Genomic DNA, 228330 nt, shown 5'->3' with positions numbered 1-228330 from the left:
ATACAGCCTTGACGTACTCCTTTTCCTATTTGGAACCAGTCTGTTGTTCCATGTCCAGTTCTAACTGTTGCTTCCTGACCTGCATATAGGTTTCTCAAGAGGCAGGTCAAGTGGTCTGGTATTCCCATCTCTTTCAGAATTTTCCACAGTTTATTGTGATCCACACAGTCAAAGGCTTTTACAAAAAGGTGCAAATCATCATCAGTCGGTAACATAATAACAGTAGGGACTTTTATAACTCAACTCCATCAAGAGATCATCCAGAAAGAAAATCAATAAGGAAACACTGGCCTTAAATGACATTAAACCAGATGGACTTAATATATATGGGACATTCTAGCCAAGAGAAGGAGAATGCATTCTTTTCAAGAGAACATGGAACATTTTTCAGGACAGATGACATGCTAGGCAATAAAGCAAGCCTTGGCAAATTTAAGAAAATTGAAATCCCTAAACATCTTTTCTGACCACAATTCTATGAGACTAGAAATCAACTACATGAAGAAGACTGCCAAAAAACACAAACATGTAGGGGCAAAACCACATGCTACTATTCAAGCAATGGATCACTAAAGAAATCAAAGAGGAAATCAAAACATAAGTGGAAAACAAAAAGCACAATGATCCAAAATCTATGGGATACTGCAAAAGGAGTTCTAAAGAGGGAAGTTTATAGCAATAGCTTATCTCAGGAAATAAGAAAAATCTGAAATAAGCAACCTATCCTTACACCTAAAGGAACCAGAGAAAAAACAAAACCCAAAGTTAGTTGAAAGAAAGAAAGAAATAAAGATCAGAGAAGATATAAATGAAATTGAAACTAAGAAAAAAATAGAAATTATCAATAAAACTAAGATCTGGTTCTTTGAAAAGATAAAATATATAAGCCTTTAGGCAGACTCATCTAGACAGAAGACCCAAATCAATAAAATTACAAGTGAAAAAGACATTACAACTGACACCACAGAAATACACAGGGTCACAAGACTATACCACAAAGTATATGCCAATAAAATGGACAACCTAAAAGAAATGGAAAATTTCCTAGAAATGTACAATCTCCCAAGACTGAACCAGGAAGAAATAAAAAGTATGAATATGGAGAAGGAAATGGCAACCCACTCCAGTATTCTTGCCTGGAGAAGTCCATGGACAGAGGAGCCTGGCGGGCTGCAGTCCATGGGGTTGCATGGCTGAGCATGTGTGCACGAGGGTGGAGGGAGATGGGTTGGTAGCAATAAAGTGGTAGAACTAAAAAAAAAAAAAAAAGTATGAATAGACCAATTACCAGTAATTAAGTTGAATCAGTAATAAAAACGCCCAAAAAACAAAAGTCCAGGACCAAATGGCTTTACAGGTGAATTCTACTAAACATTTAGAAGAGTGTTAACACCCATCTTTCTCAAACTGTTCCAAAAAATTGCAGAAGAATGAATGCTTCCAGAATCATTCTAGCCAGCAGCATCACCCTGATACTAAAAGTAGACAAAGATATCACAGAAACGAAAATTACAAGTCAAAATCATGAAACCATGTAAAAATCCTCAACAAAACAGCAAACTGAATTCAACAACACATTAAAAAGATCATACACCATGATCATATGGAGTTTATCTCTGGGAGGAAGGATGGTCCACTATCTGCAAATCATTCAATGTAACATACCCCATTAACAGACTGAAAAATACAAGTTACATGACCAAAAAACAAAAAATCATATGATCATCTCAATACACACAGAAAAAGCTTTTAACAAAATTCAACATCATTCATGGTACTCTCCGGAAAGTAGCTACAGAGGGAATAACCTCAGTGTAATAAAGGCCATATATAATAAACCTATAGCTAACATCACACTTGACAGTGAAAAGCTAAAAGTATTTCCTCTAAGATCAGGAATAGGCAAATGCACAACTATTATTCAAAATACTATTCAAAGTCTTACCCACAGCAACCAGATAAGAAACAGAAAATAAAAAGAGATTAAACTGGAAAGGAAGAAGTAAAACTATCCCTCTTTGCAGATGATATGACACTATATATAGAAAATTCTAAAGACACCACCAAAAAACTACTAGAGCTTACCAATGAATTCAGTAAAACTGCAAGACAAAAATATACAGAAATATATTTCTCTACACTAACAATGAACTTTCAGAATAAGAACTTAAGAATTCCATTTACCACTGCATCAAAAAGAATAAGATACCTAGCAATAAATCTAACTAAGGAGATAAAAGGCCATTACTCAGAAAACTGTGAGACAGTGAGGGAAAAAACTGAAGATGACACAAATAGATGGAACAATATACTGTGTTCATGGACTGGAAGAATACTGTTAAAGTGACCACACTACCCAAGGCAATCTACATATTCAGTGCAGTCCTTATCAAAATACCAATGGCATTTTTGGTACTGGAATTCTCCAGGCCAGAATACTGGAGTGGGTAGCCTTTCCCTTCTCCAGGAGATGTTCCCAAACCAGGGACTGAACCCAGGTCTCCCACATTGCAGGCAGATGCTTTACCAGCTGAGCCACAAGTGAAGCCTTTATCAAAATACCAATGGCATTTTTCATGAACTAGGACAATTAATTCTAAACTTTGTATGGAAACAAAAGACCCAAAATAGCCAAACCAATCTTGAGAAAGAGTAACAGAGCTGGAGTTACACTACTCCCTGACTTCAGACTATACTACAAATATTCAGTCATCAAAACGTTACGGTGCTGGCAAAAAACATACACAGCACGATGGAGCAGAAAAGAGAGCCCAGAAATAATCCCCCACACACATGGCCAATTAACCCATGACAGAGGAGGCAAGAACATACAATGGGGAAAAGATAGTCTCTTTAATAAGTGGTGCTAGGAACACCAGACAGCTACATGCAAAAGAATGAAATCAGCACACTTTCTCTCACTGCATACGAAGATAAAATGGATTAAAGACCCAAGTGTAAGACTGGAAACCATAAAAAAAAAATCCTAGAACATAGAACACTCTTTGACAAACTGTAGCAATACTTTTCTAGATCTGCCTTTTAAAGCAAAGGAAACAAATACAAGAATAAACAAATGGGACCCGATAAAATGAAAAGACAACCTTCTGAACAAGAGAAAATACTTGAAAATGATATGACCAAGCAGGGGTTGATATCCAAAATATATAAACAGCTCCTACAACTCAACATCAAACAAACAAATAACCTGATTTAAAAATGGGCAGAAAACCTGAATAGGTATTTTTCCAAAGACAACATACAGGTGGCCAACGGGCACATGAAAATGTGCTCAATATCAGTAATCATCAGAGAAGGGCAAATCAAAACCTTAAGATAGAATTGGCATCATCAAAAAGAACACAAGTGACAAATGTTGGTGAGGATGTGGAAAAAAGGGGAACTCCTGTACACTGTTGGTGGGAATGTAAATTGGTGCAGTCACTATGAAAAACAGCATGGAGACTGCTTAAAAAACTAAAAATAGATCTACCATATAACTCAGCAATTCCACTTCTGAGTATATATCCAAAGAAATGAAAACACTAATCTGAAAAGATACATGTACCCTCATGTTCTTAGCAGCATTATTTACAATAGCCAAACTACGGAAGCAACGTAAGTGTTCATCAACAGATAGATAAAGACGTCATAAAGACACGATAGACTACTACTCAGCCATAAAAAACAATGACACTCTGCTATCTGTAACAAGGTAGATGAACCTGGAGAGTATTAATCTTAATGAAATAAGACAGAGAAATACTACATAATTTATATGTGGAATCTAAAAAATAAAATGAATTAACAGAATAAAAACCAGACTTACAGATATAATAGAGAACAAACTAGTGGTTATCCCTAGGGAGACAGAAGGAGGAGGAGCAAGATGGGTAGTGGTTAAAAAGTACAAACTACTATGTAAAAAATAAATACATTACAAGGATATACTATCCAGCACAGAGAACAGAGCCAGTATTTTATAAAAACTTGAAATGGATTATAATCTATAAAAATTCTGATCCCTGTGTTGTACACTTGAAACTTATAAAACATTGTAAATCAACTACACCTTAGTGAAGAAATCAACATCCTATTGACTTTTCTGATATATTTAACAGTAAAAATTACCTATTAATCCATCATTTCATGAAAACTCTGAAAAATTTTTTAAATTCCACTTACAACAGCATCAAAAAGAGTAAAATAATTAGGAATAAACCTAACCAAGGACACAGAAGCCTTATAACTCTGAAAACTATAAAATGTTGCTGAAATTAAAGACAGACGTAAATGAGAAGACATCCTGTATGAATGGATTGGAAAACTCTGTGTTGTTAAGATACCAATACTATTCAAAGTGTAGAGATTCAAAATATTCCCCATCAAAATCCCACTGGTATTCATTAAGAAATAGAAAAGTCCATTCTAAAATTCACATGGAATCTCAAGGGACTCTGAACAGCCAAAACAGTTTTGACAAATAACAAAGTTGGAAGCCTGTACTTCTTGATTTCAAAACTTAACAGAAAACTACACTAATCAAATCAGTGTGGCAATGGCATAAAGACAGACACATAGTGCAAAGGAATAAAGAGCCCAGAAATAAACCCTAGTGTTGATGGGCAAATAACTTTCAACAAGGAAGAAGACCATTCAATGAGGAAACAACAGTCTTGTCAACGGTGTTTGGAAAACTGGACAACCATGTGCAAAAGACTGAGACTGGACCCTAACCTTACACATATCAACTCAAACTGGAACAGAGAGCTAAACATAAGAAGATGATACAACTCCTAGGAGAAAATTTAGGGGAAGAGCTTTCTTGGACTGGAATTATTTCTTGGCACAGGCAACAAAAGTATAAACAGATAAACTGGACTATTATAAAAAAAAAAAACTACACATCAAAAGAACACAACCAACAGAGTGAAATGAAATGGGAGAAAATATATTCAAATCATACATGTGGTAACGAGTTAGTATCTAGAAAATGGAAAGAACCAGAATTTAATTGAAAAAAAAAAGATCAAGCAATGCCTTTTATATAAAAGTGGGCAAAGACCTTGAATAGACATTTCTCCAGAGAAAATCTACAAACAGCTAACAAACACTTGAAATGACAAAACAGTGCTCTACATCAGTAGAACTGGAGGACAGGGAAATGGGGAATAGTTTAATTGGTAAAGAGTTTCTGTTTTCTAAGATGAGAAGAGTTCCAGTAACTGGTTGCATAACAAGGTGAATTACTTAACACTACTGAACTGTATCCTTAAAAATGGTTTGGAGAAGAAAATGGTAGTCCACTCCAGTATTCTTGCCTGAGAAATCCCATGGACAGAAGAGCCTGGTGGGCTACAGTCCATGGGGTCGCAAGAATTGGACACCACTGAGGCAGCAGGAGGCACTTGCCAGAGGCCCCAGAGCTTTTGACAGCAGAGCCAGAACTGTGGCCGAGGACTCCCAGCTCTCAGGCTTCTTGATCCTGGCCTCTCTCACTAGGTATGTGTATAGAAAACGAGAATCTAAAGTATGCCCGAGGGCTTCCCCGGGGGATCAGTGGTGGGGAACCTGAGTGCCAGTGCAGGAGCTGTGAGTCCGACCCCTGGTCAGGGAAGATCCCACATGCCGCGGGAACCTAAGCCAGCGCGCCACACTCACTGACCCTGTGCTCTAGAGCCTGGGAGCCGCAACTACTGAAGCCCGTGCACCCTAGAGCCTGTGCTCCGCAAGAAAAACCACTGCAACGAGAAGCCCATGTGACACAGCTAGAGAGCAGACCGTGCCTGCTGCAACTAGAGAAAAGCCCAAGCAGCAGTGAAGACCCTGGACAGCCAAAAATAAATAAAATCATTAAAAAAGAGATCAAGATGGTAAACTTCCCATCATGTAGACTTTATCACAACTAGAAATTTAAAATATAGGTACTAGGTATTATTTAAATGCATCACAGACCCATATGTACCCCAAAACTAGGAAGCACTCAGATGAAAACAGGAGTAACTTTTCACAAGTCTGGAATAAGCAGAGGCTTCCTTTAGATACACCAAAAAGAAAAATTGGAATTCATAAAAATTAATAACTGTTCTCCAAAAGACAGCATTAAAAAAGATAAACCACAAACTGGGAGAAAACATGTGTTTTTCAAAGGCCAATCATTCATCTTTAAGTAACTTGTATACATAATGTATCAAATAACCTCTTCCAATTCAACAATAAAAAGACTCACTTAAAAGAAAAATGCGCAGAGGGTTTGAATAGACATTTTCTCAAAGATATACAAATGGCCGATAAGCACACAAAAACATGCTGAATATCATTAACCATTTGGGAAATGGCAGTCAAAATCCCAGTTAGATACCACTTCATGTCTAGTAGAATGACCACAATCAAAAGGATGAAAAATATAATGAGGTACTGCTATGTTGGGTGCATGTATATATTTACAATTGTTATTTCTTCTTATTAGCTGCTCAGTTATGTCCAACTTTGTGACCCCATGGACCGCAGTCCACCAGGCTCCTCTGTTTATGGAATTCTCCAGGCAAGAATACTAGAGTGGACTGCCATGCCCTCCTCCAGGGGATCTTCTTGACCCAGGGATCAAACCCAGGTCTCCTGCGTTGCAGGCAGACTCCTTACCAGAGTCTGAGCCACCAGGGAAACTCTTATCTCTCATAACAGTCTTTATTTTAAACTCTATTTTGTCTCATGTGAGTATTGCTACTCCAGCTTTCTTTTGATTTTCATTTGCATGCAATATCTTTTTCTATCCCTTCACTTTCAGTCTATATGTGTCCCCAGGTCTAAAGTGGGTCTCTTGTAGACAGCATACATACGGGTCTTTTTCTTGCACTCAACATAGGAGCACCTCAATATACAAGGCAAATACTAACAGCCATAAAGGCGAAATCAACAGTAACACATTAATAATGGGAGACTTTAACATCCCACTTACACCAACGGACAGATCATCCAGCTAGAACATTAATAAAAAAATGCAACCCTTAAATGACACACTAGACCAGAGAGACTTAACTGCTATCTTATGGAACATTCCATCTGAAAGCAGCAGAATACACTTTTTCTCAGGTGCACACAGGACATTCTCCAGGACAGATCACATCTTGGGTCACAAATCAAGTCTTGGTACATTTAAGGAAACTGAAATCATATCAGGCATCTTTTCTGACCACAACGCTATGAGATTAGGAATCAATTACAGGAAAAAAAAAAAACTAAAAAACACAAAGGCATGGAGGCTAAACAAAATAACCAATGGATCACTGAAGAAGTCAAAGAGGGAATAAAGAATGTAGAGACAAGTGACAACAAAACATTATGATCCAAAACCCAGAGGACACAGCAAAACCAGGTTTGAGAGTTTACAGCAATATAATGTTACTCAAGAAACAAGAAAAACCTCAAATAAACAACCTAAACTTATGCCTAAAGCAACCACAGAAAGAACAAACAAAACCCCAAATTAGTAGAAGGAAAGAAATCATAAAGACCAGAGCAGAAATAAATTAAACAGAGATAAAGAAAACAGTAAAGGTCAATGAAACTAAAAGCTAGTTCTCTGAGAAGATGAAATTAAACCTTCAGCCAGAAAACTGATAAACCTTCAGCTGGGTTTAGAAAAGGCAGAGGAACTAGAGGATCAAATTGCCAATATCCACTGGATCACACAAAAAAATTCCAGAAAAACATCTACCTCTGCTTAATGGACTTCTACTGTGTGGATCACAACAAACTGTGGAAAATTCTTAAAAGAGATGGGAATACTAGACCACCTTACCTGTCTCCTGAGAAGCCTGTATGCAAGTCTAGAAATAACAGTTAGAACCAGACGCAGAACAACAGACTGGTTCAAAATTGGGAAAGGAGTTGTCACCCTGCTTATTTAACTTCCACGCAGAGTACATCATGCAAAATGCCAGGCTGGAAGAAGCACAAGCTGGAATCAAGATTGCCAGAAATATCAACAATCTTAGATATGCAGATGATACCACTGTAATGGCAGAAAGTGAAGAGCAACTAAAGAGCTTCTTGATGAGGGTGAAAGAGGAGAGTAAAAAAGTTGGCTTCAAACTCAACATTCAAAAAACTAATAAGATCGTGGCATCAGGTCCCATCACTTCATGGCAAAGAGAAGAGGAAAAAGTGGAAACAGTGACAGACTTTTATTTTCTTGGGCTCCAAAATCACTGTGGATGGTGACTGCAGCCATGAAATTAAAAGACACTTTAAAAAAGAAAAGATGCTTGCTCCTTGGAAGGAAAGCTATGATAAACCTTGATGGTGTATTAAAAACCAGAGGCATCACTTGGCCAACAAAGGTCTGTCAAAGCTATGGTTTTTCCAGTAGACACGTACAGATGTGAGAGTTGGACCATAAAGAAGCCTGAGTGCTAAAAAATTGATGCTTTCAAGTTGTGGTGTTGGAGAATCCCTTGGACTGCAAGGAGATCAAAACAATCAATCCTAAAGGAAACCATCCTGAATACTCATTGAAAGGACTGAAGCTGAAGCTCCAATACTTTGGTCACTGGATGTGAAAAGCTAACTCACTGGAAAAGACCCTGATGCTGGAAAAGACAAGGCAAAAGGAGAAGGAGACAGCAAAGGATGAGATGGTTAGATAGCATCACTGACTAGATGGACATGAATCTGAGCAAATTCCAAGAGATAGTGGACAGGGGAGCCTGGCATGCTGCGGTCCATGGGGTCACAAAGAGATACAACTTAGTGACTGAACAACTGCAGCAAGACTCACCAAGAATAAAAGGAAAGGATTCAAATCAATAAAATTAGAAATGAAAAAGAAGTTACAACAGATACCACATAAATAGAAAGCATTTTGAGAGAATACAAGCAACTACATGCCAATAAAATTGACAACCTAGAAGAAATGGACAAATTCTTAGAAAGTTACAACCTTTAAAGACTAAACCAGGGAAAAAACAGAAAATACAAACAGACCAATCACAAGTACTGAAATTGAAACTGATTAAAAATCTTCCAACAAACAAATAATCCAGGATCAGGTGACTTCACAGGCAAATTCTATCAAACATGCAGAGAAGAGTTAACAGCTACCCTTCTGAAACTCTTCCAAAAAAATTTCAGAGAAAGGAACATTCCCAAGCTCATTCTACCAATACAAGGCCACCATTATACTGAAATCAAAATCAGACCAAGATATCACCAAAAAAATTATAGGCCAATATCACTGATGAACATAGAAGCAAAAGTCCTCAACAGAACATGATCATATTGAATCTAAAAACACATTAAAAGGATCAGACACTATGATCAAGTGGAATTTATACCAGTGATGCAAAGAGTTTTCAATATCTGTAAATCAATCAGTGAGATACAACATCAAGAAATTGAAGAATAAAAACCATATGATCATCTCAATAGGTTCAGAAAAAGCTTTTGACAGAATTCAACACCTATTTATGATAAAAACTCCCTAGAAAGGGGGCATAGAGGGAACCTGCTGCTGCTGCTAAGTCACTTCGGTTGTGTCCAACTCTGTGCGACCCCATAGATGGCAGCCCACCAGGCTCCCCTGTCCCTGGGATTCTCCAGGCAAGAACAATGGAGTGGGTTACCATTTCCTTCTCCAGTGCATGAAAGGGAAAAGGGAAAGTGAAGTCGCTCAGTCATGTCCAACTCTTCACGACCCCATGGACTGCAGCCTACCAGGCTCCTCCATCCATGGGATTTTCCAGGCAAGAGTACTGGAGTGGGTTGCCATTGCTTTCTCCGATAGAGGGAACCTACCGCAACATAATAAAGGCCATATACAACAAACCCACAGCAAACATCATTCTCAACAGTGAAAAACTGAAAGCATCTCTTCTATGATCAGGAACAAGACAAGGATGTCCACTCTCAACACTTTTATTCAACATAATTTTGGAAGTCCTAGCCATGGCAATCAGAGAAGAAAAAGAAATAAAAGGAACCCAAATTGGAAAAGAAGAAGTAAAATTCACTCTTTCCAGATAACATGATACTATACACAGAAAATCCTAAAGATGCTACCAGAAAACCACTAGAGCTCTTCAGTGAATCTGGTAAACTGGGAGGATACAAGATTAATTAACAGAAATATCTGGCATCCCCATACACTAATAACAAAAGACCCGAAAGAGAAATCAAGGAAACAATCCCATTTACCATCACATCAAAAAGAATAAAACAACTATGTAAGGAGGCAGAGGATCTGTACTCAGAAAACTATAAGATACTGATGAAAGAAATGAAAGATGATACAAACAGATGGAGAGATATACCATGTTCTTGGACTGGAAGAATCAATATTATGAAAATGATGACACTACCCAAAGCAATCTACAGATTCCATGTAAACCTTATCAAATTAACAATGGCATTTTCCACAGAATTACAAAATATTTTACAATTTGTATGGAAACATGAAAGACCATGAATAACCAAAGTAATCTTGAGAAAGAAAAACGGAGCTGGAGCAATCAGGCCCCTGACTTAGGATTACAAAGCTAGAGCAGTCAAAATAGTATGGTACTGGCACAAAAACAGAGTATAGGTCAATGGAACAGGTAGAAAGTCCAGAGATAAATCCATATACCTATGGCTACCTTATCTATGACAAAGGAGGCAACAATATACAATGGAGAAAAGACAGTCTCTTCACTAAGTGGTTCTGGGAAAACTGGATAGCAAATGTAAAAGAATGAACACCATAGACAAAAATACTCAAAATGGGTTAAAGACCTAAATGCAAGGCCAGATACTAAAAAACTCCTAGAGAAAAACATAGGCAGAACACTCTGACATTAATTACAGTATGATCTTTTTCAATCCACCTCCTAGAGTAATGAAAATAAAAATAATGAAAAGGGACCTATTTAAAAGTTTTTGTATAGCAAATGAAACCATAAACAAAATGAAAAGATAACCCTCAAAATGGAAGAAAATATTTGCAAATGAAGGAACCAACAAGAGATTAATCTCCAAAATGTACAAACAGCTCAATATCAAAAAAGCAAGCAACTCAGTTAAAAAAAAAAAAAGCACATAAGATCTATATAAACATTTCTTTAAAGAAGACAGATGGCTAAAAAGCACATGAAAAGATGCTTAACACATCACTAATTATTAGAGAAATGAAATCAAAACTACAAAGAGGTATCACCTAATACCAGTCAAAATGACCATCCAGAAACAATAAATGCTGGAGGAGGTGTGAAAAAAAGGGAACCCTCCTACACTGTTGATGGGAAAGTAAATTGGTACAGCTACTATGGAGATTCCTTAAAAAACTGAAAATAGCAGGGCTTCCCTCATAGCTCAGTTGGTAAAGAATCTGCCTGTGATGCAGGAGACCTGGGTTCTATTTCTGGGTCAGGAAGAACCCCTGGAGAAGGAAATGGCAACCCACTCCAGTATTCTTGCCTGGAGAATCCCATGGACAGAGGGTAAGCAAGAGTTGGACACGACTTAGGAACTAAACCACCACCAGCAACCATATAACCTAGCAATCCCACGCCTGGGCATATATCTGGAGAAAATCATAATTCAAAAATATACAAGCACCCCAATATTCACTGCAATGCTCTTTACAATAGGCAAGACATGGAAGTGTCCTAAATGTCCAGCAACAGAGAGTGGATAAAGATGCGATACATATATACAATAGAATATTACTCAGCCAAAGAAAAAGAACAGAATTATGCCATTTGCAGCAACATGGATGGTCCTAGAAATTGTCATACCGAGTGAAGTGAGACAGACAAACAGCGCTGTAACACTTACATGCGGTATCTTACATGATACAAATGAACTTATCTTTAAAAAAAGGAAGTTGTAGATGTAGAAAACAAATTTAAGGTTAGCAGGGAGTAAGTGGGGAGGGGAGACACTGGGAGATGAGGATGCACATACACACACTACTATAATAAAAGAGATACGCAGGACCTACCGCACAGCACAGGGAACTCAGTACTCTGTAATGGTATGGAAAAAGAAACCTACAGAGGGAAATACACACACACACTCACAGCTGATTCATTTGATTGCACACCTGAAACTAACACCACATTGTAAATCAACTATACTCCAAAACAATTTTCAAAAAACAAAAATGACTTAAAAATAGTTATGATATAAAAAACAAACAAAAATATGAAAAATAACAACTGTTGGTGATATGGAGAAGCTGCAATCCTCATACATTGCTGGTGGGGATGTAAAATGATGTAGCCACTGTGGTGGAAAGTTTGGCAGTTCATCAGTTAAAGCTGGAGTTATCATATGACACAGAAATAAAACATGTCCACGTAAAATTCATTCATGAATGTTCATATCATTAGTCATAATAGCCCCAAAGTACAAACAACCCAAAAATTCATCAACTGATAAATGGTTAAATAAAATGCGGTATATTTATACTATGGAATATTATTCAGCCATAAAAAGAAATGAAGTACAGATGGATGCTACATATAGATGAACCTTGAAAACATGGAGAAAGAATCCAGTCACAAAAGGTCACATATTACATAATTCTAAGTTTATGAAATATCTAGAATAAGTGAATCTATAGACAGAAAATGTATAAGTGATTGCTAGGAACTGGGGTACCCAAGGAGAGAAGGGAATACCTGCTAATGGAGATAGGGCTTCTCTCTGGAGTGATATAAATGCTCTGGAATTGGACAGTGGTGATGGCTTCATGACTCTGTGACTACTAAGAGAAAAAAACTGAACTTTTACTTTAAGAGTGAATTTTAAGGTATTTGAATTTCTCCCAATGAAGCTCTCAAAAAAGCTGTAACTAAGAAAAGATAGGGCTCTATAACATAATTTGAGTTTCTTAACAAACTTAACTTTTAATAAAAGTTGTGGCACTTAATATACAAGTTATTGAAAAAAATCTATCATTTTCTCTTTCCCAATGAATAATATATAAAATAGACCTCAGTGATGTTCTGCAACAAGGACCAGTGCAGATGTAGAATTTTCACTTTAGGTGAACCTTTAAGAAAGCAAAGGGCTACAGAATACCTTGATTGCTCTAACTCCAGTGAACTGCAGACCTATGAAGAAGCAATGGCTCTTCCATCATTCTTCAATCCTGAAAATAAAACTGGAAACTCGGATTCATATCTGGCTCTACTGTATTATGTGACTGGAATAAAATCACTGTGATTCTAAACTTTTTCAAGTATTTCATAATTTTCAGTCTTGCCTTCTGAAGTCAACACCTACTGTTTCAGTTTGCTCTGAATCCTTTCCTTTTAGGATAAGGCCCACCACTCAACCAAGGTGATTCTGCCATGAATTACCAAATACAGTGCATAAGACCCAGCCCTGGCCAAGACCATGGGGTCCTGCCCCTTTTCCCACAGGGACTGGTCCAATTCAAGGGCAGGTGTTCCAGAGAAGACGAGTCCTTTTGTGGGATCTGATTAGTGGACCCCAGAAAAGGAGGTTATCTTTCTTCTTTTTGGATAGGAGACTTTAAGGATGTGTGCTTTGGCGGGGCGGGGGAGCGGGGGGAGGGCGGCGGCGGGGGACGGGACACTGGCCTCTTCCCCATTTTGGAGAGAGGGCCAGCCTGAAAATGAGGTCAGGAAACAGAAAAAAACTCAGGAGAGGGAGGCCAGAAGGCCTGGCTGCATAGTCCCAGCATTGCCTAATGAGTGACATTAATGTTTCGAGGTTGTTACTGAATGAATCAGTGCAGGGGAAGCATTTCTTCACCAAGCAGTCAAACACAATTTATTTTGGAACTAAATAGTACAATCTGAATAAAAGAAAGTTTTAGCCTACACCTTCCAGACGGATATTTTCTCATCAGGCTGCATGCTGATTCTCACGGTCCCACCCCTGGCTTCCACAGTACTGACAAAGGATGCAAGAGTTGTGTCATCTGGTTGAGAAGTCAGTGGAAACTAACAATCTTTCCGTTCCCTGTGCTTCAGAACAGTTCTTAAAACACATCTATTATGTTCTCAGCTCACAACTATTCAATTAAATTTTTATTCTAAGAATAACTTAGAGCAAGAGAATCATTTATACCTACTGGAAACCAGAACTCATCCATTTTCTTGTTTCATGGAGGAAAAAACTGGTCCACCTGAACAGATGTAACAAAAAGTATGTTTCTTATTTTGGCTTCTCTGGTTTAATGACCAGAGTCCTTTGTTGTTTTCATCTTGGTTTCAACATAGTAGTATCAATATCCTTTTCTTCCCCTGAATCTTGATCTGGCATCCAACTGAAAATAAATACACAAGTAAATCATAATTTGGACACCATAATCAAACACAGTTTTGGTAACAGGTGTTACTACATGAGAGGAGTAAACCAGCTTCCAGCATATCAAAAAGGCAACTGTCACAGCTCGGGGCAGGAAAAAAAATAAATAACAGAGGGAAAGATGGCATTAAAAACAAAAATTCCATTTACGGTCACAGGAAGAATTTTCTTCTTGAGTCCAACTTACATTCATCTTTTTTTCTGGAGTACACTCAATATACATTATTCTTCTAACAAAGCTGGCTTTCTAATTAAGCTTTATTTCGGTTAATATTCAAGCGTCTTTAAATAGTAACTGAGGAAAGAGCCGTGAAATATATGTAACACACAGCCATTCTGAGATGACAAGTCCTTAAATTGCTACCCATCGGTCAGCTGCACGCTCTCTGACTTAAGCCTCACTGTACAGCCACTTCTTAGGTGGTGCCACAGGGTGGAGGGCCCTAGTTAGTACAGAAGGCAAGACTGCACAGTCAGTGCCATCCCACAGAAATCCCGAGGAATGAATCAGTTTAGAGCTAAACTCCATTAATGAGGACAACACAGCCAGCGTTGGACAGACCACTATTTCTTCATCTGAGCACTAGATACAGTAGCTAAGAGCCACATTTTCAAAAAGTAAGTAATCTTCAAACAGGGGAATCATGATCAGGATGATGAGATGCTATTTATTAAGAGGGCACAGCCAATTCAAACCTACCATCTCACCTTCACTGAGTTACATACCCATTGTTTGAAATATTAAGCAAAATTACCAGCACAATTTAAATCATTTTATTTCAGGTTTTTGCCAACTGAAGTTGCAACAGTTAGTTCCTTACACTGGAGGACTAACACTAAGTCCTAGTCTTGAAGAAAGGTGACAAGATCTCTTAAATCTGCTAAAAAGTTCCCAATACTGCTCTTTCTGAAGTCAAAGTGTGAGTGAAGTTCTGCCTTGTACTGATATTTAGAAATGGTTAGAAGCATGTTTACTTTTTACTCAAGATTATTACAAATGTCTGCAGAAGGCAGATAAACTGTGGAAAAGTTTTACATGTTCTGATTTCTTAATGTTCTTTGCAGATCAAAGCCTGAGCTTCAGGATGGGAATTAACAGGGAGTTTATTACAAATCCAGTCATTGTGATTAATAAGGACACCTCATCGCCTCCTACACTAACTGTTCTTTATGACTTCTCAATTATATAAACATGATTTAACATTCTTGAAAGGTCTAAAGGCTTGCATTTTACAAGGGTAACAAAACTGTGTGGGAGAAGGCAAGAAAATCCTCTTTTACTACATTAAATGACAGGAAAATATGGCAAAGAACTGTATCACTTGAGAAAGCATTGCCAAATTTAATCTCACTTTACACCTCCCTGGATCTGATTAGTTAGCAGTTTTTCTCCAGCCTCCCAGATTATAATATCTTATGTGCTCTGCTTTTCCTATCAACAAAAGGAAAGGGATTTAAGTGCTGCTGACCAATCAAGAGCATGTTCAAGTTAAAGTTGCTGCTGTTTTTAAAGGAATGTTCATTTTTGTGATTTCTTATTTTCTTTTCACAAAGACAAAGCTCCTGGTTCTATTCCAAAGACCTTTGTAGATCTTTGAATCAAAGAACACTAGAGTAGAAACCATGGGATTTGTGATGTCCTTGAGGCTGTTTCTCCACAGTTCATCACTACAGGTGCCAACATTTCTCCTAGTCACATCCACATGTAAGGCACGGGGCACACACTCTAGACCCCCACATTGTGGCTGTGTAACTGCCAAATGACCCAAATACACAGGGACCAACATCAACTTTTTTCCATTTGTACTTGCCAATACCATGGTCTTAACTCTTTTTTAGAAATTTATGAAGTTCAGCTGCTGTGGTCAGCATAACAGAGCAATCAGCAGTGGGTTTCCACGAACCTCACATTAATTCACTGGGTGAGAAAAAATACATCTTTTTTTCCAAGTGACATCACTGCAACCTATTTATAATTACTAAGTCACTCACATATTTAAATCCACAGAGCTAATTTTGAGCATAAGCTTTTCAAAATCTTTAGGCACTTACCATTGATCTCTTACACTCAAAAAATGAGTATTTCAAAGCCTTGCAGTTTCCTTCCTTCAGACACTGCCGGGGGGATTTTCCTTCCTGTGACACAAAAACAATATAAATACATGGGAAATTCTCTCACAAAGTACCAAAGTAACTGTCCAGTTTTGTTTTTTTTTAAGCTAAGCAAAAGGAGAAAACAGTAATTTATATAAGAAATAACTCATAAAAAAAAAAGAAATAATTCATAAATCATTTTAACTGTTGGTACCTAAGGAGAAAAGGATAAAATAAAAAATGTGTAAAATAATTTGGGGGCACTTTAAGGATACCCTTGAATTCTTGAAAACACTGGTTTCCATGAGGCACTTTTCTTTAAAATGTTTCTATAAAAATCTAGAAACTGAAATCTCTAGCTCCTTATGTGTAAGAAAGGAAAAGAGTGGAGGTGAAAGTAGTACTGGGGTTTCTTCAGTGTTTTTCAAACTTACACACTCAAGGAGTCCTAAAGACAGGGGAGATAGTGTGTGAGACACGGAGACAGAGGCGGGAGAGAGAGGGCATGCAGGTGAGAGTTCAGGAACACTGGGAGTGAAGGGGAGGGCTTTGTCCTAGAAGCCAGGATCAGCTTGCTTTAACGTCTCCAATTACATTATCCTTTTACTCGAGGAAGTCTACCTGGAACACATCTTGGCATTTTCCCACCCCTTACCTTCACAGTCAAGTTCTCTATTCTGAGAAGCTCACTGAGTAAGAATTGGAAAAGGAAAGTGAAATTTTTAACAGAATTTATATATACTGGTGAGGGAAGATCTTCTTGGGCTCAATGTGTCTCAACTTGTCTTTAAGCAGTGAAAGCTCATAAGAGCTTAAGAAAATTGGATTGAACCATTCCCTTTCTGCCAACAAGACAGGATATAGTTGAAGTTCACTAGCTGGTACTGCTATAAGATTAGTGCTATTTCTGACTCTTAACAAATAATAAGACTTTAAAAATCACACTTGATAATATAACTGTGAAAGCAGATAACAGCTAAAATTTAGTAGTATTTTAGTAGGTAAATCCCAGACAACCATTGGTTTTTCAGACAACCACTTGCAGCAAGTGGTGGCTGCGCAGAGCTGGAGCAGCCATGAGGAGCTACCCCACGTCCAAGGTAAGAGAAGCCCCAGTAAGACGGCAGGCACTGAGAGAGGGCATCAGAGGGCAGAGAGACTGAAACCACGACCACAGACAACTAGCCAATCTGATCACATGGACCACAGTCTTGTCTAACTCACTGAAACTAAGCCATGCCGTGTAGGGCCACCCAAGATGGAGCTGACTGTGGGTCAGATCATGAACTCCTTATTGCCAAATTCAGACTTAAATTGAAGAAAGGCAATGCAAAGAATGCTCAAACTACTGCACAACTGCACTTATCTCACATGCTAGTAAAGTAATGCTCAAAATTCTCCAAGCCAGGCTTCAGCAATATGTGAACCATGAAATTCCAGATGTTCAAGCTGGTTTTAGGAAAGGCAGAGGAACCAGAGATCAAATTGCCAACATCCGTTGGATCATCGAAAAAGCAAGAGTGTTCCAGAAAAACATCTATTTCTGCTTTATTGACTATGCCAAAGCCTTTGACTGTGTGGATCACAATAAACTGGAGAATTCTGAAAGAGATGGGAATACCAGACCACCTGACCTGCCTCTTGAGAAACCTGTATGCAGGTCAGGAAGCAACAGTTAGAACTAGACATGGAACAACAGACTGGTTCCAAATCGGGAAAGGAGTACATCAAGGCTGTATATTGTCACCCTGCTTATTTAACTTATATGCAGAGTACATCATGAGAAACGCTGGGCTGAATGAAGCACAAGCTAGAATCAAGATTGCTGGGAGAAATATCAATAACCTCAGATATGCAGATGACACCACCCTGATGGCAGAAAGTGAAGAAGAACTAAAGAGCCTCTTGAAAGTGAGAGCAGAGTGAAAAAGTTGGCTTAAAGCTCAACATTCAGAAAACTAAGATCATGGCATCCAGTCTCATCACTTCATGGCAAATAGATGGGGAAACAGTGGCTGACTTTATTTTTGGGGGCTCCAAAATCACTGCAGATGGTGACTGCAGCAATGAAATTAAAAGACGCTTGCTTCTTAGAAGAAAAGTTATGACCAACCTAGACAGCATATTAAAAAGCAGAGAGATTACTTTGCCAACAAAGGTCCGTCTAGTCAAGGCTACGGTTTTTCCAGTGGTCATGTATGGATGTGAGAGTTGGACTATAAAGAAAGCTGAGTGCCGAAGAATTGATGCTCTTGAACTGTGGTGTTGGAGAAGACTCTTGAGAGTCCCTTGGACTACAAGGAGATCCAACCAGTCCATCCTAAAGATCAGTCCTGAGTGTTCATTGGAAGGACTGATGCTGAAACGGATAATCCAATACTTTGGCCATCTGATGCAGAGCTGACTCATTTGAAAAGACCTTAATGCTGGGAAAGATTGTAGACGGGGAAAACGGGACGACAGAGGATGAGATGGCTGGATGGCATCACCGACTCGATGGACATGAGTTTGAGTAAACCCCGGGAGTTGGTGATGGACAGGGAGGCCTGGCGTGCTGCAGTCCATGGAGTCGCAGAGTCGGACACGACTGAGCCACTGAACTGAACTGAACTTTTCCTTTCTGGCATTATTTTCTCTTTTGGATGGTTTTGGTCACTGCCTCCTATAAAACGTTACAGTAACAATTTAACAGACGCAGAAGAGATTAAGAAAGGGTAGAAAGAACACGTGGAAGAACTATACAAAAAAGGTCATTATGACCCAGATAACCACAGTGATGTGATCACTCACTTAGAGCCAGACATCTTGGAGTGTGAAGTGGGTCTTAAGAAGCATTACTATGAACAAAGTTAGTGGAGGTAACAGAATGTTTACCTACTGAAATACTACTAAATTTTAGCTCTTACCTAGCTCACATCATAAGCTCCTTACTGGAAAATTCAGGCTTAAACTAAAGAAAGTAGGGAAAAACACTAGACCATTCAGGTATTACCTATATCAAATCCCTTATGATTATACAGTGGAGGTGACAAATAGATTCAAGGGATTAGATCTGCCTACTAGATTCTTAAATGAATGATGCAAAGAAAGAGAGGAAAATAACAGAATGGGAAAGACTAGGGATCTCATTGATGAAATTGGAGATATCGAGAGAAGATTTCATTCAAGGATGGGCACAATAAAGGACAGAAATGCTAAAGACCTAACAGAAGCAGAAGAGATTAAGAGGAGGTAGCAAGAATACACAGCAGAACTGTACCAAAAAGGTGCTAATGACCCAGAAAACCATGGTGGTGTAGTCACTCACTAAGAGCCAGATATCCCCGAGTGTGAAGTCAATGGGCCTTAGGAAGCATCACTACAAACAAAGCTGGGGCAGGGAGTGGTTCCAAGATGGCAGAGGAACAGGAAGGGGAGACCACTTTCTCCCCAACAGACACATTAAAAGATCACCTGCGTGTGGAGCAACCTCCACAAAACAACTTCTGAATGCTGGCAGAGGACCCCAGATACCAATTTCTCTGAAATTACGTGGCACAAAGGATAAAGACGAAAAGGGAGACGAAGGATTTCAGGATGGAGACTTGTCCTGGGGAGGAATTCGAGAAGTTTCCACACAACAGGAAGACGTCTCATAGGTGGAATCAGTGGGGAGCTTTGGAATCTCAGAGGCAGCATAAAAAAATCGCCACAGAAATCCTGCCGAAAGACAATTACCAGCCAAGAAGCAGCTCCCATGCTTGCAACCCCACAGTGAGTGGGGCTGGGTACAGAGGTGCGTGCTGCACGGTCGGGCCTTGGGGAAAAGACTGGGGTTGAACGCCATGAGGACTCAGTGAGGGGACCAGCGTGACAGAGCACAGACAGAATGGGGAACCCCAAACAGAGGGACAAAGAAAAACAGGACCTTTCCCTCCGGAAGGCTCTAGTGCCGCACCGTGACCCCTGGGGCACTCACAGAACAAAGGGTCACACCCTCACAAATAGCAAAGGAGAGCTGCTGTTTGTGGCTCTCCCTGGAGGCAGAGAGACAGGCGCAGGACAGCCAGAGGCGAAAGGCAAAGGGCCACTGCAATCTCAGCCCCAGGGACTATACTTCCCACCACGCACTGAGCAGGCTGCCAACCGCTCACCACGTCTTCCTGGGGTCCTGGATGGTTCACATCTGCCGGTGGTGTCATAGCCTGAGACCAGCTCCCCTGAGGAAATGCACAGCCCACCAGGGACTGTGCCCTCGCAGTGCCCCCGAAACGAGGGAATATCTGACACTGAACTGACCCCACACTACCCACAACAGCTCCAGAGACATTTCTAGATATGTTTTTCTTGTTATTACTTTTAAAGTTTTTATTATTTTTTAAATTCCTTTTTTTATTATTTTATCTTTTTTTCCCTCTTTTTCCCCATTCCTTCGCTTTTTCTTTTTTCTCTCATACTGTCCTAATATGCTTCTTTAGTACTCCTTTAACTTTTTTTTTAATAGCCTACTTATATCTTTCTTTAAAAAAACTTACTTTTTAAATAAATTCCACATTCTTTATTTTTATGTTTGGCTTTTTGTATATTGTACTTTGGGGAGCCTAATTTTTACTTTAGGTTTTTAACTTTTGCTTTTTGAGCTTTTGTTATTAATTTTGTATCTTTGAGAGTCTAATTTTCAATATGCATTTTCACTTAGGGATTTCATTACTGGCTTGATTGGTCCCTCCCCTTTTGACTCCCCCTTTTCTCCTTCTGATCACCTATATCTCCTTTCTCCCTCTTCTCTTTCCTGTATAACTCTGTGAATCTCTTTGTTTCTGGCTATGGAGAGTTGTTTCATCATTAACCTAGTGGTTTTGTCTTCTGTGCTGTGTGGCTGAAGTCTTGATGCTACTGTAAAAGGTGGGGACCAAAACCCAGAGGCAGGAGGCTCAACTCCAGAACTTTGGACCATAACAAAACTCCTGACCCCAGGGAACATTAATAGATAAGGGCCTACCCCAAAACCTCCATACTACACTGAGATCAAGCTCCACCTAAAAACCAGCAACCTCCAGTGCAAGACACCCCACACTAATCCTCCAGCAAAGCAGGAACATGACGCTGAACATGAAGAAAAAAAAGGCCGCCCAAAGGTATACCAAACCATAAACTCACTACTGGACACTGCACTGCCCTCCAGAGAGACAAAATCCAGCTCCATTCACCAGGGAACAGACACAAGATCCCCCAACCAGGAAACCTTCACAAGTCACTGGGCCAACCCAACCCACAGGGAGCAGACTCCACAATTAAGAGGAACTATGACCCTCCTGCCTGCAGAAAGCAGACCGTAAACACAGAACACTAAATAAAATGAAAAGGCAGAGAAATACCCAGCAGGTGAAAGAATATGAAAAATACCACCAAACCAAACCAAAGATGAAGAAATAGGGAGTCTACCTGAAGAAGAATTCAGAATGATGATAGTAAAGATGATACAAAATCTTGAAAACAAAATGGAGATACAGAAATGTAGACTAGAGACACAGATTGAGAAGACATAAGAAATGTTTAACAAGGACCTAGAAGGAATAAAGAACAGCCAATCAGTAATGAGCAATGTAATAACTGAGATGAAAAATACTCTGGAGGGAACAGTAAAGTAACTGAGGCAGAAGAAAGGATAAGTGAGCTGGATGATAGAGTGGTATAAATAAATGAAACAGGGTGCAAAAAAAGAACAAAGAAATGAGGACAGCCTCAGAGACCTCTGGGACAATGTTAAGTCCCCCAACATTCGAATCATAGGCATCCCAGAAGTCAATAAAAGGAAAGGACATGATAAAGTACTGGAGATAACAGTTGAAAACTTACCTAAAACGGGGAAGGAAATACCCACCCAAGTCCAAGAAGAGAGTCTTATACAGGATAAACCCAAGGAGAAACACACCAAGACACATATTAATCAAACTAACAAAAATTAAACACAAAGAATAAATATTAAAAGCAGCAAGGGAAAAGCAACAAATAACACACAAGGGGCTCCTCATAAGGATAACAGTTAATCTTTCAACAGAAACTCTGCAGGCCAGAAACAAATGGCAGGATATATTTAAGTGATGAAAGGAAAAAGCAACCAAGATTACTCAACCCAACAAAGATCTCAGTCAGATTTAAAGAAGAAATCAAAAGCCTTACAGACAAGCAAAAGCTAACTGAATTCAGCACCACCAAATCAGCACTTCAACAAATGCTAAAGGATTTTCTCTTGACAGGAAACACAGAAAAGGTTTATAAAACAATAAAGTAAATGGTAATGGGATCATACTTATCAATAATTACCTTAAACATAAGTAAGTTAAATGCTCCAACCAAAGACAAAGACTGGCTGAATGGATACTAAAAAAACAAGACCCCTATATAATGCTGCCTACAAGAGACCCGCCTCAAACCAAGGGACACATACAAACTGAAAGTGAGAATGGAAAAAAGTGAGAAAAAAGTGAAATCCATTGTTTTGGGGTGAAATGCCCTGCAGATATCGATTAGGTCTGTGTGGCCCAATGTATCATTTAAAGCTTGTTAATTTTCTGTCTGGATGATCTGTCTGCTGGTATGAGTGGGATATTAAAGTCCCCCAATATTTTTGTGTTACTGTCAAGATGGAAAAGATATTTCATGCAAATGGAGACCAAAAGAAAGCTGGAGTAGCAATACTCATATCAGATAAAATACTTAAAAAAAAAGAACTGTTATAAGAGACAAAGAAGGATACTACATAATGATCAAGGGGTTAATCCAAGAAAAAGATGTAACAATTATAAGTATATATGCACCCAACATAGGAACATCTCAACACATAAGGCAAATTCTAACAACTATTAAAGGGGAAACTGATAGTAATGCAAAAATATTGGGGGACTTTAATATCCCACTCACTTCAACGGACAGATCATCCAGACAGAAAATTAACAAGCTTTAAATGATACATTGGAACACACAGACCTAATCGATATCTGCAGGGCATTTCACCCCAAAACAATGGATTTCACTTTCTTCTCAAATGTGCATGGAACATTCTCCAGGATAGATCACATCTTGGGCCACAAATCAAGCCTTGGTGAGTTTTAAAAAACTGAAATCATTTCAAGAGTTTTTTCTGATCACAATACTGTAAGATTAGATAACTACAGGAAAAGGAAACCGTAAGAACACACAAACACGTGGAGGCTGAACAGCACGCTTCTGAGTAACCAGCAGACCACTGAGGAAATAAAAAGGAAGTCAAAACATACATAGGGACAAATGATACTGAAAACATGGCAACCCAAAACCTACGGAATTCAGTGAAGCAGTGTAAGAGGCAAGTTCACAGCAATATAAGCCTACCTCAAGAAATAAAAGAAAAATCAAATCAACAACCTAGCCTTATACTTAAAGCAACTAGAAAAAGAACAATAAAAACCCAAAGTTAGTAGAAGGAAAGAAATCATAAAAATCAGCAGAAATAAATGAAAAAGATATCAAGAAGATAAACCAAACAGACAGTTAGCCAAACTCATCAAGATGAAAAAGAGGGAGATTACTCAAATCAGTAAAATTAGAAATGAAAATGGAGAAATTACAACAGACAACACACAAATACAAACAAACATAAACTACTATGAGCAACCATATGCCAATAAAATGGACAACCTGGAAGAAATGGACAAATTCTTAGAAAAGTATAACCTTCCAAAACTGAACCAGGAAGAAGTAGAAATTCACAAGCATGGAAAACAGAACTACAATCAAAAATCTTCCAACCAACAAAAGCCCAGGACCAGATGGCTTCACAGGTGAACTTTACCAAAAATTTCAAGAAGAGCTAATACCTATCCTACTCAAACTCTTCCAGAAAATCACAGAGGAAGGAAAACTTCCAAACTCATCCTACAAGGCCATAATCACTCTGATAGCAAAACCAGATGAAGATGCCACACACACAAAAAGTAAACTATAGGCCAATATCACTGATGAACATAGATGCAAAAATCCTCAACAAATTCTGGCAAACAGAATCCAATGACACATTAAAAAGATCATACATCATGATCAAGTGGGCTTTAGTCCAAGGAAGTAAGAACTCTTCCATATTCACAAATCAATCAATGTGATACACCATATCAACAAATTGAAAGATAAAAACCATATGATTATTCCCACAGATGCAGAGAAAGCCTTTAACAAAATTCAAAACTCATTATGATAAATATTCTCCAGAAAGTAGGCACAGAAGGGACATACCTCAAGATAATAAAAGCCATATACAACAAACCCACAGCAAACATTATCCTCAATGGCTAAAACTTGAAAGCATTTCCTCGAAAATCAGGAACAAGACAAGGGTGCCCACTCTCACTACTGCTACTCAACATAGTTTTGGAAATCCTAGCCACAGCAATCAGAGAAGAAAAAGAAGAAAAAGGAATATAGGATGGAAAAATAGAAGTAAATCTCTCGCAGTTTGCAGATGACGTGATTCTCTACATAGAAAACCCTGAAGATGCCAGCAGAAAATAACTAGAGCTAATCAATGAAAGTAGTAAATTCAAAGGATATAAAATGAATACACAGAAATCCCTTGCATTCCTATACACCAACAATGAAAAGAGAGAGAAAAATTAAGGAAACAATCCCATTCACCATTGCAATGAAAAGAATAAAATATTTAGACATACAGACACTGTAAAACACTGATGAAAAAAAATCAAAGATAACACAAATAGATGGAGAAATACCATGTTCTTGGATTGGAAGAATCAATATAGCGAAAATGAATATACTACCCAAAGCAATCTATAGATTCAATGCAATCCCTATCAAACTACCAATGGTATTTTTCACAGAATTAAAGCCAATAATTTCACAATATGTATGAGCCACAAAAGATCCAAAATAGCCAAAGCAATCTTGAGAAAGAAGAATGGAACTAGAATCAACTTTCCCAACTTTATACTACAAAACTACAGTCATCAAGACAGCACTGGCACAAAGACAGAAGTAAGATCAATGGAACAAAATAGAAAGTTTGGAGATAAATCCACCCCTATGGACACCTTATCTTTGACAAAGGAAGCAAAAATATGAAGGAAAGACAATCTCTTCAACAAGTGGTACTGGGAAAATTGGTCAGCTATGTTTAAAAGAATGAAACTAGGACAGTTGCTAACACCACACACAAAAATAAACTCAAAATGGATTAAAGACCTAGATTTAAGACCAGAAACTATAAAACTCTCAGACAAAAACAGAGAGAACACTCTCTGACTCACCTCCCAAAGTAACGGAAATTAAAAAATAAACAAATGGGACCTAATTAAATGTAAAACCTTTTGCACAATGAAGGAAACTATAAACAAGGTGAAAAGACAGCCCTCAGAATGGGAGAAAGCAATAGCAAATGAAACAACTGACACAGGACTAATCTCCAAAATATATTTAGCAGCTCAACTTGAGAAAAATGAACAACCTAATCAAAAAGTGGGCAAAAGACCTAAACAGACATTTCTCCAAGAAGACATACGGATGGCTAGTAAACACATGAAAAGATGCTTGACATTTCTCATTATTAGAGAATTGCAAATCAAAACCACAATGAAGTATTATCTCACACAGGCTGGAATGGTCATCATCAAAAAGTCTACAAACAATAAATGCTGTAGAGGATATGGAGAAAAGGGGACCCTCTTACACTGTTGGTGGAGAACAGTGTGGAGATTCCTCAAAAAACCAGGAACAGAATTGCCATGCAACCCAGCAATCTCACTGCTGGGCATAAACCCCAAGGAAACCAGAAATGAAAGAGACACAAGTACCTCAATGTTCACTGCAGCACTATTTACAATAGCTAAGACATGGAAGCAACCTAGATGTCCATTGGCAGATGAATGGATAAGGAAGCTGTAGTACATATACACAATGGACTATTACTCAGTTATAAAAACTAATGCATTTGAGTCAGTTCTAATGATGTGGATGTACCTGGAGTTGATTATACAGAATGAAGCATAACAGAAAGAGAAGGACAAATACTGTATATTAACACAAACATATGGAATTTAGAAAAATGGTACCAACAATCCTACATGCAGGGCAACAAAGGAGACACAGATGTAAAGAACAGACTTTTGGACTCAGTGGGAGAAAGCAAGGATGGGATAACTTGAGAGAATAGCATTGATGACTCGTGCAAGTTTGATGCAAGAAGCAAAGCACCCAAAGCTGGCGCTCTGGGACAACCTAGAGGGATAGGGTGGGGAGGGAGGTGGGAAGGGGATTCAGGATGGGGGGGACACATGTATGTCTATGGCCGATTCATGTTGATGTATGGCAAAAATCATCATAATACTGTAATTATCCTCCAATTAAAATAAATTTTTAAAAATAAAAACATAAGCAAAGAACAAACAAACAAACAAAAGCTAGAGAAGGTGACGGAATTCCAGCTGAGCTATTTAAAATCTTAAAAGATGATGCTTTTAAAGTGCTGCACTCAATATGTCAGCAAACTTGGAAAACTCAGCAATGGGCAAAGGACCAGAAAAGATCAGTTTGCATTCCAATCCCAAAGAAAGGCAATGCCAAAAAATGTTCAAACTACCATACAATTGCACTCAATTCACTAGCTAGTAAAGTTATGCTCAAAATCCTTCAAGCAAGGCTTCAGCACTACATGAACTGACAACTTCAAGATATACTAGCTGGGTTTAGAAAAGGAATCAGAGATCAAATTGCCAACATTCATTGGATCATAACGCAAGGGGATTTCAGAAAAACATCTACTTTTTTGCCCTGGGATTTGCCCTGATAAACCTTTGACTGTGTGGCTCACAACAAACTGTGGAAAATTATTAAAGAGATGGGAATACCAAATCCCCTTACCTGTCTTCTGCTGTCTCCTAAGAAACCTGTATGCAGGTCAGGAAGCAACAGTTAGAACCAGACAAGGGGAGAAAAAGATGGCGGAGGAGTAAGTGGATGTGGAAGTACATCTCTCTCCACAGATATATCAGGAATACACCTTCAGACACAGAAGTGCTTGCAGAACACCAGCTGAGAGCGGGCAGGAGTACCTGACCACTGGGAAAGAATATATAGAACCATGCAAAATTCGGTAGGATGAAGGAAGTAGGGGAAAAAACAGGAGAGTTAGGAGAGTTAGTAGGACTGGACCTGCCCTCAGTGGGTGGGGGAACTGAAGCAAGGGTCTGATCCCCACATCGGGGCAACTCTTTGGGTGAGAGGAGAAACATCTGATGCTGAGAGTGAAGCAGCTGATCTGTGACAGTCTGACAGTCTAAATGGAATGAGAATCACACAGACAATCCTGGCTGCAGCCATACATACCCCAGACAGGTCCCCTAGAAGGCACAGTGGCTGGGAGCTGGAGTGCAGGGATTGTATAGCAATCCCAGGGCGAGGATTTCTGTTGACTGTGGGGAGACAGCCTGAGGGGAAGTGAGGAGATTGTGGTGGAAAACCAGCCACTGAGGGAAAGCAATAAGCTCAGTCATGTGTAGGGGATGGAACCATCACCGTAGCATCTCTCTCGCCACATGCCGACACCAGCAGCTGAACAATAGAGAGACTGGCCCTTCAAGCTCTTGGCTCAGGAAACAAGAGGAGGACTCCAGCCAGGGGGGTCCCTTTATGTGTCTGACTTGAGGAGCTACAGAAAAGGACCCAAGCCAGAGAGCCCTCTAAGACGACCCACATGTAGAGGTGGAGGTAAAACCCACTGACACCCAGGGCAGTGTGGCTAAGCAAGAAGACCCAAAACCTTCCCACTAGCTGTACAAACTGTGGACTAAATCCATACCATCGACTGCACAGACTCTGTATCCGTGGAATATATAAAAGGATGTTTGAGAATTCCCACAAGAGAATATGCACTAGTTCTGACAGCTGTGGACACTGGAGGTAAGAACACACAGGAGTAGGACCAGATTAGAGTCCGAGCTGCCCCCACAGCAGATCCAGACACCAGCCCAGCGCTGGAGTGCATCCTAGGGAGGCAAGGTGGACTGTGACTCCCAACGAGGGAAAGGATGCTGACAGCAGAGACTCAAGAAAGACATTTATTATTCTTATATGTTGACTGTTCTGTGGTTGCTTCTGGATTTTTTTTTTTTTTCTTTTTCATCTGCTGTTGTAGCTTTTGACTTTATTAGCACTATTAAATCTATTTAAGCTTTTTAGAACTTTTCTTAATCACAATTTTAATTTCTGTTACATACTTCTGCCTGTACATTGGCCTTTCATGGTTCTGTGGGGTTTTCTTTTTTTCTTTTTTTTCCCTATCCCTTTCCTTTCTTTAACTTCAGCTTTTAAATTTTAAAATATTACTATTTCTTTCTATACTTATTACTTTGCTTTCTTTTCCTACTGTCTTTTCCCACTGCAGTTAATCTTTAATATGTCTTCTCCATCTGCCTCTATTTAACACTGCATTTCTATTCTCTTTCTTTTTCTCACCATATTTGTTAGTTTGTTTTGTTTTTGTTGCTTTATTCCCCAGTTGGCACCTTGCTTTAGTTTTGTTTTCAAGTTTGTGCTTTGGGTTAGGTTTGTTCTTAACTGGTGGATATTATCTTTGGTTTCCTTTGTTCACGGGTCAATCCATTGTACTTTATTTTTTTTGGACCGTTTGGTTTTGTTTATGGGTGTATATTTATGTATGTATATTCCATTATTTTAGTTATCAATTGCCTGATTTTGTAACTGACATTTGTCTGTGGTGTGTCTTTTGTTTCTCATTTTTGTGTTATTTGTTTTAATCCCATTAAATGTCATACTATCTGTGGAATCTCCATTCCCAGCAAGTGATCAAGCCCTGAGCCTTTGAAGTGGGAGCACTGACTCCAAGACCCTAGACTACCAGAGAACTCATGACCCTAGGGAGTATCAAATAGTGAGAACTCTCACAAAGCCAACCATGTGTACACAAGACCCAGCATCACCCAACTGCCAATAGAACCCTGTGCAGGACGCCTCATCCAAACAACAAACAAGACAAAAATACAAACCCAATCATCAGCAGACAGAATTATCACCTCACTCAGCCCTGCCATCGGGGTGGGGTAACAACTTACCTCCCTTTACCAGAACACAAGCACATGTCACACCCTACACAAAACTTACAAAGCACTGGACAAACCTCAGGAGGGCAGAAACCAAAAGGAAGAAAGAATTCAACCTCAAGTCTCAGAAACAGATACCTCAAACACAATAAGTTAAAAGAAAAGAAAAATGAAAAGAAAGAGAAATACTGTGCAAATGAAGAAACAACCTAGAAACACACAAGCCCAAATAAAGGAAGAGGAAGTAGGCAAACTACCTGAAAAAGAATCCAGGATAATGGCAGTAAAGATGATCCAAAACCTCGAAAGTACAATGGAGAAAATGCAAGAATCAATTAACAAAGACCTAGAAGAAATAAAGAATGAACATACAGAGACAAACAACACAATTACTGAAATCAAAAATACTCCAGAAGGAATCAATAGCAGAATACCTGAGCCAGAAGGACAGCCAAGTGACCTGGAAGATAGAATGGTGGAAATAATTGCCAAAGAGCAGAATAAAGTAAAAGGAATGAAAATAATTGAGGATAGTCTCAGAGACCTCTGGGACAATATTAAACACACCAACATTCAAATTACAGGGATTCCAGAAGAAGAAAAGAAAAAGGAAGGGTATGAGAAAATTTCTGAAGAGCGTCTAGATGAAAATTTCCCTAACATGGAAAACAAAATAGTCAATCAAGTCCAAGAAATGCAAAGAGTTCCACACAGGATAAACCCAAGGAGAAACACACCAAGACACATACTAATCAAACTAACAAAGATTAAACACCAAGAAAGAATGTTTAAAGCAGCAAGGGAAAAGCAACAAGTAACATACAAAGGAAATCCCACATTTAACACCTGATCTTTCAGCAGAAAATCCGCAGTCCAGAAGTGATATACTTAAAGTACTGAAAGGGAAAAATCTAAAACCAAGATTACTCTACCCAACAAGGATCTCATTCAAAATTGATAGCAAAATAAAAAACCTTACAGACGAGGAAAAGTTAATATAATTCAGTACCACCAAACCAACATCACAACAAATGTTAAAAGGACTTAGATAGACAGGAGGTACAAGAGAAGAAAAAGATCCATAAAAACAAACCCCAAACAATTAAGAAAATGCCAAAAGGAATGTATATATCAATAATTACTTTGAATATAAATGGACTAAATGCTCCTACCAAAAGGCACAGACCGGCTGAATGGATACACTCAAGACCCATATATATGCTGTCTACAAGAAACCCACTTCAGACCTAAACACACATACACACTGAAAGTAAGAGAACGGAAAAGTATACTCCATGCAAATGGAAATCAAAAGAAAGCTAGGGAAGCAATCCTCATATCAGACAAAACAGACCTAAAAGTAAAGAATATTATAAGAGATGAGAAAGGACAGTACATAACAATCAAGGGATCAATCCAAGAGGAAGACATAACAATTGTAAATATCTATGCACCCAGTATAGGAGCACCTCAATCCATAAGACAAACACTAACAGACATAAAAGGAGAAATTGACAGTAACACAATAATAGGAGGAGACTTTAACACCCCACTTACACCAATGGACAGATCATTAAAACAGAAAATTAAAAAAGAAACACAAGCCTTAAATGACATATTAGACCAGATGGATCTCATTGATATCTTCAGGACATTCCATTCAAATGCATGAGAATACACTTTCTTCTCAAGTGCACATGGAACATTCCCCAGGATAGACCACATCTTGGGTCACAAGTCAAACCTGAGTAAATTTAAGACTAGAAATCAATTACAAGAAAATAACTAAACACACAAACACATGGACATGAAACAATGTTTCTAAATTATGAACAGGTTACTGAAGAAAACAAAGGGAAATAAAACATTCCTAGAAACAAATGACAATGAAAACATGGTAACTCAAAACCTCTGCTGCTGCTGCTGCTGCTAAGTTGCTTCAGTAGTGTCTGACTCTGTGCGACCCCATAGACGGCAGCCCACCAGGCTCTGCCGTCCCTGGGATTCTCCAGGCAAGAACACTGGAGTGGGTTGCTAGCTCCTTCTCCAATGCATGAAAGTGAAAGTGAAGTCACTCAGTCGTGTCCAATTCTTCGCGGTCCCATGGACTGCAGCCTACCAGGCTCCTCTGTCCATGGGATTTTCCAGGCAAGAGTACTGGAGTGGGGTGCCACTGTCTTCTCTCAAAACCTATGGGATGCAGCAAAAGCAGTTCTAAGATGGAAGTTTATACAATACCCCCTACCTCAAGAAACAAAAAAAACATTGAATAGACAACTTAACTTTACACCTAAAACAACTGGAAAAAGAAGAACAACAACAACAAAAAAACAAAGTTAGCAGAAGGAAAGAAATCATAAAGATCAGAGCAGAAATAAATGAAAAAGAAATTTAAGAAGCAATAGTAAAGATTATTAAAACTAAAAGCTGGTTCTTTGAGAAGATAAACAAAATTGACAAACCTTCAGCCAGACTCATCAAGAAAAAAAGAGAAGAATCAAACCAACAAAATCAGAAAAGAAAAAGGAGAGGTTACAACAGACAATGCAGAAATACAAAGGATTATAAGACACTATTATGAATAACTATATGGCAATAAAATGGACAACATGGAAGAAATGGATAGGTTTTTTAAAAAGTTTAAGCTTACAAGAATGAGCCAGGAAGAAATAGAAATTATGAACCACCCAATTACAAGCACTGAAATCAAAACTGTGATCAAAAACCTCTCAAAAAACAAAACCCACGGCCAGATGGCTTCACAGGTGAATTCTATCAAACATTTAGACAAGAGCTAATGCCTATCCTTCTAAAACTCCTTCAAAAAATTGCAGAGGAAGGAACACATCCAAATACATTCTACAAAGCCACCATCACCCTGATATTAAAACCAGGCAAAGACAACATAAAAAAAGAAAATTACAGGCCAATATAACTGACGAACATAGATGCAAAAATCCTCAACAAATCTCTAGGAAACAGAATTCAATAACACATTAAAAAGCTCATACACCATGATCAAGTCGGGTTTATTCCAGGGATGTAAGGATTCTTCAATATATGCAAATCAACCAATGTGATACACCACACTAACAAACTGAAAGATAAACCATATGATAATCTCAATAGATGCAGAAAAGGTCTTTGATAAAATTCAGCACCCATTTATGATAAAAACTCTTCAAAAAATGGGCAAAGAACCTACCTCAACTTAGTAAAGGCCATATATGATAAGCCCACAGCGAACATTATTCTCAATGGTGAAACATGGAAAGCATTCCCTCTAAGATCAGAAATAAGACAAGGGGTTCCACTCTTACCACTGTTATTCAATATAGTTTTAGGAAGTCTGAGCTATGACAATCAGAGAAAGAAAAGAAATAAAGGGAGTCCAGACCAGAAGAGAAGAAATAAAATTCACTGTTTGCAGATGACATGATACTATACATAGAAAACCCTGAAGATACTATCAGAAAATTACTAGAGCTAATCAGTGAATTTAGCAGAGTCACAGGATACAAAATCAATATACAGAAATCACTTGCATTCCCCTATACTAACAACAACAACAACAACAACAACAACAAAATCAGAAAGAGAAATTAAGGAATCAATCTCATTCACCACTACAATAAAAAGAATAAAATATCTAGGAATAAACCTACCTAAAGAGACAAAAGAACTGCATACAGAAAATTATAAGACACTGATGAAAGAAATGAGATGACATAAACAGATGGAGAGATAGTCCATGTTCCTGGGTTAGAAATCAATACTGTGAAAATGATTATACTACCAAATGCAATCTACAGATTCAGTGTGATCCCTATCAAATTACCAATGGCATTTTTCACAGAACTAGAACAAAAAATTTCACAATTCATGTGGAAACACAAAAGACCCCAAATAGTCAAAGCAGTCTTAAGAAAGATGAAAGGAGCTGGAGGAATCAAACTTCCTGACTTCAGAATATACTACAAAGCTACAGTCATCAAGACAGTATGGTACCAGCACAAAAACAGAAATATAGACAAATGAAACAAGACAGAGAGCCCAGAGATTAAACCCATGCACCTATGGGTACCTTATTTTTGACAAAGGAGGCAAGAATATACAATGGGGCAAAGACAGCCTCTTCAATAAATGGTGCTGGGAAAACTGGACAGCTACATGTAAAAGAATGAAATTAGAACACTTCCTAACACCAAACACAAAGATAAACTCAAAATGGATTAAAGGCCTAAATGTAAGACCATTACATTAAATCTCTTAGAGGAAAACATAGGCAGAACACTCAATGACATAAACCAAAACAAGATCCTCTGACCCACCTCCTAGAGTAAAAACCAAAACAAACAAGTGGGATCTAATTAAACTTAAAAGCTTTTGCACAGCAAAGGAAACTATAAACAAGGTGAAAAGACAACCCTTAGAAAGGGAGAAAACAATAGCAAATGAAACAACTGACAAAGGATTAATTTCCAAAATATACAAGCAGCTCATACAACCTAATGCCAGAAAAACAAACAACCCAATCAAAAAGTGGGAAAAAGACCTAAACAGACATTTCTCCAAAGACATACAGATGACTAACAAATACATGAAAAGATGCTCAACATCACTCATTATTAGAGAAATGCAAATCAAAACTACAATAAGATACGACCTGACACTAGTCAGAATGGCCATTATCCAAAAGTCTATAAACAATAAATGCTGGAGAGGGTGTGGAGAAAAGGGAACCCTCTTGCACTGTTGGCGGGAATGTAAACTGATACAGCCACTATCTGAGATGGTATAGAATCCTTAAAAAACTAGGAATAGAACCAACGTATGACCCAGCAACCCCACTACTAGGCATATACTCTGACGAAACCAAAACTGAAAAAGACACGTGTGTGTACCCCAATGTTCCCTGCAGCACTATTTACTAAAGTTAGAACATGGAAGCAACTTAGATGTCCATAGACAGATTAATGGTAAAGAAGCTGTGGCACATATATACAATGGAATATTAGCCATAAAAACGAACACATCTGAGTCAGTTCTGAGGTGGATGAAACTAGAGCCTGTTGTACAGAGTGAAGTTAAGTCAGAAACACAAAGATAAATATTGTACACTAATGCATATATATGGAATCTAGAAAGATGGTACCGATTAATTTATTCACAGGGCAGCAATGGAGAAACAGACATAGAGAACAGACTTATGGAAACAAGGGGTGGGGAGAGGAAGGAGAGGGTGAGATGTGTGGACAGAGTACCATGGAAACTTACAGTACCATATGTACAACAGAATGCCAACGGGGATTTGCCATATGACTCGGAACTCAAACAGGGGTTCTGTAACAACCTAGAGGGGTGGGATGGGGAGGGAGGTTCAAGAGGGAAGGGACATATGTATACCTATGGCTCATTCATTTTGATACTTGGCAGAAAACAACAAAATTCTGTAAAGCAACTATGCTTCAATTAAAAAATAAATTAATTAAAAATAAAACAAAACAGAACCAGACACGGAACAACACACTGGTTCAAAATTGGTTAAGGAATACAACAAGGCTGTATGTTGTCACCCTGCTTGTTTAACTTCTATGCACAGTATATCATGCAAAATGCCAGGCAGAATGAAGCACAAGCTGGAATCAAGATTGCTAGGAGAAATATCAACAATCTCAGATATACAGATGATACCACTCTAATGACAGAAAGTGAAGAGGAACTAAAGAGTCTTTTGATGAGGGTGAAAGAGGAGAATGAAAAAGATGGCTTAAAACTCTGCATTCAAAAAACTAAGATCATGGCATCTAGTCCCATTACTTCAAGGCAAGTAGAAGGGGGAAAAGTGGAAGCAGTGACAGACTTTATTTTCTTGGGCTCCAAAACCACTGTGGACAGTGACTGCTGCCATGAAGATGCTTGCTCCTTGGAAGAAAAGCTATGCCAAACCTAGATTAAAAAGTAGAGATACCACTTTGCCGACAAAGGTCCATATAGCCAAAGCTATGGTTTTTCTAGTAATGTAGAGATGTGAGAGTTAGACCATAAAAGGCTGAGCACCAAAGAACTGATCCTTTCAAACTGTGATGCTAGAGAGACTCTTGAGAGCCCTTGGATTGCAAGATCAAACCAGTCAATCCTAAAGAAAATCAACCCTGAATATTCATTGGAAGGACTGGTGCTGAAGCTGAACCTCTAATACTCTGGCCACCTGATGTGAACAGCCAATTCACTGGAAAGGACCCTGATGCTGGGAAAGACTGAAGGCAAAAGGAGACAGGAACAGCAGAGGATGAGATGTTTGGATGGCATCACCAACTCAATGGACATGAATCTGAGCAAAATCTGCGAGATAGGAAGAGAGTAGAGCCTGGCATGCTGCAATCCATGGGGTCAGAAAGGACTCAGTGACTGAACAGCAACAAATGTGGGACATAAATTCTAATACTACATGCTCATTATCTTAAAATATTTTGAACAAATATACAGCCATTGAACTTATCACAAAGGCACTTAAATGGGACACATGGAAGCACCTACAGAAAGTATATTTTACAATTTAGAGAGGCAAGACTAAAATTTAACTACTTTAAAATTTCTTTTTGAATGTCATACCCTCTAATTTGTCTAGTAACTAAACACCCATAAGGACTACTCTATTTAAAAAAAAAAAAAATCAGAACTGCCCCAGATCAGTTTATCAGGAGATTAAAAGTAAACATAAGATATTCCTGCCGGGGTTTCCCTGGTGCCAGTGTAGGAGACAAGGGTTCCACCCCTGGTCCAGGAAGAGCCCACATGCCGAGAGGCAGCTAAGCCGTGCACAGCTTCTGAGGCCCAGACGCTCTAAAGCTGCTGCGTCTAGAGAGCAGCCCTGCTCGCCACAGCCAGAGAGAAGCCCGCGTGGCAGCGAAGGCTCAGCACGGTCAAAAATAAATACATAAAATGACTTTCAAACAAGACAGTCCTGTCTACACAAGCCTCCAATAGCAGGCAGGAGGTGTGCCCATGCCAGTGTTCCCTGGCCCTGTGAGCAAGTCACACCACGTGGTGGGGGTGACAGAGGGGAGCCGGGGGTGGTGCTGAGGGGCTCCATTTCCCAGGAACGTGAATGTACACACCGCCACCTGGGCAAGGAGACTGAACTTGGATTCTCTGACTCACGAGGTTTAATGACATTAAACTGTCAATACATGAGGGGAAAAAAACCAAAACCTTACATCTTGTTACTATTAAAGAAATAACAAATAAATAAAACATATACTGCTTATAAACATTAGCTTCACGAATCACTTGACAATATAAAGGAAGATCATGGAATCTTCCTAATCAAAGAGAGTTCCAATACAAAATGAATTAAGCATATGTGTCTGAGAATAAAAATGATTCTGTTCTATGTTAACTTTAAAAGCCCAAACAGCTACAATTAGGTGCTCTAAAATCTGAACAGCTTTAGTGCCAGTTCTCAACACTTCAGAAAAATATTGATGAGGCTGGCTGGAGTACTACTTAAGAAGAAACACCTGGTGTTTAAATTTTGCCTGCTCGTCCATCATCAGGGACCTCCCCTCTAGCAGCTCTTGCACCACAACCCCACCAGTACAGTCACTCCCCAAAGCCTTTATTTTGCAAGCGCCAGTCACACTTCTAGTTTTCTCTGTGAAAAAATTACAGGGTACATCTACGGCATTCCTGATCCCAGGAGTCTTGGCCACATTCCAGTCGTCATGTCTGCTTGAGGCCTAGATTTGAATGGTCATTTACTGGGTTGGCCAAAAAGTTCATTCAGGTTTTGCAATGGAATGATATGGAAAAACCTGGACCAAGCTCTTGGCCAACTCAATAAATACCACAGTGAACCTCAAAAGTGAACCAAAACAGAGTAGAAAGCTTCTCTACACTATTCCTCTGTAATGAGGCTGCCAACATGAACAATGTGGAGAGAGATAAAAGACTACAATTATACAAAAGACTGTAATCTATAAACTGACGCTTCCTTAAAATATATTTAAGATGCCATCTTTTTCACAAGCTTTCAACCCATACTGCCAACTGCCTAGTGGGAAGATCCATCTAGATAAAACACATATGAGAGAAATGTTACTTCATCTTCCTCCAACCCCTTAACAATCACTCTTTTATGGCTGAGCTGGATTAACCAGCCATTTTGCAGCTGGGCAGTGTCATGTGACTAAGTTCTAGCCAATGAAATATGTAGGGCACTGGAAAGTAAAACTTCCAAGTTGGTCCTTCAGGGAAAGTGGCTTGCCCACTCTCCCACTCCCTCCACCATGTTACCAGGCTTGATGACGTGGCAGCATGGCATTCTCAGACCATGAGTATGAGTAACATCCTCTCTCTCATCATAGCACCTAACCCCACAGATCAACAGTGTTCAGATCCATGAAAGACAGGATCAAGCTAGATCCCAATTACAGGCACAAGTGCAAAAGAGAGAATTGTCAATGGTATTTTAAGCCAGTGTTATTCCCGTCTCTGTAACATTTACCTGAATCTATAAACTAATTAATACACTCCCACGCTTATTTGCCTTCTGAGGTCAAGACTGGTGACTCCCAAACATGGCTGTGTCCAAAAGCCAAGCTGGGACACTTTTAATTTATAAGGGAGACAGGAGAGCAGTGGAATCTGTACTTTTAAGGGCTCCACCCCCCAACGCCAGGTGATTCTGATAAAAAGCCAGCAATCAGGAAGCTGTTAACAGAGACACAAGGGAAATAACTTGTAGTTGAGTTTCGTGGGCACGGTTTTCAACCTTTTTGATCTCCCAGGAATCATAAAATCTTAAGAAGTTTATCTGAAAGATGCCTTTTGAATCTGCTTTTTCCTTGTGTCTCTTCTCCAGCCCCACTGGAGTTTACATCCTTATCACCATTACCCGGCATCTCTCTGAGCCCCTACAGTTGCCGGACTCTCACTGCAGCCCCCAAACTAAATATTTTATGCTGAATTCTTCCCTAAAGTGAGGTCCAGCAGCTTTTCAGGTGGGCTCACTATCTGTCAAAAGACTGGGTTAACTTCCTTACTCAAGGAGCAGAGAAATCAAGAACCTTATCACGAATGTGGTTACCACACAGAGCAGGCACAGACTCGGCAGAATTTCCCTTGGTTCTGAGTCCCATGGGGAAGGGTGGGCTGGAGCTGCCAGTGACCCCATGGGAGAAGGGAGGATAACCTCCTGGATTTGCATAACTCAACGTTTTGCCTCACTACTGCCCCTTTACAGTCCACTTGAAGTGACCATTCAGGATGAATTTAATGCAAACTATAAATGCACTTCCATTTAAGAGACTGTTTATAAATATAATACCACATTCTCCTAGTTGACCACATTCAGCAACAAAAAGGCCATGTACTCAATGGGGCCAAGGAACGTCTGTCCCTCATGTCCTGGTCATTATCTCTGCCTTCAGTTTTCCAGCTTCCCAGAGATCATTTATCTCGACGTCCCAGCAATCAGACTTGGCACTCAACTGTTTCCTAAGCCAACCCACCACTGCAAAAAACCAATTCAGTGTTCTCCCTATCACTCGTGTCCTCTTCCATTTCCAGAGTTTCTTTCCTCAGTCCTACTCTGTGCCCAAGCTCCTCACTCTGACACACCAGGGCCATCATTCATGGCAACCTTTCTCCCCTCCTCCAGCCCAGATTCTGGGTGGCCCTCCCACATCTCCCTGATTTTTCTGCACATGCTGTTCTTTCAGAGTCTCCCGAGAACCACCAAAGCCTCCACTCCTTTACTCCATCAACTACTACTCAACCTTTAAGACTCACAGCAAAGGTCACCTCCTCTGGTGAGAAGTTTCCAAACTCTCAAGCAAAATAAGCTGCTCTCCCTTGGGCACCTAAGACACTTTGCTCCTCTACTCGTTAAACAAGGATTTACCGAAGCTTACACAGCCCTTCCCTTGTAGCTCAGCTGGTAAAGAATCTGCCTGCAACATGAGACCTGGGTTTGATCCCTGGGTTGGGAATGTCCCCTGTAGAAGGGAAAGGTTCCGGTTTTCTAGTCTGGAGAATTCCATGGACTACATAGTCAGATGACTCAGCAACTTTCACTTCACACAGACCCTGCCAACACCAGTGAACCAAATGTAAATCATGAATCAGCAGAAACACCAATATCATTGATGTCCAAATTTGGGTAGTTGTCTTTCCTTTGAAATAAAGGCAACTTTCTGAAATTACATCTCCAAATGCAAAAATAACCACAAGCAACCTGCTGCATGGTGGGGGCACTGAGTGCAGCAGTGCATGGGACCTTCTGAAGGAGGTCTCCATCATCTTCATTACCTCCACCATAGTTTGGCCTCAGGTCAAACAGCAGGGAGGGAACACAGACCCGATCAGCAACAGAAAACTGGATTAAAGATTTACTGAGCAAGGCTCCGCCCATCAGAACAAGACCTGGTTTCCCCCTCAGTCAGTCTCTCCCATCAGGAAGCTTCCATAAGCCTTTTATCCTTCTCTATCAGAGGGCAGACAGACTGAAAACCACAATCACAGAAAACTAACCAATCTGATCACAGGGACCACAGCCTTGTCTAACTCAATGAAACTATGAGCCATGCCGTGTAGGACCACCCAATACGGATGGGTCATGGTGGAGAGTTCTGACAAAATGTGGTCCACTGGAGAAGGGAATGGCAAACCACTTCTTGCCTTGAGAACCCCATGAACAGTAGGAAAAGGCAAAAAGATAGGATACTGAAAGATGAACTCCCCAGGTCAGTAGGTGCCCAATATGCTACTGGAGGTCAGTGGAGAAATTACTTCAGAAAGAATGAAGAGACGGAGCCAAAGCAAAAACACCCCCCAGCTGTGGATGGGACTAGTGATAGAAGCAAGGTCTGATGCTGTAAAGAGCAATACTGCATAGGAACTGGAATGTTAGGTGCATGAATCAAGGCAAATTGGAAGTGGTTACACAGGAGATGGCAAGAGTGAACACTGACATTTTAGGAATCAGCTAACTAAAATGGACTGGGATGGTTGAATTTAACTCAGATGACCATTATATATATTACTGCAGGCAAGAATCCCTTAGAAGAAATGGAGTAGCCATCATAGTCAACAAAAGAGTCCAAAATGCAGCACTTTGATGCAGTCTCAAAAACGACAGAATGATCTCTGTTCATTTCCAAGGCAAACCATTCAATATCACAGTAATCCAAGTCTATACCCTGAGCAGTTGCCTTCAGCTGAAAAAGCTGAAGTTGAACTGTTCTATGAAGACCTACAAGACCTTCTAGAACTAACAGCCAAAAACGATGTCCTTTTCATTAAAGGGGATTGGAATGCAAAAGTAGGAAGTCAAGAAACACTTGGAGTAACAGGCAAATTTGGCCTTGGAGAACAGAATGAAGGCAAAGGCTAATAGAGTTTTGACAAGAGAACACACTGGTCATAGCAAACACCCTCTTCCAACAAGACAAGACTCTACACATGGATATCACCAGATGGTCAACACCAAAATCATATTGATTATCTTCTTTGCAGCCAAAAATGGAGAAGCTCTACACAGTCAGCAAAAACAAGACTGGGAGCTGACTGCGGGTCAGATCATGAACTCCTTATTGCCAAATTCAGACTTAAACTGAAAGTAGGGAAAACCACTAGACCATTCAGGTATGACCTTAATCATATCCCTAACGATTGTACAGTGGAAGTGACATATCGATTCAAGGGATTTGATCTGATAGAGTGCCTGAAGAACTATGGGTGGAGGTTCATGACACTGTACAGAAGGCAGTGATCAAGACCACCCCCAAGAAAAAGAAATGCAAAAAGGCAAAATGGTTGTCTGAGGAGGGCTTAAAAATAGCTGTAAAGAGAAGAGAAGTGAAAGGCAAAGGAGAAAAGGAAAGACATATCCATTTGAATGCAGAGTTCCAAAGAATATCAAGGAGAGATAAGAAAGCCTTCCTCAGAGATCAATGCAAAGAAATAGAAGAAAACAACAGAATGGGAAAGACTAGAGATCTCTTCAAGAAACTTACAGATTCCAAGGGAACATTTCAAGCAAAGATGGGCACAATAAAGGACAGAAATGGTATGGATCTAAGAGAAGCAGAAGATATTAAGAAGAGGTGGCAAGAATACACAGAAGAACTATACAAAAAAGATCTTCACAATCCAGATAATCACGATGGTGTGATCCCTGACCTACAGCCAGACATCCTAAAATGTGAAGTCAAGTGGGCCTTACGAAGCATCACTACGAACAAAGTTAGTGGAGGTGATGGAATTCCAGTTGAGCTATTTCAAATCCTAAAAGATGATGCTGTGATAGTGCTGCTCTCAATATGCCAGCAAATTTGGAAAACTCAACAATGGCCATAGGACTGGAAAAGGTCAGATTTTATTCCAATCCCATAGAAAGACAATGCCAAAGAATGCTGAAATTATAATCAATTTCCACACAATTATACTCATCTCACACGCTAGCAAAGTAATGCTCAAAATTCTCCAAGCCAGGCTTCAACAGTACGAGAACCGTGAATTTCCGGATGTTCAAGCTGGCTTTAGAAAACGCAGAAGAACCAGAGATCAAATTGCCAACATCTGTTCGATCATAGAAAAATGAGAGTTCCAGAAAAACATCTATTTCTGCTTTATTGACTATGCCAAAGCCTTTGACTGTGTGGATCACAATAAACTGTGGAAAATTCTAAAGAGATGGGAACACCAGACCATCTGACTTGCCTCCTGAGACACCTGTGTGTAGGTCAAGAACAACAGTTAGAACCAGACATGGAACAACAGACTGGTTCCAAATAGGAAAAGGAGTACATCAAGGCTGTATATTGTCATCCTGCTTATTTAACTTCTACGCAGAGTATATCAGGAGAAATGCTGGACTGGATGAAGCACAATCTGGAATCAAGATTGCTGGGAGAAACAGCAATAACCTTAGATATGCAGATGACACCACACTTAGGGAAGAAAGCAAAGAACCAATGAGCCTCTTGATGAAAGTGAAAGAGGAGAGTGAAAAAGTTGGCTTACAGCTCAACATTCAGAAAACTAAGATCATGGCATCTACTCCCATCACTTCATGGCAAATAGATGGGGAAACAATGGAAACAGTGACAGACTTTATTTTGGAGGGGCTCCAAAATCACTGCAGATGGTGACTGCAGCCATGAAATTAAAATACGCTTGCTCCTTGGAAGTAAAGTTATGATCAATTTAGGCAGCATATTAAAAAGCAGAGACATTACTTTGCCAACAAAGGTCCATCTAGTCAATAGCTTTGGTTTTTCCAGTAGTCATATATGGATGTGAGAGTTGGACTATAAAGAAAGCTGAGCACCGAAGAATTGATGCTTTTGAACTGTGGTGTTGGAGAAGACTCTTGAGAGTCCTTTGGACTGCAAGGAGATCCAACCAGTCCATCCTGAAGGAGATCAGTCCTGAATATTCATTGGAAGGACTGATGCTGAAGCTTATAATCCAATACTTTGGCCACCTGATGCGAAGAACTGGCTCACTGGAAAAGACCCTGATGCTGGGAATGATTGAAGGCAGGAGGAGAAGGGGAAGACAGTGGTTGAGATGGTTGGATGGCATCACCGACTCAATGGACATGGGTTTGAGTAAACTCCAGCAGCTGGTGACGGACAGGGAGGCCTGAAGGGCTTCAGTCCACGGGGTCGCAAAGAGTTGGACAGACTGAGCGACTGAACTGAACTGAACGGCATAATCCAGGTTTGCCAATCGACTTTGAACCTCACTATGCTTTCCAGGTGGCGCTAGTGGTAAAGAACCCACTTGCCAACGCAGGAGACACAAAAGACATGGGTTCGATCCCACGTCGGGAAGATCCCCTGGAGGCGGGCACGACAAGCTACTTCAGTATTCTTGCCTGGACCACCCCACGGACAGAGAAGCCTAGAGGGCTAGGGTCTACGGGGGTCGCAAAAAGTAGGAAACGACTTACGGTATGCATGCTATCAGATTGGCTCCAGAGAAGACCTGTGGCTGTATTGCGGGAAAGACAGCAAATTCTTGTCTCCCATCACAGCACCTAAAACCACAAGTTCAACGGTAGGGGGCGCAAGATACAAAGTGGTGAAAATAAAAAAGCTGTCTCTTCTACAGCATATCCTGGACCACACAGAACTCAGCCAACAAGTTCAGACCAGCACAAAGTAAATATAGCATCTATTCAGCCACAACTGAACTGAATAAGGAGGTTTCACGAGCCAACACAGTATGCCAGGTTCATGTAATTATCTGCTAATTTACTGGTTCTCATTTTCCAGGGCTCCAGAAACCTGTGATACTTTCCTATAAGCCTCCAGAACCCAGCAGAGCAGCAGCATTCCGTGTTTCAGGACCCGAGATGGTTTAAACTTTACAAAAACCCAACGGGGCAGCACCGTTTTCTCCAATTTCACCGTTGGGAAGTCAGGTTCCGACAGTTGACTCGCCCAAGTTCATTAAGTTGGTGGACACCTAGGACCGGGAACTCGGAGGCACGACTCAGCCACCACTGGGGCCCGCCAGGGACTCTCCGCCAGCCTCGCCTCCCCGCTTCGGGCCTCGGTCTTCCGAGCGCCCGGCCGCGCTACCTTGAGCACGCAATCAGACTGCAGCAGACACACGCCCAGATCCTCCTTCACGCCCGCGCACGCGCCGCCCTCCGGTTTGTCCTCGTAATACCGGGGCATGACTGCGCCTCCAGCTGGCCGCGGCCTCCACCCTCTCCTTCCGAGACGGCCCAGACTCGGGATGCCAGTGACGCCGCGGCGGGCGGAACCGGAAAAAGACCGGTAGCAACCACTTCCGGTGGGCGCGCTGCGAGAGACGTAACGCGAGAGGTATCGCTCGCGGCGTTTGTGGGTCACGTGACGCTACGCGCCCCCTACGCGGTTAACGTAGCGGGGAGGGAAGTTGGCCCAGCGGCTGCTGGGTCGGCTGCTGGGCGGTGGTGGCGGGCGTGTGTGAATCCAGTGGACGCCGCCGCGGGTCTCCAGGTGAGGCCTGCCGACGGTCCCGTCTGCGCGCTACTCGGGCTCGCCGGCAAGTTTCCTCCGGCAACTTGCGGCCCCACATCACCCGGCCCTGGAGAGACCGCGCCCGGGTCCGGCTGCTCGGTCTGCGGTGGGGCTGCCAGACACCATCGCGGAGGCTGGTTACAGCCGAATTTCAGATAACAGCGAATGATGTCTGCATAGGTGTGGGTCTCACGCAGTGTTTCGGACCTGCTTGTATTACAAATTACTGTTGTAGCTGCGATGCAGTTGTAACTGGACGTCCTGTGTTTTTATGCTCAATCTGGCCGCCTTACCGGAGGCCCCGAGCCGGCGGGGAGCAGTTGGCGTCCTGGAGGCCTAGGGAGTGGAGCCCGACACTGGGCTGCCGGGGCGGGACATGGAGGCCGGACGATGACCAGCGCCTCCCTGGCTTCAGACTGGTTGGACTGGACTCCCACGCTGTCGTTGCCCTGATGAACTATTCAGGAAGTAAAACACTATGCGTTTGAGTTTTGCCTTGTTTTTACATCCCATGCTAATGAACGAGTTGCTTGTTGGGGAGGCGCTGATGGACTTGTATGATAAGCCATTTACTGTACCTCGTCGGGAACATCGTTTCTGTTTGGCTTCAGCAAAGACTTTTCCTTAAAGTCTTGATTGTTAGCACAGATGACAGGTGGACTTTTGATTCAGACTGCCTGAGTTCAAATTTTGGTTCCATCACTATCTCTGCTTCTGGAGAAGGGGTGGGAGGTGGTGGGGAGAGGTGGAGCAGGTCTGAGGATTGACAGATGTGAAGTGCAGAGAATGGGTGGACCTTGTGAAAGCGTTATTATGAAGGTTCAGAAGGCCACGGGGCAGCCCTCTCCTGAAGTGCAGTGGGCAGTTCTCCAGCTCCCAAATCAGCCTCAAAACCAACTTTACTCTCTTTAGAGTCCTGCCTCTTCTCAGGGATTGGGGCCAAAATGTAAGGTGACTTCTTTCCTAAATAACTCACAAGAGGGGTGGTAGAGGCTGGCAGTTTCTTCTGGTGATTTGTATTAATAATATAATTCCCCCCCACTTCTATCTAGGAAGATGTTACCAAGTACTTCGGTGAATTCCCCAGCGCAGGGGAACGGAGTGTTGAGTTCCAGGGATGCAGCCAGACACACAGCCGGAGCAAAACGCTACAAATACCTGAGGAGGCTTTTCCGTTTCCGGCAGATGGACTTTGAGTTTGCTGCCTGGCAGATGCTCTACCTATTCACTTCCCCACAGAGAGTTTATAGAAACTTTCACTATAGGAAGCAGACGAAAGATCAGTGGGCCAGGGATGACCCGGCTTTCTTGGTCCTGTTAAGTATCTGGCTGTGTGGTAAGTGTTCATCTGCAGGAGAGTTGAGAAATCAGTTGAGTGTTTCAGGTTGGACTTGTCATTTGGAGAATCCTGTTGTCAGCATGCTATGGGTCATAATTTGGGGTTCTCTGAAGCCGTTGTCTTCCTTTCTGAAGTCTCCAAAATCTCACAGGAAAGAGAGTGATATTCTTCCTGACTTTAAAGGTCCCAAGCAGATGCCAGAGTAAACTGGTTCCTTGGAACTTTGAAAAGCACAGGACAGAGTCACTCCATGTCTTTCAACCGCCGTGATAAATACATGGGGCTTCCCTCGTGGTTCAGACAGTAAAGAATCTGCCTGCAATGTGGAGACCCGAGTTCGATCCCTGGGTCAGGAAGATCCCCTGGAGAAGGAAATGGCTACCCACTCCAGTATTCCTGCCTGGAGAATCCCATGGACAGAGGAGCCTGGTGGGCTACAGTCCACGGGGTCGCAAAAGAATCAGATGCAACCAAGCGATTAACACTTTCACATTTTTCATAAATTCACTGATATCCAAATGCAAACTTACTGTGAAAAAGGACTGCTGAGATTGGAAATTACATTTCACCCTCAGTCTGATGCAGGGCTTCCCCGAGACTCAGTTGGTAAATAACCTGCCTGCAATGCCGGAGAGCCATGTTTGATCCCTGGGTCAGGAAGATCCTTTGGAGAAGGGAATGGCAACCCACTCCAGTATTCTTGCCTGGAGAATTCCATGGACAGAGGAGCCTGGTGGGCTACAGTCCATGGGATCGCAAAGAGTCAGACATGACTGAGGGACTAACACTTTCACTTCTCACTTTCATCAGGCCGATCCAGAGTGAGGGTTCTGAAAGTACTAATGTGATCTTGAGAAACTGCTTTAAGTTCTCCAATAGTGCACTGAAAGGGTCTGAACCACTTTTAGTGTCTCAGTCGTGTCTGACTTTTTGTGACCCCTTGGACTGTAGCCTTCCAGTCTCCTCTGTCCGTGAAGTTCACCAGGCAAGAATACGGGAGCGGATAGCCATTTCCTTCTCTAGAGGATCTTCCTGAGCCAGGAGTCGAACCTGGGTCTCCTGCATTGCAGGCAGATTCTTTACAATCTAAGCCACCAGGGAAGCCCACCTTTAACTGGGTTTAAACATCTGAGTGCCTTCTCAGTAGTGGTCATATTCTGAATGCTGGGGCTACCCGGGTGAATCACAGATACACAGGGGCCTCCTCAGTAAACATCAGGTATCTCAGTGGTAGTTGTGTGTTCCAGGGCGATCTGTATTTCTTAATCAATTACATCCATTAATAAGATAGCTTAGGGGTTTTGTTTGCATCCCATTCTGGAGTGGGCATCTGAAAAGCAGAAACTGACCTATATGCTTAGAATCTAGCAAAGTGTCTGAATGCATCTTGTTAATCTTTCTTGCAGTGTCCACGATAGGATTTGGCTTTGTACTGGACATGGGGTTTTTTGAGACGATAAAGCTGCTCCTTTGGGTGGTATTCATAGACTGTGTAGGTGTCGGTCTTCTCATATCAACCTTAATGTGGTAAGTACGGAAACTTTGGTTTTTCAGATGCTACTGTAGAGCCTCCCTCTGTTTGCTTCAGAGAGTAGCTGATGGAAACTATATGAATTGAAAGCACTGATTGTGTCCGCCAGGATTACCATAACTCATTCTCCTGTGTTGGCACCTAGAGCAGAAAATACTCTTCAGGGGATGGTGCGCTTTGTCAAACTGCACCAAATAAGTGAACTGACGTCATGATTATGTTGTATTAACAAAATCCCTGATTTTGCAAAAATGTTTCACAGCCAATTCTGCTGAAGTTGTCCGGATGATGGCACAGTATTCTGCTGCCTTGGTCAGCAGGTCGTTTCCCGATGGGTAAAATGTGGAGGGTTATGTCATGAAATCTTACTTTGAATCTTTGACATGAGATGAAGCACATGAAAAAGGATAGTTTTGGTTAAGCTTCCTTCCTGCTGAGACACACGAGCGGGTTTTATTTGACTGAGTTCTCAATCTGACTCTCTCTGGGTTTTCTGTACCAGCAATAGTGTGCTGAGTATCAATTTGGCATTTGATTTTTTCATGGGTGCTCCTGAGTGGTTAGCGGAAGAGGTGGACGTGCGGGTGAGCTCAGCAGGGGGCTGGTGGTTGCTGTTGTGTATCAGAGAAAACACTGGAACCTGAGTTGCAGAGAGACCTGGGTTCAAATGCCAGCTCAGCCATTTACCCTGTCCTTCTTGGGAGATGGAAGTTAATTATCTATTTGTGAGGTATTTGAAAAACTTGTGCTGTGAAAAGCACCTGGCATACAGTCTGTGCTCAATAAATGATAGCTGTTAACATTTTGAGCAAGACTGTGAGATGCTAACTTCTGATGATACCAACCTGTTATTTTGCTTTGTAACTTCTGACCAGTCCAATAGGTTTTGTATGTGCTGGGTAGTCAGAAAATGCAATGCACCCGTAATCTAAAATTCTAAGTGGAAATCACACAGTCATGTCTGACTCTTTGCGACCCCACAGTCTGTGGAATTCTCCAGGCCAGAATACGAGAGTGGGTAGCCTTTTCCTTCTCCAGGGGATCTTTCCAACCCAGGGATTGAACCCAGGTCTCCTGGATTGCAGGCGGATTCTTTACCAGCCGAGCCACAAGGGAAGCCCCTAAAATTCTAAAATCTGGCCTAAAAAGGATACTACTAACCAAGATGGCAGATAGATGAGGAAACAGTGGAAACAGTGGCTGACTTTATTCTGGGGGTTCCAAAATCACTGCAGATGGTGATTGTAGCCATGAAATTAAAAGACGCTTAATCCTTGAAAGTTATGACCAACCTAGACAGCATACTAAAAAGCAGAGATATTACTTTGCCGATAAAGGTCCATCTAGTCAAGGCTATGGTTTTTCCAGTAGTCATGTATGGATGTGAGAGTTGGACTATAAAGAAAGCTGAGTGCCGAAGAATTGATGCTTTTGAACTGTGGATGTTGGAGAAAGCTCTTGAGAGTCCCTTAGACTGCAAGGAGATCCAACCAGTCCATCCTAAAGGAGATCAATCCTGGGTATTCATTGGAAGGACTGATGTTGAAGCTGAAACTCCAGTATTTTGGCCACTTGATGCGAAGAGCTGACTCATTTGAAAAGACCCTGATGCTGGGAAAGATTGAGGGCAGGAGGAGGAGGGGACGACAGAGGATGAGATGGTTGGATGGCATCACTGACTCAATGGACATGAGTTTGGGTGGACTCCGGGAGTTGGTGATGGACAGGGAGGCCTGGTGTGCTGCAGTTCATGGGGTCACGAAGAGTTGGACACAACTGAACAACTGAACTAATGAAAAATCTTCTGACTGGAGAAGGAGAAGCTGGAAAGAGTGATGAGGCTGGGTGCAATTGTGTGGTCTGCGTTTGAGCAGAGGAAGCCCAGACTAGTGTGGTGATTCCAGAAGTAGAGGATGGTAGGGAAGAGGGTGCGCCCAGGGCCTCTAGGGTGGCCTGCAGGCTGTAGGCTTAGGAGTGCCCGTGTGGGCTTCGGGTGCAGGTGCATTCCATGTGGTTTGTGCTGAGTTCAGGAGACTTGTTGATAATGAAATAAAGGTTCATTAGACACTGGGGGAGGGAACTTGGAAGCTGCAGCAGTCTGGCCAGCATGAGGGTGTGACTGGCATTCTTAATCTGAAGGTGGGAGAGGAGGACTCAGCTGTCTTTGAGCTCTCCCGGGAGGAGTGTCAGTGTTCTAGAGATGAGACCTGGATGAAGGCCAGAAGCCTGGGAAGTACCTGTTTAAGGGCTAGGCAGAGGGGTGGGGGCAGCAGCAGGACTATTGAATGGGAGCCCTTGGATGGTGAGCTAAACGCTTCTTACCCCATTCATTCTATAGCACAGTCTTGGCTCAAGTGGAAGGTGTTTTGGTAAGTTCCAATTTGTTCTAGCAAAGCACTCGGATCTTGACATTTTCAGACAATTGAGTATAGGACAGTTTTATTAGTACTATAACACCTCTCGTTTCTTTTTCTATTTCCACTGTAGGCATAGCATTTTTCTTAACAGTATGTTTGAAATCACATGTAGAAGCAACCATCGAATTTCTGTGACTGTTTTACAATCCTTTTTGTTCTTTTCCTTTGAAGACCTGTCTTTCTGTTACCTGGACATCTGTCTTTTCGTTTATTCATCATTTAAAGGAACCATGCGACCATGCTGTGGAACAGAGGCATGAGCTTGAGTGATTGTTCTTGTGGCTGGAGATGTCGCTGGCCACTCTTTCTTTACTGGTTCCTCCAGTACTGAACTTTCCACAGTGGGGCGGGGGTTGGCGGGGTGTATGTGACCCCAGTCTTAGGCCGCAGACCTGTTCCCTATTTGTGTTCACTCTCTGGGTGATCTCATTCAAGTTCATGGCTTTTAATACCATCTGCAGACATGAATCTGTATATCCCCTGTGTGGACTGCTCCTCTAAGCTTCTAGACCTTCTCTCTATATTTCCTACTTCTTCACCATAACAGGGCCAGGTCCAAACTCCTGTACTCGCCCCTTCCTGCACCCAGATCACTCCTGGTGCAGCCACTCCTACCTCAGTGGCACCTCCGTCTTTCACTTGTTTTAGGGCAGAAGTCTCAGTTGTCCTTGACTAATCTTTTTCTCTGGTTCCCGCTGTCTAGTACTCAACTCTTGTTCCCGCCTCCAGCTCCAGTCGTCCCCAGGCCAGCACCTCCGCTGCTGCCACCCTCTTCATCTCCTCCTCACAGTAACCTCCCTCTTGCCTCTTTGCTTCCATTCTTGTCCCCAGGATCTGTTCTCAGACCGCAGCCAGAGGAACCCTGTCAAAACAGTAAGTCAAACGTCCTTTTGGGAACTCCACAGTGACTTATTCCACCAAGAGTAAAAGCCAAACGTCTGACAGAGGCCACAGGGTCTATAAGATGCTCCTTATTCTTTTCCCATTTCATTCCCTGCTGTCTTCTCACCAGTTGCAGGCGCTCTGAGCCCCTACCCCATTCCTCAAGCAGGCCAAGCCCTCCCCTACCTCTGTGCTCAAGACTCCTCTCTGCTTGGAAGGCTCTGCCCCAGGGGTTCCCATCACTGCCCCTGGTTCTTTGTCCAGATGTCACTCTCATGACTCTCGTCATAGTTAACATTTCACCTGTTCAGTTTTTCTCCATAGGGCCATCTGACTGTACTGTTATCAATCCACTCCCACTAGATTGAAGGCAGAAATTTGTTTACCACCATATCTCCAGTGTCTGGAATAATGCTTGAGCTATAGGAGATAGTCAGTAAATATGCATGGGGTTAATTTTATTGTATTATGAAAGAAATGTTATCTTTTTCTTCAGGTTTATCTCCAATAAGTATTTAGTGAAACGGCAGAGCAGAGACTATGATGTGGAGTGGGGCTATGCCTTCGATGTGCATCTGAATGCTTTTTATCCTCTCCTGGTCATTCTGCATTTTATACAGCTTTTTTTCATCAACCGTAAGTAGCAGTTACTTCTAAACTTGTAATCAGAAAGTCTTCATTGTACCCACTGAAAAAAGATTCATTGTCCATGTCTCTTCTGCAGATGTCATCCTAACAGACACATTTATTGGATATTTAGTTGGAAATACCTTATGGTTGGTTGCTGTTGGCTACTATATCTATGTAACTTTCTTAGGATACAGTGGTAAGTAATTGATTTTTTTGGTTGACAACACTACAGGGAGGGGAGAAGTTGTAACAGTAATACAATGAGCTTTTATGGAGCTGGCACTGTCCCTGGTGTTTTACATAAATTCTCCCAGTTAATCTTTAGTTATATGATACAGGTTTACTATTCCCCATTTTTCAAATGAGGAGACAAGCCCAGAGAGATTAAGTAATTTATCCATGGTCCCGTCTCTCCAAAGTGGCATAGCTGGTATATAACAAACTTTATAATTTCAAGGAACCATGTTAAACCATACTGATGCTCTCCAGGTTTCTTACAGGAACCCATGACAAGTTTCTTTTCTCCTAGGCTTTTGGGTTCTGGGTTACCAGCAGTCAGTCAGATGAGGAAAGGGTTGGGTCCAGTGTATGGGCATGTTTAAAACCTTTGCCATATTTTCTGTTTTATGATTGGGGGACGATTCTGAAATATTCTTCATTTTGTAAACATCTGTGTTGGTCCCGGGCCACCTGCTGGACTGGAGAAGCCTAGGGGTGAGAGGTACTGTGGATAATCACAGAAGATCAAGCCCAGCTTCTGCTGAGCTCAGGATATATTTATAAATTCATTATTCAATCCTGCTATCGGTTCATCTTTCATAGTATGATTGAGAACCATATTTATTTTTCTTCACATATGTTAAGAAATGACTGCTCTTAAGAGTTAAATTTAGAGATCTTATGACTTGTCAGTGTCATGTATTTTGGCCCTTTCCTTTATTGTCCCTCTAGATGATTAAGATCTTACTGTAAACCTAAGTCACTTGGACTCACATGTGACTGATTCCACTGGTCAGAGTGTCCCCTTGACTTTGTCAAGAACCCCGCACCCCCAAATTGTAACACCTTCTTGTTTTGGGCATTGGGGCAGTTCTGTCTCTAGTTCGGGGGAGATGGAAGTGGATTTGGATCACTGTCCTGGTAACTCCCTACAATTTAGAAGATTGTTTGGGCACGCTCAGTTTCAGTTTGGGGAGTACTTGTATGAGAAATACTTAGCTTTGAATGCATGGGCCATGAACCCACTAATAGGAAACCACAAGTGAGAGAGAAAGAAACACAGATATCTGGGGGTGGGTTTTATATTTGAGAGCTTCATTTCTCTCCTAAAGTCTGGGATACTAGTTGAGATCTCACCTTCTCAAAGTGGAGGTGTGACACTCCCTTAGTTGGGAAATCTCAAACAGCTGAAAGTTGGGTTTTTTCCTATAATGTTATCCATCTCTGCTGGTACATTAAGATGGGAATTAGGGTCACTCTCCCGTGCGCAAACCCGAGTCCTTTGTTTCATACTTGGGACTCGGGTAGTTAGGCTCGGAGGAGAATTATAGGAGGGGTCTGCATAATTTTTGGAGGTCTTGTTAGATAAACAAGACCAACAAAAAAAAAAGAAAGAAAAAAAAAAAGATGGGAAGCTTCTGAAGCATCACAGGTTTAAATTCAGCACTTCATCCATTACTAACTGGCGATGCTGACTCTCACCCTAACCTGAATCCTGGTCCTTCTCCAGCACTGCCATTTTTGAAAAACACGGTGACTCTTCTCTACCCCTTCGCACCGCTCATCCTGCTCTACGGACTGTCTCTAGCACTGGGCTGGAACTTCACCCACGCACTGTGCTCCTTCTACAAGTACAGAGTGAAGTGAGCCGGGAGCCCCGGCGTCTGAGCAGCAGCAAAGTGTTGGTGAGGTGGTGATGTCTCATGAAACCTGTAAATAAACTATCACTGTAGATATCTTAAAGGTATGAAGTTTGCAAATTTGAAGAAGTGTAAATGTTAATACTTAGTACATTCCTTAAAACTAATTAAATGTACATTTCTACAATAAATATTTTTTAAACTAAAGTGTTACCTTTTATTCATAATATTTGCACACAGAATTATACACAAAGTACTAAGGCTATGAGGAAAATAAAAAGGTAAAACTTTTTAACATAAATTATTTTTGAATGCCTGTCCACATGATAATAGTCATATGTGTCCCATCCCCTCCCCAACTGTTACTGACAAGGTACAGAGCCACCCCCATTTCTAACAGGCTGCATTGTAAACTTTTATATAAGCCACAGGGTCCTAGTTTAAGCTTTAAAAGTCTCCTTAGGAATCACTGAACTATAGGCAGTAAATGTCACTAATAGCCATTATATATGCGAAAAAAAAAAAAAAAAAAACCCAACCAACAAAATGTAGTAGATTGAAGAGGCCCCCAGAAGCTATTCTTACTCTGGGAACTGTATAGCCACATAAGGTATGAGTGAACCTCTGTTGTAACACTGATAATCATGGTCTTAACAACTAAGGCTTTTTTTTTTTTTTTCTTTCTTTCTTTAAAGACTTTCCAAAACACACAAATCTACTATTGTTTTCTAACTGAAAATAGTCCCGGTAAGCTATTATTATATATCAGTGTTAAAACTATAATAAAAAAAAGCTTGGTACTCATGAAGTTTTACCTGTTTTTTATTAGAAGGAGTCTTGAATTCAACATGGCTTTTTAAATTCTTTATTTCAAATACACATGAACGGCTCTGGCACAGAGAAACAGTGATGAAGGCACAGTCGACGGGACCAGTTATCAGCTTCTCAGTTTTAGCAGCAAATTAGAAAATAAATAATCTGCCTTTGAAAATCCAACAGGACCTAAAATATTACTGCAGTTATTACCAATCCGACCAATGAAGATGTTGTAAGGAAAATATGTACAGTATATCTCAGGGGAGAAAAAACCTTGGTACAAGCTGGAAAAGCAGTCCTCCAGGCAGCGTCTCCCAGGGGTGCTTCCAGAGACACCCCAACCACCAAGACAGCCTTTCCAAACGGAGTTTGTTCTCAAGGAGAAATGCTTTAGTCTTTCATCCCATAAATGAAACAGTGGTTACATTTAATCAGCTGATTTCTAAAATCTTTCTTAGAAAACACAACCGACTACACGGAAAATGTCAAATCTGCTGGCAGTGCGTCTTACAGTACTGTCGATGCCGGCCATCATTAAGGCTCTAAGACTGTGTCTTCAAAAGGTATTTCCACCCAAATTTCGGCAAACTGAGCATTTCGAACAAATAATGGAATGCTTATCAAACTCAAGTACCAAATCTTTTGATTCCAGGGCAATTTGCTAATCACTAATGCTCTGAATTAAATAGCCTTCCTCGTGTCCAAGAGTATGGAATGTTCCCCACAACAGACCATCCTTATTCTAGAACAGTTTTAGCACCACAGTTCCTAACGTTTTTCCACAGAAAGTGTTTCCAGTCCAACACTCAGTTTACATTTTTTTGAATGACATCTAAATTCTCCACTCACATACTCTGAAGCTCCAGCCCCTTCTGGTTTGTTCCTCTGGAAATGCTCTAGCTAGCACCCTAACAGGTGAAGCGAGTGTTTCAGGTAAGAAGAGTCAAGTTTCTGTATAGATATTGATGATATGGGTAAATAAATATAAAAAAGGCTTTTTTTTTTTTTTTTTTAGTAATACTCTTGTAGTGGTCTCTTCAGCACTGTAGTTTCACATGCATTGAATAAATAAAGGAAGCATATTAGTTAAGCCATATATATGTTAAGATTAATAATTAAAGATATACAATTCTCAAACTAAATCTCACACATTATAAACACTGCTCCATAGCTTAGAAATGTTTCCTTCTCTTTAGGACTTCAGATATGATCACGACTCAAATCTTCAACTTTTTGATAACTTTAGCCTCTCATTTTCTTTCATTCAACTTTTCTTATATCAGGGCTATGGCAATATAGTCAAAGAAGCACAAAAAATATGGATAAACCAAAATTAAAACAGCAATTAACAGTTTGGGAGCAGAAGTATTTTTGAAAATATATGTGAATTACAAAACTTTGTTTAGCACATATAGGATTTGATCTGTGCTTAGTAATACAGAGTAGATTATTTGATCTCTACACAAAGGCATACTTTTTTTCCCTCTTAATAGCTTATTTAAAATACCACTGTTCATTCTTAATAATAACTGACAGGCTCAGAACAATCAAAATCAACATAAAGTGACACTGATTCCAGGAAAATATGCCTTACTAGATCCTGCTCCTGTGATGTCAGGCTAGCAGTTCCTTTATGAAACGTGCTACTAAGCTGCTCCAAGTTTTTGCCAATAACCTTCTAACGAAAATTAACAGGTCTTCGGGAGAGAATCCCAGATGAGACTTGGATATATAATCTGGTAGGACAAGACTTTATTCATGTGTTTATCAAGAAATAACCCAACTATGTGTAAAAAAAAAAATGAAACTACAACACTTACTAACACCATACACAAGAAATAAACTCAAAATGGATTAAAGATTTAAATGTAAGGCCAGAAACCATAAAACTTTTACAGGAAAACATACATGGTACACTCTTTGACATACATCACAGCAAGATTCTCCATGACCAACCTCCTAGAGTAATAGAAATAAAGACAAAAGGAAACAAATAGGACTTAATTAAAAGCTTTTGCATGGCAAAGGAAACAATAAACAAGATTAAAAGACAACCCTCAGAATGGAAGGAAAAAAACAATAAGCAAACTAAACAACTGACAAAGGATTAATCTCCAAAATATACAGGCAGCTCATGCAGCTCAAAACCAGAAAAACAACCCAATCAAAAAATGGATGGATGACCTAAACAGACATTTCTCAGAAGACATACAGATGGCCAACGAACATGAAAAGATGCTCAATATAGCTCATTATTAATGTAAATCAGAACTACAAGGAAGTATCACCTCATGCCAGTCAGAATGGTCATCAGTAAAAAACCTACAAACAATGCATGCTGGAGAAGATCTGGAGAAAAGGGAACTCTCTCGCACTGTTGGTGGGAATGTAAATTGATACAGCTAGTATGACAATTCCTTAAAAAACTAGGAATAGAACTACCACATGGCCCAACAATCCCACTACTGGGCATATAGCCTGAGAAAACCATAAATGAAAGAGACACATGTAATCCCAATGTTCATTGCAGCGCTTTTTACAATAGCTAGGACATGGAAGCAACTTAGATGTCCATCAACAGATGAATGGATAAAGAAATTGTGGTACATATATACAGTGGAATACTACTCAGCTATTAAATAAAAAAGGACGCATCTGAGTCAGTCCTAGAGATGGATGAACCTAGAGCCTATTATACAAAGTGAAGTAAGTCAAAAAGAGAAAGACAAATAGTGTATATTAACGTGTGCATGTGGAATCTACAAAGATCGTACTGATGAACCTATTTGTAGGGCAGCAGTGGAGATGCAGACACAGAACAGATCAGTGGACACAGCTGGGGAAGGAGAGGTGGGACAGATTCAGAGAGTAGCATGGAAACATACACATTACTATACGTAAACATCAAGTGAGAATCTGCTATAGGACTCAGGAAACTCAACCCAGTGCTCTGTGACAACCTAGGGGGTGGGGTACAGTGGGAGGGGGTTTCAGAAGGGAGGGGACATGTGTATACCTGTGGCTGATTCATGTGATGTATGGCAGAAACCAACACAATATTGTAAAGCGGTTATCCTCCAATTTAACAAATAAAAATGAAATAACACACCAGAAGGAATCAAGTAGGAAGACTTTTCTGCTTCACCTCTTTTAAACATCATATTCATTTTCTATTGCTGCATTAAATCATGGCAAATTTAAATGCTTAAGACAACACCCATTTATTATCTCACAGCTCTGTAGGCCAGAAGTCCAGGCAGACAGGACTGCACTCTCTGCTCAAGGTCTCACAAGGCTGGAATCCAGGTGCTGGCGGGAACCAGGCTCCTGTCTGCTGAAGCAGAGTCCATCTGCAGACTCCTTCAGATTGCTGGCTGAGTTCAATTCCTGTGGCTGCAGGACTGCAGTTTCCATTCCCTTGGCTGCCAGCTGGGGCCTCTCAGCTCAAGAGGCATTTCTCCTCATGTGGCTGCCCCCATCTGAAACCAGCCATGGTGTCTCAAGTCCTCCTGCTTTGAATCTCTGACTTCTGCTGACAGCCTGAGAAAACTCAGGGCCCACATGATTTGGTTAGCTGTTTCCAGATAATCTCCCTTTTGCTGTACAACATAATTATGGATAATACAGGTTCACATACACTCAAAATCTACAAAGTCACTGGGGGGCATCCACAGAAGTCTGGCTGCTACAAATACACACTATTAATTAGAGCAATCTTTCCAAACATGCTGTTTGCATATAATCACACTTGGCTTCGAGGACAGCACTGTTGGCAGACAATTTTTTCATTACTAGGACACATTTAAGAGAAGACTTCACAGCATTGCTCAAGTTTTTCTAATTATTTACTGATGCAATTGTTGATCTAAAAAGCTATAAAAGACATCTCCAACAGTTGAATTAACCTATACATACATGTCTACAGCCTGCATGCTAAATAATCCACGTGCATTCATGTTTTCCAAAGCTTGTCCTATCACAAGCTTTGGAACCTCAACCTCAAGTTGGAGATCTTACTGGACTCCAATAGCAGAGACAGTGACTGCCGTAAAGAACGCATGAGACTGAGAGCAAAGAATTTAGAACTTGATCTCAGAAACCTGGAAATAGGTCCTCAACTTTCTCTTCTCCCTGCAAATACTCATCATCATTTACACTATGATATATTCTGCATGTCTGCTTTTAGCTTCATGATTGCAACTCATTATTCTAAAATGATTCTTAAAAGGATTCTAAAATGTTCATATTAGCACTCTTGACACAGTGCTGTCCTATAGAATTTTCTGGGATGATGGAGATGTTCTATATCCGTGCTGTTTGATCCAGTGGCCACTAGCCAAGGGAGAGCCAGTGTAACTACAGAGCTGAATGTTTTCTTAATTCAAGTAGCTGCCTGGTGTCCAGTGGCTACTGCAGAGGACAGCAGAGCTCCAGAGACATCATGCCATAGACACACAGAAAAGTAAAATTAGTCCCACCACTTGACACTTTTCCCCACTCACTCTTTGGGAAAAAGTGGTTCAGCGTCCATTCAAGGGCAAGTATTTCCTTTCTCTCTGTTCCAGGTTCCCTAATCTTCTGTCCCAATACTTCAGTCGCTAACATGATTCTTAAGGGCAACCACTAGAATTGCCTGTTCTTGGCAAGCTGCTAATTGTCTAGAGGAAATCAGGGGAGGAGAGCTCAGCAAACAAGAGGCTCCATGGACACCTGTATAGCAGGGGATGGACAGGAAGCACGACGGACACGCTTGCCCATAGGCACTTGACGTTTGGTCAGAGTGAGTACATGTCTGCGCACACACACCCCCCACAAAAAGAAACTAGACAGTTGAGACTCTGTGTATGTGTGTGTGTGTGTGCCCAAGTGCGTGGCAAGGACAGCAGCTGAAGAGAGTTCAGGAAAAGGAAGAGGAGTGTGGGCTGGAAGAGTTGGTCCCCTCCCCCAGATCCTGCCTGGGTACCTGCCACGTGTCAGGCAGTGTGCTGGGCTCAAGGAGGCACTGGTAACAAATTCACAGGAAGGAAGGGGCGCACAAGGGAGTCCTTGAAAGATAAGATGTGGCTAAAACTCTTCTCAGGAACAGGAGGGATGAGCTAGTAAGTTTTCACCCTCAGCTCTGCAGAGCTGCCTGGATAAGGCTCAGTCTCAAGACATACACCCCGACAAAGGGCCAGGAACGGCCGTTACTGTCACCTCCTTGGACTTTCAGAGCATGGCCTTTCTTCCTCAAGTCAGAGTCAGCCTCTTGGGAAGCAGAGAAACAAGGGGGTTCTAAACCCACCTCCAGATTTTCACCTCCTGACACTGAGTTGTTGGAGCAGCAATTTAGTATATGAAGCTGGTTCCAATGTTTTATAATGAGAGGCTATGCTTTTCCAGTGAAGTTTCCCTGCCAGGCACTGGGCCAAGGAGAGTTGGGAAGAAAAGGTAAATTAAAAGAAAATACAAAGTAAATTTTAAAAACCTCGAGGAAAATGTTTAACTGGACTTTGACATAAAAATAATCATTGTTGGCAACGTTTAAGTTTTAAATCAAGAACCATTCAAGTAATGGAAAAAATTGTACCCTATCTGTGTTTTCCATCCTTTTTCACTGCATGACCCTGTACAGAAAATAAGGCTGTTTGAAAGCTATTTGTTCAGCCTACTGGGTACAGGTGACACTTCTCCAAGCTAAAGGCAACCAGCTAGAACCTCCAGTGCCCAAGGCCTTAGCCATGGGCTATTCTGAAAGCCCAGAGGATTTAACCTCAGCACACCTGTAACTGCCTGCAACCCACCTGGGGACACCACAGTGATCAGGAACTGATGTTGATAATTCATAATTTTGTAAAAGACTTCCGTTAAGATCACTGACCGCCAAGGCTGATAATATTTTTGTCTACAGTAATGACATCATGTGGAATTGCAGGTTTAAGAGTAATAAATACTCTTTGGATGTGAATTTACTTACAAGTTCATATTGGAACAGAAAAAATTATTTTGAAAAACATACACCTGTTACAACACCTTTCACCAAAACCCCACCATTACAATTACATTTTTCTTTAAAATTAAACCAACTGTGACTCATACAATAGCATTACCTAGAAAACATTTTGTCAGAACTCAGAATGAGTGCAGATATAAAAGCATCAAGAGAAAATGCATCTAATTCATGGATTTTAGACAAAGATTAATACAGAAAGAAGAGTTCGTCATTTTACATATCAGAGGAAATGTAATGACTTCAGTGTATGGTAATTTTGGTTGAAATGCAACACCCTTGCACATTAAAACTTATCGGACTGATTTTTTGTGGCTATACACCATACATAGTATAGTAAAATAACCCTCAAGAAGGACATTGGTCTTTAAAATCTTGGCTTTAAGGAATGACAAACGGCTTTGAAAATATTTTGCTCAGAATCATTGTGATTATAAAAGTACTTCAGTTAGGAAATCAATCTAGAATCACTCTTAAATGGCAGTGCATTTGAAAAATGGCATTAACTTGTAATGTTTGCATTTCCAAAGAAAAATATAGAAAGAACTTAAAAAAGCAAGGTAACTGGTTTTCAAAAAAAGTATTGATTCAAAAATTTACTGCACAAAAATATGTACTTCTTAAGTGTTTCTAATAAATTAACTCCATAACATTTTAGGTATATTTATATATTTATATATATATAATCCCTGATCATCTATAAAAGAGGGTCTATAATACTAAAATAAATGAACTTCAAAAGTACCCCCTTCATAAAATGTATTTAACATTAATTTTTCTCAAATTTAATGAATGTAACAATATGTACAACTCTTATGTATTAGTATAATACCAAAATAGTACAAGTCATATTAACAGGCTGTCATAACTGTAAAACGTTTGAGTTAAAACTGGAGGACAGCTTAGATTCAAATGAATACAACTATCCGTGGGAGATTCATTTTCCAAGTGGAAATATGACAATCATTTTATCTACAGTAGATTTCACGAGAGGTAGAATTCAAGTTACCAAAAAAACATACGTGCTCAGCTGTCTTTAATCAACAAATTCACAGGGAGAAAAATGTGTTGGTTTCTTAGGAGATGGTCAGTTTGTGACTTTTTTAATATGGATCTGAAATACAAGATCGTGAACAGCATGATATGGCAATCAATTTTCAATTCGAAAAAGATCTTAAGTATGAAATCCAAATGTTGTAAAAAAAAAAAAAGTAGAATCTAAGCTGTTTCACTGATTTCATGTATTGTCTTACCTCATTAAGAATGGCCCAAACAGCAGAATTCTGAATAACTGAAAGTCGGAAGGCTGAAATGGGGTTTAGGCTGGGATCCACCATCCCTTCCGCAACACCGTTTACAAATTTCCCTGCAAAGGAAAAATCAACACTTGTTGGGGTAAGACCGAAACAAGCACACATAAACTATCAGTGACTTAAAGCAGGGAAGGAAAACACCAAAATGTTTCCAGTAGATGTTTTTACACAAAGGATGGATGAATTTTTTTTCTTCCTACTATCTTTATTCCAGGTTTAAATTTTTCACGAAGTAGTACATGCCTTAAAACATGAGCAGCAACCTATTTAACAGGCAGAGCTATAAAAAGTAAATATATTCTGACATCAACTAACACAAGTTTTTAGTAAAATATGACTTGCAAGCCTTACAAAACTTACTCCTCACCATCTCTCAGTCTGCTTTGAGGATTGAGTCAATAGTAACAAATTTCACTGCTTTAATTAGACACACACACAATGGTTGGCCTTGAGTGATTTCCAAGGTCAAATCTAGGAGGATTTAAGATATGATACATCTTCAAGGCAGGTCTAATATAAAACTCCATTATAAATGACAAGCTCATAAAGCTCTCCTGTAAGGATAAGGACCAAGACCTTCTAGAAAAGATAATAAGCTCTCTACTCTACTTTTCTTGCTGTGAGGAAACAGCAAGGAAACAAAAACACTGTTGAAAAGGTGTCAGAAAAATGGTTGTTCTGAGTCACACTGCTCTAAGCCAGAGATTGGCAAACTTCCTAAAAACAGCAGGTAGTAAATATTTTAGGCTTCGTGGCTCAAGAGGGCATTTGAGAATATCACACAGGTACTTGTATAGGAAAAGAGAAAAACTAATTTCCATAAAATTTTTATTGATGAAATTCAAAATTTCAACTAAGTATTTTATCTTTATTTATTTTGAAATTCAAAATAACTCAGTACCTTTTTTTTTTTTTTTTTTTGGCTAATACAGGTGTACTAAGGAGAATGTAATTCCTTTTGGAGGAATTCAAATTAACTGGGACTCAAATTCAATGTTCCTTATCAAAATTGATCACAAATATTAATCTGTTAATGTGGATCTATAATGAGGCTTCTTTTTATGAAGAGATTTATTTTTCAATTTAAAATATTTTTCTCAATCCATACTTATTTACTATTAAACATTTGTGCAACACTTTGGTAAAGTAAAAAAAAGTCCTGAAATAATTTGTCTAGCATTAAAAGATATGGCTTGTCCACTGACTTTTTAAAAAACTTTTATTTTAGAGCATAGCTGATAAATAATGTTGTGATATCTTCAGGGGCACAGCAAAGGTGCTCAGTCATACATATACACGTATCCATTCTCCCCCAAACGCTCCTCCCCCAAACTGCCACATAACATAGGAGATTTTGATATATCTTGAAGGTTTCCTTTCACACAGCCTAGATAAGATACTGCCAAATGATGTCATTAATCCATAAGCACAAGATTTAATGGAGCATATCCATGACTTGGAAGGTGTCTGCATCAAATTCTATTAAGAGTCTTTTCTTCAAAAGATATCTACCTTATCGTAACATTACAGATGAATCACTTTCAATCAAAGGTTAGGTGGAACCTCGTCAATTAGCTTGATATTTCTTGTAGTTTGGTGTCACCAAGGTGACTTGAATGCAATATAAGTTTTGCACATAAGCACTGTTTTAATAATTTTAGGTTGAATTCACTAAGAAACATGATCAGGTCTGAAGCAAAAACTAATTTTCAAAAAGATAACAGTAGTTGAAGGCACTCAAAAACTTTCTTACTTGGAAAATTTTCAATTCTTATTCCAGAGCTTAAAAATAAATAAATAAAATTTTATCACTGCTAAGCCCCAGAACTGCTGCTTGGTAGGGCAAGTCAGAATATTCAGTTCTTATTTCTGACAAAAATTCACAGAACTGTTGTTGATGAAGTCAACTGTTGAAGTCAATGAGAGTGAGTAAAATTCACCGGCAATACCACTAGTTCAATAGATTCATCATACACGACAGATTCAGACACTCTGTAAAGCATCTACTGACGCATAATAAGATAACCGTAGGCTTGAAACACCTTACAGTTTTTTAAAACTTTTTATTTTATATTAGAATATAGCTGATTAACCGTGTTGTGATAGTTTCAGGTGCATAGCAGAACAACTCAGCCATACAAATACATGTATCATTCTCTCCCAAACTCCCCTCCCATCCAGCCTGCCAGGTAACATTGAGCACAGTTCCATGTGCGATACAGTGAGCCCTTGTTGGTTATCCATTTTAAACACATCAGTAAACACTGAGTTTTGCAAGCTTTGTAGCTCTGTTCATCAAACCCTTCTCCTACACAGGTATTATTTTCACCACTATTCCCTGTAACACATCCAGGCAGATTCTGCTTCAGGTTGTACAAATTTTGTGTCTTCTCAACTTGTTTGATGGAGAAGGCAATGGCACCCCACTCCAGTGCTCTTGCCTGGAAAATCCCATGGACCGAGGGGCCTGGTAGGCTGCAGTCCGTGGGGTCGCTAAGAGTCAGACGTGACTGAGCGACTTCACTTTCACTTTTCACTTTCACGCATTGGAGAAGGAAATGGCAATCCACTCCAGTGTTCTTGCCTGGAGAATCCCAGGGACGGGGGAGCCTGGTGGGCTGCCGTCTCTGGGGTCACACAGAGTCGGACACGGCTGAAGTGACTTAGCAGCAGCAGCAGCAACTTGTTTGAAAACATTCTTGCCTGCACTTGTTCTCCACAGACTATTCGCAGAGGCCAATTCTTCAGTCACTTCAAACCTGGCCCTTTCTCCAAATAACAAGGCAGTAGTTGTTAACAGATAAGGCAGTAGTATCTGTCAACTCAAGCCAAAAAAAAAACCACTCAAATAATTTGCTTGCCTTTTGATTAACTGACATTGCTCTCAAGGTCCCCAACTCCTCAGTCAAAAGTTATTACTGAAAGTCTAATGGTCTGAAATAAGATTATTTTCTCTGTACACGTATCTCTGGCTGTTACAGCTACACACTGGTGAATGGTTTTCTTGCTGGCTAACATGGGAGCCACTTTGGTTAAAGCCTCATTAGAATCTTTTATTTTTGTGAAGAAACTCTCAGGGAGGAGATATATTTTAAATTTTCTAGTTTTTCTGACCATTGCTTGCCTGTGAGCTGGGGATGTTGTTGTAAGTGGTTAGTTTGGTAACATATTCTTTAGTACAGTTCCTTTTCATAGTAAACACAATGATCTGCCATCTGACTTTGTAAAAAGAACCCACATTCCACTGTGTTAAAAAGCACAGCATTCAAAGTCCACTCTCTTCTTGTTTTTACCTGAAGGGTAATCACTGGTCATTTTTTTTCAAAGGTCACAGTAGAGTGATGTGTGTGGCACATCAAACACTGTCAAATTATAATGCATCAGTGCTACTGGTGGTACCCTGAGCAGCAATTCAAAGCAACGGGAGCACCACCTCCATCTCTCTGGCAACTGCTCGCTTATCTCCGCTGTCGTAGCAAAAAGACACACACAGCCCAGAACAAATGAGCACGGCCGTGCTCCAAGCAAACCATTCGTGGGCACCGAAGCTGGGATATTTTCTCATTTTTACATACCACGACATAGGACTATTCTTTTCTCAACCACTTAACAATGAACATAAACAATGAAAAACATTTCAACATTCTTTGCTCACAGGCCATTCAAACAAGCAGCTAACCCTTGTGTTGTTAAATTATGTGTCAATTCTAAAGTCTTAAAATACAATGACCAGGCTCAAAATTAGATAAGACACACTCAAGTTGAAAACCATGCTGGTAAAGTTTATACTCATTTTCTTGAATAACCATGTCTATTCTTGTTTTTAACTTAATTTTTATTTTATACTGGAGTGTAGTTTTTGGGTTTCCCAGGTGGCACTAGTGGTAAAGAACCCACCTACCAATGCAGGAGATGTAAAAGATGAGGGTTCAATCCCTGGGCTGGGAAGATCCCTTGGAGGAGAGCATGGCAATCCACTCCAGCATTCTTGCCTGGAGAATACCACAGACAGAGGAGCCTGGCGGGCTGTAGTCTGCAGGGTTGCAGAGAGCCGGACACGACTAAAGCAACTTGGCACGCGAGCACCGCTGACTTACAGTGTTCGGGCGCACAGCACCGTGATTTGGTTCTACATCTACATGTATCATTTGCACAGGAAATATTCAACACGTGAACTTCCTAAGTAATGTTTTTATTAAAAAAGTATTAATACTTGTTTCATAAAAGTATGTCCATATTTGGACTGGGGTAGGGACTGTATGCTACAAAAACAGTACTATTTAACATTTAATTAGGAAGTAGATTCAGGGCTGAAAAATACTGTGGGACTTGAAACATTTTAACTTATGAGATATCTGATCTCATCTGATGAGATCATTTAATTAGAAAAAATAATTAGTAAATTATAAGACTGGCCTCATTAAAACCCTCTCACCCAGCAATTTTATGCTGAAGAAATACTCTTGCATGTGCAGAAGGCATATACAGACTGCAGCAAAAATTGCAAATGATTTTAGTAGCAATGATTAGGAGACTGACTAATTAAATTAGGACATGCTGATACAAGGGAATATTAGGCAGCCAATTAAAAGAATGAAGAAAGAATAAAGAGAATGAAGTAAAGTTGTAGATAATGCAGTTGTGAGTTACTTCCATTTCTAAGCATACACTGGAGAGAAACTCTAGTACATGTGGATAAGTTTCTATACCAGCAAAAAGATGAAGACAAACTTTATGACCAAACAGAAGAACAGACAGTATCATCTCTGGAGTTCTATCCAGTGAAAATGAATGATCCATAGATGCACAGATCCACATGGTTGAATCTCACAATAGTGAGAGACAAAAAATTGTAGATTACAGAATGACAATCATTTATATTTCAAAATAAATAAGACTATGCATTATTCAGGGGTATATTACATGTGTATTAAAAGCACAGATGGAAACAGTAGCCACAAGATTTAGGATAGTAGTTACCTTCTTTTTTCTTTTAACTTTTTGGCTGTACCCTGCGGCGTATGGATCTTAGTTCCCTGGCCAGGGAACAAACCTGTTCCCATCACACTGGAAGGTGGAGTTTTAGCCACTGGATGGCCAGGAAAGTCCCAAGAGGATTCTTACTACCTATCTCTTTCTCTGGTTCTCTCTGTCATGGGGTACTGTATGGGCTACAGCTTAGCTTGAATGTAGCTGCCAGTTTCCCAACTGTTCACTATAAATCTCCAGCATATTCCACAGCACCCTTGGGCGTGAACTTCCCCAAGCTCTGTTCCAAGTCAGTCCCCTTCGGGCGAGCTGCAGAGCTCCCTGTTCTGGGGGCTGCCTCTCCCCTGCAGCACACCTCTGCACCACTGCTCAGGGTCCCTGGTAAGGACAGCAGCTGGGGGAAAGTGACATTCCTGCTGATCAAGCAGAGGCGTACAACCCCTGGGTTGGAGCAGTAGCCCCTCATGTCCTGCTGACTTCTCCCAGCATGAGGGGACCAGTGGGCAGGGAGAGGCAACGGGGACCGAGAATTCATGCCCTGCCATGCCTGCAGCGAAACTTTACCCTAGGAATGGAGGTGGGGTGGAGGAAGGCAGCCTCAAGTCTCTAAGGGTCTGGATAGAGCTTCTGCAACAGGGAGCTGGGGTTGGGCACAGGGAGACAGGTGCTGGTGGCCTGCCTTTCCTAGTGAGATGCCCTCGCCCTGGGGCAGGAACTGGCAGGAGGCAAATTCATCAATCACGGCTGGACAAGCAGAGAGGGGCTTCTGTGTCACTGAGCTTGGACAGAGCTCCAATGCCATAAATTTTTTTTTTTTTTAGATTTTTTGATGTGGACTATTTTTTAAATAAAGTCTTTATTGAAGTCCGTAACAATACTGCTTCTGTTTTATGTTTCCATTTTTTAGCCAAAAGGGATGTGGAATCTTAGCTTCCAGACCAATTCCATTGCAATTCCCCTGCAATGGAAGGTGAAGTCGTAACTGCTGGACACCAAGGAAGTCCCTCTAATGCCACAGACCCGTATGTTTTTACTGAGATTCAGATGTTATAAGTAAATGATTCCCCATTTGCTGTACTTTTATGAAAAATAACTGTTACCAGTTATAGCAGACTCACTAGAAGGTCTGTGAAGCCCCTCACATGTTTTTCCACTAAAGCATGCTTCTTAAGGGAGCAGATTGTTTTATATTCAGTTGAAAAAAAAATCAGTTGCTTTTGCTTCTGATGCATGCTTTTGTTCCACAAGTTTCTAGGTCTCATCACCCAACAGTTCTCTTCTGGTTCTAAATATGTATGAGTTGATATTTTAGATGGCCATTATCTTCAAATTACTGCAGAGACATTTAATCATAAATGTCTCTATTTTCTATGCTACTTTCATAACCTAGGACATTCTCAGAAATTAAATAACTGACAGGTAATAGGATTAATAAATGTCTCACATACACAGCTAATTTTATGAACATTTATAGAGTGGGCTAAAATATAACCCAAATATAAAAATAATTAAACTCATCAATCCACTAAAATGACATAGAAATTAGTCAGGGTGTTTGCACAAGCCTTGTAGCAAAACGTGAATGATATTCGCTGAACATAAAGCTGCTGGAGGCCTTCCCTGGTGGCTCAGTGGTAAAGAATCCACCTGTCAGTGCGGGAGATGCGGGTTTGATCCCTGGTCCAGGAAAATCCCACGTGCCCCAGAGCAACTAAGCCCGTTGCCACAACTCTTGGGCCTGTGTTCTCCAGCCCTGTAACTGCAACTGCTGAGCCCACAGGCCACAACCACTGAAGTCCACGCGCCGAGAGCCCGCTTTCCACAAGAGAAGCCACCGCAATGAGAAGCCCACACATTGCAACTAGAGAGAGGTCCCACTCTCTACAACTAGAGAGGAGCCCCACTCTCTACAACTAGAGAGGGACCCCCACTCTCTACAACTAGAGAGGGACCCCCACTCTCTACAACTAGAGAGGAGCCCCCACTCTCTACAACTAGAGAGGGACCCCACTCTCTACAACTAGAGAGGGGCCCCCACTCTCTACAACTAGAGAGGGACCCCACTCTCTACAACTAGAGAGGGACCCCACTCTCTACAACTAGAGAGGGGCCCCCACTCTCTACAACTACAGAGGGGCCCCCACTCTCTACAACTAGAGAGGGACCCCCACTCTCTACAACTAGAGAGGGACCCCACTCTCTACAACTAGAGAGGGGCCCCCACTCTCTACAACTACAGAGGGGCCCCCACTCTCTACAACTAGAGAGGGACCCCACTCTCTACAACTAGAGAGGGGCCCCCACTCTCTACAACTAGAGAGGGGCCCCCACTCTCTACAACTAGAGAGGGGCCCCCACTCTCTACAACTAGAGAGGGGCCCCCACTCTCTACAACTAGAGAGGGGCCCCACTCTCTACAACTAGAGAGGGGCCCCCACTCTCTACAACTAGAGAGGGGCCCCCACTCTCTACAACTAGAGAGGGGCCCCCACTCTCTACAACTAGAGAGGGGCCCCACTCTCTACAACTAGAGAGGGGCCCCCACTCTCTACAACTAGAGAGGAGCCCCACTCTCTACAACTAGAGAGGAGCCCCACTCTCTACAACTAGAGGAAAGCCCACACAGCAACAAAGACCCAGACAGCCAAAAATAAAGAAATAAAATAATTTTAACAAAACGAAACAAAACTGCTAGAGAGAGTTATAAGAATGTATATGTTCTGTATACCTACAATAGTAATTGACCAATATAGTCTCTTCTGCATACCACTAGGAAAAGGAAAAATTAATTTATTTTAAGTAAAAGAAAATATCTAATCATTCACTGAGTTGATATCTATCAAGGAACAGGCTCTATTATTATATACCGGGTAGCTCAGGTGATAAAGAATCTGCCTGCAATGCAGGAGACCCGGGTTTGATCTCCGGGTGGGGAAGATCCGCTGGAGAGGAAATGGATACCCACTCCAGTATTCTTGCCTAGGAGATCTCATGGACAGAAGAGCCTGGCAGGCTACAGTCCATGAGGTCGCAAGAGTCGGACACGACTTAGCAAGTGAACAACAACTATATAGCTGATTGTGTTAGGCACCAAGGCTAACCTTGTGGGACTTAACGAACAAATTGGACTTAGCAACGCACTCTCAGAACAGAACTCCTGCACATGTAGGGTACTTAATGCACATATTTTCTGCTAACGGACAGTAAAGGGGTGTGGGACTTCAGGGCGTCTCCCAAGGTTGGACCAGGCAGCCAGATGAGCACTGATGGCACAGACCATGTAACCAATAAAGAAATGTCCCCACTGCAGATGCCCAGGGTAGACGGCCACGTGGCCTCCAGGAGGCTCCTCAGTGGGTATTCAGTAGAGACGCACAGCTCAGGAGGGAGGCAGGGCTAAAGACAGGAATTCGGGCACTCGGGTATTGTTGAGCCCATGAGAGGAGCCTGCTAAGGGCATCCAGCATGAGACTGCAGAAGGCAGCTGAAGATGGATTATCTGCCGGTGACAACAATGAAACAGCAGAGAGAGAGAGAGGAACCAGGAAATGAACCATTGCTCAGAAATTATCTTGGGTCAAGATAATAATAAAAGAATGTACTAGAACACGAGAACAATAAAAGAGTACCCTGGTATATATAATCCCAAACCTGCTTAACATCTGAAAAGAACTTAAAATTACTTTAGGACTAGGTTCAGGAAAGGAAAGGACATTTTCCTAGTGTAAAGTGAGTCTTACCTATTCTGAAATAGCCATCTTCTAATCGTTTGTCTTTGGTTTCCTTGCTGATTTCCAAACCTTCACTCTAAAACAGAAAAACATGAATAATTACTTCCATTTAAAATAAATCTAAGTCATTAATCCATTTTATAAACATAAAAGTGACATTTGTGGCACAGCTACCTCTGAAGAGAAAATGCCATTTCCGTCTTAAACCTCAAAAGGCTTATCAATGCTAAGTGCTCTTTTCTCAAACCATCATCTGACTCTGTATATAATACACTGTTGGCTAGGAATTTTAAATTCTAATTATTTCCCAATTTAGATCAATTTAATAGAATGCAGTTTTCTATTAAAAACAGACAGAAGTAAAGAACGGTGTGTTAACTAGGAAGATATTAAGCATCCCTTGTGAAAGTCACTCAGTCGTGTCTGACTCTGTGACCCCATGGACTGGTAGCCCGCCAGGCTTCTCTGTTCATGGGATTCTCCAGGCAGGACTACTGGAGTGGATTGCCATCTCCTTCTCCAAAGCACTCCTAAAAACCCCATAAATTAATTTTCTGTATTATTCAACAGGCATTGAAACTACATGGTATTTTGGGATTCAAAATACAAACAGCAAGTAATTATTAACATAAAATAATGACTCATTTATTTTCCCAGTACAAATGTCCAAGAAATCTTCCAACAGAAAACAAAACAAAGGCTCTTTCTATGAATAAGGCAAACAGGACAATATACTAAGTGTTTCATATTTCCGAAAAGAGTCGGTATGACTCACCACCAAGGTCCTGCAATCATAAGAATTTTCTTTCATAAGCAAGAAGAGCCTCAAATCAAGTCTATTAGTATTAGTTCTCAAAGGAAGCTGAAGGGGAAACATAGTCATACCTTCAAAGGCAAAACGTCCACAGTTGTGTTGAGCAGAATATCCCCTGGATGTTCCTGGTTGCCACTATGAAACAAGTAACTGGAAAGACAAACATAAAAATAAGAATACGAATCAGACTTGACAAAGATTCGGGAAGATGGCCTTTACCTTAGCATAAGGTCGACACTGGAGTTTGTAATTACACATCACGTGTTCTGAATAGCTGGATGGATATTAAAAGACTAAGGAGGATACGTCAACTCCTCTGTCAGAGGGGCAGGCTTGCTGCTAACATAATAATGCACTTAACAGACCAAAAAAAAAAAAAAATGATGACCGTTTTTTGTTGCTGTTTATACTGCTTTAAATATATAAACTTTTTGATGGAAAATGACAATTGTAGCTGCTATAGAATACTACTGTATCTTTTTTCCCTATATTTGTTTATTTATTTGGCTGCATTGGGTCTTGGCTGCAGCACGGAGGATCTGTCGTTGTGGCATGTGGGCTCAGTAGTTGTCGTATGCAGGCTCAGTTGCCCCACTGCACGTGGGATCTCAGTTCCCTGACCAGGGTTTGAACCTGTGTCCCCTGCCTTGCAAGACAAACTCTGAAACCACTGGACTACCAGGGAAGTCCCACTACTGGATCTTGTATCAGACAAAACATTCACTAGGACAGCAAGGAGTTGTGGCAAGTTCAGAGACTAGTTTTAGCCAATATAAATAATTTTGGTATGAACAGATAAAGTGAATTAACCAATTCCAAATATCAGAATCACTCCATTTGTCAATATTAACAAATCTTTGAATATCATGACTGATGACATGACATTGTTGTTCAATTGCTAAGTCCTGTCCAACTCTTTGTGACCCCACGGACTGCAGCACAAAAGGTTTCCCTGTCCTTCAGTATCTCCTGGAGTTTGTTCAAACTCATGTCCGTTGAGTTGATGATACCATCTAACCATTTCAAATACTCTCTGTGTATAATGTTCTAGTGTTTTGATACTTTGAAAACTAGTGCGTACGTGCAAAGTGTGTGAGAGAGGGTGGAAGCTGGATAGGGCGCAAAGCGTATCTAAGTCTAAACCGAAAACTTGAGTTTAGTGAAGTTCGGTGGTTAAAAGCTCATGCTAAGGAGTCAGAAGCTCCTCCCTGGATCTCTCATTTCCTAGAATTCTCACCTTGTGCAAGTTTCGTTAAGCTTTCTGAGCCCGTGTTTCCTCAATACAATCAGCTATTTCCATCTACCTCACACGGTTGTACCAGAAAGTTCCTGAGAATTGACTAAAACTACCTTATATGTTAAAAATAGTGAGTAACAGTCACAGAATAGTTACGATACCCTTATAGTATGGTATTTGTGGGCAAGAATTTGGTTTTCAAATGTCACACAGACCAGGGGACCCTAATAAGAAGCTGCTTCTAAGCTAAATATACCAAAACTAACTCCCAGAGTTTCCAGATGAGGTACATTTTTTTAAAGGCATCTTTGGCCCAGAATGTCATATAACCACAGGCCATTCAATAACTTAGCTACAGATGCCAAATCATGGGACGGGGAAGCCACTTCTTAGAAAAGAGCCCATGGATATAATCTGGAGTTAAGACAGACTAATTCAGAGGTGTTCACTATGCAATTATTTATAGTGAAAAACTCCATACCACCTAAAAAGTTTAACATTGGAAGACGTACATGATGGTAGAACCACACAATGAGATATTGTACAGTCATCAAAAAACTGCATTGGCCCAAAAGTTTGTTCAGGTTCTCCTGTAAGATGCTATGGGAAAACCTGAATGAACTTTTGGACCAACTCAATACTTGTGAGTCACAACAGAGTATAATGGAAAATGTAAGATATGAAACTACATGTAGACCACAGTCTTAAGGTCGAAAATACACAGAATTATCAAGAAAAAAAGGTGCCAATATGGTCATAATGGTTTCCTTGGGTTCTGATTTTTTCCTCAGTATTTTTTAAGATTTTTTTTTATGTGAACCATTTCTAGTTTTTATTGAGTCTGTTACAATATTGCCTCTGTTTTATGTTTTTTGGTCATAGGGCTTTTAGGATCTTAGCTGCCTGACCAGGGATCCAACCCACATCCCCTGCATTACAAGGCGAAACCTTAACCACTGGGTCCCCAGGAAGTCCCTTTCCTCATTTTCACACTTAAAAATTTTTGTATAATGCACACATGTTACAGAAAGAATATTTTTAACACTTTATTTCTGTATTAATAAATTTTGCTTCTTCCCCTCTCAGTGAGTAAATTATGGCAAAAATTAAGTAATCCCTTTTTTCTATCCTAGGAAGGTCAAGAAAATTCTTATATACTGTTATTTTAGAAGACTTATGTTTCACTAGAAAGTGCCCACAATAGAGTCATCATAAATATTACTTCACAGAGGTTTACTGTAAATATATTTGTTGTTACTAAGTTTGATCTCCAATATATGAGCTCTTTAGCAGATTCTTTGATGGAACTGTTTTTATGTGCTAAAAATAAACCCATAAATTGGTTTCAGGCTATTCTTGTTGAAGTGAAAACTGTTGTTTCTAATTCTAGGATGACTCATGAAAATGTGGTGAACAATACCTCTCAGGGCAGAGTTCCACTATAGAGTATAAAATGAATATTAAATAACAATAAAACCAATATTAAATACTCATATAAGTGAAAAATATTATTCATAATACTCATAAGTGAATACTCATATAAGTGAAAATACTCATATAAGTGAAAAATATTATTCATAAGTTTAATATGTTTTGCCAGTGATCTTCCCATTGCTTATAACATTTTTATGCTTAAATTTCTCTTTAGAAGCAGCTTAGAGTAAGAAAAGAAAATTAACAGCATTACATGTAGCTATGCATTGTTACTGACCACCTTAAAAAGAATTATTAAAGTGGTCAAATATTTGACAAATTCTAAAAATCAAATGGCCTTCACAGGAAAACATAACATCATATGCCACAGGCTAGGAAATTATATTCTATTCTGGGGATTATATGTAAGTATGCCACAGACAGTCTGGGGAACACACCCAAAACAGGGGAAAGATGGAAGGAACTGTGGCTGTTAGGTGAAAAATGGGAAGGAAAAAGCCCCAACTTTTTCAAAGTGAACATAAACCCCAAATCGCAGAAAAGGGTTGTAAGACACATGTACCCCAATGTTCACTGCAGCACAATTTACAACAGGTAGGACATGGTTGCAGCCTGGATGTCCACCAACAGATGAACGGATAAGGAAGCCGTGGCACATATACACAACGGATTATTATTACTCAGCCATAAAAAGGAACACATCTGAGTCAGTTCTAATGAGGCAGATGAGCCCAGAGCCTGTTATACAGAGTGAAATAAGTCAGAAAGTAAAAGACAAATATCGTACATTAATGCATAAATATGAATCTAAAAAGACAGTCCTCACAGTCCTACTTGCAAGCCAGCAAAGGAGACACAGACATTTCGGACACAGTGGGGAAGGAGACAGTCGGATGAAGTGAGAGAAAAAGCATTGAAACATATACATTACCATATGTAAAACAGATAGCCACTGGGAGTTCAATGTATGATGCAGGGAACCCAAAGCCAGTGCTCTGTGACAACCTAGAGGGGTGGGATGGGGAGAGGGGTGTTCAAGAGGGAGGGGACATGTATATACCTAACGCTCTTCATGCTGATGTATGGCAAAAACCATTACAATATCGTAAAGCAATTATCTTCTAATTTTAAAAAAAGAAAAAGAAAAGGGTTGAATCTTCCTCCATGGCATATACTAAAAGCCATCCAGCACTTGCAAAATCACTACCTAGGTATAGTCACACTCTGTTAAATTTATCCTTTCAGCCAACTGCTGGGCCATCCACCAGCTCACAGTCAAATCTTAAGGGATATTCTAAGATAAGGGCAGGAAAACTAATTGGAGATTCTGAGGATGAGTTCTACATGCAAGTATTAGAAATCTCTACTAGGGACTTTCCTGGTAGTCCAACAGTTAAGACTGCACGCTCCCTACAATCCCGCGGGCCACAACTAAAAGATCCTGCATGCTGCAACTAAGACCCAGTGAGACCAAGTAAGTTAATAGATAAAAACAAGTATATTTTAAAAAATCTATACTAAATATACTTTCAGAAACACCAATAGAATTTATCTAACATACTAAATGCCGGTGTTCTACCTGGAAGTAACCCACCCGTGATATTACTGAGTTGCAGGAAATGTATTTTACGTGCCTGAGTGCTCAGTCACTTAGTCATGTTCCATGGACTGCAGTCCGCCAGGCTCCTCTGGCCATGGAATTCTCCAGGCAAGAATACTGGAGTGGGTTGCCATTTCCTTCTCCAGAGGATCTTCCTGACCCAGGGATCGAATCTTCATCTTTTACATCTCCCACCTTGGCAGGAGAATTACTAACTGCGCCACCTGGGAAACTCCACATATTTTATAATCTAACATTTAGGACTCATTGGTTCCTTATATGTGTTACACAAACAAAAAAAAAAAAAAAATTCTAACATAAATCACATTGTGAAGCAAAGGGCTAAATTGTAAGACCAAATTTTATCTCCATAAGGACCTACCTTTCCACATTGACTGGCTTGTCGAATTTAAACAGGATGTAGTCTCCAGCTACTGGGGTTATAGCCCAGAAGAAGTCCTCGCCCATGTAAGTCTTCTCTAGTGTGTGACCTTGGTAGACCTTCAAAGAAGTAGATACCTCTGCAGGGGGGTTTACATGGATTTTGAGCAGTAATGGTTTCATGTAATCTTTATCCTAGGAGGAAAGACACATATGCTATTAAACAACATACAGCTTATTTTTTTATTTGCTCAGAATCGCTTCTCTTTATTTCATTTTTATTGGAGTGTAGTTGATTTGCAATGTCGTGTTAGTTTCAGGCATACAGCAAAGTAGGTCAATTACGCATATACATATATCCACTTCTTTTTAGAGTCTTTTCCTATCTAAGCCATTACAGAATATTGGCTAGAGCTCCCTATGCCATACAGTAGGTCCTTATTAGTTACCTGTTTTGTTGTGTTTTTTTTCATTGGAGTATAACTGCTTTACAATGTGTGTTAGTTTCTGCTGTAGAACAGTGAATCAGCTATAACATACAGCTTATTTATATTTAAGGAAAACAATGACTACACATTAAATGGCAAATTGTCTGTGCATGAGAAAAATAAAATTAAATCACTAACCGTGAGTTTCTGAATTTTTCCTGTGAGTGAAGAATGCAGACCAACGTGTTGGAAAAGGGACGGTCTGAAACGGATTCGCAGATTTGCCTTCTGTCGATCACAGTGTTTCTAAATATTAAAGAGGAATGTTAGTGTTACATTAGAAAGTGACATCTTGTCCTCCTCTGAAAGCCGAGACTTCCTTTAGAAGAGTAAATATTAAAAAGAAAATCCAATTTCATCTCATAATTCCAAGTCATGTGTTATTTTTTAGGGTCCTTTTGGAGAAGTCAATAGATTTTCTACCAACTTGATAAATAGACATGATGCAGAAATTTAACATAAGCACTTCTGAGGGAAGAGATAAGGATTTAATTTCAACCACCTTTTACAAAGTGTCAATATCAATTTGGCTTTTAATATTAAAATGCACCCACCCTAGAGGTTTGGTTCAAATACACAAAATAGCTGCACAAAATAATACAATGAAGAATTTGCAGATAAGGCCCATTTTGCTGCATCAAAGCAACGTGAAAATGGGAGACAGTAAGTAGACTACAAGCAAGGAAACAGAGTCAAACAGACAAATCCACCTCGACACCACTGAGGGACACCTAAACTTCAGCTCCAAGTGTCCCGTGGCCCAGACTTCAGATCACAAGCTGCTCTCGGGCATGATCACACCTGGCGGACCCACAGCTGGCCAGGCTCCCGTGTTCACCAGCTCAGCGCTTCAGGACAGGTATGTCCCGAAGAGTTTCATAAACTCTTTCCATTTTCAATGACTTTTATAGGTTTTGGGTCAAGAACACAGTGAAGACGACTAATGTAGAAGGCATTTCGTTGTGAAAAACCTCCACTAATTTTCTGCTAATTTTTCTCAAGAGCTTTACTTCATTAGCATTATTGCTAACGGGACAGTAGAGGTGAAATTTTATATATACAAACATTTTATAAGATAAAATTTTATAAAATTTTACTTACATATTTTAATTTTATAAATTAATAAAAATAAATAAAATTTATTCTTGATTAAAATTAATTTTTATCTTATAAAATAATTTTATAAATTATAAAAATAAATTTTATTTACAGAAACGTTAAAAAATTTTTTTTACACAAACACAACAGTCACAAGGAAGGAGAGGAAAAGGAAGGGAGGGAGGAGAGGACAGCGGAGGAGTGAGGAGAGGAGGGATGGTGGGGGCAGGCGGAGGCAGCAGGGTCTGAGGCCAACCCCATCAACTCAACACACAGGCAAACAGATAACACGTTTGGGCCTGAAGACTCAGAGCAGGTCCATAAACCTTCGGAAGAACGTGTGAATTGTTTTTCTCCCTTTTTTACGGTGACACTAGTTTATAATACCAGTTTTATGTGTGAACATTATATTTCCACTATTTCCGCTCCCTTTACCCCTGTGCTCGCCCCTCTGGTAACCACTACCCTCCTTTCTGTATCTACATGCTTTTATTTGGTACTCCTGGTGGGAATGTAAATTGGTGCACCAACTATGGAAACAGCATGGAGACTGCTCAAAAAATTAACAATAATAGTTCCATGTGACCCAGCTATCCCATTTCTGGGTATTTATCCAAAGAACACAAAAACACTCATCAGCAAAAGCAGAGGCAGCCCTATGTTCACCACAACATTATTTACAATAGGCGTGATATGGAAGTAACCTAAGTACCCATCGATGGATGAATGGGTAAAGATGTGCTGTGTATACACACACACAAGTGGAATACTACTCAGACATATAAAAGATGAAATCTTTTCATTTGCAACAACAAGGATGGCCCTTGAGTGTATTATGCTTAGTGAAAAGGTAATGCTTGCAAGAGTCTCCTAGACCACCCTCAAAGGGATGTGATTCTGGAGCAAGCAACTACATGGTGACAGTTCCCTTGAGATCCTAGTGGAAGCAACTGAAATAGTATGGGCCACAGAAAGAAGAGTGAAAGAATGGATCTTCATGGTTTTAATTTTTATTTTCAGAGACTTTCACCTCACAAGCTCATTTTAGAACATAAGCATGTATTAGATACAACTGCATGGAAGCAATTAAATGCAAGTATGTTGTACAAATGTAAAGATGACATTAACGGTTCTGTAAACCCACAAGGAAAATACAGGTAAGGGCTTACATCATAAAAATGAGTTGACTGAATCAATTTCTATGTTCAGTCATTGTTGGAAAGTAGGCACTCTGCTGTTTTGCTACACTCTATGAGTTGCTCTAAGAAAGTGGTTATTTTTTTTTAAAGACAGAGAATTCAACAATAGCTTACAAACACTGTTTGTTTTCAGCTACCTATTTAACTGTTAGTTTACAAAATCTGGTTCCCTAGGAGTCATCACTTTCACTAAATACATAAAATAAGTGTTCCATTCTCCTAAGAGATAAGACTTACTGCATCTTTTTCAGGGTTGCAGACTTTCACCCACAGAATATGGTCCAAGAGCCAGTCAATGGGTTTCTCCTTATAGAACATAAATATGAATTCCACAATCAGAGTGAGGTCGGGTGCTTGAAACATTTTACCTGAAAAGATACTCCCAATCAGTAACTGTAATAAGAAGCCAACCATCAGAATGACTTCAATGAGTGAAGTCCATGCAACAAATACACTGAAGCTTGTGCTTTCAACTATAAATCATTATGAATAATTGTCCCATCTCTCTTGTCAAAAACAAATTTGCTTTAGCTTAGTTGTCACCTGATATAAATGGAACTCTTGATTTTCTCTACTACAAAATCTATCATACCACTACCGGCTCAAAGGATTCAAGAAAAGATTGGAGATGTTTCCTTCATGTCTCATTAAACTGCTTCTCATAAAAAAGGAACTTAAGTTTAAGTTTAAATGAAATTTTAACTAAATTAATAAAAGCAAAACACAAGGACTCCTAATTCAGTCTTCACTGAAACCTTCACAAATATTTTTTGAGTTTTGAGTCTTGAGTTTTGAGATAAATGATCAACAAGGTCAAAGCCTCAGCCTCTAATATTTACAGATTTAAAGCATTATAGGAAGTGAAATATTATTCTCTTGGGTGTTTCCTAAAAACCCATAAATTTCCTTCAATCTTCAACTTTAAACATATTCTCTTTAGTTGGATGATTTAGGAATTTTAACCAAAAAAAACTTAAAAAAGAAAACTTTTAAAATAAGCACCCTGACTAGTCCATGAAAGCACCCATGAATACAAATTAATGACTGAACAAGAACTTCATGTACTACACTGAATACCAGGAATTCCTATTAAAAAGCCATTAATGCAGCATTCTTTTTAAAAGGACCTCAATCTTGCAAAAGCTCTGGGCTTTAAAACAGGAACTAGAGGTGTCAGAGAAGGAACCAGATGTACCCCCCAAGAACCATGGCTGGTTCTGTCAGCAAGGAAAGAAAGACAACAGGGCTGCCTTGCAAAACTCCAGAGTAAATACTACCATGCGAGACCTCTCCAAATACTACTCCGAGCTGACTTCAATGTTTTATACATGGAAGTCTACCTAACTTATTAGGTAGTTATTAATAACTACTTAAGTTATTAGTAAATTTCTTTAAAAGCAATCCATTTCCAGAGAAAAAAAAGAGATAACCTTTGTAAGGTGAAAAAAACAGTCCAAGATTCTAAGAGTCACAGTTATTTTAAAGTAAATAAATCTGCCACTTTCCTTACCAATGAATCCCAGCTGGGAGAACTCAAGTATCATCCATTCCTCAGAAGAAAGTTGAAGTGCAAAATTTTTTATGGTGTTAAAGTAATTCTGTTTGACGATAATATCATCTTCAAGCTAAAGAAAGTTGAATAATCATATTAATGAATCAGAAAGAAAAGGGAAGATTTAGATGGGACACTCTGGAAAAACTCAAGTACACTTTTATAATAACAATCAAGAAAACAATGGTCAAAAATGATGAAAATAAAAATAAATTTCAGGACTTCCCTGGCGGTCCAGTGGTTAAGACTCTGAGTTCCCAATTTAGGGGGCCCAGATTATATCCCTGGTCAGGGAAGATCCCACATGCCTTGTAGTGTAGCCAAAGTAATAATAATAATTTTTAATAATAATAAAAGGAAAAACCTAAAATATAAAAAGACATTCTATTAAAGGAAAAATGAAGAAAATAAAATGGCTGATGCACACAGGAAATCAATAAAACCACTCCCTCACTATGAGAAATTACAAAACATTCCGTGATTTACTCATTTTGGCCCTTTTATGGATCCAATTGGATTTCACACTAACCTGTTTTCTTTTCAAAGGAAAAGAATTTTAAAGACCTTTTCATTTTTTTTTTTTTTTTTACATAAATACATGTAACAAGTCATTTAAAAAGAAAAAAACAACCTAGTTTTCCTTCTTTACCCTCCACCCTTCTAATGGAGGCGACTAATGTTCAAGGCTGGGTGTGCACCCACTGGACACCTTTAGAATACACACAGAACACAGGGAGCCAAGAGAGGTAAACCCACCTTAAGGTTCCCACCTACCTGTAGATTTTTATTAGACTGGCCTTTTTCCTCCTACTGTATCATGAATATCTTTCCAGGTTAATAAGTATATATTCAAAGCAGTCTCTTCAATAGATTTATACTATTCCCAGGGATCCATGGGCAAGTCATTTGTTTGTTCACAGGCAGACACTCAGGCTGTTTCTCATTCTTTGTCAATGCAAACAGTGCTTACACTTCACATCAATGCTATTCATTTCTGTAGGATTGGTTCCCAAAAGTTCTCTTTTTATATTTTAAAAGATATCCTCAAAATAATTAAATAGCTGTAGCAACTCAGTGTAGCCATTAACCCCATGTGCTCTGCCATCACCACGGGTGTTACTGGCCAGTTTATCAGTTCAACAGGGAGTTGACAGAGATCGAGGATCATGAGTGTCTGCAAAGACTTCTTCCCCCAAATGTTCAGAGAATTTTAAAGTCACAAGATGATTTTTTTTTTTACCTATGCATACATTCTTTTAAAAATATTCTTTACCACTGATGATTTTAATATCCCAGGAAAACTCTTCCTTTTTCTAGTGACATGTTATCATTTCCAGTTATCTGCTAAGTAATTTTTACTTATTTCAGTATTTGGGTTTTTCATAGATTTGAATCCTATAAGCTTTCTTCCTGTCTGTGAAGAAAGAGTAGCTGTATTTGCAAAGGCATGATTTTGACTGGGGCTTCCCAGGTGGCACAGTTGGTAAAGAACCTGCCTGCCAATGCAGGAGATGTAAGAGATGTGGGTTCCATCTCTGGGTCGGGAAGATCCCTGGAGGAGGGGATGGCAATTGACTCCAGTATTCATGCCTGGAGAATCCCATGAACAGAGGAGCCTGGACATGACTGAAGTGACTTAACACGCACACATACAATTTTGACTCACCAGTATTTACAGAGCTTTGATTATGTTCCAGGCACAACCCTAAAGTCTGGGAACTCATCAGTAAACAAAAAGACAAGAAGTGTAGATGAAATAATTAAATACCTATTTAAATTTAGTACACTAGGCTATCACAAAAAAACTCATTTTTATATTAAATTAAAAATATTGCTTTGTTGCACTCTCAGCAAACAACTTTGCTTTCTAAAAAGACTTTTAAAGATAATTGTAGATCATATACAGCTATGAAAAAATAATACAGAGAGACCCCAAACAATCCCAATATACATCTTCTGATCTAACTACAGCATGATATCACCATCAGTAAATTGACTCTGATACAACTCATTCAACTTATTCAAATCTCACCAGTTTTACACAGACTTAGTGGTGTGTGTGTGTGGTTTGTGTGTCTCTGTGTTCAGTTCCATGCAATCTGAACATGTGTCCGTTTGCAGGAGCACCACTAGAGCTGGAGTATGGGACAGTTCCATCACAGGGATTCTCACGCTACTCTCTATATTCACAGCCACCTCCCTCCCTTCCCCCCTTCCAAGCCTCTGGGAACCAAGAGTCTGTTCTCCATCTCCATAATTTTGTCATTTCAAGAAAGCTATATAAGGACTTCCCTGGTGGTTCAGTGGCTAAGACTCCGCCTTCCAGTGCAGGGGGTGTGGGTTTGACCCCTGGATGGAGAACTAAGATCCCACACCCCACAGGGTGCAGCCAAACACATTTTTTTAAATAAATAAATACGTTTTTTTATAAAGACTGGGTTTTTATTAATTTATTTTTGGCTGTGCTGGGTCTTTGCTGTTGTGCAAGCTTTTCTCCAGCCGTGGGACTCCTCTCTAGTTGTGGTGCATGGGTCTCTCATTGCAGTGGCTTCTCCTGGGGCAGAGCACAGGCTTCAGGAGTTGTGGCACCCTGGCTCACCGGCTCTAGGGCACAGGCTCGGCAGTGGCGGCACGCGGGCCTGGTCGCTCTGCAGCAGGTGGGATCCGCCCAGACCAGGGACCGAACTCGTGTATCCTGCACTGGCGGGCAGATTCTTTACCACCGAGCCACCAGGGAAGCCCAAAACCTGGGTTTTTTAACTGAACATAATTCCCCTGAGATCCAAAATGCCGTGTATCACCGTTCATGCCTTTTCATTATTAGACAGTCCATTGTATGGAGGCACCACACTTAATCTAACCAGTCACCTGCCAAAGAACATATGGACTGTTTCCAGGTTTTGCTATTACGAATGAAGCTGCTATGGCCCTTCATGTATAGGTCTTTCCGTGAACATATGTGCTTCTCTGACATCAATGCTTCATCACAGCAAGACCCACTCTTGGAAAATCTAACATATACCTCATTAGTGATTGCTAGTCTATACAGGGAAGTGAAAACACAAGATGTAAAACACTGCTTTTGCACTATGTACCTGCAGAGTCTGAAAGAGGTGGAATATTATATTTTTGTTCCAATATTTAAAATGTACAAGGAGAAACCAAAAACTCATGGTGGTTGCCATGGGGGAGGGAGGAGACACGGGAAGACAACAGGGATAAAAAGGAGACCTCTGAAAACATATCTTGTTTCATATAAGTTTTGATTGGGGAATATTATACTTTTTACAACTAAAAAAAAAAAAAAATGCTAACCACTGAATACAAATGGAAATAAATGAACCTACTTTCATATCAGGTTGTTATTAATGTGGTCACATAATATGAAGAATTTTATCAACTGACTTTCAAACATGGAATTTTGACTATATATCCATATCAGGATATACTCTTCAGGAGGGAAACAAGAATAAAAGATTTTTAATTGCATTTAGTGGTTTAATTGATACTGTTATTTTGAAACTATTCTAGGTATTATTGTTGTCAGTAAGTTGTGTCTGACCCTGTGACCCCTTGGACTGTAGCCCACCAGGCTCCTCTGTCCATGGGCTTTCCCAGGCAAGAATACTGGAGTGGGTTGCCATTTCCCTCTCCAGGAGATCTTCATGACCCAGGGCTTGAACCCATGTCTCCTGCATTGCAGGCAGGTTCTTCACCACAGAGCCACCAGAAAAGCCCATTCTAGGTATACTATAGAATAAAAGAATTATGTTATTTAGATAATTGTACTAAAAGCAAGGCTCTGAATATAAGAGAAAAGAATATACATAAAATTCAAAAAAGTTAAATAAAAATATTATGATCTTACAGTTGAACTGGGATTATCAGTAACAATGTGATTTTTTGTCCTCTGAGCAATAAGATGTTCCTTTCCTTACTAAAACACCCAGAAGCAAAGACACCACAATAGCCGTGAGCATCTCCAGTGCACAGACTGTGGTTCTAAACACTGTACACCTCTAAAACAAACAGGACTTCTTTAAGAAATGGCTGCTTCTATATCTGGGATAGGAAATGTGCAAGGTGTGCCAGTCAATGAGGAAGTGATCCACGTGATTACTGGGCTTACAAGAAAAGAATACAAGGGCCCATTTGAAGAAATTCTCACTGGCTTAGGATGGGCCAATACAAGCATCAATACCAATAATGATTGCAGAGACTTCCCTGGTAGTCCAGTGGCTAAGTCTTTGTGATCTCAATGCAGCGGGTTCGGGTCTGACCTCTGGTCAGGAAACTAGATCCTGCATGCCCACAACTAAGAGTTGTCATGTGCCACAGCTAAGACTGGTGGAGCCAAATAAATAAATAGATGAACATATAGAAATAATGATTGCAAAGACTGAGGCAAACCAAATCTAGTTTTAAAAAATATGAGTTCACAATACTTTAAAAATGGTCACCACTGCAGACTGCTAAGGTGTCAACTGAAAAATTAATAAAGAGAAAGAATCAAGCACTTAATCTTCTTTTCCTTTGTAAACTGTTTTTCAACATCACCAAACAGTTAAGAAAGAAGAGTCCTTTTGCAGAAGAGCTCTACTTTTAAGAACATTACAATTTATAGAATTAGAAAATTATCAGTTGGCAACCTCTAACAAAAAAAAGCAATCTGGGGGAAAATAATTACAGAAGCTCAAACCATGCAACAAATGGCTGCTGGGTAGCTTTTTAATAAAGGAGAGATGAGACTGACACCCCTACACCCATGGATTAAATCTCAGCATCACTAAAAGTGGGACAAGCTGACACAATGTACATCATGATGTGACACAGGAAGAACGATGCAGTACCACCTACGAAGTGTCTGCATCACCAGACAGTTTTCCAGAAGACTGTCTTCAAGTCCAAGTCATTTGCAATAGAGCACTTAATGAATCTGGGTTTGCTGCTGTCACGGAAAACTTCGTTACAAGCCACAAGCAAAACAGTAAGGCAGGTGGCATTTTCTTTTCCCTTTAGATGTACATCTGTGATGACCACAGAGTAACCACTGAGTCTAAGACAGATCCACTGGACATTCTTCAAATTACCCTATTTGTCCAAACATTATGCCTCAGAAAAGGTGTGTATAGCATGTTAACTTCCCTGGTGGCTCAGAGGTAAAGAATTGGCCTGCCAATGCAGAAGACATAGGTTGGCTACCTGGGTCGGGAAGATCCCCTGGAGAAGGAAATGGCAACCCACTCCAGCCTGGAAAATCCCATGGACAGAGGAGCCTGTCAGTGGGCTACAGTCCACAGGGTCACTAAAAAGTCAGACCTGACTCAGCGACTGAACAACAACAATTGTACATTAAGTGACAGCAAAACACACTTTGATACAGTATGTACAGCACATTCCTGTTATAAAAAGGGTTATATTAAGTGAGTTAATATGTGGAAAGCATAAAGTATAAAAAATAATGCCTGACAGAATAAGTGTGCAATAAATGCTAGTTCATAGCAGTTGTTGTTATTATAACTCATATAATACTGTAATATCTCATATATTGACCTTGCTTAGGGGAAATTTTCCTTACCACCCTCTTTCTTAACCCGGTCCTTTCCTCAATTTCTTAAACATGAACTTTTCCTACATTCCCTCCCAAGAGCTTTATTGGTTCCATGAATTCTTCCCCTGGAAGAAAATTGAAAACAAATTTCAAAAGTAATACAGCTGCACTTTTTAATGCTGTATATAAAGTTCTTGACCATAATGTAAATATTTATATACTGGGCCTGGAAGAAACAGCAAGGTTCAACCACAATAATATTGTGTGTGTGTGTGTGTGTGTGTGTGTGTGTGTTATTTGTTCAGTCGTGAGACCCCATGGACCATAGCTCTTCTGGCTCCTCTGTCCATGAGATTTCCCCCAGGCAAGAATACTGCAGTGGGTTGCCATTTCCTTCTCCAGGGGATCTTCCCGCCCAGAGATTGAGTCCAGGTTACCTGCATTGCAGGCAGCTTCTTTACTGTCTGAGCCTCCAGGGAAGCCCACAATAATATTGGGGGTATGTTAAAATGCTTCAAAATTATTGTTATTATTTTAAAATCAGACCTCTCTGAAGCATTTGGAGGAAACGCACCACCTATATCTAGGATACCGTGTTTTTATACACACAGCTGTTGTATCCTGTAACACACATGTCATACCCTATCACCATTTCTATTTTTCATCCTGTGACTCAAGGAAGGGTTGGTTCATGCCCATTTGAATACAGCTGGCCCAACGTACAGCACCACAAGAGACAAAAGTCTGCCCTCAAGAAGTCCACCTTTCCACGTGATGCCAGCCCCATCCCTTCCATCTTTGTTTCCCTCCCCAGTCCCTGCCAGCAGCTGCCTAACCACTTCCTTCCTAATTCAGGGACTCAGGGCTGCTTCTTGCCACTCTTATCCACACATCCTCCCAGCACCTAATAAACTTTTTATACTGAAAACAACAACAACAACAAAAAAAACCTGACACACTTCATGTGCTATATATCTCTCAGGGGTATCTGCACTTTGAACAGGGATAAAGATATTTGACTTAAGAAGTGAAATCCCAATGCAGAAATTTAAGCTTAAGTATTAACTGAAGAACACTTGGAAGAAATAAGAGCTTCCTAGAATTACTTAAGCTGTTGCCCACCTGGCTCACTTAAAACCTGCATCATGATGGACTTACTGTTTTAGCCATGCTACTGAAAGTTGCACCTGTGTGCGTGTGTGTGTCTGCGTTAGTCACTCAGTCATGTCCAACTCTTTGTGGCCCCATGGACTGTAGCCCACCAGGCCCCGCTGTCCGTAGGATTCTACAGCCAAGAACATTACAATAGATGCTGGCTTTATAATCCTAAACTCATATGTAAATATATCACTGCACAAAACAACTATCTGCCTTAAGACCACTAAATCATCCAGAGATAAACCAGGGCGTGCAGCTACAGAGCCCACGCTCTTAGTGATGTGACTGACCCTTCTGCTCTGGTACACTGTTATCATCTTAAATATTTTAAAGGGCTCATGCTTTTGAAACTTCATTTTAATGAAAATATACCCTTGATATTACTTTTTCTTTAAAAAGTATGAAAAAAAAAACTAAAGGAAAAACTTACCTGGATGTAGTATGTGCCTTTTTCCTGAGCATACATCATTAGAAAACAATAATCTAGGTTTTGCTTTGTTCTCCATCTGAAATAAAAATGTTCAAAAATAAGTTAAGAATCAGACTCAAAGTTAGCAAAATAAAGTTAGATGTATATTTTATAATATATAACAATGTTATAACATATGCAATATATATATCACATATATCGTGTATATGATAATATGATATTATACAAAATGTACAGTTATATATTGGCTTCCCTGGTGGCTCAGTGGTAAAGAATCTGCTTGGCAATGCAGGAGACACGGGTTCGATCCCTGGATTAGGAAGACCCCTTGGAGAAGGAAATAGCAACCTGCTCCAGTATTCTTGCCTGGAGAATCCCATGGACAGAGGGGCCTGGGGGGCTCCATAAGGTCACAGAGTCAGACATGACTTAGCAGCTAAACAACAATAGTCATACATTAGATAGATAGGTAGACAGATAAATAAATGGATGGAATGACACATACATGGTATAACCACTTAGGAGAGAGTTGAAGAGAATTCACTTTTCTTTAAGAAGGCTTTATCAAAATACATTCTCAAAACCACTAATCCTCAAGATGTCCTGAGGGAAAAAGGAGTCTAATGTCTAGTAAGTTTGGGAAGGACATATATCTCTTTTCTAGAGATACATTAATATATTAGAAGCATTGAAACATTCAACAATAAATAGCATCTGTTGAAAAAAGCTTTTAATTCAATATTTTCCAATTTTTCTTGACCACAGGCCCCTTTTTCAGTAATATCTTAATGTCTCCAAGAACCAGTACTTCATATATAGGTAAAAATGTTTTTTTAAAAAATCTAAAACATTGTATTAAAATTTACAATATTAGGTCCTTTTGGTGAATTCTTGGTAGCCTACAGAAACACACTGATCAATGCTGAATAAAGAGAAGTGGTTCTTTAAAAGCCAGTTAAAAACACACACACACACAATAGAACTAAAGTTCTGAACCGCTGATCCAGAAAATACCTTATAAGCTGTTCTGAATTTAAAGAGTCTATTCACTGGGTTTTCTTTTTTTAAACAAACTCAATCCTAAATGTTTTAAGTAACATATTTATTGAGAGACAATTAACCAATTATAGAGACATATCTGTCTTTGTGTCAAATTAACAACTCAAGAAATACAATAAATCTCTTCCAAAAACACTATTTTTGTCCTTTTTTCTGGTTATAGACAATCCAAAAATGATGCTAATATCTCTTAGATTACTTTGTTTTTAACAACAACACAAGGAAAGCTTCTAACTCCTTCAATGTTAGAGATTTAGAGATAAATTAATTAATGGACTATTTTATTTATTGCAATATGATTCTGCAGAAGACTATTACTGTTTTTATCACTTTATTGAATCAGTTCTCCTTTATGTTTCATACAGACATGAGGTATCTGGACTAACTTTTGAGTTATACTGAATATACTCTTAAGAAAAGTTATAACAGCACAGAGCAGCACAGTTATAAAATTCATTAGGTTGACCAAATTCAACCTCTCATCAGGAACTCCACAGAAATTCCAACCAAGTAATCAAAAAGGCATTAGCTCTCACTAATTAGTTCAACCCTAAAATGAAGCCACCAGCTTCCCTGGTGGCTCAGATGGTCAAGAACCTGCCTGCAATGTGGGAGGCCTGGGTTCGATCCCTGGATTGGGAAGATCCCCTGGAGAAGGGAATGGCTATCCACTCCAGTATTCTTGCCCGGAGAATTCCAAGGACAGAGGAGCCAGGTTACAGTCCATGGGGCTGCAGAGTCTGGACACAACTGAGTGACTTTCACTTTCAAAATGAGTAAAGTTTTGATAAACAAGGATGATGTTTATTACATATTATACTCACAAAGGTGGGAGATTTTAAAAACCACAGGCTCACCTTACTCTTTCTTTAGAATCTCCAAATGTCTCCTTTAAGTTTGTCAGGTCAGGATAATAGCTTTCAGGAGGTGATATTATTTCCACCAAGCCAGAACTGATTTCTTTAGAAAATCTGTCATGAGAAAGGTTGGCTGAGTTATAGAAGTTCTGTGGGATTTTATATGTTAATAATCAACTTAGGTATTTAGCAGAAAAATACACCAGTAAAGTATACTGCTACAGTCACAATGTGTTAAGTGAAGCAGCTCATCATTGAATCATTTCTAGAAAATATAGATTTTTTCCAATAGTAGAGGTTTTTTTTTTTTTTTTTAAATAATGCTTCAAACAGAGTAAAAATACTAATATCCTTAGAGTAGCAGAGAAACTCCAGGCCAACTGCAGGGACTGAAGTCCTAAAAAAATCATAATTCTTGAAAAGCAATCAAGATGCCACAGAAAATAAGAAAGAAAAACAACCTAATGAATGTGTATGTATACCAATATACACATATGTTAGCAAAACCAGTTTTTTTCCATTTTCAGGAAGGCTTAGTTGTGGGATACAGACTGTATGTCATTTTAAACTAGTACTTCTCACCTGGGGGTGATCTTGTCCTGTGAGGGTACATCAAACTATGTCTCGATGTCTGCAGGTTGAGCAAGGATAGGAAAATTTGTTCTAACGTTTTTAAAATCCATCTTCACTGATTCAAATGTAATTTGCTTTGCATCTGCCTTCTTCCTTACTTCAGGTTTGCAAACCTCCACAAAATACAACTACCTGCCTTTACACAAAGGTTCCTGGTGCTTCACTGCCCTTTGTCCTGGGCTTGATTTTCTTGCACGCTGAGGAGGAGAGGAACCAACAGAATCCTTGCATAAGCCCCTCAGACAGGCCCACGTGGTCTGTGGGAAGGGGGACCAATGACCGCCTGGTACCTATATTTAAGGATCCTACACCAATTTGTGACTGTATAAAGGCTGCCAAGAAATTGAGCAGTTGAGGGAAAATCTAACAAAAGCACAATTTAATCCTGAACTATGCATATATTTGTAAAAAATCTCTGGTTTTAGCATACTGACAGACAAAGATAGAGCCACATTAGCCTAGATTTGGCAAACTCTTTGGCTTCTCTTTTGTCTTGCCTAAGTTACATAAAAGAATATGTCTTTCAGGGGCTACAACAGATACATTTCAATCAAGAAACCCGTGGCAGGACTAATTTTATGATATCACTATGAATTCTACAAGGGCAGTATTATGAAAACTAACGGTATCAGCGATGATGAGTCAGATAGCATCACCGACTCAATGGACAGGACTTTGAGTAAACTCAGGGAGACAGTGGAGGACAGGGAAGCCTGGTGTGTTGCAGTCCATGGAGCTGCAAAGAGTCAGACATGACTCAGCGATTGAACAAGAACAATGGTATCTGCAACTTACTAAGCTGTCCACCTATTACCTGCTATGTGCTCCACTCACAATAAACTATTAATAAACCTTTGCATATTTTTAGACATTATTTAGCCTTGAGGTTTGAAACTGCTCCCTGACTAGCTGCCCTGACAGCAGAAAATTTTTCTCTTGGTAAACAGAGGGTGAAAGATTTAAGTGATATCATTTAGTGTCATTATTCAGTCGCTAAGTCGTGTCCAACTCTTTGTGACTCCATGGACTGTAGCACACCAGGCTCCTCTGTCCTTCATTATCTCCCAAAGTTTGCTCAAATTCATGTGCATTAAGTCAGTGATGCTATCTAACCATCTCATCCTCTGCCACCTCCTTCTCCTTTTGCCCTTCATCTTTTCCAGCATCAAAGTCTTTTCCAATAAGCTGGCTCTTTGCATCAGGTGGCCAAAGTATTGGAGCTTCAACAACAGCCCTTCCAATGAATATTTGGGGTTGATTTCTTTTCGGATTGACTGGTTTGATTTTCTTTCAGTCCAAGGGACTCTCAAGAGTCTTCTCCAGCACCACAGTTTCAAGGCATGAATTCTTTAGCACTCAGCCTTCTTTATGGTCCAACTATCACATCCATACATGACTACTGGGAAAACCACAGCTTTGACTAGATGGACCTTTGTCGGCAAAGTGATGTCCCAGCTTTCTAATATGCTGCCTAGGTTTGTCATAGCTTTTCTTCCAAGGAGCAAGTATCTTTTAATTTCAAGGCTGCAGTTACCATCTGCAGTGATTTTGGAGCCCAAGAAAATAACATCTGTCACTGCTTCCACTTTTTCCCCTTCTATTAGCCATAAAGTGGAAGGACCAAGTGCCATGATCTTAGTTTTAAATGTTGCCTCTCTCTCTACTCACTGTCTTTGAGGTTAAACAGTGTTATTTGATAGTGTTATATATGACATTCAAGTCTTTTCTATAATGAAATACACCAATGTATCCCATCAAGTAACCTGATATACATACATATACTGTATGGTAATTTATATCTAAAAGACCAGTGGTAGGTGGTCTAATGAACACTGAACTCCACAGAAAAATGAACTATAAAAGAAGGTATTTTCTTTTCACAAAAAGCAAGAGATCACAGTAACTAAAATATTTTCAATTCCACAATTAAGAACTTACTCTTTCTCCAGGTTGGCTACAACACTATTTACATAATCAGTATCTGTCTGGGAGAGAAAAAAAAAAATTACACCAACATTCATGTTTCTATGTTTTTATATCTTTATTTCACATTTGATTTAACTTTTAAATCTGAACTTAAATAAACGATTAAAACATTTATTGGAAACATGAAATTTTCAGACAACTTATGGGATTTGCATAAGTTGTACTCTACTTTATGGCCCTGCTATATATATCACTGAGTACTTACCAATACAATAAGCAGATTCTTAAGTTTTTATTGCTTTCAATTGTCTGTATCTCCGTTCAATTCAGTAGAAAAAAGTGAGCACAGAAACTATTTCTACTTCTGCAACATCCAAACTATAAGTAGTGAATAAATACCAGACACAGCACGCAATAGGGAAAGAATTTCCACTTGGAATCATAAAATCTAGGTTCAAGATTTGTCTCCCGAGCTACCGGTCTATGTAATCTAAAGTCACTATGCTGAGCCTCAGTTTCCTACCCTATTTAAAAGAAAAAAAAAGTAGGAGGAGATAATATCTCAGAGACTATGACATTAAATGATAAAGCTAGGTAATAAAAAGCTGTGTTATTCTTTATTACCGTTATTATTTTATTTTTAGGCTGATAATGAGAATCCAAGTCAAGAGTGTGTTAACAAATCAGAAAAAAAGTTTAACAAACCTGTCAACTTCTAAAGTATATACAAGTGGACAGCCAATACTCCCAAACACTTTTAACTACAGTGACAGCTTAAAATGGTCAATTGTTAAAAGGAATCAATGATATATAGTATGATCTATGTTACAAAGACTGCCAAAACACTTCATACTTGAGGAAAACAAAAAACACCTGAAAAGATAAAGCTTTAAGCCTGGATATTACAAAACCACTGAATTAAAAAAAAAAAAAAAAAAACTGTTTTAGGGGAAGTCTTTTTGGAAAAGTATTTCAACTGTAATTTCTATTCATTGAAAGTAACTCCTATTTTATTGCTAAAGACATAAGAATGAGGCAACGTATTAAGAACATAGCCTTCAAATTCTTAACAAAGAATTATGGGAATACAACCAACACACAACTCAAAACCCTCCGTCCTTCCCCTACACAAACCCAAACACACCTCACCATTCATCAGGCTATGATTTTGGAGAACACAATCAATTCTGGTTTGTATAACCTTTAGTGAGTTTACTAATACCTGAAATTCTATTTGATAAGCATTTATTAAGAGCCAGTGATGTGCCTATCCAAGGAAATGGGAATACAAGACAAAGAAGAGCAGCTCCCTATCCCAGGAGGCCGTCCAAGAGGCTGGCCAAGAAGAATAGGCTTATGTGAACACAGATCTATCATATAATGTATAATAAAACACAAAATGCAAGTGATCCATATCTAACAGCACACATAACCCTTATGTTGCACATTAACTGACATTAAGTAGCAAAAGGTTCATTTAAAGGACTATATAGTCTTTGAGATTTTGGAGGCTTCATTGCTTTAAATTTAAAGAACCTTTTTCCTGAAATCTTTTTTATAAAGGTCTGTGGAGATTTTTTAAGATTTTTTTTATGTGGACCATTTTAAAGTCTTTATTGAATTTGTTACATACAGCTTCTGTTTTGTTGTTTTATTTTAAGTTGAGAGGCTTTGTGGGATCTAGCTCCCTGACCAGGGATGGAACCCACCCCTCCTACACCGGAAGGTAAAGTCTTAATCACTGTACTGCCAGGGAAGTCCTACATGAAGACTTTCTAAAAGGTAATACTGTTACCCAATTATCAGAATGCATCTCTGAATCTATCACTGAAATATGTTTATTCCAAGGGTATGTAAGCAATATGATATGATTGAGATAGGTGGCAGAAAAGAGTAGACATACATTGAAAAGAAGAAAGAGCATTTCCCCCTCTTGGAATATCAAGTCTTTTTTATGATTAATTAAATTTTTTAAATTTTTTATGATTAATTAAAGCCAAAAGATGTATAAATACATACTGAAACATGGATGAACCCTGAAAACACTAGGCTAAGTGAGAGAAGCCAGTCACAAAGGACCACATACAGTTTATAACTGTACTTTTACAAACTGTCCAGAATTTAAAAAAAAAATCTACAGAGACAGAAAGTAGATTAGTGGTCTATTAATTAGCGTCTAAGCCTAGAGGGAAAGCAGTATTAATGAGTAATGGCTAAAGGGTGCCAAATTTCTTTTTTAGGTGATAAAAAATCTTCTAAAATTGATTGAGATGATGGCTATAGAACTCTGGTTTTAAATAGGTGAACTGCATGTTAAGTGAATTCCAAATAAAAATCAAAAACATAAAACCAAGAAAAAAGTTCAATGTAGAAAAAGAAGGATTTCAGACTGTGCATACTGAACTGTGGGTCAGCTTCTCTTAGGGATATATAAGGAAAAGTTTAAGAAGCATAGAAGCAGGTTCAAATAAGTCACTAATACTGACAATTTACCACTGTAAAGTCACATATACATAATAATCCATCAACATATATGCTTGGCTTAAGAATCAATTTTACCAGTAGTGTATAAATTAGATGAAATGAAAGTAACAAATTCCAATCTTTATCTTAAATCAATAATTTATAAATTATTCTTTGCCAAATGTCACAGCAGTAAGGAAATTGTGACAGTCAAAATACTTCACAGAAACTTTTGATTAAACTCAATTAATTATAAAATATCATATCACTTTTGAATATGCTATAGCTCTTGTGTTCTGTAATACTGCAAAGAACAAATATGTGAAACAGAAGTCTGAGTAAAAAGATACTTCTACAAATAAATTATAGAAACTTATTTATAATGGTCTAATGAATAAAACAAAATGTTAGAGGCAACCTCCTATGAAAAAATAAACATTGCAAATATCAGAGAATTTTAACAGGTACCAGCTGTAAAACAGTTACTCAGATGAAAAGAAGAAATTTTAAGCACTAGATCAAAAAGAACATAAAATTAAAAAGACTGAATTTTAAATCACTTGAAGGTAAAAACTGTCTTTAAAAACCTAATTTTATGTTTAAAGAACATTTTTTAAATGTCCTTTATATATGGACAGAGGAGCCTGGCAGGCTACGGTCCATCAGGATGCAAAGAGCTGGACATGACTAAAACAACTTAGTACACACACACATATGTAAATTTACTACCTTCTACTCATTTATTCCACAAATATTTACTTAGTGTCTACACCATAAGCAGGGATATTTATATCCACAGCACATCCATGTCGTCAAACTCTGAGCGCATGCATGCTCAGGTGCTCAGTCGCGTCTGACTCTGCAACACCATGGACTGTAGTCCACCAAGCTCTCTGTCCATGGGATTTTCCAGGCCAGAATACTGGAGTAGGTAGCCATTCCCTTCTCCAGGGAATCTTCCTGACCCAGGGATCAAACCCAGGTCTCCTGCATTACAGGCCAATTCTGAGCCACAAGCAAAACCCTTAGACAGGGTATGTGTAAGACAATCCACTGGAATACGTCACAGTGTAAATTTTTCTATTTTGGATATATTTTAGAGGGTATAATATACTATTATTAGTATACACGTGTACAGCCTGGGAGTATGGGATCAATGAGATGCTGAGCAGGAAGGCTGGGCTCGCAATGCTATACTGGGTGAGTCCTGGTGAGATAGAAAGGTTGAACTAGCCAAACAGGCCACCAGGTGGTAATGAAAATAGGCCACAGAAATAAGAATGCCATCAGCCACCTTTTATGGTTACCTTCTAAATAACCCCTGCTGGCTTTCCATCATTCCGTTGATAGCTTTGCTGAAGTCCTCTATCCTTGCTCCTAGTGGCTACATTTTCTTCCAGTTATGGGTCACTTTTTTTGGCTCCTTGGCATGCAGGATAACAATAATAAATTCTTATTTGATACTGGACATCACAAATGGACAGGGCATCCCTGGTGGCTAAGTGGTAAAAAAAAAAAAAAAAAAATCTGCCTGCCAATGCAGAAGACATGGGTTCAATCCCTGAGTTGGGAAGATCAGCTAAAGAAGGAACTGGCCACCCACTCCAGTATTCTTGCCTGGGAAGTCTGGAAATCAAATCAGTCAATCTCGGGGGAAATCAACCCTGAATATTCATTGGAAGGACGGATACCGAAGCTCCAATGCTTTGGCCACCTGATATGAAGTGCTGACTCATTAGAAAAGACCCTAATTCTGGGAGAGATTGGAGGCAAAAGGAGAAGAGGGCAACAGAGGATGAGATGCTGGATAGCATCACTGACTCAACAGACAGGAGTCTGAGCAAACTCCAGTAGATAGTGAAGGACAGGGAAGCCTGGCGTGCTGCAGTCCATGGGGTCATAAAGAGTCGGACACGACTTAGTGACTGAGCAACAACAATAAACAACTAAAAAGCTGGCCAAAATATATGATCCAGTTGTTCTCAGACAGTGGACAGCAGACTGTGCAGGATGGGATTCTCCGAGAGAGAACTGAGCATCATGATTGTCCTGACTTCTACCTGGAGACATTTCCAGATCATGTTGCAGGAAGGGAAATCTGAAGACAGCAGCTGGAGAGTGCAGAACAGACTTGCCAAAAGGAGGCTGACTGCTGGACAGAAAATGACGGTGCCCTGGCACGTGTGTTGGGTGGGGACCCAGTGAGAATTCCAGAAAGATAATGTGTACAAGTGACAGAAGGATTAAAATGACAGGCATGTGCCACAATGGGTTGGCAGCTCATAATAAACTGCAGATCTACCAATGAAGGTAACAAGTACCACAGTTAGCTTGTAGTTTCTAAAATAGTCAAGCTGTCAACCTAAAGGAAATCAGTCCTGAATATTCATTGGAAGGACTGTTGCTGAAGCTGAAGCTCCAATACTTTGGCCACCTGATGTGAAGAGTTGACTCACTGGAAAAGATTCTGATGCTGGGAAAGATTGAAGGAGAAGGGGGCGGCAGAGGATTAGATGGTTAGATAGCATCACTGACTCAACGGACATGAATTTGAGCAAACTCTGAAAGATAGTGGAGGACATGTAACCTGGCGTGCTACAGTATATGGGGTCACAAAGAGTTGGACGCAACTGAACAACTCAATAAAAGTCTCCAAGTTCATGAAACACAAGAAAAGACTGAAGAACTGTCATCAGTTCAGTTCAGTTGCTCAGTCGTGTCTGACTCTTTGTGACCCCATGAATCGCAGCATGCCAGGCCTCTCTGTCCATCACCAACTCCCGGAGTTTACCCAAACTCATGTCTATAGAGTCGGTGATGCCATCCAGCCATCTCATCCTCTGTCGTCCCCTTCTCCTCCTGCCCCCAATCCCTCCCAGCATCAGGGTCTTTTCCAATGAGTCAACTCTTTGCATGAGGTGGCCAAAGTACTGGAGTTTCAGCTTCAGCATCAGTCCTTCCAATGAACACCCAAGACTGATCTCCTTGCAGTCCAAGGGACTCTCAAGAGTCTTCTCCATCACCACAGTTCAAAAGCATCAAGAACTGTCACAGATAGGAGGAAATTAAGGAAACAGAATAACTAAATGCAATGTGATATTTTGGCTTGTACGCTGGAATAGACAAATGACCTTAGGTGGAAAAACATGGAATCTGAATCATGTCTACAGTTTGGCTAATAACATTATGTCAAGGTTAATTTCCTGGTCTTAATCATTCGAATGTGGCTACGTGAGTTACTAACATTAGAGTCAGTGCAGTGAAGGGGATATTCTGTATCACTTTTCCAACTTTTCTGTAATTCTAAAATTATTTCTAAATAAAGTATTTTAAAGTGACTTATTGGAAAAGACTCTGATGCTGGTAAAGATTGAGGGCATGAGGAGAAGAGGGGTGACAGAGGATGAGATGGTTGGATGGAATCACTGACTCAATGGATACGAGTTTAAGCAAACTCTGGGAGATGGTAAAGGACAGGAAAGCCTGGCATGCTGCAATCCATGGGGTGTCAAAGAGTCGGACACAGCTGAGCAACTGAATAACAACAAAAGTGCCTTCAAAGAAAAAAAAGCCAGTCAGGCATCTTTTCTACTTAAAGCTCTCAAATGACTTTCTACATCAGCAGTTTGCAAAACAGACCCACTCTTTGTTTTCATAAACTAAAACTTTACTGGAACACAACCCCACCCTTTTATTTACATATTGTTTCTGGCTGTTTGGGGGGCTACAATAGCAGAGAGGAGCAGTTGCAACAGAGACTGAATGTCCTGCAAAGCCTAAAACATTTGTCATGTGGCTCTTTACCAAAAATAAAAACTTTTTGTCAGTTCTCTGCCTGAGGGTAAAAGTCACATTCTCGTGATGGCCTGGAGAGTCCTAAGCGATCTGGGCCAACCCACTCCTTCACAGCTGCCCACCGTTGAGCCCCTTACCTTCTCTGCTCCAGTCACAGAGGCCTCTCCACACAGGCTGGTTCACAAAATATGCCAAGCAGCACTCTCACCTCAGGGCCTTTGCACACACTGTCAGTCCACTTGGACTGCTCAGCTGCTGCACCCTCAGGTGTTTGCCCAAAGGTCCTGATCACTCAAATAAACCATCCTTTAGCAACCTGGTACTTCCTTTATTATTCACTCTGATTTATTCTCCACGGCATTCACTACCATCTAACAACATATTATTGATATGTATTTGCCTTTTTATCTGTCCTTGACAATGTAAGTTTCATTGGGCAGATGCTTTGTTTCATTCAATGATATGTCTAACACCGCTGTTTCGGTAAATAACTACAAGCAACTTTTATAGGACATATAGATATACACACACACACACTTTCTTCCTGACCAGCATTTGTGTGATTTATAATCAATGCATAAGTATTTGTGTGTATGTGTGTGTGATAGTCACTCAGGCATGTCTGACCCTTTGCGACCCCATGGACTTAGTCCACCAGGGTCCTCTGTCCATGGAATTCTCCGGGCAAGAATAATGGAGTGGGATGCCATGCCCTTCTCCAGGGGATCTTCCCAACCCAAGGATCAAACCCAGGTCTCCCACACTGCAGGAAGATTCTTTACTGTTTGAGTTACCTTGGAAGCCCAACATCTTAAAATCTAGCTGCTAAAAACATTACAGGCCAAAAATACTTCTGAAGCACCAAGACAGTTACCTGTGATTTAAATTCAAGAATAGAAACAACTAATAACTAGGCAGATCATCAGCAAGTCTGCAAAAGGCATGAGCACTATATTCAATAATGGAAAAGATTGTGAAAAAGAACATATATATATATGTATGTATATATATATATCTATCGAGTCACTTTGCTATACAGCAGTCATTAACATAATTCAACTATACTTCAAAGTAATTAAATAAAAATAAAATGAAAATATAGAAATGATAAAGGCAATAAAACCAAGAGTTATCTTTGATCTTTTCAAAGAACTGACAATCAACTGAACAGCATAACAAGAAGTATTTCTACTTTACCTGATGGCCAGTGAGCTGGAGATCTCAGAGCGGGAGGAAGTGGGGAACAGAAAGGAAGGGCAATGGGGGTGGGGTAGGAAGAATGAAGATAGGAGATTGCTGTTTAGTATAAGAAACCTTGAGGAACTTTTGGACTCTTGTGCGTATATAGCTTAAATGCACTTAGCTTTGTGCATGTATAACTAAAACAAATTTGTCAAAAAAAGAAAAGGGTACAGAAAAAATTTTTCTGGTGTAATGCCAGACTATAAGTTAAGGGCACAATCTACTGTCTAATGGATTTTTTTAAATCTCCTCCAGTACCTTCCTCATTTTAGTACTTCGATAAATACTAGTTCAGTGAGTGAAAGATGACTTAGAGTGAAATCTATTCTTTTGCCTCTATAGAAAAAGATGACAAACAGCTAACGATGCGAGTGTGAGAAAATGTTAAGTCTAGCGATGGCCACTGTTTCTGAGGACACTGTACACGTCAGGTGCTTTGGGGTGGAAGGAGGTTCTGAAGCATTCAGGTCAGAAGTCCTGGCTGAAATCACACTGGAGGGTCTAACCAGCAAAGACTGAACCACTCACGCAGAGCTCACGCAGGAACACGGCACTGACATCACACACTCACCAATGAGAGACAGGCACGAATGCAAGCTCCATTTTCGGTAAACCAAAACTAACAACCAACATACTCAAACTCAAAAGGAACCCAGTTTGGTTCCAGTAATCCAAGGTAACATGCAGAATCATGAAGACTAGCTATATTTGCAGGAAGCAGCCAGACTCTGTGGCAGTTACAAAGGCATGGTCTTTGATCAAAAAAATAAAACAAATCACCAATTAGCCTGTTCCTCCTCCTCCTATAAATCAGGAGTCTAGAGAAAAAAGCCATTTCCTTCAATGATGATTCACAAAGAAGGAACCAACACAGCAACTATGGAAAAATAACAGAAAGAAAGAAGAGCTTCAACAAAACCTGTGAACAAAAGTAACTACGTCAATAGCCACAAAACAGGTGAGAAATGAGGACCAAATACTTCCTCATTAATTTAAAAGAACAACACACCCAGTTGAAGCTGTTGTGAAGCAACTGCAGATAGTAAAAATGATTGGAATGATTCTAAAATATACACAGAAATGCAAAAGACCTAAAGTATCTAAAATAACCTTGAAAAGAAGAGAACTGGAGGACTTAACTTACCCGACTTCAATACTTCAAAGTTATAGTCATTAAGAGAGTGAGGAGTTTGTATAAGGATCAACCCACAGATCAATGGAATAAAACAAAAAAAGACCCACACTTATAGGATCACTGGATTTTCAACCAAAGCACCAAAGAAATCCAATGGGGAAAGGAAAGTGTTTCAATACCTGGTACAAGAGTAAATGACATCTATATAAAAAACAACGAACTTTAACATGACCAAAAAATTACCACTAGATGGACTATAGACCTAAAGCACAAGTTGAAGCGTGAATTTTTCAGAGAAGAAAATCGTTATGATTTAGGGGGAAGCAAGGGTTCCTTAAGTCATGGAGAGCAACAATCATAACAAAAAATATTGAAAAAGTAAACTTCAACAAAATGAAACAGTTGTGCTCACTCAGACAAGGCAAAAAGAGGCACAGACTCCCACAGATTGGGAGAAACACTCACAGAATCACATATTTACAAAGGAATGGCATCTATTATATACAAAGAACTCTGAAAAACTCAGCACCACCATCCAAATGTCTTAATGGGCAAGGTTCAAATAGTGATGGATAAATAGAGATGTGATAAATAAAAACACTAAGACTTAGTAGAATTTAGGTAATATGTAAATAGGTATTTACTGTAAAATTCTATCAATTTTTTTGTATGTCTTAAAGTTTTCATAATAAAAGGTACCATTCAAAAGTTCTTTCTGGAAATTAAAGAAGACCTGACTCTATATACCTAAAGAATATATCATGTGCCAGGGAAAATGATCCACACATAGTGGTTAAAATCAAGACATATTATAGCAAAATTAGTAGGCTTTAAAACTGAAAAAGAATCTTTTGGGCAATCAGACTAAATATGGATTACTTGTAGCAAAAAATAAGAAAGCTGGAATAACATCTGTCTAGTTTCAGCAACAGCACTATACCACTCCCCTAACCTCCTAAGGAAAAAAAAAAACTCCTCACATGAACCTTTCTTGAGGAAAACGAGAAAATGAACTTTAACCAACAGGTTTAGGTAGGCTACACAATAAGTAGATGGGGTTTCTAGGCGGAGCTAGTGGCGAAGAACCCATCTGCCAATGCAGAAGATGTAAGGGACACGGGTTCAATCCCAGGTTGGAAAGATCCCCTGGAGCAGGAAATGGCAACCTGCTCCAGTATTGTTCGAAAAATTCCATGGACAGAGAAGCCTGGTGGGCTACAGTCCCTGGGGCTGCAAGTCGGACACAGTTGAGCACACATACCAAGTAAGTAGATACACTATGAATCATGAGGACCAAACTTCTCATCGTTGGAGAAAAAGAGATAAAATTAAGGAATGATTTCGGAGGCTAGAATAAACCCTGTGGTATTGGGCCGTACCTACAAACAGATGCACACAAGATGTACACAGATGTACATATGTGTGAATGCCTGTGTAAGTATGAATACACATACTTCCTAGCTCTGGCCACTGAAAAGACCAGAAGCAATGATTCCTCAGGAACAAGGAGCATATCTGGAATCCAGGTCTTGGTTTCTATTACCATTCTCCAAAAAAAAAAAAAAAGGAACCAGCTTTCTTGGGGACGTAATGTGTTGGCCAAAAGTTCATTCAGATTTTTTCATCCATTATGGCCACTTAAGATGCTGACATTTGGGGAGATTGGCTACAGGATATCTGGGAACTCAGTATAACTTCTGCAATTTTCCTACAAGTTGAAGATTATTTCAAAATAGTTTTTAAAAATGAAAATGTGAAACTCCTCCCCAAAATAACCAGTGCAAAAAACAAAAAGCCCCTACCAACAAGAAAATTTAAGAACACTCTTGGTCATCTCCTTGGTCCAAGAGGAAACACAAACCAAAATCACAGATGGTGCAGGGTAGGGGTAGGAAATTAATAGATACAAGGAATATAGCCATTTATAATAACTTTAAACGGACTGTAATCTGTAAAAGCATTGAATCATTATGTTGTACACATGAAACTATAACACTATAGATAAACTATACTTCAATTTAAAAAAATCATGGACTTAAGAATTGAAACATTTCACATTAGAACCTATGGGATACAGCTAACACAGTACTCAAAAGAAAATTTATATTAGTTCTTATATTAGCAAAAGGAAATAATAAATAGCAAATAATAAATCAGTGTAGCATCTGGGTCAAGATGTTTGCAAAGTATAAAATGGAACCAACAAAAGCAAAAAAATTAATAGTGTTAAAAGCAGACATTAATAAATTAGAAAACAAAAGAGAGAAATAATAAACCTAAAAGATGGTTTAGAGGATAATAAATAAAACCAGATCCATGAGCTAACCCATTAAAGGAGAAGGGCATACAAATACAAATGCATAAACTAAGAAATTAAGGAGAAATCATCACAAAAAGAACAGAAGTTACTTTGCTCCACTCTATTCAAAGCAAATTTTTAAACTTTTATAAAATGAACCACTTTCTAGGAAGGCATTTTATCAAAACTGACAAGAAATCTAAGTAGCTCTTACTGTTCTAATATGAAAATCTGCTTGTATTATATCATCTATGTAGAAATGGGGAGAAAAATAATACATCCACGCCTACACTCGTGAAGTACCTCTGCACGCGTAAACAACCATCACAGGTGAGGGGAACGTGGAGACTGTCAACCTGAGTGATGTAAGTCAGAGAAGAGCACATACCACACGACATCCCTTACATGCAGAATCTAAGGAGAAATGATATAAATGAATTTATTTACAAAACAGAAACATACTCACAGACATAAGAGAATGAACTTACCATCACCAGGGTAGGGTAAGGGAGATGGAGGCGGGAAGGGATAGTCATGGAGTTTGGGATGGCCATGCGCACACTGCTATATCTAAAATGGGTCACCAGCAAAGACCTGCCACACAGCACAGGGCACCCCGCTCAATGGATGGGGGGAGTGTGGGGAGAGTGGATACATGTGTATGTATGGCTGAGCCCCTACGCAGTCCACCTGAAACTATCACAACATGGTTAATGGGCTAATGTCCAATATAAAAGCTTAAAAGAAAAACAACAGGCAAGGGGAACAGCCTTAGAGGAGAGACTTTTTGAGGTATATAAACACACATTTATAATTTTTAAACCATGTGATCCTATTACCTGACCAAAAAATTAACTAAGTAGCAAATAATTTTCCCTTGCAAGTAAAATATAGAACAAAAAATAAAAATCCATAGCAACTGGATCAATTCTCTCTGGTTATTATTCAATTTGTTTTCATTTACAAATTTACCTGCTCTGCAAATCCTGCCCATAGGCCTGCTAACCAACTAGCACTATCAACTCAATTTAAATCAAAGAATTTAAAGAAAGCATACTAAAGGTCTCTGGCACTCTGACTGTAAAACACACACTAGGATGTATACAACAGTAAAACCGGAAACTGAATAAAAAGCAAAACTGTTCTCACGCCAAATGTTAAACACTCCAAAAAGCCAGAAATTCTCTAAACTCACCTTTCCAGAGACTACTTTTAGGTATTTTTCCAACATGATGAATTTGTTATTTCATTGTAGAATCACAACTTGAAATCTATTGTTTAGGAACTTAAAAATTAAATATGGCTTTCGGATTGTTTCTAGGCAAACAGGATCTTAGTTGGAACCAACAGAAATTGACTCAGGTAGAATAGTTAGAAAAACAATTTACTGAAGATGACTGGTTAGAATTCACAGAACCTCCAGTGAGGCTGAGGAACCAGGCTAGGAAGGTGGCAGAAATAAAGCAGGGCCGGAGCCAAAAATCACAGAATGGTCACAATGCCATAGCTTTCTGGTTCTCACCGTCCATCAACAGTTGATGCTCTGGACTCTGCCCCTTAGTCCCTGGAGACCCCAAATCCACCACTGTCCATCACCAGAATGCACTGTCCACAATCTCTGTTTCTTTAGAAAAATACTGCTAAATATATCTTCTAATTTTTTGCTATTGGCATTTAGAAGTATAAACTGATCCACCTTAATAATTCCCCTCTTACTTCAAGCAATCTGCCTGTTTTGGAGGGGTTTTCCATGTCATCTGAAAAAAATGAAGCTCCACACAAAGTCCGGGAAAGGAATAGCCACGTGGCTGAGCTTAGGTCAAGCAAACATCTGGCATTTTTTAGTTTCCATAGTGGGAGGAAGATACTTTCTCTCAACAAGATTCATTAAATGGGGAATTTTCCAAAGATAAGAAAGGAACATAAAAAAATAATTTTTGCTAACATTCAGAGTACACTGTAGGAAAATATTGTCAGAAATGATCATGACAGAAATAATATTATAGAAATGATTGTGAAATAAGAAGAAATATCATAAATCAATAAAAAACATATACATAAAAATAGGAGGCATATAGACAACTAAGGATCATTGGGATACAAAAATAAGAATTATATTCTAAGTAAAAGTAAACACAAGAATGAAAGAATGAAATAGAAATATCACCCTTGGTTGGTATCACAGATCCTTCAGAGCACGTGGAATTCATTCCTCTCTACTCTTCCTGCAATTTCAGAATGGAGTTAGTGAACTCTCAGTGATGCACCAAGAGCCAATGGTTTGAAACCTTGAATTTTCTATAAATGTCTCATCAAATTAAACCAATGGACATTTAAGGAAAAACCATCAGAGAGGAACAAAGAAATAGAAACACAGCAAATGATTACTTTTCTGTCTCTCCTTTCTTCCCCAAGGGGCATCTTACGGTTCCCCACTTCAAGGAAAAAGCATGAAGAACAGAAAGTCCAACAAGGATGAAGAGACCACAATCTCCTTCACTGTCTATGTGTATTCTTGTCTAGTTTTTTCATTTCTAATTTTCTCCTCACATGTTAAAGTACACCCATGGTAATTCACATTTTTATAAAAGCTGAAAATGTTAGCAAAACACAAATTTACTTTGGCCAATTTACCCTAGGTTAATTTCAAATGGGAGAGTAGGGGACAGTTTCATAAAAGGGATGAGCTGGGAGCTGAAGGAGGAATAAGAAAGAAAAAGGAAGAAGCAACGTTTAGGGTGAGGAGTATCACAAAGGCAACCAAGGACATGCAAGATCTGTGTAATGAACTGATGGCAGTTCAGACCTACTAACACCATGGTGCCAAGTGAAGGTTGCTCAGTCGTGTCCGACTCTCTGCGACCCCATGGATTATACAGTCCATGGAATTCTCCAGGCCAGAATACTGGAGTGGGGAGCCTTTCCCCTCTCCAGGGGATCTTCCCAACCCAGGGATCGAGCCAGGTCTCCCACACTGCAGTGGATTCATTACCAGCTGAGCCACAAGGGAATCCCACACTATGATGTAAAGAACCTTTACTAAGCAGACCAGAAACCTGGAAGAGAGGCAGTTTGGAGAAACCACATTAATTTAGTTATGGACAGATTAAGAGCTGCCCATAAAATACTTCAAATGATGTTATCAAGTCGGCAGTTGAAAGTAGAGACTCAAGAAGAAGCTAGAGATCTAGATTAGGAGCCATCCTACAAGACGATCATGGTCAGAACCACAGAACACGCATTTGGGAATAGTATTAAATGAGTCCCAGGCTACCAGACACTTAGGTGAAAACTCTTAACCAGTGTTGAACCAAATGTGGCGATTAATAATTTTATACTGGGACTTTCCTGGTGGTATAGTATCTTCCAAAAGTGTGATCTCATTGCACCTCCCTGCAACAGTGTTGACCTCTAAGGCATTATTTCCCTTTTAAAGATGAAGAAACTGAGGCTGACCAAAAAAACTACCTGCTCCAGTGGCAGAATCCAGACCCTGAACACAATTCATGTGACTCCAAACCGAGCATTATTATATCTTAGTGATCAGAGAAACAGCTACAGCAAGAGGGTCATGAATCTTCATCGTGGGTTCAAAAGCTATAACAAACCTAGCACATTAAAAAGCAGAGACATCATTTTGTCAACAAAGGTCCAGACAGTCAAAACTATGTTTTTTCTAGTAGTCATGTACAGACATGAAAGGTGACCAGAAAGAAGGCTGAGTGCCAAAGTATTGATGCTTTTGAACTGTGGTGCTAGAGAAGACTTTTCAGAGTCCCTTGGATAGCAAGGAGATCAAACCAGTCCATCCTAAAGGAAATCAACCCTGAATATTCATTGGAAGAACTGATTCTGAAGCTGAAGCTCCAATATTTTGGTCACTTGATGCAAAGAGCTGACTCACTGGAAAAGACCCTGGTGCTGGGAAAAACTGAGGCAAGAGATGGGGGAGACAGAGGATGAGATGGCATTACCAACTCAATGAACATGAACTTGAGCAAATTCCGGGAGACAGTGAAGGACAGGAAAGCCTGGTGTGCTGCAGTCCATGGGGTCGCAAAGAGTTGGACACGACTCAGTGACTGAACGACAGCAAGCGTTTCTCTCTGTCTATAAGCTGGGTACAACTTTTCAAATGAGTAAGGATAGTTTTTCATTCTACAGTTTTTAAATTTTAAGGCTCTTTCCCTGATAAAAATCAATACAAGCTCGTTGCAAAAAAGTTCCAACCTTAGGTCCTCCCTGGTGGTAGAGTGGATAAGAATCCACCTGCCAATGCAGGGCACACAGACTTGACCCTCGGTCTGGGAAGATCCCGCACGCCGTGGGGCAACTATGCCGTACCTCGCAACTACTGGGCCCGCACGCGCCAGAGCCCACAAGACAGGCTACTGCAGTGAGATGCTCCCACGCAGCAACACAGACCCAGCACGGTCAAAATAAACAAACAGTCATTTTCTTCCGTTTTAATTTTACAAAACTACATGGAATATAAAGTGGTTTCTTCCCATAATCCCCATCCTCAAGATATCTGCTACTAACAGTTTCAAGTCCAAGAAAATCTAAAAAGAGGGGATATATGTGTGTGTACACACACACACACACACACACACACACACACACACACACGCGCATATAAAACTGACTCGCTTTACCGTGCAGCAGAAACTAACATAGCACCGTAAAGCAAGGAGGCTTCAATGAAAATCAATTTAAAAAATGGTTTCCAGTCTATTTCACAAGACCGTTTTCTCTATTCACTTTACCAATGCACATTAAGAGCTGTACGGATGCATCATGTGCTGGAATATATTTAAACACCCACAGTGTTTCTACTGGATCAATTTTTAGAAGCAGGATGTTAGCTCACAGAGGAAACCTGACATTTTAACAGCTATTGACAAACTGCTTTCTAAAGAGGTTGTACCAATTTCTACCGATATACAATCTGTGATTAACAAATTTGATTAATTAAAATGTACAATTTCTATAACAGACAAAAACATCATAAACAAAGCTCATGCAAAAAACAAACTGGACAACAGAGTTAATTAGACAGTCAGAGTTCACTTATATGAAAATTTCTTATAAATCAAAACTTACAAATGAAAAGAATGAGCAAAGGCTACTCAACACCACTCATTATTGGAGAATTGCAAATCAAAACCACAATGAGGAACCATCTCACCCCTGTCATAATGGCTGCTATTGAAAAGTCTACAAACAATAAATGCTGGAGAGGGTGTGAAGAAAAAGTAACCCTCTTACACTGTTGGTGGGAATGCAAACTAGTACAGCCACTATGGAGAACAGTGTGGACATTCCTTTAAAAACTAGAAATATAATGCAACCCAGCAATCCCACTGCTGGGCATATACACCGAGGAAATCAGAAATGAAAGCGACACGTGCACCCCAATGTTCATTGCAGCACTGTTTACAATAGCCAGGACATGGAAGCAACCTAGATGTCCACTGGCAGACGAATGGATAAGAAAGTTGTGGTACACGTATGCAATGGAATAGTACTCAGCTATAAAAAGAACACATTGGAGTCAGTTCTAATGAGGTGGATGAAACTGGAGCCTATTATTCAGAGTAAGAAAGAAACAGATCACCAGCCCAGGTTGGATGCACGAGACAAGTGCTTGGGGCTGGTGCACTGGGAAGACCCAGAGGGATCGGGTGGAGAGGGAGGTGGGAGGGGGGATCAGGATGGGGAATACATGTAAATCCATGGCTGATTCAAGTCAATGTATGGCAAAAACCACTACAATATTGTAAAGTAATTAGCGTCCAACTAATAAAAATAAATGGAAAAAAAGTTAAAAAATAAAAAGAAAGAAAGTCAGAAAGAAAAACACCAATACAGTATAGTAACGCATACATATGGAATATAGAAAGATGGTAATGACGACTCTATATACAAGACAGCAAAAGAGACACAGATGTAAAGAATAGACTTTTGGACTCTGTGGGAGAAGGCGAGGGTGGGATGATTTGAGAGAACAGCACTGAAACACGTATATTACCATATGTAAATAGACGACCAGTCCAAGTTCGATGAATGAAGCAGGGCGCTCAGGGCCGGTGCACTGGGACAACCCAGAGGGATGGGATGGGGAGGGTGGTGGGGGTGGTTCGGGACAGGGGACACATGTACACCCGTGGCTGATTCATGTCAGTGTATGGCAAAAACCACCACAATATTGTAAAGTAATTAGCCTTCAACTAAAATAAATAAGTTAAAAAATAATATTATAAATACAAATGGCCCAAATATATACAAACCATTTAATCCAATAGACAAATCCAAATTAAACAAAAGCAATGTATTATCATTACCCATAAAATTAGCCAAAATAAACTTAAAGAATAATAATGTTATCTCACAGAACCTGGGGACAGGGTACCAAGCTCTCTCCCAAACTGCTGAAAAGGGACATGAGCAGCTCAGCTTCTGCAGGGCATCTTGCCCCGGTGTGAACATTTAATGTATGTGGACTCCACCCAGTAATTCCACAGTTAGGAATTGATCCTGCATCAGTACCAGCCAAGTGCACAACCATTTATTTACAGTGATGTTCAGTGCAGTGTGAAAATAGCAAAGGTATGAAACAGTCTAAATCTGTCAATCAGAAATTAAATCAAGAATATTAAAAACCATACAGTGGAATGTTACAAAGCCATAACAATGATGGTGTGATAGCTATCTGTTTTAGCTTGGGAAAATGTCCATGATACTAAGAAATATACAGAACAATCCCATTTATATATATGTATACAGTCAGGAAAAATTTCTTAAGATATATGTATTTCATATTTCATATCTCAAGATGTATGTATTTCAAAATAGTGACAGTTGTTATATCTATATGGAGGAATTACAGGCAATTTTTCAATATACATTTCTGTAATGTTTTGAACAATATACATGTGTCTATTCTTTATATATAAACAAGAACATTTTCATTTAAAAAGAGACAGGAAACACTGAAAAGTTGGGAATCAGTGGGCCAGAATCAGATGAGGTTATAAAACCTTCTTATGTTCTGAAATTCTATATAATAACTAAGGAAATATTTATTCCAGGGTGCTTCTTCCTCATTAAAAAACTTGCTCAAGATTTACTCTTTCCCCATATCTTTGGAGGAGACTAAAATAAAAGAAACCTAGTATTTATCATTAACATGATGTTTGACTTTTCATTTTTGGACTTTTTAAAATTTATTTGTTTTTAAATGAAGGACAATTGCTTTACAGAACTGTGGTGGCTTCCACCAAACATCAACAGGAATCAGCCATAGGTTCACAATAATGTGGCTGCACCTTGGGAGTACAGATAAGAGGTAGGGAGGACAGAAATGATGAAAACCCCAGCCGAGGCTAAACGTTTCTCAGGGTTAAAAACTCCCAAAAAACATCAATGCACATCTCCAAGTTCAGGTCCTGGAGCTAAAAATGGAGACTTGTTTGTAAAGACCTACATATATAATAATATCATCCAACTGACAACAGATATTACCATTCCTGGATTGTGAATACAGAAAGGAAGTGAATGCAAACATTACAAGTTAGATTTATATTTAACTGTCAGATGGAACAGACCACCTAACCTTTACTCATCACATTTTATACAAAAAGTTTATAAGAGCATATTCAAAATATGGCCTCAATTCTCACAGATTATATGTAGTAAAAATATATATATATATAACAAATAATTACCTCTCCTATGAAGACTACTATAACACAGTCCAACTTCTCTTCAGGATACAGATTATCAATAAGGGAATGAAGAGTTTCTATGAGGTAAGATTTAACTTCTCTCTTCACTGTAGGAATTCCCATTACTATTGAAACTGAAACAAAAAAATGATAATTATATTAAAAGACGTCACAAAGACAATGCAGAAAAACTACACTATTTCAAAATTATACCCTCTCAAGTGGATAGAAAGAATTGGGTGATCAAAATATACTACATTTCAGAAAGAAAAATAGTCAAAGATATGGGGCATACCTATTACACAATAATTCTTTTCCATACAGTTTCTTCATAAGAAAAGCAATAATGTCAAAGAACTGATAAAGATGAAAGACATTAAACCGCACAGTAAAAATGGACAGTAAAGTGTAAACAACAGATTTTATGATACAACTAAAACTCAGAAATATTAAACACATCCTAAAAATTAATGTCTCACATGTTATGTATGAGGTGCCCTAAGGAGGACACAACATCCCTTCTGTGACTTTTTTTCCAAATTCATAACCTCAATCTAACCATGAAGAAACGTCAGACAAATACAAACTCAGGGGATACTCCACCAAGACCAGGAAAGAAAGGATGAGGAACTGTCCTTGACTGGAGAAGACTAAGGGGACCTGACAATTACATGAAATGCAGGATCCTGAGTTAGATCCTGGGACAGAATAAGAGCAACAATAAAATGGCACAATCTGAGTAAGAGCCAAGGTTAACAGCATTAATGCTAATTTCCTGGTTTTCATCATCATACTACAGCTATATAGGTGTGAATATTTACAGAAACTAAGGGAGGTAATACGGAAACTGTGTACTATTTGTGCAACTGTAAGTCTAAAATTACAGTCAAGTCTACTGTAACTCTTGTTTTGAAGCATTCTTCTGACATGATGAATACACTAGAGAACAATTTGGGCATGACGTGGATTTTATGTTGGCTTTTATGCAATTTCCCCCCGGGACAAACAGTAGGTGAGCACAGAAAACTGTACCCATGTGGACTGAGTTCAGAAAAGTGACCCAAGCCGGGTAAAAATAATGCGCAGCTGTCCCAGTCACTGCTCGCTGAGAACCACACCCGTCTATTTCTGGTGCTACAACTTTCCACCAGAATTCAGTTCACCCACTTTGCACCACTTCACAAACACCTTCCAAGCGGCAGTCCCCCTGAAGCCCACTTTAATAAGCAATCCTCAAGTCCTTTTCACAAGATATTGATAGAATATCATATTTATTGTAGTATTTATGCACTTCTCCTTCATTCAATATGTGCAACATTGTGCCACTGCTTTTATTAGCTTATCTTTTCTTTGTGTGCAACTGACAGTGGTTTTTGAGTGTTGTGATCCTAACCCCATTTTTGGCATTTTATGACACAATTCTGCATAGCACAGTAATATTTAGGAACACATACATTACAGTATTTCACAATGTTTTTAAAAATAACATCTTTCAAAATCTTAGTATCCTAAGTGTGATATATCAGTGGAGAAGTAGCTTGCAAAATTTAAAATGAAGTTTCATGTCACAATTTATTAAAGATACTATACTACAAAATATCAACTTTTCCCATAATCCAAATGAACTTTTTAGCCAACCCAATACTTAGAGGTCATAGACTTTTAAAGCTAGAAGGAGGCTTAAAGCTTATGGATCCATGATGTTACTACCAGGATCATGCAGTTCAGAATACTAAGGTCCAAATAGCTTAAGGGAAACCCCCAAGTTTGAATACCATAATCGTCTCTCTCATTCTGGGCTGAAGAGTTTTCAAGGACTCAAAAAAAGATGTGCTATATTTGTTTTGAACATACATATTGAACACGTTAAATTCAAGGCATTATTCTAGGTGTTAGGGATATAAGAGTAAACAACACAGATAAGGTCCTTGCCTTCATGGGACCTTTCTTACTGAACACATTCTAGACGATGGAAAAAGATAAATAATTGTTAATAATCCTGATGTGAAGAGCCAATTCATTGGAAAAGACCCTGATGCTGGGAAAGAATGAAGGCAAAAGGAGACGGGGGCGGCAGAGGATGAGATGGTTAGATAGCATCACCAACTCAATGGACAGGAATCTAAGAAAATACCAGGAGAGAGCGGAAAACAGGGGAGCCTGTTGTGCTTCAGTCCATGGGGTCACAAAGAGTTGGACATGACTTAGCACCTGAACAACAACAATAATCTTAAACGTGGCAATATTAGAAAGAATGTGCAGAGCACAGGGGAAGGAAAGGTACCTCTGGAGGTAGTACAGTCACAGACCGACACTCTAATATCAACTGAGCTGGTAATTAATGATGAGAAAGAGAAGATGACGAAGACGAGGAAACAGCTGGGTGCTGAAGAGAGAAGGGTCTTACGGTAGTCACGCAACAGCAAGAACAGAACATATCCAAAGCAGAATGAGATTAGATTCAGAGGCATCAGTTCAGGATCAGATCACATATAACCTTAAATTTAGTTTTAGTTTTGTGCAAGCAAAAGCCATTTTAAGGTGGTAAGTGGGGAAGTGACAGTATCCAATTTGCAATCTTAAAAGGTTACCAAACTTTGTGGAGAACAGACACAAAAGTTTAGATGGCATGTTTAGAGAAGAAGCCACTTTTCCCCAATAGACTATTTTGGAGATGAAATAGAAATTCTTTAGTTTAAACCAAGGCACTCAAGGTCTCCAAAAGCACTAAAAAGGAAAGTATTAATTTCAGCAAAATCTACAGAATTAAGAGTATCCGTGCCAGTGGTAATTCACAAAACACCATAAGAAAAGGACAGCTCTTTCCTGCCTTCTGGACATGTGGTAAGGTCCTCTTTGTGCATGCTGTGTGCTAAGTCACTTCAGCCGTGTCCAACTCGTTGCGACCCCATGGACTGTAGCCCACCAGGGTCCTCTGTCCATGGGATTCTCCAGGCAAGAACACTGGAGTATCACACCCTCCTCCAGGGGATCCTCCCAACCCCAGGATCCAATCCATGCCTCTCTGTCTCTGGCACTGGCAGGAGGGTTCTTCACCACCAGAGCCACCTGAATGGCCGGAGAACCTGGGGGGAGAGGATCTGACTAATGATGATGCGTCACCACCACGCGTAACTCACGTCCTGAGTACCTGGAACTGCAATGTGAAATCTTTTCTGCCCAGCAGAGCAGCCAGTCACATTCAACATGGCAACTGCTCCATCAGCCTGGATCCGGAGTGGTCAGTGATGCATGAAGTCCCCTACTAACCCTAATGATCATTACTTTGAGCAGAAATAAATAAACCTCCAATTACTTAAATTTGGGGGGTTGTTAGTTACCACCACATAACCCAGCTTGTCCTGTTTGCTACAATCCTTCTTCTACGGTTTACAAGGTAGAAAATGAATGCATTCTAAGGGGTCAGAGTTTGGAAGAAAAACGTCAGCAACATGAACAATAAGGCCGTATCATCCTCCTAATGGGGGCTTCCCTCATGGCTCAGACGGTAAAGAATCCTCCTGTGACTCAGGAGACTTGGTTTCAAGCCCTAGGATGGAAAGATCTCCTGGAGAAGGGAATAGCTACCCACTCCAGTATTCTTGCCTGGAGAATTCCATGGACAGAGGAGCCTGATGGGCTACAGTCCCTGGAGTCACGAGCAGTTGGACGTGACTGAGCGACTAAGCACACACGTCATCCTGACATAAGGAGCAAGGTGAATTGAGCAGCCAAACAGAAAAAGAGCCCCAGGGCTGGCCTAGGTACTGTCCCACTGATTCACTGTCCAGTGTTTCCCATTCAAGGATGAACTGTGTGTCTGTGATACATCCGTAATTCACTAGACAACCTAAAACCACAGCTGCAACTGACAACACAGAAAGAAACTCTCAGAGAAGGAGCTCATGGCTTCTAGGGGGAGGGATGGGGAAAAGAGAGTTAGGGAGTCTGGGATGAACATGTGCACACTGCGATATCCACAATGGATAAGGAACAAGGACCTACTGTGTGGTACTCAGTACTCTGCACAGTGTCATGGCGCCTGATGGGAGGGGAGTCTGGGGGAGAATGGATACATACACAGGCATCGCTGAGTCCCCTCGCTGTCCACCTGAAACTGTCACACTGTTAATTGGCTACACCCAAATACAAAATATTGTTCCTGGGGTTCTCAAGGCAAGAATACTCAAGTGGTTTGCCATTCCTTTCTCCAGTGGACCACATTTTGTCAGAACTCTCCACCATGACTCATCCGTCTTGGGTGGCCCTACATGGCGTGGCTCATAGTTTCATTTTGTATTTGGGCATAGGAATTAACAATGGTGCGATAATTTCAGGTGAAAAGGGAAGGGACTCAGTGATATATACGTATGTATCCATTTTCCTGCAAACTCCGCTCCCATCCAGGCTGCCACATAACACTGACCATTATATCTACTACTGTGGGCAAGAATCCCTTAGAAGAAATGGAGTAGCCATCACAAAAGAGTACAAAATGCAGTACTTGGATGTAATCTCAAAAACAACAGAATGATCTCTGTTCATTTCCAAGGCAAACCATTCAATATCACAGTAATCCAAGTCTATGCCCTGACCAGTAATGCTGAAGAGGCTGAAGTTGAATGGTTCTATGATGACCTATAAGACCTTCTAGACCTATAACACCCTAAAAAGATGTCCTTTTCATTATAGGAGACTGGAAGGCAAAAGTAGGAAGTCAAGAAATACCTGGAGTGACAGACAAATTTGGCCTTGGAGTACAGAATGAACCACGACAAAGGCTAGTGGAGTTTTGCCAACAGAACGCACTGGTCATAGCAAACACCCTCTTCCAACAACACAAGAGAACACTCTACACAAGGACATCACCAGATGGTCAACATCAAAATCAGACTGATTATATTCTTTGCAGCCAAAGATGGAGAAGCTCTACACAGTCAGCAAAAACAAGACTGGAAGCTGACTGTGGCTCAGATCATGAACTCCTTATTGCCAAATTTAGACTTAAATTGAAGAAAGTAGGGAAAACCACTAGACCATTCAGGTATGACCTAAATCAAATCCCTAGCAATTATACAGTGGAAGTGAGAAATAGATTTAAGGGACCATATTTGATAGACAGAGTGCCTGATGAACTATGGACAGAGGTTCACAACACTGTACAGGAGACAGGGAACAAGACTATCCCCAAGAAAAAGAAAAGCAAAAAGGCAAAATGGGTGTCTGAAGAGGCCTACAAATAGCTGTGAAAAGAAGAGAAGTGAAAGGCAAAGAAGAAAAGGAAAGATATTCCCCTTTGAATGCACAGTTCCAAAGAATAGCCAGGAGAGATCAGAAAGCCTGCCTCAGTGATCAGTGCAAAGAAATAGAGGAAACAATAGAATGGGAAAGACTAGAGATCTCTTCAAGAAAATTAGGGATACCAAGGGAACATTTCATTCAAGGATGGGCACAATAAAGGACAGAAATGGTATATGGACCTAACAGAAGTAGAAGATATTAAGAAGAGGTGGCAAGAATACACAGAAAAACTGTACAAAAAAGATCTTCATGACCCAGATAATCATGATGGTGTGATCACTCACCTAGAGCCAGACATCTTGGAATGTGAAGTCAAGTGGGTCTTAGGAAGCATCGCTACCAACAAAGCTAGTAGAAGGGATGGAATTCCAGTTGAGCTATTTCAAATCCTAAAAGATGATGCTGTGAAAGTGGTGCACTCAATATGCCAGCAAATCTGCAAAACTCAGCAGTGGCCACTGGACTGGAAAAGGTCAGTTTTCATCCCCATCCCTAAGAAACGCAGTGCCAAAGAATGCTCAAACTACCACACAATTGCACTCATCTCACACGCTAGTAAAGTAATGCTCAAAATTCTCCAAGCCAGGCTTCAACAATAAGTGAACCGTGAACTTCCAGATGTTCAAGTTGGTTTTAGAAAAGGCAGAGGAACCAGAGATCAAATTGCCAACATCTGCTAGATCACTGAAAAAGCAAGAGAGTTCCAGAAAAACACCTATTTCTGCTTTATTGACTACACCAAAGCCTTTGACTGTGCGGATCACAACAAACTATGGAAACTTCTGAAAGAGATGGGAATACCAGACCACCTGACCTGCCTCTTGAGAAATCTGTATGCAGGTCAGGAAGCAACAGTTAGAACTGGACATGGAACAACAGACTGGTTCCAAATCAAGAAAGGAGTACATCAAGGCTGTATATTGTCACCCTGCTTATTTAACTTCTATGCACAGTATATCATGAGAAATGGACTGGATAAAGCACAAGCTGGAATCAGGATTGCTGGGAGAAACAGCAATAACCCCAGATATGCAGATAACACCACCCTTAAGGCAGAAAGTGAAGAAGAACTAAAGAGTTTCTTGATGAAAGTGAAAGAGGAGAGTGAAAAAGTTGGCTTAAAGCTCAACACTCAGAAAACTAACATCATGGCATTCAGTCCCATCACTTCATGGCAAATAGATGGAGAAACAGTGGAAAACTTTTTTTTTTTTTTGGCTCCAAAACCACTGCAGATGGTGACTGCAGCCATGAAATTAAAAGACGCTTACTCCTTGGGAGAAAAGTTATGACCAACCTAGACAGTATATTAAAAAGCAGAGATGTTACTTTGCCAACAAAGGTCCATCTAGTCAAGGCTATGGTTTTTCTAGTAGTCATGTATGGATGTGACAGTTGGACTGTGAAGAAAGCTGAGCACCGAAGAATTGATGCTTTCAAACTATGGTGTTGGAGAAGACTCTTGAGAGTCCCTTGGACAGCAAGGAGATCCAACCAGTCAATCCTAAAGGAAATCAGTCCTGAATATTCATTGAAAGGACTGATGTTGAAGCTAAAACTCCAATACTTTGGCCACCTGATGTGAAGAACTGACTCATCTGAAAAGACCCTGATGCTGGGAAACATTGAAGGCAGGGGGAGAAGGGGACGACAGAGGATGAGATGGTTGGATGGCATCACTGACTCAATGGCCATGAGTTTGAGTAAACTGCAGGAGCTGGTGATGGACAAAGAGGCCTGGCGTGCTGCAGTCCATGGGTTCACCGAGTCGGACATGGCTGAGCGACTGAACTCAACTGAAATACAAAGTAAAACATCTAAAGAAATAAAATAAAACACAGTCATAAGCTAGCTAAGGCCACTGCTTCATGGAGTTTATAAATTGACAGAGATATCAACAGTTGTATCAGTTTTCTTCCACTTTCCAGCAAGTTTTCAATCGAGTACTTATTTCCTTTAAAAATCAAGAACAGCCTTAATTTGGCATTTCTTCAATTACTCAGTTTATATTTGTTAAAAATAAATTACTCATTGGAAACGCATCACAGAGCAAGTGTGTGGTTCCCTTTACTCGTAGACCTGTTAGATCTGTGGGAAAAACTACATGACCGAGCTGCCAAGTAAGCTATGAAAAACCTAAAAAACACTTATTACCTTAGGTATTGGCATGTCCCAATGATCTGTACTGCTCTAAGGTGTGGCAATGAAGCTAAAGGGTCAGATTCAGGGGGAAATTTGAAGATGCTATGCTCTGAAGATAAAAGAAGGGCCCACGGACTAAAGAATGTAGGTGCCTCTAGAAGCTGGAAAAGGCAAAGAAATGGACTTTCCTCCAGAGCTTCCAAAGGAAACACACTCCCGTTTACACACTGATTTTAGGACTTCTGACCTCCCGAACTATAAGATCATAAATTTGTGTGGTCTCAAGTTGCTACACCGCAACAGGAAACCAATTCACCCATCTTTACCAGTAAACTACCTTATCCTCTGATCTCAGGTCAAATGTATTTTTCAAGACTAAACTCTTTAATTAATACTCTTTCTATTCATTCTCAAACCATCCTTTATATCATTAGCATTGTTCAACTGTACAATGGTTTATATAATTGGTTATTTGACTAAAACATTCTTCCTTTAGTAGAATGAGGATCACAAGACTAGGAATCACATCTGATTTTGTGTAACAAAACTCACACAAGAGCGCATGGATTTTTTTGGCTGCACTGGGTCTTGGTTGCAGCATGTGGGACCTTTAGTTGCGGCATGCTAACTCTTAGTTGAGGCATGTGGGATCTAGCTCTAACCCAGGCCCCCTGCATTGGGAGCACAGAGTCTCAGCCACTGGACCACCAGAGGAGTCTCCCCATTTTTTCTTTTAACTTCAGCAAATATTTAAAGAATTACCCACTGGCCTCTACCAAATCAGTAATGCCCTTCTGATAGGTAACCTGTGGAGGGTCTTTTATCAACCACCTTGCCCAGCACTGAGTGAGTCCTTCATCTGAAGACATGTGTGTTTCTTCAATCAAAGAAATTTTCTTCTACTATTTATTTGATTACTTCTCCCACTTACTCTCTTTGCTCTCTTTCTCAAATTCCTATTAGATAAATGTCAGAATGTTTGTCTGTCTGAACTCTTCGTATCCTTTATGTTGCATTCTAGAAGAACTCCACAGCCAGCTCAATCTTTCTGATCACTGAATTGATCTTTAGCTATATCCATCCTTACAACATGGAAACTTAAAATACAAATATCAAAATAAAAACACAAAGATGTCTAACTGATCCTTTTACAAAGAGTCACTTATAAGCTGTCTCTCCTAATCCCTCTGAAAATATGTCTTAATATTATACTCTGCTTGCTCTGTGAGTCATTGAGTCATTCATGATGTTGGTTTTCTTAAGTATCTGGGAACCCTAGTTATACAAGATGGCCTTTGACCCATCTGTGCTTGCGGTGCCAGTTTACTGCAGTCTGCCTTTGTAAATCTGCGGGAGGATGGGTGGATGTGAGAATTCCTTTCTTGAGGAGGTCAGTAGCTGCCTTGACCACTCTTCTCCCTCCTTACCCTTAGAAGGATGAGCCGGTCTGAGTAGTGCTCCTTAATCAGCCTGACCTGGGAAGAACAGAATTGTAAGCAAAAAGCAGTTTTCTTTGATCTGAAACAACTGACGCTCCTGGGAACTTCTCTGGCAGTCTAGTGGTTAAGACTGTGCTTTCAACGCATGGGGAGAAGGTTCAGTCCCACATGCCAAGTGGTGTGGCCAAAAAATTTAAAAATTAAAAAAAAAGGCTCACTGGGGAGTCCACACAAAAAAATTAAAGTAAATAAATAAACTGAAGTTCTTTATATACAGTGCCTAGATAGGTTTTAGGGCTCCACAAAACCCCAGAAATTACATATAAAATTACTTTTCTAGGAGCATGTTTCTAAGTAGAAAGTTAATAGATTTCCTAAAATAACTAAAGGGTTCTATTACTTTAAAAATATTAAGAACCATTGCCTAAAGATTTAGGAAGAAAGATTTTTAAAGAAAATCTGCAGGTTTTCTTGGTTGTTTTTCCCCACGTTGTCTGCTTTTTCTATCTTTAGAAAACAGTTTCAGCTTAATAAGAACGTTAACTACTGAGAGGCTGGTTGACTAAGATTTTATTATATTTATGATGAAAAAATCTTTAACAAATGGGAAAGAAAAAGTAACTTCAAAAAAGAGAGAATGTCACATTCATGAAACAAGAAGAACTGACTATAAAAGAACCTATATGAGATCTTGGAGGTTTTAAATGACTTTAAAAATACTTCTACTTTCTTTTGATTTGATTCTTATTAATAAATAAATAGTCTAAAACAACAAATGCATGAAATGGCTACAGCATCTTACCCAGATGGTGATTTTTTTTAAATAAACTAAAACTTTTATTAAAGTTCTATTAGTAAGCATATTGAATGCTACAAGATGCACAAATGGCTCTTTTGCATGAGGATGCTAGTATAAATTAATTTTATTTATATAATATACAAATACTTAATTTGCTTGTAACTATTTAAATGGAGACTATTCAACTAAGGGTACTAATGTGCATTTTTCTTTTTTTCCCTCTTATTTTTAAATTATTTTTTAATTAGATAAATTAAGATTTTTAGTTGGAGTTGCAATATCAAACTCTCAGAAATTAATAGAATGAAGAGACAGAAATGTAGAAGGATATAGTAGACCTGAAAAGCACCATGAACCAACTGAACATAATTAAGATTTATACAATTTTCACACAACAGTAGGATACAAATTCAAGTTCCCATAGACTATAAACTAGGAGACACTGGAACATATCCAGGGATAAAAAACAATTTTATGGTCTAAAGGTATTGAAATCATACAGAGTGTGTTCTTATCACTGTGAAATCACTATCAAAAGATATTTGAAAATAACCTGCATATTTTCAAGTGCAATGTGACATTCACAAAGAGATATTTGACTTAGCCACTGAAAGCCTCAGTAAAGTTAATACCACATAATACTCCAAGACACAATTCAGACCAGCAATGAAACGACAATAGGAAACAAAACAAACATACCTCCTGTTCGTCCATTTCCAATCTGTACGGCAGGTTGAAGGCTTCCTTCATTTTGCAGTAAATGAGGCAAATGATGATAAACACTTGGCACTTGAAGAGACTTTCTGCTTGTTAACTCCTTTAATATCTTTAGAGTATCATCTGAAACACAGAAAGATAATCATTCCATGGTAATACCTTACTTTCAGATGTTACAGATGCTACCAAGACAGCAGTAAAAATGTATGAAAACTAAAAGAATTTTCTCTTCTAAATTTTTCTCTCACACTGTGGTGAGTGAGATTTCCATGGACACTAGCAACCAGAGTCTTAGAGTCATGATGTTGAGAACAGTCTAAATAAAGTTAAACATGGGAGCTAAAGTACTATGAGAAGGTAGGACATGAACTCCTCATCTTTGTAATATGTCAGAACTCGAGCACAAGGGGACAGACTTTAAACAAGTGACCCATTCATGAAAATGTAATAATAACAAATACAACAACCACCAGTAGCTTCTACTTTTTTATGCTACTACATTCGCCCAAAATTTCACATAGATTTTTCTTTTAATTCAAGTACAATAATTTAAACAACACAAGTTGAGAATCTTTGGTACAGTTCATAACTTTCAAATAATTTTTCAGTTTTTATGAGAGGAACCAATGAACCATTTAATATAATATAAAAATAAAACCTTTACAGGATAAGGAATATCGTTTTCAAATTTCACTGAACTAGAACTTAACTTTTGACATAAGGAAGTAAGCAGTAAGGACTGGTAACCTCGACAATAATTTCATATAGAACAATATGAAAACTCCATTAAAAAAGAAAAGAAAACTCCATTAAAATATTCCAAAAATTCAGAACCGAAAATTTATAGAAGAAATGCAAAAGGACTATCATACATGAAATTCAAGTTTAATCTTATGTTAAAGCAACAACCTACAAATTATAAGACAACAATATTCACCTTCAAATTAAATTAGCAGATTAAATAATATATTAAATTGTGGTGATAATATAATAAATGGTTCAGCTATTCAGAACAGCATCAAAAACCCTAAAACATTTCATCCTATTGTTCAGTGATTTCCCTTTTAGGAATTTAACTTTTATGCATTCAAAGCACCCATTGTAAAACTATGTCTTTTTTATTTCTTGTAAGTCATATTTAAGAGCACTAATTGCTTCAAATAGTGCAAAGACTCCCCGGAGTTCATCTGAAGTCCATACAAGTCACAAGAGAAACAATCATAAACACCAAGTTAAATTTTAGCCTCATATTGTATGTTTTTAAAAAGATGCTGTTTCTTCACTATTGTCAATGAAACGTATATAACTGAAATTTAACTGAATATTACTCTCTTTAAATCAAATTTAGCAATTAATAAAATTGTTTTATAATTAGCAACAACAGAAAGAGCTTGGCATGGTGATTTTTCTGTGTAGAGGTTAACAAGTGCTGGCTGATAAGCAACCGTAGACAGCTTTCAAAGAGAATAGTTCACATAACTCTCTGAAAATACAATCTTTCCATAAAACAGAAGACAGTGCCTGTACCTGAAAACTTATTCACTGTGTCCTTACTTCTGTTTGTTTCTGCTTCTACGCGCTTGAACTGCTGTACAATGGCGCTGAGCTCAGAAGAGCGCTGAGAGATTCTATGTTCAGCTATTCGGAGACGTTCTTTCAGAGCAAGAAATTCTCGTTGATAAGCAATCACTTTTTCTAAAAACAAAACTAGTCATTAATAGTGCATTTCTTAAAAAGACATAAAAACGCCATTATAATAAAAACTGAACCGTAACATCAGAAATTCTAAAGCTGCATTTTTCAGAAACAGATAATTCATTTTTTAATTCACTGAGACAGAACTGAAAATAAAAAAGTCTGAACTAAGAAAGTGGTGACAAAGCCACCAGTAACACAGTGCTATCAATATCTGTAAGAATGTGAGCACTTTCTAATTAGCACTTTGGAAAGTTAAAAATAGGGAGAAAAAGACAACGTTTTTGGAACTAACACTTCAAGCATGATACCAACATCATTTCTTAAAAGGCACAGACAACCATAAAGACCCTATTTGTATGAAAGTAGAGATGAATCATTGAAACTGATGATAATATATCTAATAATATAATGAATATAACATTTATAGCATAACCATCCATTTCCATAAGCTGTTTCTTCTGTACTTTCTATTCTGCAAAAATTCCCCCTGGCCAGACTTGGGTCAAATTCCTAATGCCTAACAAATCACTCAGGTAGATGTAAGACAACAACAGAGTCAATTATCTCAGGGACTTCCCTGGTGGTCCAGTGGCTAAGATTCTGCTGTCCTAATAATGCAGGGGGCCTGGGTTTGATCCCTGGTCAGGGAACTAGATCCCACATGCTGCAACTAAGAGGTGTAGCCAAAAACATAAATACAATTTTTTAAAAAGTCAATTACTCGAATTTGAGACAATCCCATGCCAGGAAAGCCTACTCTGGGAAATACAAGGGGATAAATGTAGACACTGAAATAATAGAACAAGACAGCTCAAATATGATGTACCCCATGTACAGAGGGCCCAGGACAGAACTGGACATCAAAATCTGAGAGACTGCAGAAAAGAAACCACGCATTTATCTTGATCAGCAGCGCTGAAAGGGAGCTGAGGCTGGTGAAGCAATTTCCACAACCTCATTAAACAAGAGAAATTAGAACGGTTTTGGTATCTCTATCAAGCTAATAAATAATCTTAGATAATCTAAGGCTACTACTAATTTGACATCTAAATGAAACAAATCTTAGAAAGACTACTTTTAATTAATATTGTAATCTCAGTTTTACTTAAGGATGGACTCAGTAAGAACAGAATTAAGGAACAGAAATCTGCCTGTTTCATAAAGCTAGTCTTAAAAAGTCAGTTGCCTTAGTCCCTGTCCCCTACATAAAGGACCACACAGTAAATATCGCCTAAGAATCTGGGGCAGATAATAAGGTCTCCCTGCTTAACTATCATGTTTTCTTGTATTGAACAATGTAAACAGCTTTACTTTCCTTAACCTGCTGGCTGTGGGAGGGAAGGAAGGAGGCAGGAGTTGTGATTAGGAAAGGGTATATGGGGAGTCTCAAGGTGCCAACAAGGTCCTAGTCATTGGCCTGGCTAGTGGTTATATAAAATTCATTACTATACATTCATGGTCTAGGTACTTTTCCATACATGTACATTCACAACAAAAGAAATGTTATACAAATACTATTCACAAACACAAAACTATTAACAATTATACCGTAAGAGGCACTCAAGGGTTATGTGATAAAAAACTATATGCCTAAAATATTAAATTTAAAAAATCTATAAGCCTTTTCCTAGAGCCTATAATTTAAGAAAAAAAAATTAACTCAGTTATTAATTCTAAATGGGAAAACCCAATCTTGCAAAAAATAAAAAAGATAAACTCTAACCTAAGCTGAATAATAAATGCAATGCTTTTCAAAATAGCAAAAAAAATTTAGAACTTCACTTTTGACACGTCAATTAAATAAAGAATGTTTTTAAAAGTTCAAAAAAATCTAGAAGCAGTAATAGGGAACTTACTCTGAGATCAGAATGGACTATATGGCTCTAGAAATGAAAACCATGGTGACTGCCAGGTGCAGACAGTGGGGACAAAGGCTGACCACACCAAGCCAACTGGGTCCAAAATTAGCAGGCGCGAACTATCCTGTGAGTTCTTCCCTCTTTACCTCTTACCCCCACAAGGCGCCAAGACAGTGGCTTCTAGACACCTGCCACTAATAAAGCATTAGAACCCGTGGAAGAAATAACTTTAAGATGAACTTGGAACACCCTTGGGTCAAGTAAGAAAATGTTATTTTTTTTTAAAAAAAGCAGGCCAAGGGACTTCCCTGGTGGTCCAGTGGTTAAGACTCTGCACTTTCAATGCAGGGGGTTTGATCCTTGGTTGGAGAGCTAAGATCTCACATGCTCTGTAGCATGGCCAAATAAATAAATAAAGAATATACTTCAATTTAAAAAACAAGACAGGATATGTCAAAATGACACAGGAAGCTCCCTGAGGGGCTCTCACTGGCCAAATTCAGGGCAATTTAAGTATCAAAACAAACACTGATGGTAATCACTTTTAACTTACTAAATAAAGTAAGAAATCTGTAAGTCCATTTTAATAAATAACGATTAACAGACGACAGAAAAGTGTTTCTTACAGTGGAATGCCAGCTTACAAATTATGAAAAAAGGATGAATGTTAGAAAATCACCCCTTTGCAACTGTCCAAGCAATAACAGATTTGAGTGACAATCAAACATGGATGCAAGACAGAGAAAGACAAACACTGTATGATACAACTAAATACAAATGACAATCCTGGATGGGGTCTGGAACAGAAAAAAAAAAATAATAAATGCTGTAAAGAACATTACTGGGACAAACTAACAGAAGACAGACTACAGGGACTTCCCCAGTAGCCCAGTGACTTAAGACTTCACCTTGCAATGCAGGGGACGCAGGTTCCATCTCTGGTTAGGGAACTAAGATCCCACACGTGTCATGGTGTGGCGAAAAGATTTTTTTAAAAAAAAGAAGACTACAGAGTATGCAACATGGTGCATAAATTTTTAAAACTTGACACCTGACTGTCGTAAAGTAAGAGAATTCCCTGTTCTTAGGAAATAAAATTATTCAGGTGTAAAAAGGCATGATTTCTATAATGTACTTTAACCTGGTTCTGAAAAGAAACAAGTTTTTACAGATAGATAAAACAATAAGAGGCAACATGTTCACAATACATAAAATGCATAGAGAAGTTATAACTTCCTCTTAGTTGAAACTTTTTAAAAAGTAAGAAGTTCACAGAAGTACAGAACAGACTTTTGAACTCTGTGGGAGAAGGTGAGGGTGGGATGTTTGGAAAGAACAGCATGTATATTATCTATGGTGAAATAGATCACCAGCCCAGGTGGGATGCATGAAACAAGTTCTCGGGCCTGGTGCACTGGGAAGACCCAGAGGAATCAGGTGGAGAGGGAGGTGGGAGGGGGGATCGGGATGGGGAATACGTGTACATCTATGGCTGATTCATATCAATGTATGACAAAACCAACTGAAAAAATAAATAAATAAATAAATAAAGGAAAAAAAAAATAAAAAGTAAGAAGTTTTTTAAAAGTAAGCAGGAGGATGGGATGGCACACAGGTTTGGTCTTTCAGCAGCTCTTCTGTGGTAGGAGGGATGTGGGCCTGAGGCCAGCCTCTGCCCTACATGCCTGTCTTGGTACTTTTGGAAACTACCTTCCCAGAGGTCAGCCTCACTGGCTGGCAGACCAGCCAGCAGAGGAAAAACCCCCACTCCAAAATCCAATCTGCCTCCCCTACTTTGAGGTGAAGCGGCCATGCTTTTGAAAAGATGTCTTGGGTTGAGAGTCACACATATTTTCTTTCACATTCAGATGCTATGGCTACTGTCACTCCACAGCATATAGCTATGAAAGTGCTCAAAATGGGTCATTTCCCATCTCATTCCCATCTGTTGTTTGCTTCTAACTCCACCCTTTCATATTAAAAGTGTTCTCTCTTGGGAGTTTGGGATTAGCTGACACAAACTATTACAGAGAGTGGATAAACAGTAAGGTCCTACTGTAGAGCAGAGGGACTTCTATTCAATATCCTGTGATAAACCATAATGGAAAAGAACGCTAAACAGGAAAGTGCATGTATGTATGCGTGTATTCCTAAGTCAGTTTGCTGTGCACTGAGACACAATACTGTAAACCAACTACACTTTAATAAAGTAAAACTTAAAAAGTGTTCTCTCCATGACATCAGAGCAAGTCTACACTACCCAGGTCAAGACTGTGCAGTAAAGCTCTCAGCTAGTCCTGCTTGGAATTCCAAGGGACACCACTGACTCTTGTAATCAGGAACGTTACACGTGGTTTTCCTACAATCATCCCTCCCAGCGTATCACCTCACCGTCCACCCAAACATAGCCTGACCAGTGACTTCCAGTATTTTCTCCACGTATATTTTCCATAGTACCACCTTACTCTCTTGGGGAGAGTGGCTTACCAGCTCTCAGAAGAAGTTCAAATTCTATCATAATAGGCGAAAAACTCCATCAAATTAGTGATATGTATTTGACAATGTCGTATGTTTAACGTTACTGACAAAATTTTTATTTTTGTATTTTTTTGAATCATTTCAATCAGTTTCTATAGGAGAACCTGGCAGGAAACCATGAGGGAACTTTTTTACACAACCTTACTGAAAATCCCTGGTTTTGGTCACTGGTTTGTTTTTATTGAAGACTGAATCTAGCTTTTTTTTTTTTTTTCCTTAATTGTAGAAAAGCACATACCCACATTAGACATTGAAACTATAAATCACATTCTGTGAACCTAAGAATCTGAAACATACAAAATTTCTAAAGAAACCACTTTCATTTCTTCAAATCAGTAAACAAGTCAGTTCTCCAATGAAGAGAGTAACTTTAGGTTTTCAAATTACTAGCTGAACCATATGAAATTGCTGGTATTTGAATATTTTTGACCAAAAAAATGGTAATTTCATACAGTTCAACAATAATAGCTTCAGACTCAACAATTTAATTTAAAAATTTATAAATAGTACAGATGAAAAGTTAACACAAAGAAGCACACTAATAAGTAATACCCAATATGTAGTACATAAAAGTCAAACAAAAAACATTTTTTTCATTGTTATCAGCAAGATGTTGGGTGGCACTACTTAATTCTATGAGCTAACATTTAAAAACTGGCTTTTTATGTTGAAATTAAAATTATCAAAAATTAACATACTTTTAAATTACTTAATTTTAGTACTTATTAAATAATAAAATTATGGCACTGGAAAGGTTGACAAACCATCTGATCCATCCCTCTGTTCTTTGGTACTACACTGAACTACTTCATACAGAAAAAATTTTTCTTAAATATATGAAAAACTCCCTGTAACAGATTCTAAAATTTAACAAGCTACACACTTCAGGAAGCCATTGCTTTTGAAAACATTTTATTCCACATTCACCATTCTTATACAACCATTTTAAAACAGAAAGGAGAAGGCCTACTTGAAATTATGGACACTTTCCCATGAACAGATCTCTCTTTTTTTTTTTTTTTTTTTAATTTTTTTTAATTTATTTTTTCAGTGGGTTTTGTCATACATTGACATGAATCAGCCATGGATTTACATGTATTCCCCATCCCGATCCCCCCTCCCACCTCCCTCTCCACACGATTCCTCTGGGTCTTCCCAGTGCACCAGGCTCGAGCACTTGTCTCATGCATCCCACCTGGGCTGGTGATCTGTTTCACCATAGATAGTATACATGCTGTTCTTTCACAACATCCCACCCTCACCTTCTCCCACAGAGTTCAAAAGTCTGTTCTGTACTTCCGTGTCTCTTTTTCTGTTTTGCATATAGGGTTATCGTTACCATCTTTCTAAATTCCACATATATGCGTTAGTATACTGTATTGGTCTTTATCTTTCTAGCTTACTTCACTCTGTATAATGGGCTCCAGTTTCATCCATCTCACTAGAACTGGTTCAAATGAATTCTTTTTAACGGCTGAGTAATATTCCATGGTGTATATGTACCATAGCTTCCTTATCCATTCGTCTACTGATGGGCATCTAGGTTGCTTCCATGTCCTGGCTATTATAAACAGTGCTGCGATGAACATTGGGGTGCACGTGTCTCTTTCAGATCTGGTTTCCTCAGTGTGTATGCCCAGAAGTGGGATTGCTGGGTCATATGGCAGTTCTATTGCCAGTTTTTTAAGAAATCTCCACACTGTTCTCCATAGCAGCTGTACTAGTTTGCATTCCCACCAACAGTGTAAGAGGGTTCCCTTTTCTCCACACCGTCTCCAGCATTTATTGCTTGTAGACTTTTGGATAGCAGCCATCCTGACTGGCATGTAATGGTACCTCACTGTGGTTTTGATTTGCATTTCTCTGATAATGAGTGATGTTGAGCATCTTTTCATGTGTTTGTTAGCCATCTGTATGTCTTCTTTGGAGAAATGTCTGTTTAGTTCTTTGGCCCATTTTTTGATTGGGTCATTTATTTTTCTGGAATTGAGCTTCAAGAGTTGCTTGTATCTTTTTGAGATTAATCCTTTGTCTGTTGCTTCGTTTGCTATTATTTTCTCCCAATCTGAGGGCTGTCTTTTCACCTTACTAATAGTTTCCTTTGTTGTGCAAAAGCTTTTAAGTTTCATTAGGTCCCATTTGTTTAGTTTTGCTTTTATTTCCAATATTCTGGGAGGTAGGTCATAGAGGATCTTGCTGTGGTTTATGTCGGAGAGTGTTTTGCCTATGTTCTCCTCTAGGAGTTTTATAGTTTCTGGTCTTACATTTAGATCTTTAATCCATTTTGAGTTTATTTTTGTGTATGGTGTTAGAAAGTTTTCTAGTTTCATTCTTTTGAACAGATCTCTTAAAGAAAAAAATTAAAGAACTGGATTCCGAAGATAGCTTAGGAGACTAAAAGCCTAGAAAAGTCAAAGACAGGAGACCGAATGAAATGGGCTAAAAGAACAGAATCTGAAGACATTTCTAAGGAGAATGGATAGCTAAAAATTACAGACAAGATTTGTCTCACTGTTTCTCTAACTTTTTGGGGCATAAGAACCACCAGAAAGAGCCTGTCAAACATAAAATTCTGGCCCCATCCTCCAAAGATTCTGATTCAGTAGGTCTGACATGTGTATGCTCAGTTGTGTCCGACTCTTTGTGATGCTATGAACTGTAGCCTGCCAGGCTCCTCGGTCCATGAGATTTTCCAGGCAAGAATACTGGAATGGGTTGCTATTTCCTTCTCCAGTCTGACACGGGGCCTGAGAACTTCTAACATGCTCAGGTTGATGCTGAGCCCCTCAGATGCTGAGCAGCACTGAGGGATCCACTGTCCTCAACGTAGGTCTAGACTCCAGCAGCCTGGAAATCAATGCTGCTCTGCTCCCCTACTCCCTTCTCTCCTCTGGATGAGATGTTAAGCGCTCTGGGGAGAAGAGGGGTTCATCAGAAATTTTAGGTCCATGATCCTCAATTCAGGGATTTCCCTAGTGGTCCAGTGGTTAAGAATTCACCTTGCAATGCAGGGGACGCAGGTTTGATCCCTGGTCAGGGAACTAAGATCCCCCATGCTGGGGAGCAACTAAAGAGCCTGAGCACAACTTAAAGAGTCCACAGGCTGCAACGAAGATCCCATGTGCTGCAACCAATATCGACGCAGCTTAATAAATACATAGTTTTTTAAAACATTCTGAAGTTACACTGGGGACAGAAAGGATTTTGAAATATTCAGCCAACACCTATTTCCAAGGTCTCTCTTAAGAGTTACAGGAATGAAAAAGATCACTGCCTACTTTTGGAGTCTTTCAGTCAGAACCCATGATATAAACATGAACTGTGAAGATAACTTGTACCCTTCAAAACTCAAAAGGGAAAATGGGGCTCACAGATATATAGAATCACATATTTTATTTACATTAAAACAAAGAATATAATTCAATTTGTTCCCTTACATGATGTTTTCACTATGCTTATACAACAGGACCCTAAGTAGTGAATAACAGATATGCTACAGTTTAAAAGTCTTCTGGAACATGATCACTATTTGTAAGTTGTCCCCTAAAGTAATATAATTATTAATGATGTCATTCAAAACAAAACAAACTTCCAAGTAGAGGTTTAACAAGTAAAAATCTATCCACTGACCTTGTAAAGCACAAAACCTTAAGATATAAAATAATGTTGCACATACCTATAACCCACACTTTCTTAGAAATATTAACTTCATCTAAATAGTTGCAATAGTTGCAATCACTTCCCCTGATTTCCCTTGAAGACAGGGTAGTCTCTTTTTGGCAATTTTGTATCAAGTCCCAAATTCCATTATCATTGTGAAATGAGAAGAAAAACAATAATCTGCATAACCTAGGATAAAGGTACTTAGCCATAACAACAGTTCTTTACTTCTAAAAAATATAAATAATTTTATGCAACCTGATTTTTTCAAATTCAATAAGCCATAAGGAACTCAGGGTAAAAATCACCAGATGGTTATTAACTATTTTCCTTAAGAACTTAAACTTACTGGCAACGTTTTCCATAAAGGTGTCACTTTGCTCCCAAAAGGAAAAAAAAAATTTGTATTCTAAAATATAGGGGCTTCCCTGATAGCTCAGTTGGTAAAGAATCCACCTGCAATGCAGGAGACCCTGATTTGATTCCTGGGTCAGGAAGATCCTCTGGAGAAGGGATAGGCTATCCACAACAGTATTCTGGCCTGGAGAATTCGCAGAGTCAGACACAGCCGAGTGAAATATATAATGGTATATATTTTTCTATGAAGAATCTTTCAAGACAGAGCATTTTATTCATTAGAATCATCTTTACTTAAAAAAGAGAATACTGGTAATTAATCAATTCTACCCAGTGGACTGGCTCTCCTAATGAACGTGCTAGCTGCACATGACTACTCCTTTTATGACCAATTTCATGATTTTTTCTTCCATCTCCTCACTTTCCTCTTTTCATCATTTTCCACCTTTTCCCCTTCCTATTCTTCTGTAAAACTCTTTTCAAATTCTTCTTCTTTGTGTCTTTTTGGACTTTTCATTTTCAACCACAAACTTCACACCTCTCATTTCTCCTTTCACATATTTATGCTCCCCCATGCACCCCATGATATCCTTCTCTGTTGTCTGTTTCAAATTACCAAGGACTTTATTCTCCAATTGACGTAAATAGTCCACTTGCCTGGAGACCCTAACTTTGAAGTCTTTTATAATCTTTAATGAATACAAATGAAAATTTAGGATTTTTCCTTCTTGTACTCATCATGGCAAAGAGAAGAAAACTGCCAGAGGAAAATGTTTCATAATGATTTAGATAAATCAGAACATGAATGTGGAACTCTAAACTCTAACAATGTTGGTCAATTCAATCCTAAAAGTGAAATATCATACTACAAATCTTTAGATGACAATATCCTAAATGACTTTTCTCAGGTTCAAGATGAGGATTTTCAATTACAGACCAAAACAGAGTAGACATATTTCTCCCTCTCCTTCACACTAAGTACAATGAAAACCCTGTACATTATATATTAAGCATACAGAAAACTCTACACAGTAGGAAGAAGACAGCAGACAGAAGAGATCTTGGGATCCAACAAATTACATAACAGTGAGGGCCCTGAGTTTTCTTTTTTGCTTCTTACATTCCAGACTGGTGTCAGAGAAGCTGGCATACTGGAAACACCAACAGGAGGGCACAGAAATGCCCCAAGATCTCACTCTGTCTAGCCAAAGTCCAAGGATGACCTAGCAAGACAGGAAAAATTTTCTACAATAACTGTTCTATTTCAGTCAAAGACTATGAGGAGGAGAAAAAAAAAAGGTCCCATCTCTGCCCTTTAGGCAAAAGCCATGAAGGGAGCCTAGACGTCCACCCCTGCCTAACTGTAACAAGGACATGGACACACACACACACACACACACACACACGCATGCACACGCACACACACGCACACACATGTGGGTGGTAGCAGAGAGGACTGAGTGAGAGGCCAGGACTTCCATGACCTGCGCAGTGATGAATACCCATTTGAGGTGTTAGTGGGACCTCTCCCACTGCCAGCTAGAGTGGTATCAGAAGAGGCCAAGTAAGAAGACTGGACTTCCATCCTCACCTGGTGGTAACAAGGTAACATTCCCTTTTTCCCTCCCAGAATGGTGTCAGAAGGGGGTCAGTGAAGATGGACAAATTAAATAAGACCCAGATTCTCATAATACACAAACGCCCTGGATACAACTGAAGTCACTTATCATGCTAGTAAACAGACAAAGCTCAACTTGAATGAAGAAGGACAATCAATATATGCCAACACTAAGATGACACAGATGTTGGAATTATCTGATAAGGATCTTAAAGTAGCCATCATAAAAATGCTTCAACAGGCAAACTAAATAAATGGAAAAAAACAGAAACCTTAAGCAGAGAAATAGAAGATATAAATTATAAAACACAAATGAAAATTTTAGAACAGAAAATACAAGAGTTGAAACAAAAATCTTAATGGATGAGCTCAACAGAAGAACAGAGAGGGCCCCCAAAAATATTGGTGAATCTTGAGAAAATAATCAATATAACCCAATCTGAATAACAAAGAGAAAACAGACTGGAAAAAAAAATTAAGAGTCTCAGAAACCTTTGGAACTAAAACAAAAGATCTAAAATCTAATATTCCTATCAGTCCCAGGAGGAAAAGAGAGAGGGCAGAGTGGGAAAAATATTAGAAGAAATTATGGTTAGAATCCAAATTTGGCAAGAGACAAACCTTCGTAAAGATTCAAAAAGCTGAGAAAATACCAAACAGGATAAAGCCAAAGAAACCCATGTCAAAAAAATGCCACAAATAAACATCAAAAAACTAGGAACAAACAAAAATATCTTGAAAGCAGAGAGAAATGACACTAGGAAAAAAAAAATTGAATGACTGCAGATTTCTCATCAAAAACCATGGCAGATCTTCCTCGAATTGTAATAGAATTACATCCTAATAAAGCCAGTGTAAGCTGAAAACATCATTAGTAGAAAATGCATTTAATACAGCTAACCTACTGAACATCATAGCTTAGTCTCAGTTCAGTTCAGTTGCTCAGTCGTGTCCGACTCTTTGCGACCCCATGAATCGCAGCATGCCAGGCCTCCCTGTCCATCACCAACTCCCGGAGCTTAGTCTAGCCTACCTTAAATGTGCTCAAAACACATCAGCCTACAACTGGACAAAATCATCTAACACAAGCCTATTTTTTCACAGTGTTGAATATTTCAGGTAATTTGTTGAATGTTGTACTAAAAGTGAAAAACAAGATGTTCGCATGGATACAACATGGTTGCAGGTATATTGGTTATTTACCCTCATGATCTCGTGGCTGATTGGGAGCTGGGGCTCACTCTTCTGCCACGGCCCAGCATCACGTGAAAGTATTATACTGCATATTCCTAGCCCAGGAAAGATCAAAATTCAAAGTATGACTTCTACTGAATGCATATAGCATTTGCACCATCATAACATCTAAAAGAAGATTCCTGAAAGTCCCTTGGACAGGAGATCAAACCAGTCAATCTTAAGGGAAATCAACCCTGAATACTTGTTGGAAGGACTGATGCTTCAGCATCTGATGCTAACAGCCAACTCATTGGAAAAGTCCCTGATGCTGAGAAAGACTGAGGGCAGAAGGAGAAGAAGGCATTAGAGGGTGAGACGGCTGGATGGCATCACAGATGCGACGGACATGAATTTGGGCAAACTTCAGAGATAGTGAGGGACAGGAAGACCTGGCCAGCTACAGTACATGGGGTCGCAAAGAGTCAGACATGAGTGGGCAACTGATCAACAACAACATCAAAAAATCATTAAGTAGAACCATCATAAGTTGGGGGCCATCTTTACTGGGGAAAAAAAAAAGAATATCAACTCCAATTTCCCTATCTGGAAAAGTTATCCTTAAGCAATGAAGGAGACATCTTAGACAAAGAAAAACGAGTGGAATTTGTCATCAGCAAACCTACCCTGACATGATTGCTAGAGAAAGTCTTGAAAGAGAAAGTAAATGATAGAAGAAATCTTGGAATATCAAGAAGAAGGACCAAAAAGAGCAAAAATACAGGTAAACACAATAGATGTTTCTTCTGTTTTTTAGTTTTTCTTAATTATGTTTGACGACTGAAGCAAAAACATCTGATTTGGTTCTCAATGTGGAAGAAATTGTTAAACCAATTATAAACTTGGGAGACAAAAGGAGTTTTAAAGGAGATAAGGTTTCTACATTTCACATAAACTGATAAAATGCCAATCGCAGTAGACTATGATGTCACATATGTGCATTATATACCTAAAGCAACCACTAAAATATCTACACAAAAGGGACACATTCAGAAAACCTATAAAAAAAAAATTAATGGGATTTTTTTTTTAATGTTCAAGTAGCCCATAAGAAGTCAGGAAAAAGACAACAAAAACAAAAACAGAGAGGACAGAGAACAAAATAAAATGACAGACTTTAAGCCTAACATCACTAATCACATAGTATGTAAATATTCTAAATATACCAATTAAAAGAGGGATTGGAATAGTGAATTAAAATACATGATCCCATTATATGCAGTCTACAAAGCTGACATCCATAGCATGGACTCTTATTCAACAATAAAAAGGAATGAACTACTGAAATAGCCAACAGCTTGGATGGACCTCAATTATGCTGAGTGAAATATGTCGCTTTCAACAGGTTACATACAGTATGATTCCATTTATATAACATTTCCAAAATGACAAAATAATAGTGATAGATAACAGATTAGTTGTTGCCAAGAGTCAGGGATGGTGGGGGATGGAGGAGCAGGTGTGACTATAAAGGGGTGGCACCAAGGGAGATCTTTGTGATAATAAAACTTGTTCATGTGTTAGCAGTAGTGGTTATAAGAATCTGCACATGCGATAATGTGACACAGAATTATACACACCCATAGTACCAATGTCAGCTTCCTGATTCTGAATCTGTACATTATTCTACATAACTGTCACAAGAAGTAACCAATAGAGGAAAATGGGTGAAAGTTACCTTGCATCTCTCTGGACTATCTTTATAGGTACCTGTATTTCTATAATTCTTTTAGTTTTTTTAAAGCAAAACAAAAAAAGAATCAATGAATGAATAATCATTTCTGAAGACTAAAAGGAAGCACAGCATTTTCATCAAGTTAGTCATTCATCTCGGAGGACTTCATCACAATGAACCATAAGAACCCAGAACATCCTGTTTTGCTAAAAGGATGGGTAACAGTATTACTTTGTCTATGATGTGATTGTACAATGGGATTTACTGAATAGTTTCACAAGCAGATAAATGATAAAGACCTGTCGGCATACTAGAGTGATCAGAAAGAGAGGATATAGAAATGAAAAACTTCATTGGACTAACCATTCTAAATTTAATAATGAAAATGTTTTACAATCAAGGTGCAAAGAAGATGGCCATACTTTCTTCAACAAAATAATGAGCTACAAATGTTTTCAAAATTTTTGTGTTTTGATAATAGAGGTCCAGAAGAACTAGAAGCCATTAATGATGAACTAGAACCCATTAGATGTGTATGAAATCTGGAATTAGAATTTACTAGCAAGATGTGTACCAGGTTCACATCCTGTATTCAAAGGATATCGTCCATTTTAGTTTATACACCTAGCAAAGTTGAAACAGGAGAATAAAAATTTGGCTTTGCTATGCTTAATTTCTTGTTAAAATTTACAACAGAGGTTTTTTTCACTGTCCTTTTATTCTTATTTATGTATTATTTACAAAATCACTTCCAATAAAAGTAAAGGAACAATGTCCAGAGGACCCAGATGGCAAACACGGATGTCTATTTTTCCTGGCAGAACGAGGACTTTTAAACTGCATTTAAGAAAACGACCACTTCCCTCCATTCACAGTTCAACCCTTCCCACGATATCTAGAGCAAACCTCAATGGACGGGGGATGGAGTATTCAGAATCGCACTGGGCAACACAGAAAGGACCAGAGAGCTCACCAAGTTTCCCACGATCCCCCCGCTCTGACAGTTTCCACAAGGTCATCTACACGGTGAGGCCGGAGTGACACCTCCAACATCTGGGAAGGTAAAGGGGATGGAGGGGACGGCCATCCTCGTAGAAACTGCAGCGGCTGCAGGTCCTAAGAAAAACACCCACATCCTGAAGTTCTCACTTACAGGCTGAATATACCTCTTGACAACGCCCTGGGCCCCACTCATCCACCCTTCTGAATGCTGAGGCTCTTCATAGGCTCTGAAATGTCATCAGCTTTGCTTATCTTAGTGTAAGGCACGTACCTATCCTCATCTTCACCCAGATGCCATCGTAAGCCCTCATGTTATCCCCCATCTGGATCAGAACACAACTGCTCCCCATGCCTTCTTGCATCCCTGGACTATCACGTAGCATATTTTCTAAACTGAAAACCCTTAAATGACTCTCTGCTTAACTCTCCAACAGTCTCTCTTACTCTTGCCCAAAATCATGTATTGTGTCATTATTCTCATACTGCCTGGAGTTCTCCAAATACACTAAGAGTTTTATCTCATAGCTCAGGCTTAACAGACCCACCCGACTCTTTCTTCACTTGATAAAATTCCATTCATCCTTCAAAATACCCTCAGTTATCTTCTCCTTGAAGCTCTCTCTTCAGCAATCCCATGGGCTGTAGCCCACCAGGCTTCTCTGTCCATAAGATTCTCCAGGCAAAAATACTGGAGAGGTTTGCCATTTCCTCTCTAAGAAATCTTGCCAACCCCAGGAAGGTATTTAGTAGAATGCCAGTGAACTAAGGCAAATCCTCTAAAATTAAAAACAAAAAAAACAGTTCATAAGAAACTGATCAATGATATGCACAAAATCTATCATAGTATTAAGATTGAGCTAAAGATGGTTATTATATAATGGAATATTATGGACCTACTAAAAATCATGACATGGGAAACACTGGTGATATATTAAGGAAAAATGTACATTATACAACATTCACAGTATATCAATTACATTTTATTTATACTTAGTTCAGTTAGCTTCCACACTATTTGGTCTCAGAACCTCAACAGTTTATTGTTGTTGTTTAGTCGCTAAGTTGTGTCCAACTCTTTGTGACCCCATGGACTGCAGCCCATCAGGCTGCTCTGTCCATGGGATTTCCTAGGTAAGAATACTTAAATAAGTTGCCATTTCCTTCTCCAAGGAATCTTCTCAAGCCAGGGATCAAACCCGCATCTCCTGCACTGGCAGATGGGTTCTTTATCGTTGAGCCACCAGGGAAGCCCCTAAAGACCTTTTTTTTTTTTTTTAATGAATTATAACCCACTGCATGTTAACATAAAAAACACATCTATCAAAAATAACTATATTTTCCAAAATAAAAAATTTGGTAGAGTGAAATCTGCTCATATCTCTTTAATATTTGGCTTAAAATACAGCTGAATTCTTATATCTGTTTCTGCTATTTCTCATGAGAGTGAAAAACCTAAAGCACCTAAAGCAACTAGAGAAGGAAGAAATGAAGGACCACAGGGTTAGTAGAAGGAGAGAAATCTTAAAAATTAGGGCAGAAATAAATGCAAAACAAACTAAAGAGACCATAGCAAAAATCAACAAAGCTAAAAGCTGGTTTTTTGAAAAAAATAAACAAAGTTGACAAACCGTTAGCAAGACTCATTAAGAAACAAAGGGAGAAGAACTAAATTAACAAAATTAGAAATGAAAATGGAGAGATCACAACAGACAACACTGAAATACAAAGGATCATAAGAGACTGCTACCAGCAGCTCTATGCCAATAAAATGGACAACTTGGAAGAAATGGACAAATTCTTAGAAAAGTATAACTTTCCAAAACTGAACCAGGAAGAAATAGAAGATCTTAACAGACCCATCACAAGCAAGGAAATTGAAACTGTAATTAGAAATCTTCCAGGAAACAAAAGCTCAGGACCAGATGGCTTCACAGCTGAATTCTACCAAAAATTTAGAGAAGAGCTAACACCTATCTTACTCAAACTCTTCCAGAAAATTGCAGAAGGTAAACTTCCAAACTCATTCTATGAGGCCACCATCACCCTAATTCCAAAACCAGACAAAGATGCCACAAAAAAAGAAAACTACAGGCCAATATCACTGATAAACATAGATGCAAAAATCCTTAACAAAATTCTAGCAAACAGAATCCATCAACATATTAAAAAAATCATACACCATGACCAAGTGGGCTTTATCCCAGGAATGCAAGGATTCTTTAATATCCACAAATCAATCAATGTAATACACCACATTAACAAATTCAAAGATAAAAACCATATGATTATCTCAATAGATGCAGAGAAAGCCTTTGACAAAATTCAACATCCTTTAATGATTAAAACTCTCCAGAAAGCAGGAATCGAAGGAACATACCTCAACATAATAAAAGCTATATATATGACAAACCCACAGCAAGCATCACCCTCAATGGTGAAAAATTGAAAGCATTTCCCCTGAAATCAGGAACAAGACAAGGGTGCCCACTCTCACCACTACTATTCAACATAGTGTTGGAAGTTTTGGCCACAGCAATCAGAGCAGAAAAAGAAGTAAAAGGAATCCAGATAGGAAAAGAAGTGAAACTCTCGCTGTTTGCAGATGACATGATCCTCTACATAGAAAACCCTAAAGACTCTTCCAGAAAATTACTAGAGCTAATCAACGAATATAGTAAAGTTGCAGGATATAAAATTAACACACAGAAATCCCTTGCATTCCTATACACTAACAATGAGAAAACAGAAAGAGAAATTAAGGAAACAATACCATTCACCATTGCAACAAAAAGAATAAAATACTTAGGAGTACATCTACCTAAAGAAACAAAAGACCTATACATAGAAAACTATAAAACACTGATGAAAGAAATCAAAGAGGACACAAACAGATGGAGAAACATACCATGTTCATGGATTGGAAGAATCAATATTGTCAAAATGGCTATACTATCCAAAGCAATCTATAGATTCAATGCAATCCCTATCAAGCTACCAACGGTATTTTTCACAGAACTAGAACAAATAATTTCACAATTTGTATGGAAATACAAAAAACCTCAAATAGCCAAGGTAATCTTGAGAAAGAAGAATGAAACTGGAGGAATCAACCTGCCTGACTTCAGACTCTACTACAAAGCCACAGTCATCAAGACAGTATGGTACTGGCACAAAGACAGAAATATAGATCAATGGAACAGAATAGAAAGCCCAGAGATAAATCCACGAACCTATGGACACCTTATCTTTGACAAAGGAGGCAAGGATATACAATGGAAAAAAGACAACCTCTTTAACAAGTGGTGCTGGGAAAACTGGTCAACCACTTGTAAGAGAATGAAACTAGAACACCTTCTAACACCATACACAAAAATAAACTCAAAATGGATTAAAGATCTAAATGTAAGACCAGAAACTATAAAACTCCTAGAGAAGAACATAGGCAAAACACTCTCCGACATAAATCACAGCAGGATCCTCTATGACCCACCTCCCAGAATATTGGAAATAAAAGCAAAAATATACAAATGGGACCTAATGAAACTTAAAAGCTTTTGCACAACAAAGGAAACTATAAGCAAGGTGAAAAGACAGCCCTCAAATTGGGAGAAAATAATAGCAAACGAAGAAACAGACAAAGGATTAATCTCAAAAATATACAAGCAACTCTTGAAGCTCAATTCCAGAAAAATAAATGACCCAATCAAAAAATGGGCCAAAGAACTAAACAGACATTTCTCCAAAGAAGACATACAGATGGCTAACAAACACATGAAAAGATGCTCAACATCACTCATTATCAGAGAAATGCAAATCAAAACCACAATGAGGTACCATTACATGCCAGTCAGGATGGCTGCTATCCAAAAGTCTACAAGCAATAAATGCTGGAGACGGTGTGGAGAAAAGGGAACCCTCTTACACTGTTGGTGGGAATGCAAACTAGTACAGCTGCTATGGAGAACAGTGTGGAGATTTCTTAAAAAACTGGAAATAGAACTGCCATATGACCCAGCAATCCCACTCCTGGGCATACACACTGAGGAAACCAGAACTGAAAGAGACACGTGCACCCCAATGTTCATCGCAGCACTGTTTATAATAGCCAGGACGTGGAAGCAACCTAGATGCCCATCAGCAGACGAATGGATAAGGAAGCTATGGTACATATACACCATGCAATATTACTCAGCTATTAAAAAGAATTCATTTGAACCAGTTCTAGTGAGATGGATGAAACTGGAGCCCATTATACAGAGTGAAGTAAGCTAGAAAGATAAAGACCAATACAGTATACTAACGCATATATATGGAATTTAGAAAGATGGTAACGATAACCCTATATGCAAAACAGAAAAAGAGACACAGATGTACAGAACAGAATTTTGGACTCTGTGGGAGAAGGCGAGGGTGGGATGTTTTGAGAGAACAGCATCGAAACATGTATATTATCTAGGGTGAAACAGATCACCAGCCCAGGCTGGATGCATGAGACAAGTGCTCGGGCCTGGTGCACTGTGAAGACCCAGAGGAATCGTGTGGAGAGGGAGGTGGGAAGGGAGATCGGGATGGGGAATACATGTAAATCCATGGCTGATTCATGTCAATGTATGACAAAAACCACTACAATATTGTAAAGTAATTAGCCTCCAACTAATAAAAAATGGAAAAAAAAAACATTAAAAAAATATGTACAAAGACAGAGTCAGACATGAATATAGGTATGTAAGTATGTACATATGTGTGAGAAAAAAAACAACAAAAATAACTATATTTTCCAAAATAAAAAGTTTGATAGAGGAAATCTGCTCAAATCTCTTTAATATTTGGCTTAAAATACAGCTGAATTCTTGTATCTGTTTCTGCTATTTCTTGTGAGAATGAAAAAGAGATGTAACCAAATAACATATCAGTGTTATTAGAAAAACAGTCTTAACTTCATAAATCTCCTGAAAGGGTCTCAGGAACCCTCATGGGTCCTTGAACCAAACTTTGAGAACCACTAGTCCAGAAACATGAAAGCTTATGTACCCAAAAAGTTAACATTGCTCTAACTGCTACTTTCCATTGATTAGTACTTTAAGATTTTCATGCAGCTACATTCTATTAAGTAAGACTGATCTATTAATCTTCTTTTTTTTTAAGCTATTCTTTTCCACTACTGGCAAAAGGGCCCAGGGCACCTTTATCTGTGTACTTCATTAAACAATCAAGTCTGGAGCTGGACAATTACTCACATCCTTAAAGTCTGACTGGCAGTATTTCTAAAGCAGCACACACACAAAAAAAAGTCAGTTAGCTAATGTTCTGTAATAACCCAATGTTCTCAATTTAGTCTCCACTAATATGTCAGCCATGAATAATATCCTTTCAGAGTTAAGAACACCTCAAGCACAGATTACAGACAACCTCTGAGCAGAATACATTTCCTGCTTTCCAACCTGGAAAAATGAGATTAGGAAACTGTTTTAGGAAATGGATGCTGGTCAACTGCGCTGAACATAGAATAACTGCCCCAGGCAAGTCCCAGGGCCAAAGCTGCCAACTTTAATATACAAACAAGAGCGGCCACTGGCCAACTGGGCCACTACACTGTAACCCTCTTTAGTTCCTATTTTAAAATTAGGTCCTTATTTGTAAAATCTCAGATGTTAAAGACTTTTTTAAAAAAAGACGTTCAATATGGCAAAAAACTTAGCAATTTTATGTGTATGTATTTAGACCTTGAAGGCTTCCCTGGTGGCTCAGATGGTAAAGAATTTGCCTGCAATGCAGGAGAGCCAGGTTCCATCCCTGGGTCGGGAAGATCCCCTGGAGAAGAAAATGGCAACCGATTCCAGTATTCTTGCCTGGAGGATTCCATGGACAGAGGGGTCTGGTGGGCTACAAAACAAGGGGTTGCAAAGGAGTTGGACATGACTGAGTGACTAAACAATAGCAACAACTTAGAACTTGAAGAATCGCAGGTACGGTGGTTCTCTATGCTGGCTGAGTTTCAGAATCTCCTGAGGGAACATTTAACAAATGCTCAGGTTGGAACTTCTCTGATGGCCAAGTGGCTAAGACTCTGCTTCTATTGCAGGGGGCCCAGGTTCAACCCCTGGTCAGGGAACTAAGCTCCCACACGCCACTCGGTATGGCCAAAAAGTAAAAAAAAAAAAAAAAAATTAAATTAAAAAAATTTTTTTCTTAAATGCTCAGGGGATTTTTAACTTATGGCATAAAAGACTGAGGGGGCTCACAAATTCAATGCTTTCTCCATAAAGCAACTATAAAGCTAAAAGGGGTTGAGGGGGAATCCCACCATTTCAGTGCTATGGGAAATCAACCAAAGACAGAGCAAGCTGAGAAGAACTTATCCATGAAGATGACGGCACTTCGGGGGAAGAACAGAGTAAGTCTCTGACTGTCTTGACAGCAGTTGCCCTCTTGCCTCCCCAGCTATACGACTTCAGAGGTTCAACAGGGCAGAGGTAGGTCTGGACACGCGCAGGTTCCCTGAGGAGTGGGGGGTGGGTGTGGGAGAGCGACTCATTCGATTCAGAGTGGTGTTGGTCCAAGTGTCATCTAGAGGCAGATGCACAAGGGGGGCCAGAGGCCGTGCAAGCCTGAGATGCTGTTCTGTCTGGGGGAGCACTGGAGCTGGGCACTGCAGACCAGCCAGAGACGGGGCGGGGAGCACTGGGCACTGAGACAGCTATGGGGGCTTCCAAGGCTCTTCACATCTCCCAGGCTGACGGGGAACTGTAAGCATGCACAGCAGAGACCAGAGAGGGGCCTGGCCACCCACACACACCTGCAGACAGAGGAACGGAAAGAGGCCAGAGGAGGAGAGGAGAGCCTCAGGTCTGACTGCCCCAGCATCCACACGCACCACCAGCAGGGCAGGGAGCTTACTGCTCCAAGCGCTTGAGCACAACCTCTGAGCTGCCTGCGGTTGGGCACAGTACTATGCAGACATGCATGCAATCCCTCCAGGAAACCAGGCTTGAAAATAAAAACACACCAAGACAAAAGTATAGAGCAACAGTACTCATACTGTGAAGAGACAGACTCAAGAGATTTAGTCCAGTCAAGGTACTGAACAAATGAACAAACAAAACCATTACCACCACTGTCAAGGGTAAAAAGGAATCTAGAGCTGCAGCAATATACTTTAAAAAAAAAAGCATGCTCAGTTGCTCAGTCATGTCTGACTCTTTTGTGACCCCATGGACTGTAGCCCGCCAGGCTCCTCTGTCCATGACATTTCCCAGGCAAGAATACTGGAGTGGGCTGCCATTTCCTCCTTTAGGGGATCTTCCCAACCCAGGGACCAAACCCACAACTCCTCTATCTCCCACAATGGCAGGCAGATAATTTACTACTGAGCCACATGGGAAGCCCAAGTAAAATATACAGTAGTCAACAAATATATGCAAGACAAGCAAAAAAGAAAGGAAGGGTGACCCACAGGGAAAGTGAAAAGTGTTAGTTGCTCAGCAGTATCCAAGTCTTTGCAACCCTATGGACTGTAGCCTGTCAGGCTCCTCTGTCCATGGAATTCTAGGCAAGAATACTGGCGTGAGCAGCCATTCCCTTCTCTAGGAGATCTTTCCGACTCACGGGTCAAACCTGGGTCTCCTGCATTGCCAGCAGATTTTTTTTTTTACTGTCTGAGCCACCATGGAAGCCTGGGTGGAATTAAACAGCAGTCAATGGCAATGTCTTTGAGTATTCCCAGATGTTAGATTTAGCAGATGAAGATTTCAAAACAGCTACTATCAAAGAACTAAACAAAACCACATCTGAAGGATTAAAGGGAAGTGTGACAAAATTGATGCTATGAATAGAGAAAACACAGAGGAAGAAATTATAGAACAAAATGGAAATTCTGGAGTTGAACAGTAACTAGGATGAAAAATTCATGGTAGGGCCTCAACAGCAGATTTCTGGTGGCAAAAGAATGAGTGAATTTGAAGTTTGAGCAGGAGAAATTAACCAATCTGAAGAACAGAGAGGGGAAAAAAGATTAAAGAAAACTGAAGAAAGCCTTATAATATGAGATATCACCAAGTACACCCAGACGGAGAGAGAAAATATGTAGAAAATCAATGGCTTTCCCACAAACTGAGGAACACAGGGGGACTTCCTCAACTTAAGAACATCTACAAAAATTCTACAGCTAACACTGCACTTAATGGTGATCATCTGGAAGCTTTACCACCATGATCAGGAAAAAGAGAAGGATGTCTGCTCTCACTACTCCTATCCAAGATTATAATGGAATGAAACAGGAAAAGGAAATTAAAAGCACATGTACAAGGACTTCTCTGGCGGTCCAGTGGCTAAGACTCCACGCTCCCAATGCAGAGGGCCTGGGTTCAATCCCTGGTCAGAAAACTAGACCCTGCATGTCACAGCTAAGACATTGCCTGACACAACTAAGTTCCAAAATCTCACACACTGCAACCAAGACTTGGCACAGCCAAATAAATAAAAAGGATTATTTTTAAACAAAATAAAGGTAATTGTACAAATTGAGAAGAAGGAAGGAAAAGTGGCTTTGTTTGCAGATGACAACTGTCTATGTAGAAAATCTCAAACATCAACAAAAAAAACTCCTGGAAATAATAAGCAGTCATAGCAAGGTTTCAGGTTACAGGGCTAATATACAAAAACCAATTGCATTCTTATAGACCATCAACAATTGGAATTTGAAATTCAAAACACAGTACCATGTACATAGCAGTCCCCAAAATACAGAGATCTAACAAACTATGTCCATGATCTCTACGCAGAGAACTACAAAACTTTGCTGAAAGAAATCAAAGGAGATCTAAATAGATATTTCTTGATATCAGTTCTTCCAAATTTAATCTATACAGTAAAATATCTGTTCTCCCCAACTTAATCTACAAAGAAAAATCAATAAAGCCAAAAGTTAGTTCTTTGGTAAAAATCCTCCCAAAGGAAAAAAACCCAGGCTCAGATGGTAATGAATGCATGACTGGTTCAATATCATAAATCAATTAATATATCATATTAATAGAATAAAAGATAAAAGAACATGATTTTCAATAGATGCATTAAAAAGCAATTGACAAAATTCAACAATTGGTACTTCCCTTGTGGTCCAGTGACTAAGACTCCCACACTCCCAAATTAGGAAAGCTGGGGGTTCAATCCTTGGTTGGGGAACTAGATCCAACTTGCCATGGCTAAGAGTAAGAGTTTGCATGCTGCAACGAAAGACCCTGCACGTTGCAACTAAGATCCAGAACAGAAAAATAAAATATTTTTAAAAAATCCAACACTTATGATTTTAAAAACTATAATTCACATCATATTTAATGGGAACATGCCATTTTTATTCAATGTTGTACTGGATTGTCTAGTCACTACAACACAGAAAAAGGGAGGGTTGGGGAAGAGGGGAAGGAAGAAAGAGAAAAAGGAAGATAAAATACATTTTAAAGGTTTCTAAAGGGATAAAGGCAACAGGTAATATACAAGAATATAGGACTCCATAGCCTTACTGGCTGCTAGAAGATAGTAAGAACATTTTTCTTTTAATTCAGAAGAAACATAATTTTCAACTTAAAATTCTTTACCCAGTCATCAATGAAGTGTGAAACTAGGATTTTAAAATATTCAAACACGGACCTATTCAGGAAGCTGCTGGAGAACATGCAAAGGAAAAAAGCCAAGAAAAAGAAACACTCAGGATCTGCAAAACTCTCCCCAGAGGGTGGAGGTGGTGATGCTTTATTCCCTCAATCGTGCCCAACTCTTTTGCAACCCTGCAGACTGTAGCCCACCAGGCTCCTCTGTCCATGGGATTCTCCAGGCAAGAATCCTGGAGGAGGTGACCATTTTCTTCTCCAGGGGATCTTCCCGACCCAGGCATTGAAACCAGGTCTCCTGGACGGCAGGCGGATTCTTTACCACTGAGCCACAAGGGAAGCCCTTCCCAGGAGGGAGACAAAGGGATAACGGTGACTGCAAACCCAAAAGCCAGTTCTGCAGAGGCCTGGTGTGTGACCAGTCCAGACTGGAGAAGGACAGGGAGTCTCGGGAAGGAAGTAACTGGGAAGAAAATAAAACTAATAACTTAACTGGTGTACGAAAAGATCTGGAGAGAACTACTGACAGACATACGGCAAGAGAACCAACTGGAATAAAACAGCACTCAGAAAATGATACCAGAATCAAAACTGTTTAACACCGGGGAAGCAAAAAGTTGTACACTAAAGGAAAGGTACACAAACAATACGTAGCTCAGAAGGAAGATATATGTATTCAGTCACAATAATGTAAATATGGTGTCATGATTTAGCTAAAAACTGTGATGTCATTACACTGAAGAATGAGAAAGAGGAAATCAGAGCTAAACTTTCAGCTATAATAGGAAGTCCCTAGATCATGCCTAAAAGATGTCTAAAAAAATTAAGAAAGTAGTATTATACACACACACATATAATTTATAAATATGGAACTGCCAAAAGAACAGCCAAAAGAACTGAATATATAATAGATTCTTTTTAAGATTTAGGAGATTTAGGAAACTAAGAGACTAAAAAGGAATGAAACTGGATGTTAGTCTTCCAATATCACCTTTCAGAGTTATCAAAAAATTTTTTTAACTATGGGCATATTTTACTTTCCTAAGACAGTTGACTCAATTTAAAAGCACACAACACATAAACATGCAGCAATAACACTGCTTTCACTGAAGGACCTAGAAAACACGACTGGGAAGATCCACTCTGCATTACAGGAGGATGGGAAGCAGCAAAAACCGGAGAAAGTCACCAGATGGTAGAACTCGGAGCAGAGCCCGCCGAGAAGAGGAGCATGACGAGGATCAGAAGGCCACACCCTGGGAGAGCTGCTAGGAGGCTGAGGGCATTTGTGTACCAATTTCTAAGATCAGGTCACCAGCTGACATTCTGGCTGGAAGGTGCCATGAGGATGGGCAGCCAGAAAGTACGGGACTGCTGAGCCACTGCTGCCAGAACCCAGAGCAGATACAGTTGCGGCAAAGGGGGCTAGGGCAGGGACAGTCACAGGAGTAAAGAAGGTCGAGAACCCAGGGTTAATACTAAGTACTCAGGATGGAAGATGAAGATGAACTAGATCCTGGAGACCTCTGACATGTCAGGATAAAAAACTCAAACCCGCATATAAAATGGGTCTGTCCTCATCTTATACAACCTCTCAGCAGCATTCCAAATGGCTGATGACTTTTCTCCACCTGAAATCACTCCCCTCAAGGGAATCTTTCACACCACAATCCCCTAACATTCTTCCTACTTCACGGCTTTTCCTGCTCCACTTGACCTCAATGATGGAGTGTGCCAGGACTCAACCCTCTCAGTTTTCTCGTCCATCCCCACGACTCTCAGTTTGTCCACATGCCAATAACACTCAAACTTCTTTGTTTTTAGTTTTTGTATAGGAGTACAGTTGATTTTTGGGTTTGGGTTTTTTGTTTTTTTTTTTTAAATAGGTGTATAGGTGTACAGGGCTTCCCAGGTGGTGCTTGAACTCGCTTGCAAATGCAGGAGACTCCAGAGACACAGGTTGGGAAGATCCCCTGAAGGAGGAAATGGCAACCCACTCCAGTGTTCTTGCCTGGAGAATCCCATGGACAGAGGAGCCTGGTGGGCTACAGTCCACGGGGTTGCAAAGAGCTGGACACGACTGAAACGACTTAGTACACAACACACAGTGGCTTTGCAAAGCTGTGTTAGCTTCTGCTGTACAGAAAAGTGAACTAGCCATAGGTATACATGTGTGTGCTAAGTCGCTTCAGCACCCATGGACTGCAGCCTGCCTCTGTCTGTAAGCTCCTCTGTCCATGGGCTTCTCCAGGCAAGAACACTGGAGTGGGTTGCCATTTCCTCCTCCAGGGGAACTTCCCGACCCAGGGATCGAACCTGCGTCTCTGGGGTCTCCTGCCGTGGCCGGTGGGTTCTAGAGCTACCTGGGAGGTCCCCTCTTCTGTGGACTTCCTCCCCATCTAGGTGCCCACAGAGCACTGAGCAGAGTCCCCTGTGCTGTATGCAGGTTCTCGTTAGTTCCACACATAGTATCAACAGCATATATGCATCAGTCTCACTTTCCCAACTCATCCCTCTTGGTATCTATACAGAAAAAAAATTTTTTTTTTTTTCGGCCACACCATCGCAGCTGCCAGTAACACCCAAATTTCTATCTCTGGCCTAAGCACCTCGTGTTTATCACAGAACTCACAATGGCATCTCTACCCTACCCCCTACGCCCCCATCCTCTCACTATGCCTCACCCGTGCTCGCTTTCCCTGATGCTCTTTCAACACGCCAAGCTCATTGTTAACTTGTACACATCCTGATTCTCCTGCTGGGACTCCCCTCTGCTTCTCCGGCCTCTTATCACTCAGGCCTCGATCCACCTCCGCAGAGAGGCCCTGTCTGACTACCTGTATGCAAACAGGCGGGCCCTCGGGCCCACGTCTGTCACTGTCCGACCCGTCCGCGTGTTTCACTGCCAGCATTAAGTCATCGAGTCTGCTCAGCTGCTCTGCTATCACCGCGCAACCTCTCCCCACTGAGCATCTCTGTTATCCACAGGCACTATGGCAGCAAGGATGTGGACCCTGATGACCACACCTTGCTGACCACCACACTGCCAGTACCTGGTGAAACACTGCCTTGTCCACATTCAACAAACACGAGGTGAATAATAAATTAACTGAGCTAAAGAGACAAAAACGAGCAATCTGAAGAAAGCTACTTTCAAACCAAAGAGCACTGTGGCAATAAAGCACCATTATCCTGTAACTGGGGTTAGTACATGGCCTTCAAGATTGAATTCATCACCAAGCAGTGAAAGCCGTAACACTCATGGGTGCACTGTTCAATTACTCAGCGACAGTTTGCACATTAACTTCTGGCCAGTGAATCAAAAGAAGACAAGAGGCATAGTTCACATGCAGGAAGAAACGTCCCTTACAGAAGGTGACAAGGTCATCTGCAGTGTTCTATTTCTACCTTACCTTTATCTTAAGTTTTCTGATAAGGAAACTCCAGTGATCTTTACTCTTTTTATCAATCAGGTGAGAGAGGGTACAGCTTATTTCCCTTGAGAAGAGAGTTGATTAACCTTCTAAATTGCAATCAACACACTAAAAAGTAACTTCCTTTCATGACTGCGTCAGCACAAGCTTGCCACCACCCAGGGAACAATTTCCCCTTCTTGCTGGTTATACTTCCTTCTTTAGGAATTAACTGCAACCCTGGGTTGGTTCCACGTAGTGTTTAATGAGTGCACCGGATCACAGGCTCTCAGGTACACAGGTTCATAGTGATTCTGAGAACCACTGAGAACGTCACTTCCCATCATGAGCAAATCAGTTTCCGTTTTGCTCGAACGTGGCCAGTCATTTTCTTTGTGCGTGCTAAGTCACTTCAGTCAAGTCTGACTCTCTGCGACCCTATGGACTGCAGCCCGCCAGGCTCCTCTGTCCACAGGTTTCTCCAGGCAAGAATACTGGGGTGGGTTGCAACTCTTATCCCAGCCTGCTACTAGTAATAATAATTACCCTCTAGTTCATCGATTTGGACAATAAATTATATGATCACCCTAACTGTTGAGGAAATAAATGATGCCCATTAAAAATATTATCTACAGTTGAACAACTGATATGTCATCTTGGAACACTCTGACCTTAACAAAAATCAACTAGCAATAAAACTCCTATGACTCAATACCAAGAATAAAGTGTATGCAAGCATTGAAATGAGGACTACAATGCGCATGTTGAAGACGTCAATCAAATGAATAATTCAGAGGTTTTGCTATCATGTGCTAAACGTTATCTACCGTGTATACAGGGACAAGAGAGTCAAGGCAAGTGTTGAATGAACAAGGATGGACATGTTATACAGCTAGTTCAGAAGAACTTGGACCAATCTTACTAAGAACAGAACAGTGTAAAAAATGACTGTAGAGTAACATCTGCAAAAATGATGGCGTAGGGAGCTCCAGGTGTTTATGGACCTCAGAAACACTGAAATGATGTGATTAAAGAAAAGACAAGATGCTATTATACATGACTTGTGTAGTACTGTTACACAGATCACTATACAATTTGTGTAAATGTTATAAAACACAAAAAAGTTATGTCTATACATACATATAATTTATGGATATTAACATACATAAGTTAATGTATAAAAAGTGGACTAGAAAAGCACATAGACATGATATAGTTTGCCTGGGTCAAGGTAGGGGGCAAAGTAAAAAAATGGGTGAAAGATTTTAGGGAAGTCTGCTACGCTTTAATTATTAAAAGTTAAAAGACTGGAAGTAAATACAGAAATCTAGAGGGGATATTTCTGTATCATTCATTGTATTTTTTCTGTATACTTTGAAATTTTCAAAAATGGGGTCAGGTAGGGTGGGGACATGGTCACTGTCCTTTAAGAGACTCACTGTCTAGACTCAATCCTAGTTCATTTTTGCTGGCTGCCAGCAGTCACTGCTTCTTTTTATAAATATTCATGCTCTGAAACTACCCAATTAACGTCTGTCCCCAAATGGCAAGTTCTGTAATTGACAGGATCCACGTTTTTGTCCTTGGAGGGGGAAAAACAAAACCTGTTTGCTTACATTTTACCTTCAAGCACTTCACCCAGTCTTCAGAATTTTTCCATGAAAATGAAAAGCAAAAAGAAAAACAAAAATCAAACCCAAAACAAAGCCAGAAAGTTAATGTGACTTTTCCAAAATCCAAGAGTAAGCTCTAAGAGAACCAAAGGCTCCAGGCTCTTGTTTTTATCCAATGATAATACTGCCATCGCTCCTTAGGAAAAGAAAATACTATCAACAGCATCTTAAGACTTTTTAAATATTCTTTACATTCACCTTGCCTTTCACTTCTAAAAAGGAATCAAGTCCTACTCTGCCAGAGGAAGGCTGGTCATTTGTCATCTCCAGAGTTCTTTCTGGACCTTCTGTTAATCCAAATATTTAAACATTTGTTACAAGTCAAAAATTTCACACATTCCATGATACACCTGACCTTCATTATAACTCACTCCCTGAAAATGGTTTCAAAGTAACAAGTTCCACCGTGCAAACTTACGTTTTCTAAATACCCATAAATCTTTTTGCCAGCTGCCTTAGGTTTACCTTAATCAACTCTGTTATAAACCAAACTACGTAAGTCAAGTCTAGGACATTCTCCTCTGTGGTTTACTCAATGTCAAGGTCCTTTCAGCTAGCACAACTGCAATAGCCTGCTTTTTAGGTCCATAATAAAAGGAAACATACTAAATTTGATGTTTGATAAAACACATTGACTATGTGTTTTATTTTCATCAAAATTCCCCGGATTTATGTGTCCTCTGCATCAGACCAATAAACCTAAAGTCTGAAAGTTTAAGATTCTGTATAATTATATCTGGGGAAAAAGAAAAGGTTATAACCATCCTAAACTACGGCAACATGTCGCTAGGAAGACTTTAATATACCAAAATAAAACCCAACATCATCAGTCAAATGAACACATACTTCTTCAGCAACCAATAACATAGACACTACAATTTAAAGGGAATTTGCAACAGATTATCTGCATGACCTAAGTACCCTTTAACTAAAGGCAGAGTGAACTGACTTTTTAGCTGAAAAACAATCAAATTAAACTGGAGTTTTTCCTAAATTTCTTAAAATTGAAATCTCATACTCTCAAAGAAAATTCCAACATAAGTGAATAGGGCTAGAACATGATTAAATACTACCAAAGAACGTAGTATTTTAGAAAAACCACATGAAAGGAGCCATATTAGGTGGCCAACAAAACGGGACTTCCAGAAGCTCCTCTGTGGAGACTGTTCTCTGCTGCCGTGGGCAGTCGGCTTCAGGTGGTACAAGCCACAGCATCAGACACACCTGGGCTTGGATGCTATCATTCCCCAATCACAAAACAGAATGGGATGAAGTAATTTACTAATTGCCTGAGTGTCTTCACGTCAAACATGGATTTCATACTCACTCATTTCCCTAGAACTGTGGTGAGGACTGAATGAGCCCATCAAATGGCATTCTTTACCATTCCCAAATGGCAACTCTGTGCTTATCTTCAGTTTTGAAACTACAGGCTTATTTCTCCTGAAACAGCAGCAGTAAATAGCAATTATTGTTTAGCTATTAAGTAATATCTGACACTTTTGCAATCCCAGGGACTGTAGCCCATCAGGTTCCTCTGTCCATGGGATTTTCCAGGCAAGAATATAGAAGTAGATTGCCATCTCCTTCTCCAGGGGATTTTCCCAACCCAGGGATCAGACCCACATCTCCTGCATTGCAGGTGGATTCTTTATCACTGAGCCACCTGGAAAGCCCAGGAAATAGCAGTAACAGAGATCTAATCAGTATTATTATCTCTCTGCAGACCGCTTACAAATTAACAGAACCTTGGGTTTGTGTTAGTTGCTCAGTCATGTATCTTTGTGACCCCATGGACTGTAACCCACAAGGCTCTTCTGTCCATGGGATTCTCCAGGCAAGAATACTGGAGTGGGTAGCCATTTCCTTCTCCAGGGGATCTTCCTGATCTAGGAATTGAACCCATGTCTCCTGCTTTGCAGGTGGATTCTTTACCATTTAAACCATCAGGGAAGCCCACGGATTAAAAGGAGGAAAAATAGGAACAGATAAAAGATCTGGAGGAATGTTGCAGTTGTGAGACAATCTGAGATAAATTCAAATTATGAGAGGCAACAACAACAACAAAAAACTTTACAACAAATCTTGTTGTAAAGTTTACTTTCAAATCTTGAAGGTCAGGTTTTTAAACTTAACCTCCACTGACTTAATTAATCAACCACATGGTACCAGGGAAAACTCTATCATGGTTGTAAGGCACCAGACATTCCGTTTAGGGATATATTTCCTGGAACATTTCGGTTCTTTTTCCATAACACATACACAGGATTTGTGAAGAAACTTGTCTCTAAGTTTTTTTTTTTTTCTTTTTTAAAGTACTTTGAAATAGTAATCAAGGCATCAACAGAAGTTTCTTCACACTGAAGATGCCCAGGATTAACAAAGAAGTAAATTCAAGTAACCACCACGTGAGGAAAGAGAGGAACTATGGACAGTGTGCAAACTTTTCCTAGGGGGCTTCCAGGTGGCGCAGTGGTAAAAAATCCAGCTGCCAATGCAGGAGACACGAGAGAGGCAGAGGAGCCTGGCAGGCTAGTCCATGGGGTCACCAAAGAGCCGGACATGACTGAAGTGACGGAGCGCACACACCCGCTTTTCCCATCCCACACACGACTTTTCACATTCTCCTTTAAGTAACAAGTCCCAGGCTGCCTGGGTGCCCTACAAAACTCCAATCCTATCAGAATGCCTCTTTTGAGAGCTGGAGTTCATGAACATAGAACAAAGTCTTAGAGATCAATAAAACCTCATAAAGAAAGCAGAGGACAGCACCACAATGGGTTAAACTGGAAAAACCAAGCAATGACCATCTCCTAAGAACAACAGCAATACTTTTCTTCATCATGGGAGTCCTGCACGGGGAGGAGACTGTACCCTGACAGGCTCCCCAGTCCACGGGATTCTCCAGGCAAGAATACTGGAGTGGGTGGCCATTTCTTCATGAAGTCTTAAGGAGACCCAAATATTGGTCTCTAATATGATCCCTCCTGAAAGGAATTAGCACTCTTAAGGCACAACTTATTCCACACTTTCTATTTCAGAAAAATATTAGGATTGTCTGCAAGCATGGAAGTTGGATTAAGAAAGCAAGCATGCTTCCAAAGTTGTCAGAGTTTTAAAGAGATAAAGACATCAGCTTCTCCTCCTCTCCTTTTTTTTTTTTTAAATCTTTTGGCCATGCTGCATGGCACATGGATCTTAGTTTCCTGACCAGGGATCAAACTCACACCCCCTGCACTAGAAGGCCAAGTTCTTAACCACTGGACACCAGAGAAGTTGTAAGACAACAGCCTTTTTAAAAGGACTGTCAGTAGACGAGTTGCGACAGCAGAAGGAAAAAAAATATTAAGTAGATGTAAACTCATTTTGTAAATAGTACTAAAAAAGAAAAATCTTCAGAAAAAGGTTGATATGACGAAAAAAGAGGTAAAGAATATATGGTTAATTTTTTGTTAATGTAAATAAGTAGGAGACTGTCACATAAAGATGAGTATGTGCTTTTTCTAATAAAGCATATCTCCTTATAAAGTAAGTATATAATTTTGTATCTATCTCTGTATACCAAGAAATGCAGCAGGGGGAGATTTTGTGCAAGCCCAAGAGTCTTCAGTCAACGTTAAGAAGTGTAACAAAAATGGGAGAGGGGAAGGGATGATCAGAACAATGATCACACAAAAAAGAGAAGAATGATTTGTCCTAAAATGATCACACTTCTAGACTAGATTCCCTCATCTCAGAGGAAAAAACTCTAGCTGGCCTTATAATCCGAAGATGCTAATAAAACATGCTTAAGTTTACAAACATGTCTACCAGGAGGACAATCAAGAATCGTACTGCAGACGGAAAATACCAGCATGGAAAAAACTAACACAACGAACAAAGGGTGTTTAAAAGGCCTTATTAACCTAACAAGGTATATTTCATTGCAAAAAATACCCAAGAGGATCATAAGCATCTCGGGTGTAAATAAAGCATCCTCAGAGAGGCAAGCAGGCCTGCAAGTGTAAGAGACGCAGGTTCAATTCCCAGGTCGGGAAGATCCCCTGGAGAAGGAAATGGCAACCCACTCCAGTATTCTTGCCTGGAGAATCCCACAGACAGGGGGGCCTGGCGGGCTACAGTCCATCGGGTCGTAAAGAGTGAGATGCGGCTGAAGTGACTGAGCACACGCACACTAAAGAAACAGGATATTTTACTGGAAGTAAAATTTAGAGAAAGTAATAGAACAATGACACTCTTCATCACGAACTCCTCCCTGGCCCTTCAGATCTCTCAACCTTTCCTGCTACCACAGTGGCTCTTATCATATCTGCTTCTGATCTATCAGAAGCTTCCAGTCTCTAGACTCTCCTACTGCCTCCATTCCTCCCTGCTTGCCATCCATCCTTCATGCATCTGGGCCTCTGGTCCATCAGGTCAAATGCTACTGCCATCCAGGGCTTCTCTGCCACCTGCACACGCCTTGGTTCATCACAACATCCACCCTCCCCACTACTGCAGGGAATCCAGTCCTCCTGTTACCGAACTCCTATTCGATAGGAAACTGCTCTGCAGACAATAAATACTGAAATCTGCTGAAATGAAGATGGGATTCACATGCCACCTCTCCTTCCTCGTGGCTAGAAAATATCTCATCATCTCAACTGGGGAGAAAGTAAAATGTCTGACGTGAATATTTACTACTTTTTAAACTGCAGAAATAAACTTTAAAAAATGAACAATGATTACAATCTGCTTTAACATGTTATCGACTGGGGGATTTTGCAGAAATTAATGCCTGTGGCTGTGATAAGTCTCCGGTCAATAATGTGGTAAGTCACCTTTCAGGTTCCTGTTGAAAAAGTATGGAATAGAGCCTCTAAAAAACTGGCCTACCTTCTGTCTTCTGGTTTTGAAAACTAAGTGTTAAGTTAGACAGGCAAACAAAAAACACTTCAGCAAAAAAAAAAAAAAAATTCCTGCCTGAATAAGGTATTTAAATCTTAATCAAATGTTAATCAAAACCATTCTACCCTCAGACTTTCACGTTTACAACAGATGACAACTCCAGTTTTCTTCCAAAAAATTAAGATCTTGATTTCCCATGATCTGGATAAAAAATTAAGGCTAAAATTAAACCAACAAATAAAAGCCTCTGTAAGCTAGATTTCCACTACTCAAGGCCCTGCACAATGCCTGGCAGAAAACATGTACACACACAAATACTGAATGAATGGGAGATGTATAAAAACCATATGCATATGTCCCTGGAGAGGAGAGTAGCTGGAAAACTTATGGTTCATCCACACAATGGAGTATTATGAAATTGTTAAAAAAAAAAAGCAATGAAGATTATTTCTATGAAATGAAGTGACATGGAATGATTCCCAGCATACACTGCTAAGTGAAAAAGCAAGCGTTATCTATGGTGTGTTATCCCTCATGGAAGAAAGCAAAGGATATGGGAAATGTCTGTGTATCTGCTCACGGGTGCCCCAAGAAATATAGGAAGGAAAAAGCCAGAAAATCATGGGATTATTTACCTGCAAAGGACAGGTGGGCGCAGTGGAGAAAAAAAGAAGGGATGAAAACGGGGCGGAGGGAATGAGAACATTTCTCTCAGGACACTGAGGTTTTTTTCCTCAACTGGTGAGTCTCAGAACCAAGAAAATGTTTCACATATCCAAAATGTACATGACTGCAATTACACAGGATATAGGGGAAACCCAAAATAGAATATTCACAGTAATAAATGGACCTATGTGTGTTATAAATAAACAGTGTAACCACACTGAGGAGGAAGTGACTAAAACAAGGAATAAGGAACTCTGCAAAATATTTGACTATATAACTGCGAAAGTAAATACAAAAAGAACCATGTACAAATAATGTTACTTTTCACTTGGGTATGGGTTAGCAATTCTGAAACTACTAAGAAAAGAAAGTGTAAGACGCTCAATTGTGTCTGACTCTTTGCGACCTCATGGACTGTAGCCCGCCAGGTTCCTCTGTCCATGAAATTCTCTAGGCCAGAATACTGAAGTGGGTAGCCATTCCTTTCTCCAGGGGATCTTCCCAACCCAGGTCTCCTGTATTGCAGGCAGATTCTTTACCGTCTGAGCCACCAGGGGAGACCAAGAATATTGGAATTCGTAGCCTATCCCTTCTCCAGCAGATCTTCCCGACCCAGGAATCGAACTGGGGTCCCCTGCGTTGCGGGCAGATTCTTTACCAGCTGAGTTACCAGGGAAGCCCTTGAAGGGAAGCCCTACACACACACCCTGAGATTTAGCTAATAATTACTATATTGGGATATTAACAGCCATGTTTTTTTATGGACATAGGGAAATGTGGAGACAAGAATGAATACTATAGCACTGGATTAAAGTCAGAGGGACCAGTATGAACTCATGGTGGTTTTATACATATATATATATAGCCTCTCTGTATATACATATATAGGTTTCCCTGGTGGCTCAGTGGTAAAGAATCCACCTGCAATGCAGGAGCCACAGGAGACTCAGGTTCGATCCCTGGGTCAGGAAGATCCCCTGGAGGGGGCCGTAGCAACACACGTCAGTATTCTTGCCTGGAGAATCCCATGGACAGAGGACCCCGGCAGGCTACAGTCCATAGGATCACAAATAGTCAGACCCTACTGAAGCAACTTAGCATGCACACATGCAAACAGAAATAGCCTTGCAATGTCCACTAAGAGGGACAAGGAGTGCTGGTACCACAAAGGAACGAGTCCACCAAGACTCCACTCCTCAAGAAACTAGAGGTTCCTTAACAAATGATGAGTTCCAGGGCTGGGGCAGAGAAAATACAAAGTGATCCTGGACCACATTATGGCAACAGAAAATTAAAAATTGCTCAAAAAATGAATGGAGACTAGATAAAGATGGTGGTTGCACATTATGAATGTATTATTCACTTTAATAAGGTTAATTTTGTTATGTGAATTTCACCTCAACAAATTTGAAATTGAAGCAATGCTTAAGTCACAGAAGCCACCTCAAAGAGCTCCCAATGGCCACCTCTGGACAATCTAACGATAAAATAATTAACAGCTGTTAAGGATTATAACCCATAGGACAAAATACATACTCATGAGTTCACACCCATACAATAATAAATAAACAAATGAGAGAGAATAAACATCTCTTCCTTTCAGTCAAGTTTCAGTTAGTAAACACAGAAGGAGTGATGGAAACAGAAAATCATATTTGGCAGAGGGCACGGCAGTAACTGTCGCAGACAAAAATCATCAATACTTGTTCAAACCTGTGAGCAAACGTATGCTGAGAAGCAGGACATCTGCTTAGTTTTAAAGATGCTTTCACAAAACACTTACTAATTACAAAGGAAAAAACAGTAACTTTACAGGGGAGAGGCTTGGCAGACTTTGCTTTAACCAAGTGAGCAGGGTTAACATAACCAGTGATAAGACCTGTCAGCTTCAGGCACCTCCTGATATGAGGCACTAAGAAGAACACAGCGTCATTTCTCTGGTATTCTCACCAAAAACGCATTACCTTGGTCTAATCGTGAGGAATAATCAGACGAACTCCAATTAGGGAACGTTCTACAAGGTAACTGACCAACTCACTTCAAAAATGCTGAGAACAAAATAAGGAAATTTTCCATGGAGGAGGAGGCTTCTAGGAAGATAACAACTAAATGCAGTGTGGGGTCCTACTCTGAATCTCAGAACAGAAGAAGGACATTAACGGGAAAAAGCTGGTGAAGTCAAAATGAGGTTTGTAAATTAGTTAACAGTCTTGTATCAAAGTGAATTTTTTGGCTTAGAAAATTGCACTCTGTGTTTATGTAAACTGTTCATATTAGAGGGCATAAGGGAACTCTACATACTACTGTGCACATTTTTGGAAAATCTAAATTTCAGAATAAGAAAGTTTAAAAAACACATTATTCTTTAGCTTATTAATTTATTTATATATATTTTTAGCTGTCTCCCCTCTCCTCCCAGTCCATGGGTTCACAAAGAGTTGGAAACAACTGAACAACAACCTCTCCTCCCTTACACTACAGCAGGATTATTTCTGATATACTCACTAAAGTAACCCAAACTTCTAACCATGCCTGATACACAGAAAGCACTCAAGAAGCACAATTACACAGTTTGGGTGAGCCGGAACCATGAAAGGGCTTCCCTGATAGCTCAGATGGTAAAGAATCTGCCTGCAATGCAGGAGACCCAGGTTCGATTCCTGGGTTGGGAAGATCCCTTGGAGAAGGAGATGGCAACCCACTCCAGTATTCTTTTTTCTTTTTTTTTTAATTTATTTATTTGACTGCAAAGGGTCTTGGTTGCAGTATGTGAGATCTAGCTTCCTGACCAGAAGTCAAACCCCAAACCTCTGCATTGAACATAGAGTCTTAGCCACTGGACCACCAGGGAAGTCCCCCACTCCAGTATTCTTGCCTGGACAATTCCATGGACAGGGGAGCCTGGAGGGCCTACAGTCCATGGGGTGGCAAGGAGGTGGACACAACCGAGAGACTAACACACAACACACACAGAACCATGAAAGCATACTCCAAATCCCAGATTTTCCATTAATTTTCTTTATATTCTATTTGAAAGAAGATTTCTACTTGAAAGAAGCTACCAGGTGTCCCTGGTAGCTCAGCTGGTAAAGAATCTGCCTGCAATGCAGGAGACTCAGCTTTGATTCCTGGGCTGGGAAGATCCCCTGGAGAAGCGAACAGCTACCCACTCCAGTATTCTGGCCTGGAGAATTCCATGGACTGTATAATCCATGGGGTCGCAAAGGGTCAGACACAACTGAGCAACTTTCACTTTGCTTTTATTCCATAAAGAAAAACTTAAAAAATCTACAAGCTCTGGTTCACTGTTTTGTGTCCAATGAGAATCATAATTTTAAATAAAATGATATAAAAATACAGAGACCAGATACAGCAAACAAGATATGACTTCTGACCTTCTCAGGCTCCAAGGCTCCACCTTCAGTGCGGTGTGCTGAGAACAATGGGGTCCCCACTGACCTTCCTCCAGCTAGTGAGGCAGACCCAAGGCTGCCAGCCCCTTCTCCTTAACTAGGGCTCAGCTCGTAAGGTGGGGGTGCCACCCAGACAGAAGTCTGTCTTTTGTTCCCACCCCACCTCCAGAGCCCTGGCTCCAGGAGGAAAAGTGGGCCCTAAAACAAATAGTTCCTAATTTTTCCCAAGGAAATCAGCTTCATTTGCAGCAGAGCACAGAGCCCTCTGAAAGACAAGGGGTTGGGGTGAAGGGAGTGGAGAGAATCGTGGATTTAATGAAGAGGCGGCCTGTGCTGTGGGCATCTGTGGCTAATCGGCTAAAGAGAACCAAGAAAAGTGACAGCTAGGAGCCTTCCTGTGGTCAGAACAAATATGGAACACTGAACTCAGGAAGTTTCTCCAAGGGAGTCACAAATGGATCAGCTGGTAGCAGAGTGTATGTTCCAGTGCCCTGTTATAAACAATTAGCCAGTAATTAGTGTAGTGGTCACCGAGGAGTCATATCAGGATGACTGTGGGTGCACCTAAATCATGCACCCCCATCCCCAAGGGAGCACCAACAGAGACTTAACCTTGAGGGGGTGAGAAGAAGGACAGATTTCACTAAAATAATCCAGCCAGTCATTAAACAAATAGACAAATATTAATAAACAAGCCCTGAGGTGAGGAGGAAGTACCCAGTGTTACTAAAATATATTACCTAAAAAATGTGCAGTGTCAAAAAATTATGATGTGCAAAAATATAGGAAAGTAGGACCCATACACCAGAAAAACAGCAGGCTGCAAAAACTGCCTGTGAGCGTAACTAGATATAGGATTCCACATAAATACCTCAAAGCAGTCATTATAATTATACTCAGATCTAAAAAAAAAAAAAGCTCCACTAAAGAAATAAAGGAAGGTATGACAATGTTACATCAAATAAAGAATATTAAGAAACAGCAATTTTAAAAAAGAACCAAATGAAAATTCTGGAGTTGAAAAGGCGAATGTCAGAAAGGAAAAAGTCACCGGAGGGCTTCAACAGATTGGAACCAGCAAAAGAACGAACCAGCAAACCTGAAGACAGATCAATAGACACTATATGAGATGAAGAAAGAGGGGAAAAAAAGAACAGAGCCTCAGAGAAACACTGATACCATTAAACATATCATCCTAAATGGAATGGAAATACCAAAAGGAGGTGAAAGGTTGAAAAAAATTCAAAGAAATAAATGACTGAAAAAACAATAACCTACACATCTAGGAGGCAAGACCCGTAAACAGATACATCGTGGTAAAAAGGATGACAGTCAAAGAATCCTGAAAGCATCAAGAGAAAAATGATTTATCACTTACAAGGGGGACCCCAATAAGATTAATAGCTGACCTCTCAGCAAAAATAACAGAGGCTAGAGGCAGTGGATAACACAAAGTACTAAAAAACAAACACATACACACAAATAAAAAACCTTGTCAACAAAGATCCCCACATCCAGGAGAGCTATTTTTTTAGAAAATGAAAATAAAATTCACACATTACAAGATAAACAAAAATTGACAAGAATTCATTGCTAGCAGACTTGCCTCATGAGAAATACTAAGGGAATTCCACCAGGTTGAAAACAACTGATACGAGTGATTCAAATCCACACAAACAGCATCAGCAATTATACAATTGCTGATGCGCATTTTCTCCTTGCCCTCAACTGATTTATAAACTTCATAAAATGATATGCATATAATGCATTGTTGAATCTGTAACACATGGGAATGTAATAAAGTTGCTAAAAACAGCACAAAAAAAGGTAGACAGGGGGTAAAAAAAAGCTGCTATGTGCTAAGGAAAGAATAACAGGTGGTGTAATGATTAATAATTGTAACAATGTATTGCTGGGTTTATAACATTAACAGATGTAATGTGTGTAACAACAGTGTCACAAAACAAAGGAGAAAAGGAATAGAGCTAAATAGGAGTAACTTTCTATATATTACTAGAATTAACTAGTATAAACTCGAATTTGAATACAATAAGCTGAAAGGTACACGGTGAACTCTGGAATAATCACTAAAAATACTCAAAAAATAGTGGAAAATGTCACTAACAAAATGAAAATGCTACATTAGAAAATATTCAATCAATGCGAAAAAAAAGTAAAGCGGGAATACAGAAACAAAAAAGACATGAGACATATGAAAACTAAAGAGTAAGATGGCATCTATAAATCAAACTGCATCAGTATCATATAAATGTAGATGAATAATAGTCCAGTCAAAAGGTAGACACTATTAGGCTGGATTTTTAAAAAAGCATGATCCAATTACATGTTATTTACAGCAGACACAACAAATATTATGGGGCAACTGGACAGTCACATGCAAAAGAATGGAATGGGTCCTTTACTTTACCCCACATACAGAAATTAACTTAAAATTGATTAAAGACCGAATGTAAGAGCAAAACATGCAGTCCATGGGGTCGCAAAGGGTCGGACACGACTGAGCAACTGAACTGAACTGAAGAGCGAAACAAAACATAGGAAAATTTTCATGATCTTAGATTTGGCAGTAGATTCTTAAACACGATGCCAAAAGGACAAGCAACAACAACAAAAAATAGACTGGACTTCATAAAAATTTAAAACTTTGGCACTTCACAGAACACCATCAAGAATATGAAAAGATGACCCACAGAATGATAGAAAATATTTGCAAATCACATTCCTCACAAGGAGCTTGTATCTAGAAAGAACTTTTTCTTTTTTCCCTTTTTAAATACTGAAATACAGCTGATGTACAATATGTTAGTTTCAGGTGTACGACATAGGGATCTGACAATCAAATACATTATGAAATAATCATGACAAGTCTATGACATTACCATACAAAATCAGTACAGTATTATTGACTATTTTCCTTATGCTATGTTACATTCCTATGACTTAACTGTAAGCCTGTATCATTGTTGAGTATGATGTTAGCTGTATGTCATACACAGCCTTTATTATACTGAGGTATGTTCCCTCTATGCCCACTCTGTTGAGAGTTTTTATCATAAATGGATATTGAACTTTATCAAAATATTTTTCTGTATATGTTGAGATGATCACATGACTTTTATCCTTAATGTTTCTAATGGGGTGTATCATGTTGCTTGATTGGTGAATATTAAACCATCTTTGCACCCCTGGGATAAACCCCACTTGATTGTGATGTATGAAACTTTATGTATTGCTGATTCAGTTTGCTAATAATTTGTTGAGGATTTTTACATCTATGTTCATACAGGATATTGGCCTATAATTTTTTGTGCATGATATTTTTGCCTGGTCTGGGTACCAGGGTAGTGCTGGCCTCATAGACTAAATTTGAAAGTGCTCCTTCCTCTTCAACTTTTTGGAATACTTTGAGAAGTATTCAAATGTTTCTTTAAATGTTTGATAGAACTCACTTGTGAAGCTATCTGGTCCTGGACATTTGTTCTTTGGGAGTTTTTTTTTTTTCTCTTTAATTACTGATTTAACTTCATTAAGGTAATCAGTTTGCTCATATTTTCTATTTCTTACTGATTCAATCTTGGAAGAATCTATGTTTCTAGGAATTCATCCATTATTTCTAGGTGGTGCAATTTGCTAACATACAAATTTTCATAGTAATCTCTTACATTTTGTATTTCTGTAGTATCAGTTGTAACTTCTCTTTCATTTTTTATTTTATTTGGGCCTTCTTTTATTCTTGAGGAGTCCAGCTAAAGGTTTATTGATTTTGTTTATCTTTTCAAAGGACCAGATCTTAGTTTCTTTCATTCATCTCTGCTGCTGCTTTTTTCATCTCTATTTCATTTACTCCCACTCTGATCTTTATTATTTCCTTACTTGTACTAACTTGGGGCTTTGTTATTCTTTTTCTCATTCCTTTATGTGTAAGGTTAGAGTGTTTGAGATTGTTACTGTTTCCCAAGGTAAGCCTGTATTGCTACACACTTCCCTCTTAGAAATGTCTTCTCTGTGTCCCATAAATCTTGGAATGCTGTGTTTCCATCTTCATTTGTCTCAAGGTATATTTTTATTTCCTCTTCGATATCTTCAATGATCCACTGATTGTTTACTAGCATATTGTTTAGACTCCACATATTTTTTTTTCCAGTAGTTGATTCCTAGCCTCATACTGCAGTGGTCAGAAAAGGTGCTAGATATGATTTAAATATTTTTAACACTTCTGAGACTTGCTTTGTGGCCTAGCATGTGATCTATCCTGGAGAATATTGATTACACGCACACTTGAGAAGAATGAGTATTCTGCTCTTTTGGAGTTGAAAGTCCTATATATATTTAATCTATCTGACCTGATGTGCCATTTAATGCCAAAGTTTCCTTATTGTCTGGATGATCTATCCACACTGATTTAAGTGGGATGTTAAAGTTCCCTACTCACTATATTGTTAATTACTCCCTTTATGTCTATTAATAACTGCTTTATGTATTTAGGTGTTCCTATGTTGGGCACCCCATGGACAGAGGAGTCTGGCAGGCTACAGTCCATAGGGTCATAGAGAGTTGGATGTGACTGAAATGACTTAGCATACTTTTTTTTTTTTAATTCCACCCCCTCATTTTACATTTTTTATCTCATCTTTTATATATTTTTACTTTGTCCACTCCCTAATTATTGTGTGTATATATTTTTATTGATAGTTTTATGATTTTACTAGCTTTGTCTTTTAATTAGGTATATAGGTGGTTGATCCACTACCCTTACTGTATTTTTGCCTTAGAATAAAGAATTCTTAAAGTTTAAATTTTTTTTTGAATTTTTAAATATGCAGAGACCCTGAATAGACTTTTTTTTTCTGAAGAAGATATACAAATGGCTAATAAGTACATAAAAAGATGCTATACATTATTAGAAATGCAAATAAAAACCATAATGATATACTACTTCGCTACCACTAGGACAAGTAGACTCCAAAAGCCAGGAAACATGTATCATCAAGAATGTAAAGAAATGGTAACCCTCATATCCTGTTGGAGGAAATGCACAATGGCCCAGCTTCTTTGGGAAAAAAATCTGGCAGCTCCTCAAGTGATTAAATATAGAGTTACCACACGACCCAGCAATTCTACTTCTAGATAAAGAGAAATGAAAATACATGTCCACACAGAAACACATACATGAATGTTAGGTATCCCTAAGGACAGGGGTCTAAGATGTCCAGTTTCTGGATTGTGCCTGACCAAAACAGGAAATTCATTAGCAGAACCAACCCCCCCCAATACACACACACACGAGTAAGACATGCAATTACTCTCATCCCACTCTCACACCTGCTTACAACTTTCCCACTGTGCTTTCCACATACTTGGAATTCTGTCTCATTTTTTTATGTGAGAATCCAGTATACCCTGCAGAAACTCGTACCCTGGCCTGAACTCCAGCTTTCCTAGTGGAGTTACTGATACCTTCCCCAAATTATGCCAATCCCATGGACCAGCTCATTTATTCTTTCAAGTGGTCAGTGAAGACCTAGGATAAATATGATAGGGACCACACTGGGATTACCAGCTAAACCCTTGGACACTCCTGGAACCCAATCTGCCAACCACAATGAATATAATTCCAAAGCACAAATATGCCACACTCTCTCAGAGCTTCATGAAAGTAAAGGCAGCTCCCTCTACCTGCCATGCCCACTCTCCCCTAATCTGCCTGGTCTCTGCTCTTCTGGGCAGCAGACAAACAGCTAAGAGCATCATCTCTGGAGCCAGCTTGACCGAGTTTAAACTTCACTCTTCCACTTAATGTATGACCTTGCCAAGTTTCTTACACTCAGCCTTGGTTTCCTCATCTATAGCAAGTGAGTAATCATACTTCCTAGGGTTGTTATGAGGATTAAATGAGACTATGTTATTGTCTCATAAGATATAATATGCACTCTGCTGCTGCTTCTATCTCCGTCTATCGGATGGTATCACATTTTTTTACTTGCACCTTCCCCCACTGGTCCCTGAGATTTCCAAGCTGTGTAGTTTCTTCTTCCCCATCATATTCATAGCACATAATATAGAGATAGGCACAAGGTGGGTGCGGGAAAAGGCAGTGATGCATGCAGGAAAAATGAAAACTCTGAGTCCAGCAACATCCAGCAATTACGGAAACCACGCTCTCAATATAAAAAGCAGAGCATGTGGCTTATGAGTATACAAGAACTAAACATCTGAAATGAGGCCGGCTCTGGAAAATCCAGGCTGACTGCCAGAACCATCTAGAAAGAATCCAAATGCTCAGCAGTTAGAGTGGTTACATAAACGATGTCATTAAAGCACAGGGGATTTTACAAGCACGACAGGAGACCTCTGCTGATACCTGGAAGAGTTCAGACGAAACACCACGGAGAAAAACATGCACAGGAGGATTACAGAACCGCTCAGAGTGATAACCAAAGAAAAGAGACGTTTTGTGTGTTTCTAATACCACATTCTGGTCTCTAATACCACATTCTTCCACATTCTGGTGACAGAATCTGTATATTCTTTTTAATTAATATTGATTCTAAAGGCAACCTAACACACACAAAAATAATGCTTATTAATGGCTTTACATAAGAAATAAGATAGACAGAATGGAGATTCCAAAAGTGTTAACACTTTAAATAAGACACAGTTAAAAGGGTCAAGTTTCTGGTACTATAACTTTCTGGGTAGATAAGTTTCCTGATAAGAAAAAACTTCATTTACTCTTATGATTAACTCTCTTATTTTCTAAGTCATCTTTATTTAAAGCCAGTCATCTGTTCTGCTCTCGTCAGGGCCAAGCAATAGTTTGATTAACTACTGTAAGTTCTTCCTAAGTAAGTCTTCTCCTTTTGGTATGATTAAAAAATGAAATCTAAAATGTATATATTTGTCTATGAAGAAGAAAGATCTTCAGTAAGTGTTTCATTCATTTTCCCCCCCAAAGAATGCCTTCCAAAATTAGACCCCAACTCAGAGAAAAAGAAAAACAATACTAAACTTGCTCAAAGCATAGAGTACATTTGCCCGCTTATATCAGTTTATTTCATGAATACATACACACCGACACAGATATATACATATCTACACACACACCAGAGAAAAAGTAATAAGGAATAAAGTTACCTTCATGCAAGTCAATAATGCCAACAATAGCACCTTTTGATAACCAGGTGATAACTACTACTCTACCCTGACTCAAATGTCCATTCTTCTTGCCATTAATATTTCCTAGACTAATATGAGGAAAAGAGATATGTAAAAAGAAGAGGTAGGAGACTTCCCTGGCGGTCCAGTAGTTAGGAATTCACCTGCCAATGCAGGGGACACAGGCTTGCTCTCCGGTCTGGGAAGATCCCATATGTGGTTGCACAACTAAGCCTGTGAACCTACCTGCAGCCCGTCCTCTGCAACAAGCCACTGCAAGAGAAGGTCATGCGCTGCATCTAGAGTAGCCCCTGCTCACTGCAACCAGAGAAAGCCCACAGACTGCAATCTATGTGGCTGCAACTAGGGCAGCCATATGCAAACAAATTATTTATTTAAAAGTCTATAAATAATAAAAATAGGGGTAGGAATTTACTGTAAACATTTTCCAAGAAAAGCAAAGAAATGCATTATCCTTCAATACAGTTCCAATCTCTAAACAGATAACCTTCCTTAAAAACACAGTTCAATAGTCTCAACAGAATTAATTTTTAAAATTTCAGATCGGAATTTCTCCTCACCCACTTCAAAAATACTTTTGCCTAAAGAGCAACCTATCAACACATACGATTTAAATCATTAACTACACAGCACCAAATCATTAGAATAATCAGCATATAAATTTCATGAAGCCACTGTGTCCTTCTAAGTGTTTCATACAACATCCGGTACTAGGAAGCTTATTAAACATTGATGATGTTTAATAATAAAAAATAAAACGCCAAAATGAAAGTCTTCATTACTGAACTTGGCTGTCATTTATAACACAAACCGCTGATGAGCATGTTTCTACAAGAGCAATTACAAGAAATCAAGAAACAAAGCAAACCCCATTCAAATGAGAAATTTTGTCTCCTCTGTCCAAGAAAACTGTTTCATTTCGGTGTCAGAAAGAAACTGGCAGGCCGCCAGCAGAGAGCATGAAACACGCAGACTGTAGGGGCATTTAACTCAGAGCGTTTATGCACCGTTGACAAAGCAAAAAACCAACCTCATTCCACGAACGTTTTTCTGGAGACGTTTTCCTTACCTTTCCCATTTTGCCATGTCGTATACCAAGATAAAGTGAGGAACGAGGTGATAAATGCTAAAACAGTGGCTACAGTTCCATTTCGGAGCCTCATCTCATTTCACCATCACACTGGTTCATATGTTTACGATGATGACCAAGACCGTTTCTTTTTATCCTGAAGTCAAGCAAACCCAGTACTCCTGGCTCAGGGCCAGTTGAAACAATCAATAGGAGAGGTTCATTTCAGATGCTCAGCAGAACTAATCTGGCAGCCACACCATCCACAATTACTATTCAGGACTGTCTGCACCGTCTTCATAGGTGGATGCTTCTTTCTCCCTATTCAAGGGGAAAAGAGAAAGAAAAACTTGCTCAAGGATGCACAATACTGGTTTCTTCATTTATCAGTCACTGTTACAAACAGATTCTTGGCTGGGCTACACTGTATCTGTAGATTACCCCCCACATCCAAATGACTCATGTGATAGCCTAGAGTGATGTGGTTCCTCTCCTCCAGGGAAAAAAAGCTTTCAACTCTACTCCCTGCTCGTTGGTTCTGCTGTGTCTGTGGAAAGAGAGTCATGGTTACTCATGTAAAGGCAGGCGAGGTGGGGCCCATGAGAACTCTAAAGATCACACAATGGTTCCTAAGTAACAATCTTCACTCTCTACTATCCTCCTATTGCACAATGATAGTTAATGGTTCAAAATTTTTAAAGAAAACAGACTACAACTTACAAGGGTCAAAAGCCCTGGGTCCTAGATCCAGCCCCACCATTACTTGCATGACTTCAGGCATGTCAATTTTCTCAGCTTTGTGGTTTCATCCAGGAACTGAGAAAGCTAACTGTCTCAGCTCCTCCTGTTCTCATAAATAATAAAAAGGTTACAGTGATGACCGCTACTGATCATCATCATAAGATAAATGTCATTTTTCCAACAATTAACCTGCTCCCCAGGTGTAAACTGGGATTATTTTGGCATTTTGAAAACATGGCAATCCAACCAGGATACCACAGGACCCAGGATTAACCACTGAGCATTGCTTTAACTCAGGAAATCTGGAGATCACCTCCATCTAGCAGAGCTGTTCAGAAAATGGAAAGAGGTGGTCTAGTGGTCGAGAATCTGGGTCACGGGTTGGATCCCTGGTCTGGGAGGATCCACGTTCCGCAAAGCAACTGAGTCAATGCACCACAACTGCTGAGGCCATGCGCTCCAACTACTGAAGCCTGCGAGCCCTGGAGCCCAAACTCCCCACAACAGAAGCCACCACAATGAGAAGCCCGCACACCACAACTAGAGAGAGCAGCCCCCACTGGCCACAACTAGAGAAACCCCACTCGAAGCAAGAGAAACCCAGCACAACCAAAAATGATAAACCTTTTAAAAAGGAAATAAAATGAAATCATGTCCCTGGAAGTACTTAAGCATAGTCACCTAGTACAATTCTAGGTTCTCAATAAATGTTAACTGTATTAATAAAAACAAATCAAACAAAACCAAAAACCTGCAGCCAGTCACTGGTTTAGGCCTCTCTGCACAGAAACAATTTCATTCCCTCGGGGCACGTCAGGCCAGACAAGATGTGCGTTGATTCCTGGTGGCCCCAGGGGACCACGAGATGCACTTGGCAATCCACTCAGTGTCACTCCAGTAGGATGAGTTAATGCAACTCCAAAAAGGCCTGGGAAGCCCGAAGAACAATTCTCTCTGACTAAAGCAGCCATCTGTAGGCAATTCAGAAATGACCATCTCAGCTGGTTTGTAAAACTGACCGTTGCTAGAAACCTCCACTGGTGAGAAAAGATCATCTGGATTAATAATGATGATGACAGACACTACAACTCACTGAGCATTTCCTCAGGTGCTCGGAATCTTCACAAGCTCCCTTGAGGCAGGCACTGCTAGCCCTACTTTACACATAATGAAATGAACCCAGAGAAGGAACCCTAATTTGCATGACTCCAAAGTCCAAGTTCTCATCTCCCACCCTCTGCCTCTCTGCACCGCAGTCCTCTGAAAGAAAAGAAGCTCCAGGGGTAGTACTCTAAGCCTCAGGTTACACTGGAGAATCTTCCCAAGGTGTTACCTTTACCCAACAGTTTAAAGTGTGAATTAAAAAAAAAAAGACTCTACAACGAATATGGATCTATTATGGAATAAACTGCAAAATTCACAGGAAACTTCAAAGTTTCAACTTAAAACCTGAATGAATTTCTCACTTCCTGTACCCTGGGCTGGGCCCTCCTCTCCCTGACTCACACCCAAGCAGCCTGTGAACCCTCCTTGACCAGCAGCTCTGCGTTATTGACATAATACTCTAGAGGCACTGAACTTTTCTACTTCCTTGCTTCCCCTTACTCTCTGCAATCAAGAATTTCCAAAGATACTCTCACGTTCATTATGACTATTTTCTAAAACCAAAGTTATTCACCTAACATATCCATGTCAACAGTCTTCACGGTGAAATCCCAGAGTTTCAACTCAATTCCATAAGTGTCTAATATGCTGTCTTATTAACATATCAATAAGCACTCAAGGGACTTCCCCGGTGGCCCAGTAGCTGACTCTGTGATCCCAATGCAGGGGCCGGGGTTTGATCCCTGGTCAGGGAACAAGATCCCACATGCTGTAACTAAGACTCAGCACACCCAGATAAAATTTTTTTAAGCACTTGATAATGATTCTGATTATAAAAAAAAAAAGAAGGGCTAACTCAGTGAATTATGTAACTTGGAATTTTAATTTTTTCATGGCATTATATGAAGATGCATATAACTTTCTGTTGCTATAGCCCCACCTGAGCCCCACTTTACTTCAAAAAAGATACTGTCCTGATAAGAGATCCAGAAGTATACAGATTATTAGAATAAACATTCAATCAGTAATCACTGGGAAGGGGAAGTGAAGAAGTAGAAAATGAAGGATTTTTGAAGCACAGTTTTATTAAATACTTATTTGTATGAAAGTCAGTATAAACGGGTAGACAGACAAGTAAAAGTGAATGAACTCCATAATGAAAGTAGATTATAGATACAGTATTGGTAACATGAAAAACATAAGGAATACTAAATATTGGATCCAGGAAGTTATTCATCTCTGGTTTGAAGAAAGTGTTTATAATTAACTCTACTAACAAATAGGGCCTGAAATTCGGCACGAGAAATACGAGGGCATTTTACTCAGAATATTGTCATACATTTTTAATCAGGGTTTCCACACTAATGAAGTTTAGTTGCACCATAAAAGAGCAAAACCAGTGATCCCTACGTTCTCAAACCAGGAGAGGTAGTTTAGACAGCCAAGAGCCCTGTGGGTTGACTGACTACCTAAGGCAGGAGAAGTGACCCATATTTGTTGTCAGCGTCCACACTCACAGAAATTTCAATCTAACACCTTGACGCTCTCTGAGACTATCACTTAACACATCGGAATCCTTAACAACAAAAAGGCAGTGGCTAAAGTTACTGGTCATCTTCTTCATCCTGACAAAGATGTTTGGAACTTTCAACTCCAGATCTCAGACTGGAAAAAGCCTGCTTTATTAACCGTCTTTTAAGGGCTGCAGTCGTATGTTATTATTAGATACCTAACCTTTGATTTTAAAGTGTTCTCCGAAATAGTATGTTCCATGGCTAAAAATGCTTGACATATTTCACTGCCATTCCAGACAGAACAGGGGTGCCTGAAGGAAAGGCACCCTTATGAATACCATGATGTAAGCCCTGTAACTTGATTCATCGCGGTTTTGTTAAAATCCATTGGTTTTATATTTATAATAGGATTTCTATTTTTCCTTAATACAGCTTACATAACTTCATCATCCTGTGCGTTTTCAGATGTACACGGTCCGAGCTAAAGAAACCTTTGTTAGGATAACCTGTTAATGACAGTGTTGTTGTTTTTTAACATTCAGAAAAAGAAAGATAAACCATTAAAAGCATATTATTCACTTCTAAATTTAGCGTCTAAATTCAAAGGAATGACGTTGCCGTTTTCTTTGGCCAGAAGTCGTCCGGCAGCAAAAGCACAAAAGCAAAATATACGGAGCGCGCTGAAAACAGACACTGCGCCTGCTTCTATTTCGCAATCCGGACTGAAAGCAATGAACGGGCTCCAGAGAAACACTCGCTGCGAGAAATAAAAAGCGGGCGCGCGAGTGGTCTGCCTGCCAGCTCATAAAACACGCCTTCCCGCTGCCACCTGGTGCTACCCTCGGGGGGGATCACCTGGCCCCGACCCGAGGATCCCACTCGCAGCCTCCTCGACAGCGGGGACCTGAGGCCTGGGGATGGGGGTGCGCTTACACATAGGACCCGCAGGTCTTGACTTTGTAGGAAAATTCGCCAGAACGGTGCACGCCTCGGGAGCAACCCCGGCCCGCCTCGCCCCCGCCCCACCTGCCCCGCGGCCCCGGGACGCCGCCGATTCCGGGACGGGCGTGAGCCATGGGGCAGTCCCGCAAGCAACTCTGCCTCACCCCCCAAACCCCCACTTTCCTTCACTTTGCCCCAAAGTCGGCGAACCCCGCCGCGCCACGGAGCGCCGAGAGCGCACCAGGCGCCCAGCCGGCCACCGAGAGAGCGCGCGGCACCGAGGGGCTGCGGCGGCGGCGGAGCGGGGCTGACGGCGCGCCCAGGGAGGCCCGGCCCGCGCCCGCCCCCGAGGCCCAGCCTGCCCGCGCCCCGAGACGGCCCCGCATAGCCAGAGGCGCACGAGCTCCGGGCCCGGCCGCGGCGCCCGCGGCTCCGTTACCAGCAGGTGGATCTCCCGCGACCCGGCGCCGCCCCTCCATCCCGCGCCCTCCGCGCAGCCGCCCTGCGCCACCCCCCCCGAAGCTGCCCGCACGCCGCCGCCGCGAACCCCTCACCCGCCGCCGGCGCTGCCAGTCCTGCCGCGGCCGCCGACGAGCCGCCACCGAGCAGCCGCCGGGCGCCCCCGCCTCCCCGCGCGGCTCCGCCCCGCCGCCGGAGCGCCGCGGCCCCCGCGCCCGGCCCCGCCCGGGACCCCGCCAGCCATTGGCCGCCTGTGCCGTCCCCCGGGCGCCCCCGCGCGGCCCAGCCGCCGGCCGGAGGCCCGCCCGGTTGTCATTTAGGGGCGCCGCCTCGCAGCCTGTACCGTTCTCGTGAGATCTCCCCGCTTCACTCACTGTCACCGCCGGGTCTGGACCAGCGTCTGGGTCTCCGGCCCGGGCTCTGAGCGCTCGGCGGCGCCGGGCCGCCACATCTGGCTTTAATCCTCTCGGGCGTGTGCGCGGAGGCCGCTCAAGCTGCCAACAAAAGACCCTGGGGAGCCCCCGGCCTCCGCCTGGCGTGCGACCCGACCACCCGGGCTGCCGCGGCCTGAGCGCCTTCCCCCAACTGCGGTCCCCAACCCGCTGTACCCGCCTGGGCAGCATTCCCGGTGGCCGGTCCCGGGCCAGCTCCCGCCCTAATCCAGCAAGCTTCCGAGGCTCCGCGGGTCCAGGCGCCTCACCCACTGTCTCTGGCCCTCGCGACATCCCCACTAATGGGCATCGTTATCCTCAGTTTACCGACGAAGAGACCAGGACTAGCTTTAGCAACTAGCAAGAAGATAAATAAACTAGGGTTTAAATGCAGATCATTTGAGTGCTAAAGCTTCTGATTTTTCCGCTACACCAAGCTCTCCTGTCCCTTTCTCAGGAGCTCCATGTCCTAATCTATCACCATTTCTGTAACGTTGGAGGTTAACTTGAGAACCAAATAGATAATCATCTATTGAGAGGTGTGTGGTCTGCCTGTTTTTTTTAGTATCGTTTGGTACTAGGACTTGGGTTAGTAACTGGCTTGAGGGCCAGATTTCTTATAGTCTATGACAATGACAATTCCTAGTAGCAAGCTGGCAAAAATTTCATGACCTGATGTAAGTAATAAAGGCTTAAACCTACTCGGATACAACCTTTGATACATTGTTTGATATATCTTGTCTGACATATCTCTTGGGAATGGAAAGCCCAAAGCCTTGTTGTACAATGCTCAATGACAGGCAATTTCCATGCAGAAGAAAGCACTAGCATTTAACTAAACCATGTCCACAAGACTGGCCAAAAGATTAAATAGCCCAGGGAGCTCCCCATTCTATGGGAAGGAAACTGGAGGCCCTGAGAGATCAATAGTACAAATACTAATAAAATACAGGACTTCCCTGGTGATCCAATGGTTAAGAATCCACCTGCCAATGCAAGGGACACTGGTTCGATCCCTGATCTGGGAACTAAGATCCCACATGCTGCAAGGCAACTAAGCCCATGCGCCAAAACTACTGAGCCTCAGGGCCACAGCTGCTGAAGCCCACTTGTCTCGAGCACTGTGATCTGCAGCAAGAGAAGACACTGCAATAAGAAGCCCCAGCACCGTAACTAGAGAAAGCCCGTGGGCAGCAACGAAGACCCAGCATAGGCAAAAATAAATAAATAACCCAATACAAACTGATACAAACAGTGATGGAGGCTCTAGTAAGTGATCCAACCAGAATTCAAACCCAGATCTGTTTGACTGGGTTTGAGTCCCTGCAGCATTCCTGTACCCCTCTGCTTATATCTTCAGCAGCTGACAAAATCTTGTTGAGTGGATGAATATTAAAAAGATACATTTCACTCCACTTTCCCCATTTTTTTCTCTCTCAGGAAGGAAATGAAAGCATTCAGAAACATTCTAGAAGCAGAGGCATATGTCACAGAGAAAGGACAGCTGCAAAGGGCAAGCTTCAACGATGGACTCAATGGGCTTATCCAGGAAGACAGCAGAATTCCCCCTGGACAAAGGTTAGTGGAGAACTGACATCAAAAGACAAAAAGCAGGACAAATAGAACCACCTTCCTTTGAGGCCCTTCTTGATAGCTTATTGCTACTCCATCTGGCAGCAGGACAGGTTTCAGGAGAAATCTGATGTCACAGTTAAACTTGTCGTAAACCAATCACCTTTAGCTCCACAAAGTCAGGATTTCAGTTTGTTGTCCTAAGAAATGAGAACATCACAGGATATACCCCAAGGCATGGGTTAGAATGGATTTGTTATTCACCTTCACTTTGCAGAGTACGTGATCCTCGATTTTCCAATCACTTCTGTCCTGGGTGGCTCAGATGGTAAAGAATCCAGCTGCAGTGTGGGAGACCCGGGTTCAGTCCCTGGGTTGGGAAGATCCCCTGGAGAAGGGAAAGGCAACCCACTTCAGTATTCTTGCCTGGGGAAATCCCATGGACAGAGGAGCCTGGTGGGCTAAAGTGTATGGGGCCGCAAAGAGTCAGACATGACTGAGCAACAAACACTTTCACACAAACTCCACTGAGTCTCATCTAGTTCTTTTCTTCATCTTTTCTGCAAAGATTCTTTAAGATGTTTTTTTGTGTGGGCCATTTTGAAAGTCTTTATCGAATTTAGTACAATACTGTTCCCGTTTTACGTTTTGGTTTTTTGGCCCCGAGGCATGTGGGACCTTAGTTCCCCGACCAGACCAGCGATCAAACCAGATCACCCTGCTTTGGAGGTCAAAGTCGTACCCCCGGACCACCAGCGAAGTCCCTGTGATGTTTCACTAGTTCCATTATTCTGCAGCTTCTCTTTTTGCCTTCTCCTGGCCTTTAAGTCCACACAATCAGTGGAAGCTGGGGAGGTATCTAGGCTAAAAGTTCTGCCTGTAACTTCACCATTCTACACTCTGTCTCCAACAAAACTGTGATGTGGTGGCTGAGTTCCTCAGATGTGTGGAGGCAACTGGTGCCTACCCATAGGTGCTCCCAGACTGTTGAGACAGGTGCAGAAGGAATTAGACCACAAGCAGTGCCAAAAGTCAAGTAACTGGGACAGAAGACAGACCAGGGCCCTCTACCAGATTCTCAGGGCGGGGAAGGCTTCCTGGAGGCGATACCTGACCTAAAAGCAGAGTGCACACAGGAAGCTGATCTTTCATCGCTTTGATGGTGAGTAGTTTTGGTGGGGCCATGCCTATAGCAATCAGCTTCTAGGAAATCAAACACAGGATCTTTAGTTCTTTTCTGCTCCGGTCCCCTCTGTGCATGAACAATAAAACTTGCATCATTTTATGAACGTTGGTGAATGTTGTGATCCTGGTTTCTTGGCTACTGGGTCAAATGGGATCTTTTTCTTTTCTTTTTTTTTTTTTTTTTTTGCAATTGTAAAACCTTCATGAGAATCACATTGGAGGGTCTTCGCGGTTTTGTTTTGACTTTTTTGTAAATGGCTCATGCAGAGGTGTAAAGACTCTGATAGTCTTTACTTTTATAAAGACCCTGATACTGGGAAACATTGAAGGCAGGAGAAAAAGGGGGCGACAGAGGATGAGATGGTTGGATGGCATCACTGACTCAATGGACGAGTTTGAGCAAGCTCCGGGAGATAGTGAAGGAGAGAAGCCTGGCATGCTGCAGTCCACAGGGTCACAAAGAGTCAGATACAACTGAGCGGCTGAACAACATATACAGGTGACAGGAGCCCTCCCATTTTTCCTCCTAAATTGTGTGTTTTATCCTTTAGTCTAGAAGCTGTAGGGGCACTAGGACCTGGCCAGGCAGTAAGAGTTCATTAACTCTTTCTTAGCCACAGAGTGTTTCAGGCAGAGTGCACACAGTATTTCTGCTGTGTAATCAGACAGGGCACATAAGGTCCAAGAAATTAATGGGAGAATTCAAACAGAACTAACCACCATATTTAATATTCAACTCTAGGTGGTCATTAAGGTTTATCCAGATGAAAGACAGCAGAGAGCTAGATTTAAATTTTTTTTTCATTTCTACATGTTCTCCCCGCACCTTTGCTCATCTCTTTGTGAGAGAACCCCTGAATGATCCCTTTCCTGTTTGTCCACATTCACCGCCTCGGGGTAGACCTACCTATAAGGTTATTCAACAAAAGCCAGGCTGTGTGGCTATAGGATTGTGGAATTATAAGCCGGTGCCGTACTGAACGGGCTTCCCAGGTAGCCCTAGTGGTAAAGAACCCACCTGCCAATGCAAGAGACTTAAGAGATGTGGGTTCAATCCCTGGGTCAGGAAGGTCCCCTGGAAGAGCGCATAGCAACCCACTCCAGTGTTCTTGCCTGGAGAATCCCATGGACAGAGGAGCCTGGCGGGCTACAGTCCATGGGGTCACAAAGAGTCGGATACGACTAAAGCGACTGAGCGCGCACCAAGCCATACTGAAGTGTTGTGGCCAATGGTGTTTCCACACATGCTGGATGGCATCACCAACTCGATGGACATGGGTTTGGGTGGACTCCGGGAGATGGTGCTGGACAGGGAGGCCTGGCGTGCTGCGGTTCATGGGGTCGCAAAGAGTCGGACACGACTGAGCGACTGAACTGAACTGAACTGACAGGGCACTGCAAAACACTTTTTTCAAGAAAATCCCCAAACAAAAGGGAATCCAACTATCTTACTGGGAACTGGTGCCCTCAGCATGCCACGTGGCAGGAAGTTTAGAAGGCTTAGAGAGATCTCTCTTTCCTTCTAGTGACTTGGCCACACCATTAAAGCTGACTCACTGGTTTCATTGTATTTGATATATATTCCAAAGGTCGGATGGAAAATAATTGTGTGACAGAGGATTGCAGAGCCTTGGGGATTTTTTTCTTTTTTCACTCTTCCTCTGTGAATTTGGTACTTGGAAAAGATGCTGGATCAACAGCCCTGCATCTGAAATCCATTCATACATGAAACCAATTGAGCAGCTCAACTGTGCTTACTCCATCAATACATTTCAAATGGGATAAAACCTTTACTTGAATAATACACTCAGGACCATGACTGTCCAGTATTAGGCTATTTGGAGTTCTGGATAACAGGACAACATAATCTATGTCATCTTTTTCATAGATCTAGTGCTTCTTTACCCTTTTTAATATCAACTGATTTCCTAAAGGAAATCAACTCTGAATATTCACTGGAAGGACTGCTGCTGAAGCTGAAGCACCAATACTTTGGTCACCTGATGTGAACAGCCAACTCACTGGAAAAGATCCTGATACTAGGAAAGACTGAAGGCAAAAGGAGAAGGCAGCAGAGGATAATATGGTTGGATGGCATCACCGATTCAATGGAAATGAACTTGGGCAAACTCCGGGAGATGGTGAGGGACAGGGAGGCCTGGCATGCTGCAGTCCATGGGGTCACAAAGAGTCGGACACGACTTGGTGACAGCAGCAGTAGCAACTGAACACAACTCTGCAAGTGTCATCAGCCATGGACCAGACAGGGAAAAAGAATGAGAAAGAAAGAAAGGAAGGAGAAAGGGAAGGAAGGAACTATTCTAGTTTTTTTTGGATGGAGGGAATATTACACAGGAAATTGATTGCAAAGGTGTTGGAAGGGTTGAACGAAGAAAGAAGGGTCACAAAGAGCAAATGGAATGCAGGACTGATACACAAGGATCAGAGGCTGCTAGTGCCCCTGGGTGGACACTAGGAGATTGCGTCTACTGATGCATTATTGGAGAACTGTTGCTATTGTTCTGGAACCCTGAAAGATGCTGTCTTAGCCTAGGTGGCTGGACACAGGAATCACTCCACAACCCACTGTTTCTGCAACTATTGGCAACAACTTCCAACAGCTGCCACAGTGTTGCAGGCAGAAGCAGGAAGCTTCTCTCCTTCCTCTGCCTTCTAACCTCCAGCCACTGCCTTCTATGGGCAGCTATTATACCAATAGAAAGCCCATTCCAGGAAGCCCAGCAACTGTAGCCGGCTCACTGGCAGCTCCAGCATCACACAGCAGAGGATAGAGTGGCAGCCACACGGAGGCTGAAGACAATGGGTAAACAAGCAAATCGGTTTTCAGGGTAAAACACCGCGTCAGGCATTCTTTAAAGCGAAACCAGAGCTTGTCCTGGAAACAAGAGGGAATGGAGCCTGGCAGGTCTTTCCGCCCCAGTGGGACTTTTAGGAACTCTAGAAAACACCTTTCACATTCACAACAGTCTTCTGCGAGACTTGTCCACATGTCTGATGGCAGCCATCTTGATATTGTCACTAGGAACGGGAGACTTTTCTATCAATCGGGGATGCTGTATTGAGCCCTTCTGTGATCAAGGGTTTAGAAGACACAGAATTGTAAAATGTGGTCTCAACTCTCTAGGAATTCACAGTCTGGTTGAAGGAACACACACAACTCTCCTCATCTCATGCCTGCTTGCCACAAGAACCATATTCTAGTCTCTGTCCCATAAGCCCAGGGACACCATCCTGTACCATTCTCTGCCTGCACTGTATCCTGTTTTTTTTCTAGCAACTCACTCCACAGCCCCACCACACTGCCCTCTATGGCTAACATTCTTTTTTCTTCTAATATCTTTATTTTTAGTTGGAGGACAATTGCTTTACAGTGTTGTGTTCGCTTCTGCCACACATCAACATCAATCGGCCGTAGGTAGACACATGTCTCCTTCCTCTTGAATCCCCCTCCTACCCCACTACATTGTTGCAGATACAGCTAACATTCCTTAAAATTCAGCTTGATGCCAACTCTGCAGGAGGATTTCCCTTTCCGCCAAGACTGGGAGAGGGACCCACTGTAGTCTGTTCCTACTCCTACCAGTGGGTTTATCACACTGGAGTATCACCCTGAGTTCCCAAGCTGGTGTTAGTTAGAGTAAGGGCATGCTTCAATGCTCCTCAGCCGTTGAAGTGTTTGGTTCAGATCTGGGCAGCTGGAACCTTCCAGTTATAAGCAGCTTGGGAGTCATGGCAAATATCATTATCTCTGTGTTTTATTTAGTGAAAGAAAAAAAAAAAAAGCTGGGCAGCACCAGATATAATCATCTGCTGACTTATCTGCCTCATTCATTCAACTGTTACACTGCTCGAGGTTAGGGACCATCTTATTCATCACATGGGAACCACTGCCAGCATTCTCTGACAGAATGAAGGAAGACTTTGTGGGAGAGAACACACTTGCTCTGAGCCTTGAGAAAGGGTGTAGGATTTGCACAGATGTAGGGGGAAAAGGAGATCAAAACAGTCAATCTTAAAGGAAATCAACCCTGAATACTCATTGGAAGGACTAATGCTGAAGCTCCAATACCTTGGCCACCTGATGTGAATAGGTCTTTTCATTGGAAAAGACCCTGATGCTGGGAAAGATTGAGAGCAGGAAGACAAGGGGGACAGAGGATGAGATGGTTGGATGGCATCACCAACTCAGTGGACATGAACCTGGGCAAACTCAGGGAGATGAGGAGGGACAGGGAAGCCTGGCGTGCTGCAGTCCATGGGGTCACAAAGAGTTGGACGCGATGACTGAACAACAACAACAAAAAGGGGGGAAAGGAAATAAGCATTAAATGAGAAAGAGGGGGACACACACAGAGGGCGATGTGCCAGTCTTCATGGTTACCTGGGCAGGGGGGTTAACAGAGATATCAGGGGGCACAAGGCAGGAGATGAAAACTGTACAGAATCTCAGGCTTTGGTGAGAGGAAGACACTGAAGATTGCAGAATATAAAAGCAATATGGTAACAAAAATCCTCAAGGCCAATCCTTATGTCATTGGCCCCAGCTACAAAGTTGCTGTGGTATTTTTACCTGGGTGAGAAAACAATGTGTCTTATGATCAGCCAACAAATATTTGCTGGGCTGCTATGTCTGCCCTGTCTACATACTTTCACTAGAGGCTCCCAGTAAATATTTGCTCACTGCTTTGTTTTTGCTTCCTATTTTAAATTTCACACTGGCCTAGGATCAAAATCACAAGGCTTGGGACTTCCCTGGTGGGCCAGTGGTTAAGAATCTGCCTGCCAAAGCAGGTGACATGGGTTCAATCCCTGGTCCAGGAACTAAAATTCCCACATGCCATGGAGCAGCTAAACCCCTGCTCCACAACTACTGAGGCCACACACAGTACTGCAGCCTGCTCTGAGACAAGAGAAGCCACTGCAGTGAGCAGCCTGTGCACTCCGGCTGGAGAGCAGCCCCCGCCCGCCACAACCAGAGAAAAGGCCACATGCAACAATGAAGACCCAGCACAGACACAAATTAGTAAACAAAAATTTTAAATTATTTTTAAAATCACAAAGCTTCACATAAGACGGAGAGTAGAGAAACACGTCAATCAGTGGACAAGCTAACTTTAGTGTCTCAGATGCTACTGAAAGTGTCCCATTGCTTCAAAAATGTAAGAGAGTGAGAGCTAAGGTGTCTCTTCAGGGAAAAGAATCTTCCAGAATTCTGAACACTCCACTCAATAGCCTTGCTCAAGTTGGTCTCTATAGAAGGCATTCGGGAAAGTAGAAATGGTGTAAGAAATCAGGAATGTCCTTGGAATAGAAAATCTTGGTGCACGGAAATGTCAATGAAACATTCCAAGACAGCCTCCACAGAGTGTTTCATAAAATTAATTCTGTCAGAACTCTCTACAACGCTTTTGGATAGCAATTTGCTTTGTGAATTTAAAAGTGCTTATTGAAGTGACACATCATAAGACTGACCTGCCTCTGGCTCTGCATGGGAAGGCATGGAGGGGCCGCAGCATGTATCTTATCCTGGAGGTAATGGAGAAGTAGGCAAATCCTTCCCAGGCTAAGGGACAAGAGAACAGTTTTAAAAGAGGTGCCTGAACATGCATGAGTGCAAACACAGAGGCCTCCTTCTAGAGGAGCTCAAGCCTTGTGCCCACTGTGTTCCTGTTCCTTTTTGTTGTGGGGAGGTGGGGCAGGCCTGGTTCTCAGCCTTGAACCATCTTCCTTTCCCTAGATGCTGACTTCTTTAACCAGCTGAATACTTGCCCCATCCTTTCATCATTGAGAACCTTCTGTTCCTGTTGGTTTTCCTCCTAAAGACTCCAGCTTATCTAAAGCCTCCCAGGTGGCTTTGTGGTAAAGAATCTGCCTGCCAATGCAGGAGATGCAAGAGACGCACGTTGGATCCCTGGGTGGGGAAGATCCCTGGAGGAGGGACTGGCTACCCACTCCAGTCTTCTTGCCTGGAGAATCTCATGGACAGAGGAGACTTGCGGGCTACTGTCTATGGGGTCACAAAAAATCGGACACAGCTGAGCAACTAAATAACAACAAGGCTTCCACACACCAAACCAGCTAAATGAGTATTGAGTACTCATGATCCTATTATTAATCAAGTGATACACAGGTAGGCAAAAAATCAAAAGTGCTGATTCATAACAGTGAGATAGATGGCCCAGCTGTTTTACAGACTAGCCGATGTCCCAGGACATAGGGCCCTGACACACGGACCTCTCTGTGGGTGTGACTTAAACAGAGCTGAGACCAAGGGGACTCATCAAATCTCTTCTTCAAACATCTTTGAAACAAAGACATGTAGTCTCATTTGCTGTCAGGGCAGAAGTGGAGACAGGAGATGAGGTAGGCAGAAGCCATGAGCAGAGAGGAAGAAGCCGAAAGATTAAAAGTAAACAGAAGTGGGGGCTTCCTGGGTGGCTCAGTGGTAAAGAATCCGCCTGCCGGTGCAGGAGACACAGTTTCGATCTCTGGGTTGGAAAGAAGCCCTGGAGAAGGGAATGGCTACCCATTGCAGTATTCCTGCCTGGAGAATTCCATGGACAGAGAAGACTGGTGGGCTATAATCCACGGGGCTGCAAAGAATTGGACAAGACTGAGAGACTAAGCAGCAACACAGAAGTGAGTCCAGAAAAGGGTCAGAGCAGCAGGTGGGGGAGGAGCAGAGGCTGAGGCAGGGGCAGGAGCTGCCTTTGGGACCCAGCGGCTGTGGGGAGCGGGTACCTGCTGCTGACAGGTCAGGGACAAACAGACTTGAACTTGTCCATGAGGCTACAGGTTTGAGTTCCTGCTCTTCTCAGAACTTTCCATCACATGACTTTGTACAAAGGGCAGAGCAGAGGGGTCAGGCGTTTGGGGAAGGCAGCTCAGGTCTTCATAAATAGGACTTGATCACTGTTGTTGTCACTTTTTAAATGTTTTGTGGTCATGTGCTGTGGGCGATGAGGGATCTAGTTCCCCGATCAGGGATGGAACCCATGCCCCTTCAGTGAAAGTGCAGAGTCTTAACTGCTGTGCTGCCAGGGAAGTCCCCAGGACCATTGTTTTCATGAAAACTGAGCTCTCAAAAAATGACATATGCCCATTCAAATGGGAAAGCTAAAACATTCTGGAATCAAAGACATAAACAGGCTCCTTAGATTATCCACAGTGTCTTTTGCTCTCCGTTACGCCATACTCCTGTCACCTACTAGCTGAAAAAAGTAGGTTGCTATTGTTAGTCACTTAGTCATGTCCAACTCTTTGCGACCCCATGGACTGGCCACGGGATTTTCCAGCCAAGAATATTGGAGTCGGTTGCCATTCTCTTCTCCAGGGGATGTTCCCAACTCAGGGATCAAACCCATTTCTCCTGCAGTGGCAGGTGGATTCTTTACCACTGAGCCATCAGGGAAGCCCGAGAAAAGTAGGTAGTTATACTTATTTTCAGTTTGAAACTTGAATTTAAGACAATTGAGCATGGATTGATGGAGTAAAGAGACCAAGATGCCAAACCTCATCAAGGTGGCCCAAGATGCAAGAAAGGTAAAGTTTCAATCAATGTGTGACTTACGGATATACATGTCTTAAACCATCTTAGAGAGGACAAAAATGACCTATTTCTAATTGTGATGATCACAGTTTCCCCATTCTGTTAATCCTCCCCAAACCCAGGACATGAGATTACATGGATAAATCCTCTTGCATTTCAGCATTTATAGAACTCCCTATGGGATATGTGTGTGTGTGTGTGTGTGTGTATTTTTTTTATCAGTTTTCTAATTTTCCACCCTGAATCCTATCTTACTGGCCACATTTATGTTGCCATTCAGCAACAACAGAGAGGCAGGGAGGGTGATGCTCAGCAGTGTTGGAGAATGGAACCCTGACACTTCTAGCAGGATGTGGCACTGTGGGTTTCTAATGAAAAAAAAAAAAAAAAAATCTAAGAACTGCTCCCAGATAATGGAAAAATAAATTGGAATTGTATTGGGAAAGTGCCCAAAAGAACTTGCCTCAAATGAGAATTGAGTCTTTATTAGAAAAATCTGATAAAGAGGGAAGAAAAAAACTCCCTTCCCATCATCTAATGGTCCTTATAATTCACCGTTTCATTGCCCTCCTCTAAAGGCACATTACATTTTAGTGTCTGTCAAATGTTATTGTAATTGTAAAGGTACCTTCTGCCCAGAAACCTGAAATAATTTCTCCTTTCAAGTGAAAGCCTCCACTTAGTGGGGAAAGTACGTGCCAGTTTCTTCCTCTTCCAAGCTCTGGGGAAAAAAGTTATCATCATCTTGGCCTCTACAGAAAAGAACAAATATTTAGGAAGCTCCTTCCTCGTGAATTTTGGCATTTGCCATAGTTGCTATCTGACAATGGATCGTATTTCCTTCCTGCTGGACAAATATTTGCGGAGGGCTTACTGTGTTCTGGCACCGGGCACCATCTGGCCCAGACTGAATTCAGCCCTTCCGTTTGTCTGGGGTGAGGGGCTAGAACAAGAAATGAGGCTGCATAGAAAGATTGGGGCTTGGGGTCCCCTTTTTTGCAGGGGGATCCCAGGGGGAGGATTTGGCACTCACATAAGGAGTTTGGGATGGGGGATGGAGGGAGGGTCAAGAGGATATTTATAGATATACTTATGGTTGATTTGAGTTGTTATACAGCAGAAACCAACACAACATTGTAAAGCGATGATCCTCCAATTAAAAACATTTAAAAATTTTTTTTAAATAAAGAGTTTGGACTTAATTCAGTAGATAATGTGAAGTCACTGGACATTTTTGAGAATGACTGGTCAGAGCTAAGGGTCAGGAGATCTTCCTGGTGGCAGCCAGGGCAGTGGATGGCAGGGGAGGGAGGGTGGCTCCTCCAAGTGAGAACTAATTGGCCCCAATTTAGGGCTGTTACAGGGACAGGTGGGGTTTCGCTGGTGGCTCAGATGGGAAAAGAATCTGCTGGCAATAAAGGAGACCTGGGTTCAATTCCTGGATTGGGAAGATTCCCTGGAGAAGGGCATGGCAACCCACCCTAGTATCCTTGCCTGGAGAACCCCATGGACTGAGGAGCCTGGCAGGCTACAGTCCACAGGGTTGCAAAGATTTGGACACAACTGAAGCAACTTAGCACACACACACAGGGAGAGGTGAGTGGAGGAAGGCAAAAGTTGTGTTGAGATTTTGAGGCCAGAGATGGGGCTGACGGCAGTTCTCCAAGCCAAAGCAGAAAGCACAGGGAAGGAGATATTTAGGAGTAAAATGACTTGACCCTACTGGACGAGAGCTGTTAAGAGACACAGAGGTCATGCTCTATGGCAGGAAGGGAACATGAACATTAGAATATAAGAGAAAGATCAGGTGACATCAGCAAGATCAGGAGGGATGAGGGGTAAGTAGAAGCTACTGGGGTTTACCAGCTGGGTCACCAGCCGCCTTCACAAGGGACATTTTAGAGGAGTGGCGTCAGAAAAGGCAACATGGCCATTTGCCAAGGATGAGTGGGTGGTAAGGAAGTGAAGACAGTCTGGACTGTGTTTTGCAGCATGGTGTGAAGTAATTCTGGTTTTATTTCTAAGATCAGAAACATCTGGAGAGCAAGAAGGGGATCTAAATGGTAAATCACGATCGCCCCCTGTCACAGGCTACCTCCTACTGAACATCCCCTTCTGGATTTGCCAGCCCAGCATTTTAAAACCATTCTCCAGGCCTCTGCTATTTTTCTATAATTGCAAATAAGATTGAAATAATAGTAAATATAGCTAGCACCCCCAGAACATTCATGTTCTGTCAGGCATCCCAAGAAGAGATTCATACATATTAATTAATTTAATCTTCATGACGACCCTAAAAGGTTGAGACACTGATTTTACTTCTTTGACGCAGGAGGAAACTGAGGCAAGAGATTTTAATTAAGTTGCTTAAATTCACAAAACTAGGAAGTAAGTGGGTTTCCCTGGTGACTCAGTGGTAAAGAATCCGCCTGCCAATGCAGGAGACGCATGTTCGATTTCTGGGTTGGGAAGATACCCTGGAAAAGGAATGGCAACCTGCTCCAGTATTCTTGCCTGGGAAATCCCATAGACAGAGGAGACTGGAGGGCTACAGTCCATGGGGTCGAAAAAGTCAGACACAACTTAGCAACTAAACAACAACAACAGGAAGTAACGGGGCTAGGACTCAGTCCTGACAGCCTGCAGGCATCTGTGCCCTTGTTTATGACGTTGGCCTCCACCAACCACTGCAAAACCACTTAAAGGAGTCCTAGGAATTGTGCAAAAGCTAAACACAATTGTAGAAAACATTTTGTCATTTTGTTTATCTTAGCAAATGCACAGGCTAAGTTTGGCACCACTTGTTTCAAGGCAAACAGCTATGCAGGTGAACTGAAAAATAGGCCAATATCATAAGCCCAGAACTGAGGGCCCTTGGAACTAGGAGGAGCCCTAAGTCACCTCTGATCATTCTTTTCACTTGTACATAAAAAGAAACCACCATCCAGAGCAGCAGAGCATCTGGGTCAAGGTTATATACCGCTAAGGGCCAACTAAGACTGGATCTCCATATTCCGAGTCTTTCCATGCACCCAGAGGAGGTTACCTGGGGGAGATGGAGAGAGGGGTTCTGTGAGAGAGGAAGAAGTGGCAGGAAGTGCAGTAAATCTGCACCCCAGAACCCAGCTCAGAGTGAGGGTGACTGGTACTGACCTGTCCACAGGCTGCAGCACCCCTCAGGCCTTTCCTTGAGTTTGCATGTTCCTTTCAGCCATTTGGCCTGACTCCTTCTTTTATTCTCTCCAAAACTCCCACCCCCGGTCCCATTTCCACTCCCTACCTCTGGGTCCCACAATCTGCACCCAGATGTTGGTGAGGCCCTGGCACATGAATGCTTTAAGACTGACTTTAAATTAGTTAATTAATGAAACATGCACCTCTATGTTCATAGCAGTACTATGTACAATAGCCTAGGCATGGAAGCAACCTAAGCGTTCATCGAAAGATGATTGGATAAAGAAGCTGTGGTGCATATATACAATGTAATATTACTCAAGCACAAAAAAGAATGAAATAATGCCATTTGCAGCAACATGGATGGACCTAGAGATTATTGTAGGAAGTGAAGTAACCCAGACAAAGACAAATACCGCTATGATATCAGTTATATGTGGAATCTAAAATATGATACAAATGAACTTATTTATAAAACAGAAATAGACTCATATAGAAATCAAACTCATGGTTACCAAAGGGGAAAGGGAGTGGGGGAGGGATAAATGAGGAGTTGAGATTAACAGACACATACTGTTATATATTAAATATATAACAAGGACCTACCATGCAGCACAGGGAACTGTATCAGTATTTTCTAATAAACTACAGTGAGAAAGAATTGCTGTTGTTTAGTTCCTAAGTGCGTCCAGCTCTTTTGTGACTCCATGGACTGCAGCCCACCAGGTTCCTCTGTACATGGGATTCTCCAAACAAGAATATTGGAGTTGGCTGCCATTTCCTTCTCCAGGGAATCTTCCCAACCCAGGAACTGAACCCAAGTCTCCTGCCTTAGCAGGTGGATTCTGCACTGCTGAGCCACCAGGGAAGCCCATGAAAAAAAGAATATACACATATAAATCTGAAGCTCTTTGCTGTACCTCAAAAACCAATACATTGTAAATCAATTATACTTCAATATAAATAGTATTTAATTGATCTATAGATAACTGAACAATCAGAGGAGAAACATGCAGAGGAAAAGTAGTTTCATGGATCTCCTCTAGATCTACTAGGGAAGCAAGAAAATAACCTCAGCAGAATCCTCTTGGATCCAACAAGACAAAAACACGTGACTTGAACTGTGTCATGTTGGTCCTGGCTCTCTTTAGGATTTGTCTATTTCTTTTCAACATCGAGGCTCTGAGTATCTGAGCTGCAGATGCTACCTTTCACCTTCTAACGGCATTTCATCTCGCTGCCAACAGGGCAGCAGTCCTACGAACACACTACATGAGTGTCTCTTGCAAAAACAACTTTCCGCCAAAAACCTGACTGTGCAAACATGGCTGTTCCCTAAATGGCCCCACCCGCAGACTGAGAAACAACAAGTACATTTTGCAAAATAACGGCCTCTCCCCAAACTGGTACAGGTTTTTGGGTGGCGTTAAATCTGAAGTAGGAGAGGGAGAAGTTATCACTATTCAAGGTCATCTTTGGCATTCAGCTTGGAGACGGATTTTATGTTGAGGCCACTCTTCTGTATGATTAAATTAAATGACTTATAGAAAATATATTAAAAAAAAAAAGAAAATATAAAAAAACCTTACTTTCCACATTACAAAAATGTCACTTGTTTCCAGCTTGAATTTGAGACTCTATAGAATAGGCCCTTATTTATATGGGTTTGATTTTATGGACACTGGGGGACAAAGATACTTTTCTTGATGATTAGTATACTTTGTTATGGCATATCACTCAGTTTAAGGTTTCTCCCTTTGTTCATTACCTTGATCTACAATCATTCTACAATGTATAACCACTCTACAGTGATTCTACAATGATAATCATTCTACAATGTATATGTGTGTCAAATCACATTATACATTGTACTTTTATATTTGTTTAAACTGGATTTTTCTTTTAAACTGTTTATTTGGGAGTTTTTTTGGTCATGCTGCATAGCATGTGGATTGTTAGCTCCCTGACCAGGGATCAAACCTGTGACCCCTGCTCTGGAAGCTGAGTTTTAACCACTGGACTGCTAGAGAAGTCCCTATACATTTTAAATATATACAATCATATTTGTCAATCATTCCTCAATAAATTTTTTGTTTGTTCTTTTAAAGTGAATGACCCTAGCAAGGACCCTGCCTTACACCAAGATGACACAGGTCTGTGGACCCAGACAGGCATCCAAACAAGTGACAAGAGCTGAGCTGAGAACGTGTCCCACTCAGTCACCATTCTGCATGACAGCTGGTCTCAGCCCCTGATGCAGGAAGGCAGGTGGGGGTGATGGGGCGGGGCACACAGGAGGGCACCCAGGGTGTCTGAAGGGGCGGTCACCGCACAGTCTGGCCAATTGTTGTCTCCTGGGGACCCACCTTTTCACAAGAAGCTGAAATTCTGATTCTCATGTTAATGATCCTATTTTAAACTAGCAGGAGGACCAAACAAGACACATTTTCTAGCCATATCTGGCTTGTAGACCTTGGCTTCCAACCTCTGTGACACCCTCTTAGTCATCATTGCCTTGATGTGAACCAGTGGATGTGGTCTTTGGACTTAGGGTTTCCATTCAGTATATGTGTTATACATGAATTTGTGGTATATATTTTTTAATAATGTGCATGTTACATATTAGAATATATGTCTTATATATTCTATATATATTACAAATGCATCTATATGCACTATATCGCTCAGTCATGTCCGACTCTTTGCAACCCCATGGACTGTAGCCCACCAGGCTCCTCCATCCAAGGGATTCTTGAGGCAAAAATACTGGAGTGAGTTGCCATGCCCTCCTCCAGGGGATCTTCACAACCTAGGGATTGAACCCAGGTCTCTCACACTGCAGGTGGACCTTTCCTGTCTGAGCCAACAGGTAAGTCCATATATATATATGTACATATATATATATATATACACACACACATGCACACACATATATATATAATGCTCTATTAAAAAGAAAGAAAAGGTATACATATGTACGCGAGTCTGAAAACCATCTTCTGCGGGATACACCGAAGTGTGGAGGGGAGTGTTCCCACTTTTATCTTTACGTTTGCCGAATGGACAGTTTTCCCCAGGACCATGGACTCCCAAGTCTGACAGGTCTTTCCAGTGTGATTTCCAGCCCCTCTCAGCAGCACTCATCCCTGCCCGCCCTTTCTGAACCCCTTCTGCTCTGCACAGCACCTCACGATTCTGCGCCTTTCCTCCTTGGAGCCTGTTGCCCCTTCCTTGTTCCCTCTTGGACTTTATACCGCGTCCCGCCCATCATGTCAAGGGACCCAAGGTCTGGTCCTCGGCCCTCGGCCCCTCCCTCCCCGCCTCCCTGCGTGCCCTCACCCTTTCCACCAGCGCCTCCTCCATCTGTGCTTCCGCCCACCCCGCAGAGTGCAGTGAGCCAGGACCCTGACTTGGGCCAGCTGGCCACATCTTCACCTGATTGTCCCCTGACTGTACACCAGGGCTCTCTGTAAGTGTTACAAACTGGTTCCTGTCCTTGGCCTTTCTCAAACCAAGGTCATCCTCTTTCTCCAAAATACATCTCCTCCTCCTATGTCTCCACTGTCGGCGGGGCTTGTGGACGAGATGGTACCCTCTTGCTCTCAGGGCCTGAGGCTGGAATCTCAGACTCGGCCATGGTCCCTCCCCTCTCCCCATGTCTCCCCTGCACTTGGGGTCCGCTGCCCACTCCTGTCTCTCTGCCTTTCACGAACTCTCCAGGTGTTTTGTCTCATTTCTCCTGTCTCCTCATTAGGACCAGCCCTGGGGACCTCAGCCTCTGGCAAAGTGTTACAGAAACCTCTGCAATGGAAAACAAATGTAAGAAGAGGACAATATCTGGGTTTTGTGAGGGACTGAAACCAAGAACTAGAACCGAAAACCAAGGTACATCCAGAAATAAGAAATTAGCCTTTATAGGAGAGGAGGACTGGGGAGCGGAGGGGGCGTGGAGTGCTCCATCTACTGTAAGGGGTGAGCCCCACACGCCGCAGCCTGGCCCTCACACCTGCCCCCGATCTGCAGCTTCCTGCCTCACTACCTCACCTCACGGTACTTTCCCTCAAAAGCACCATGAACAGGAACTTCCCTGGTAGTGCAGTGTTTAAGACTCTGCCTTCCAGTGCAGAGGATGTGGGTTCCATCCCTGGTTGGGGAACTAAGATCGCATGTGACTCAGGGATACCGAGCCCATGCACCACAGCTACAGGGAAGCCCACGGTTCAGCTCAGTCCAGTCGCTCAGTCGTGTCCGACTGCGACCCCGTGAATCGCAGCACGCCAGGCCTCCCTGTCCATCACCAACTCCTGGAGCTTACTCAAACCCATGTCCATCGAGTCGGTGATGCCATCCAGCCATCTCATCCTCTGTCGTCCCCTTCTCCTCCTGCCCCCAACCCCTCCCAGCATCAGGGTCTTTTCCAATGAGTCAACTCTTCGCGTGAGGTGGCCAAAGTATTGGAGTTTCAGCTTCAGCATCAGTCCTTCCAATGAACACCCAGGACTGATCTTCTTCAGGATGGACTGGTTGGATCTCCTTGCAGTCCAAGGGACTCTCAAGAGTCTTTTCCAACACCACAGTTTAAAAGCATCAATTTTTCGGCGCTCAGCTTTCTTCACAATCCAACTCTCACATCCATACGTGACCACTGGAAAAACCATAGCCTTGAGTAGACAGACCTTCGTTGGCAAAGTAATGTCTCTGCTTTTTAATATGCTATCTATGTTGGTCATAACTTACCTTCCAAGGAGTAAGCATCTTTTAATTTCATGGCTGCAGTCACCATTCATAGTGATTTTGGAGCCCAAAAAAATAAAGTCTGACACTGTTTCCACTGTCTCCCCATCTATTTCCCATGAGGTGATGGGACCAGATGCCATGATCTTAGTTTTCTGAATGTTAAGCTTTAAGCCAACTTTTTCACTCTCCTCTTTCACTTTCATCAAGAGTCTTTTTAGTTCCTCTTCACTTTCTGCCATAGGGTGGTGTCATCTGCATATCTTGAGGTTATTGATATTTCTCCCAGCAATCTTTATTCCAGCTTGTGCTTCTTCCAGTCCAGCGTTTCTCATGATGTACTCTGCATATAAGTTAAATAAGTAGGGTGGCAATATACAGGCTTGATGTACTCCTTTTCCTATTTGGAACCAGTCTGTTGTTCCATGTCCAATTCTAACTGTTGCTTCCTGACCTGCATACAGGTTTCTCCAGAGGCAGGTCAGGTGGTCTGGTATTCCCATCTCTTTCAGAAGTTTCCATACTTTATTGTGATCCACACAGTCGAAGGCTTTGGCATAGTCAATAAAGCAGAAATAGATGTTTTTCTGGAACTCTCTTGCTTTTTCAATGATCCAGCGGATGTTGGCAATTTGATCTTTGGTTCCTCGGCCTTTTCTAAAACCAGCTTGAACATCTGGAAGTTTACGGTTCACGTATTGCTGAAGCCTGGCTTGGAGAATTTTGAGCATTACTTTACTAACGTGTGAGATGAGTGCAATTGTGTGGTAGTTTGAGCATTCTTTGGGATTGCCTTTCTTAGGGACTGGAATGAAAACGGACCTTTTCCAGTCCTGTGGCCACTGCTGAGTTTTCCAAATTTGCTGGCATATTGAGTGCAGCACTTTCACAGCATCATCTTTCAGGATTTGAAATAGCTCAACTGGAATTCCATCACCTCCACTAGCTTTGTTCGTAGTGATGCTTTCTAAGTCCCACCTGACTTCACATTACAGGATGTCTGGCTCTAGGTGAGTGATCACACCATCATGATTATCTGCATCGTGAAGATCTTTTTTTGTACAGTTCTTCTGTATATTCTTGCTACCACTTCTTAATATCTTCTGCTTCTGTTAGGTCCATACCATTTCTGTCCTTTATCGAACCCATCTTTGCCCGAAATGTTCCCTTGATATCTCTAATTTTCTTGAAGAGATCTCTAGTCTTTCCCATTCTATTATTTTCCTCTATTTCTTTGCACTGATCGCTGAGGAAGGCTTTCTTATCTCTCCTGGCTATTCTTTGGAACTCTGCATTCAAATGGGAATATCTTTCCTTTTCTCCTTTGCTTTTCCCTTCTCTTCTTTTCACAGCTATTTGTAAGGCCTCCTCAGACAACCATTTTGCCTTTTTACATTTCTTTTCCATGGGGATGGTCTTGATCCGTGTCTCCTGTACAATGTCATGAGCCTCCGTTCATAGTTCATCAGGCACTCTGTCTATCAGATCTGGTCCCTTAAATCTATTTCTCACTTCCACTGTGTAGTCATAAGGGATTTGATTTAGGTCATACCTGCATGGTCTAGTGGTTTTCCCTACTTTCTTCAGTTTAAGTCTGAATTTGGCAATAAGGAGTTCATGATCTGAGCCACAGTCAGCTCCAGGTCTTGTTTTTGCTGACTGTATAGAGCTTCTCTATCTTTGGCTGCAAAGAATATAATCAGTCTGATTTTGGTGTTGACCATCTGGTGATGTCCACGTGTAGAATCTTCTCTTGTGTTGTTGGAAGAGGGTGTTTGCTATGACCAGTGTGTTCTCTTGGCAAAATTCTATTAGCCTTTGCCCTGCTTCATTCCATACTACAAGGCCAAATTTGCCTGTTACTCCAGGTGTTTCTTGACTTCCTACTTTTGCATTCCAGTCCCCTATAATGAAAAGGACATCTTCCTTGGGTGTCAGTTCCAGAAGGTCTTGTAGGTCTTCATAAAACCGTTCAACTTCAGCTTCTTTAGCGTTACTGGTTGGGGCATAAGCTTGGATTACCGTGATATTGAATGGTTTGCCTTGGAAAGGAACAGAGATCATTCTGTCATTTTTGAGCCTGCATCCAAGTACTGCATTTCAGACTCTTTTGTTGACCAAGGTGGCTACTCCATTTCTTCTAAGGGATTCCTGCCCACAGTGGATATAATGGTCAACTGAGTTAAATTCACCCATTCCAGTCCATTTTAGTTCACTGATTCCTAGAATGTTGACATTTACTCTTGCCAACCACTTCCAATTTGCCTTGATTCATGGACCTCACATTCCAGGTTCCTATGCAATATTGCTGTTTACAGCATCAGACCTTGCTTCTATCACCAGTCATATCCACAACTGAGTATTGTTTTTGCTTTGACTCCATCTCTTCATTTTTTCTGGAGTTATTTCTCCACTGATCTCCAGTAGCCTATTGGGCACCTACTGACCTGGGGAGTTCCTCTTTCAGTATCCTATCATTTTGTCTTTTCATACTGTTCGTGGGGTTCTCAAGGCAAGAATACTGAAGTGGTTTGCCATTCCCTTCTCCACTGGACCACATTCTGTCAGACCTCTCCACCATGACCCGACCATCTTGGGTGGCCCCGCACGGCATGGCTTAGTTTCACTGAGTTAGACAAGACTGTGGTCCTGTGATCAGATTGGCTAGTTTTTTGTGATTATGGTTTTAGTGTGTCTGCCCTCTGATGCCCTCCCTCAGCGCCTACCCTCTTACTTGGGTTTCTCTTACCTTGGACGAGGGGTATCTTCTCACGGCCGCCCCTCCTGACCTTGAACGTGGAGTAGCTCCTCTCAGCCCTCCTGTGCCCACACAGCCGCCGCTCTTCGGAGGTGGGGTAGCTCCGCTTGGCCCCTGCCCCTGACCTCAGAAGCGCGCCGGCTGTGACGGACCGCGCAGAAGCGCGGCCGTGAGGAGCTACCCCTCGCCCAAGGTCATGGGTGGCGCCCGAGAGGAGCTACTCCACGTCCGGGAAGCCCGCACACCACAACAAAAGGTCCCACATGCTGCGATTAAGGCCTGAAACAGCCAAGTGAAAAAGCAAATATTAAAAAAAACCAAAAAACAAAAAACACGTATCATGAGCATTCCTGCTTCTCCTTCCTGGTACTAGTCAGAAAATTATGACTTTAAATCATAAGGGTTGTTAACAAGAGAGAGCAGGCCCAAATGGAGCCACTTGTTCTCAGCCCCATGTCAGCAAACTTAGTAACTTATTGCAGTCTCAACTCCCCTCAGAATGTAACCTTTAACCAGTCCGCCTGGAATTACCTGGTTAGTACTACTGAGATAATCTTCCCAGCAGGCCCTTTGGTCCCCGTAGGATGGAGACCTTGCCGGAAACATTGCCTTCTTCGATAATGATTTCTTTTTTCTGTCCTCTTTCTACCTTTGAAAACGCTTCCTTTCTTGTGTCTGGTGGAGTTCCTTCCTATTTTCAAGTGGGATGCTGCCAGATGCACAAATTATTTAAAAATCCAAGGACTTCCCTGGTGGTCCAGTGGTTAAGAACCCACCTTCCAAAGCAGGGAACAAGGGTTCAATCCCTGGTGCAGGAAGATCCCCACACACCATGGGGCAACTAAGCCCATGTGTCACAACTTACTGAGGCCACACACTTGAGACCCTGTGCTCTGCAACCAGAGAAAGCCTGCACACCGCAATCAAGACCCAGTACAGCATTTATATATATACAGATACACAAACACACACACCGAAGATACCAAATCCAATTTGATCTTTAAATTACTCAGTTGAAATTCTGTTCTTTAACAGATCTGGTGGCAGCAGCGGGACCAAAGAAGATTTCCAAGGGCTTTGGGGACAGTGAGAAACACAGAGAAACACACCCCTTGTGGGCTCACTCTCTCTCTCACTATTTCCGGGGCCATGGTTAAGCTCCCTCTCCATTCTGAATTCTGCTCTCTTTGCATCAAGTTCTCCCATTGAATTGGTTTCCCAGCCCAGGGCTTAGCAGGTCAGCTGGAGGTAGAAGGGAGCTCCATCTGGGACCTTAGTTGCTAGCCTTGGTTCAGTCTGCAATTCCCCATGTGTTTGCAGTCTCTTTCCCAGTTCTAGCCTGCTTACTGGCGTCTCCTGGGTTAGTCCACGCTGGGAATTACTGGTGATGCGCCTGGCCTTCTCTTGGCCAGGCTATAGGAACATCTTGTGGTTACTGCTCGTGTGTTAAAGGGCACATTTGTCTTGTTTTGTGTGGATAAAGGCTATCATTAATAAGAATGTATGCTCATTCGCTCAGTCGTGTCCAACTCTTTGCAACCTCATGGACTGTAGCCTGCTAGGTTCCTCCGTCCATGGGATTTCCCAGGCAAGAATCCTGGAGTGGACTGTCATTTCCTTCTCCAGGGAATCTTCCTGACACAGGGATCAAACCCACATCTTCCGTGTCTCCTGCGCTGCAAGCAAATTCTTTACCTCTGAGCCACCACTAGTTTGTAGTGTTAAGAAGGATCTCAGAGGCCAGAAAGCCACAAACATCGGTGGGCATGGATCAAACACTTAAAAGCCGTTGGACACTTTGACACCAAGCCCAAAGATGCCTGTGTCAGGATAGGCTGTTCACAGAACAGGTTAGACACTGGGTCACCTGCCAACCTCAAGAAAATGTGTGTGTGATGATGCGTGCTGTAAAACACCACACCATCCCCTGATCACACAACCCTTTGAGGGATTAGTTTCTCTCTGAATAACCCAAAGACTTAGTTAATGGGACCCTCAAGCGCCCCCACTTCTGGCACTCCTGCTTATTTTATGTCAAAAAACTGTGGTCCCAGAAGCTACAAACAGCTTCAAATATGGCCCCACACTTACTAAAGACAACCTAGAATTTTGTGTCCTGAGAACTTAGCTTGGTAACTGTCAGGTTGGGGACCCAAAATTATGACCAGACAGAGGGGTTGCACCCCATTTGTGGCTAAGGGTCCTAAGAAGCTACTTACCAGCTCTCAGGGGAATTACACCCTAGAATTATAATGGCCACCAGGAGGAATGTTCCAATTAGGTGAGATCATTTAAGAAGTACATTTAAAAATAAGAGTTTCTGAATTAAATGAACAGAATGAGCTACTTTTTTAATTGGTATGCAAAATCTTCCAACAGGCTTCAAGATTCCCAAATAGCTGCATCGAAAGATTCATTGTAAAAGGCTGAACGGGACTTCCCTGGTGGCTGAGGGATAAAGAATCTGCCTGCCAATGCAGGAGACATGAGTTTGATCCCTGGTCTCCGAAGATCCCACATGCTACAGAGAGCTCACCCCTTGCATCACAACTACTGAGTCTGTGCTCTAGAGCCCAGGAGCTGCAACTACTGAGCTCATGTACTGCAACTACTGAGCCTGTGCGCCTAGAGCCCTCGCTCCACAACAAGAGAAGCCACTGCAATGAGAAGCCTGCGCATCACAGCTAGAGAGTAGACCCTGCTCTCCACAGCTGGAGCAAGCCTGTGTGCAGCAATGAAGACCCCGCACAGCCCCAAATAAGTAAAATTAATAAAATTAAAAAAAACAAAGAGTCTCCCCTCCAGTGCAGGGGACATAGGGTCAATCCCTGGTTGGGGACACGGACTTCCCGCATGCTGTGGGGAGGCTGAGTCCGCACACCACTAGAGAAGACTGCGTGCTGCAACCGAGACCCAGCACCACCAAAATCTCTACAATAGAATAAATAAATAATAAAACCCAGTTCCTTTTGGATAGCAGCCATCCTGGCTGGCGTGTAATGGTACCTCATTGTGGTTTTGATTTGCATTTCTCTAATAATGAGTGATGTTGAGCATCTTTTCATGAAGTCTACAAGCAATAAATGCTGGAGAGGGTGTGGAGAAAAGGGAACCCTCTTACACTGTTGGTGGGAATGCAAACTAGTACAGCCGCTATGGAAAACAGTGTGGAGATTTCTTAAAAAACTGGACATAGAACTGCCATATGACCCAGCAATCCCACTTCTGGGCATACACACTGAGGAAACCAGATCTGAAAGAGACACGTGCACCCCAATGTTCATCGCAGCACTGTTTATAATAGCCAGGACATGGAAGCAACCTAGATGCCCATCAGCAGATGAATGGATAAGGAAGCTGTGGTACATATACACCATGGAATATTACTCAGCCATTAAAAAGAATTCATTTGAACCAGTCCTAATGAGATGGATGAAGCTGGAGCCCATTATACAGAGTGAAGTAAGCCAGAAAGATAAAGAACATTACAGCATACTGACACATGTATATGGAATTTAGAAAGGTGATAACGATAACCCTATATGCAGAACAGAAAAAGAGACACAGAAATACAGAACAGACTTTTGAACTTTGTGGGGGAATGTGAGGGTGGGATATTTCAAAAGAACAGCATGTATACTATCTATGGTGAAACAGATCACCAGCCCAGGAGGGATGCATGAGACAAGTGCTCCGGCCTGGTGCACTGGGAAGACCCAGAGGAATCGGGTGGAGAGGGAGGTGGGAGGGGGGATCGGGATTGGGAATACATGTAAATCCATGGCTGATTCATATCAATGTATGACAAAACCCACTGGAAAAAAAAAATAATAATAATAATAAAAAAAAATTAAAAAAAAAAAAAAAAAAAAAAAAAAAAAAAAACCCAGTTCCTAATTTCTCAGGAAAAAAAAAAAGCTGTTGATAAATTCAAGGTATATGAGATACCTAAAAAGAAAGGCTGCAAGACTGAAGTAACCTCTATTGTTCCCTGCTAGCCTCCTAATTTTAGCACTCGTTCTATTAATAGTAATCGTGGTCTAAACTGCCTTTCCACCAGAAAGAGACTATTTAAACAGTTACCTTTATTTATTTTTAAAATTGTATTTATTTTTTAATTGGAGGATAACTATTTTATAATATTGTGGTGGTTTTTTGACAAATATCAACATGAGTCGGCCATACATATACATGTGTCCCCTCCCTTTAAAATAATACCATCTGAAGCAATAGGACATTTCTTCATCTTTTACTCGTTGGTCAAAGGCCAAACCAAGGGCCAGAGTTTAAAATTTCTTAAACTCAGGCAGGATCTTTAAAAGTATTTGTAAATGGATTACTTCCTGAGATTAATGGATAGATTTTTTTAAAATACAATAAGATGGGAGGCAGGCCATTGATCTGACTGAACTAAGACCCTGATAGGAATTTTTGTTTTCAGCCCTTTTTCCCTAAACTAAAATAAAACAACCTACCTAGAGGGAAAGAAACTAACTGGGGTTAATGTAATTAGACCAGTAGATCATTTATGGTATCATTTAAGTTACAATCCAATTCCATGAGGCATTAGAAGCAAAGCTTCTACAAAACCATAAATGCAACTCTAGAAGCAATTCACAGCCCATTTATCTTTACAATCCACCGAACCTCATCTATTCTTCTCATAATGCCTGTACACATTATAAAAGATCAGGATATTGGAAACGAAATTGTCCTGTACTTATGAAAAGGAAGAAAAATGTTAACTATAATTATCCTAGATTTCTAATGATAGATATATATACACTCCAAAACTCTGAGAGAAAAAACTTGCATTCTTTCTCTGTTCCCTGAACTTGTAAATCTTATCATGTCTTTGAAATGTAAACACAGTCCATGATCTCTGGAGACTGAAGGAAAAATAAAAAGGGAAAGAGGCATTTTAAAAATACCAACTGCTGTAAATGTTCGCCTGCCACATCCTCCATAAGATGACTTGTCCACAGCAAATATATATCTTAAGTCTTCTTCACGAATAGCAAAGAAACATTAGCCATCTGAGTGGATAAACTTAGCTAATCCCAACTGCTATTTATAAATCAGTGAGTTTTTTCATTGTTATACTTGATTCATGGCTAAAATTTTTGAATGAGCATTATAAGATCTCTGTTTGTACATTTATGATGTATGTTTTTCTATGTTTTTTCCAGTAGTCATGTACGGATGTGAGATGCAGACCATAAAGAAAGCTGAGCACCAAAGAACTGATTCTTTCAAACTGTGGTGCTGGAGAAGACTCTTGAGAGTCCCTTCGACTACATGGAGATCAAACCAGTCAATTCTAAAGGCCATCAACCCTGACTATTTATTGGAAGGGCTAATGCTGAAACTCCAATACTCTGACCACCTGATGTAAAAGAGGGGACTCATTGGAAAAGACCCTGATGCTGGGAAAGATTGAAGGCAAAAGGAGAAGGGGGAAGCAGCGGATGAGATGGTTAAATAGTATCACAGACTCAGTGGACATGAATCTGAGCAAACTCTGGGAGAGTGAAGGACAGGGCACCCTTGGCGTGCAGCCGTCCATAGGGTTGCAAAGAGCTGGCCACAACTTAGCGACTGAGTAATAACAAATGTTTTCAATACGGTATTTTTCTACTTCTGAATGGTTACTACAATTAATTTGTAAAAGAGCTCTATTTAATTGGCTTAAACAAGCAAGCACCTATATAAATTTACTAGTCATAAAAACTTTCAAAAATATAATAGAAACGAATCCAAATATTTTTCAAGTTCACATGATCCAAGATGATTTTCAATACATAAAAGCAAGTTTCTATTTGTTGGTTTGATTAATACAGACATGTCTTTGGAGTTATCAGCATTAAGTATAATGATTTTATTCTACCTACGTTTACTAAAAGTCAAATAAGCCCATGTTATCTCTGCTATAGGGACTTCCCTGCTGGCTCAGTGGTAAAGAATCTGCCTGCGATGCAGGTGACCTGGGTTCAATCCCTGGGTTGGGAAGGTTCCCCTGGAGAAGGAAATGGCAACCCACTCTAATATTCTTGCCTGGAGAATATAAAATTTTTCAGAAAAAAATACATATAACTTGAAATGATGGCTAACTGCTTTAATGTCTCATGAAATTTTCATGAGTAATCTAAGTATGTTCATTAAGAACAATAGATATAGATGAGATAAAAGGTTTTAGATGAACTCTTTAGTGATAACTGTTTCATATGTCTATTTACATAATTTCCCAAATCTCTTTGGTAACTTACACCATTAGTGTTTTCAGAGTTAAATTAAATGATGGAAATTCACTGAATACTTGGATTATTTCCAAGTAAGATAAAATAATGAAATATTAATTACTGAACCCAGGTTTATTCATTTTTGGCTTCCTTTTATAGAAAAAGTAAAGACATTTGGGATTATTAGTAAGCATGTTCTATAAAAATTGTACTATGAAGAGATGTATTTGTAGAAATTATTAAAATTATTTCTGAATTTGCCAAGTCACAGAATGCTACAGGTAAGAAACAGTTCAAAATTGTTTACTATTTTTTTTTTTGTTTACTATTTTATTTTCACTAGAAATTAAGGTTTATGAGGGTTAAAAAATCTTGAAAAAATTTAATTATTTCTAGTTATTAGAAATAATAAGGGCAATAGCTCTGTATGCAAAGAAAGTAGAATATGTGTTTGGCCAAAAGAAGATATAAAATATGGAGGTGTGTCTTGTTAAGGAAAATGAAAATAATTTTGTCCTACAACAAAGTTGGTTATTTCAGAATGTGAAGGAAAAAAATGAAGGAAAAACTATAAACAGAAAGTTGAGAGGAAAGAGAAAAAGAAAAAAAGAGAGGGGGGAGAAAAGAGGAAATCTCATGTGGTCAAGTTGGCTAAAAACTGAATTGTTATGACAAGAGTTTAAAAATTAAACCTTAATATCAGTAGTGTACTTATAGAAAGCTAAAGCTTAAGTTTCCCTTGTTTGCTAAAAGGACAAATGCTTCTTGGACTAATGATCAGCTCTTGATAAGAGATCATGAAAGGTTTTCCTTCACCTTCTGGATAGCTTACTTAGAAAACAAAGATTTTGTGTTTTACCAAGTGTCTTCACCAGGTCTTTGATTAATTTAAAAAATTGAGTCTTCTTGATATTAAAAGAGCTAAGTTTTACTCACAACTATGTACTCTCCCACATATATCTTTGAAATCTTTTGTTGCTATTTTAGTTAAGTAGCTAATTAAGTATATTTCATAATGATCTGTGATCCTATTTAGTCAAATGTCCAAATCTTTTTTTATAATTTTGAGAAAATTGCCCAAATTCAAATTCTAAATGAAATCTTTTTTGACCTAGAAGTAACCTTTTGATTTTCCAGAAGGACCCCGGAACATCTCAGAAGATTTGTTCTCTCTCTTTTATAAAAAGAAGGATACTAAAACAATTAGGCTTATTTGATTTGTTAAATTATGTGAAAGCTTTATTAGACAAGTAATGCTAAATCTTCTTAGATTATATTTGTGGGGATATACGTTATTATTATAAATGTTTCAGAAATTATATGAAATTTCTAAAATTCTGGTATGTCCTGGTATAATGCTATTGTCATAATTCTAGTTATTATCTTAAAATGCTGGGCTATAGGAATAACCAAATTTTTTCTGTCAATTCCACTACAATGAACTTTCATCAAATCTTTAACAATGGCCATTTTTAAGAAGTCTTTTGTCATTTATAAAGAGTTATTGCTTTACTCTGATGTTTTTGCAAAAGTGCTTCATCTTCATGAGGATTCATGGTAAGAATTTTTGACAACTACAGGTTTATCATAAATGGAAGATCAAAAAACTGACCTGGGTAAGAATTTCCAGAACTAATAGACAAACTGGATTCAAGCAGAACAAAAACTGGTAACACGGAACTGAACAAACTGAGGAATATGACTATAACTTTTATGACTTTTTGTTTTAATATATTGCTGGTTCCTTAATGTTTTGCTTTTCTGGATTTAAGGAAAGTTCTTCTCTCATGCTATGTATGATTTACAACAATTTGATAAAATATATCTTTGTAGAGTGAAAATCACTCAGTCATGTTCAACTTTTTGTGATCCCATGGACTGTAGCCCGCCAGGCTCCTCTGTCCATGGAATTCTCCAGGCAAGAATACTGGAGTGGATTGCCATTCCCTTCTCCAGGGGATCTTTCCAGCCCAGGGATCAAAAAGGGGTCTGCTGCATTGCAGGCAGATTCTTTACCATCTCAGCCACCAGGGAAGCCCATACCTTTGTAAGCAAAGCTGAAACAGTCACCTTTGTCCCTCCCTGACACCTTCAGAATTTGGAAGCTCTTAAATATCCTTTTCATGGCAACATAGTTATTTGTATAAATTCAGTTTAAAAATCTGTTCTCCTTGTAACAGGACACAATTGGAAAAACTGGTTATATTACCAAGGCTTTCACAGAATTGTCATATTTGAGAAAGATACACAGAGACTCAGTTATGACCTTTAAGAAACTAAGATTGACTTTTTGGAGCTAATAAGAACCCTTGGAAAAATTGACCTGATATCTTGCGTACAAGGTTCTGGCAAAATAATCATAAAGAGAATCTATATGGCCAGTCGCTTTTCTTGCCACACTTATGTAATCAGACCAAGTTTAACGCAAACAAATTAGTTTTATGGTGATTATCTTTGATAAAGAAATGGGGGTAATCGTAAACAGAAAAATTATATTCGTACCTTTGTCTACATTAGATTCTAGGCCTGATAACTTTCTTTGAGGTTATGATATATACCTGTAAATTGGAATGGATCCTAAATTCTAGTTTCTTCAAATATCTAGCCAGGACTCTCCAAACTAACTTTTTCAGTCTTCTCCCACTCTTGATTTGGAATCAGTAAGAACAAAGATGGGCTTCCCAGGTGGCACGAGCGGTAAAGAACCCGCCCGTGCAGGAGATATGAGACACGGGCTCGATCCCTGAGTTGGGAAGTTCCCCTAGAGGAGGGCATAGCAACCCACCCCTGGAAAATTCCATGGACAGAGGAGCCTGCCATGTTGCAGTCCATGGGGTCACAGAGAGTCAAACACAAATGAAGCGAATTAGCACGCACACACACGAACAAAGACGGCCCTTGACTTTCCTCGGAAGAGGCTAGACCAGGTCCTCCTCATCCCCAGATGGCAGCCAAACTTCAGGGATTTGAACTTCGGATACACACTTTAACTTCTGTCCTGTGCAGACCCTAGAGACCTCTGAATCAAATGGATGGGGGAGAGAAATAACTGGCATCGATGTAGACTGCTTCGTCCCAAGATGCTGAATCAAGACTTCATTCTTTAACTAAACATGAAACACTTTATTCTTCTCTTTTTTCCCTTTACACTGGCATGGGCTTAGAAAGATAACACTACTTGTATCTCCCAGACCACTGCCAGTGAGGCAGGGGTGGAACCTCCAGAATTTAGAACTTTTGATTTCAGGCCAGAAGAAAACCTAACTGAACTGTGGCTTGAAAGGGAAAATGCAATAATCCCTGGGTGAATCCATTTACAGTGTCACCTGAGCGGAAGTGGTTTGTGCCCTGACAGGATTTATCTTTGTCTGTGGTGCTTATCACTCTCCTTGAACCTATGAACGTCCAGACGCTGTGCACGGTCAGGCAATGACCTTGAGGTTCTCTAACTGTGCCCCCATGTGTGGTGCTAAGTTGCTTCAGTAGTGTCTGACTCTCTGTGATCCTGTGGACAATAGTCGGCCAGGCTCCTCTGTCCATGTCTGGCTCCTCCTGGCATGACCAACACCACTTTCTCCACCTGGATTAACATTTCTGGGAGCTGGAAACTCAAGTTTCATAAGATCACCAAGCAAGCCCCTTGGCTTTAAAGGTCACTTTCATTGGAGCCTTTCTTTGACTTATGTGACTTTGGTCAGTTTGGGTCTTAAGGACCATGGCTCTGAAGTGCACTCCAGACCTTGGAAATTCTTCTGCTTATAATAACTATAGCAATCCTTGGTGCACCATAGTCTCTCAAAATCTTTAAATGCACGTTTGCAGCTGCCAAGCACCAAGCAATGACCTCCCTAAGAATGGAACATCAATAAATGAATGAAGACAATGACCAACTTAAACACAGTAAACCTGAAGTCATGGCTTGTAAATATCACAGAGACTCAGAAGAAAAAGGACCGGATCTACGAATACACACAGAGGATCAACAAAACCTGTGAGAACTACAAAGCAGCAGATAAGAATGCTGCTGAAGCTTTAAATTTTGATTCCATCTCTCAGCTAAGCTGAGTGTCTGAAAGAAAGAGAAGATAGTCATTGTTTAGTCACTAAGTCAGGTCCTACTCTTTTTGCGACCCCATGGACTGTAGCCCACCAGCTTCCTCTGTCCATGGAATTCTCCAGGCAAGAATACTGGAGTGGGTTGCCATTTCCTACTCCAGGGCATCTTCCCAACCCAGGGACCAAACTAGTGTCTTCTGCATTGGCAGGCGCTGTCTTTACCGCTGAGCCACCTGGGAAACCAAAGAGGGGAATTGTTAAAAGGAAACAGCAGGCCTGAAATGGAGTCACTGTGCTAAACTCCAAGTCAACAATATAAGACTTGACACCTAAGCTAACTGCAGTGTCAACCACTCAGGAATATAAACTTTAACCAATCCATTCGGAGTTAACTGGTCAGCACCGGTGAGGCAATCCACCTGACGGGCCCTTCCATCTTCCTTAGGAAACCTTGCCTGAAACAATGCATTCTTTGCTAATAATTTGCTTTTTCTGCCCCATTTATGCCTTTAAAAACTTCCCGTTTCTACAGCTCACCTGAACGCCTTCCTATATTGCCAGGTGGGATGTTGTCCAATTCATGAATTATTTAATAAAGCCAATTTGATCTTTAAATTTACTCAGTTGAATTTTTATTGTTTAGCAGGGATCTAATGCAGTAAAAATGTCTCAAAAAAGAAATGTAACCAAGCAGGGCCGTATAGGGTCTTCTTGGACCCCTCTCTCACCCCCAATGTCCTTTGCCTCTTGTCTGTAAGAAAACTTTAGACTCCTAGGTCTTCCCAGAGTTGTGAAGAATAATTGTAATCAGAGAAGTGAGAAAATGCAGAAAGAAAGGAAAACAGTCAAGATGAAATAGTAATAGTTTAACCATTAAAGAAAGTCAAGAACCTTTGTTTCCTCCTCAAGGACTATAGATAATATTCTGAGCCATGTCCTTTGAGCTGTTTTGCAAATACTGAAACCCCACAGGGTGGAAGTTAACCCTCTGCTCCCACAAGCACATACACCCCAGACCGGTTGGACCAGAAGGTTGGTAGTGTTAACTGCTGGTTATCTCATCACCAACCAATCGGCTGGTTGATTGGTCAACTCCACCCCCATCTTTAAAAACTATTCTCTAAAAGCGTCAGGGAGTTCAGATCTTTTAAGCACCAGCTGCCTGGACTCCTTGTTTGGCGCCTACAATAAACTGTGTCCCTTTCCTTCATCACAACCTGATTTCAGTAGATTGGCTTTACTACACATGGGCAAATGGACCCAAGTCAGGTTTGATAACAAAAGTGTATCTCTTTAAGTTGAAGGCCTCTTTTTCAATAAGACAGATGTAAAAATGAGACAATATATCTGAATCTTTCTAGAAAACATGCTTTGGTTTATAATTAGACTATATGGCATAGAGGTTTCTCCCACTACAGACTGAATGGGTCCTAGGAATGAAGGAATTCTCTCTAATGGGCAGCAGTTCTTGTTTTGTTTAACAAGAACTCTTGGGGCAGAAACACATAGTTGCCTATTCTATGTCCTCCATTCTTCTTTGCTAAGGGGACCTAAATTTTATTGGGAATGACAATGTGCCCAACTAAATTAACACATTCCCCAATCTCCCTGACCAACAATATGATGAGTTTCCCGCCATTGACAGTCAAGCAGAAGTTGTCAGGTAAGGCTTTACCTTTGGCTTTTCCTCCTTCCTGCTGTGTGGAATGTGAGCCTGCTGGCTGGTGCTTTAGTTGCTATTTTTATGACTATGAGGACAAAGGCCTCATCCACAAAGATAGGAGAGCTGAGAGCAAGGTGGAATCTGGGTCCCCAGTACTTAGTGAAGCTGCCACACCTCCCTTGAATTGCCTAACTTCAGATTTCATATCATTTAAAAGAAAGGAACCGAATAAACTGCCCCTAATCAGTGGTTCCCAAAGGGCTGCCCTTTGGACTCACCAGAGATTTAAAAATTATTGCTTCCTGGATCTCACTTCAAAAGATTCTGATGTAACTGATATGCAGTATAGTCCAGGCATGCAGTTTAAAACAAACAAAAAGCAACTTTAAAGCTTTCAGATGATTCTAGTGTGCAGCAAATGGTGAAAACCATTGCCCTGCTTTGTTTAATGCAGGGTTTTTGCTGGTTTTAAATTTTGTTGTTTTTTTTTTTTTTACAAATTCAATAGCCCACGGATACAAGCTTGTTTCACTAGGGAACTTCCTGCCCTCAGGCTTGCCGTGTGTTTCTAGTTAGAATGATAACTGGGCGCTGTTGATGTGGGCACACAAGATAATACCTAGAGTAGAAACAGGGGTGGTTGCACAAGCTAACCAGGGCCAATAAAACAATAAAACTTTTAGAGAACAAAATAAGAAAGAATAAAGAGAATAAGTTCATGACCTTGGGGGCAAAGATTTCTTAAACAAAATATAAAAAGCACTAGCCATAAAAGAAATAATCAAGAGATTTCTCTTTTCATTTTACTTTCATGAAAAGGAAAAACTCCTGTTCACCGAAAGATACTGAACAGGAAAACCATGTGTGGGAGAAGATATATGCACTAACCCTGATATTCAGAATATACAATGAACCTCAATCCATCAATAAGTAAGAGGAACAGCCCAATAGGAAAATGGGCAAAAAAGAAAGAAAATGGGCTAAAGACTTGAACAGGCACTTCATGAAATACAATATCCAAATGGCCATAAACTTGTGAAAAGGTGCTCAATCTCGTTAGTCATTGGGAAGATGGAAAGGAAGACTATAATGTGAGGCCACTCTCTACTCACTGTATAATGGTGTAAAATGACTAAAATGAATAAGACTGACAATATCAAATGTTGCTGAAAATATGGAGTAACAGGAAATCTCCACACTGCTGGGGTAATTAACACCATTACTTTGGAAAACTGTTTGACATCGACATCATCCAAAACAGACAAAAGCTAAGTCTTAAATCTATTGCAGGCCCCTTCCAGGGCCTGAAACTGGGCTCTTGTCTAACACTCGGAAATGAATTGTCCGAGGAGACACATGTGCTGACAAAGCAAGAGATTTTATTGGGAAGGGCACCCGAGTGGAGAGCAGGAGGGTAAGGGGACCCAGGAGAACTGCTCCGCCGCGTGGCTCACAGTCTCAGGTTTTATGGTGATGGGATTGGTTTCTGGGTGGTCTTTGGCCAATCATTCTAACTCAGAGTCTTTCCTGGTGGCGCACGCATCGCTCAGCCAAGATGGATGCTAGCGAGAGGGATTCTGGGAAGTGGATGGACAACGCGGTGTCTCCTTTGGACCTTTCTTGAACTCTTCCAGTTGGTGGTGGCTTATTAGTTCCGTATTCCTTATCAGGATCTCCTGTCGTAAAACAACTCATGCAAATGGTTACTACGGTGCCTGGCCAGGGTGGGTGGTTTCAGTCAGTGTGCTTCCCCTAACAAATCTTTTGAAGGCAGAAATGTGAAAGAATTTTTGAATGTCTTCAGGAAGGGCCCAAAATCCCCCTCCTCACCCCCTAATTCTAAATACTAAAAAAGGAAGGAAGGAAGAAACGAAGGAAGGAAAGAAAGAAAGAAGGGAGGGAGGGAAGGAAGGAGGAGGACAAATTCTGCAAGCTTTGACATGAGTAAAATTTGTAGGGCCAAATAAATTGTACACTCTGTTTATAGTAATGGTACACTGCAGTGCCGCCTTGGTTGGAAACTGGAAATACCATCCAGTATAAATTATAAAAGGTCTTTAGGAACACATCCCCAACATCAAATCCAATTCTGTTGTCCTTGCTCCTATGGGTAACATGTGACCCAACTTCACTATAATCTTAGGACAATTTCACTGCAAGTGGTAGAACCCAGCTTTCCTGGTGGCTCAGCTGGTAAAGAATCTGCCTGCCACGTGGGAGACCTGGGTTCGATCCCTGGGTTGGGAAGATCCCCTGGAGGAGGGCATGGCAACCCACTCCAGTATTCTTGCCTGGAGAATCCCATGGACAGAGGAGCCTGGTGGGCTACAGTCCACGGGGTTGCAAAGAGTCGGACACGGCTGAGCGACTAAACACAGCAACAGGTAGCACCCAATCAGAAGAAAATTTAGCAAAAAGGGGGATTTGGGGGGAGATTGCTAGGTCACAAGCTGTGGGAGATGAGCCTCAGAAACAGCAAGACACAAACACCCCCAGGATGCCCTCCCTGCTGGCACCACATCTCCGCAACCGCAACTCTGTCTTCCTGCTAACGACACACCTGCCGCCAGCTACAGAGTCCTAGGTTACAATTTCCTCCATTGGGAAAGACACTCATTTCTTTCTGATCTCCAGTTTCAAAATTCCAGAAAGGGAGGGGTCATGACTCTCCTCTGGCTGGGTGTCCATTGCTGTCCATTTGTCGGTGGCTGGGAGGCAGGTTTTCCAAAGACCTGCTCCTGAGTTACGGTGAGGATAGGATGGGCATGAGGGGAAGCAATGGCAAGAACAGGGAGCCCCTGGTGACTGGGCCACATTCACTTTAGGGAAATTTAGATTTTATCATTATACACCAAGGTATAGGACTGTGTTGTTCTGTAGGACCCTTTCTCCAGTGCAGCCTCTCTGGGGACTAGAGTTAGAAGAACGGCAGCCACAGCCCCCAACCACTGTGCCCTTGGAGGTTTACCCACAGAGAGCCTGGGGTGCCTAAAACAGGAGACTGTCACACACCACAAGCTATACACTGACACTGAAGCCATGGGAAGCTACGAGTGCCCAGAAGACAAAATGTCAAGACGTCAAGATATGCCTGGCATCAGAACATGTGGACCATGCCGTGCACCCTAAGACAGAACTCAACAAGTGCTAGATGAAGCCCAGTTACAAAGTGTGGGGCAGCAAAAGTGTTCCCCAAACACCAAAGGCACGTCAGTGTATGTTGCCCAACACAGAACATGGAGACAAAAATGTGTGCCTGCAGACAAGAAACACAGCCTCTGAACGTCCTGTATCCTCAAAAGTGGGGATCCAGCTGCTCCTCTGTTCCCTACAGAGAATTTTGAAATCTTTATGTTGGCATTATTAGCTGCAGAAATCTCAGAAAATCCCACAGGCTTCAAGACTGGGTGGATAAAACTTTTTAAAAAACTTATATTATTAAGGCATTTGTTTATTTTTATTGATGTATTTGCAATGTTGTGTTGGTTTCCACTGTATAGCAAAGTGATTCTTTTATATGTATGTATAATTCATTTTTATATTCTTTTCCTTTATGGTTTATTACAGGATATTGAATATACTTCCTTGTGCCGTACAGTAGGACCTAACACTGTTATTTACTAAGCTGTGTCTTTCTCTTTGCGACCCCGTGGATTGTAGGATGCCAGGCTCTCCTGCCCATGGAATTTCCCAGAGAAGAATACTGGAGTGGGTTGTCATTTCCTTCTCCAGGGGATCTTCCTGACCCAGGGATCAGACCCACATCTCTGGCATTGGCAGGCGAGTTCTTTACCATTGAGCCCCCTGGGAAGCAAAATCAGCTATAATTACATGAAAAACTCTTAAACAACAGATTCTGTGCATGCTGGATCTCAGTGAACAGCAGTGTAACTCTACACTTTGTATCATGTTTCTTCTACCAACTAGGAGGATTTTACAGGAAATTGTTCTTCCTGCGTTGCTACCAGGAGACATTCTGTGGCAGAACCCAGTCTGATCCCTGCCATCATCAAGGTTACAGGTGCTCCTGGTGTGACCCCAGAGGGTACAGACATGGTGGACAAGCTGCTGCATGCCTGGGTTTCCACATGAGTGGAAGCTAACGTTGCTTCACACAGTGTTTCTCAATTCATTTCCTGAAAAGACAGCTGTCTTCTTCCAGTTCCTTAAAAAGTGCTTTAGTATCTTTTTAAAAATATTTATCTATATTTATGTATTTGACTGCACTGGGTCTCAGCTGCAGCACACAGCATCTTCAGTCTTCACTGTGACATGCGGGATCTTTAGTTGTGCCAAACGGGACATAGTTCCCTGACCAGTGAGCGAACCCAGGCCCCCTGTACTGGGAGCGCGGAGTCTTTGCCACTGGACCACCAGGGAAGTCCCACAAGTGCTTTAGTATCTTTTCCAGCTGTCTTGTAGTTCTCACAAGGTCGACTTCATCAATAGGGAAATGGTCTGGATCTGCTCTCTATGGACAGTAAGTCAATTTGTGACTTTCTCAATACTACAGAGACAAATAAACAATAAATGGCCTGTTAGACTCAAAAGAGCCAGAGACGTCACTGAATTCTACTTGAAGCTTCTGGTTACTTGAGGGTTCCTCAGACCCATGGGGCCTGTCATCAAACACACAGTCCTGGGCCGAGTAGGGGAGAGCATGAGGGAGCAGTGGACCCTCACCACAGAACAAGTCCCAGAAGTGGGAGAACGTTCCCACAGATGGCAGCACGTGGGACCTGGGAGCAGGAGGGGCGGAGGATGCTCGGAGGTGAGTCGGACCTGCATTAACTGTTTAGTGCCGCCTTACACCAAAGGAGAGGCCTTCTGGACTCTACCCTGGAATTCCTCCCTTCTTCTCTGCTAAACTCCTGCCATCTTGGCAACGACCTGGGCTTGAAAGAGAGAAAATACTGTCTTACAGATGAGGGCATGTAGTTGGTAGAAAGTCATTACTGATTCCTGTTCATGCTGCCTTTCCTTTCGAGGTGTCTGGAGGCCTTTGAGAAACAAGGAGATGACACAGAAAGCAATAATGAAGAAGAAAAAGAATCTGGAACACAGAATCTGGAGTACCAAAGCAGTACATTGATGACTAAGGTTGAAGATCATAATTGGTATACATGTTACACGCTGTGCAAAGAAGGATGAGGTATAAGAGAGGACCAAAGGGAATGTGGGAGAAACAGGGATGTCCCTTCCTGTGAAAGGCCACCCTGTACACAGGGGAACAAATAGGATCAGAGATTATAAACAGTCTAGGTGAACTGGACCAATGGAAGGATTCATTCAGCGCTTAAATTTAAAAACTGGGAGATTTGCACATTAAAATCTGGGAATCCAGCTTCTCGTGAAAAATCAGAAGATGCAATAGCCCAAGACACGTGTCCTCAGAAGGCAACAATCTGTGCTGTGTCTGCAAGGAGCTGTCCGGAAGGATGGGACAGGCAATCTCCTCTTGGACAGTCCCCAACACCCCCTATCATATGACTCTTTTTTAAAATAGATATTTATGTCTTTATGGCTGTGCTGGCTCTTCACTGCATGCACAGGCTTCCTTTGTTGCAGAGCACGGGCTCTAGGAACGAGCGCTCAGTGGTTGTGACACATGGGCTTTGTTGCTCCGTGGCATGTGGAATCTTCCCTGACCAGGGACTGAACCCATGTCCCTTGCATTGGCAGGCAGATTCTTAACCACTGGACCACCAGGCAAGTCTCTCATCTTACTCTTTACCACTGTGACTTCTGGGCCCCCTTAGCACATGAATTTGTTATTCCTGACTAGAACATCTGAAACATTAGATGAACAATTAGAGGATGATTCTGTACCTGCAACAAAAGGCCACTTATGCAGTCCAGCCTCCACTCGTTCTCATGGCAAGAGGAGCATCATAAATCAATTCCGTACATTATCACGACTTTTTTGCTCAGGGGTATCGGGCTGGCTGCTGAATGAATCCATCTGTCTCTGGCAGCTGGACAAGGAAGCCTAGTTGCAGTGGCCAGCCTTGCACTGTGGGCCCCCTTGGAGGACAGAGTGGATTTTAGGATGGTGTGTCGACCCTGTACACTGCTGCTCAGCTCCTGGGGGGTGGGGGGCAGAAGAGGAAGTTGGGATCTTGTCCTGACATCAGCCTTCAGCATAAGGGTGCTGTGGGGGAATGCATGAATAATTTACATCACAGCCAGACCATGCTCAGCAAGCCTCAGTGGCAATGAATTAACCTTGTGTGCACTTCCTGTCTGCACGTCAGTTTCTTTTCCACCTCATGTCTGTGGCGAGCTTATGAATGAATGCATTCTCTGATGCCTCTGCTTTTGGACAGGCAGTCTCAGGATCCTGGGCTGAACTTCCAATTTCTGACTTGCCGTTTACAAACTGTACATTATAAGATTTCTAATAACACATGACTTTAAAACTGCCTCTGCTAAAGAGGAGTCTGTATGGAAGTGGAGAAACAGTGGTTCTTTTAGAGTTTCTGAACACGTGTGCATGTGGGAATCAGGAGACCTGGGTGTTCTGGTGGGAGAAAGGAGCGGCGGGGGGGCGGGGGGGTTTGGTGGGAGGAAAGCAAACATTTCAAGAACATTCTCTGACTTGGGCACTTTACATATGTTTTCATTGCTTATAGCACTTTATAGTGGTGACGGACAGGGAAGCCTGGCGTGCTGCAGTCCGTGGGGTCGCAAAGAGTCAGACATGACTGAGTGATTGAACTGACTGATAACATTTTACAGATGAAGAAACAGGTCCCTCCAACGTGAATCCCTAGAAATAGAATGTGCATCACATTTGCAACTTCAGATTTTCCACAAGGACCTACTGTATAGGACAGGGCACTCTACTCAATACTCTGTAATGAGCTACATAGGAAAACAATCTCAGAAAGAATGAATATACACGTATGCATAACCAAATCATTTCACTATACACCTGAAACTAACACAACATTGTAAATCAACTATACTACAACATAAAATATAAATTTTTTCCCAGTAACCACGTTTTAAAAAGGTAAAAACAGAAGTAAAATGAGTTTTGATGATATATTTTATTTCACTCAAAACTCCAAAATAGCTCATTTAAATATGCACGTGCAAAGTCATTTCAGTCGTGTCCAACTCTTTGTGACCCCATAGACTATCACCCCTCCAGGCTCCTCTGTCCATGGAATTTCCCAGGCAAGAATACTGGAGTTGGTTGCCATGCCCTCCTCCAGGGGATCTTCCCGACCCAGAGATTTAACCCGTGTTTCTTACATCTCCTGCATGGGGAGGTGGGTTCTTGACCACTGGCACCACCTGAGAAGTCCCTTTAAATATATAGTCAGTGTGAAAAATTATGACTGGGATATTTCACTTTATTTTTCAGATTAACTCTTTGAAGTTCAAGATGGAGCTCCCATTTAGGGCACCTTTCAGCGTGGACCGGCCAGAGGAAAAGTGCTTAAAAGCCACGCGTGCAGCAGCAGGAAACCGTACGGTCCTGGGCAGGTGGGTGCGCTCAAAGCTGCCTGACCTTGGGCAGGTTGCTTAATGTCTCGGGCTTCCTGTTCCCTTATCACAAAACCTGTAGGATAGTAGTTGGACTTTGCCCAGCTCACACATGTATGCTCAGTCCCTCCTGGTTTTATGACAACAGATTAGCAGGACAGAGTGGTCATTGTGTCACAGAGGCAGGGAAACCACAGGTGCAGACAGATGGCAAAATGACTTATGTGACATAATTCCGAGTCGAATCTGAAATGTAGGTGACACGGTTTGTGAAAGCCAGTTTTCACAACATGTGGACAGTGGGTCACGCCTAAGAGTATTTGAAGCCTGGTCAGTCCCTCCACCCCTCGGTACCCCAGGGGGCTTCCAACAACCTGTCAACTGGCCTTTACCCGGACAGGAGGGTGCTGACACCACCAGCCATAAGCACTTTCTATGAGACCCTGGGGAGATGACAACTGCTTTAACCTTATCACAGGACTCTGTAACTTCTCTAAGATTCATGTGTCGATATTTGTTGACAATGATGATTGTGCCAAAGCAAGAAGGCATGTGCAAAAATGCTGCATGCAGGCTGTTTGAACAGCTTTTCTGTTTTATTCAGACCAATCAGGCTGAATTTCTAATATGAGTATTCAAAGAATTGATGCTAGTTAGCCAAAATCTTCGGCTTCCCAGGTGGTGTTAGCGGTGAGAAACTACCTGCCCATGCAGGAGATGTAAGAGATGCGGGTTTGATCCTGGGTCACGAAAACTCCCTGGAGGAGGGCATGGCAACCCACTCCAGTGTTCTTGCCTGGAGAATCCCATGGACAGAGGAGCCTGTGGGCTACAGTCCATCGGGTCGTAAAGAGTCAGACATGACTGAAGCGACTTAGCACACAATGCAAAATCTTAGCTAGAGAAAGCTAACTAGAATGAGAATTTATGAAAAGCAGAATATCTTCGCTAACCAAAGGGGAAGTTTATTCTGATAAAATCAGGTTGCTAAGGTACAGAATAAGATGCAACTTAAAATTATCACAAGAAGAGACTTCCCTGGCGGTCCGGTGGTTAAGACTATGCCTCCACTAGGGGGGGCCTGGGTTTGATCCCTGGTCAGGGGACTAAAATCCCACACGCCATTCAGTGCAAGCCAAAAATTAAAAAAAAAAAAAATTATCACAAGAAGAAATAGCACAGAAGTGAGAAATGCCTTTGGACCAAAGAAATTCCCTCATGTCTTGGTTTTCCCACCTTTTTCACCGTGACTTTGTTTCCTTACTTGCAAAGTGGGGAAAGTATATACCTTCCAGAGATAAGGGGTGAAGTTAGATTCTTAGCATGATAAACGTTAGTTCCTCTTTTATCTACATTACTGAGAATAGATGCGGTGAAACAGTTAAGAAAAAAAGGCAAAGACTTTTGCGATTTTGAGTGCTTTTGCCTTTTTGGGGCTTAATTTCTTTGAATAAAAAGAAATAATTGTTTCTCTGATTAGGCAAGTAACACATTGATTGTTGGATACTTAGAAAATACAGAAACATGTATTTTTAAAATGACCAGTAATTCTACCACCACCCAGAGATAAATACTGTTAATACTTTTGGTTTGGTCATAAGCATGCCTGAATGCAAACATTTTTATTTCTTTTTACAAAACTGGAATATTATTACAAAAAAAATGTTATAGCACAATTTTCACTTGTATGCTTTTATTTTTAAGAAATTCTTAAATGTTTTGGAATTTCTCTTATTTTAAACATATTGTGTGAGAAATGACTTAATAGTTACATAATATTTCACTATGGGGTGCACCATATTTTATTTAGTCCTATTTTTGGAAAAGTGGGCTGTTTCCAAGATTTTCAATATAGTAAGTCTGCGTGATATTCTTGCACACAAATTTGGGGGCACATCTGTTGATGTCTTTAGGATAAATTCCTAGCAGTGGAATGAAAAATTCTAAGGGTTTTTAAGAGGTCCTGACACATTACTGGGCTTCCCTGGCGGTTCTCCAGTCTTTTTGCTGGGAAAATCCCATGGACAGAGGAGCCTGGAGGACTACAGTCCTTGGGGTCACAAAGAGCCAGACATGACTGAGCAATTGAAAAGCAGCAGCAGCAGACACATCACTAGATCACCCTTCTGAAAGAATGTAACCACTGACAATGACTCTCCTGTAGGCCAAGGATCGTTTTTGTACCATCTGGCCTCAGACCCAAATCAACTCCAATTTGAAAGCAATAGATGTGAATGGATGAGTTGTAGGTATGTATAGGAGTTCTAGCTTTCTATGAGGCTGGATATATTATTTCCCAACTTTTGTAATTGGGATTCAGGGCTCAGAAAACTGAGAGTGGGCCAGATAGTTTCCAGAGATGAGAACTTCACTGAGAATGGGAAGTACTTGTCAGCTCTGGGATCAAATATAGGATTGTACTAAGAATGTGGAAGGTCCATACAAATGGCAAGATGCTGGGTCGGTTCAAATTCTCTAAGGGGAACCCGTTCGCTCTAGACGACTTCCGCCCTTGGCAGATGAGGCTTCTGGCTCTATGCCAGCTGTAATCAGCTAGAAACAGAGCAGCCTGGAAAAACAGAAAACCAGGCTGGGGGCGCTGGAAGACAAGGACCCGGGGGCTGGAGGAGCAGGAGAGGAGCTCGGGGCAGGAAAAGCTATGAGAAGGAGGCACTGGGTCTGTGGTATAGCCACACCAACAGTCTGCTGGAGACTAATGACAAGCTTTCCACCTTTACTCAACATAGTTTTGGGAACGTCCCTGGTGGTCCAGTGGTTAAGAATCCACCTTGCAATCAGGGGATGTGGGTTTGACCCCTGGTTGGAAGCTAAGATTCCCACATGCCACGGAGCAGCAGTTACTGAGCCTGTGCAGTCTGGAGCCCACTTGCTGCAAGGAAAGATCCTGCATGATGCAACCAAGACCCAGCGCAGCCAAATACATAAATATGTTTTTTAAAAACACATCGTTTTGGAAGTCCTAGCCACAGCAATCGGAGATGAAAAAGAAATAAAAGGAATTCAAGTGGGAAAAGAAGAAGTAAAAATGTCATTGTTTGCAGATGACATGATACTATACACAGAAAAATCCTAATATGTGGAAAATCCTAAAGATGCTACCAGGAAACTACTAGAGCCCATCAATGAATCTGGTAAACTTACAGGATACAAAGTTACTACACAGAAATCTCTTGCATTTCTATACACTAACAATGAAAGATCAGAAAGAGAAATTAAGGAAACAATCCCATTTACCATCACATCAAAATAAATATACCTAAGGAGACAAACGACCTGTACTCTGAAAACTATAAGACGCTGATGAAAGGAATAACTAATTAGATTTTATTATTGTAGTGTAATTGCTTTACAGTGTTAGTTTCTGCTGTACAATGAGGTGAAATAGCTACACACACACATGGATGCCCTCCCTCTCGGACCTCCCTCCCCACCCCACCCCGGCCCCTCTAGGTCGCAACAGAGCATGAGCTGAGCCCCCTGTGCCGTTCAGCAGCTTCCGGCTAGCTGTCTATTTCACACGTGGTAGTGCATACATGTCAACCCTGACCTCCCAATCCATTCCACTCTCTCCTCCCCCACCTCCGGGGGGGATCCACACATCCATTCCCTACATCTGTGTCTCTATTCCTGCCCTGGAACTAAATTCACCTGTACAACTTTTTCTAGATTCCACCTACCTACATGCATTAACACACAAAATTGTATGTGAAGCACATCTTGACAAAGCTGTACTTAAAAAAAAAAAAACAAAACAGGTTGGCAATGTTCTGAGGACAGAGACAGCATCTGAACGAGGCTGAGGAGGGAGTAGGGTGGAATGGGTGAGGGGCTGGGGGAGGAGTCAGCCACGCTAAGACCCCCTCCTCTCTGAAGCATCCTTTGCCCCTGAGACTCTGTTGGGCACCATCTCCTGTCTCCTTGCCTTCCTGTCACTGTGCCTGCCTGAGACAGTTCCATGGAATTAGATACTTCCTATTGGCTCTGGTTCTGGAAACTGCAGAGTTGTTCAAAGCCAGGCTCAGGAGTCAGAAAGACCTGGGTTTAAGGAAGGGTTGTGATGCCATCACTGTGATATTGGACACATCTGGTACCCTCTCTAAGCCCATTTCTTAAGATTGGGGTAATATCTATTTCAAAGAGTTGTTTTGAGGCTTAAACGAGGTAAAGCTCAGACTTGCTTTGTGTCTGACTCACAAGCCAGTGTTTGAAGGAATGTTGTGTCTGGGAAGAAGAGAGCGGACAGGTTCTAAGGAAAATGTCATCATGGAGGAAGCCAGAGTCCTCAGAACATGGCCTCAGTGGTACTTATTTTGGCCACCTGGTTGTGTTTAGATGGGTAAAGACACGGGTGTCAGCAGATGTTCCTGACAGGTGAGGTGTTACTAAATTACCAGTTTCCCCTAAACAGAAAGCAATAAACAGTAGCTGAGCCAAGGCTTAAAATTCAACATTAAAAAAAAAAAAACAACTAAGATCATGGCACACAGTCCCATCACTTCATGGCAAAGAGATGGGGAAAAAGTGGAAGCAGTGACAGATTTTATTTTCCTGGGCTCCAAAATCACTGCAGACAATGACTGCAGCCATGAAATGAAAAGAAGCCTGCTCCTTGGAAGGAAAGCTATGGCAAACCTAGACAGTGTATTAAAAAGCAGAGACCTCACTTGGCTGACAAAGATCTATATGGTCAAAGCCATGGATTTTCCAGCAGTTATGTATGAATGTGAGAGTTGGCCCATAAAGAAGGCTGAGTGCAGAAGAATTGATGCTTTTGAACTGTGGTTTTGGAGAAGACTTTTGAGAGTCCCTTGGACTGCAGGGAGAGCAAAGCAACCCATCCTAAAGGAGATCAGTCCTGAATACTCATTGGAAGGACTGATGTTAAAGCTGAAGCTCCAATACTTTGGCCACCTGATGTGAACAGCCAACAGATTGGGAAAGACCCTGATGCTGGGAAAGATGGAGAGCAAAAGGAGAAAGGGGTAGGCAGAGGATGAGATGGTTAGATAGTATCACTGACTCAATGCACATACATCTGAGCAAACTCCGGGAGGTAGTGGAGGACATAGTAGCCTGGTGTACTGCAGTTCATGGGGTCATAAAGACTAGGACACGACTTAGTGACTGAACAACAACAAAAGTGCTTGACATTCAGTATCTTATTTGCTACTTATAACAATAGCTGTAAGTCACAGATGAGGAAATCAAGACTCACACAGCTAATCATTACAACAAGGCCACCAAACACTCTTACAATGTGTGCAAATCATGTACTAACTCATCGAATCCTCACTATCCTAGAAGGAAGTGTGATATTGTGATTTATAAGCAGTAAATAATTGGTCTTGTCCCTGGGAGCACAGAGCTCCCCCACTGAATGAGCGTTGAGAGTGAAGGTGTCTGCAGCTCAATTCCAGAAAAATAAATGACCCAATCAAAACATGGGCCAAAGATCTAAACAGACATTTCTCCAAAGAAGACATACAAATGGCTAACAAACACATGAAAAGATGCTCAACATCACTCATTATCAGAGAAATGCAAATCAAAACCACAATGAGGTACCATTACATGCCAGTCAGAATGGCTGCTATCCAAAAGTCTACAAGCAATAAATGTTGGAGAGGGTGTGGAGAAAAGGGAACCCTCTTACACTGTTGGTAGGAATGCAAACTAGTACAGCCACTGTGGAGAACAGTGTGGAGATTCCTTAAAAAACTGGAAATAGAACTGCCATATGACCCAGCAATCCCACTCCTGGGCATACACACTGAGGAAACCAGATCTGAAAGAGACACGTGCACCCCAATGTTCATCGCAGCACTGTTTATAATAGCCAGGACATGGAAGCAACCTAGATGCCCATCAGCAGACGAATGGATAAGGAAGCTGTGGTACGTATACACCATGGAATATCACTCAGCCATTAAAAAGAATTCATCTGAATCAGTTCTAATGAGATGGATGAAACTGGAGCCCATTTCATGAGTGAAGTAAGCCAGAAAGATAAAGACCAACACTGTATACTAATGCATATATATGGAATTTAAAAAGATGGTAACAATAACCCTATATGCAAAACAGAAAAAGAGACACAGATGTACAGAACAGACTTTTGGACTCTGTGGGAGAAGGCAAGGGTGGGATGTTCAGAGAGAACAGCATTGAAACAAGTATACTATCAAGGGTGAAACAGATCATCAGCCCAGGTTGGATGCATGAGATAAGTGCTCAGGCCTGGTGCACTGGGAAGACCCAGAGGGATGGGATGGGGAGGGAGGCGGGAGAGGGGATGGGGATGGGGAACACATGTAAATCCATGGCTGATTCATGTCAACATATGGCAAAAACCACTACAATATTGTAAAGTAATTAGCCATCAACTAATAAAAATAAATGGAAAAAATAAATTAATTAAAAAAAAAAAAAGAAGTAAATAATTGGTCTTGTCCCCAGGAGCACAGAACTCCCCCACTGACTGAGCCTTGAGCGGGAAGGTGTGTTTTGTTATATTAATGAGGTGTTCAGCTTTGTATGAGAGGGAGACCCAGGGCCTCTCCCTGCCCCATAGTTATGAAACACGCTTAGGGGAGAACTCAACTCCATGCTAATTTAACAGTTATTAATAATTTATAACACTTGTTCCTCAAGGATTGTTTTTCCACGGTGCTCAGAGCTCAAGAATTAGAAGATAATAACATTTTAGCATTAAGATAAAACTGGGTTAAGAGCTTTTCTGCCTCCATTTTAGGTTATAAAGTAATAAACAAAGATGCCCCTGTAGGCTCCCAAGTGCAAAACTCTAATGCAACCATGTAAATCAAGAAAATAGTAATAAATTAGAAGAAAATGATCATCTGGTACACAAGGAATAGATTATTAGAGTAATAGGTCAACATGAAGAATCTGAATGGGACAGGAAGGGGCTGGTGTCCAACGCCAGCTCTGTCGCCTGCAGTGATGTGTGACCTGCAGGTCTGGCTTTATCCTTTCAGCAGGTGTCCACTGGGCAGCTGTGACTTGACACCGGCTGGGCTAGTCTCACCAAAATCAAGGAGATGCCTTCTGTGTGTGGTCCTCCCCCACCTTCCCGCCCTTCCCCTCTTTTAAAACAATTCCAGGGACTTCCCTGGGGGTCCAGTGGTTAAGAATCCACTCTGCAATGCAGGAGATGCAGGACTGATCCCTGGTCGGATAACTCAGATCCCACATTCCACAGACCCACTGTGCCTTCTTGCTGTACCTAGAGAGTCCATGCATCAGGAGATTCTGCAACTAAGACCCAACACAGTCAAATGTTCTTTTAAAAGTTGTACAATTGAAAAAAAAATCCATTTAGAAAAAAAGGTAAAATGCAAATGCTTTTTCTGCTTGGGGCTTCCCTGGGACTCAGTGGTAAAGAATCTGCCTGCAATGCAGGAGACCCGGGTTTGATTCCTGGGTAGTAGGAAGATCCCCTGGAGAAGGAAACAGCAACCCACTCCAGTATTCTTGCCTGGGAAATCCCATGGACAGAGGACCCTGGCGGGCTACAGTCCATGGGGTCACCTGCCCGGCCTTTCCTACTTGGAGGCTCTAGTGCTGATGATGCTGGCAGCCTCTTGGTTCTGTTGCTGTTTTCTCTGAAGTGAAGTTATCAATCGCTCAGTCATGTCTGACTCTTTGCAAACCCATGCACTGTAGCCTGCCAGGCTTCTCTGTCCGTGGGATTTCCCAGACAAGAACACTGGAGTGGGTTGCCATTTCCTTCTTCAGAGGATCTTCCCAACCCAGGGATCAAATCCACATCTCTGGCATTAGCAGGTGGATTCTTTCATGCTGAGCCACCAGAGAAGCCCCAGTTGAAATGCTTGCACCTGGACAAACACTCATTTCCTTGAGCAACAGAATACAAAGAAACTACAAGGAACTAAAAATAACTTAGCACAGTCAGTTATGAACCATAAGATAAAAGGCCACAAACTAACTGCCAACTCTGAGCTAAAGCAGGATCCTGGGCATGCCCCCCTGCACTCAGCACCACCAAGGGGGCAGGCAGACCATCTCAGCCTCCCCTCCAGCTGGACCCACTGAGCCACAGCCACCCTCACCCCATTTAAGGGACTAGCCCACCCCCACTCAGGGAGCAAGCAAGGGCACCTGTTACTTGTTTTGCTACTTGTGCTGTAGCCCTGAGCCTCAATAAAGCCTTGCCTGAATTCCTCTAGGGGCCTACTTATCAATTTCTATTGATTAAAGAGTCTAAGGCAATGTGGGAGACCTGGGTTCAATCCCTTGGGTGGGAAGATCCCCTGGAGAAGAGAATAGCAACCTGCTCCAGTATTCTTGCCTGGAGAATCCCCATGGACAGAGGAGCCTGGCGGCTTACAGTCTTCAGTTCAGTTGAGTTCAGTCACTCAGTCGTGTCTGACTCTTTCCGACTCCATGCCAGGCCTCCCTGTCCATCACCAACTCCCGGAGTCCACCCAAGCCCATTTCCATCGAGTCGGTGATGCCATCCAACCATCTCATCCTCCATTGCCCCCTCCTCCTCCTGCCCTCAATCTTTCCCAGCATCAGGGTCTTTTCCAATGAGTCAGCTCTTCGCATCAGGTGGCAAAACTATTAGAGTTTCAGCCTCAACATCAGTCCTTCCAATGAACACCCAGGACTGATCTCCTTTAGGATGGACTGGTTGGATCTCCTTGCAGTCCAAGGGACTCTCAAGAGTCTTCTCCAACACCACAGTTCAAAGCATCAATTCTTCGGCACTCAGCTTTCTTTATAGTCCAACTCTCACATCCATACATGACCACTGGAAAAACCATAACCTTGACTAGACTGACCTTTGTTGGCAAAGTAATGTCTCTGCTTTTTAATATGCTGTCTAGGTTGGTCATAACTTTCCTTCCAAGGAGTAAGCATCTTTTAATTTGGTTCCTGCAATCACCATCTGCAGTGATTTTGGAGCCCAGAAAAATAAAGTCAGCGACTGTTTCCACTGTTTCCCCATCTATCTGCCATGAAGTGATGGGACTGGATGCCATGATCTTAGTTTTCTGAATGCTGAGCTTTAAGCCAACTTTTTCACTCTCCTCTTTCACCTTCATCAAGAGGCTCTTTAGTTCTTCTTCACTTTCTGCCATAAGGGGGGTGTCATCTACATATCGGAGGTTGTTGAAATTTCTCCCGGCAATCTTGATTCCAGCTTGTGCTTCCTCCAGTCCAGCGTTTCTCATGATGTACTCTGCATGTAAGTTAAATAAGCAGGGTGACAATATACAGCCTTGACATACTCCTTTTCCTATTTGGAACCAGTCTGTTGTTCCATGTCCAGTTCTAACTGTTGCTTCCTGACCTGCATACAGGTTTCTCCAGAGGTAGGTCAGGTGGTCTGGTATTCCCATCTCTTTCAGAATTTTCCACAGTTTGTTGTGATCCACACAGTCAAAGGCTTTGGTGCCGGAGCCTGCCGGCAAACGAACTGGTCAAGAATGCAATTACCAGAGTACCTAGGAAAAATAAGACTCAGAAAGAGAAAGATGGGGTTGAGAGGGACGGAGTCCGCTTGCGTCTGACTCCGCCAACTTTATTGAAGAATACCACGCCTATATATATGCTAACAGGAGTTACTAAGAATAGATCGAGGGTTTGCATACGTGCAAAGCTACAGATGTTTTAAATTCCCACACTCAAGATCAGTAAAGCGTTAATTACCCTAGCGCCCAACATGATTAAGATCATTAGAACATTAGATAGAAAACAGGCTTCATCAATAGAACATTAGATGAAAACATGCTTCATCAATAGAACATTAGATGGAAAACAGGTTTCAGGCATGATGAGCTTATCAGCACCAGAAAAACAGGCAAAAAGGTCACCGGTGTGTTTTTTCCCTGAAGGAGACAAATGCCAGTCTATACTTTAACAAGAAGGGGTGGCAGGACAAAGAGAGACCTTTTGATCTCTCTTAGGGCCGTAAGGGGTCTGTACATTCAGGCCGGCTCCCTGCACTTTGGCGTAGTCAATAAAGCAGAAATAGATGTTTTTCTGGAACTCTCTTGCTTTTTCGATGATCCATCAGATGTTGGCAATTTGATCTCTGGTTCCTCTGCCTTTTCTAAAACCAGATTGAACATCTGGAAGTTTATGGTTCACATATTGCTGAAGCCTGGCTTGGAGAATTTTAAGCATTACTTTACTAGCATGTGAGATGAGTGCAATTGTGCAATAGTTTGAGCATTCTTTGGGATTAGAATGAAAACGGACCTTTTCCAGTCCTGTGGCCACTGCTGAGTTTTCCAAATTTGCTGGCATATTGAGTGCAGCACTTTCACAGCATCATCTTTCAGGATTTGAAATGGCTCAACTGGAATTCCATCACCTCTACAAGCTTTGTTCATAGTGATGCTTCCTAAGGCCCACTTGACTTCACATTCCAGGATGTCTGGCTCTAGGTGAGTGATCACACCATCGTGATTATCTGGGTCATGAAGATGGGGTCCCGAAAGAGTTGGATGCCACTGAGCAACTAACACAAAGAGTCCAAGAATCCAGTTTGGTAACAAAACAAAAGCACCATACAAGGGGCTTCCAGTTCTGTTGACGACCATCACCCCATGGAAAGTAAACCCCACATGACCTGGCATCAGCATTTCCTTTTATTTCCTCTAGAGCCAGGGTCCCCACCCCCTGGTCTGTGGCCTGTTAGTCCCTTTCCATCGCTCCTCGAATTACCACCTAAACCACTCACCACCACCCCCAATTCCCACCACCCCGTGGAAAAATTATCTTCCATGAAACCAGTCCGTGGCGCCCAAAAGCTCACCAAATTGCTCACCGCAATGCTGTAGTTATGTTTCTTCCCGAGGTGCTTGTCTTCCTCACCAGACTGCAGGACAACAAGGTCCAAGCCCATCTCCATCGCTACTGTGTGCAGCTCAGGGCCTGCGCATCAAATCCTTTCAAAATGCAGTGCTCTGAACGCTCGTGTGCAAATCCATCTCCGCACCTTCCCGCCCTGCCCAGGCGGTACGTGTCCTCCCCTGCCTTCTCAGCTGTTCCTATTTATCCATCCCCGCGGGCCTTGCATCCACTTGCTCTGCTGTGCACCTCCCGGCACTTCGGTTTCTAAGCCGAGCTGGTTTGGATCCACGGCGCTAGGCTTCTGTCCTGTTCGGCTTCATCATGCAAGCAGCTGACTTCAGAGAAAAGTGGAAGTCGACAGGAAAAAAAGGCCTCATTGTCTCACGAGGAAGCCCACAAATCCACCTGAGCCTGCTGTCTTTTCTCCTTTCTGTCTGCCAACACGACTGCATCACCCTCTTTCTCCACAGTGTGCTATTCTCAGTCCTCCAGTGGTGTGCTGGAAGCTGTCTAACAACTGGCTCTCTGGGGCTATTGAAAGCTCTGATGTGTAGAGGTCCCTGATTTCTGCGGTGTCAATACTCCCATCACGGCCAATTTCAAGCTCCCAACTTGCTATCTCTTAATGCAGAGATGGAAGAGATGCACAGAAGCATGTCATCCGTGTTATTCTCACCCTGTGGACACAACTTCCCGGTGGCTCAGTGGTACAGAATCTGCCTGCCGGTACAGGAGATGGGGGCTCCTGGGCTGGGAAGATTCCCTATAGAAGGAAATGGGAGCCTGCTCCAGAATCTGTCCAGGAGAATCCCGTGGACAGAGGAGCCTGGTGGGCTAAACAGTCCATGGGGTTGCAAAGACTTGGACACGACTGAGCAACTGAGCATGCAGTATGCAATCTATGCTCCGACTTTTTGGACACAGTCTGGGTATCCTGGAATTCACTTCAATCCCATCACTATCTCCCTGGAGGTAGAGTCACAGCCCTCAAGCTCAGGGCTCAACTCCACAGGACTGCCTCCAATTAGACTCCAGTTACCAGTCACAGGCCTGCTGCGCTTCCACGTACTAGCCGTCAATCAGGGGCTCCCACGACGGCCTCCTCAGGGCCAACAGAGTGTGGACTGACGCGCAGATCTCAGGAAAACCGTTTCCATGTGTTTGCCAGTTTCCTATAAATGATGCAACTCACAACCAGCTGGAAGAGCTTCCTGGAGAGGGGGTATGTAGAGTGGTGAGGGGAGGCATGGGAGGGGGCACACAGATCTCTCCTGCCTTCTCTTGAACCCCACCCTTCCCTTGGTGTGTTCACCAACCTGACAGCCTCCAAAACCTGTTGTTCGGGTTTTGTGGACATTCCATGTTTGATTAAATCACTGACTGTCGGTGACTGAATGTGACCTCCACCCCCTCCTCTCCCGTGCAGTGTGGGGATGACGTTGAAAGCTCCAATCTCTCTCTCTCTCTTTTTTTGGCTGCATCCCAGGCAGCATATTAGTTCCCTGACTCGACCAGGGATTGAACTTGAGCCGCCCCGCTCCCTGCATTGGAATTGTGGAGTCTTAACCACTGGACCACTGGGGAAGTCCTGAAAGCTCCAGTCTTGAATCTTAAGGTTCATTCCTCTGGCAACCAGCCCCAAACCTCCAAGAGTCACTTTATTAGCACGAACTTTGAGGTGGGGCTTGTGCTGAATGACGATAGCTGCTCCTCTCACCCCACTGGGAACTTGCAAGGGTTTTAGCCGCTCTTGTGCCAGAAACAGTACAAAGACCAAATACACATATTTCTTACTATATCACAGTATTTCAGGGACGATGGCAGGAAGAGCAGATCTGTGCAGGGATGTGGTCTAGAGCTGCAGGTGTTTACTGGGAGTCTGGAGATGCTGAGGAGGTTGATGGGGCCAGAGCAGTGGCCTGGGATGCAGGGACCAAGCTGTCAGCATGTGGATGGTGGTCATGTCATACAGATTAAAACAAAAGCTTTTCAGTGGGCTTTCCTAGTGGTCCAAATGTAACTGTAAATGTGGTTTCCGTGGTGTCCGGCTCTTGTTGCGTCTGACTCTCTGCCTCCTTATGGACTGTAACCCGCCAGGCTCCTCTGTCTTTGGGATTCTCCAGGCAAGAATACTAGAGTGGGTTGCCAGTCCCTCCTCCAGGGGATCTTCCCTACCCAGGAATCAAACCTGCGTCTCTTACGTCTCCTGCATGGGCAGGTGGGATCTTTACCCCTAGTGCCACCTGGGAAGCCCCCTGGTGGTCTAGGGATTAGTAAGAGTCCACCTGCCCATGCAGGGGACATGGGTTGGACCCCTGGTCTGGGAAGATCCCTCATGCCGTGGAGCAACAAAGCCCGTGCGCCACACCTACTGAGCCTGTGTGCCCAGAGCCTGTGCCCTGCAGCAAGAAAGGCCTCTGCAGTGAGGAGCCCGTGCACTGCGGCGAACGCAGCCCCGCTTGCTGCAACTAAGAAAGCCCGCATGTGGCTACAGAGACCCAGTACAGCCAAAAATAAGTAAATAAACATTAAAAAAAAAAAAACCACTTTTCAGGAATTTTTCATGGATTTGAGAATAAGCTCAACTAGTGAATTTTCTCTGCACAGTGCCCCTCCTCCCCTCAGCTCACGTGGGGCTTGGGTCTCAGTGCAGGCACCAGAGGCCTGGCGTCATTTCTTCTGCCCCCATGAGCCCCTCCTGTCTGCCCTGAGGGGTCCCCTGTCCCTCACAGCAGTTGTCACGCTGAGTCACCACACAAGAGGCCATAGGACCCGACCCCTCCCTGAGTATCCCCCTCCCCACCCCGTGTGTACCAGCGCCCGGCTCCTGGTGGATGATCAGTAAAATATCTGTCAAAAGAAGACGTTATGAAATCAGCTTCCCAAGGCATGGGAACCAGCCCCAAAGGATGAAAATCCCAGTGTTCCTGGTGTTGGAAACGTCTGGTCCCTGGAGTCTGGCCAGTCTCTCCTGGATGCTAAGAACTGTGTACTCAGGAGGCTCCCAGGGATGCCAGGAAATGTACCTGCTTGTTTCCTCGATGGCAGCCTCCCTTTCTCCAGCCCAATTTCAAACATGTCCCAAAAGCCTGACCCCTCGGTGAGACCTTCCCCAGCCCCACCCTGGGTAAAACACAGCTGCTATGGCCCCGCGCTTGCCAACACTCTCCTGAGATTGTCTTTGGAGCACAGGCTCTAATTTAGTAGTATTTTTATATCGTGCATCCATTTATGGCTTGGTTGCATACAGCAAAGTGCTGAAGCGCCCCTTCACGGGAGTGACTGTGAACTGCTTGGGCAGGGAAACGAGGAAGTGACCTTGGGATTTAGATGTTGGTACGAGGCCTTCTGGGCTTCCCAGGTGGCGCTAGTGGTAAAGAACCTGTGTGCCAATGAGAAGACTTAAGAGACATAGGTTTGATCCCTGGGTTGGGAAGATCCCCTGGAGGAGGGCATGGCAACCCACTCCAGTGTTCTTGCCTGGAGAATTCCATGGACAGAGGAGTCTGACTGGCTGCAGTCCAGGGGGTCACAAAGAGTCAGACACGACTGAGAGACTTAGCACGCATGCACACACACACGCATGCACACACATGCATGCACGCACATGCATGCACACACACGAGGCCTTCTGGAGTAACTCAGGGATCCCCTCGGGAGAGTCACAACCACAGTGACAGGAAAGAACGACCCTTTATTCCAGATTTACAGTCCAGGACTGTGCTAAGTGCAGAGCAGAACAGAACTTGTCACGTTCCCCAAACCAAATAGG

At 41.0% G+C, this 228330-nt stretch overlaps 3 protein-coding genes and 2 long non-coding RNA genes across 9 annotated transcripts; 3 read left to right on the top strand and 2 right to left on the bottom strand.

Moving 5' to 3' along the window:
• Positions 1 to 13752: 13752 nt before the first annotated feature.
• Positions 13753 to 44296, bottom strand: LOC133065174 (cytochrome c oxidase assembly factor 5). Its single transcript, XM_061155955.1, has 3 exons — positions 44096 to 44296; positions 16372 to 16455; positions 13753 to 14278 (listed from the first exon to the last, which is right to left on the bottom strand). Exons 1-3 carry the CDS (start codon positions 44192 to 44194, stop codon positions 14237 to 14239), a joined length of 225 nt encoding a protein of 74 aa, XP_061011938.1. The 5' UTR covers positions 44195 to 44296; the 3' UTR covers positions 13753 to 14236.
• Positions 44297 to 44345: 49 nt separating this feature from the next.
• On the top strand, positions 44346 to 53386 carry UNC50 (unc-50 inner nuclear membrane RNA binding protein). Of its 4 annotated transcripts, none has more exons than XM_061155952.1 (6): positions 44346 to 44500; positions 45574 to 45857; positions 47267 to 47387; positions 51187 to 51326; positions 51415 to 51516; positions 53050 to 53386. In XM_061155952.1, the coding sequence occupies exons 2-6, from the start codon at positions 45578 to 45580 to the stop codon at positions 53184 to 53186; spliced, it is 780 nt and encodes a 259-aa protein (XP_061011935.1). In that variant the 5' UTR covers positions 44346 to 44500; positions 45574 to 45577; the 3' UTR covers positions 53187 to 53386. The 4 variants fall into 4 exon arrangements, with proteins under 4 accessions (XP_061011935.1, XP_061011936.1, XP_061011937.1 ...); XM_061155953.1 differs by having other exon boundaries at positions 44359 to 44500; positions 45578 to 45857; XM_061155954.1 differs by lacking the exon at positions 44346 to 44500 and adding an exon at positions 44539 to 44701.
• Positions 53387 to 54028: 642 nt separating this feature from the next.
• On the bottom strand, positions 54029 to 172982 carry MGAT4A (alpha-1,3-mannosyl-glycoprotein 4-beta-N-acetylglucosaminyltransferase A). 2 transcript variants are annotated; one of them, XM_061155950.1, is made up of 16 exons: positions 172912 to 172982; positions 168057 to 168377; positions 122021 to 122188; positions 120476 to 120616; positions 110096 to 110229; positions 91447 to 91493; positions 88876 to 88989; positions 86960 to 87035; positions 79779 to 79893; positions 78506 to 78636; positions 76110 to 76217; positions 75485 to 75678; positions 70903 to 70981; positions 70027 to 70093; positions 61238 to 61350; positions 54029 to 61098 (listed from the first exon to the last, which is right to left on the bottom strand). In XM_061155950.1, exons 2-16 carry the CDS (start codon positions 168148 to 168150, stop codon positions 61072 to 61074), a joined length of 1608 nt encoding a protein of 535 aa, XP_061011933.1. In that variant the 5' UTR covers positions 168151 to 168377; positions 172912 to 172982; the 3' UTR covers positions 54029 to 61071. The 2 variants fall into 2 exon arrangements, with proteins under 2 accessions (XP_061011933.1, XP_061011932.1); XM_061155949.1 differs by lacking the exon at positions 172912 to 172982 and adding an exon at positions 169891 to 170013.
• A 9532-nt stretch (positions 172983 to 182514) lies between these two features.
• LOC133065170 (uncharacterized) lies at positions 182515 to 188911 on the top strand. The gene is made up of 3 exons (XR_009694866.1): positions 182515 to 182664; positions 183492 to 183567; positions 188857 to 188911. It is a non-coding gene; the product is annotated as an uncharacterized LOC133065170 (long non-coding RNA).
• A 1171-nt stretch (positions 188912 to 190082) lies between these two features.
• Positions 190083 to 205127, top strand: LOC133065169 (uncharacterized). The gene is made up of 4 exons (XR_009694865.1): positions 190083 to 190217; positions 190503 to 190633; positions 196620 to 197001; positions 199430 to 205127. It is a non-coding gene; the product is annotated as an uncharacterized LOC133065169 (long non-coding RNA).
• The last annotated feature ends 23203 nt before the right edge of the window (positions 205128 to 228330 follow it).

Source organism: Dama dama, chromosome 11 (assembly GCF_033118175.1).
Source record: "Dama dama isolate Ldn47 chromosome 11, ASM3311817v1, whole genome shotgun sequence".
NCBI lineage: Eukaryota > Metazoa > Chordata > Mammalia > Artiodactyla > Cervidae > Dama > Dama dama.
This window is presented reverse-complemented; position numbering and strand designations above follow the sequence as displayed.

Coding starts and splice junctions, on each gene's coding strand:
- LOC133065174 (XM_061155955.1), bottom strand. CDS start 44,194: ATGCCCCGGTATTACGAGGACAAACCGGAGGGCGGCGCGTGCGCGGGC. Junction 16,456..44,095: donor AGTCTGATTGCGTGCTCAAG/GTAGCGCGGCCG, acceptor TTTGTGTCACAG/GAAGGAAAATCCCCCCGGCA. Junction 14,279..16,371: donor TTGAGTGTAAGAGATCAATG/GTAAGTGCCTAA, acceptor ATTTATTTTCAG/TTGGATGCCAGATCAAGATT.
- UNC50 (XM_061155951.1), top strand. Junction 47,388..51,186: donor CTCATATCAACCTTAATGTG/GTAAGTACGGAA, acceptor CTTTTTCTTCAG/GTTTATCTCCAATAAGTATT. Junction 51,517..53,049: donor AACTTTCTTAGGATACAGTG/GTAAGTAATTGA, acceptor GTCCTTCTCCAG/CACTGCCATTTTTGAAAAAC.
- MGAT4A (XM_061155950.1), bottom strand. CDS start 168,150: ATGAGGCTCCGAAATGGAACTGTAGCCACTGTTTTAGCATTTATCACC. Junction 120,617..122,020: donor CACAGTGAATAAGTTTTCAG/GTACAGGCACTG, acceptor TCTGTGTTTCAG/ATGATACTCTAAAGATATTA. Junction 91,494..110,095: donor TAGTAGTCTTCATAGGAGAG/GTAATTATTTGT, acceptor TTTCTCTCCCAG/ACAGATACTGATTATGTAAA.